The sequence below is a fragment of the Phocoena sinus genome, chromosome 10 (genome assembly GCF_008692025.1).
Source record: "Phocoena sinus isolate mPhoSin1 chromosome 10, mPhoSin1.pri, whole genome shotgun sequence".
NCBI classification, from domain to species: Eukaryota; Metazoa; Chordata; class Mammalia; order Artiodactyla; family Phocoenidae; genus Phocoena; species Phocoena sinus.
Window position 1 is genome coordinate 93,512,825 of NC_045772.1, and position 243,793 is coordinate 93,756,617.

Below are 243,793 nucleotides of genomic sequence, written 5' to 3' on the forward strand. Positions count from 1 at the left end.
CGGCCCGTGCCCATTTCTAGGTCATTACCGCCTCTAATGTCATCTACCACTCACGTCCACTCTTATCTGATTCGACTCCCTGTGCCAGGCTGATGCCAGACCTATCTTCCTTCATCACGTCATGCCTGTTCGAAACTTGAAGCTCTTCCCTAACCCTATCTATAGGCTTCTTGCCCTTATCCGGCTGTTAAATTTCCCCTAATTTGATCCCAGTCTAGACAATTCCTCTGCCAGGCAGTTATATTGTAATGGAAAGTTTAATGGATTTGCGATTAGTTGACCTGCTTTCAAATCCCAGCTCTGGCCTCAGCAGAACCACCTGGAGGAACTCACTGACTCTTGGAGCCTTGGATCCCCATTTGCAAAGTGTCATAGGGAATGTCACCAGGATTTAATGAGGTGTGTGGAGGCAAGTTAGCCTTGTGCTCAGAAACCACATTTGAGCTGACCACCTTGGCTCAAATCCAGGCTTTCTCGCCTGGCAACTGTGTGACCTGGAGCAAGTTCCTTCACGTCCCTGGGCCTCCTCTCTTGCAGCTGTAAAGTGGAGATACAACCAGTACATACCTCAGAGGTCTGTAGTGACGATTCAGTGAGGTAATGCATGTAAAGTGCTTAACACAGAGCCTGGCACAATGTAAGCTCCACTGGGCATAAGCTATTATTATGTGCAAGAGACCTGGCACAGTGCTTGATACCTGACCGGCACTTAATAAATGTTTGCTAGGTTTGCTGATGAATTCATTTTATCCGTGTGATCTCATTTCCCACTAATTCTTGCTCTGCACGTTCTTGTGCCACTCTTCCTCCAGACAGGCTGCCTGCCTTGGCTTTTCATGAATACATTTCCCACTTTTCTTGCCTTTGGTTACAGCATGCCTCTTTTCTAGATTGTCATAATTTATTTTCCCTGCCTATCCAAAGTCTTCCCACTCCTTTTTTTTTTTTTAATTTATTTATTTTTGGCTGTGTTGGGTCTTCGTTGCTGTGCGTGGGCTTTCTCTAGTTGTGGCGAGCGGGGGCTACTCTGTGTTGTGGTGCGTGGGCTTCTCATTGCACTGGCTTTTCTTGTTGCGGAGCACGGGCTCTAGGCGCACGAGCTTCAGTAGTTACGGTGCACGGGCTCAGTAGTTACGGTGCACCAGCTCAGTAGTTGTGGCTCAAGGGCTCAGTAGTTGTGGCACGTGGGCTCAGTAATTGTGGCTCACAGGCTCTAGCACACAGGCTCAGTACCTGTGGTTCACGGGCTTCGCTGCTCTGCGGCATGTGGGATCTTCCCGGACCAGGGCTCAAACCCATGTCCCCTGCATTGGCAGATGGATTCTTAACACCTGCGCCACCAGGGAAGCCCTAAAGTCTTCCCACTCTCTAAGGTCCGTCCTACACCCTGCCTTCATGAAACCTTCCCTCGTCACTTTGGTACATACTGATTTCTCACTTCTCTGAGCCAGTTACCTTCAATTTAGCATCTGGTACACTTAGATGCTCTCTCCTGTGTATTTGTTTTATGTCTTCAACTAGTTTGGAAAATATTCCTCAGTCTAGCATTGTTTCAGAGTACACAGTAAACGTAGTGAATATTTAAACTACTAGACGACCTTATCAATTCCCACTATCTCTCGGGATAGTTTGCATTCCCAGATTGTATTGAGGGTGAAATTTGGAGAAAGGGACAGAGAGTGTCTGAGGGTGAGGAAGGGTCTGGAATTCTGAAACAGCTTTTCACACCTAGAGTCTCTTATCAACAGAGTGGCACATGAGGGTGAGGAGATGGGGGGGCAAGGGTCTCCTAGTAGGTGGGCCAAGGACCTATGGCCTCTGGGCCAAAGGTTTGGAGAAATGCTTAAGCCCAGGTGAGGCAGACCATTGCTGACACAGACAGCAAAGTGTCCCTATTCGAATCTGGTTCTTGCTATGACAGGTTTTGCCTTTACCCAGTTTCTCAAGCCTCTTACATCTTTGCACAACATTTGCCCTATTGAGAAACCGGTTTTGCATGAAACCTCCCATGGCTTGAAGCAAACATCCATGATGGTGTTTGCATACCACTGGGGTTTTACTCCTCCCCTATGTGCCAATAAGGGTGAAGTGGCATTCAGATGACGTGATCTGAAGGACATCACTGCGGCCTCCAAAACTGAGAATCTTTGAACTATGTGAAAGGTTCCTACCAGGATTTCACAATGACAGAGAAGGCCAGGAAAGACTAAGTCTAGGAGGCAAGGTTAAGAACATTGTCTTTACATTAGTTTTCACGAAGCCTTCTCAGAGTACAGCAGCCACATTGACCTCCCCGCCTCTGGATCCTGTAGTCCATACCGTCTAGACTACACAGTTCAGTCCTGGTTGTATATTGTCTTCTAGAAACTGCTTTGTGTGTTAGTTGCAAGTTCCCTGAGAATACAGACTATCTCTTATACTTTTTTTTTAATTAATTTATTTTACTTTATTTATTTTTGGCTGCGTTGGGTCTTCGTTGCTGCGTGCGAGCTTTCTCTAATTGTAGTGAGCAGGGGCCACTCTTCATTGCGGTGCGCAGGCTTCTCATTGTGGTGGCTTCTCTTGCTGTGGAGCACGGGATCTAGGTGCGCGGGCTTCAGTAGTCATGGCTCCTGGGCTCTAGAGCGCAGGTTCAGTAGTTGTGGTGCACGGGCTTTGTTGCTCCGCGGCATGTGGGATCTTCCCAGACCAGGGCTCGAACCCATGTCACCTGCATTGGCAGGCAGATTCTTAACCACTGTGCCAGCAGGGAAGTCCTCTTATACTTCTTTGTCGGCCCGTGTGGAGCCTCTCAATACGATTTAACTCAGTGCTGGGCACGATAAGTTTCTCAACAATAAATGGTGATGAATTTGTTTTTGGAAATTCAAACGCATAGAAAGTGGCTCCACAGAGGAGAATTAGAAGGCCTGTTTCTTCTTAAAGTGGTGGGTGTTGGAGCCCCATCGTCTCTGGTGTCGTTGTCAGTACCAGCAGCCTCCTTTCTCAGGTCAGGGAGTCATGACAGTACAGGCAGGACGCACGTTTCCTGTGCTTTCCCACGTAGGAGAGAAAGATGTTTTACCCAGTGCCTGAGACCCCTTCCCGATTCCGCTTTCCCCTCCCAACAATGAAGGCCATACAGTGAGAGCTACGAGGGGCATCAGAGATTGGCTGACTCAGTTCCTTGATTTTGTAGATGAGGAAACTTGGGGCTCAGAGACGAGCAGTTGAGGGTGGTGGAGAGAGGATGTATAAGCTTTGGAGTCAGGTGGAACTGGACTTGAATCCCAGTTCTGTCCCTCTTCTGCTGTGTGATTGTGGGAGCATCTCTTCACATCTTGGAGGCTCAGTTTCCTCATCTTTAAAATGGGGATAATAGTGCCTACCTATGGGGGTCGGTGTGAGAATTAAGTGAAATAATGTGTGTAAATATAGTGCTTGGCAATAGAGATGCTCAGTACTTGTGGGCTGTCTCTCGTTTGCTTCTCTAGAGTGTCCTGCCCAAAGTCATCAAACAATTTAGTGCTGGCCTCTCCTGTTATTCAAGCTAAATATTCTTTCAATTACATACTAAGGCTAGCCTCTTACTAGAAAATTAAGATCAAGCATTAAAAATTTTAAAAATTACTTTCACTGGGGAGGACTTCCCAAGTGGTGCAGTGGTTAAGAATCCACCTGCCAATGCAGGGGACACGGGTTCGAGCCCTGGTCCGGGAAGATCCCACGTGGCACAGAGCAACTAAGCCCGTGTGCCAGAACTACTGAGCCTGCGCTCTAGAGCCCGCGAGCCACAACTACTGAGCCAGTGCATCGTAACTACTGAAGCCCGCTCACCTAGAGCCCGGGCTCCACAACAAGAGAAGCCACCACAATGAGAAGGCAGCGCACCTCAATGAAGAGCTGCCCCCGGTCACTGCAACGAGAGAAAACCTGCGCGCAGCAACGAAGACCTGACACAGCCAAAAATAAATTAATTAATTTTTAAAAATTGACAGTTTAAGGCAAAAAATCATATATTTACAAATAAAAATTACTTTCACTGGGGATTTGGACCAATTTATTTTGAGCTGATTTATATGCCTCAGAGATAACTTAAAAGACAGGAATACTGAATTTCAGAGTGAAATTCAAAGGTGTTGAGGTTTTAGCCATTTCCAACTACAGTGTTTGAACTCCTGGTACTCCTAAAATAGTACTGATGGCCTTTTACCCCTTTAAACAAAAGATTCCAGTCTCTGATATATGTACATGCTTTGCTTTGCAACCTGATCTTTTTCACCTGTCTTTCTCAAGACATACTCTGCTGTCCATTCATCACCAATTGGAGCTAAAACGAAAACACTGCTGTTAAAGTTCTTTTAAAAAAATTTTTAAATGTATTGGTAATGATCATGGGGGACTTGTGGGGTGGCTTAGTCTCAGAAATGAAACGGACATTTGTATCTTTTGTAAAATTTAAGGATTGATGATAAACCTTTCTTTCCCAAGCTGGAGAAGATTCACTGCGATCATTATTTCTTTGAAAATTTGTAGTTAGCTAATATTCATTGTGTTTGGCTGCAAATATATCTTTCAGTATGGAGCAGAACCAGGATTAGTCCAGAAGAAAAATCTTGGCGTGAAATACCTCCTAATTGTGACTATTTATCAGTCTCCAATTGTGGTTGACAGCTCATCATTTCGTGAATCATTTGGGTCCTGCAAGGCAGAGGGACGAAGCAGGGGCAAACCTCCCTGAAGTTTCCTTTGTGGAAGGTGTGGTGGGCAGAATAATTGTCCTTCAACGTCCTTGTCCAAATGCTCAGAACCTGTGAATGTTGGGCTACACTGCAAGGGAGGATTACAGTTGCAAATTAGCAGATTTAACAAAATGGGAGTATTCTGTGTTATCCCGGTGGGCTCAGTGTAATCACAAAGATCCTTAATAGGGGAAGACTGGGCAGAGAAGAACCAGGGACACGGTTGGTGATGTGAGAAGAACTCAACCCACTGTTGCTGGTTTTGAAGATGGAAGAAGGGACCACGAGTCAAGGAATGCAGGCACCTCAAGAAGCTGGAGAGGACAAGGAGATGCATTTTCCCCTAGAGCCTCCAGAGGAGAACACGGCCCGGCTGACACCTTGACTCTAGCCCAGTGACCCCCATTTTAGAATTCTAGAACTGTAAGATAATAAATTTGTGTTGTTTTCAGATACTGTTTGTGGTCATTTGTTTACAGCAGCAATAGAAAACTAACACAGTCTCTCCAAACAAAGGTTAACAGACCATCTTGCCCCAAAGGTGCTGCCTGGCATTCTGGGATTTCACGCAATCATGGGCAACAAAATTCCCAAAGGGACTGAGACACAGGGGGAGACTGAGAGCCATACTTGTTATTTATGTCACATAATTTATAAAGAGTTTCACTTAATATTTCCATTTAATCCTCCCATCAGTTCTATGAGGCGGAAATTTTTATTATTCCATTTTGTAAACAAGAAAGCTGAAGCTTAGAGAGTTAATTTTTTTTTTTTTTTTTTTTTTTTTTTTCCTGTGGTACGCGGGCCTCTCACTGTTGTGGCCTCTCCCGTTGTGGAGCACAGCCTCCGGATGCGCAGGCTCAGTGGCCATGGCTCACGGGCCCGGCCGCTCTGCCGCATGTGGGATCTTCCCGGACCGGGGCACGAACCCGTGTCCCCTGCATCGGCAGGTGGACTCTCAACCACTGCGCCACCAGAGAAGCCCCAGAGAGTTAATTTTTCTTTCTTTCTTTGTTTTCTTGGCCGCAACGCATGGACCAGGGATCAAACCCGGGCCCTTAGCGGTGACAGCGCAGAGTCCTAACCCCTGGACCGCTAGGGAATTCCCTAGAGTTAATTTTTCTAAAGTCAGATAATAGTAAGTAGTAGAGTTGAGATTCACAGATGTGGTTCCAAACTCAAGGTGCATCACTACTTTGATATCTGTCTTGCCCGGAGAGCCATTCAACTAGGAAGTCGATACTTACAGAGATCGCTCATTAGTTCAGGTAATTTCTCGAATAAATGGAGGTTGTGGGGAGAGGTGCAGATAATACTCTGCAGGGGGTGTCCACTCTCCATATGTCTGCTTCTTATGAAATGTGGAGTCTTCCTAGAATGTACCTGTTGTCAAAAACATCACTGGCCAGTGGTGGCTACTTGCTGAATATTTTTAATTCCCTGTCCACCATGAATGTAAATTTCACATGGCTAAATTATAACTCAACCCCACCTCCCTCACCTCAATCTGACCTCCACCCTGACTTTGCTATTTCTTTTAAGAATTTCATCATTAACCCTGTCACCTAGATTCAGCAACTATAAGAACAGTGACAGCTAACCCTTATTGGGAATACATTCCAGTTATTGTGCTAAGTGGTTTAGACGTCATCCATTGAATCCTCCCAACGACCCTATGAGGAAGGTACGATTATTAACCCTATTTTATAGCTGAGGAAATTGAAGCTTATGTAAGTTGCCGAAGGTGACACCTTAACATCATCTTTTTTTTTTTTTTTTGCGGTACGCGGACCTCTCACTGTTGTGGCCTCTCCCGTTGCGGAGCACAGGCTCCGGACGCGCAGGCTCAGCAGCCATGGCTCAAGGGCCCAGCCGCTCCGCGGCATGTGGGATCTTCCCGGACTGGGGCACGAACCCACGTCCCCTGCACTGGCAGGCGGACTCTCAACCACTGCACCACCAGGGAAGCCCAGCGTCATCTTTAATTACTCATCTCCTCCGCCCTCCAGAGCACATGAATCACCAAGTTCTCTCAGTCCTTCTCTGTACTGTTTCTTGCAGTTGTTTCCGTGTCCATTGCCACTGTATCAACCTTGGCTCTTTTTGAGTTATGCCTCAGTTATTGCTAGAGCCCAATACAGTCTCTCTTGTTCTATGATTCCCCTTCCTCAGATCTTTCTAATATGCTTTGGTCAGACTAAGCCACCTAAAATCCCACTTTTATCCCATCTTTTCTGAGTTCAAACCTTTAAACTAGAGAAGATACGTCCAGATGTCCCCAAAGGTTATCTTTGGACAGTGTGACGGTGGCAATAATTTTTTGAAAAATTAAATAACTTCGTTGTATTAAAATTAAAAGGAAAAACTGTTACAACTATAGGTTGAAATTATAGGGCCAGATACATAATAAAGATAAGCAAACATTATACCCTATAAGTTTGTAGGTCAAACTTCATTTGTTCTAGCATTGGGGAGCTCTCATTGGTCATCTGACCATTCCAAACATGCAATTCCACTTTTTAGAAGCAAATCTTTGCATTAAAAAAGGTTATGTAAATCTTCTTAGTGTCTCCATATATTTATAAACTTCATTACTAGTGGTAAGACAACAAAGGTATATGGTAAAAGAAAAACTGAGTCAAAATACTACCAAAGGATATAGCAATAAAAAACTTTTATCTCTCTCCCAAGGATAACCAATGAATAAGGTGATTTGAATTTTCTTCTTTACACTTTACATGTTTCTGTAATTCACAGACTTTTAGCAATGGACATGTATTGCTTTATGATAGAAAATAAGACCAATAAAGCATAATTTTTAAAAAGGAACCAAATTATTGATCATTCCCTGCTACTTATAATAGAAAAGCTAGTTTTTTTGGCTGAGGCCCTGTGTAATCTGGCCCCAAAACACTTTCCAGGCTTATTATAAACTGTTGAATACAAATGTTCTGCTTCAGTTAAACTATTTTAAACACCTTTTCCCTGCTGTGTCTCCAACTGTGTGTTTTCTCTTCCTGGAATGAGCTTCCCCTTCTCTTTTAATATCCCAATTCAATCTATTGTTCACTATCTAAGTCTGTTCTACATACAGCCCTTCCTAAAAAGGAAGGAATCAGTATGTAGTGAGTATTTACCGTGTGGAATTATGCATTATATTTGATGCTTTCCTTGGTAGTCATTTGAAACCCACAACAGCTCTGGACGGTTGGTGTTAACAACCTTCATACTGAAGATGAGGAAACTAAGTTTCCCACAAGTTACGTAGCCAGTATGCGGCAGAGCTGGACTCTGGAGCTGGCTGTTCTGCCCCAGCTCAGACAGCCCTCATTTTTTCCAACTTCTGTAGCTTTTATCCAACTTCATTATTTATCTAAGTTTGACCCATAATCATAAAAGTTCATTCTAAGAGAGTGGCATTGCTTGTAGTACTACTTCGAACTACTTATATTTTGTATTTTCTTGATCTTCTCCACGAAACCTCCTGTAAGAAAACTTGGGTTGAGTTCTAACTTGCGATTTCCTAGCTCTGCATCTCTGAGCCAACTCCTTAAACTTTCTCAGCCTCAATTTCCTCCACTGTAAAATAGAAAAGAAAATAATAATACCTAACTCTTCTGGTTGTTATGAGAGTTAAAAACCCAGTATATACCTTGTACAAAAGAGCTGAGTGTTTCTGTGTTGGATTTAACATGGTGATATTAGTTTATTTTCAAATTCCATTTAATTATTAGTTTCTTTATAGTAGTGTTTTTTTCTTTTTAACATCTTTATTGGAGTATACTTGCTTTACAATGGTGTGTTAGTTTCTGCTTTATAACAAAGTGAATCAGCTATACATATACATATATCCCCATATCTCCTCCCTCTTGCGTCTCCCTCCCACCCTCACTATCCCACCCCTCTAAGTGGTCACAGAGCACTGAGCTGATCTCCCTGTGCTATGCGGCTGCTTCCCATATAGTAGTGGCTTGAGATAGTCCTAAAAACTCAGTGATCTAAAGAGAACTAGATGTTTTTCTTCAATACATTAAAACACTGACTTTACACAAATTTTAAAAAGTACTTTTTAATCAAAATAGTATTTTGCTGTTTGGTCAGAATATACTATCTTGCTGTTTAACCAACGTTGAATAAGAGGTTCTGTTACTAGTTTAAGACTGTTCCCAAAGGTAATGTTTACATTTATAAACACGAATTATTATTGAACGTTGTCATTTTTAGTCCAGAAAACCACTGAGCACTTCGAGAGCTACACTTACTCAGAAAATGGAAGAACCATTTAAAGATCACTGGTCTTCAAAAACAGACACCACTTTTTCATATTCTTTATATCAGAGGAAGAAAAGGACATCACTGCATTCACTCCAATTATTTTCCTTTAGAGTCAGATGAAAAGAAGCGAAATTCACAAATAGTTTTTAGCTTTGATTTACTTTCCCCCCCCAGGACCGCTATCATTTATAGAAGAACTTTTCAGCCTTTTGAAAGATAAATACATCTGATGTTAGATATGAGAATTCTTTTATTCTTAATACTTTATTTCACAGTTATTAAAAGACTTGTCAAAGCAACCTTGACAAAACCCCCAAATGTGTGTTCTACATAACATTGAAAATCAAGTTTGGGCTGTAGATAGAAAAAGTCCATCCGCAACTCTCCTAAGATTGCGACTGAGAGATTCTCATTTCTCAGGGCGCTTCCCGAATACCTGTTTGTTATGAATCGTTTGATTAAAATAAAACAACCAGGGCTTCCCTGGTGGCACAGTGGTTGGGGATCTGCCTGCCCATGCGGGGGATGCGGATTCGTGCGCCGGTCCGGGAAGATCCCACATGCCGCGGAGCGGCTGGGCCCGTGAGCCATGGCCGCTGGGCCTGCGCGTCCGGAGCCTGTGCTCCGCAACGGGAGAGGCCACAGCAGTGAGAGGCCCGCGTACCGCAAAAACAAAAACAAAAACAAAACAACCAAGTAGTCTGGTTATCAGGTCATTAGGATCTTTGTAGGATTGAAATGTCCTACATTTGCCTGAAGCTGGGCAGGATCTTTTTTTCTCCCCTTGATACGCAATCTCCTTGAAAAATAGTTTCTATTCCACTGTTTCTCATTCCCTGGTGAACTCACTGCAATCTTGCAAGACTGTCTTTGGTGAAACCACCCTCTTCACGGCCACTTAATTGCCAAATCAAGGGAAGCTTTTTAGACCTTATCTTCTCTGAGTATTAGTTCACTTGAAACACACTCTTTCCCTGCTTGAAACGCTTTTTTCTTAGCATTCTGAAACAGCCACGTCCACTGCCTTTCTTTCTGCTTACCCGTGTCTCCACACTCTTGACTCAATCCTGGGATTACCTGGCTTTTTGTTTGTTTGTTTAAAGAATCAATTATATATTTATTTATTTATTTTTGGCTGCGTTGGGTCTTTGTCGCTGCGCATGGGCTTTCTCTAGTTGTGGCGAGCAGGGGCTACTCTTCGTTGTGGCGCGCGGGCTTCTCATTGCGGGCTTAGTTGCTCCTCAGCACGTGGGATCTTCCTGGACCAGGGCTCGAACCCGTGTCCCCTGCATTAGCAGTAGGATTCTTGACCACTGTGCCACCAGGGAAGTCCCATACCTGTTTTAAAAATCTTTGGCTAATTGATAAATGAAAAGTCATCTAGTTTTTGTAATTTATTGTGTCTGTTTACATATTTGCCACACAAAAATCAGACATACGCTGATAACGGGGTTGTTGCCATTTATTCTTTCTTGGTTGTACATCTTAATTTGACGTTGAGGCTTTTCATCTCTTTCAGAGAGGGGATTGTATGTTTACGAACACCTTCACCTCCCTCCTTCCTTCCATTTGCTTACAAATGAGCATGTATTTGTTTAATTTAATTGAATGGAATTGAACACTTCATTCCCATTAGACTTTTAAGCACTATACTTGGTCCAGGTTCTTCATAAACCTTCCAGTGAGGAGCACGGAGCACTGTACTGAAAGATGGGAGAACCGTTTCTAATCCCAGTTTAGTCCCTAACTAGCTGTGCATTCTTGGGCAAGCCACTTAACCTATCTGGACCTTCGCTCCCTTTTATGTAAAGTGAGTGGGATGGCATCAGATAACGTCTTAGGTGTCTTCTTGTTCTCACGTCACAGAGGTAAGATTTTCTTCCAGAAACTTCCTTCAGAGGCAAACTCTTAGAATATTGCCTCCTACTCTGCCAGAAGAGTGCTCTCCTCCAACATAGTGTCACCTCTTTGAGGCAGAACTTGGTTCCTTCTAGAGCTGTGATTCGTTTGTATGGGACCACGAGCCCTAGGACAGTAGCAGCAACTACCATCCAAAAAACCCAGCCAAGACTTAAAGGTAAAGTAGGTCTTATTCGTTTTGTGCGTGTATTGAAAATGCTTTGAAAACCTGTTGAAAGCGAGGGACCCAGTCAGGAAAACACACATAAGCATATACGTACAAAATTTTAGGGGGCTCCTAGACCGTCTGAAGCCCGTCCACGTACTCTCTGGAAGCCATGAACCCTAGGCTAAGAATATTTGATTTGGGAACATTAATGGGATCCCTGGAGATAAAACAAAAATATCAGAAATGCTTACTTCCCATTGGAAGAGGGAGCTGCTAAATTAAATATTTATAGAATATTATCAAAACTCCCGTTTCAAAACTAAACTCTTATGCTTACTTGTAAATATCTTCTTCATAAACCAGGTCATGTGCTAACCTGCTTAAATCTTGCAGAGTAGAATGCAAATTCCTTACCGTGCATTGTAAGGTCCTGTATGGTCTGGCTCCTGTTCGCCATCGCTTTATACTTTTGAGCTCCACTGGCCTCCCTTTTGCCCTGGGAACATACCGACTCCCTCCCTACAAGTCACTCTGTTTCTGCTGAACAGTCTCAGTGACCTGCTGCCCCTGCACAGACCACATCCCTGCTGGCATTCAGGCTTCAGTTCAAGCGCCCCCTCCTCAGGAATGTCTCCACCAACCACCTTCACCCCACCCTCAACCGTGCGCTCTCACAACACCCCGTTTTCTCCAGTAAAACTGATCTTGTTACAGCCCTGGCTGTTTTTGCCTTCTCTCCCCATGAGAATGTTAGTTCCATGAGGGAAGGGGCCTTGCCTCTCAGTTATAACCGCAGTCCCAGAGCCAGGGACAGCGAAAAACCCTAAGGGGGACTTCTCTGGTGGCGCAGTGGTTGGGAATCCGTCTGTCAACGCAGGGGACACGGGTTCGAGCCCTGGTCTGGGAAGATCCCACATGCCGCAGAGGAACTAAGCCCGTGCGCCACAACTACTGAGCCCGTGTGCCTAGAACCCGTGCACGAGAGAAGCCACCGCGATGAGAAGCCCGTGCACCGCAACGAAGAGCAGACCCCGCTCGCCGCAACTAGAGAAAGCCCACAAGCAGCAACAAAGACCTAATGTAGCCAAAAATAATTAAATACATTAACAAGCAAACAACTTAAGGGGGTCTCAGCACTAAAGATGGCGCTCCTCTTCCATCTTTAATTCTGACCAAAAAACTTGGTGCGCCTTCCTCATATTAAACTCTAACTAGAAATAGTACTAAACCGTACGCTTACATGTACCAAAACAAAAATAGCTTCTTTCCAGATGATCTGATTGTAAGACCTTGGAGCCCCTGCTTTGCTGGCGCCCTAAATACATGAGCCGTTTGTCTGCTTTTAGGGAACCTAGCACTCATTCAATCCTTTAAACATACTGGAAGCAGTTTTAGGTTAAGCTGGCCTATGCCTACCAAAAACACCTTGCTGGGATTACTGATAGGAATTGTGTTAAATCTATAAACCGACTTGGGAAGAACTGACGTATTTACTATATTGGGGCTTCCAAGCCAATTATTTAGGTCTTCTTTAATTTTTTTTTAATCAGCATTTTATAATTTTCAGCATACAGGTCCTGTACACGATTTGTTAGATTTATACCTAAATACTTCATATTCTTTGGAGCAACTGTATCAATAAATGATACCGTTTTACATTTGTTCCTACCTGTTTGTTGTTGGCATATACAGAAGCTCTTTTAGTAGAACAAGGAGGAATGTACCCTTTAGTGAAGTAAACTTGTTCAATATTTATTTGCTGGGCTACTAACAAGCTATGTATCCTACCATTCATGTACCTCTGCAGTGTGCCTCTAAATCTCAAATTCAGCCTAATTCTTGATTGCTACACCCCAATCTCTACTACTGTTAGAAGGGTCTACTCATCCCTCACCTGAATACCCCTTATGCATTCCATCTCCATGTCTTCACTCCTGCCACTTCCCCTCTAGAATCGTCCCTCAGCTGAACCCTCTTACCCCAAACTAGATCTTAACTATCAAACCCCAGCTGACATCGCTCCTTTTCTCCACTGGACTCTTTTAACCAATATCGTAGGCCACTCAATCATTAATTGAGTTTTTCATTAGTTTTAATCCATGTCTCGTTCCCTAGTTAGATGATATGCACTGGGAGACTCCCATAATAGCTATCATAGCACCACATACATGGAAGGTGCTCCAACTTAATTGTTGTTTAAATGAAGAAAGTTGAGAGAGGTTTCAAGACGTGTCAGAATAAGGCGCCTGGAGCTGCAGCATCTAAAGAAGAAGTCTTCAAGATACATGCTCTCCACCTCCAGGACAAGGATTCTCTCTCTTTTCCTTCCTTCCCCCAAATCCCAACTCCTCCAGCTAGTCAGACTGGAGATGCAGATCCTCTCCAACAACCCCTTTGAAACCGTTCTAGAAACAGCAGGTCTATATGCGCAGTCGATTTCTAGAGGTTTTCTTTAAGAGCATAGGCAGTAATCCCACTGGAGCTGCAGTAACAACCCCTGGCCACCAGAGGGCAGGGCGTCGCGGGAGAGATAGCTTCCCCTCTGCAGAAGTCTTAAAGAGGTCAAAGGCAGAGGCAGAAAGTCGGCTCCGCATCCATGGCCTTCAGGCTTCTTTTACTGACCCGAGTGCTCAGCGCTCTCCCCCTCTCCAAATGGGCTCCTTTTCCTCCTGTAAAAGATGGGCCGGAAGTTCCTAGAGGCTTACCCTAATACTAACCTTAAATGATTATAATAACGAATGCACTTAAGCTGCAGGATTTAAAGGCAGAAAAGGACTATGGAGATGTTTCATCTTTCGTTAGATGAACCCCAAACCTGCTTCTCAGTTTTTACCAATCAAAAACGAAAACAGAACAACAGAAAGCCCCAGGTAGTGTCCAAACGGACATTCCCCAACAAAGATTGGCCTTTAGGGACCAATGTCCCAAATCCAGTACATTGTAAATGGAATATTTCAGGAGCTACTATTCCTACACACAAATTCTGGCTCATGGGGCAGTCCGCTCGCAGTGTGCTTTTCCGTCATTAATCACATCTTTGTTATGTGATATCCACGTGAGTACTTCTCAGGAGAAGCAGCTTCATGCTCAAATGCTCAAAGCACACTAGAATAAAGCTCCGATTGTCCTGTTCAGTGATTCCAAGTCCTGGTTTGTCACCACCTCGGGTCTCTAGTTTCCCAAAGTTTGTAACGCAGTTCCAAAACAAAGCTATTTCAATTAATCCAAATAAAAAATGCACGAAGTGTGTGAAGTTAAGTCAACGGGGTCTTGCTCTTGCACTTCGCAAGAGGCGGTGGACCTCTGGTCTATGCTGCCTGGTACAGAACACACCTGTGAAGAGCATTTTAGCACTTCGCAAGAGGCGGTGGACCTCTGGTCTGTGCTGCCCGATACAGAACACACCTGTGAAGAGCATTTTAGCCTGCTTGTGCTTACTACATTTACAAATGTAAATAGAAACAATAAGTGAATATAAGCACAGTAAAGTAACGAATGTAGGAGCATTCAGGTGAGGGCTTTCAACGGCAGACACACAGAGGGAGCGGAGCGCTTGACCACCTGAGTGTGATTTTTTTCTTAAAGTACCTGTAGCTTCTCTTTCCTAAGCGACTGCAGCGCCCTGCGTTTTAGATTCGTCACTTTTTAAAGAGCGATTGTAATGCTCTCAAATCATCGTTGGCGTTTCTTCACGCTGGGGAGGCAGCTGGAAACAGCCCAAGGAGGCGGAAAAGGCTCTGCGCCTCGCTGGGGCGCCGAGGGGCCGAGGGGGGACACCCTGAAATACCTGTTGGGGCGCAGCGCTGAAGGCGGGGGTCCGGGGCTCGGGGATCAGGGGCCACGGGGGCGGCAGGCGGGCGCGCGGGCGCAGAAGGAGGAGGCCGCGGGGCCGACTCCCCGGGCCGCCCGGCTCCTCCCAACGGCGCCCGCGGAACCTGTCCCGGAGCCGCCGGGCCCCGGAACGGAACGGGACCCGACCCCTCCCCGAGAGGCCGCGACCAGGCGCCGAGCCGCGCTCCGAGCTCCGGCGGGCGCACGGCCCCGCCCGGCGCCCACCGCCCTGCCCTCGCCTGTCTCCTCCTTTCCCCGGGGCTCCGCTGAGTTCATTCACTGGGATTGGTTTCAAGTGACGCCATCTCTTTATTTTTAAACCAATGACCTCATCCGCGCTTGAAGTTTCCTGACCAGCGACTCTTTCTCTTTCCCCCCAACCCCCCACCCCCAGCCCCCCGCCTTTCCCCCTCTTTCTGGGTATCCCTGTTTGGGGGGCTCTGAGCAGTTTTCAAACGACCACCATCACCTCTCCCAACCCCCTCCGCGTCCCCGCCGCCACCTCCACCTCCCAGGTTCCTCGCCCCTTTCGACAGTGTTTTTTCAAGGCTGATCGGGGGTGGGGGGGTTAGAGAGAAAGAGCGAAGAAAAGTTGCAAACGGCTCCGCGCGTCCCGAGCCTCCCGCCCCTCCGAGCAGGAGAAGATAATATAGCGAAAAGAAGAGGAGGAGGAGAGCGCGACGGGACGGACGCGAGCGGGAGCGCAGCCGCCCTCCCGGCTCCGTCGCGGCGCCTCGCGGGTCCGGGAGGCGAGGGGGCCCCGCGGGGAGACGCCGTGACGACTTTCGTTCCCCCCCCTCCCACGAGGGAGCTGGGAGGTCGGCGGCCCCGAAAGTAAGTGGCCGCGCGGACTGCGGGGTGGGAGGGCGCGGGCCGGGCTCCCGCCGCGCCGGTAGCGTGGACGCTCGTCCGCGCGCCCCGCCGGCGCTGCCCTCCCAGCGGCCGGGCCCGGGGTCCAGGGCGGGGTTGGGGGGCGACCGCGGGCCGGAGCGGCGCGCGCGTGGGAAGCGGGGGCGGGGGGGCCCTGAGGGGGGGCCGGCGCGGGGGGCGGGGGGCGGGGGCCTCTGGCCGGACGGCCGAGCCCCGCCGCCAGGAGCCGCCGCCGACGCGGTCCCTTCGCGGGCGAAGCTGCTCACTTCCAGGCGCGACTGTTACACAACACGCCTGCCAAGTGGGGCCCCGGCCTGACGGTTCCCATTATCCCCAGCTCGCCTTTGGCGTAAGCCGCGCGGCCACCGGGGTGGTGACGGGGTTGCTTTCTTCAGTCAACTCGCTTTTCTTCCTGGGACCCCTGAGGCCCGGTGTTGGGGGCCCGGCCCGGTGCGCCAGTGACTCCTTTATTTACACCAGTCGTAAAACGTGAGAAAGGAAAAAGCCCAGGGAGACGACCGAAGGTCTGTGTTTATCATGTGTAGTTTCACGGAATGAAACACAGGGGAGGAAGATACTGGTGCAAAACTGAAGTTTTCAGGTGTTGCTGGGTTTATTTCCTTAAAACGACAACAGCAGCAACCCGGTAATTAACTCGAGAAAATGCAAGTAGATCTTAAAATGAATGGATCCTGCAAAAGCCTAAGGAAATGTATCAGACGTCAGCTGCAGAGATCCTAAATCAAGTCCTGGGTGCCTCAAATCGTTTGGAGAAAGCACACCTCCAACCAGCCTGTGATTAATAAAGTAGAGAGGAAAAACCTGTTACATAATCTCATTTGCCCTGGGGTTTGCAGTGCCGTCCCCTTGAATCAGGGGGAAGTGAGTTAAGATGCAGGGTTTTTAAACCTCTCTGAAGTTTTTATTTACCCAGTGCTCTGGCTGCCACTTCTGCTTTAAAAGATTGTAAGTAAATACTCTGCTCTTACGAGGGAACCAAACCTATCAAACCTGTTTAGAAAATGACCAGGTATGTTTCTTTCCTTTCCTTCCGGTGTGTGTGTGTGTGTGTGTGTGTGTGTGTGTGTGTGTGTGTGTGTGTGTGAAATTTACCATCCATGAAAGACCTTATGACTAGTATTTGGGGAACTTAGACTGTCAGAAAAATGCCTCTTTAAGCCACTCATCTTATGAGTGCACATAGGTGACAGCTGTTTCCTCAAAGGATTTATGCTATTCTGAAAAGAAATTTTTGAAGTCGAGGTAAATTTTTAAAAGAAAAAAAGAATTCTTACCAATTGAATTAGTCACTTGTGAATTATTTACCTTTGCTTGAGAATCATGTGTATTGGATAAACAGCTGGGGAGGCCGTAGTTAATTGAGACTTGTGGAATTCTGTGTTTGGTGAAGGCAGCAGCCTGGAGAAGGTAAATTAAAAAACTAAAAATCTGGGGCTTTGAATGGGGATTTTAGTCAAAATGTGACTAGGCACTGTGAAAGTTTTTTGTTTTTTAAGTAAAGTTCTGGAATTTAACTGAGTTTGATGACTATGTGAAAGCTTGTTGTTAAAAAGGTTTTTGGGGGGTTAACATTTAACATCTTATGTAAAAACTTCGCCTAAAAGACACCAGCCCAAAAGTTGGCTTTTAGGTAAAAATAATTTGTACTTATCAAAGTTCTACATGGGGGGGGAAAAGTAGAAATGAGTTTATTCTTCATTCTGCTGGTAGTATGGTGAATAACATGAAAAAAAATAGGTTCAAGTGCTGTAAATGCGCATTGGAATGTAAAATAATTGAATAGCTGCAAAGTGAAAACGGTCATGTAAAATTAAGGATTAAGGATCTCTTTGAACAAAAGCTTAATGGCAGTAACTGAAAAGGGGGCAAAAGAGAAGATCCTGTTAACCTAGTTCTTTCCCTTTTTCTTAAACATTAGAAACTCATTTGCGGCAGTGAGGCTGAGATCAAGTCTGAGATTGGTGCAGAGTTTAGGCTGGGGTCAGGAGAAGGGCCAGGGTTGATGTGTGAGTTTGTTTTGATGCTCTTTTCTATAAATGCCTGTATCGGGAATTTAATTCTATAGAGTTTTTGGCCTATGGGATTATATATTGATGAAGCTGACTTACATAGCTGTTCAAAATTAATGTTTTTCTATTTTTCAGCCAATCGTAATAGCCCACTAAATATAATTTGCTAGCATTACCAGTGTAATATATCCTAGAAACCCAACTTTTCCTGGAGTATCAAAAAAAAAAACAAAACAACAACAGAGTTTTCTATCCGGTGTTATTTGGGCTGAAAATTTCACTAGATGTGTAATGTTTTTATAATGCTTTGCATTCTCAAGCAAATGGTACTTTAAATTAAAGAAGTAAATTAATATAGGGTAAGCTGATTTGGATCAGAAGCCCAAGAACAGGGAAGAAATAAATCAGGGGAAACAGAAACCAGATTTTATGACAGTTTTCAACAGATTGAAAAAACTAGTTAAAAAGGCTTCATAGGAAAACCCACAGTTGATGTTTGATTGGCTTTTTAAAAACAATTAACTGTGTCAAAATTTAAAACCAAGACAGATATCCACCATCATAAAAGAAAATGTTTCTAACGGTGGCTTAAGCAAAAATATAATTAAGAAAGTAAATCTTGCCCAAAGCCACATATGATATATTCCAAAGCCAGATGTCACATTTTTTTCTGATTATGTTGTGTTGTGGATAATCTGATATTTTTGTACATTTCATTTAGCCCAGATGACCAAGGGTTGGTTGGCTTTGTGAAAGGATATAGGGTTCATAAAGTTTGGCCAGATTTAAAGAAGCAGGCTCAGGCTTTAAGAAGGCGCCAGTCTCATACACAAACTGAGAAGTTTGAAATGTAATCAAATAAATGACTGAAGGAAACAGGAGTGGCTCAAAAAGGAGGATCTGAGGCAGATTACCAAGGACAGGTACAAAGAAATAATAAAAGCTTGCCAGGGCTATGATCAGGGAAGAAGGAAATGGGATACATCTTGACATGAAAGGAAAAAGGCATGAAAAGAAAAAATACCCTCCAATACCTCAGCAACAGGAAGAGAGTGATGAAACTTTACCTCCATCTTGATTGGGGTTAGATACCTCATTGTAGGTATCATCAAAAAGTCACAAGATTTTTTTATTACATACAAAAATTAACCTTGGGGGAGGAGGATGGATAAAGTGCATTATGAGTAGCTATAGTTGTGTATATGAGAATGTAAAGCTTGAAATTGACAAAGATAAATTTAAAAAAAAGAGGGGCACCCCCTGCAATTTCAGTTGAGTTATTGAAAAGGGAGGGCTATGTTATAAAATGTTGAAACTCTTAACTAAATTGATTTCTGGACTGACTACAGATATGAATGAGTCAAACAGAACGTTTATTGGTGGTGTACTCTTTACACATCCTGAGGTGGATACCAAAGGTTAGGGGCACGGGTCCCTGCCCAGAATGAGGATTATGAGAATTTTAAAGGAGCTATATACATATGCAAGGATAAACAGTTATCAGACAGCTGGGAAGTGCCAAATTCATGGTATGAAGGAGAAAGAGACTGGAGAATTGGGGACCTAGTCTTCATAGGGATAGTAGAGTTTGACCCTGGCCTCAAAGGATGGTTAACATGAGTATGGAGGAAAGGAAGTAGGGGAGGTGAAAGGGAGAGGCCATTCATCCATCCATCCCTTCGTTCAGCGGATTTGTTTGGAACCTCTGCTGTGTGCTAGACACTGTTCTCCGAACCTGGAATAGAGTGGAAAATAAGATAAGGTTTCTGCCCTTATGGAATTTACATTCTAGTGGGAGAAGACAGAAGGGCAGTAAACAAGTAAACGCTACATGGAAAATCTGATGTCAGAGAGTGATGTCTTGTGAAGATAGTAATGAACAGAGTAGAGGAAATTTTACAGTGTTCTTTTATAGCCCCACTTATTCTGTGAATAACCTATTTTGCCTGTGATATCCTGGTGGATAATGTTAATGATTTAACTTATTTATTTGCAGTCCAAATCGACTTGAATAGACGTCTACACGTTAATTGACTTCATCTTTAACCAATTTTTAAAAAGAAACCTACGTAATATTTTGTAGATTGAAGCATGCACGCTTTGAGTTTTTAACTCCTTGTTAACAATTTGTATGCAATTCTTCTGTTATTTGCTAAGAACCTCATGTTTTTACAGTGAGGTTAATGTCATTCTTTACAGTTTACTTAGAGTTGTATGTATTGGGCTGTATACTTAGGTAAGATTCTCCATTAAGAACGATAATCACAATAGTGCTATAAAGTGAAGCTAAACTCCAAGGACAGTTTGTTTTGATGGTACCTTGTATGAGAGTGCACAAAACAAAAGATGTACAGAAACTACAAGTAAGCTCTTCAGCTCAGTTACCAGAAAATGGGGTCAAGGGTGACACCCCCTCCAGGCCTCATCCACATGGTGCAGGAATCCGATGGTAAATTTGGGCTGTGTTGCACTCTGTGTGGTTAATCATTCTCCTTACAGATTGATAGGGGAGTTAGTGGTCTCACCGGAAATATTATTTTAAACTTAGGATTTTTACTGTTTTTCTACAAGTAGTAGACCTGATACAAAAGTGTCAGTTCTGAAATGGGGAAGTCTGGACTCTGTAGCTGTCTGACTGCCAGGTTTTACTGTTGTTGTTGACAAGATGTCCTTTGTAGTGTCAGCTAAAAATTTCTTAGTGACTCGTTCATGTTTTTGGACACATTTATGAAGTACTTCTCAAGCATTTTTAAAGAAATGTGTTCTCTCACTCTCCATTCTTTCTGTAGTTTTAAACTTAAAAAAAAAATTATAGGTGGAACTGCGGTAAAGGATTTTCAAAAAGGATTTATATTAAGTGTATGTGCCTATAGAACCACATCTTGAAAATTTTTCTGTATGCACCTAACCAGTTTTCATCTACAATACATTCTGACACGCTTGGAATAAGCTTATGGAAAATAAAATAATTTTCATAGGAAGTGGGAGATTCTTTAACATTTCCTTGATTTCCTTCTAAACTAGATACTCCATTTAGAAAAGAACTAATTGTAGTGATAAATGCTAGGGGTCTGTGATGTGTGTGATCAAAGCTAATGTGACGTGTACTCTTCAAACATGTGGGAAGGACAGTAGAAATCAAATTTGTTTTAATGTCTGGGTGATAGGTGGGCTAAACTTCAGTTTACAGAAAAATATAAATATAAATTGTAATGGTATATGGCAAGGTAATTAATATTAAATATCTCCATTCTTCCGCTTAAAATTAATAGGGAAAGTCATGTGTAGAGACATATACTGCTCATTGTTTAACTGCTCAAAAAATATAACTCATATCTTAGGATAGTGCCTAGCTGAGTTCACTTTTGACAAATGTTTGCTGAGTAAATTGAATTCTCACAAATAGTTACTTTTTTTTTTTTTTTTTTTTTTTTTGTGGTACACGGGCCTCTCACTGTTGTGGCCTCTCCCGTAGCGGAGCACAGGCTCCGGATGCGCAGGCTCAGCGGCCATGGCTCACGGGCACAGCCGCTCCGCGGCATGTGGGATCTTCCCGGACCGGGGCACGAACCCGTGTCCCCTGCATCGGCAGGTGGACTCTCAACCACTGCGCCACCAGAGAAGCCCAATAGTTACTTTTGATGGTGGTTGCATTCCCTCTCTAGCTTAGAGCACTGATTTTTGAGCGTTGAGTTGAAGCCTGCAGGTGGTTGCCTTCCAGCCTTGGGCACCCGGCTTGTTTAAGCTTTATGCTCACTCTGGGACCTGGACCCTGACCTCACCTCCAGCCTGCCTGACCCTGGGGCTGACCTGACCTCATCTTTTCTGAAATGGCACGTGGTGGTTTCTTACAATTTCTTCCCTTCCTGAGCAGCTGAGCTATGTCCTCTTCTGGTCACTTCTCAGAATGCTCAAGTGTCCCCAGTCTGGCCTATTTTGTAGTGGGTTCCTCTTGTTCTTTTTGTTTGTTGTTTTCTTGGAGGAGAAGCACATTTCTCAGGAAAAATAGTTCTTGACTTTGTTTTATAAATTGTACATGGTATATAAAGCATGGTATTATTTCTTCCTCCTTCTCAGCTTTAGCTGATAATCTTATATTCACTTGTAAATTAACTGGTAAGAATGATATTTTGATGCTACAAGACAACTAAAAACTAACAAAGACTCTTTTTTGGAGGCAATCAGGAAATTAGAACATGGAGTGTGTATTAGATGATACTTAAGAATTATAACTATGAAGTTTTTATCTATATTAATGGTATTATGGTTATGTTAAAAAATTCTCATCTGTTAAAGATACATATGGAAGTATTTCCAGGCAAAATGAAATGATGCCTATTATTTGTTTTTAAAAACTTCAGGATAGGCACAGACACACACAAATGGGAAATGAAACAATATTGACAAATTTTTGATAATTGTTGAGGGTACATCGGGGTTTGTTACTATTTTCTGTACCTTTGTGTGTATTTGTAAATATACATAATAGTTAACACACATTACCAATCATAACTGTAGAGGACGAAATTTGATACAGTAAAATTATGTGGTTGGACGTTTGACCTAATTGACCAATCAGAAACTCTCCCCTGTGCATTTTCTGTAAGTTCTGCATTTAGTAAAAAAATAATTTTTAAATAGGGATAACTTTGTAGAAATATGGTCACAAGGTTAAAACTCTTAACTCTGAGATCTTATAAATAATACACCTGTAATTTATAAGTTGTTTTCACGTATTTTGTCTTTTATCCTCTGAACAGGACATGAATTACCTGTTTCACAGATGAGGAAACTAAGACCTTAGAGAGACTAATTTATCCAAATCCCAAAGCAAGTAAGAAGTGGCAGCGGACCTGGAGCCGAGACCTTCTGACTCATTCTCAGGTGCCCATTCTGTTATGTACACATACTTAAAAGCACTCTTTTTTGTGGTGTTAAAAACCAGAGGTTTTCTTACATTTTAGTGTCAGGACACTTTTGCATTCTTAAAAATTACTGGAACCCCAAAGATCTTTTGTTTATGTGGACTATATCTGTCAATATTTAGCATATTAGAAATTAAAACTGAGAAATGCTTAAAACACTTATTCACTTAAAAGTAACGAACACATGGAAGGTTAACGTAAATAACATATTTTAATGAAAAAGGTATTCCAAAACAAAAAATGTAGTGAGACTCTCTCTAATGCATTGCTACATAGAAGATAGCTGGATTTTCATAACTGCTTTTATATTGTCCGTTGTGACATGTTGCTTTGTTTGAAGTACATGAAGAAACCCCCGCTATACACAGATACAGAGTAGCAAAAGGGTGGGGTATTTTAGTGTCTTTTTCACATAATTGTGAACATTCTTCGATATATCAAAACTCAGCAAGTGGCCGATTCTTAAGGGTTAGTTGCAGCGTTGAATCTGAAACCTTATCCATGAATTTTTTGTACTCTGTAATGTAAAAATCTATTGGTCCACCTTGCACTTCAGATGAATCTTTGACCTGTGTGTGATTTTATAACATCATACATTGGTCATTTGAAAAATAACAGTTGACTGAGTGTTGACACATTTGATTACACAGTATTTAGCAAATCACATTCATTAATATGACCATGAATCTCATCCAAAAAGTCTTTAGGAAGTGGGAAGCAGTCAAGATTTTGGTATGCAGTTCAAGTTTTCCAAAATTCTGGTTTTTTCTTGAAAGCTCAAATTTTATCATCAGCAGCAGATATTGTTAGTTTCTTTCCTTGAAGCACCAGACTCACTTTATTTCCTTTAGAGAAAATACCAGGTACCTAAGTCTAAATAATTGTATATAACAGTAAGTTGTCTGCCAGTCGTTCTAAAAGAATGGGGTCTGTTACTTTTGCTAAAAGCAAAGATGGTGTTCTCTGGACAAAGTGTATAATTTAGCTCACAGCTCAGCTGCGTAAATGCTTTTCCTCAAGACGGCCTATGTATTAGGTATGTAGAAATGCTTTTCCTCAAGACGGCCTATGTATTAGGTATGTAGAAATGCTTTTCCTCAAGACGGCCTATGTGTTAGGTATGTAGAAATGCTTTTTCTACATGTTTGGTATGATGAAATGCTCACATTTCATCACACAGATTATTAAAAAGACCACGTCCTCAGGAGTGAGATTCAATAAAATTAATAACTTTTACTGTTTTATCAAAGGCATCTGTGAAACGGGCTTTTTCAAAGTGATCGATAGTGAAGAGTATGATTACCACCGGTGAAGTTTTGTGCCCTTGCCGTGATTCACGCTGAAGTGCCAGCAGTTTTGTCCTCCATTGCTTTTGTACCATCAGAGGAGATACCAGCATGGTCGTTTCAGGGTAAATCAAGAGATTCGTAAAGTTATTTAATACTTTGAGTAATTCGGCAGCCCTCGTATCTGTTGCCAAGCATACACATAAAAGAAGCCCTTCGATGATTAGTTGGCATGGATACTGGAATAATAAAAACAAAACTAAGTCCACCCATGTCTGCAGATTTGTCCACTTATAAAGCAAAAGTGCAGTGCTTAAGGAGAGGTATTAACTTGTAGATATTAACATTTAATTTGATGAGCTGCTGCATCGTTGGAAGTGCCATTGCTGTGATCTCTTTTACGGCCCCTTCGTCCAGCAGACACTCAGTAGTGTCAGCGGGGCAAAGCTTTCTTAGTTTCTCAGCTATCCTGTGCACCGCTCCAACCCGTGCATTCTGATCATTTACTTTTATGATGCTTTTTCATTTCTAATTTGAAAACAGTCTTTTGCTTCTGAAGAGCTCATCATGTCAAACTTTAAAACATTCCATTTCTTTTTCTTTAAACCCTCAATGAATTCATTGGAGGATAATGAGGTAGTGGAGATGATAGCCGATATAACCAAAGATTGCCCTTGCTAGGAACATAGAGGTACTGAGCACACACTGAAAATTTCTGAAAACATGCATATTTATACCTTAAACTTATACCTTAGAACATTCTAAACACAAGAATATACAAGCATATGTTTCCTTAGCTGTCAGAATGATACATTATCATCGCACACTATGTATTCTCTGGATTCACTGTTGTGAAAAAGGCAGGTAACATCTCTGTATTACTAAAAGGAGTTTTGACATCGTGGATCCCCTGAAAAGGTCTCGGGGACCTCACGCCGGGGCATCTCTGGATCACACTTTGAAAATGCTGATGTAAACTGGTGCTCTGTCCTAACATATTCTTAGAGGAGTCTAACATAGATATCTGTATCAATAAAGTAATGTTTCCATCTTAGCCGATTAATTTGTCAGCAAGAGGGAAATATGTTAGTGTGTGGGACGAGCCGTGTGGTCCGGAGATCGTAGTGGTGGAAGGTGGTGTAACCTCAGAGAGTGGTGGGTGAAGGGTAGACAGAGGGTGGAGTTGGTAAAAAGCGCTTTACGACTTAATGAAAAATGAGCATTTGTTCTCTCTGTATTTTTTTTTTAAGCTAAAAAAGCACTGGGTCTACATATATACGTCCATACTCATTTGTATCTATGCTCAAAATCAGGATACTCAGCCATGTTTCTCCTTGAGTGACAGCAGGGGAGAGATGCTAGCACACCTGAGAGGAAAACAGGTGTTCACGGCCATTGTCCGTTTCTTCCAACCAGGGAGGCTGTGAATGGAGCAGACGTTAGTGATGACGGGCGGCGCTGCAGGCAGAACTGGGCTGTGGGCAGAGATGGAGATGAATGATGGGGGGCAGAGGAAGACTGTGGGGTGAACACAGGGAGAACGGGGCCCAGGGACATACAGAGGTGGATGCAGCTGGAGTCGTGGAGATGAACGTATATTTGAAAGGTTTCCGTCAAAATACAGTTAAAATAACTATTGAAATAACCGTACTGGGTAGTCTGACTTCGAACGTCTTACCAGTGTTCAAGTTCTATTATTATAACCTGTGCAGGAGAAAACAGCAGTGCCGTGAATTTGGTGTGCTGCTGGTAAGTCTCTAAGCTTCGGTTACAGGCATCAGTATGTGAAAATATTGACTGGGCCAGGTTTGGGGCGGCAAATTCAAGAATGACATTTTAATATTTAATTTTTTACTAACAGGCAATTATGATTAAAGGAGACAGAAGAATTTAGTTCAGATAGATATCATTCATCAGTTTGTTATGGATGTGGTGCTCGTTTCCAGAAGGGATTTGAGATGGCAGAAGGAAGGATCAAAGTCAGTAATCAAGAGCAAACGTGATTCTGAGTCATGTTTTTTTCCCTTGTGTTTTATCTACTGGTGACGTTTATTTTAATAGGGTCATATCGTTGAGGTGCTGTAACTGTAAAGTAATTAAACCGGGCTCTGTTAACTCTGCAGGAGACATATAATCTTGTCACTTTCTAGTTGCATATGTGTAAGTACAGTATACATTTGTAATGGGAGTGCTTGGGCAGGAGAATCATAGGGCACACAAAATATCTTTTTAAATTCAGTACTGCTTTCAGCTGTAGTTAACAGAAAGCCATGGGCAGAAGCTTAAACCATAAGCTATTTATTATTATGCAGTTCACAGAAGTTCAGAGGTAGGTGGTCTCAGGAGGTCCAGCTGCTCAGCAGTGGCCTCAGGGCCCCAGGTTCTCTGCCGTCTTTCGCATGTTCCCTTACTGCCACCAGGTCACAAAATGGCTGCCTCAGCTCTAGGCATCACATCCCCTTTCAAGGCAAGAAGGAGGAAGTAGAGCAAGCAGTCCCTATTCCTGTGCTTGCCTGACAGAGAACAAAATCTTTCCCAGAAGCTTCCATCCAGTTTTTTGCCGAAGTCTCTTTTGCTTGAACTCTTTCACACAAGACCGCCTCCCCTCACAGGAGATACTGGGCAAATGAGTGTAGGTACAAGGGGAATGGGTACCAGGTTTGGTGTAACGCACATCGTGTATCATTTCTTAGGCTTAGACACATTGCTTGCTGCCCAGGAAAAACTGGGACTCAGCCATTAGAGGGGAGGAAATGTCTCTTAGGTAGCTGGCTGTGTGTCTGTCACAAATATGCAGAAAGGAAAGCACAGAGTATTCAGTAGCTCAATACATCGACTTTCCTTTAGTTCGGAGACTATTTTATGTGTTTCCTTCTTTCTTACACGTTCCCTTTTCTTTCTTATTTTAGTGGAAGGTTACACAGACCTGAATCCCAGCTGGTCGTAGAGCTAATTTAGAGACGATTAGGTCTCAACTTCCTCAACTGTGAAATAAGAATATTGTATTAGATAATCTCTGAGGTACCTTCCGCTTTAAACATTCTTATCTCTTCTTTTGTTCCTGTCTTTTGAGATCATTTCACATTTCTATCTTTTTAATCAAAAAAAGTGGACGGGGGAATTCCCTGGAGGTCCAGTGGTTAGGACTCTGCACTCCCACTGCTGGGGGCCCAGGATTGATCCCTGGTTGGGGAACTAAGATCCCACAAGCCACACGGTGTGGCCAAAAGGAAAAAGAAAAAAAAGTGGACAGGATTAGAGAGAGGATATAGAAGGGTTTGGTGTTTTATGGTCATCTTGATAGCTGGGCAGTGTCTCTAATAAAGATCTTGATGGTATAGAAGGTTGAAGCTTAAAATTAGGTTTTGGCTTTTTGGCAGTTAGGTAATATGATATTATTTATGCCCCAAATTTCCACTGAAAGTGGAAAACTAATAGCATTTTTATTTTAATAGGGGAACATATACATATACGTGTAATATATGTATATACATATACGTGTAATCTGTAGTCTGTAATCAAAATAGCCTCAGTACTGTGTTCTGAGAAAATGCCATCTGACCCGGCAGAGGAAGGATTTGAAGCACTGTAGGTTGAAACCTGGTAGGACACCGCCTTTTGTTTGTGGGGCATTTGTTCTTATTTGTTAATAGTGTTTGCACTGCGTATTTGCCTTAGATAAAATTAGAGGACAGCTAAAGGAGAGTGATACCCTTCATGCGTTGTAACAACTGAACTTGACTCGAATGAGGCAGAACCTTTGATGTTTCAAATGTCTTGAAATGGGATTCTACTTGTGTTTCAGAGAGAGCGGTGATCTGGCTCCTCCCACAGAATCCCGTCAAGATTATATGAATTCAGATATACAGTGAGTTGAAAATCATATTTCCGATTCTAACAAATTACCAGGCAATTACACTGCTTATAAAGGAGGCTGTTGAAATGTTAACCTAAAAAGGATTAGTCTTCTATCCAACAAAAATCTTATAGAAGGATCCCAATGCAGTTTATTGTGTTTTATCAGTATTGGGAGATCCTGGAGGTAAACATTATTAACTCTGGCATTCAAAGGGGCCAAAAGACATCTGCAGTTTGGAGTGTAATTTTAAGAATAAAATGGGGGTATGTATATATATTTAACAGCTGTTTTAAACAGCTTAGGGGCAGCGTCTAATTTCATTACTGTAGAATATCCAAATAACAGAAACTTTTCCTTCTACTGAAACCCTTTTAACTATATAATTAAAGCAGTTGTTTTCATTTTTCATTGTGTGAGTGACTAAGAGCCTTGTTAATGTAAATATTCAGGAAGCTTGATTTTATAGCTTCTTGGTTTTTTAACCAACAATAAAAATCATGTACAGTGGAAAACCCCTTCTTCTCTTGAATACAGTCCTAGCTGAAGGACAAACTCAAGCAATTTTTTCTGGCAAACGAATGACCTGTTTGGCAGGACCTTAGATGCTGCCAGTGGCTGTCTCATTATAGAATGTAATTAACATGATGTTAAGGTGACACAGTATATGGTGGGGGGTTGGATTTCCAGGTACCAAGTGTTAGGCAGTATCGTATCCACTTGCCAGGAAAAAGTCGTTTTACACAAGTTCTTAATGAAAGTTATTGTGAGATCAGTGGAGATTTTTATGACCTTAGTTCATTTGTTACAGTGAGCACTTGGACTTCTGAGTCTGGTAGGCTTTTCTTCTGGACCAAAGATCCATTCTTTTGAGTAGTGGTCATCGGCATGTCACTGTTATCAGCATGAACAGGTATTACTGAGTGACATCTAAGAGTGAGGTATTAGAAGGGATGCAAAGAAGTGTAGCCTGTGACCTTGGTCATCCGGGAGTTTATACTTGTTGCTAGCACCTCTTGATTATCTGCTCTTCATGGTTCAAGCAAATCACTATGAAACACGTTACTCTTTGCCCTAGGGGCTCTTCATCCAGGGGTCCAGCACATCAGTCTCCACTCTCCTAGGCTGAGGGGTGAAGTCACAGTCAGAAGTGGAGGTCAGTCCACCTGAAGTCCTCTCCTGGCCGTTTCCCCCTCTCACCTGTGACTGCAGAGCAGCCCTGCTCGCTACATGTAGGATCCGAGTGCTTGTTGGCTGCTACCGTAGGCTAGTTTAGGGGAAGGAAGACAGTGTCCTGGAGCAGTTCTCGGCCCTCTAGGTATGAAAGATTGGGAGGGACGCAGCAAAAACAGAGGGAAGAGATCTATTACCATTTTCTTTCTTTTCTTTTTTAAAAAAAATTGTGGTTAAAAACAATGTAAAATTTCTCATTGTAACCATTTTCAAGCTACAGTTCAGTACTCTTAAGAATGTCCACAGTGTTGTGAAACAGACCCTTAGAACTTCGTACATCTTGCAGATCTGAAACTCTATACCCATCAAACAACAGATCCCCTTTTCTCCCTCCCCCAGCTCTGGTAACCACCGTTCCATGTTCTGTTTCTATGAATTTGACTGTTTTAGATACCTCGTATAAGTGGATCGTACGGCGTTTATCTTTTTGTGACTTAGTTCACTTAGTATAATGTCCTCAAGGTTCATCCATGTTGTGACATATGTAGCAGGATTTCCTTCCTTTTTAAAGCTGAGTAATATTGTATTATTATTGTGTGTTTAATCACATTTTGTTCATCTGTTGATATTGGGGTGGCTATTGTGAATAATGGATGTACAATTATCTCCTGGAGACCCTGCTTGTAATTCTATTGGATAAATACCCAGAAGTGGAATACCTGGGTCACATGGTAATTCTATTTTTAATTTTTTGAGGAACTGCCATACTGTTTTATACAGCAGTTGTACCAATTCACAATCCCACCAACGGTGGACAAAGGTTCCATTTTCTCCACATCCTTGCCAACACTTGTGATTTTCGTGTTGTTTTTTTTTTTTTTAATAATGGCTATTCTAAAGGTGTGAGGTGATACCTCGTTGTGGTTTTGATTTGCATTTCTCTGGTGATTAGTAATGATGGGCACCTTTTCATCTCCTTGTTGGCCATTTGTGTATCATCTCTGGGGAAGTGTCTAAGTCCTTTGCCCATCTTTTGATCGGTTATTTAATGTTGTTGACTTGTAAGATGCCATTTTCTCGTTAAAATATGAATTAGCAGAGTAGAACCGCTCACAGATCAGGTGGGCTATAGTGCAGGATACAGAAATGCAGTGAGCGGAGCAGAGGAACTGCAGTAACTGCGGAGGAACTCCCCCATCTTTAGCCACTGTCAGTGCAGCTTGTTTAATTGAGGGCTTTACTCCCAAAGAGCATTTGAGGCCTCATTCATCCTCCTCTTCCTATCCCTCCTCCTCCTCCTTATTACCTATAAAACCAGGGGGGTGGACAAGGTGATAACTGAGGTGTGTTCCAGATGTAAAATACCGAGTTTTGAGAGTATTGCTTTTTACCAACTAACCTCTAACATCTAAAGTTCCCTTGGAACCTCAGTAATATGTGACTCCTAGACTAAGAAGTCTTTGTTGATGGCTAGTAAGAAGCACTCCACCAAAGTCCTATTGGATCTTTGGTTTGCTAACTTTTTATTTTATATTGTTTTATTAATTTTTTAATGCATTTATTTATTTATTTATTTTTGGCTGCATTGGGTCTTCGTTGCTGTGTGTGGCCTTTCTCTAGCTGCCGTGAGCGGGAGCTACACTTCGTTGCGGTACGCGGGCTTCTCGTTGCGTGGCCTCTCTTGATGCAGAGCATGGGCTCTAGGAGCATGGGCTTCAGTAGTTGTGGCACGCAGGCTCAGTATTTGTGGCTTGCCGCTCTAGAGCGCAGGCTCAGTAGTTGTGGCGCACGGGATTCCTGCTCTGCGGCATGTGGGGTCTTCCCGGACCAGGGATGGAACTCTTGTCCCCTGCGTTGGCAGGCGGATTCTTAACCACCGCGCCACCAGGGAAGCCCCTGGTTTGCTAACTTTTAACTCCTTTGGCTCTTTATAGTATGGTGTCACCTCCAGATCCTGGGCCTACAGGTCAGTTCTTTAACTGCCACCTCACATGAGTCCTCACACGTGGTAGAGTGCTTGAGCTTGGGCTTGGACTTCGCCCTGGAGAAATACAGCAGTTGTTATTTTTTAAACCTATTCACAGTCATGAGGAAATAGAAGCCAAAGTTCATTGGAGAGTGTATTTGTTGTTTTGAACACATAGAACAAACAGAACTAAATTCAGTGAATTCTCGTTTCTGTAAAACTAGCTATCTTTTTGTGTTAAATGCTAGGTTTAAAGAAATCGTACCCAACTGATTTGTTTATTCCCTGTCCATGGCTTTCATAGTGATATTTTGGTAATCTTTAAAAAGTAATGTGATTGTGGTGGTTGATGTTGAAGGTTACTGTGGACTCTGATAGGACATGCTTAGAATTACTTTTAGATTTCAAGCACTTGGTAGTTCTAATTTTTTGCATCTCACAGATACCGTCTGACAGATAAGCAGTCTTTAGGGAGCTCATCTTAGTTATATGGAGTTACGTTATCGCCATGCGGCGCTATGACTTAAAATGCTCTAATGCTAACGGTATTCAATGAGGTAATAAGGTAAACAAGCAGAATCCAGTAAACCCCATAGGAATAGGTGAGGAATATGCATGATGACTCAGAAAGAGCGAGTTTCTGGTCGTGCTCGCAATAGAACCCAGGCTATCTAGTCCAGCAGTGTCTTTGTCCTTGGCCATCCGAGGCATCTCCATTGCCTTCTGGCCTGTTGTCAGGTCTTGATGGAATATTGCCAGTCCCTTCTTTTGCCAAAATGCTAAATATAGCCAGTGTGTGAGCAGGGGAGGGGTAGTGTAGGGGCCGAGGCAACTTGAGAGAGCTACATCGTGAAAAGCTGCCCACATGTTCAGAGCCACCTGATGTCATCCTTCATCTAGATTATACAGTCCACTCAAGGACTGAAGATGCATTTGGTAACATGGTGATTTCATAGCAAAAGATTATCGAGGCCCTGTGGGGCTCCTCGTCACCATCCCTCTGGTCATATGTTAGTCATTTAATTATGAAAAAACATAACCACCAGAACACAGGTAAAGTGAAAAGGCAAGACTAACTTATGGTTGGTAATTAGTAGCCCAGAATTCATCAATGTCAAAAAGGTGTAAGGTTTCCCCTCCAAATGGTAGCATTTCATAAATTTTATAATATATAAAACTATCACGTTTCCATTTTTCATCCGTTTATTTATGTTGCATGGGAAATGTAACTTCTATACATTTTGCTTTCTGGTTTCTAAAAGTATGTGATGTTACTATTATTACAACATCAATATCATTTGTAATGGGAGTTCTTTTTCCTTTTGGGTGATTCAGAATCTAAATATTAAACATCACAGGGGTACATAAGGCTCTCAGACTGTGATTTGGTCATCATGCCTCTGATCTGCTTTGTATTTGGGGGGAAATACTTGCTAGGAAATGTGACCGAAGGGATCATACAGTTTTGGCTAGGTGGTAGGATTTTAGAATATCATTAGTGTTCATTTATGCATGTACCTTCTAACCTATTATTAGAGTAACAAGATTTGATCATTAAGCTTTTCTAATTAAATTGGGAATGTACATGTAAAAATGTTTTGATAGTATTAAAAAATCAGTTAATATAATTTACCACATTAACTGTAAAAGGTAGAAAAATCATATGACTGTCTCAGTAATTCAGGCAAACTATTTGTTAAAATCTGGTATCTGTCATGATAAAAAGCTCTTGGCAAACAAAAATAGGAACTTCCTAAATGTGAACCAAGTGCTGGTGAGGGTGCAGAGCAAATGGAACTTTCATATGTTGCTGGTGGGAGTGCAAAATGGTATGGCTATTGCAGAAGACAGTTCAACAGTTTCTTATGAAGGTAAACGTACACTTACCATATGACTCGTCAGTCCTGCTCCTGGGTCTTTACTTAAGAAAAATGAGAAATTATGTTCACACAAAAACCTGTCCTCAAATATTTATTCAGTTTTATGAATAATCACCCAAAACTAGGAAGAACCTAAATATCCTACAGCCGGTGAATGAGTATACAAATGGTGGCACATTCCTACAAACTATTGATAAATGCAACAACAGGTATGAATCTGCAAGCCAGTACGTCGAATCAAAGAAGGCACTGTCAGAAAGTGATACACTCTATGATTCAATTTAAGTCATGTTCCAGAAAGGCAAAGCTGTAGGTGTGGAGAACAGGTCAGTCAGTGTGCAGGGTGGGGAGAAGGTGCTGATTACAACGGAGTGGCGTGAAGAAATCTTCTGGAGTGATGGAAGTGTTCTGTCTTGGTTGTGGTGATGGTTACATTATACATCTGGTCAAAACTCATAGAACTATACACCAAAAAACGTGAATTTTACTTTTTATAAATTAAAAGTAATATTTTTTAAAAAGTAAGTTTAGATACCAGGTCAGTATGTGAAATCTGTATTTCTGTATAGCAGTAGTAGTCAGAAAATGAAGTTTTAAGAAAGATGATATGTATAATAGCATCAAAAAATATCAAATACCTAGGACTAAATCTAATAAACGATGTCTAAAATCGTTACACAAGCTGATTCTGAAACTTATATGGAAACACAAATGGCCAATTAGTCAAGGTAATAATGTTGAAGAAAAACAAATTGCAGAATTTACACTATTGTATATGCAGCGTAGAATAAACAAATAGATCAATGGAATAGAACAGAAACCAGAAACAGACCCACAATTAATATATAAAAGTATGTGTGTATTTATAAGTAATACATATATTTTATACACACACACACATATACACACAATTTATGATTAAGATGGCATCATACAGCAATGTGGAAAGAAAAGTCTGTTCAATAAATAATCCTGGATCAATTGCTTATCCATATTGAAAAAAACTAATTTTTCCCCCTACCTCGCATCATACACACAGAAGAATTCCAGGTCAATTGTAGATCTAAATACAGGAGGTTAAAAAAAGCTTATAGAGGTGCTCAACACAGTAGTTATCAAATAATGCTCAGTAAAACTAGAGTGAATTATCCCTGCACACTGACCAGAATAGCTAAAATTTAAAAACAAGTACAGCAACAAAAAACTTGACAATATCAAGTGTCAGCAAGGATGCAGAGCACCCAGAACTCTCAAACACTGATGGTGGAATTGTAAATTAGCACAATTGCTTTGGAAAATTGGTAGTATTAAAGTTCTACACACTCATTGTGCCTCTGACCCAGCAAATCCAGTCCTAGTTGTATACCCAACAGAAACATGTGTGCTTATGTTCACCAAAAGACGTGTACAAGAATGTTCGTGGTATAATTCATAATGACTCTGAACTGGAAACAACCCAAAAGGTCCATCAATAGTAGAATGGAGAAATATAATACATCGTTGTATATTCAGTGAAATACCATAGAACAGCAAACAGGAAAAACTACTGCTATTGACAACAACATGGGCTCGAATATAATGTTGAGTAAAAGAGTTCAGACACAAAAGAGTTCACAAACAAGGACACTAGGACTTCCCTAGTGGCGCAGTGGTTAGGAATCTGCCTGCCAATGCAGGGGACACGGATTCGAGCCCTGGTCTGGGAAGGTCCTACATGCCACAGAGCAACTAAGCCCGTGCGCCACAACTACTGAGCCTGCACTCTAGAGCCTGCGAGCCACAACTACTGAAGCTCGTGTGCCTGGAGCCCATGCTCTGCAACAAGAGAAGCCACCGCAATAAGAGGCCTGCACACTGCAATGAAGAGTGGCCCCCACTCGCCGCAACTGGAGAGAGCCCGTGCGCAGCCACGAAGACCCAATGCAGCCAAAAAGTTAATTATTTATTTATTTAAAAATACAAGCAAAACTAATATATGGGTAAGGAGTCAGGATAGTGGTTACATTTAGGGAGGGAGATTAGTTGATGGGATGGTATATGAGGCCAGCTTCTGGAATCTTCTAGTACTTGATCAGGATGGTAGTTATATGAGTATGTTAACTTTGTAAAAGTTCTTTGTACATTCATGATTTGTATGCTTTTTGGAATATATGTTATATTTGAATTTTAAAAGTTTGTTAAAAGAAATATTTTGAGTTAACCATAGGAGTGAACGGCATCCAAGATTATATTTGTTTTCATTAGTAAAGTTCATATTATCAGTGTTGTAAGAGAGAAAATTATTTGTATCTACAGATACAAATAACTAGCTCCATAAATAAATATAGAGAACAGGTTTAAATTCTTTCCTGACTAAATCAAGACATTCCTAGGCTTCTTGAGTTTTTATTTTATTGCTTTTGTGGCTAGGGATAAACCCATTCTTCCTGTATCCCTGTTTTGTGGTTTTTTTTTTTCCCTTCATGAAAGAATATATTGTTGGAAACCATTCTATATCAGTACGTATAGATAGACATCTTTCTTTTTAGAGTCATGTGGAATATAATATATTCAGACCATTTATCATTCATTGACATTGAGATTGTTTCTGACTTTATAATTACAAAATGTTTCAGTGAACAGTATTTCACATAAAATGTATTTGAGCAAGTATATTTATACAGGTTAATTTATTGAAAGAAGTTTTGGATCTTACAGTATGTGTAAATTATTTTAAACTTTTTGTTTGGAAATAATTTTACACTTAGGGAAAAAAGATCAGCATCTACTATTAATAGTTTTCTCTCTTTGCTTTATCACTTGCCCTCTCTCTTCACATATATACATGATTTATTTCCCCATTTGAGAATAACTTGCACACATCATGGTCCTCTGTCCCCAAGCACGTCAGTGGGTCTCCAAAGAACAAGGACATTCTCCTACCCCCAGTAGGGCTGCTAAACCCAGTAAACCTAGCCTGGATTTAATACCTCTGTTCAGTCCACCATTTGTATTCCCATCTTGTCAGTCAATCCAACAACATTCTTCATAGCATTGTTTCCCTCTAGTACAGGATCCAGTTGAGGATCAGATATTGCATTTACTTGTCACTTATCTTTCTAGTTTCCTTTTCTTTGGTGTAGTTCCTTGGCCTTTCTTTGTCTTTTTTAAAAAAATTACTGAAATGTAATTCACTTACCATAAAATTTATACTTTTAAAAAAATCGAGATAAAACTCACAAGTATAAAATTTATCCTTTTAAAGTATACAAATCAGTGGTTTTAGTATATCTACAGAACTGTGCAACCATCACCGCTGTTGAACCATCACCCCAAACAATCCTTTTACACATTAGCAGTCACTCCCCATCTCCCTCCTCCCCGCTTTTGTGTCTGGTTTCTTTCACTTAGCTTAATGTTTTCAGAGTTTATCCGTGTTGTCGCTGGTATCGAATCCGTTCCCTTTAATGGCTGAGTAATATTCTGTTGTCTGGATATAGACACATTTTGCATATCCATTCATCAGCTGAGGCACTTCGGGGCCATTATAAATAATGCTGCTATGAACATTCTTGTACAGGTTTTTGTGTACATGTTTTTAGTACTCTCATATCTAAATTCTGATCTAGGCTTCATATCTCACTGTAGTGCTCTACAGAACTTTCTTGGACATTGTTTCCTCTAGGATTTGTAATGGATCACGAGTACACTTTCCACGTGCAAAACCCACAGACGTGGAGGGCTGACTGTATTCACTGTGCTACGTCATTTTATTTAAGGGACTTGAGCATCCTAGGATTTTGGTGTCCATGCGGGCTCCTGTCATCTATCCCTGTGGTTACTGAGGGATGACTGTAGTCAGAGAAACAGTTGTCAGGGAGACGTGGACCAGGCAGTTTTGTCGTTCTCAAGTGGTGTGTAGACTGAAAAGCCTGAGGACCGTGGGTCTAGACAGCTAACTTCTACTGTCTACAGCTATTTAGATGGCCTGGCTCCTGAGAACTTATGCCTTTTGCCTGCCTTACTGGGCCTTCCAATAAAATGGACTAATTTTAACGAGTTCCTCCTTTGTATTCTTCCTGCTTACACTTTGCAAGAGATGCTGCTGGGCAGAAGTTAAGTCAGTGTAATCTTGTCAGATAACTGTCAGAGTTGTAAAGCGGGTACCTGCCTTTCATTCTTCTCTTTTTTGTGTTTGTATTTGTCTTGGGGGAGGGTACTGTGCGTACCTGGGGTCTGAAGGAAGATGAACCTCCTTCCCCCTCCCCGCCTTCCCCTCTGCTAGGTCAGTGCCACAGTGACAACCAGCAACCTGTCTGCCTCCTGAAGATGAGTCTGTGTTAGGTGTTGCCTGGCAGGAAACAGCCACCCTTCAAGGACCAGATGCACAGAGGTTGCCTCCAGAATTGGTAGAAGGTTTTGCTGGCTGGACGTCCCCGCTTCCTCCGGACTTCCCTTGGCCAGAGGTTGTTCGTGAATACAGGTTGTGTAGCATCCTCGGAGCTGGGGTAGGAGAACATCCAGAGGGACATATGTGCTGGTGAGATTCATCGCCGCCCCCCCGCCGACCTCCAGACGCCACCCCTGGAAGTCCTCCCTTCTCTTACTCTTGGAGACCTCCCGTCCTGCTGAGCCTGGCAGATGGCCTGGGTACAGATTGTATTTCTATGGTATTGTCTTAAATTGTGTCCTCCCGAGGTACTTGAGCAAAGAGGCTTGCACAGACAGGATGTTCAAAAACTGTTGTTCAGTGAATGAGCCACGGGGAGACCCACTGTTCGAAGGAGACAGCCTGTGAACACTTCCTCGTCTAGTTTCTTCTACTGTATGTTAATAAGGTGTATTATGAATAAAAACTCCCGACTTTGGTTGAATGCCACCTTTTTTTTAAGAAATTGCTGGCACAACCTTGAGAAGGGTGGGGATATCCTTTATTTAATATAATATAGATTGTTTGGCTGGAGGCCCAAATCTTGGTTTCTGTCATCAGCTTATTAAATGAAGTTTTACAGGATTGGACTAGAGAGAGGAATTACAAAAGATTGTCTGCCCTTGTAGTGGTGATTTGCCCTTAGTAATGGGAAATTCCTGGGCGCAGATATTTAACTTGCATTTGTTTGTACACAGGTGAAAACTGAGCTCTACCTTGTCTCCTCCCAGCCTTTTAAAAGTCTTTTTTTTTTTTTTTTTTTGATACATCTACCTCTAAAAAACAGTGAAAACAGATTGGAAACTGGGTTGCTTCAACCATAAGCTGTTTGAGTAAGCCACAGTGGGGTTCTGTGACCCAGCATATCCTTGTGGCCTTCTGTTGGGTGTCATAAGTGAATTGTGCTCCTTTATTATTATTGGAATTAGAGAAACTGCGACACTGAGAACTTGATCCATTACCTGATAATATATCCAGAACCCCAGGCTTCCAGCAGGTGTTATAAAACACGTACCTCAAGAAATAGGGCAGACGAGTTACAGCGCTGTGTGCATCACCAGATTTCTCCTTTGCTCCCTTTTAAACTCTGCCTTGCAAGTGGCCTGTCTTTTGTGACCCTTGGGAGGAGGTAAAGAATCCACCTTTACCTGTTTGGGTAAAAAATACTGATGCCTGGGGCCCACTCCCCAGGGATTCTGATTGGTCGGTCTGAGGTACTTCAGGATATTTAAGAGCTCCCCGGGTGACTTCATATGCAGGCAAGGTTCAGAAATACCGTATTAGCCAAAATACTTCCCCGTTCATCCTGTGTTACTAGATTTTCAGTCAATGTTCCAATTTGCAAAGTACCGCTCTTCCACATACTTACTGTGTTCTCACAGTGACTCAGTGAAGCAGACCAGCTTCTGCTCCCAGGGTTCCTCGGTCTTCGTGAGTGTTCTGTGAAGGCTTGTCGCCTCATGGCTTGGTTCTCTGCTTTGTTCGTGGCTATTTGTAACTGTGTGGCGGGCTGGCCTTTTGATGAGGCCCCTCCTCTTCACAGCCACACGCATCAGGCGTTTAAAAGGGTGTGTTATTTTTCATCTTTTGAAATCTGTTGCTTTCTGTGCCTTTCAGGAGCCTATTAAAATTTGCAAAATGTTTGGTTAAGCTCTGTAGGGTTATGGAAAGCACTGTTCATAGAAACTCTAGTCTCTGTTCCACCACTGACGAATTGTGTGACTTTGGGCAAATACTTTGCATTTTGTAAATGGATATTATTAACCTACCAGAAGGCATGCACTAGACTGAATGGACGTCCTGCTTCAGCTGTGAGAGTCGGATGGTCTCTGGCTGACTGCCCATTCCTCCATTACTGGCAGTTCCTGTTGCCATTATGTTCAGTTCAAACAGCTTTCACACCTTTCTGTCCTCCAGGTGAGAGAGACTGAATATCAGTAGGTCTTGACAACTCATTGAATGTGAACATTGAGAGACCCCGTCGTGTCTTTTTTTTTTTTAAATAAATTTATTTATTTATTTTTGGCTGCGTTAGGTCTTTGTTGCTGCGCGCGGGCTTTCTCATTGCAGTGAGCGGGGGCTACTCTGTTGCGGTGCGTGGGCTTCTCATTGCGGTGGCTTCTCTTGTTGCGGAGCACGGGCTCTAGGTGCGCGGGCTTCGGTAGTTGTGGCTCGCGGGCTTAGTTGCTCCGCGGCATGTGGGATCTTCCCAGCCCAGGGCTCAAACTCGTGTCCCCTGCATTGGCAGTCGGATTCTTAACCACTGTACCACCAGGGAAGTCCCCCAAATGTGTCTTGAGGGCATTGTTTTTCAAACTTAAAGATGTACTTAAAAATGACCCTAAGAAACTTCTGGAGCATTTGTCAAAAATACAAATTCACAGTCTCCACTCCATGCTCTAAGAATTGATCTTCAGGGGTGGGGCCTGGGTGATTATTTTTTATCAAGTTCCTAAGTAGTTCTTGTGATTAAACAAAAGTGGGAAGTTGCTCTCTAGGGAATTGAATATAGTAGGCACTCAGTAAATGAACACATGTCTATTCTACTAACCCATTTCATTTTTCTTCCTGTAGTTTTACACATTAAAGTCCACAATCCTAGAATTCAGAAAAACAAACACTATTTGCAGGAGAAAAAACTAAACATTGGCTGCCCTGTACTTAGTGCTCTGTGATGCTTACATGTGTTGATAGCAAATGTGATAGGTTTCTTTTAAACCTATTTGGGAATCTAGGCAGAGGGATAAAACAGTAGAGCTGTATGAACATAATTCTTAGGCTCTATGCCATGGGCTGCATTTTAGGTGAGATGGTGAAATTGGATATTTTGGTTTTTAAGTCAGTGAGTTACTTAATAGACAGTCCTGTGGTCTGCTTTATACTAAGTTCACTTGTGGCAGGCATACTGTATTTGTAATCATTTCGCTTTTAATTTAATTTTGAATATATGGTCTTTGATACTGAAGGTTACATTTGGAAAAGGCGCATTGCCCTGTACGAAACCATATATACTTACACTGCTTTGTCTAGAATGCATTCGCATGCCATGTGCCTTGGAGCATGGTCGTCACAGGGATGTGTAATTACATTTTAAAAATCTCTTTAATTTTTTCAGACTACTAAGTCACTGTTGGATAAATCCCATGATTCTGTATTAAAACGTATTTTGGTTAATGATTCCTACAAAATAATTTTTACTTAGCTAATGCAGAGAGTAGGCCCCAGTACCTCGACTTCCAAATCTCCTTTCCTTCTCTGAACAGCCTGAGAATGACATGAGTTATGACTGATTAAAACTATATACTTTTAATTTCCTGTTGCAAAAGTTTTATATACATATACACTCATATATAATGGAAAATTGGGAAATTACTGAAAAATAGTCAGTATATAGGAGCAAGTCACCCATAATGCCAACATCGGACTTCACTCTGCTTACGTTCTGCTTTGCCTAATTTTGACCTTCTGCTATGCCTAATTCTTGTGGTTTCTCAACAGGCCCTGACCAGTAAAACTTGAACTTGTACATGTTGCTCATTCTGCTTGATATTGGTCCATCTGAAGCAAGGGCAGAATGGGTATTGAGATGTTTTCAGACGGTGTTCTCGTGGTGCAGTAATTTAATACTGAAGTCTCAGCAGCCCTTTGCACGGGCGCTTTCAGTCAGGAAGTGCGCTATTTCATAAAGGTGTTTTGTGCCCGGCGTGCTGCCTTGGATTTTGACCCTCCCAGCCTCTTGGATCTTTCTTTTCCTGTCAGATCTTACAGTCACCCTCCTAGGCAGAGCCCATCCTCAGATACCTGGAACTGTAGAGGTGATAACTGGTTAGACTCCTTTCTCCTGTTTTCTCCTTTCAATCCATACAAGGCTCCCAGAGAGACATTCCTCTGTGATGTTCTCCTGTTCTGTTCCTGAAGCTCGCGGTGGCTTAGACGGCTGTAGACGTCCAGGTGTGTCAGCAGCGGCCCTTCCTACTTCACCAGCTTATTCGTTACTCGCCGAGGCAGTCTGTGCTCTGGCCGGGAAAAGCTGCGCACGGCCCCTCCCTCTGCCTTTGCTCCTGCATTGCCTTCACCTGCACTTTTCTTCCCTCTTCTCTCTGGCACTTCATGTCCCTGTTTTCCTTCAGAACGCCGGGAAGCCTTCCTCTCTGAGCTGCTGTACATCTGCCAGCACATTATCATTTTGTGTTTGTCCAGATGTCATTTTTTAAAACTATTTACTCAACCAATTAACATCAGGGACCTGCCATCTCTTCTGTGTTGCCCACAGTGCCCTGCATTGGTTTAGACATCTAAGTTAATTTAACTTAAACCAATACAGACTTTGGTATTTTTCAGAGAGGGAAAGTGAGGCTTTGGTAGGAAGGTGTTCCCTGCTGCATGCGGCATGCCGGAACCCGACCGGTGTCACGCCAGAGTTGATGGAGGGAGTTAAGATGACAGAACAACGTATTAAAAAAGAAAAAAAAAGCAAATAGAAACACCATCCTCTCAAACTTTCATCATAGAGCAAGTGTTTTGTGAGAAATTTCTTTTTTTTTTTTTTTTTTTGCACTCATGGTTATTTATTCTGTGGGTTATAATCCATTACTATTTATTTTGCTGTTCAAATTGTGCGGGAAATCCTTTTTTAAAAATTAGCCAATAGAGTCACTGGGAGCAGAGATAAGAGGCCGGCCGTTGTTTAGGTCTCCGCTCTGCCTTTTCTTCTTCCTCTTGGAAGGTCCTCGGGCTGGGGTTTGTGCTCACCCGAGGCTGGGGGTGGAGGAACCAGGCAGGGTGGGCAGGGATGCTGCTGACACAGGTGCCGGCAGACTCCGGACGAAGACAGCTCTGTCCACACGTGCAGCGCTTGCTTCCTGCTTCAGACCCAAGCTCTCCGTTACAAAATAACTCAGATCTTGTTAGTTTCTAAATAATCTGGTGGGAAGACACTGAGCGTTTGTATTGTCTTCCTCTGAGGTTTAGGTGGGGATTTAACTTTTAGTGTCTAGATCATCAGGGCATTTGAGGGCTAGTGAAAACGTAAGATCCCGAAGTAATCATCTCTACTCAGTATGACCACGTATGAAATAACCTCACTGGAAAATTTTACCTCTCTCCTCCGAAATAAAAGTTTTTATTCTAAGGTAACAAGTAATCAAAAGATTTTAAAGGTTGACACAACACCTGAATCCACGGAAGTGTGGGTCAGAGCAGTCTGGAGCAGTGATGACTGTTCACTGTAATAGCAACACATGTGGGGCCTTGGCAGTTCCCCCCGAAAAGGAGAATTAATGATTAATGATAAGCGGTAAACCTTAGAAGGGAAGAGGCTCTGTTTTAATACCAGGGAGAGAAATTAAGGTGAATATGAAGGGAGAGAGGGAGTGAGAAAGAAGCATCAAGGCATCTGAGCACCGGTAAGGGCACAGAAGTTGCCATTTGGTGACGTGTGTTAGAGCCAAATTATAGGACAAAGATAGAAGGTGGAAAGGACAGAGCGGAAAAAGTAACTACAGGTGAGGACAGGACACAGTCGGGCTCCCATCTCGGGAGCATCTTGGGCTGCTCTGCGGTCTCCTTCTATCTTGTGGCGCTATGATTCTTCGGCCCAGGTCCTGGCCCTGTCACCCACTTTGCCCTGTGGTGCACCCTCCCGACACCAGTGACTCCCCGGGCCTCAGAAGGGGAAGCGTGAAGACAGATGCCGTGACTTAAATTAGCCCGGGAGCCTGGAGGGAACAGCGATGCTGCCGCTGCCCCTTCCTCTGCCCCTCCTCCAACCTCCCTCCCTTTCTTTCTTCCTTACCTGGTAGCGTAACAGTCCCAGAGGGGAATCCTGCAAATTCTGGGGCTGGCAGAGAAGTGGGAGTCATTGTCTTGGAGCAATGGAAATCCTCCACCACAAAGGAAATTGTCTGCTCACCATGCTTTTTGCGGAGCCATTGTCCAGGAGTTACGTTTTAACTTGTCTGTTGGAGGATGCAGACTGACTCCTCAACGTGACTGCCCGATGATCACATCCGCCCTGCTACTCTGTCCTTGTCAGGGCAACTTGCTAAGACCTGAGATGCGCTGACGGCGATCTCGTCACATCCTTAGATAATCCTTAGATGTTACGTGATCACAGGTGAGGAAACAACAGGCTGGAGGATGTGACTCTTGCTGTGACAGTTTTGCATCTTCGTAGAGGAGCTGAACTTAGGAACAAGGTCTCCTGAGTCTTGCTCCACAGGGTTTTTTTGTTTTGTTTTGTTTTGTTTAAACAATACACCATAAAACCTTGCTTGTTTCTAAGTTCCTAGGGTTGGTTTTGGCATCAAGGGGAAAAGAAACTGAGCCGGCCTAGGATGGAGGTGGTTGGCACAGAGAGACAGACAGGAGCCTGTGGTGGAGGATTTTGTGCTCGTCGAGCTTCGTAGCTCCCGCTTTCACTGTCAGTGGAGCGGAGCAGGGGGCCGGCAGCTACCCCTGGCCTGGCTGGTGTCCCATTTTTGAGGCCCCAGGGTTATTTTTAGCCTCAGGGCCTTGGAAGCAGGTGTGGTCCAGGCTTGAAGGCCACGCCTGGAATCTGTTCAAGTCTTGTGCACGTCTGTTTAGGAGCTGAGGACAGTGACGGGGCCGCTTAGCGACTCTGTGAAAAGAATTTGTGCTTTTCCAGTGAGAGGAGTAAAAGTCGCACGGTGTTTCATTTGCGATGCTTTAGGTAGGTTTGTTTTGGAAACTTTATAAATTGAAATACATTTTAAGAGTGTTAGGGAATATATTAGAAAGCTAGCTACGAGTCCTTTGTATACAGAAAAAAAACCCTTCTGTATTAAAAGAGTTACACCTCAGCTGACCCTTTTTAAAAGTCCAGGTTTATAGTCACAAGTGTGTAATTTAAAATTTAACTTTTCTCACCCCCCCAAACGTTATTGTTATTAAAATAATCCTTTGTAAGTCCTTTTGTGAAGTAGAGATTCAGCTTTTTACCTTGAGGGTAACCATCAGCTTCCCTATATCGTGTTTGTTGATATTCTTGCTTTGCCCAAACGCACACTTTTTTGTCGTCGTTGTGTGTGTGTGTATACATTTCTTTTTTTTTTTTCTTGGCCATGCCACGCGGCTCGCGGGATCTTAGTTCCCTGACCAGGGATCGAACCTGGGCCCAAGGCAGTGAGAGCACCGAGTCCTAACCGCTGAACTGCCAGCGAATTCCCAGCCCACACTTTTCTTGACAGTGCTGTTGAGGAGGGCTAGAGCCCCCAGGACCCGGGTCTGCGTGGATGTCATGCTCTTTCTCTAATTTTTTTTTGCACTTTCCAAGATTATGGGAAAGAAAAGAATATAATAAATATTACCCTTACCCAAGCAGAGCTATTATGACATTTTTGAATATATATGTCCGTGCGTTTGTATATATGTGGGTGTTTGAGGTTCTGCTTTGCCTACTGTTCTGTACTTTGATTTTACCCTCTTGATTATCTTTCATTGTTGGTCATGTTTACTTTGGTCGTAATATCTTTAGTAATTTAGCTCTTTGTCAGGAAAGTACACCTGTTAGGTAGTGGAATTTTGCTGTTTGGGGGTAGGTGGGCTAACTGTGGTGCATGGATAAAGATGATAAGTTTATATTAGCATTACCTACCCCCCTGAATACAGTAATCTCTCTTACAAAGGCCTTGTGGTAAGGATTCGATACACCTTCTGACAAGGAGAGCTCCTTGAAAGCATTTTTCTTTATTTTAGTGTAAACCTCCTTTAAATGATTTCCTTGTTGTATAGCTCTACTCAAGCGTGCATCTTGTTCAACATGTCTTTGATGTTTTCCTACATTCTGTGTTATAAAGCCAAGATTCTGTTATGAGGTACTACGCATTTGTGGAGTCGGAAGAATCGTATTAAATTAGCATTAATAGTAATCTTTCTTGTTACAGTGTATCTTTTTATTTCTTTGCCAAGTAATGCACTAACACGGGAACCGCGGCTTCTTCCTTTGTAGCTTTAAGGAAGCAACTCTACTAAACTTTCTTGTGTGTTTGTATATTTTACGATTAAGTTTCAAGTGACTAAAACTGCTTCATTTCCAAAAGATATAACCGTAGTTCTGAAGGAAGACTGAACACCTGCCACATCTTTTCCTGGCATTTGCCCAATTCAGCATTACCTTGGTCAACATATTCATTGGCCTCAAGCCCTGACATAGAGAACTAGTCTCCCAGGCGTCCACATAGCCATCTTCCACCTCCCTCATGGGCTTTACTTGACCATCAGAGCAAGGACTTCTCTGACTACTCTGTTTAAAACTTGAACTCCTCCACCTCCGTTCTCCTTCTCCTTTCCCTGCTCAATTTTTTCTCCACGGCACTGGTCACCATCTCTCACGCGACACGTTTCGTCGTTGTAGCTGGTCATTATGCATCTCGTCATTCAGTTAGAAACTCCAGGAGGACGAGGGATTTTGCGTCGTTCATTTTGGTTGCATTTCCACAGCAGTGCCTGACATTTATTAGGTGCCCGATAACCATTTGTTAGTTGACTGAATGAGCTGCAGTAGGCCTGACAGATGCTCAGGAAAACCAGGATGTACCAGTTATTCCCCAGCTAACATTCTGAATCTCTCCTCCCTGCCTCCAGCCCAGCTTTATTGCAAATATCCTTGCCCAGCAGGTTCTCCTCAGCTCTCAGATTAAACCAGCCTCTGGCCACATTCCTCTTGCCAGCCACTCCATCCAGGGGTCCTTCATTCCCACCCCCTCAAGACTACTGCTTCTGGGGGGTAGAGTCCGTCGTTGTCAGGCAGGGTGCCAGGAGGAAGCTTTAAATGCAGAAGGGTAAGTGAGGGAGCCCTGGGGCAGGAGTGTGTCAGGGATGGATAACTGGTGTGGAGGCAGGAAAGAGGAGGGGAGGAGGGGGGAGGGGGTGGAGTGGGGCGGAGAGCTCAGGTGGGTCAGGGAGGCGGAAGCTGGTAGAACAGGTGACCATAAACGGGAGGCTTCCGGTGAGCCAGTTCCAAGAGCGCAGTGCCCTTCCTCAGCAGAAACTTGGGGAAGGCTTCTCCCAGATCTAGACTCTGCCTGGGCCGGTCTGTGTCTGCAGCAGAGGCCTTGTATCGAGTCTCTGAAGGATGGCTACTCTTCCAGCCTTTGTGGATCCTTGAGATGCGTGTAAACAACCTGAGCCTCTGATAAGAGCGGGTTCTTCCTGCGGTGCTGTGAGTTGCTGAGAGGCGGTTGTTGGATTTTTCCAGTGCTGACAAATGTTGTCTCCATGCCTAGCTCTGTCCAGACAGTGATTCAAGCAACCTCTATCCTGTTATCGCCACCACTCGTCAGGTTGCGTCCTCTATGCTGGGGTAAGAAAACATGGCCAAGGCAGGAATAGGTGACTGAGAAGTGCATTAAGCTCGTGTAGCCCTCTTGGCTTTGGTGAGGATGGTTTCGGGTTTGTTTTTGTTTCTTTACGACATACGTTTTACCAAATACCAGACCTCAGAATTTCTGTCAGGGTTAACCCGCAACGTGTGAGGCAGAGACGCGTTAATCAACGTAGGATTAAAATGGTCCGAGGCCCAGATGCTCAAGCTTCCAGACATCACGGCCGCCTTTTTTCCCTTTTGATTTGTTGAGTTTTTCTCTCATTAATACTCTGTGTGTAAGGCTCTGCTGAAAGCCTGTTTGGTGTATCCTGTTGCCTATTTCTTCAGTTTTACTGGAGGAAAAAAAATTTAAGACTGGCTTGTAGTTTAATAGCTAAACAACAAGCCAGTCTTAAACTTCTCACTGATTATATGCTTTCCATAAATTCTCTGAGAATCTGAACTTGAGCTGAAGCCCAACCAGACAAGGCTCGGTCACTGTCCTCAGCTTTGGGGTCCTTTCCCCTTTCCTGGGAATTCCTTTGAAAAAGGAAGGTTTTAAAATGGAACTGGGGGGTGGGATGGGGGGCAGCCTGTGGGCCCTGATGTGGGCACCGGGGTAGCTGTGCCGGCGACAGCCCCAGAGGGAGAATCGTGTGCGAGAAAGGGCCTCACCTCTTTCCTGGTGGGATAGACCCAGTGCAGTGTGACCCGCCGAGAAGCCAGGATCGTATCTGGGAAGTCGAAAAGAATAACGCCTCATCTGAGAAGAGGAGGGAGACGCTTACCAGGCATTTAAAAACGACCTCAGTCTTTAAAAAATTTGCTGGTTGGACACTAGCTTTAAAGGCTACAAGTCAAGTAAAGGCTGCAATCGAAGCAAAACACTTTTCCTCTCAGCTAATTACTCTAATGGCAAATACTGGTTCTTAGCCAGCTGAGCTTTATTTCGTTCTTTTAATTAAATTGGTCATCAAAATAGTCTTAGACTTAACAGTTCTCCCACATAACTAATTCAGTGGTATTCTTTAGTCCATTGATACTCTTGCGAAGTTGGATGTAGAGTGAGTTTGAGCAAATAACACTCTCCTAATTTCCATTATAAAGTCATAGATGCATTTCCATAGGTAACCGAATGGAATCTCAAACGTAAGTTACACAGAAAAACTTCAAATATTGTATGTTAGGGTGGAAGTTTCTTACACAGTTTATGTCAGTATTAAATGGTATAAAATAGGAAACGTAAATTGTTTGCTGAAATGTAAAATATACCACAATTGGCCCCTCTTTAGGGGATCTGCCCACGTTGTTCCCTGATGTGTGTATTTTGTTATACTGATATATTGCCTCTCTCCATCTCTTCATAAATAAAGTCTTTTAAATCCTTTATTTCTGAAACTAGGATACTTTGTAAATATTTGTTCAGTGGACCTGGTTAAGGTTGCTAGTCTTCGGTATAATAAATACTGACCTTTTTAAAAACTTAATTTTATTTAATTTTTTATTTTTTTAACATCTTTATTAGAGTATAATTGCTTTACAATGGTGTGTTAGTTTCTGCTTTATAACAAAGTGAATCAGTTATACATACACATATGTCCCCATATCTCTTCCCTTTTTTTTTTTTTTTAAAATAGAAAACTCTTGTATGTATATAGAAGGGTTATGTCGCTGTCTTCTGAAGGCCGGCCGCCTCCTAGATTTCCTCAGTGGTGGGCTGGGACGTCCCATCACCCTTCTCTTGAGGAGAGAGTCTCTGCTGCCCCAGCCCCATCTCCTGGGTAGCACCGTGGTCCAGGGCTCCCTCAGCACGATCCCCAGGCAGCCCGGAGGGCGGCCCAGGTGGGAGACCTTGAACATCGCTCTTGAGGTCTTCAGGGACAGGGTGGCAGCAGAGTGACGCGGCTGAAGGCCTTGACCTTCAGCGGCCCCATGGCCTCCATACAGGGAACTTGTGGTGCCGCCCTCTCTTTGGGTGGGAACAGCCCAGGTTGCAGCAGGTTGTCCTTTAAGAGATAAATTTCGTGCTTCCTTGAACATGAGTGTCACATTTTAAATTTCTCTTGAGTCAGAGTAGCTCCAGAGGATACTCTCCCATTAGGGCGCCATAAAGCAGCTCGCTGACCCTTCAAGCACATTGTCATGAATTACTCCTCAGCCTTTTGGTCCTCAGGTGAACAGCCGATTGGGTGTAATGCCAGAGGAAAGGGGGAGCTGTCTTTTTTTTTTTTTTAACATCTTTATTGGAGTATGATTACTTTACAGCGGTGTGTTAGTTTCTGCTTTATAACAAAGTGAATCAGCTATAGATATACATATATCCGATATCTCTTCCCTCTTGTGTCTCCCTCCCTCCCACCCTCCCTATCCCGCCCCTCTAGGTGGTCACAAAGCACTGAGCTGATCTCCCTGTGCTATGCGGCTGCTTCCCGCTAGCTATCTATTTTACGTTTGGTAGTGTATATATGTCAGTGCCACTCGCTCACTTCGTCACAGCTTACCCTTCCCCCTCCCCGTGTCCTCAAGTCCATTGTCTAGTAGGTCTGTGTCTTTATTCCTGTCCTGCCCCTAGGTTCTTCAGAACCTTTTTTTTTGGATTCCATATATATGTGTTAGCATACGGTATTTGTTTTGCTCTTTCTGACTTAACTTCACTCTGTGTGACAGACTCTAGGTCCATCCACCTCACTGCGGGTAACTCAGTTTCGTTTCTCTTTATGGTTGAGTAATATTCCATTGTATATATGTGCCATACCTTCTTTATCCATTCATCTGTCGATGGACACTTAGGTTGCTTCCGTGTCCTGGCTATTGTAAATAGAGCTGCAGTGAACATTGTGGTACATGACTCTTTTTGAATTATGGTTGGGAGTTGTCTTTTAAGGTTAAGTATTTCCACATGTTTCATTTAGATTTCCAAAAGTGCATGTATGGGAGACCCATGGATATATAGGTTGTATTACATTCTAATTAAATTTGGAAAAAATCAAATTGGAGTATTTTAAGTGAAAGAAAAAGCAGGATGTGTAACAGTACTGTGTATCCAGTTGAACAGGGAAGGAAAAGGAAAAGAATATATAGTGTTTTATTCTATTTTCATTTAAAAGAAAGGAAAAGAATATATAGTGTTTTATTCTATTTTCATTTTAAAAAATCTTTGGAAGAAATCAGGAGAAACTATTAACAGTGTTTACCAGTTAGAGTGCCAGGGAGGACCTGGGCAGGTGGAGGACGAGGGCGGGAGAAGGATTTTCAATGTGCTCGTTTTTTTCACTTAAATGTATTTGTTGGACTTTGAATATAATGGCACTTTTAACAGCTTTATTGAAATATAGTGGACAAACATTGGATGGATAAAGTATACGTATTCATAGTGTGTATACAGTTTTCTATTTTTTATGTTTTTTCGAGCCATGTGACTACGTATTAAAAATAGAAAGAAATTAATTAAAACTTTTAAAATTGTCTAAGAAAATAGGTAAATAGCAGAGCTGGCCTGCCCTGGGCTTTGCTATGTGCACTTGGGCCCCCGTGTTCCATCTAAAAATTTGTATGCCTTCTGACGTCTTGAAGAGATTTTGGGGTAAGATGAGCTTGTTGGGGTGCCAACTATCAAATATTCTCCTGTCATCTCTTAAATCCTACTTGATGCAAGAGATTCCGAGAACAAAACTATCACAGACGCGTCCCTGATCTCAGCGTGTTGACCTTCGTCGGAAAGAACAATGAATGGAGAGAAATTTCTAAATTAGAGCTGTCGCCTAGGATGCGGTCTTCCCCAGAATTCTGTAGCTGCAAGGGAACGAGGCTTAAGGCTGTTGTTACCTCACCTTCCACAGCCCCTTGGCAGCCTCGGCCTCCTCTGTAGCCACCTGGGACCTCAGAGCATCAGATGTTACGCATGAAGGTGCTGTCAGAGGGCTCCAGCTGGCCGCAGGACAATGTGAAAGGAGTCACTTTATCCTCAGTTCACCGTCACTGTTTTGTTTCAGCTACATCCTCATGTCAGGGTCACTTTGACCAGGCCTCTTCTTGGTCAGGGAAAGGGTCTTTTTCTATCCGGAACGACCAACTCTGGTTCTCTGGGGAGGAATGACCGTTTTCTTCCCGGTGGACCTGTTGGCCGCAGCCTGCCTTGGGTTTCAGTGATCTGGGCTTCTGAGAGTTGGCTGGAGGGAAGCAAAGATGAGAACTTTCTCACTCAGCTTTTGCATGTTTGCGGTCTTCTCCCTCCCTTTGTCCCTCCATCTGCTAACCCAGATAACTGCTTTGTCCTGCCCGGTTTGCACCACTGAGAGGAGCCAATGGGGCCCAGAGACTCAGGCCATTGTTGGCATCCACTTGCTCCCGTTCTCGGGTTTCCACTTTCTGCGCTGCCCGGGCTCCCGCGTGGACAAGTCACGTCACTCTGTCTCAGTGCAGCTTCATTGTGGGGACAGGTTCTTAGGAAAACAGGGTAACCCGGGAGTGGGAGCCCCGGTGAGGGAGTCAGGCCATCCGAGCCCAGGACCTTGCGTGGCTGTGAACTGTGTCACCGGGCAGTCAGGACTTGAGTCAGAAATACCCTGGGTAGGTGCTGTGCGAATGTGCATTGGTTGATTGAGTAGGACAAATTCTCTGCTCTGGTTTCTTCAGTCGAAGGTAGGGATGACTTTTGTGCTTCATTGCCATTAAGCTGTACTAAAAATAATACATCCGTATAATGAAGATACGAAATGGAAAAATAATGTATTATGTGGAGCCGATTTCTGAGATGTGAGGCTAGACGAGATGGCTTCTCAGGTGCCTTCTAACGCCGTGGATGTCTGGCTCCGTGAGAAGCGGCACAGCCTGGCTGAAGCCGGAATGTAGCAGGATGGAATTGCCCCGTCTTTATCTGCTGAGGGATGCCTTTCAGATTCCAGATGCAAAGCAGCTCTGTTCACCATTGGCGTCTTTACAGCATTTTTCCTCCTTTCTCTGTGTGATGACTAGTTGCTTTCTGACTTACTCTCTTTAGATAACTGACATAATTTCATCCTCAAAACAAACTTTGTGAGGAGACAAGGCCAATACTATATGTACCTTTTAGAGATGAGGAAAGTGTGGTCAGACAGGTTAATATGATTTGTCCCAAGTTATGTAACAAGTAAAGGGCGAGGCCACTCCTCTCTCTATCCTGTCTACTCCTACTTCTCCATGCTTCAGTTTCTCATTTCTAAGTCTGAAACTAGGAAACAGGACCCCATGATGTTTGAGGGGGTCTGTCATCCTAATCCAAAATCAGTTAATCACATATGAATTATTCAGTATCTTAAATCATTTTTGGAACAAGGAGGATTTTACTAACTTGTAACAGTGTAAATTGAATATCTTATGTGCAAAACACTGTGGAAGTAAGAAATACAATACAAAACGTCTGCCATCAAGTAGTTTAACCTCTAGAAGTCGAATGCCAACAGTGGACATCTAGTTTTATGTAGTAGGGCATTTCCTATAAGCAGAGATGGACTGGGGAGATAGGAACGTGAGAATATTGAAGGTCCGGGTGCGGGCTTAAGCTCTGGGCACAAAACTCCAACTAGCGTTAACTAGGAAATGGTCTATCTTAGGAGTCTGGCAAGAATAAGTAAGCATCAGGTCCAGTATTAAGGGCTCTCGTATGCCTGGGTTGCTGACCTAGAGTCCAAGGTCAAGGTGTGAGATTTTCTGAGGCTGGGAATCAGTGAGTCTCTTAAAAATGAGGTACAAGAAAAAGAGAATGGAAGCGGAGGACCGGCCAGGATCTTAGCTGTGAGTCGGCCTGGGGTGGAGTGGATGCCTCAAAGGCCCCCAGCGGCTAGTTCAGCACTTGGTGTGACAAGTACATCAGTCATTGCCCCTCCTCTTCCTTAAAAGGCAGCCGAAATTTACAGAACCTCCCATTTTCCTGCCTCTTCTTCCTGAGGGTAGTTTCAAGGAATGCTCACAGCACACACACTCCATTTACCATAGTAATTCTCAAGCCATCAGGAAAGATTTTTGTGTCCTGACAACGTCAGATTGCTAACCTGCTCTTAGGTGGTTGTTTTCTGTGCTATTTTCAAGAAATAAGCAAATAAAATCTGGAATAAAAATGCTTGGACTGGCTTTTTGCAGCTCTTTTCATTTCATACTGTAAGTCAAGCAGTTCTGGGCCCCCAGGTGATTATACATAATTCATGACTCTGTCTTGTTTTGTCATCTTTGAGTTTTTATATTTTGCGGTGAAAGCGAATCCTCATTAGTGCGTTTCCTGAAGCCATACCTCCTTGTCCTTTTTGTTTGTTTGTTCAAAGGAAACAGTGCATCAAGTATGGAATTAGATTAATGGGGTAAATATTATGAATCATACACTCCCTCTAATCCGATGCTCTTTCTCTTTTTGACCCCCATGTTTTGTTTTCCGTCTGTCCTTCTCTCTCCATGTAGGCTTTTCAGCCCCATGTAAAGCTGTTGGAGCGAGGGAACAGAGGTAAAGAATGATGTAACGCACTGGCTGCCCCAAAGCATCTTTTGTTGGAATGGTTATTCCAGTCATCTCTTTATGAATCAAATGTGAGGGGCTGCTTTGTGGCAGGAGGCCTCTGCGAGAGCGCATCAACGGGAAAGAGAAAGAGACATTCACTTGGAGGGCTCTTGCTGAAAATGGGTTTAACTCTCCTCTTGCCAGTCGCCACCAGCCTGACCTCATACATTTCAGTACAATGGAGTGGCTGAGCCTTTGAGCACACCACCATTACATCATCGTGGCAAATTAAAGGAGGAGGTGGGAAAAGAGGACTTATTGTTGTCATGGCCCATGAGATGATTGGAACTCAAATTGTTACTGAGAGGTTGGTGGCTCTGCTGGAAAGTGGAACGGAAAAAGTGCTGCTAATTGATAGCCGGCCATTTGTGGAATACAATACGTCCCACATTTTGGAAGCCATTAATATCAACTGCTCCAAGCTCATGAGGCGAAGGTTGCAACAGGACAAAGTGTTAATTACAGAGCTCATCCAGCACTCAGCCAAACATAAGGTACCTGCTTGCTTTGTTTTTCCTCTTTAAAATAAATGGGCCTGCTGAATGGGGAATCATTTTAAATGAAGCCTCCTTTTTAAGGGGAGGAAGTAATTTGAGGAAGTTTTGGTTGCTTTTTCTAAACGTTGATACCTTATGACACCTCAGAATAATTCACTAATTGTAGACACTGTCACACCTGAGGATACTTCTAAGCTACACAGAAAGCTTAACTTGTTTTTATTTGATCCAGTGCTATGTTTCCCTATTAATGCTAAAAGTTGTTTTATTAGTTGAACACAAAAGTTATGTCTAATGCAGTATATTATAATACTCAATTGTTAGCAGTTATATGATAGTATATAATATTGTTTGTATATTATTAGTAACTAATACATGGTTTTATGTTGTTTACAAATGTACTGAAAGGAAATCATTCTTTTCAAGTGCCTTGACGAGAAAGTAGAAACTAATTAGATTACAAGTGTTTTTTATTTGTGGGAAGTTAAGGTAACGGTCAGAATTTAAGGATCTTCAAGGAAAGTTTTTCTTAGGATTCCAGACTGTCAGCTTTGTGGTAGGTAAGGCTGTTTGTTTTGTTCAGGAATAAAAATGAGTTCATGCTTTAATCTTACGAAAAGCTGATTTGTTACTGAGCAGAAACCATTTTAAATGTTTCTTTAGTTCGGGGGATCGGGATCGTTACGTTTATTTTGCGTATTATTTTGTTGTACATGTTTTTACCCTGTTATCGTGTTAAGGATTTAAAACTAAGGAGTTTTGAGCACATTTACACAGAAATAGCATCAAGTTTGCCTTGTAAATGTTGATTTTTGCAGACATTTAAACCGTGCGTATGCTTGGTTTATCCAGTACATTTGACATCTCATTTTTATTCAGATTATTAAGGAAAACAGGAAGTAGTTACTTGCTTCAGCAGCAGAGGTGTATGGGATTATTTTCCTCGCTTTCCTCCCTGACAGCCTCACGTTTGCATTTTAGGTCGACGTTGATTGCAGTCAGAAGGTTGTAGTTTACGATCAAAGCTCCCAAGATGTGGCCTCTCTGGCCTCAGACTGTTTTCTCACTGTACTCCTGGGTAAACTGGAGAAGAGCTTCAGCTCTGTTCACCTGCTAGCAGGTAAGGCTTGTGGTACAACTGTGAGGACTCGCAACCTCCTTGAGCCTGTGAGTAAGCAGGGTTCCACAACGAGCTCGAAGCACACTAGGTGGACGCAACTTTGAGGTCACTGTGTAAAATGACTTATTTATAGGCTTCTGATTGACGTAACTGTTCTAGTTAACCTGAATGCTGTTGTTCTTCCCCATTGGTCAGTGTATTTTTGGTTTCGCTCAAATGCCTCTTCATCTGGTATTTATTAGCCAGAAGTGCCGTGTAGGTCTGTGTGCCCGTATAGATCTACAAACACCGAATGCTCTGCATTTCAGCTCGCTCTCAGTGCCCACCCCCAAGGAGAGGACCCGCCCAGCATTCAGTGTGAACCCCTGCTAAACATTTTTGGTTGAAGTGGACTCCAGTGATAAGATCACCCCTCCTGGACGTTATGTACAATGAGATAGAAAGAGAATGTGTGCGGGATATTTCTTCCAATAATCAGAGGGAAAATTTTAAAACTAACTTACGTATTTTTGTTTTGTTTTCACAACTGAAAAAAGTCTCAGCTTGCAAATGCTAAGCAACCAGCTGACTTTGTAAAGTGCATGGAAAGGGCTAACTATTTTATATCTGCCCTAAAGGAGGGTGGTGTGGGAGTTCCATCTCATCAAATTCCAAAGCAGACTGTTCATCCTTTGCTTTCCCTGTTTGGCAGACAGTACCGAAGCCCTTTCACTCACTCTGGCTCCCGGGGCAGGGAATACAGTTTGACAATGTGCAGTAACCTTTACCACAAAGCCGCTGTGTCCAGCAGATTCTGCCACGGTGATCGGCAAGATCACTTTTAAAAATCTGATCTAAGAAAAACAAAATATTGACAGATATTGTCACTTTCGCACCTTTCGTCTTTTGTTGCAGGGAGAGTCCGGTGAGCTTGATGTTACTGGCAACTGATCGTTAGACTATGGACATTTCAGTTGGAAGAGAATAGGATGAATCAGTTGTTGGTTTGTTACCACATTTAAACTCTCTGAAGGTTTCAGTGAGACTTCTGTGTCTTCATTTCTCCCTCGTCAGCTTTTGCTCCTGGTTTCAAAGAGTAAGCATAGTTACCTGTCACTTTCAGGTCGTCTGTTGGCACACGTTTCATCTATGCTGCAATTCTGTCCTAAAGTGAAGCCAGCTTGTCTCAGAACGTAGCTCTCAGAACTCGGTAATGGGGAATTATAGCATTAGGTTCTGTGTCTCTGGGTAGGCATGGTCTTTTACTGGGAGTGTAACTGTGTTAAACCTGACAACTGTTATTAGAGTTCCACTCATCTCGGTTGCTGAGTTTAGGAATGCAGTCCTGCTTCTTGGAGCCACTGTGAGGGACTTTACCTTGGAACCCTATCGACGGAACCAGGGTCTGTCTTAAAGAGGGTGCACCCAGAGGGAAGGTGATTATCCCTCTTTGCTCTTGTTTGAGACGCTTTTCTCTACGGGGGCTCTGACCCGACGGCTTGGCCAGGCGGACGCTCCTGGAGGAATGAGCTCATGTCGAGTTTTAGTTACTGAGGTCGTTTCTCCTCTTTCCCGAGGAGCTCTCCCTTGTTATGTGGAAGGTCCTTTCCAGCCATGTGCGGCTTTGGGAGGGGTGCTCACTGGGCAGTAAGGAAGGAAAAGGACTCATTCTGACCATCGAGATCAGCCCTAGGGATACGTGGGATGGTGCTGGTCAGAACCCCTGGCATCCCCACTTTGTACGGGAAATGGGTCCTAGGCCTAAAGGAAAGCCCATTGAGGCAGCTCCGAGAACCACATACGTGTATTCACAGCTCCGTCTCGTCATCCACACCCCAGAATCCTGTATTTCTTTCAGCTTACAAGGTGGCTTCAAGGACTGAATGACCTTGTTTGGGAGCTTCTGAGCAGCGAGATTTCTTAGGACACCTCAGAGAGGGTTCCGGGTGATGAAAAGCCTCTCGGCCATCCCAAAGCTTCTGACCAGTTGGAAATTCCCTTGGTTAGTGAGCCTGTTCCTCAGAGTGGACAGAAAAGAGAGTTAGTAGAAGAAAGAGAGTGCTGGGGAAGGCGTGACCATCAGTTCTCGGCAGTGTTTTTTTTTTTTGTTTTGTGCTTTCGTTTTTTTGTTTTTTGCCAAGTTCCAGCAGCTGCTCTAGAGGACGTCCCAGGGATGTGGGGTAGAAGGACATATCAACACGTGTTTCTTAAATATTTTGCTTCGGGGAAAATAACTGACCTTGGAAAAGCATGCTAGCGACCCACAGGTGCTACGGGAAATGACAGGGTTGCTGGAGACAAGTTTCACTACAGGCTGCCCCTGATGCTTTCAGCAGTTACACAGATGCTTGTCGGCCCTGGGGCGGATGTGATAATAGAAAGACAAAGTGGTTTCTTGGAGTGATTTCTCCATTACTTTAGAGCTTTCAGTTACTTTGAGATTGACGGGAAGAAAGTATTAGATACGTCAGATGGTTTTTTTATGGTCATTATATCAGTATATGGAGTGAAGAATTATGGCCCGAATTCCATTCACCTTCTCAGGGCCACCTTACCTAGGGAGCAGTGACTCTGGAGAAGGGGAAGAAGAGGACCTCCCCAAGGAACTGATAGAGGAAGCATCTTAATAAGCCCTTTTCCTCAAGCAAGAGGAGACCCAGACTTAACCTGTGGGACCTAGTTACATGGACACTAACAACGAAGACTCCGTTTCGGGAGAGGGTTGGATGCGGGGAAGCTGCACTGGAGCTCAGTGGGCTTAATTCTTCCCTGTGGAACAGCAGGTTCTGCTCTGGGACAGGCCAGCCTGGTAAACGGCAGCTTCTGCCAGGGAAAGTCGTCCTGTTAAGCCACTTTGACAGCTGGTTATCAGTGAGACCGGGCTGCCAAGCCTTCCAGTCCTGAGACTTAGAACCTGGGTCTGCAGTGAACTCGGCCTGTACTGGCCACATCTGTGGGCCCTACTCAGCTAGTGATCTTGACCCCTGACTGATCAACTTTCCCTCTTTTTAAGCCCAGCCAGTATTCTAAACCAAGTGATTAATATTTGATAGCCATATGCCACATGCGAGTCTTCGATTGGTATCTTAAAATCTTAGTTAAACTTACGTTGTCATGTATCTTCTTCATTTGTTAGCTTAACCCCCCTCCTGGAGTCTCTGTTTTCAAGCCGAGGACTGTGTCTTGTTCATCCCTGTGTTCCCCACAAGGCCTAGCACTTCTTCAGTTTTCAATGGATATCTGAAATATAAATGAGCTTACATGTAGGTTTATACCATTTGTGTTTCATATGACTTACTTTATTCATTTAGTTTAATTTGTAAGTGATTAAACAGCGATGAAACTAATCTGAAAGTGTAGCAAAAACGAGGATATTTTGACATAAATGATTTGCAAGTTGTCTTCGTTCAGGTAGAGCAAAAATATAGCTGCTATGGGAAAAGTATCTAATACGAAAATGTTTCCATCTATTTAAGCAGATTTCAACATGATTTTAAGATCTAATAAATACGCTAGTACAGGGAATCCCCCGGCGGCCCAGTGGTTAGGACTCTGAGTTCTCACTGCTGAGGGCCTGGGTTCAATCCCTGGCCGGGGAACTAAGATCCCACAAGCCACGTGGTGTGGCCAGAAAACAAAACAAAACTCTAGTACAGTTAAACAGGGCTTAAATCCTGAGCTTTGATGAGGAGCTACGAGCTCTGGAAAACCTAGTGCCACTCATAGGTGGATACAAGCCCTTGAATCCATATGAATTGAGAACAGTTGAAAGAATTTTTTTTGTACTTTAAAAGTAAATTGAGGGACTTCCTTGATGGTGCAGTAGATAGGAATCCACCTGCCAGTGCAGAGGACACGGGTTAAAGCCCTGGTCCAGGAAGATCCCACACGCCGTGGAGCAACTAAGCCCGTGCGCCACAACTGCTGAGCCCGGGTGCCACAACTACTGAAGCTTGCGCGCCTAGAGCCCATGCTTTGCAATAAGAGAAGCCACCGCGATGAGAAGCCCGCGCACCGCAGTGAAGAGTAGCCCCTGCTCACCGCAACTAGGGGATGCCCACGTGCAGAAACCAAGACCCAACGCAGCCAAAAACAAATAAATAAATTTATTTAAAAAAAAATTAAATTGCCCATCCTGCTTAGCCATTAATAAGTCTCCCAGTAGTCTCCCAGTAACCAAGCCAGATTAGACCATAGCATTGTTTCACCCCCAGGGATTAAAGGGTTTTACTATGAGTTGTAGCCTCATCTTAGCCAAAAAGAATGAACTTGGATCCCTTTGGAAAGTTGTCCCTCATCGTTGATGGATATAAACAGTTGCCAACCTTGACTCATTGATCAACTTTTTTGGTCTTGTTAACCTTCAGAAAACTAGTTCTCTCTAAAAAAGAATCTTGTTTCTTGGCCTTTATTCATTATATTACTTTATTTTACTTGCCTTCATCTATTATCAATATATTTCTAAGGGTGCCAGATTGAAAACAAATATATTAGAAAGAAAGAAAAACCACCGAATCTAGACTTTTTTTGCGTGTGCTGACATAGAGAAAACAGAATAAGTGGGTTCATTTAGTAGAAACAAAGATTGCTGTTCTATTATTTTCTTCTCTTTCCTCGCTGTTGTAACTCTGAGTAAAAGCAAAAGGGACCCGCGAAAGTTTGCTAATTCTGCAGCACTCATTTCTACCCTGCGTGGAGGCACAGGATCGCCCTGCAGCAAAAAACCCTAACTGAATCACAGACCTCAGCCCTTTCATTTACAGACGAGGAAAATAACAGAGCCCTTGCGTGACTCTCCCCAGCTCTCAGTCTTCTCACCGTGCGCCCAGGCCCCTGTCTGTAGTAATTCCTGAGTCGTCTGGAATTCCCTCAGGAGGCTAGACTGAGAATCGGGGGTGCCCACTTCAGATCAGGCCTGTGCTTTTGTGGTAGCTCTCTCTCAGCCTCTTTTTTTTTTTTTTTTTTTTTAACATCTTTATTGGGGTATAATTGCTTTACAGTGGTGTGTTAGTTTCTGCTTTATCTCTCAGCCTCTTTGTGGACTTCAGAGTCATATTCTTACTTCACATTTTATGGGAGAAGCAATGTATGAAAACAGACTGTAATAAAAATTTTTAAGCATTAAATTTTTTCAGCTGGGGGGAATCATCAAATAAAAGTCTACTCTGTCCTGAGCTGAAATACCACTCCGGATAATGATAGAAGATACCACTGGGGTTAGTGTCAGGCGCAGTGCTGAGGGCTCTTAGAAACATTTTGTCTCCAAACACAGCTAAGGTCTTAGATTAATGTCTGCTGTGGCTAAAGGCCAAATACGTATTTCTTTGTTTTGAGTGAGAGCTGCTACTGTAGTTAGAGCTAGGAGTGAATAAAAATGTATTTGACTCTTGACACATTTTCAGTTTAACAGGAATCTAGATTCAGTCAGCAGTTCTGTGTGATAAACGTGCAGCTTTGGTTTAGTGGAGCCAGTTCCCTTCCTAATGGAAGTAGGGCAGAACCCGGTCCTCCCGCTTACAGATTTGCTGTGCGCGCCGTTGTCATCATCCGTTCTCTTATCCAGTGTGGCGTTTCTTCTGTCCTTGTGTCTAGAGAAGGGAAATCTCCAATCATCCCATTTCAGATCCTGTAGTAGCTGGTAAAAGAGATTGACGTTAATGGATTCCAGTCAAAGTACTGCAGTTATTCAGGAATTGGCTCTTCTTGTGTTTAAAGAGCTGCGGTGAGAGCCACTGAAAACAGACTAAAAATAGGTACCGTTTCGCCCACTGGTTGCCGTGTAGTTGCTGGCTCTACTTCTCAGTTTGCATGAGGTTATCTAAACTGGCCCGTCTTTTCTCCAGTTCTTACCTGCCTGTGTGGTAACAAGCCAGCTCTGTCACTCCCCAGCTACCGGTGGCTAAGACATCATGCCTGAGGCTGTGTCTGTTTAACAAATGGACTGCAGACCAGGCTCGAGACAGTCCCTCACCCTGACATTTGGCACAAGCTACACAGAAGCACCCTGGGTGACAGTGGTGACATCAGTCTTCCCCTGCCCTGGTCATGTCATTTGTGTCCTGTCCATTCAGCTGGCCTCACTCACAGTGTTCGAGGGCCCCCTTGGGTGGGCCCCGGGGTGGGCCTGGGGGATAGGGTACTGGAAAAGTGCACATCTTGCGCCTGCCCTGGAGACCCCTCGGTTAATTTGGGGCAGCACGTCTGGAGAGGATGAAATAGAAGCAGGTGACAGTGTGTCGAGCCGTGTGTCACAGTGAGAAGGGGTGACTCGGTGTTGCCTGCAGGAGTTGGGGAAGGTTTGAGGGCGGCGGTGGAATTTTAATCGAACCTTGAAAAATGAGTAAGATTTGGGTGGGGAGGGTCCTCTGTGGACTGACATCATTAAAAATGGCAGGAGTGAACACAGATTTTAGGAGGCAGCCAGGAGACTGAGTGGACTTTTTGTGACGGGAGGAAGGGGAATTGAGAGGAAGTGCAGTCAGGCTGTGCGGGCCCTTCAGCCTGGCAGGACGAGTCTGTGCTTTGCTGGGCTGGCCTGGGGAGCCCTTGGAGACTCGGTGACACCTGTCACCTCTTGGCCATCAGACCTTTCTTCTGGCCTCCCCGCGCTATGCTTCCAACTCAGGCCCACATCAGCCCCTCAGACCTGCCCCGGGACCCTCCTCCCTGCTCTCTCACCCTGTCTTGCTGCCTCTCTGCCCTTTCCTCGCACCCTCGCCAACGTTACTTCTCTCTTTGATATTTTCAGCGTAACTGTGATTATATCACTCCCCAGCCTAGTCTGCATCAGTGCTCTTAGGGAAAATTCCAGAATCCTTCCCCGACTCCGAAGCCCTGCAGTGGCGGCTCCTGCCTGCCTCTGTGCCCTCATCTCGTGCCCCTCTCCGTCCTCAGGTTGGGGTGTGTGTGTGTGTGTGTGTGTGTGTGTGTGTATTTTAGCACTTTAGCCTCAGTTGCCCGAGACCTGCAGCCCAGAGGCACCCTCCTCCTCCTCCAGGTGTCCCCCTCTCCCCATGTACCTGGGTGCCTCCTTCTGGATTCACGGTGGCCGTCAAGCCCCCCCCGCCCCCGGCTCCCAGGCAGAGTTGGGTGTCCTCTGTCACACGCACTCCTTTGGCCACCCACCATAATTAGCCAATTATTCATCTAATTATCTGGTTGAAGTTTGTCCCACTGAACTGTCAATTCCAGAGAGGGCCTCTGTCGTGGTCATCGCTGTCCCATCAGCCAGCGCCGTGTCCGGCTCGCAGCAGTGCCCACGGCACGGCTCTGCACCCTCCTGTGGATGCCAGTGGTCTCCAGGGTTGTTTGGCTGACAAACAGGGACCCTCTCCTTCCCGCTGCTCCGCCACATCTGCTGGGAGGCGGTGCGCTTGGCCCCGGAGGAGGACGGCTGCCAGAGTGGACACACCCCAGGGGGTCCCGGGAGGGCCTGCTCGTGGTAGATTAGGAAGCCTGAGCTTCACGGGAAAAGGCCCAAGAAGTGAGCTGTGTGGTGACCCGTGCGCAGTTCACACGTCAGGCAGATTGGACTCCGAAGAGCCGTCCTCCGGAGGCCAGACTCCTATTCGCTTTTCCTCGGGACTTAGAGCATCGTCTCCCGATGGATAGTCTCATGAGGCCTTGCCCCCGACGGTCACCAGGGGCGCATCCGGCAGCCGTCTCATCCTTCGCCGGGGTCTGATTATAGTTGGTCCGGTTCGTTTCCTGAGAGCTGTGCCCCTGGTTCCCTGAGTCCTGGATGTCGTACCGGACTCTGTCGTCCTGAGCCGCCGAGGGAACCCACCTCTCATGGAAAGTTCCCTGGACGTGATAGAAGCACCCTGAGGACTCACTGGGGCTTCTGGATGATGAAAGCAGCACTTACCAATCTCCCTTTTTAACCTTTCGTAGCAGAGAAATGTTTTCCTTGCCCTGTGCTGCTTCGCTCACCCTGAGGGTCCTCTGAGGCCTTGTGGTCAAGGAGTAGGAAGCAGGTTCTGGGCTCACACCCAGGACCACAGAGCTTTCAGCTCTGAATGGAATCAGGAAGTTGTTTTTTTTTTTTGCGGTACGCGGGCCTCTCACTGTTGTGGCCTCTCCGGTTGCGGAGCACAGGCTCCGGACGCGCAGGCTCAGCGGCCATGGCTCACGGGCCCAGCCGCTCTGCGGCATGTGGGATCTTCCCGGACCGGGGCACGAACCTGCGTCCCCTGCATCGGCAGGTGGACTCTCAACCACTGCGCCACCAGAGAAGCCCCAGGAAGTCCTTTTGAACACCCAAAATACACAAGACTTATGTCCATCAACAGCTATTCATTGTATCAAGGGAGGATTCAATAAACATTTAATTATGTGCCAAGCACTGTGCTAAATGCAGAGGTGATTGCAAAGGAGTGTGAGACACAATTCTTATGCACACAGTTCACAGGGTATTATAGCCGGAGAGGTAAGAGGTCACCACACACACACACACACACACACACACACACACGGAAAGAGAATTCACAATTACCAGGTTAATTGTAAATTCTTACTGCCGTGTGATGGCTCTGTGTGTGTGTGTGTGTGTGTGTGTATGTTTTGGCTGCATGGCTTGTGATATCTTAGTTCCCTGACTAGCGATCAAGCCTGTGCTTCCTGAAGTGTACGCACGGAGTCCTGACCCCTGAACTGCCAGGGAATTCCCATGGCTATACCTTTTATAGAAGTTCTAAGTTGGCAAGACCATATTGAAATACACTGGTCAGGGAAGAATTTTTTTTTAATACAGCAGAATTTAAAAAAATGCAACAGAATAGAATTGAAACTAGAGGGACTTCCCTGGTTGTTACCAGAGGCTGGAGATGAGAAAGCCCAGGTGTGGTGGGAAAACAATAAGAAGATGAATGGGCCTGGGCCATGGTGGTGGGTAGAATAGGGACAGTGAGGGTGGACAGTAGAGTGGGATCAGGCGATGAAGGGCTTGAGTGTCTGGTCAGGAATTTTGAATTGTATTCTGTGGGTATTTGGGAGCAGAGGATACATCAACACTTCATCTCAGGACCTTAGTCTGGCCGCAGAGTGGAAACAAGTCGGGAAATGGACGGACAGATCAGAGGGAGCTGTTCCTGAATTTATCTAACTGCGGCATGGAGCTCGTGGGCTGGCGGGGGGAGGAGGCGGGGACAGACAGACAGACATCCCAAAAGCAAGTCCGAGTGTTGGCATACCAGGGGGCTGCTGCTGAGGTGACCGGGAGAACGGGGCAGACGCGAACAGGGATACAGAACCAAAGAGAGCGAGATATTGGCTTGGAATTTATTTTAGAAGTATCGATAAGTCTTTCAAGTGAAAATGACCAAAAGAGGATTGAAAATGTTAGGCTGGAGTTTGGGACCTCAAGCCCCCAAATGCAACCTTGGAAATCTTTGATTTTCAGGTGAACATGAGCAAAGGTGATCTCCTTAGTAACCTCCTCCTTGCATGCTGATGGAAGCAGAGGCCTTCTAGGTCCTTCCTCCTCAGGAAGCCCCAGGCTGCTGTTCGCTTGGCTGTGGCGTCACGTCTTAAAGTCACTGGACGACCAGTCGGGTGGCCTCTGTGAACCTCTCTCCTGCTTATAGAGCTTGTTGCCTTTGCTTAGCCAAGGGTGGATTCTGGCCGTAATTCCTTTTGATCGGTCGTTCTGGTTGTGCTGTTCAGAACAATCTTTGTTTGAAGGCAGGTATTGAGAGCCCTGCCTGGCTGTGCGTGTGTGCGTGTGTGTGTGTGTGTGTGCGTGCGTGTGTGTTGAAGAAGAGCCTCTGGGTATAGTTACGTATTGCCAATTTGAAAGATCAGTAAGAGTAAAAAATATCCCTCGACATCTTCTGAGAACTCTTTACTAAACAACGCTTCTGGATTTTGCCAGTCGAATTGATCTAGATAACGTTATCTTGAGGAATGTAAGATTTAGACATTATGAGACACGAGAACTCTTGTAAGTTACATTATTTTAGTATTTAGTGCTTTTTTTTACACTAGTATTTTGAAAATTTTTAATCTGTTCATTGTGTGTTTGATAACTGTTAATCCAAAAATTAGCTAGAGGGCTTCCCTGGTGGCGCAGTGGTTAAGAATCCGCCTGCCAGTGCAGGGGACATGGGTTCGAGCCCTGGTCCGGGAAGATCCCACATGCTGCGGAGCAGCTAAGCCCGTGCACCACAACTACTGAGCCTGCGCTCTAGAGCCCGCAAGCCACAACTACTGAGCCCGCACGCCACAACGAAGAGTAGCTGCTGCTCACCGCAACTAGAGAAAGGCCAGCGCGCAGCATTGAAGACCCAACGCAGCCAAAATAGACAAATAAATTAATTAATTAATTTTAAAAAAGGAGAGAGATGGGATTGTTTTGTTTAAAAAAAAATTAGCTAGAATGTCCCATTCCCCAGCTGTGCCAGGTGATAGGTTGTTCTCATACAGAGTGAGCTTTTTTGGGGGTGTTATTTATGGGGCAAGTTTTACAAGTCGGAGGCTACTTCTCAGGCTTCCTGGAGGATCTCCACAGAAATGCATGTCTGTCCACCATCCTCTCAAGTGGTTGGAGGAGATGGAATGAGAGTTTAAAATGAACGTTCCACGTCCTTTGGGATTTTCCTCTTCTGTGCTGCTCAGTGGAGAGTTGACTAGCTAGGACATAATTGCTGCTGATGTTGCTGAGGAAAGCGTGCCATGCTCTCTACCCTCCTGCAAACGCTCGATCAAGCCTGTGTGGTTGGGCTTACCCAGACCAACCTATGTACATTGGAAAGGTACAGTTACATATTTTTGTTTGCTTTCTTTGGAGGTACAAAATTATGTTGCCTTTCCTTTGCCTTTTATGTCAGTAGTTTCAGCTTTCCATGTATACAGTCCACTGACCCTGGGAGAACTGTGACCATGCTTGTGTGTTTTTAAATGGTTAGAGGGTAAAGTTGCCTGAATCAGTCACTTCAGACTAAAGTGCAAAATAGTTATTCATGAGAGCAATTAAAATACTTGCAAAATACACATTTCAGCATTTCATTGTTTAATATTACGGTTGTCTCCTTTGTGTAATAGCAAAGCCCAGATTTTATTTTCAGTATGGAGAGAACTGTTCTCTACAGGTGCAGGAATACTCCACTTAAATCCTTCACATAGGGCTTCCCTGGTGGCGCAGTGGTTGAGAGTCCGCCTGCCGATGCAGCGGACGCGGGTTCGTGCCCCGGTCCGGGAGGATCCCACATGCCGCGGAGCGGCTGGGCCCGTGAGCCATGGCCGCTGAGCCTGCGCATCCGGAGCCTGTGCTCCGCAACGGGAGAGGCCACAACAGTGAGAGGCCCGCGTACCACAAAAAAAAAAAAGAAAATGCAGAGGCAGAAAAGGGAGATTGAGAGGGTCGTGGGAGAATGAACAGGTTGCAGCATTCAAAAGGGTGGTCAAGGTTAATAAGGCAGGCCTTATTAACAAGGTGAAATGCGAGCAAAGATGTGAAGGAAGGGACTTCCCTGGTGGCGCAGTGGTTGAGAGTCCGCCTGCCGATGCAGCGGACGCGGGTTCGTGCCCCGGTCCGGGAAGATCCCACGTGCCGCGGAGCGGCTGGGCCCGTGAGCCATGGCCGCTGAGCCTGCGCGTCCGGAGCCTGTGCTCCGCAACCGGAGAGGCCACGACAGCGAGAGGCCCGCGTACTGCAAAAAAAAAATTCCTTCACATACATTCTAGAATAAGTAAATGAATGGGTCGTATTTATGTCCCCAAAAGGGGGTCTTTGTTTTACAAAAGGGTTAAGCTGCATGAGAAGTATATTTAAAAGCTGAAATTATATAAACTGTGAAAAGGGTTTAATGTACAGAAATGAAATTTGCATATGACTTTAGAAAAATATCTTTCGTAAAGTAGAGCTTTGTGTAAATAGATTTCTGTACATAGCCATGGAACTCATCCCCAGTATGGGAAGGGGCTACCTTTAATCCCCCTTCCCAGTTTAGGCAGCTCTGTCAGCTGATAAAGCTCTTAGGACTTGCTCCCCATTTGAACTGAAGCATAAGTGAGCAGCCCTCTGTTTCTCCCTGCAAGGAACTGTCTTCAGAGTCACGGAATTGACATTTATCTCTGGTTTGACTAAAAGGAGACAGAAACATTTTGAGAATTTGCGTCTTAAAATTAACATTGCTAATCTGTAGTAAAGTGCTACTTTTGTGAATATTCTTTTATTTTAAGAAACAACTCTGTGATTTATAACTGCAAGGGTCAGAGGGAAGAGAAAACCTACCAGTTAGAATTGTTTAGTGGCATCGTTTTAAGTATTTTATTTTACATGGCAGACTTTTTTTGCCTCTGAAAATGGAATGGTGGTTGACATTGGCTTTTATAGAAAATTATATTTATGGTTCGAATTGTGAAGGAGGTACTCTTAAGGGAAGAAGTATTTCTTGGCTGAATGAGAAGAAAGTGATATACAAATTATGAATGGCTTTAAGCTGTACCAGGTGTTTTCTCCGTCCAAAGTAATATGTATGTTTTTATTTATAAATATGCATTCTACAGGTAAATTTGTGGAAGACTAACAGAAATATGGATTTTTAACATTGCAGTTTGTCTGCCTGTTCATCCAAGTGTGTAGAGGCCAGTGGTGTCCGTATGTCTATCCGCTGGTCTCCCCACCCCCATTTCTCTACAGGCCAGGGTGTCTGCATATGTGTCTTCCGTTCTCTTAAAACAAACACTCCTAGCACAAGGGGCCAAAGCCGGTACAGCATTCTGAGATTGAGGTCTGTCTTAGGGAAGCACACGTGCGTTGTTCGACTTTCTATTTTCTCCATTCCCAGACGATAAGCAGCATAAGATCTAGGGACAGGAGAAACTTGGCAAGATTGGACGCTGAGTCAGATACTCGAACGACTTTAAAAAATATTTTTAAACTTTTTCAAGAAGCGTGTCAGTTTCTCAGTGCTGCTTTCACAGTAAACAAGCGGAGATCATGAACTGGTGTTGTGTCTTCTTGTCATGATAGAATCTAACTCAGGGTCTGGGGACAGCAGAGTTGGGACAAGGGCAGAGGTGACTCTTGATTCTGTGTCTGTCAGCCATTTGTAACAGAAAGTTTACGTAGATGAATCGTACTTTTCTTCTTGTAAGAGAAAGAGGGACATTTCAGACATGTTTCAAAACTGAGTCGCTGACGAGGCTACAGATAGTTTCTCGAGGGTTCGGGTAAGTCGGGCAGTGTCTCATCTGTTGTTAATTAATGAAATGAAACTGGGGTCACTGGAGTCCAACGATGAATGAAAGGTCAGCGGATGGAAAAAACTGTCAATAAAGGAGGATGTCAGCAGAGTGGAACATTGTCAGAGATAAAGATCAGGGAGAATGTACTCTTTGGCTGAGGTAGTGTTGTGTGGAAGTTACCAGGAGTCCTGGTTTGGGACATTGCAAGCCAGCCTGAGCACTAGATGAATGCTCTGATTTCGCAAAATCTGTTAAATATTTTAAGGCTGTTTGGATTCGTGCTGCTAGAGATTAGTTGAAAAAATTTGTAAGGAAAAAAACAGTTTCTGTTTGTTTTATAATGTGTTATTGCTGTTTTGTTTGGCTTTGGGGTTTTGTTTTGAGGCTGAATAGTGGCTGCTTTCTCTCGTTTTTTGGTTTTTGTTTTTTCTGTTTTCTTAGAATTTTCTAGAGCCACACTCACATTTTACTTGTTAGGACCGCCAAAGTTAGAAGCGATTTAGGATAAAATGAATGATAGAGCTGCACTTCAAACAGCCCAGGCCGGCCGGCCTTCTGTTTACGACTGTTGGAGAATTTGTCCCCTGTGAACGTAGTTCGGTGGAGGATGGGCTGAAAGTCACCGAGACGCCGCAACCGTCTCACCACCGATTCACAAACCGTGATCGTAAGCCGGCCATGACCGTGTTCTTTGTATCTCCCGCTAGTTCTTCCTCAGCTTTGTTACTGGTCTCATGTGACTCACACTTACAGAGTTCTTGTTTCTCTGGTCAGGTCAGATCTCCTTCCCTTTTTCTCTCCCTCATTGAAGTTTTCGAACCATGTGGCTTGGGGGAAGCAAGGCTCTTCCGTGAGTTTGGGAGAGGCCCGTGGCCATTTTCAGCCTGGTGAAATGAGACTAAAATGAGGGCAGGACCCCAGAGATGTCAGCAGGCTGTCCCCACATCCTAGAGAGCGTTGCAGTTAATTCCGTGGTATTTAGAGACACGGCTTAGCAGAGCGAGTGAGTACAGTCTCGAGCCGGGCTCACGTCCAGCTCTGTTGATTATCACCCGGCGTCTTTCTGAACCTCTCTGTCCTCATCTGTAAAATGGGAGTAATCGAAGCACCTACCTCATGGGGCAGTTGTAAAGACTGAACAAACCCTTGTAAAGTGCTTAGAGCAACGCTTGTCACATAGTAAATGTCCAGTAACTCTGGGAGTCCTTACATTATTTATAAATAGGATGACATAAGTTTCAGATGGAATTCAAGTGGAGTTTCCTTGGATTGCCTGGTTTCTCGGTTCTCTGAGAACATTTACTGGACTCTCGTTTTGTTGGATTTAAGTGAGAGATCATCCCATGAACTGTTTCGGAAACAGAATAGGAAAAAACATGAAAGCAGTTCTTTAGAGAAACACCAGAACAACAAAAGTTAATGGAAGTTAAAATTTAAATTATAATCAAAATAGTGGCCGTCAGTTATCGCATTGGGTAGGTGTAAGATAGGCAAATAATGTATAGACTCTTTAACATCTATTATTACAAGAACTGCTTTGAGGGAAAAACTCACCTTAAATAACTGCATTATGCAGTTAAGAGACTGAAAAGGACAAAACATTAATGAAATAAAATGATAAATCCTAAACAGTGACAGGCACATACGTATGCCAATATTAACTGACCCCTTTTTTGAGATTGCCGTGGCTTATACTTTAGGTGTAGGGATTCTAATTTACTTCATTTCAGTAGCTGCGACAGCCCTAGCACAGCATTTCCTTGAGTGTGAGTTCCACCAGCTGAGATTTTAGGGGGGGAAATGGGAGGGGAAATTCCATGGTCAAATAAGTTTGGGACCCTTAAATTAAATGAAAGTAAACTAGTTTCCTTAGAGATTTTTTATCAGAGCTTTTAATACGTGTGCTGTGAGTCTCCCAGGGAGACGTGATATGCAGTGTTTCTCTTACTTTTTGGACCGGTATCCCGTCTGTCAGCTTCCTGCAGGACGCCAGCGCCCTGGAGCGGACTCTGGGAAATGCAGCGTCAGAAGCATTACTGTTTTCGCTTTGTCTCAGGTGTATCCTACCGAGGTGTAGCTGCAGATCAGGGGTGGAGGAGGGGGCGGCCCACAGATGAAGCTGGGACCTCGATGTCGGATCGCTGTACCACGGGGGGCTCCCTCTGCGCAGGCACAAAGCACTCACGCATATTAGCTAACTCAGTCCTCTGACAGCTCTGTGAGGCGGGTGTGATCATTATTCCCATCTTACGGACAGGAAACTGATAGCCAGAGGGCATAAGTCACTTGTCCAAACAGCCAAAACATGGTGAAGCCAGGACACAGACTCAGGTACAGGGGCCTCTGCCCGCCCTCCCTCTGCTGTACGGTCGCCGGACTCACGTGTGTGTGGCTTGTATGCTGCGTGTGTGTGCACGGGGCGGGCCGGTGGTGGTGAGGGAACAGCATGAAAGTGTGAGGTGACAGTGAGTTTTGTGTGGCTGGAGAGCGCAAGAAATGAAACCTTAACGCTGAACAGGTACAGGTCCCCAGGGCCCCATCGGTCCCGCAAAGGAAGGTGGGGTTTCTATAATGGAACCCCCTGCTCTTTCTATCAGGTTACCTTAAGAACTTTAATAAGCAAACTGCTTAAGGGTAAAAACAGTGCAGACACTTGGCTTGGAGGCTAGGATGCACACCTACCTCCATTTTGCAGGTGGCGTGGTTATTGTCACCGACTTGCTGCTGTCCCAGCTTGCACTGTGCACCCCATGCTGAGCAGACGGTGGACGCAGGAGTCCAGAGGATCATGCTTGCGTTGAACATAATACAGGGGATGAAAACGGGTGACACCTCCCCCGTCAACTCCCTGCGCTTCTGCAGTTTTTGAGGGCATATTTTATATGTTTCTGGAAGCGCAGGAAAGGCTAATGGAATGTAGCTCAAGGAGATGGAGATAAATATTTAATGAGATTTTAGGGTCCTTTTTAAGATTTTATCTTTTACTGGAGTATAGTTGCTTTACAACGTTGTGTTAGTTCCTTGCCGTATAGCAAAGTGAATCAGTCATATGTATACATATGTCCACTCTTTTTTAGAGCTCCTTCCCTTTAGGTCACCACAGAGCACTGAGTAGGGTCCCCTGTGCTGTACAGCAGGTTCTCACTAGTTCTCTGTTTTATACACAGTAGTGTATATATGTCAGTCCCAACTAGGGTCCTTTTTAAGGCTTGATTAAAGAGGTAAAAATGAGGCTGCTCTGTCTTCTTAACAAGTTAATTGTTTTTTAATTTAGTAGTATTAAAAATATACACATATTCCCTATAATCCAAATGTCTTTGGTTCCGAGTTTAGATGTAGTGACTAGGGAGGGTCTGGATAGTGAGGGATTCATCTGAAAATGTATCAGAATGTATTCAGTTCTTGGGTTTGGATTTGGATAGCAAGGAGTCTTTAGATTGGAAAACCCAGTGAAGATCTTGTTCATCTTTTCTTGTCTGAAAGGAGGTGAGAGTGTCTCCTTAGCCAATAGATTTCTCTTCATTAACAGGTAGTGAGACTGTGACCTAATGAAGATCATAGGGTAGGTCATTATAAGGACGGGACTGGAAAACACTGAATTCCTCTGAGTCCAGAAATCTTGCCACAAGGCGTCCATGTAACCTGAGCAGTTAGGGTCTGTCGGCCCTTCCTCACAGTGCTCGGCCGATGAACGGGAGACCCCGGAATCGGGGCAATTATGCGACCCTTGATATAGAGAATATTTGTAAGAGTAAGGGGAGTATGTGGTATCTTTGAAATATAAAACTTATACAGTAGGAAGATTTAAATTCATTCTAGAAGGAACTTCTAACTCTGTCAATTTTATTTTGAAGAAGTCACGTCTGGCCTCGGTTCATGTGTTTTTGTATCCGCATTTTGCATCTGTCTTGGCTTGGTTATCTGCTACTTTCAGTCCTCTTTAAGTCACACGAAATAGGACAGGGAGCAGGGGGAAGACGTAGGATGCGCGAAGGTGAAGGGAGTGAGAGCAAGGGGGGGGGTGAGTCACTAAGTGCCTTCAGGGCCTGGGGTCCCTTTCGTGGGCTTGCAGAGCCGGGGCTGGTGCTGGATTGTACCCCAGACCGAGCAGCTGTGGACGGGGCTCCACTTCCATCTGTGGGATCTGATTGTTCTTTTCAGACAACTGTATTTGAGTAGTTAGCAGAAGGCTGGTTTTCATCTTTATGCACGGCGTAACTGTACCCTGTCTGTCCTTAGGTGGGTTTGCCGAGTTCTCCCGCTGTTTCCCTGGCCTCTGTGAAGGAAAATCCACCCTAGTCCCCACCTGCATTTCTCAGCCTTGCTTACCTGTTGCCAACATTGGGCCAACCCGAATTCTGCCCAATCTCTATCTTGGCTGCCAGCGAGATGTCCTCAACAAGGTGGGTGCTTTGAAAATATCCTTCGTTGCAGGGTTTCTTGACAGCAGCTGGAGAAGCACTGGGCTGCCGGTGGGCTGTCCTTTCAGGCACACGCACCCCGTGTTCTTCGTGCAGCTCCCCTGTGAGCAGCCCAGCGGCCGTACCATCCTCCCCAGTGCCGTCTGCTGTGACGTTCTGCTCGCTGTAGGAAGCCTAAGCCGTTGTCAAGGGTGCTGTTCTTACAGGTCCAAGAGACCTGCGGTTGGGCACACCCAGGAAGGCTGATGCCGCCTAGATGATTTCACATATAGAGATGTATTTATTTACTGCAGCAGCTAGAAAGGGAGGTTGGCTTGGACTGAGGAAGATCTCATGATGACTCCTGGCTAGAGGGGCGGGGAGGGGGGGTAAAAGGATGGTGAGGACCAGCGCTAAGAAGACGCGCTGCGGGCGCCCCGCCTGAGGCCCCTTGGAGCAGTTTGGTTGAGAAAGAAGAGGGAGGACCATAAATAACTGGATGAAAAGGATGTGAGCCGTTCTGAACAAGGTGTATCCAACGGAGGAGCCGTGTTGATTGCTTGAGGCCATTATATATCACGGTACACACATGACAGCGGTAGAACTAAGATCCGTCTGTCTCCACTGCTTATATGCTCTTAACAAGCGGTGCTAGAAAACAGTGCTCTAACTGCCTGGAAAGTGATTTGTCTCTAAAACCTCTTGTTTACATCACCTCTAATTGAAAAAGCAATCAAAGATCTTAATTCGACTGCTGGTGATCTGCAAGTGCTGCTTTTTGGGTTTTTCTGCTTGAGGAGCTGAAAGAATTGGGCTGACTGTAAAATAAGCTTCCAGGTGGGCTTGCTTTACTTCAGCACGTGGAGAGCAAAAACACCCTCTCATTGGGCAGCAAAGAGGCATTCTTTCTGCTCTTTTTTTCTTTTTTTGTTCTCAAAACTCCTGCCTCTTCAGAATTTTGCCTGGACATTTTTGCTAACATGTCTGCTCGTTCTGTGAGGTATTTGACATTTGATAGCTTATGCTTGCACTGAGCCTTTCTGGTGGGGTCACGATGTCTTTGAACACGTGAGTTTTATTAGTTCTCTTTGAGAGATAAGCAAACTATGTCACAGAAAGCAAAATTAATTTCCTAAAGTCACATGCAACCCTGGGGCAAACCTGGAGATGCTTTATTTAATCCTTAGATCAGCAAATAAAACAAAATGAAATAAAATTCCTAGTTAAGGACCCTGTTCAGAATTCCCCCCAGTAAAACTTAACCGGTCACTGGCAGGTGATTTGACAAGTAGTTTGTGACAGGTCCTTTTTGTTGCTTCTGACATTCAGTGCAGTGGTACCTTGATTTTGCTGCATACCTTTTCCAGGTTTAGCAAATGTGTCAGTTAACAGCTAAGTGAGGCCTGCAGGGTGAGAGCAGTTAAACTGGAACCTGAAGTTGAGGTGTGCCGGGGGCTGATAGTTTTCTGTTTTTAATTGGCTTCTACATGTCTGTGTGCTAAACAGGATAGGCACATAGATGCCTTGAAAGGAAATGGTTGTAGGGGGAGAATGCAAGCTCATGGCGAAACAGGTTGAGCAAGGAGTCATTGGGGAAGACTGTGAGAAAGCTGCTTTGGGAGCTACCGAGGTGCAGACTAGGGAGTGGTGAGAAGAGTGCGTGCTTTCAAGGTGGTGAGTAGAAATTTCTGTGTAGGTAACCTCTAGATTCACTGTTGAGAAGAGTCCTAGTGCTGGAGGGGATCTTACAGATCATTTAGTCAGCCTCCTTCATTCAAAAATGAGGAAATCGTAATTCCAGACATGTTAAATAAATTCCACATCACCCCGCTGATGGGTTTTAGAACTGGATGTGCCTCTCTTTCGAAAACAGCATAAACTCATCTCCCTGCTCCACTCTCTGGTTTAAACTTCCCAGGAGAAATAATGTGCTCTCTTCTTCTGGAAGATCTCCAGAGATGAAGATTTTACAGTCTCCCCTAATAGTACGTTCCTTTTTAGTCAAACTTAGAAGTTTCTAAGAACAGCCACCACAAGACCACTAATCTTATTAGTCACCTTCCTATTTATTTATTTATTTGTAATAAAGTGCCACTAAAATATGTTAAAAGCATGTCACGGAAAATTTCTGGGGAGGATAATAGTGTTTATCATTTAAAATGCTAGGCTCTTTGTGTTACTGCATTTAACCCTCATAATAGGATTTGGAGGTATGTTGGCTCTGAGTTACGTCACTTACTTACCCAAGATTTTGTGGCTAGAAAGTCATTGACCTCAAAGCTAGTGAGTGACAGAGACATCCTCAAACCCAAACTACTCTGGCTCTAAGTCCTGTGTTTGTAGAACACCAGAAATCCTCATCGTCTGGAAATTGAAATCTCTGTAACAGGCTGTCACGAAGGACTGACAAGTCTTAACAGTCTGTTGAATCACAGCTGAGATTTGTTTCCTCCTGCTTTTTCTACAGCATGTTCTATACCAGCACCATCCCACAGAAGTATAATGCAAGCCACGTATATAATCTAGAGTGTTCTGATAGCCTTATTTAAAAAGTTAAAAAAAAAACCCAAGTGAAATTAATGTTAATAACATTCATCACCATATGTCTAGAATATTATCATTTCAACATGCGATCAATATAAAAAATTATTGGCACTCTACAGTTTTTGGTACTAGGTCTTTGAAATCTGGTGTGTGTCTTATGGACTCTGCACCTCTCACTGTGGACGTGCCACATGTGCCTGTGCTTCCTCGGATCAGATGGTGCAGGTCAGTACTCTCAGCATGTGATTGTTTTTACTTAGGTCTCAAAGACATAGCCCTTCTGTAAAAGACTGTAAGAGGGCACTGGCAGCAAAAAGAACACACTTCCTTCCCCCTCGCATCTGTACTTTGTTTCCCACAATCTGTCCTCCTCTGGTCTTTGAACTGGAGCTGTACAGCTGTTACACTAAAGCAGTTTGCTGGTGCCCACAGTTCGCATCTGACTGAGTGGGACTTGAACCAGAATCTCTAGTTATAATGGGACAGACAGACGTTCCTGATGTTTTTTTCTCCTTGACCAGTTAACATTTCAAATGGACTTTTGTTTCCCACTTACACACGGGGTGTACGGTGGAATTCCCTACTGCGAGTCGTTCCTGAGCCGGGACCTCTTCGGCTTCTTCCCTAAAGCTGCCGTGCCCGCGCTTTCCCCATTTTAAACAGGGTGCAGTCAGCTTTTTGGGGGTAGCTTCTTACTTCAGTCTTCCAACACGCACAGTTGGCTTTCCTGGGCTGCCTTGCTGTTCTGCCCGTCACCAGGACTACTGCCACTTTCTCTGGTGTTTTCGTACGAGAGTTAGGCTGTAGCCTGGACACCGTATAGCCAAATATTGCTTTCAGGTTTCTCTGTGATCTAGGAAGACAAAGGCTCATGTCGTCAGAATGATCAGTAAATGTATTTATTCAGGGTCCACGGTGTGTAGAACGCCATACAGAGTGCAGGTTGGTTAGACAAGACCTGTTCCTGAGACGGTAATTCGCAAACAAGGTGATTCAGGCAGGAGCGAGAGCCGGCTCCGGACCGGGAGGATTCGCATGCCAGGTCTTCGCCTCACCAGCCGGAGCCACGGGCCCGAATCTGCTTCTTCACCTGCAAACTGAAATGATTCCTGCCCCCTAGTGTTCTTGTGAGGCTCCTGTGACGTGGCCTTATGCCAGGCACCAAGAGCAGTTCCTGGTTTATAGGGACACTGTTATCGTCACCACCGGGTGGGGTGTACAAGGGTCCAGGGTGAGTGATGGGCACATTGGGCGTGGCTGGCTGAGGAAGGCTGGCTGGAGGAAGTAGGTCAATTCTGAAGGCAAGGGGAGTGGCAAATGCAAACTCACTCATTAAACTGACTTCAGAAAGAAAAATTACAACTCCTTTATCTACATTTGCAGTGCCTGTGTGATTTAATGGGACCTCTGTCCTCAGCCTAAATGAACATGGGCAACTTGACCAAACAGAGCAGTTGTATTAAAGCTGTATTCCATATATTACTCCACGGTCTGTATCAACAGAGTATAGAGCCCATATTTAGAAATTAGTCCAACTACAGGGCAAAGTTTATTTCATGGTTTAGGAGAAGGAAACAAAGGGGGAAGGAAAAAAAGTGAATGCAAATCATAGCAGTAAAATTAAGATTTATTTTTTGACTCACAAAAATTATTTTTGAACACTTTCTTGATTGTGTTTTGAAACCAGAATCTATTTTTTAATTTCTTAGGGGGTAATCTTTTCTACTTTACAGCTGAACCCTTTTTTATACCCAGCCTGCTGCATTCAGTGTAATTTCCCTACTTGAGGCCAATTAGGAGAAAGGACAGTTTGAATTAGTGAAAGATATACATTACAGGCTGGGGGGTGGGCAACAACTTTACTGAGGTATAATTTATATACCATGTGATTTATAAGTTATTTTTAATTGAGATATAATTGACGTATAACATTATATATATAATGACGTATATGTTATACGTCATTATATAATTGGCATATAACATATTTCAAGTATATTAGTTTCAAGTAACATTATATCCAACATTCAATATTTGTATATATTGCTAAATGATCACAATAAATCTAGTTAACATCTACCACCATACATAGCTACTCCTTTTTTTTCTTATGATGAGAACTTGTGAGATTTCTCTCTTAGCCACTTTCAAATATACAATACACTACTATTATCTATAGCCGGCATGCTGTACATTACATCTCCATGACTTACTTGTTTTGTGACTGGAAGTTTGTAACTTTCGACCACCTGTACCCCTCCCCTCCACCACCTCTGGCAGCCACCAATCTGTTCTCTGTACCTAGGAATTCCGTTTCTGTTTGTTTTTTAGATTCCACATGTAAGTGAGATCATACAGTATTTGTCCTTCTCTGTCTGACTTAGCATAACGCCTTCAAGGTTCATCCTTGCCGCCACAAATGGCAAGATTTCCTTCTTTTCTAAGGCTGAATAATATTCCATTGTATACATAATACCACGTCGTCTGTATCCATTCATCTATCAGTGGGCACTTAGGTTGTTTCCATGTCTCGACTTTTGTAAACAGTGCTGCAGCGAACAAGGGGGTGCATGTGTCTTTCGGAGATAGTGTTTTTGTTTCCTTCGGATAAATACCCAGCAGTGGAATTGATGGATCAGATGGCAGCTCTATGTTTAACTTTTTGAGAGACCGTCACACTGTTTTCCATAGTGGCTGCACCGGTTTACATTCCCACGAACTATTATTTTAAAAATAAGGTAAGGTAAGGGAACTAACATTTATTGAAACTTCTTGTATATTATGTGCCACTTTATCCTCATAACAGCTTTACAAAATAGAGATCATGAGCCCTGTTTTACAGGTAAGGAAACTAAAGCTGAGGGAGGTCAGGTAGCCCCTCCAAGGTCATTCAGGTAGCAGACAGTCACGTGCTGAGCCGGCCTCCCAGTTTTCTGGGACTGGTGCCCGTGTGCTTGTCCTGCACACTGAGTTCGCCCACAGTAACAGGAGGAAGGAGGGTTTAGAGGCACGTGTGCTGGCAGAAGGGGAAGTGGTGGTAGAAGTTGATCAAAACTTCCTTCTGACTGTTTCTGTTTTCTCAGTGTAGATCATCCATGAGCAGAGAGAGAGGGTGAGGGAGGACATATGGAGAGTTTGAAAAGAACGGGGAAGGGCTGGAAAGGCGTCCAGGCTAGAGGCCAGGTGAAGACCAGGGGCGTAGAGTGCCCGCTGGGGAGCGTGGCTGGAAGGGGGCCCTGCCGCAGCGTTGCTGAGTGTTCTCGGGCCACGTTCAGCTGCCAGCGTGCAGATGCAGACTCGGTGGCGAGCCAGGTTCATCCGGGGCTGTGATCTCGCCAAGTGAGTGTGAAGAGGTGACGGAGGGACCCAGTAGTTGAGGGTGAAAGCGAGGGAGGGATTCCAGGTGACCCTCGAACAGTGAGGGGGTTAATCCTCGTATCGTTTATGGTCGGCCCTCCCCCTCCGCAGGGCCTCTGCCACCTCAGAGTCAACCAGCTGTGGATCCTGTAATACTGTAGTGTTTACTGTTGAAAAGCATGCATGTATAAGTGGACCCGCACAGTTTAAACCTGAGTTGTTCAAGGGTCAACTGTGTAATGACTGGCCACGGAATTTAAGCTGGGCCAGGAAGGAAGGACAGACGTCATGAGGATGAAGGACAGAGAGGAGGCTGAATGAGGTCCTGGGGGGACTGAGGGACGCCAGGAGTGGTGGTGGAAGACGGGAAGCTGGAAGGAAGGAGGCGGCGTCCTGCAGCGCGTTGTGTGAGCTTATGGTTGCTGGTAATGGCAGAGACCGGACTGGGCCTCGGGAGGGAGCGCTCAAGGTGAGGCGCTCAGAGAACCCAGAGGCCACGGTGTCGGAAGGGTATTTGAAGGCCAGAGAAGAAAGATTATGTTACCAGTAGGAAGCACGTGTTAGCCGACTGGGCACAAAGTCGAGCCAGATATGAAACGGCATGAAGGCTCTCTGGAAGCCTAAGGATTGCGGTGTTTAATGACGGGACAGAGTAATACTGAGTCGTGTATGCTTTACACAACACACTGAAACAACGCTGAACGAATTACGTAAATTCCTTAAAATGTGGTAGGAAGTCACAGACCTCCATCTCTGAGTAAAAGCAGTCATGATTCTATAAAACAAACCCGTTCTTCATACTTGTGGTTCCATCCCAGTTCTTGCTGTCAGGAGCGTTGACATGAGATGCCCTCTCGGCCACTTATATGCCCGGCCATGAACGTCAGGAGAGAAGGGAACAGAACGGTCACGTGACGCCTTAGCTGACTGCCGCCCCCGCCCACCCCTCTGCTCTGCCGCCCTTGACAGGTGGGCGCCTGTCTCCTGGCAGCAGTGGGCTCCGGGCCGTCGCAGGGCTACTAACCCCATTTGAACAGTTTACTCGCCAGGACGCAATTGTGTTTGTTCTTGGACCTGTTTAGGCCAACGTACTTGTTATCATAACGATGTAGGTTAGTTAAAATGTTGCATACACGGATGAAATATGAATGAGGAAAGAGAGTTGTTTTTCTGTGACCTAAGCTAAAGGGTTTCAAAAGATTCAGGAAAGGGACTTCCCTGGTGGCGCAGTGGTTGGGACTCCGCACTCCCAGTGCAGGGGGCTGGGGTTTGATCCCTGGTCAGGGAACTAGATCCCGCATGCATGCCGCCACAACTAAGGGGCCCATGTGCCTCAACTGTGAAGCTGGCGAGCCACGATTAAGGAGCCCACAAGCTGCAACTAAGGAGCCCGCCTGCCGCAACTAAGACCCAGTGCAGCCAAATAAATAAATGTTAAAAAAAAAAAAAAGATTCAGTAAAGACTGACTGCTCTACGTTTTTTTCTGTCTTACTAGGCAGGGGAAGGCAGCCGTAGAATATTTAGGGGACAGTCATAATCTAGATTCTGTCCTGATTTATTGCTTTACTAGTTCTTGCTCTTTAAAGAATGGAAAGTATAAGCGATAGATGCATTTGGTTGTGATTTTCTTAAGAACTCCAGTCAGCTAACCTATTTTTAAAAAAACACCAAGAAATTAGTGAATTAATGTACATTTATTTGTTTTGAGTTAAAATGTTTTACGTATATATGTAACATTTTTAACGGTTTCCTCTTTTAACTCATTTTTTCCACTGATGTATAACTGCCATTTTTTTCTCATTTCATTTTGTGGTTAAATTATTTTATTATCACTCCATTTCAACACATTAATGTCCCCTCCCCGCTTACATCATAAAGCTACTACTTAAGTGCATCTTTTCGTGGCACACCGTTTTATATGTGGAGAATATTGCTGAGACATAAACAGCGTCGTAGGCTTGGATGACTGATGTTTCTTACATGAGGTCAGAACTGCCCCTCTTTCGTGTTTCCTTTCCGTCGGGCCATGACCATTGGGCAGTGGCAGCAGCGGCGTGAGGCTGGGGGACGTGCACGTGGGCAGCCAGGCCTCAGCCGGGAGCAGCAGATGCCAGTGTGAACACGGCAGCAGGGCCGCGCTGTGATGCCCGTGGCTGCAACTGAGGTGACAGTCGGGGAAGAAAGAGGTAAAACGGGACTGACTAGTCTCCTCCGGTAGCCATCAAGTGTCCTGAGTTGCGTCCATGCCCAGAGGGGTGCGCCTTTATTTCCTAACTGGTTACAGTTAAAAAGGGTGAAAAAGGATGCAATTAAAACTTCATATTCTGTTACTTCATTTGGTTAAAAAGAAAGTCTGTGTGTCGGCTAGTTACTTTATTGCTCCATCTCATTTGCTTTACAAAGAACTTCAGTAGAGAATGGCAGTTAAGAGGACAGATTCTGGAGATGAGAATATGCTTGGATCTGGATTTCTACTCTGGACCACTTGTTAGCTGTATAACTTTGGAAACATTCCGTGAACTCGCTAAGCCTCCGTTTCCTCATTTTAAAAATGAGAAGAATAATAGTATCCATCTCAAAGGGTGGTTGTGAGGATTAAATGAGACGGTCCATGTAAATGCTTAGCACAGTCCCAGGTACACAGTAGGCACTCAGTAAATGTTAGATGTTGTTTACTAATGTGTACCATAGTAGTATATTGTTAATATAACATAGCACCTGTAGCAAAGGTGCCCAACACATTTTTTATTGAATTTAGGTTTAAGTGGTCATTTCTACAGAATGTAGACTATTAGGCTAATTGTCAGGAGTGTACATTGTTCTAGACTTTGTGTGGGGAAATCACATTTGATGCTCGCTACTGACTCGTCTCAGGTTAGTGTTGTCATCTGTGAGCATCGCCTGTGGTCTTTTGTGTAGAGTAGGTAACGCTGCCCGCGTCAGCCTCTCTCCTCAGAAACTCCTGTGTCTTTATTATCGTACTACTTTTAATTGAATAAATCTTTGTCACACTGTTGATGGAAAGGAGATGGAAATGTAAAAAGGTTCCTTTCTTTAAGGAGCGTTCATGAGAGAGGCCTGAAAGACTTTTATCTCCAGTAACGCTGCCGTTCTTGTGTGGGAAACGCTGTGGTGACCAGACAGTGGTAGAAAACAGTGTGACCTTCGCTTGTGTACAGACGTTTAAAAGTTGTCAACACCACTGAGCTCTAACGGGAGCCTACGAGACCTTCGGAAGGCGAGGGTCAGTCACGCTAAGAAGCTCGCCCAGCTGCACAAGCTGTTTCTTGACTCTGTCATCTGATAGCCGAGAGGGCTGCACACCTGGTCTGGATTTACTCAGTCTACCTTTTCTGTAAAACAATATATTTATTGCGCTGAATGTGGTAAATGAAGGGGTGAGCGAGTTGGCAGGAGGCTAAAATAGGGAGAAAATGACCAACTGTCCTTCGGGGAGTTGGAGTTGGAACAGATCTGTGGAGGAGGTAGCATTCCAAGAAAAGGAAGACGTGACCAGAGCTGCTTCGAAGTGAATGGTTTCAGGCCAAGAACATTTCCTGAGAGGCAGCAGTGGATGACTAAATGAAGTGGGTTATATAGGCTTGCCTGGAAAATGGTGGACTAATGGGATGTTAGCTGAACAAATACGTACTGAGTGCAGCTATGTACCTGGTGCCGAAGGGAGAAAAACAGGCAAGCATCCGGCCAAGACCTCACTACTTCACTGCTTAATAGGAGAGACGAGGGAATCTGCTAATGAGGACACGGTGTGCCTGGTGCTTTACTAATAGCATGCCCAAAGTCCTTTGGACGGGCAGAGAACAGAATGGTTAATTATGCACCAGTAGGAGGGCTTCATAGTAAGGTCAACTTAAAGTAGAAAAGTGGAAGAGTCATCAGGAAGAGGAACAGGGCCTGCTGAGCTCAGAGACGGTGCGAGCAGCATCGGGGAAGAGGGATGCACGCGTGATGGGGATTTGGCGATTGTACGGAACAGGAGCAGGCAGTGAGACATGATGAAACTAAGTGTGGATGAAGCACGTAGCTCGCGTTTAATTACAGGAAAGATTACTCCAGTTGTCGTTTGGAGAGGAAAACACCGCAAACTTCAAGAGCTCCCTGCGGGCTTTTTTGCTACCGTGGTGAGTGCTTACCCCTGAGCAGCGACTGGGAATAGAGAGAAAGGGTGGACGGGAGGGGTGATACCAGGAGGGTTTGGCAACATTAGGATGGGGGTGGTGAGGAAGAAAAACGGGATGAAATGATCCCATTTTCTAGCTCAAGTGTCTGGGTGGATGTTATTATCAAAAACCGGTTTTGGATTACAGAGAGGAAACAAGAATTTGAGGAAGAGAAGGGAGAAAGAGAATGTGCTGTGTTTCTGACATTTTGAGTTTGAAGGTCCTGAGGAACATCCAAAGAGAGGTACCAGGAAGCGGCTGGAAGTGACGTCAGAAATTAAAGAGGGCGCGTGTGTGTGTGTGTGTGTGTGTGTGTTTGTTTAAGAGTCATCAGCCTGTAGAGGTGATAATTAAAACTACGGAGGGGGCTTCCCTGGTGGCGCAGTGGTTGGGAGTCCGCCTGCCGATGCAGGGGACACGGGTTCGTGCCCCGGTCTGGGAAGATCCCACGTGCCGCGGAGCGGCTGGGCCCGTGAGCCATGGCCACTGAGCCTGCGCGTCTGGAGCCTGTGCTCCGCGACGGGAGAGGCCACGGCAGTGAGAGGCCCGCGTACCGCAAAAAAAAACCCCCAAAAAACAAACAAAAAAAACCTATGGAAACAGAGTCAGCCTTCAGAGAGAGTATTTACAGCCAGAAGATGGCCTAGGACTGTATCTTAGAGAACAACCAGCAGGTTCAGTTTGGGAAGAAGATGTTCTCATTGTGTGTGCGTATATGCTGAAGTCATAGCACAAAACAAACAAACAAAAGTATTCTAGCACACTCCCAAATCTTGTAAATCAATGCACTTATTCATGCATTTTGGGGGTTACATCTAACATGGTCATAATAAATTTACATAGTTGCCAAGGAGGGGCAAGTCATAGTAAACTGCCGCGGTTTTATTTTCTGTTCTTTGTTCCACTTCTCTCTCTAGTACTGAAGATAATAGAGAGTTGACTATATTAGTGATGTGTGATCTTTTAAACCGCCTATTTTGCCCTTAAAAAATTCTGCTTTAAAGCCTCAATAAATTTAAGAAAACTGAAATCATATCAGGCGTCTTTTCCGACCACAACGCTATGAGGCTAGAAATCAACTACAGGGAGAAAACTGCAAAAAACACAAACACGTGGAGGCTAGACAATATGCTACTGAACAATCAGTGGATAACTGAAGAAATCAAAGGGGAAATCAGAAAACACCTTGAGACAAATGAAAATGAAAACACGATGATCCAAAACCTACAGGATGCAACAGAAGCAGTTCTAAGAGGGAAGTTTACGGTGATACAAATTTACCTCAGGAAACGAGAAAAATCTCAAATAAACAACCTAAACCTTATGCCTAAAGCAACTAGAGAAAGAAGAACAAACAAAACCCAAAGTTAGTAGAATGAAAGGAATCAGAGCAGAAATAAATGAAATAGAGACTAAAAGAACAATAGAAAAGATCAATGAAACTAAAAGCTGGTTCTTTGAAAAGATAAGCAAAATTGATAAACGTTGAGCCAGACTCATCAAGGAAAAAAGGGAGAGGGCCCAAATCAGTAAAATCAGAAGTGACAAGGAAGTTACAGTCTACACCACAGAAATACAGAGGATCATAGGAGACCACTGTGAGCAACTATATGCCAATAAAGTAGACAACCTAGAAGAAATGGACAAATTCTTAGAAAGATACAAATACAATCTCCCAGGACTGAACTAGGAAGAAACAGAAAATATGAACAGACCAATTACCAGTACTGAAATTGGATCAGTGATTTTAAAACTCCCAACAAGCAAAAGTCCAGGACCAGATAGCTTCACAGGTGAATTCTACCAAACATTTAGAGAAGACTTAATACCTATCCTTCTGAAACTATTCCAAAAAATTGCAGAGGAGGGAACACTTCTGAACTCATTCTATGAGGCTACCATCACCCTGATACCAAAACCAAACAAAGATATCACAAAAAAAAAAAAAAGAAAAAATGACAGACCAATATCACTGATGAACATAGATGCAAAAATCCTCAACAAAATACTAGCAAACCGACTCCAGCAATACATTAAAACCATCATGCATCATAATCAAGTATCCCAAGGACTCAAGGACTTTTCAATATCCACAAATCTGTCAGTGTGATATATACCACATTAACAAATGGAAGAGTAAAAATCATATGATTATCTTAGTAGATGCAGAAAAAGCTTTTGATAAAATTCAACATCCATTTATAATAATAATAAAAAATACCTCTTCTGAAAGTGGGCATAGAGGGATTCCGTACCTCAACATCATTAAGGCCATATACAGTAAACCCACAGCTAAGATCATACTCAATGGTGAAAAGCTAAAAGCATTTCCTCTAAGATCAGGAACAAGACAAGGATGCCCACTGTTGCCATTTTTATTCCACATAGTTTTGGAAGTCCTAGCCACAGAAATCAGAGAAGAAAAAGAAATAAAAAGAATCCAAATTGGAAAAGAAGTAAAACTGTCACTGTTTGCAGATGACATGCTACTATACATAGAAGACCCTAGAGACGCTACCAGAAAACTACTAAGAGCTCATCCATGAATTTAGTAAAGTTGCTGGATATGAAATTAATATACAGAAATATGTTGCATTTCTATACACTAACAACAAAATATCATAAAGAGAAATTAAGGAAACAGCCCCATTTACCATCACATCAAAAAGAATAAAATACCTAGGAATAAATGTACCTAAGAAGGCAAAAGACCTGTACTCTGAAAACTGTAAGACACTGGTGAAAGAAATTGAACACAACATGATGGAAAGATATATATATGTTCTTGGATTGGAAAAATCAGTATTGTTAAAAGACCATACTACCCAAGGCAATCTACACATTCAGTACAATTCCAATCAAATTATCGATGGCATTTTTCACAGAACTAGAACAAAAAATTTTTTTAATTTGTATGTATGGAAACACAAAGACCCCGAATAGCCAAGACAAGCTTGAGAAGGAAGAACGGAGCTGGAGGAATAAGGATCCCTGACTTCAGACTATACTACAAATCTACAGTGATCAAAACAGTAAGGTACTGGGAACGAAAACAGACACACGGATCAACAGAACGGGATAGAAAGCGCAGAGATAAACCCACACACTTATGGTCAACCTATGACAAAGGAGGCAAGAATATACAATGGAGAAAAAGTCTCTTCAATAAATGGTGCTGGGAATACTGGACAGCTGCATGTAAAAATATGAAATTAGAGCATTCTCTAACACCATATACAAAAATAAACTCAAAATGGATTAAAGACCTAAATGTAGGACTGGAAACCATAAAACTCCTAGAGGAAAACATAGGCAGAACACTCTGACATAAATCACAGCAATATCTTTTTCAGGCCGTCTCCTAGAGTAATGGAAATAAAAACAAAAATAAATAGATGGGATCTAATTAAACTTAAAAGCTTTTGAACATCAAAGGAAACCATAAACAAAACAAAAAGACAATCTACAGAATGGGAGAAAATATTTGCAAACGATGCTACTGACAAGGGATTAATTTCCAAAATATACAAACAGCTCATACAGCTTAATATAAAAAAAAAAAAACCAATCAAAAAGTTGGCAGAAGACCTAAACAGACGTTTCTCCAAAGACGACACAAAGATGGCCAACAGGCATATGGAAAGATGTTCAGTATTGCTAATCATTAGAGAGATGCGGATCAAAACTACAATGAGGTATCACCTCACACTAGTCAGAATGGTCATCATTGTAAAAATAAATGCTGGAGAGGGTGTGGAGAAAAGGGAACCCTACTACACTGTTGGTAGGAAGGTAAATTGTTACAGCAACTACGGAGAACGGTACGGTGGTTCCTTAAAAACCTGAAAATAGAGCTACCTTATGATCCTGCAATCCCACTCCTGGGCATATATCTGGAGAAAACCATAATTTGAAAAAATACACGCAACCCACTCTTCATTGCAGCACTATTTACAATAGCCAAGACATGGAAGCAACCTAAATGCCCATCAACAGATGAATGGTTAAAGAAGATGTGGTGTATATAGTATAGTGTAATATAATGTAATATATAATATAATGGAATACTATTTAGCCATACAAAGGAATGAAATAATGCCATTTGCAGCAACATGGTTGGACCTAGAGATTATCATATTAAGTGAAGTGAGTCAGAGAAAGAAAAATATGATATCACTTATATGTGGAATCTAAAAAGAAAAAAGGATACAAATGAACTTATTTACAAAACGGAAATAGACTCACAGGCATAGAAAACAAACTTATGGTTACCAAAGGGGAAAAGTGGTAGGGAGGGATAAATTAGGAATTTGGGATTAACATATACACACTACTATATGTAAAATAGATAAACAACAAAGACATACTGTATAGCACAGGGAACTATACTCAGTATCTTATAATAACCTACAATGGAAAAGAATCTAAATATATATATATGTATAACTGAATCACTTTGACATACAATTGAAACTAACACAACATTGTAAATGAACTATACTTCAGTTTTAGATTCTGCTTTAAACTTAAGTCTTTACATGTCATTTTATTGGATTTCACTGATTGAATGTAGTCTGATTGTTTCAAGGAAACTAGTCATTTTAATCATGCTAAACTTTTCTCTTTAAAAATGATCATGCTAGTATGTTATTAGTTACTTTAATTGCTCTTTCCCTCCCTAGGAGCTGATGCAACAGAATGGGATTGGTTATGTGTTAAATGCCAGCAACACCTGTCCCAAGCCTGACTTTATCCCTGAATCTCACTTCCTGCGAGTGCCTGTGAATGATAGCTTTTGTGAGAAAATTTTGCCGTGGTTGGACAAGTCAGTAGATTTCATTGGTAAGTAGCTCAAGTAATATTACAAGCCCTTTGGGTTATAGTCTCATATGTAGAGGTATATCCCTCCCTCCCTTCCTCCCCTTTGTTTTCATTAGAGAAAAGGAACCTATTTCATACAGTTCAAAAGCTTGAAAACACATGATGCTACGTATCTCATTTAGTGGCCAAGGAGATGTGTGTGTGCCATGCCATGCCTAAGGACTAGCCTTGTGACATCCTAGCTAACTTTAACGCTACCAGGGTTAAGCCTAATGGGAACTGTGATTATGTATTGGCAAGTGTTTGAAAATCGGTTAAACTTTTGGGATTAAACTTTTTACCCACTTCGTCAAATCCTATAAAAGACTTTTGGAAACTGTGGTGGCATTCCTTAAACTGTTTATGCCTTGTTGCTGTTTTCCCCAGAGAAAAGTCAAATCCTGTGAAAACAAATCCCATTACATTTAAAGTCTTTATGTCACAAGATTCCTAAGCCTCAGTCCGTGTGCCAGTAATTTCGAGTAGTAGTGGATCTAATGAAATTCCAACACACACACACACACACACACACTCTCTCTCTCTCTCTCTCTCTCTCTCTCTCTCACACACACACACACACACACACACACTCTAATACTTGTGTGGTCATTCCTTGGCGTTGTCTGTGACAGGGTCTGGTCCACACCGTACTTTGTTCTGCTCACTGGGCCCGTCAGCCCTGGAGCCTCCCTGACTCCCAGCTTCTGGTGCTGTTGTGACATTTTGGTGCCTCGGGATCAGATCTGCTGGTAGGAAATCGATGATGTGTATTTGAAATGTGGTTTTGGTGGAAAGTGGCTAAACCAAGGAGACGTGTTCTTTGCTCTTGACCAACACAAGAAGGTGTGACTCTTGATGTCTGTGTGAAGAGTTTTCATTCGTTTTCCCCCTAGTCACACAAGTTTGAGCACCCTCATCCATAATTAAATACTCTGAATTGGTTACTGAAAGTTTAAAAATAAAGAACTAGTTCCTTTTAAACAGTGAAACTATGTACATTAAGCCCCTCACTATATTCTTTCATCTGCGAGAGGAATTTTCTAGACAGTGCTTTTGGAACTTCGGGTAATTCTGAAACAGATCTCTTTTTTCAAGATTTCAGATCGCCAAGTCGTCTCCTCTTTAATTGGCATGCATTCTGTGAAACACCTGAAGATAAATGGCTTGATAATTCACATTAAAATAACCACAAACGAAAGTCCCCAAATTAATCCTTCCCACCATTCTACTTCTAGGAGATATTCAGCATATCGTTCAATGTTTGCCTCTTTATTTATTTACTTATTTTTTCCAGTACGCAGGCCTCTCACTGTTGTGGCCTCTCCCGTTGCGGAGCACAGGCTCCGGACGCGCAGGCTCAGCGGCCATGGCCCACGGGCCCAGCCGCTCCACGGCACGTGGGATCCTCCCAGACTGGGGCACGAACCCGTGTCCCCCGCATCGGCAGGTGGACTCCCAACCACTGCGCCACCAGGGAAGCCCAATGTTTGGCTCTTTAAAAGACGACAGTTATAGTTAATGTTCCCATTGCATGTCACATTGATCCAGAGATGATTGGCTCTAATTTCAGCTACAAGTGCGATTTCAGAATCTATTTAGAATAGAACCTGATTCTGTTAAGTCATGGCAATATCTAAGCTTTAGGAGGTTGGTAGAAAAGAGAGAATATGAATAACTTTGCCCCACCTTACTTTCTTCTTTCATTGGAGCTCTTGGACACTTTTAATTCCTGCAAAAGGAATTTTACCATGTTGCTGGTTGGTGAAATACCCACCCAAATACGTATCGTGATTTATTGTATATCTGAAGATATTTTTACTTACCAGTAGTTCACTTGCTTGGCCCGGTTTACTGTTAGGGCCACCATCCTTTTCCCACCCAGACAATCCAGGGCAACACGTCCAGCCCACTGTGGAATTCAGCCCATGTTCGCTACAGTTGCTAATCTCGTTAGTCATGTCAGAGAATATAATTTGAAGACATACCCTCATACCAGGACTTACTAACATATAGGATCATACTTTTTCTTTTTATTATTCAGGTTAAATTTCAGTAAGTTTGTTTGTTCAGTAGAGTTTGTTGGAAGGACGCAGTTTTCACGGGGTGTTGCCTTTACTTCTCGTGGACGCAGGCTGCAGCGGGCGCGTTTGCCCGTCAGCGCCCCGAGTCACCGACCAGGGCCCCCGGCCCAGCTGGCCACTCACACGGGCTCCTGCTTCACTCGGCCGCGCAAACTCAGGGCTTCTGTAGGCAATCCAGGGAGGTAATTAACAGCATGTACTTTGGAGCCAAACTGTATTTGATTATCGGTTAAGTGACTCCAGGTGAGTTACTAAATCTTCTGTGCCTCGGTTTCCTGATCTGGAGACTAAAGATAATGTTTCTACCTTTTAGGGATATTGTTCGGATTAAAATAGATAATGCATGTAAAACACCTTGCAAGGTGCCTGACTCATAATTGGCTCTAATAAATAGTAGCTGTCGGGGCTTCCCTGGTGGCGCAGTGGTTGAGAGTCTGCCTGCTGATGCAGGGGACGCGGGTTCGTGCCCCGGTCCGGGAAGATCCCACATGCCGCGGAGCGGCTGGGCCCGTGAGCCACGGCCGCTGAGCCTGCGCGTCCGGAGCCTGTGCTCCGCAACGGGAGAGGCCACAACAGTGAGAGGCCCGCGTACTGCAAAAAAAAAAAAAAAAAAAAAGTTAACTGGTTTAAAAATTACCTAAGTCCTTTTCTGTTTTTCCTTGGAGCTGTGCTCTGTCACCTCAGTTATTTCTTCCTTCTTTTTAGCCTCTTTAACTTCTCCCCGTCACTGACTCCCTCTTAACCTATTGCATTTGTTATCCCTTCTCTCTTTTTAATCCTAGAATTGATAAAATAGAAAAAACTGAAAAATAGATAAAATTGAAAACATAGATACATCTTGTTTAACTCCTGGATTGCTGTAGTGGCAGCCTGCTTTTTTTTTTATTTCCAGTTTTCCCCGTCAGTGCCTTCTTGTTGCCCCCTATTCAGGAACCTGCAGAGGCTCCTTAATTGCCTCGAGTCCCTAGCCCAACATTCCCAGACTCTCCAACACCTGCTTCCCACCTCCGAACCCTCCTCTCCCGTCACTTCCCGCCCAGCGTGCACCAGCCAAGGCTGTTTTCTGAGTGGTGGTCCAGCCCCACCATGGGTCTTTCTCAAATGTTTCCCTTCTCCTCTCCTCCAGGTCGACAGGTATTACTTCCTTTGCCTTTAAGAGACTCAGTTTAGCACTCAATTCTGCCAAGAAATGTGTTCTAATGAACCCCACTTCAGTATAATCACTTTAGTTAGATTTTTAAAATATATCATCAAAGCAGTTGTAAGAACAGTATAAGTACCACGTGTGGAACATTTGAAAAAGAAACCTGTAACCTCAACATCCTAACACATCTGTTATCATCATTGCTTTATTTCCTTCCAGCCTTTTTCAATTTTTTATAAAGATTACCTTTTAAAGTATGTATCGGTCAGCCAGCCAGTATTTACTGGGTTCACACTATGTGCTCAGTGTTAAACGCTTTGGGGGAGTGTTAGAAGCAAGACCCTTCTCGGTCCTCCTAGTCTAGTTTTGTGATAATTATTAAAAATGATGAGAGAGTACTGTCAACATTAAAAAAAATATTTAAAGCCAGCCTACTTCCAATAAGAATTTGAAGCAGCTTACAGTAAGAGGTTGGGATCAAAAGATAACACACATTCACACACGTACCCATTAAAGCGGGACAGAAGGGCAAGAACCAGGTAATATGGGACTAAGAAAGGCACAGTAAAACCGGAATTATCTCTTGAAACTGAGTGAACACCTTAGCTTTGAGCTTCTTAGCGCCAAGGTGAAAGAGGAAATACTAAGAGCAGTATAGGCTAAACACTGAATAGTTGAGAGGAGGAAGAGAGCTGTGTAGCCCAGGAAGGCTTGGACTTTACGTACATGTGTTTATATACTGTTAGGTTGTATAGCGTGTCCTTTTTTCTTTGTTTCAATGTTGTTTTGTGTTCGTTTGTTATTGTTTTATTGTGTTTGATTTCCCTGTCTAAAGGGAAGCTGCCTGATTGTTCACGTAGTACCTTAAAGCTCTACGGTGTTTTGTACGTAACAAACAATAAGTCCTATACGTTGGGAATTTATTATATGTATAACAGAGGTGGTGAGATTGAAGTATTACTGTATATTGTATTACTCAGCTGCCAGAGCAGATTCCCTGGATACCTTGTTAATTACAAGAACTTTAACATAAGGTTTGGTAAACTTTTGGTGGTTACCAATGAAAACAAGGATGAAAAGGGAATAATTTAGCTCATGGCAGCAGCATGTAGGTAAAGGGTAAGCACATACGTAATTGTTCAGATGTAAGGTAGTCACTGTACTGGCTAGAATGGTAGTTGCTTCCAGGCTGTGGGATAACTTCATCCATGTCCACGAGAAAGCTTTTAAAGCTCATCTACAGTGAGAGATGGCAGTACCGTGTGATCAAATTTCCTTGGTTCTTGGTTCTAAGTGTTCACGAGTCCTTCTACCATGTAATGGGGAGTTAGCATGACGCAGTCAGACAGTATCTCCTGGATATCAAGGAAGAGGTCAGAGTTCCCTTGGTCCTCATTAAGGTGACCTACTGAAATTGATTCATGGCACACACATGGCTTCTTCTTAAATTCAGCAAGTAAAGTGAGCCACTTTATGACACAGAAAAGTCTCCCAGAGAAAAATAGGGAAATTATGGGAAGGTGGATTCGGAGTCAGCATTTTACAAATTGCTTGACTTGGCGTCTCTGCGTCATGATGTGGTGTCACTATGATTAAGTCTCTCCCCGTCCCCACCTCCCTGCTTTTTACACAGTTAATGTGTCACATATGTTTAAAATGGAAAAAAATTTTTTTAATTTAATCACCCATATATATCAAATCATTATGCCACACACCTAAAGTACAATGTTATATGTCAGTTATATCTCAAAGCTGGAAAACATGTAGTATCTCTTACATAATTCGAAAAAAACTTAAGTATCAGACAACATAGGTAAACAAAATATTAGCTAAATCTTAGGATTTTGGATGTTGTTTTCTTTATACTATTCTGTATTTCTGAAGTTTTCTACACTAAACAAGTAGAATCACGTGATCACAATGTGTGATTTATACTCAGGGTAAGTTATTAAAATAATAATGTAAAAAATACATGGTGAAAAGTACTGAATAAGAGGCAACCTGAGTTAGGGACACATTGCTTATTAACACATGTGGACCTTCATTGTTCTATATGTAAATCGTGGGGAAATCATCTTCCCCTACCTCCTTAAAAAAATATTGAAAAATAGGTAAATAGATGGGCTTTACTTCGAGTTGCCAGATGCAAGCCATTGTGTGAGTAAATGGAAATAAGATTTCACTGCTGAACAAAGTTGTCATTAATGACCCTTTCTGAATTTGGCTCATAGAGAAAGCAAAAGCCTCCAATGGATGTGTCCTAGTGCACTGCTTGGCAGGGATCTCTCGCTCTGCCACCATCGCCATTGCCTACATCATGAAGAGGATGGATATGTCCTTGGATGAAGCTTACAGGTGAGGACAGGAACATGCCCTGTGAGACTGGCTTCTCCTTTGACCTGAATCATGAGAAGACATGGTGGGTGGGGGAGAGGGTGGTGGTGACCACGTTAAAGCAGATCATGATTATTTTAGTTATACTCTTTACAGGTGACTGGATTTTTCAATGGTTTTTCAAAGATTGGAGAAAAATGCATTTTTATAATTTAGCGCTAATTCTGCCCTCACATATATCAAGTTCATCCTCAGCTACTTTTTAAGTTTAAGGAAGAGCAAATACAGAGATCTCCATCCTGTTACTTGAGTTTGTATCTTTGCCTAGTTGGGGAAATATCATTTGTTCTAATTTACACACGAGAAAGAAACGCTCCAGGAGAATACTCATTGTAGAATTCCTACCGTGCTTCAGATTTTGTGTCTCTTTCACTGAGGAAAAATCCCAATATATGCAAGTATAAAACCAAATAATTGTCAAACTCCATTCGTTGAGTAGAATTTCCTGCAATCTAGAGTTGCTTAGATTTTGTAAAGAATGTTATTGAAGTATATAGTTGATTTACGGTATTGTGTTAAGTTTGCTATACAGCAAAGTGATTCATTTATACATACATATATTCTTTTTCATATTCTTTTCCATGTGGTTTATCACAGGATATTGAATATTGTTCCCTGGGCTATAAAGTAGGACCTTGTTGTTTATCCATCCTAGATATACTAGTTTGCATCTGCTAACCCCAAACTCCCAGACCTTCCCTCTCCCCGCCCCCTCACCAACCACAAGTCAGTTCTGTATGTCTGTGAGTCTATTTCTGTTTCATAGATATGTTCACTTGTGTCGTAGTTTAGATTCCACATAAGTGACATCATATGGTATTTGTCTTTCTCTTTCTGACATATTTCAGTATGATAATCTCCAGGTCCATCCATGTTGCTGCAAATGGCATTGTTTTTTTATGGTTAACATTCCAGTGTGTGTGTGTATATATGTGCCACATCTTCTTTATCCATTCATCTGTCGATGGACATTTAGGTTGTTTCCATGTCTTGGCTATTGTGAATAGTTCTGCTGTGAACATAGGGGTGCATGTATCTTTTCAAATTATGGTTTTGTCTGGGGATATGCCGAGGAGTGGGACTGCTGGATCATATGGCAACTCTAGTTTTAGTTTTCTTGAGGAACCTCCATACTGTTCTCCATAGTGGCTGCACCAATTTACATTCCCACCAACAGTGAAGGAGGGTTCCCTTTTCTCCACACTCTCTCCAACACGTATTATCTGTAGACTTAATGATGGTCATTCTAACCTCTGTGAGGTGATAGCTCATTGTAGTTTTGATTTGCATTTCTCTAATAATTAGCGATGGTGAGCATCTTTTTCATGTACCTATTGGCCATCTGTATGTCTCCTTTGGTGAAATGTCTATTTAGGTCTTCTGCCCATTTTTTTGATTGGGTTTTTTGTTGTTGTTATTGAATTTTAGGAGCTATTTGTATATTTTGGAAATTAAGCCCTTTTTAGTCACATCATCATTTGCAAATATTTTCTCCCAGTCCATAGGTTGTCTTTTTATTTATGGTTTCCTTTGCTGTGCAAAAGCTTGTAAGTTTGATTAGGTCCCATTTGTTCATTTTTGCTTTTATTTCTATTGCCTTGGGAGACTGACCTAAGAAAACATTGGTACAATTTATGTTAGAGAATGTCTTGCCTATGTTCTCTTCTAGGAGTTTTATGGTGTCATGTCGTATACTCAAGTCTCTAAGCCATTTTGACTTTGTTTGTGTGTGGTGTGAGGGTGTGCTCTAACCTGATTTGCACATGGCTGTGCATAGAGTTGCCCAGACTTTGAAGTATATAATTTTGAGTGGGTTGCCTCCACCCCCCTTTCTCCAGACAGAAGGCGGCCAGTGACAGCAGCACCAAGGACTGGGGTTGTGTTCAGGGACGCCTGAATCGGAGTCCCCTGTGTATCTTGCTGGATAGAGGCGGTTAGTTTGCCTGTGATAAAGGATCAATAAATACAGGCACGTGGAGCCAGGCCTGCTGTAACAATTGGACTTTCTTCTCAAGTTGGAAAATCTGGAGAAAAGAAATGAGCTACCTGAACAGCTCCTCACTTGAGGAAGGAGCTGAGGCGGTGGGTCCTCCCTGTGTCCGCACCGCTCCGCGTCCTGCAGTCTGGCTGCTCCCTAAGGTCCTCCTGCGCCCAGTAGAAACCAGCAGGAGAGGCGCCCTTACATCCTGTTACTGGGTCTCATCGCGAGGGTCCTGCATGTACACTTGTCACAGTTGAGGCAGTTGTTTCTGGCTTCGTTAATTTGCTTTAGGTTACTGATTTCCAAGGAGTTTATTTTTGATTCTTCTGTTTTCTTCCGTATCCAAATATAAATTTTCAGTGTAGTTTCACTCCTGCATCTTCTGAGAAGTGGCCTTAAGGGTCAGGGGCCACTAAAGAATATATCTACTATTTCTAAAGAGTCTCTGTTTCTACAATGAAACAGAAAAGCTGTTTATAACTAGTTTTGATCCCTTGATGACTCTTTTTTAAACAAGGTGGTTACAGAAATGAAGCCAGACATCAGACCTGTTTTCTTTTTTAATATTTATTTATTTATTTGGTTGCGCTGGGTCTTAGCTGCGCAGGTGGCCTCCTTAGTTGCGGCTTGCTGGCGCCTTAGTTGTGGCATGTGTGCGGGATCTAGTTCCCTGACCAGGGACTGAACCTGGGTCCCCTGCATTGGGAGCGCGGAGTCTTAACCACTGCGCCACCAGGGAAGTTCCTAGACCTGGTTTTGAATCCCGGCACCGTCCTTTAGTAGCTGTGTGATTTAGGGCAAGTCACCTAAGGACTGTGTGTACCTCTGTGATGGGGGTAATTACACCCACCTGACAGAGGGTAGTTTTGAGAGTTGAATGAGAGAACACCCCCTTTAGCGTTCGCATAATGCTTAGCAGAGACCACTGTGTAGCTGGTTACTCTGTCACACTGAATCCAAAGGGAAGGAACTCGGAAGTGTGTGCTTCGATGCCCTGGCCATCTGATACTCTCTCTTTTGATCGTTAATTAAAAATGTGCAACATCTTGAAGTGGCTGTGGGGCCTTTGATGCTGGGAAGCTGAAGGTGGCGCATGGCTGTTAAGCTGTACTTCTGATGGCAGCACCGGTGGGGAGGGGCGGTGTCATCCCAGGTGGTGAGGTAAGAATCATCTCTTACCAGTTGCACTGGAAGCCTTGGGTCCCTGAAAATAAGGAGGCTCAACCTAGAACTTTAGGGGCCTGGCCCCCCGCTTTCTAGCACCTCCGGCCTCAGGCTGTAAAGCTCCCCGATGCAGAGGCCCTCATCTCCTCCTTGACCCTCTGCCCCAAGTTTTAAACCAGCCACCTGACAAAGGTCTTGGAAGGGTCTCTCTGATGATTCCCTGTCGCAGCTCTTCACTTGCCGTAGCTTAGTAACATTCTTACAATAACAGGTAGTCGTCAAATTCAAGTCTTTTTGGTTTTTTCCTCTTTTCATAGATTTGTGAAAGAAAAAAGACCTACTATATCTCCGAACTTCAATTTTCTGGGCCAGCTCCTGGACTACGAGAAGAGGATTAAGAGCCAGACCGGAGCGGCGGGGCCCAAGAGCAAACTGAAGCTGCTGCACCTGGAGAAGCCAAGCGAGCCCGTCCCGGTCGCCGCCGCCGCCGCCGCCGCCGCGGAGGGCGGGCAGGGAGGCCAGCCGCCCCTCGGGCCGCCCCGCGCCCGTCCCGCCGCCGCTCCCCCCGAGGCGTTGGGGCCCCGGCCTGTGCCCCACGCCGGTGCGCCCGGCGCCCAGCCCTCGCCTCCCGACGACGGCCCCCTGGTCCAGGCGCTCAACGGGCTCCACCTGCCCGCGGACCGGCGGGAGGACAGCGGCCGCCTCAAGCGCTCCTTCTCCCTGGACATCAAGGCGGTGTCGCCGTCAGCCGGCGCGGCCGCGCCCCTGCGCGGGCTCTCCTCCCCGGAGGCGGCCCCAGAGCCCTACAAGCCCTCCTCCGCCCTGGAGGGCGCCGGCAAGCCGTGCCAGTTCTCCCCGGTGCGGGAGGTGTCGGAGCAGACGCCGGAGGCCAGCCCGGAGCGGGAGGAGGCCGGCCCCCCCCGGGGTCCCCAGCCTCCGAGGGCCCCCGAGGGCCAGGGCGCGCGGCCCCGCGCGGGGAGGCCGCTCCTGTCGCCCCTGCCCCGCAGCGGCAGCGTGGAGGACCACTGCCAGCCCCGCTTCCTCTTCGGCCTCTCGGCCAGCCAGCAGCACCTGGCCCCGTCCGCCGCCGGGCTGGGCCTCGAGGGCTGGCACTCGGACATCCTGGCCCCCCAGACCTCCGCCGCCTCCTTGGCCAAGAGCTGGTATTTCGCCCCCGAGCCCCCTCACTTCTACTCGGCCTCGGCCGTCTACGGAGGCCACGCCGGCCCCCCCGCCTTCAGCTGCGGCCAGCTGCCCGCCTGCGGTGGCGACCCGGGCCACTCCGTGCGCCGGCGGCAGAAGCCCAGCGACAGGGCCGACTCCCGGCGCAGCTGGCACGAGGAGAGCCCCTTCGAGAAGCAGTTCAAACGCAGAAGCTGCCAGATGGAGTTCGGCGAGAGCATCATGTCCGAAAACCGGTCGCGGGAGGAACTGGGGAAGGTGGGCAGCCAGTCGAGCTTTTCAGGCAGCATGGAAATCATCGAGGTCTCCTGAGAAGAAAGACACTTGTGACTTCTATGGACAGCTTTTTTCTTGTTCACAAAAAAATATTCCCTGTAAATCTGAAATATATATATGTACATACATATATATTTTTGGAAAATGGAGCTATGGTGTAAAAGCAAAACACGGATCAACACCGCTGCTCTCTTTTAATATCTGCACTTGAGAGAGCAGCTAGTATTTCTCTCAATACAAGTGGAAGAAGGGCAGAGGCTAGCTTTCCCCCCAGGCACGTGAAACAATTCTATGCAGTGGACTGCACATCCTCTCGTTCTTACTAAATCGAGTTCTATTTGGTGTCAGAGGACAGAAGCGCCCACCATTTTCTTGTCGTGCTACAAAGAGATCTCACATACTAGTCCTGTCCGGTCCCTTCCATAGTGCACCTTAGTGCTGAGACTGAGCCAGCCTGTGGGTCGGGCGGGGAGAACCTATTAGGAACAGAACCTAATGGTAAATCCAAGAGAAATGACCACATCCAAAGCTGATTCACAAACCCAAGCGCACCTGACAGCCGAGCGATGAGCGCATCGTTCTGACCGACCGTTAGGGGCCTAGCCAAGATCTACTATAGAGCAACCCCAGTACCTCAGACGGAAAGTCGGGGCTTTCACCACTACCAGGTTTGGTGGCCCGTTTTCTAGGCATTGTGAACAGGCAGGTAGCTAGTCACCCCTTTCAGACCAGTTCAGACGGTCTCTGCACACATTTCCAGTTGGGCCTGGATGGAGGGCGTTCATTTGTTCTTTCTTCTTCTCAGCTTTGTGAAGAAAGAAAGGAAGGAAGCGATCTAGGATCTTCTAACAAACAGCCAGGAATCTGGCAGCATCACGATTTAAGCTAAGGCTGGGAGGCTAAACAAGTCTACCTCCCTCTCTATAAATCAAAGAGTTGATCGAGATGGGGTTGTCAACCCTTTCAATGAAGGTTAATTTCAAGCCAGACGTGAATTTATTCGGTAGCAGAATGGCAGCACCGTCTCGTCCTCAGCCGCGCTAGACGGCTTCCATTTCGGGTTCATCGCACAGATACATCTTGTGAAGATGGAACGGTAAGGTAGAATTTTATAGGAAACTACTAAGAGGCAGAAAACTGCGGAAGGATTAGAGAAGGTGGAATTGCTGAGGAGAAGCAGGAAACTGTTATTTTCTCAGTGGTTTTTTCCCTTAGCATGCGACCAAGGTGGTATTTCTGTAATTAGACTTTCATACTGACAGGGCTGAGAGAGGCTTTGGTAAGCAACGAATGTTCAGAGAGAAACAGTGTAGGAAGGTGAGGACAAGGCGGTTGAATTTTGCCTCGTTGCGAGCAGAGCGGAAAGACACAGCCAAGCTGTTCTCAGAAACTAACCCCAGCATTTTTTAGTAGAACGGACATATCAAAGTGGAGCGGGACCAAGTGGTCTCCGTCCGTGACCTACAATCACTGTGTGGAATCAATCCTGGCAGCTGAAAATAGGAGGTGATTAGAACAAGTCCACAAGTGACAGTACTTACCTGCTTTTAAACTTCCTGGCTTGAGTTTTGTCAGCTACAGTCTGGTCCTGTTTCGAAGCCTTAATTCACGTCAGCAGCTTTTTTTTAGGGTGGTGGGCGGGTGTTAGCATTGTTCTTTACTGTAAGTGTAGCTAGTTGCTGACTCATATCTCAGGTTTTTCTACGTGTGAGAAATGGACAGTCCTTTGAGTTGGATGTGACTTCATGTTTCCCATGGTGACTGCTAAAACCAGCACAGATGACATGATTCAAAACTGACTTGATTGTGGCAATTATGAGCTTCATAGAACATAACTGGTTATGCACAAATAATGGGCTACGACATGGGTATTAAATGGAGAGAGAACTGCGTAGGGAGTGCATTGTTACCATACTGGAAAAGTTCTGTTAAGAGTGATTTAGCTTTTCTATATACATGTACATTTTGGATGTAATCAGATATTATCAAGGTTTCACACAGTAATTTTTGATGTGTTATGTACACATGCACCAAACGTGTAACAGCTCCCTGCTTCCAGAGCCCGGTCACAACTGTGGAACGTTTCTGAGAAATGAAATTCATGGCTCCAATGCTGTATGTTTCAGGAGGGTTGTGGGGCTTGATTTTAATGCGATCTTTGGGCGGAATTGGCCTTCCATCATTTGGGATTTCTCTTGGCCATGGTCCCCTTCCTTCCCGTGACCAATGTGGTCCTATACTACACCCTTTGGTCCTTGATCACTAACATCGAGTAATCAGCCCTTGGAATGGAGACTGCCCTGCCGAAGGGGCAGCCTCTCAGGCCAGCCCCAGAGCCACGTGCGTGGCCGAGGGCCGGGCAGGGCGGTGGCTGACTCTTTGCAGCGTGGAATCCGAGGGGGAGCCCTGGAGCCTACCAGATGATACGGGATGGTGATTTTATACGACAGAACTAGACCTCTACGTGAGAAATGCTGGAAAATGGTTTAGGACATTTGTAAAGCTAGGTGGGAAGACTGTGTAAGTGTTTAATATGAATATAGTGTTCTTTTGTAGTAAGGCAAGCTGTTGAACGGTTGAATTGTGTATTTCCCATTCTGATGTGTCATGAATGTTAATATGATGAAATAAAATCAGAACTGGTACCTGTTTATACATAAGTATGAGAAAGGACCTCTCTCTACGGCATGTCCGAGTGGTGAAGGAGGCCTTGGTGGGACCCGACCTGCTGTCCTCCCGCCGGAGGCATCAGCTGTGTCACGGGATCCATCATTCACAGGGAACACGCTCAGGCGCTAACAGTCTATGGCCATCGCCTTCATTCTTTAACGTGTACGCCAGACGCACACCGTGGTGTAGAAACCTCCGATGACCTCAGGTTTGGTGACTGACTGAAACCAGAATAGGTACAAGGTAGGAAGAAAAAGACCAGGTAAACACTTGTGGCGCATTTGAATGTAATATGTGGACGGTTTTATAATCCTTATAGGAAAAACAGGGAGAGTGGTTATTTAAACGGTCTGTTCTCCATCCTTGCCGCGTGCTCATGCCCAGTGTCGCATAATGCTTGTAAGTGACACTGGGCACGACGACTTATGAGAACAGAAGCTCAGCCTCATCAGGTTGTTAGTAAAGAATTAGGCATTAAAGGAATAAAGCGCTTACCTTCAGTGCAAGCAGGTGGGATAGTGGCGATAAGAAGAATCACAGGTGACATCATTTAAGTTGGTTGTGAAAGGCTTCTGAGTTGAAGTCAGATGTAAGGAAATTTAAAAACGAGAAGGATTGGACTGGCTGAGTGAAGACCAGAAGAGCTGTCTTGACTAGGACCTTACCAAAAAATGGAGGTGGGCGTGGGATAAAGGAAGAGAGGGCATATGGCATAAATCTGCCTTGAGATGGGAGGTGGCAGGAGGGAGCAGGTGTCTCAGTGAGAGGCTTTGGGTGGGAAGCTGTGGATGTTGGAAGGCCCGAAAGTCAAGCCAGTTACTACTTAAACGCAGACAGATCTGAGGGCCTCCTGGGGACCACCAGCCGCAGCAGGCTGGTGTCAAAGGACTAGTTTGGGTCTGACATGATCAGACCAGGGCTCAGGCTAAGGGGAGACGGGGAAGGTACAGACACTGGGACAAGTGATCAAGACCTTGTTATCCTCAGAACCTTCTCTGTCATTTTGTCTTAGATACTCCCGTCTGGTGGTTTTCGCTTTCTGACACTAAGCAGATATGTTTTAGGTCTAGTAAACAAAATTTAGGTCTAGGTGCTTTTCTCTGAATATAACTCTTCCGCCTCTATCAGTGAAAGAGGGAAGCAAGGTATTTCTTGCATTCTGTGGGGCCCATTCATCCTTGTACAGCAAAATTATACTTGGTTATATCTTTACAATGTTGCAAAATCAACTGGAGAATGACACCACCATCTTGGAAGATGTTTACAAGTCAATCATATTGTTGCAGTTTATGTGCATATAGATGTCAAACTGGGTTTATGTAAAAACAAATTTCATTCCTTTGGTTCTAGCTAACACACCAGAGTCAGTTGGAAATGCTTTCCCATAGGACATGCAGAATGTTACCTTGTTAGGAGGGTGTCATAGGCAAACAGGATAACTGGGAGAGGGTGGCCTGGGTTCTCTGGTCAGGGGAAGTATGACAGTTTCAAAGACTGAATTAAAAATACTTGGTTCACAGAAGCTTTTAGCATAAATCATGCTTCACTATATAGAACAGGTAGCAGTAGGAATATGCCTTGATTGGTGAAGAAAATTAATCAAATCGTCAGTAAATTCTATCATGTCCTATGTTGACACTGATGACCCTGAACAAATTCCTAAGAGCAATGGACACATACACGCAGCTCACATGAGATACCGCTCGTACTAATAAGCAACTAGATTTAGTTGCCAAAAAAGTTTTAATGTTATGGTTTGAAGCATGTGGGTAAGTTATCTGGTTACCCTTTCCCTCTGTAGCCACAACATTTGAATGGAAGGTACATGCCTCGTGTGTATGCAAGAAATTCAGTGTTACTTATTATAAACCAACAAACAACAATGACATCTCTGAGGCACTGTGTAGCTCTTAACAAAGGAATGAAAGTCAGGGTAGGGGAAAGAGAAGCAAAATTACTTCTCTCACAATTCAGAAAAAACATACACCTAAAAATTCCACAAGAAGAAAACATTTCCCTTCCCTCCATGCTGCCGTTCAATCTTTAGTATCAACATGTTAAGTAACTTCCGACTGAACACTACATATCTGAGGTGTAGTTTAGCTGAGGTGTAAACAAAACAGGAAGACAAAATTTTCAATTACTCTAGGATTTTAATACATGTTTGTTCACAGCTCTCATTACTGAAGATTCCTTGTTTTCCTCGGGATTTGCTAGGGGAAATGCCAAAGCTAAATAAGTACTACAAATAAACCCGAAAGAGTAAGTGGCACATGTAGTTCCCCAGGGCCATTAGTTTACGTAGCCTTGGAAACAGCATGTCTATAATACCTATAATGTACCTTTTTCACACGTTGGAGGAGAAAGCAAAGAAATCAGCCAGAGAATACTTTACCAAAGACAAACCAACCAAACCAATTTCTTGAGTGCACTTAGAATGTGGAGTCCTTAAAAACTCATTCCATCGAATATTCACTCTGGCAGAGAACGTAAGTTACTAAGAATGATAAAACTTTGAGGGAAATAAAGATGTGAAATCTATAAACTCATTATAAAGCTGCCCATGAAATCTATCACTTGCTCTTAACCCCACAATTTATTTATTGTAAACTTATATGCACATAATACAAGGGGTGAAGGCCTTTCTACTGATCTTCCACTTCAACTAGTGAAACAAGGAGGCTGCAGTAGAGCGGCCTGTTGGAGGGGGTTCATAACTAGAGGTGAATAGACTGACAAAACAGGTCCTTAAAGGAAGTGAGCCACTTGACACCTGTCTAATTCATAGTTAAGAAAAAGAAAGAAAGAAGCTCTCCCTTGGCAACTCAGAAATTAAAGTCACTACAAGACCCAGGGCCACTGCTCAGACACAACAGGCCAAGACGCTCCTCACTGCTTCTTGAGGGTGATGTATCAGAACCGCAGATGTGGGATCTAAGAGCTGGAAGGGGCATGAGACCCCACCCAGACCACCTCGTGCTCTAGCGGGGGTGGAAACTTCCAGCCAGGGCTCTCTGACAACCCCAGGCAGCCTCCCCATCCCTGAAACATCCGAGAGCGTCCAGCTAGGTCACTGGTCATTAACCAACAGAGATCCAGCATCACTGTCTCCTGAAACAGTAAACCCCTCAGATTCCCAGAATCCATTGGAAAAAGTAAAATATTGAGGAGGGAAAAGTAAAATGTTACCAGTCAGGGTTCAATCAGAGAAGAACCACCAGGAATGATGTAGAATAAGGAGGCTGTTCAAGAGACTCACCTTAAGCAGTTAATTAAGGGAGCTGCTAAGAGTCCCAGCTGTGCTGTTTCTTCTTCACCAGGAGTTGCTGGGCAGGTGGTCCAGAAAACAGCTGGATGTGCAGTGGGGGATGGATGGGCAGTGGCGGAGAGCCAAGACACCTGAAGCCTGCAAGCAACAAGCTGGAACCACATCTGTCTCCCACCAGAACCCACGTTGGCTCTTCCCTTCTCTAAGCCCTCATCCTCCCTGCTGCAGAAGACCTAAGGAGAAGTTAGTACTCATACCTGGCCCAGGATCTGGAAAAGCTGAAGGCAGAGTTCTGTGGGGCCGAACGGAGGAGCTGCTGCCCACACACCAAAAGTGCAACAGGGCCTGACTGACAGCGACGCCATCAAATACACGTGGATGTTGCTTCACTTCCACTGACAAGTCTCATGCAAATCTCTCTTGTGGCCAACCCTAACCAAAAAGGAACAGGGAAGGGAATTCCAGGAAACATAACTCGACTTAGCCAAAGTTGATAACGTTGCAAAACCACCACATACCACAAATATTAAATTAACTAGAATTATTTCAAAACACATCAGATTTGCCTATTGTTCTTCTCTGCTTCTACCCAGGAATAAGCAGTCTATCTACTTTGGACCCAAATCTAAGTTAATATACCATGTGTTGTCTAGTGTCTTTGTAAGAAGGAAAAGAACTGGATGGAGCGCTGGCTGGCAGAGGAGTTCTGCGCGCTGTGCGAGGCCACCTTTCTGCCACGTCCAGACCATCAGCTGCTGCAACACAGTTGAGAAAGCTCTGTCCTCGCAGGCTCAGTCTGCATGTCACTTTGTTAAGTGCTTTTATTTGTAAATTGTATTAAGTGCAGTAAGGATAATGCAACGTGATCTCTGAGCTATTTTGACAGCTTGTAGACAACCGGCCTTTCCTTCTTTGAAAGCTACAAGCATGTCTCTGTGTTCAGAGCCAGGTTCTGTATACTCCAGGAACTCAAAAAAAAGACAATGATGATTGAGAGCTGAAAAATGCCACTTTCTGTCAGTCTAGGGGAAGGGACTATGAGAATGCCTTTTATTATTCAACTTTTCTGCCAGTTTGAAGTTAAAAAAAAAAAAAGTGAAGTTAGGAAAAAATAGTAATTAGAGTAGGTGGGTACCTAGTCTAGCCACATCAGATATTAAAATGTATTGTGAAATTATAATATTAAAACAGTGTGTGGGCTTCTCTGGTGGCGCAGTGGTTGAGAGTCCGCCTGCCGATGCAGGGGACACAGGTTCGTGCCCCGGTCCGGGAAGATCCCACATGCCGTGGAGCGGCTGGGCCCGTGAGCCATGGCCGCTGAGCCTGCGCGTCCGGAGCCTGTGCTCCACAATGGGAGAGGCCACAACAGTGAGAGGCCCGCATACCGCAAAAAACAAACAAACAAAAAAACAGTGTGAAAAAACGAACAAAACCCAGCATGAAACAGTATGGACAGAAAGATCAATGGATCTGAATACAGTCCAGAACCAGATCCTCGATTACATGGAAATTTAATACATGAAAGGAGCACTGAACACGGTGGGGTGGGGGTGGGGGAATGCATTATTCAATAAATGTGGCTGCCTTCCCCTCCGTGACATTTCCTAGAATAACCTTAGCTATTTGACAGGTTTTAAAATTACAGAACATCTTTCTTGATTGTACTCTAATGAAATGCTCTAGGAATGGTTTAAAGCCCCACTAAAATCCTGACCACCAAAGGCATTATAAAGATGAGCTTCTTTCACCAGAGTGGCCCAACAAACTCTAAAGGTCTAGCTCCCCACTCCCAGGCTCAGTGCTTCCAATCCCTCCCTGGCTCCCTCAGACGCCTTTATCTCCTCTGGCTGGATGTCTCTACCCGCCTTCCTTCCTGATGGGTAAAGAAGCAGTTCCAGAAGGTTGCCCTCTGAAGGAGGCAGATGCTGCCTTGGCCTCTTCCCCTGGCTCTGGTTTCCAGGTTGTCTTTCCAGTTCACAGGGAATGAGCCATCTTGATACTTTTTGGTCCTTAGAAAATGCTAGAAGCTATTGATTTTTTCCCTGTGTCTAAACTTTTTAAATTATTTTTTCCATTTAGCTTGGAATGTTCATATTTCTGCTGTCATCCAGCTGTTTTATGCCCTACATTTTATCCCGGGTTCTAAGAACCTTACAAGAGAGTGTTCAATCAAAATTCGAGGTTAGAATCAGATAAAGTTTAACTGAGAGATGCTAAACTAAGTGGGATCGATTTTAACCTTACAAATATACCTAAGGCTGTTTGGACACAAAAAACACCCTCTGAGGCTTGGAGGAATCTAGGGAGCCCCGTGGGCCTCAGTGACCTCCCTATATCCCCGGCTCCTGGTCTCCGTTTGCCTGCCTGGATCTGTTCGTACATTCCACTTCTTTGCTTCTGCGATCTCTTCTTCCATTAGAACGTTTATGATGTGCAACAAGTACTGCACCGAGTACTTTTGTGGTTACTCAAATTGCTTCATTTCCTAATCTCCCATAGAAATTCAGCAGCACTTGGAGTTTTTCCTCTTCAGCCTTTTTTGTATCCCCGGCACAATGCCTGGCCCATCCAGTGGGCTCCGTGGACGCCTGCTGGGTGAGCGCTCTCCGCTCTGCTCCACAAGTCTGCAAAGCTAGTAAAAGCAAATGTGGACTAAAACCTGCCTCAAAAACTGGAGTCCTGCCAGTGCTGATGTAATAAGAAGAAACCTAAACTGTATCTGCATCAAGGAAACCAGCTATCAGTGGGAGATGAACCCGACCAGGCTGTGGAAAGGGAGTCTTCAGTTTCCGATGACGACACAGGAGGGGCACCCTTAGCCGACACAGCAGCAGTGCCAGGCCAGATAAAGACTTGCTACGATGGAAACACAACGCACACACCTGGATTAAATTAGTTCTTTATGTTTACAACCCACAAGACAGCCTACTGAGAAAAATTTCACGAAGGCGTCAAGGACACAGAGCTTCTTAAAATATTTCTCCCCTTCTCTTCATATTTTCAGTCTGCAAGCTAGACTAGATAATATACACTGTCAATTAAAAAAAAACTACGCAAAATAAAAATAAGTCCCAAGGCAGAGTTCTGTAAAGAATCCCTAATGTTGAAACATTGCAACTTCGGTGACCACTGAGAGTAGGTTTGCTGGCTTTGCAGAGGGAGAGCGCGTCAAGGGAAGGGCTGGGGCATCGCAGTCTCCAGGGCGGCTGGACTGCTTCCCGTGCCCTCAGGGAGCGTCAACACCCCCAGTGGCCTTCGGTCACCTCCGACGCCTTTGGTTCCAGGCGTCCCGGGGCCCTGGCGGTCCCCCGACCGCAGCTGGTAGGGGGAGGCAGCTACAGCCTGAGCTCGCGGTCGGGCTTCATGCTGAAGGGCTCCAGGCGCTCGGCCTCGGGCAGCAGGCTGTTAAGCCGCTCCAGCAGCGGCACTGTCTGGTCGATGCCCATCTGGATACGGCGCAGGATGGCCGACATCTCGTTGACCTTCTGGATCTGCTCGGCGTATTTGGCGTATCTTTTCTGGCGCTCCTGCATGAAGCTAAAGAGGGTTTCTACAGACAGATCCATCTGCAGGAGGGAGAGAAGTGAGACACATTCAACCCACAGGAAACAAGTCCCGTCACAAGGCTGGGGGATGGGCACGAGGTGCGGAGCCCACGGGCCACGTGGGGGGGCGACCAGCTTTGCAGGAAGCGGAATCGCTGGGCATAAAAACCTTCCAGGACATGGCCTGACCGGCTGCTGCCCCAGAACCCTCTGCAGAGGGAGACTGGGATGACGGCCTCCAGCTCTGCCTTCTGGGAACGTGAGCCATCTAGTCCTTGTTGAGACCCTAGGATTTCTAGCTCTTTCTCTCTATAGGAAAGAATCCTGGGCTCAGAAATCAGGCAGACCAAGGTTTGACTCCGGCTCTGCCACTTGAGCTGCTAATATGTATGCTTTCTGTCTCAGGTCTTTCATCTGCAAAAATCAGGGAACGGATGGCAGACTTGCAAGGTTGCTGTGAGGACGAAATGAGATGACGACGTGCTCAGGACTCGGCTTTGTCCTCCCTCCTCCCTGGAGGCTGCAGACCGCAGTCACTCCGGGAGAGCTGCCTGGAGGGGGTGGCACTCCCCGCCAGGACCACAGATGCCAACCAAGTCAAGTCTATATACCATGCGGGGCAGACGGAGGACTGCTTCGGGCACCCTCCCCCGAGTCAAGCAAACTGGAGGCTCTGGGCTCCCCTTCTGTGGCCTCTTTTCCTCCCCTGGCGAGGTTCTTTGGTACCTATCATCTGGATGAGAACCGGAGGAGGAGGGAACCACCAGCGTGTCGGATGCCCACACCCCTCCTCTGCATGGACCCGCATCCACTCCCTCCCCAGTTGTTTCCTTCCGCAACCAGGGAGGAGACAGTCACACCCCAAGACTCATGCTTCTGTCCCAAAGCTCAAATGGCACCTCAACCCTTCCTTCTTGTACTCCCAGGAGCACGGCCCTTCCCAACCCCGGCACCCAGCCAAGCACTGGCCCTCAACGCGAGTTACCGCAGAGGCTCCGAAAACGGCGTGATAAAGACAAAAACAAAACAAACACTCTAACATATAAGAGACCCAAGCCAGGGCACCCCCCGAAAACAAAATAACCAATTCTATTTTGACGTTGTGCGTGTGGGGAGAGAGGGACGGTGCTGAGGAGCAGGGGGTTTGTTACAGGAACTCAGGGCTTATTTTTGTCCGTTGGTTCTCCCGTCACTTGTTTTGAAATGCCGAGGGGACAACGAAAGACAGCTGGTGAAGGGCTGGGGTGCGCAGGGAGGAAAATAATCCATCTGAATGGGAAGCTCCAGACAAGGTGGAAACAGTTTCTACCTTCAGAGGGCTCTCTGCAAGCCTGTTCAGGCACTCAGCACTTTGGAGGTGGTGAGGCAGGAAACGATCGTCTTCCTCACAGTCGGCGCCAGCCTTCTCAGGATGGCAATTCAGTCCAGCACCTAGGAACACTCCGCCCTCTGCGAGACTGTGGGAGCCAGCTGGGACCCACTCGTGGGCCAGCACAGCCCATGGAACAGCCTGCACCAGAATTCAGAACCTTCTCGCGTCATCACGTTTCGCTTGGCGGCAGCACTCCCGGCCCCCAGCCCCGGACTCTACCAGACTAGACAGACTCCCGAGTCAGAGTTTATCTGAAATGGCCTCCAAGGCTCTACCTTATCGTGCCTAAGGCCCTTGACAATCAACCCATCCCCTCCCCTACGGCCGGACTGACACCTGATTAGACAGCTTTTACAACCATCTTAGCAAGGTTCTTGTTCAATGGCATACACTTCCTTACACACTTCCACATCCAGCTGAGGCCACGTTTAATGTGTCCAGAGCTTCTGTCCGAAGCCATGTCATGCTGAATGCTTAGGTGAGCACACTGAATTCAAGCACGCTGTTCAAACATGTTTAGAGCATGTCTTCCAAGAGTCAATTCCATGACAGTCCCAGAGGGAAAAAACCACAGAAGAGGAAACTTAGGGTTGAGCGACCTCCAAGATCTCACAGTGACAGAACCAAGACTAAAACCCAGATTTCCTCAGTCCAGCATCTTCCTTTTACTGTATTTAATTGAGAGAGTGTACCATTAGGGGCACACGAGATTTTAGTTGGTACATGGCATGACATTAAAGAGCATCAAATCACGTGATGGAAAAGTTATTGCCTTTTAAATCTTTTCCCATTCTTTCTGATTGCTGCAAGTCTCAATTTGGTGCAGCTAAGACTTTAATACCTGGAAGAGTGTAATAAAATGGGCAATGCCTGCTTCTCATGCCCCGCCCTTTGCTCAGAAAATACCGCTCCTGACCCCTACCCCTACCTAAGGATGTGCCCGTGAACCCCAGGTACGCACTTACTCCAGCATTTCTGACATGACTTTAGGCAATGTCAGCATCTAATGCAATTCTGAATCTTACCATTTTGACAATCGGGAACATATTCACCTTCCCTGTTTCTATTTTGGCATGTAGACTCTAACAAGGAAGCATAAATACAACATACAGAGTCAACAGACATTTATCGAGTACTACCGTGTGCCATGCAAAGTCCTAGCGATATAGACATTAAGAACCAAAACTATTTACACCCACGGCTTACCGTGTACATTAACATGACTTTTCTTTTCCACTCTCTTTGTTAACATGACTTTACTATTCCAGGAAACTCAGGCCCAGAAGGAGGAATGTTGCAAATAACTTTGTTTCAGGAACTTCCAGAGGAGCCATTTAAATGAAAAAACTATTAGATTTTCCAATAGACAGAGAATGACTATTTATTCCCCGTGACTCTTGCCTCAAAACCCTGGCCTTGCTGTGACCACATGTCTAAGTACTAGTCAGCGGCATGTATAGGAGGAAGTCTCTCACGGAGCTTCCGGGCACCTTCCTAAAGGTTAGCTGGCATGCTCCTTCTCTCCTCCTTTGGCCCTTCCCTCCCTCTGCTGCTGCTGAAATGCAGGTGCAGCCCCCATGGACCACGAGAATAACTAAGCTCATAATCTGTGCGTCGGCAGAGCAGTGAACTAGAAGAAGTCTGGGTCCATGAGGCTTTTTCCCCATGAGAGTCGTACCAGGTGTAGGAGAGAACAACAAATTTCCATTTTGACTGTATGACCCAGGAAACTCTGTTCAATACTCTGTAATGACCTATATGGAAAAAGAACCTAAAAAAGAGTGAATATATGTATATGTATAACTGATTCACTTTGCTGTACAGCAGAAACACAACACTGTAAATCAACTAGACTCCAATAAAAATTAATTTAAAAGAAACTAACAAGGTAGAGACTTCCCCTGGTGGAGCAGTGGTTAAGACTCCACACTCCCAATGCAGGGGGCCTGGGTTCAATCCCTGGTCAGGGAACTAGATCCCACATTCATGCTGCAACTAAGAGTTCGCATGCCTCAACTAAGGAGCCCGTGAGCCTCAATTAAGAACCCTGCCTGCCAGAACTAAGACCCGGTGCAACCAACTAACTAACTAAATAAATAAATTTTTTTTTTTTAAAAAAGGTAAAAAAAAAATTTCCATTCTGTATAAGCCACCATAATTCTGGGTCTCTGTAACACCAGTTCGATTTAATCTTACACTGATAGAATGAATGTGATAAAGTCCCTGCCCTAAGGAACTCACTGTTGACTCTTAAACTCATACTTCAAACCTTGCTCCACATATTCATATACTGTCTCTGGTGGCAGTACCTTTCAAAGGGCAGGTGAAAAAGGAGGTGAGATTATTTGTGGGTGTAAGTGCAGGCTTTACTATGACATTAGACATCTATAGAAGGGGCTCAAAGTCGTTCTAAATACCTTATGTGTATGGGGCATCCTATTTGCCCACCTGGTCGGTCAAGTGCCAGCAATGGATCCAAAATATTAGCAAATCAAATCCAGAAATATACAAAAAGGATAGTATATCATTACCAAGTGGGGTTTATCTCAAGGATGTAAGCTTTTTCAGCATCTGAAAACCAAAGTAATTTGTCACTTCAATATAATAAATGTTAAAAATCATATAATCATTTCAACCGACACAGAAAAAGCATTCGACAAATTATGAAAATTTCAGCAAATTAGGAACAGAAGGAAACTTCTTCAGTCTGATAAAGGGCATCTGTGAAAACCCAACAGCTAACATCACAGCTAGTGGTGAAAGACACTTTTCTCCCTAAGATCAGGAATAAGGCAGGATGCCCATTCTCACCACTTCTATTCAAAGTTGTACTAGAGGTCCTAGCCACTGCAATAAGTCAACCAAAGGAAATAAAAGGCACAGGAACTGGAGAGGAATAAATAAAAGGGTCTTAATCTGCAGATGACATGGTGTACCTAGAAAATCTTAAGGAAGCTTAGAACCAAAAACTAATAAAACCATCAAGTGAATTTAGCAGGGTTGCAAGATACATGGTCAACATATAAATATCAATTGTATTTCTATACATTTGCAATGAACTGGACAGTGGAATAAAAAATACAAAATTTACAACTGCATCAACATAAAAAACTTAGAGAAAATGTCACAAAATATGTATAAGACCTACACACTGATATTACAAAACCCTGCAATGAAAAATTAAAGGAGATCTCGAAAATGGAGAGGTATACCATGTTCATGGATTGGAAGATTCAACATCATTAAGATGTCAGTTCTTGCCAAATCGATTTATAGATTCATTTGCAATCTGAATCAAAATTCTAGATGGCTTTTTTTGGTAGGGATTTGACGAGCTGATTCTAAGTAAACAGAATTGTCAAAAGAATTTTGAAAAAGAACAAAGTCTGAAGACTTATAGTAATTCTTTCAAGACTTAATTTAAAGCTACAGGGTGGAGTCAAGATGGTGGTGTGGGAAGATGCAGAGTTAGCATCTCCCCACAACTAGGGCGCCTGTCAGCTGCTGGTGAGGGACTCTGAGGCCCAGGGGATAGGAGGAACCTCAAAGTGAACCGGTAGGATATAGAGGGACTGAGGAGGGAGGAGAAGTGGAGGCCAGATAGGATCAGTGACCCTGAGACCAGGGAGATCAGGAGAGGCAGGCAGGAGAGGCCCTCCTAGACTGCAGGAGCAGGAGAAGAGAGCAGGGCATTTGCCTCACTCACTCAAGCCCAGGAAGCCTTCTAGGCTCCCAGGTGAGATGTCCTGCCTTCTGAGACCAGGGGTGGGGGGGCACGCCTGCGCCCCTTCTGTTCCTTGAGCCTAAGCACCACCCCCCACAGCCCCCAGGGCCTTTTCCAGCCCTGTGGGTCCTGAGCACTGGCCCCACCCACCACCCAAACCTCACCCTTGCTTACACCCCACCCTCCAGAGCCAAGTTCTTCCCTGCTCCCTTTTTTTTCCCCTCCTCCTCTTTTGTTTTACTATTGTGGTACTGATGTACCTTCTGGTTGTTGATTCCTCTATATTTTTATTTTTATTTTCTTCCTAATATATCTGTTTGTTTCCTAGTCTGATTTTATTTTTCACTTTGTTATTGTTCTTTTTTTCTTTTCTGCCACCCCAGGCATCACGAGCCCAGGGTCGGGGGGAAGCTCCTGCGGTGGGAGCTCCGAGTCCGAACCACTGGACTGACAGAGAACCTCAGAGCCCAGGGAATACTCATCAGAGTGAGGTCTCACAGAGTTCCTCATCTCAGCACCAAGACCCAGCTCTACCCAAGAGCCAATAAACTCCAGTGTTGGAAGCCTCAGGCCAAACAACCAATAAGACAGGAACACAATCCCACTCTCACAGATGAAGGAGCAAGGTAAAAAACCTACAGGACCAAATAAATGAAGAGGAAATAGGCAATCTACCTGAAAAAGAATTCAGAGTAATGATAGTAAAGGTGATCCAGAATCTTGGAAATAGAATGGAGGCACAGACTGAGAAAATATAAGAAATGTTTACCAAAGATCTAGAAGAACTAAAGAACAAACAAACAGAGATGAACAACATGATAGCTGAAATGAAAAATACACTAGAAGGAATCAATAACAGAATAACTGAGGCAGAAGAATAAGTAAGTGAGCTGGAAGACAGAATGGTGGAAGTAACTGCCGAGGAGCAGAATAAAGAAAAAGAATTAAAAGAATTGAAGACAATCTCAGAGACCTCTGGGACAACACTAAATGCACCAACATTCTAATTATAGGGGTCCCAGAAGAAGGAGAGCAAAAGAAAGGGTCTGAGAAAATACTTGAAGAGATTAGAGTTGAAAACTTCCCTAACACGGGAAAGGAAATAGTCACCCAAGTCCAGGAAACACAGAGAGTCCCATACAGGATAAACCCTAGGAAAAACACACCAAGACACATATTAATCCAACAAACAAAAATTAAATTCAAAGAAAAATTATTAAAAGCAGCAAGGGAAAAACAAAAAATAACATACAAAAGAATCCCCATAAGGTTATCAGCTGATTTTTCAGTGGAAACTCTGCAGGCCAGAAGGGAGTGGCAGGATATACTTAAAGTGACGAAAGAGAAAAACCTACAACCAAGATTACTCTACCCAGCAAGGATCTCATTCAGATTTGATGGAGAAGTCAAAAGCTTTTCAGACAAACAAAAGCTAAGAGAATTCAGCACCACCAAACCTGCTTTACAACAAATGCTAAAGAAACTTCTCTAAGCGGGAAACACAAGAGAAGAAAAAGACCCACAAAAACAAACCCAAAACAATTAAGTAAATGGTAATAGGAACATACATATCAATAATAACCTTGAATGCAAATGGATTAAATGCCCCAACCAAAAGACACAGACTGACTGAATGGATACAAAAACAAGACCCATATATATGCTGTCTACAAGAGACCCACTTCAGACCTAGGGACACATACAGACTGAAAGTGAAGGGTTGGAAAAAGATATTCCATGCAAATGGAAATCAGAAGAAAGTTGAAGTAGCAATAATCATATCAGATAAAATAGACTTTAAAATAAAGACTGTTAGAAGAGATAAGGAGGGACACTACATAATGATCAAAGGATCAATCCAAGAAGAAAATATAACAATTATAAATGTTTATGCACCCAACATAGGAGCACCTCAATACATAAGGCAAATGCTAACAGCCATGAAAGGAGAAATCGACAGTAACACAATAACAGTACGGGACTTTAACACACCACTTACACCAATGGACAGATCATCCAAACAGAAAATAATAAGGAAACACAAGCTTTAAATGACACAATAGACCAGATAGATCTAAGTGATATTTACAGAACATTCCACCCAAAAGTGGCAGAATACATTCTTCTCAAGTGCACATGGAACATTCTCCAGGATAGATCACATCTTGGGTCAAAAATCAAGCCTCGGAAAATTTAAGAAAATTGAAATCGTATCAAGCATCTTTTCTGACCACAATTACAGGAAAAAAAACTAAAAAGCACAAATACATGGAGCCTAAACAGTGTGCTACGAAATAGCCAAGAGATCACTGAAGAAATCAAAGAAGAAATTAAAAAATACAGAGAAACAAATGACAATGAAAACATGACGACCCAAAACCTATGGGATGCAGCAAAAGCAGTTCTAACAGGGAAGTTTAGAGCAATACAATCTCACCTCAAGAAACAAGAAAAATCTCAAATAAACAATCTAACCCTACACTTAAAACAAGTAGAGAAAGAAGAACAAAGAAAACCCAAAGTCAGTAGAAGGAAAGAAATAATAAATATCAAAGCAGAAATAAATGAAATAGAAATGAAAAACACAATAGCAAAGATCTATAAAATTAAAACCTGGTTCTTTGAGAAAATAAACAAAATTGATAAACCCTTAGCCAGACTCAGCAAGAAAAAAACGGGAAAGGACACAAATCAATAAATTTAGATATGAAAAAGGAGAAATCACAACTGACACTGCAGAAATACAAAGGATTATAAGAGACTACTACAAACAACTATATGCCAATAAAACGGACAACCATGAAGAAATGGACAAATTCTTGGAAAGGTACAATTTTCCAAGAGTGAACCAGGAAGAATTAGAAAATATAAACAGACCTATCACAAGCAATGAAATTGAAACCATAATTAAAAATCTTCCAACAAACAAAAGCCCAGGACCAGATGGCTTCACAGGCGAATTCTATCAAACATATAGAGAAGAGCTAATACCAATCCTTCTCAAACTCTTCCAAAAACTTGCAGAGGGAGAAACATGCCCAAATTCATTCTATGAAGCCACCATCACCCTGATACCCAAACCACAAAAAGATACCACAAAAAAAGAAAATTATAGACCAATAAATATCACTGATGAACATATATGCAAAAATCCTGAACAAGATATGCAAACAGAATCCAACAGCACATTAAAAGGATCATACACCATGATCAAGTGGGATTTATCTCAGGGATGCCAGGATTCTTCCATATATGCAAATCAATCAATATGATGCACCACATTAAGAAATCAAGGAATAAAAACCATATGATCATCTCAATAGATGCGGAAAAAGCTTTTGACAAAATTCAACACCGATTTATGATAAAAATCTCCAGAAAATGGGCATAGAGGGAACCTACCTCAACATAATAAAGGCCATATATGACAAACCCACAGCAAGCATCATACTCAATGGTGAAAAACTGAAAGCATTTCCACTAAGATCAGGAAGAAGACAAGGTTGTCCACTCCAGCTGCTCTAATTCAACACAGTTTTGGAAGACCCAGCCACAGCAATCAGAGAAGAAAAAGAAATAAAGGAATACAAATTGGAAAAGAAGACGTAAAACTGTCACTGTTTGCCGATGACATGATTCTATACATAGAAAATCCTAAAGATGCCACCAGAAAACTACTAGAACTTATCAATGAATTTGGTAAGGTTGCAGGATACAAAATTAATGCACAGAAATCTCTGGCATTCCTATACACCAACAACAAAAAATCAGAAAAAGAAATTAAGGAAACACTCCCATTTACCATTGCAACAAAAAGAATAAAATGCCTAGGAATAAACCTGCCTAAAAAGGTGAAAGACTTGTACTCAGAAAACTATAAAACACTGATGAAAGAAATCAAAGATGACATAAACAGATGGAGAAATATACCATGTTCTTGGATTGGAAGAATCAATATTGTGAAAATGACTATACTACCCAAAGCAATCTACAGATTCAATGCAATCCCTAATAAACTACCAATGGCATTCTTCACAGAATTAAAACAATAAAATTTACAATTCATATGGAAACACAAAAGACCCCAAATAGCCAAAGCAATTTTGAGAAAGAAAATTTGAGTTGGAGGAATCAAGGCTCCCGGACTTCAAACTATACCACAAAGCTACAGTAATCAAGAACAGTACGGTACTGGCACAAAAACAGGAATATAGATCAATGGTACAGCACAGAAAGCCCAGCGATAAACCCGCACACATATGGGCACCTAATTTAGGACAAAGGAGGCAAGAACATACAATGGAGAAAAGACAGCCTCTTCAATAAGTGGTGCTGGGAAAACTGGACAGCTACATGTAGAAGAATGAAATTAGAACACTCCCTAACACCATACACAAAAATAAACTCAAAATGGATTAAAGACTTAAGTGTAAGACCAGACACTATAAAACTCTTAGAGGAAAACATAGGAAAAACATTCTTTGACATAAACCACAGCAAGATCTTTTTTGACCCAGCTCCTACAGTAACGGAAATAAAAACAAAAATAAACAAATGGGACTTAATTAATCTTAAAATCTTTTGCATAGCAAAGGAAACCATAAACAAGACAGAAAGACAACCCTCAGAATGGGAGAAAATATTTGCAAATGATACAACAGACAAAGGATTAATCTCCAAAATATACAAAGAGCTCATGGAGCTCAATATCAAAAAAAACAATCCAGTTAAAAAATGGGCGGAAGACCTAAATAGACATTTCACCAAGGAAGACATACAGGTGGCCAAGAGGCATATGGAAAGATGCTCAACATCACTAATTATTAGAGAAATGCAAATCAAAACTACAATGAGGTATCACCTCACAGTGGTCAGAATGGCCATTATCAAAAAAGCTAGAAACAATAAATGCTAGAAAGAGTGTGGTGAAAGGGAACCCTCCCGCACTGTTGACGGGGATGTAAATTGATACAACCACTATGGAAAACAGTAAGGAGGTTCCTTAAAAAACTAAAAATAGAACTACCATACGACCCAGCAATCCCACTACTGGGCATATACCCTGAGAAAACCATAATTCAAAAAGAGGCATGTACCACAATGTTCACTGCAGTGCTATTTACAATAGCCAAGATGTGGAACCAACCTAAATGTCCATTGACAGAGGAATGGATAAAGAAGATGTGACACATATATACAATGTAATATCACTCATCCATAAAAAGAAGTGAAATTGAGTTACTTGTAGTGAGGTGGATGGACATAGAGTCTGTCATATAGAGTGAAGTAAGTCAGAAAGAGAAAAACAAATACTGTATGCTAACGCATATATATGGAATCTAAAAAAGAAAAAAATTGGTACTGATGAACCTAGTTGCAGGGTAGGAATAAAGAGGTAGACATAGAGAACGGACTTGATGACGTGGGGTGGGAGGGCGAAGTGAGAGCAGCATCGACATGTATACACTACCGAATGTAAAATAGTTGGCTGGTGGGAAGCAGCAGCACAGCACAGGGAGATCGGCTCGGTGCTTTGCGCTGACTAGTGGGGTGGGATAGAGAAGATGGGAGGGAGGCTCAAGAAGGAGGGGATACGGGGACATGTGTGTGCATATGGCTGATTCGCTTTGTTGTGCTACAGAAACTAACACAATATTGTGAAGCAATTACACTCCAATAATTATACTCCAATTATATACTCCAATTATTAAACAATTATGAAACAACAAAGGATTAATCTCCTTAATCATACTCCAATTATATACTCCAATTATAAAACAATTATGAAACAACAAAGGATTAATCTCCTTAATTATACTCCAATTATGTACTCCAATTATATACTCCAATTATAAAACAATTATGAAACAACCAAGGATTAATTTCCTTAATTATACTCCAATTATATACTCCAATTATACTCCAAAAAAAGCTATAGTAATCAGGATTGGCACAGAGACATAAATAGATCAATGAAACTGAACAGAGTGTAGAAACAGATCTAAACATACATGGGTCAATTGATTTTTTTTTTTACAAAGTTTTCAAGGTAATTTAATGGGGAAAAGAAAGTTTTTCAACAATTTTTGGAAGAACCCAATAAAACCTGAACCCCTACACCTCACCCCATACACAAAAATTAGCATGAAATGGATCACAGACCTAAACATAGAAGCTAAAACTATGCTATGCCTCATCCCTGTTACACTATCTTCAAGGCTTATGCAATCACTCAGAGGACAATCTACCATTGTGTTTTTTGCTGACATGTTTTATTTTTGTTCTGAACTTCTGCTACTGAAAATCTTACAAAAGAGTCACATTACTCACCCCAAAGTTCCCTTACAGAAACATTTCACACTACTTAATAACTGAAATCATTATTCACCTACAAGTCCTTCCATGTGTTTTTGATTTATATGTTCAGCCATGAGAATGAGTTACTATTACCACTGTTTGCTGCTACCCAACATAGTAAAATTTTAAAATACCCATGTACTTGCAGATATATATATTTTTTTTCAAAAATACTTTGAAACAAGCAGAAGAGCTTTAATAAATGATATCTTCTCCAACAAGAGTACACTGCTTCAAAAATTATTTTTAAAATTTCCTGGGACGTTCCTGGTGGCGCAGTGGATAAGACTCCATGCTCCCAATGCAGGGGGCCCGGGTTCGATCCGTCGGTAGGGAACTACATCCCACATGCGTGCTGCAACTAAGGGTTCGCATGCCACAACTAAGGAGCCCGCCTGCCGCAAACTAAGACCAGTGCAACAAATAAATAAATAAATATTAAAAATACAAAATTTCCTGATAGAATAAGCTTTGATGCTGGTTTGGGACAGGTGGGTTGTCCTATGAAAGACGTTCTAAATGCTTGATGTAACTTCCTTTTTCAAAGTAAAGGTAACCTTGTCAAAGTAGGGATACATACTACAAGGGCTTATAGTTTTAAGTTAGAAAAAAGATGTGTGAACAACAGTAAGAGCTCAGAAAGAAGACTGTACATCTTCTAAATTCTAAAATCTTAAGTTGTAGATACGTTCAAGGTGGTCAAAAGCAAATTTAACTTTTTCACAGATCAAAAGAAAATGAATAGGTAAATTGTGTTTCATAGTTAACAAAACTCAAGTCTGTACGATCAACAGACTGTTGCTCTTCCTCTCCCTCAGTAACTTAAGGTTTTTAGAAATGTTAAAAACAAAAACCACTGCTTAAGGACTTAATTGAGACTACATTTTAAAAAGTTACTCATCTTTCCCACCCTTTAAATGTTCAGCTCTTAATGTTAACTTAAGCCTCAAGGTCAATTTTTATTTGGTCTCAAACAGTTCACTTTCTCTGCACTCATTCTACATTTAAATTACAGTTTCCCAAGGAGGTCAATTTAGGAACATGGGGGTTGGGAGGTGGAGGTCACGATGGGCTGAGGCCAGCAAGCCAAGGGCTGCTATCTTCTCAAACTCCAAATGCAGGGCTTCCCTGGTGGTGCAGTGGTCTGTCAATGCAGGGGACACGGGTTCGAGCCCTGGTCTGGGAAGATCCCACATGCCAAGGAGCAACTAAGCCCACGCGCCGCAACTACTGAGCCTGCGCTCTAGAGCCCGTGAGCCACGAGTACTGAAGCCTGTGTGTCTAGAGCCCATGCTCCACAACAAGAGAAGCCACCAAAATAAGAAGCCCGCGCATCGCAACAAAGAGTAGCCCCCGCTCGCCACAACTAGAGAAAGATCGAACGCAGTAACGAAGACCCAAGGCAGCCAAAAAAAAAACAAAAACAAAAACAAAAACCCCTCCAAACCCAGCCCCAGCTTTGTACTTTCGATGGATATCCTTCTGTGCCCCCAAATGTAATGAATACACAGTGATGCACAATTCTGCTTTTATTGTAATTTTTTTCTAGCTAGAGGGGCTAAATGGAAAATTGAGAATTCATTCTGTTTTACAGCTCTCCAAAAATGAATTTTCAGGTCAATAACAATCTATGGGGACGTGGCCATGCCTCTAATGTCTTTTTGGAGATGGGTATATCACTGATTTTTTAGCAATGTAGGCTCACCCCCCCCCATCCTTGACATGGCTAATAATTCACTAACATAAAAAGATAGAAGTCAGAAGGCTTGAATTTAAATCCTACTAGTTATGTGACCTTGGACACATCACAAACTGAGTCTGAGCTTCTACTTTTTAAAAATGGGAATAATAATACCCGTCCGTCTGTCCATCCATCCAATTTTACAGTAACGTTATAAAGATTACAAATGAGATGATATATATAAGAGTGATCTAAAAACAGATCAGAGGTATAAAAATGTAATGTTATGTGATTATAAAAAATTCCACTGAATGGCCAAATATGCTTGGAGATTTGTTTTTCATAGTACTGACATAAAACTAAGAAATTCTCCAATTACATGATCACATTCAAAAGAAACTGCTTCAATGTTTTATAAAGAGCTTCACCCTTTCATGTGTTCTGAGTCTCAGAACCACCAATTCTCCTGATTAGAGAGCAGTTAGCAGTTAGTACTCTATAAATTAGTACTGTCCCAAGGGCAAAATCTGGTGTTGCAAATAGAGCTTGAAATTCTCCAAAGAAGATGTAAAAATGGCCACTGGACACATGAAAAGGGATTCAACATCTTTAGTCATTAGGAAAATGAAAACCTAAACCACAAAGAGCTACTACTTTACGCTCACTAGTATGGCTGAAATAAAAAGCCAGGCAATAACAAGTGTTGCTGAAGATGTGGAGAAACTGGAAGCCTCGTTGCACTGCTACTGGGAACATAAATGGTGCTAGCACTTGGGAAAACAGTTTAGTTTTGCCAAAAATTAAACACAGAGTTACCATATGACCCAGCTATCTCACTCTTAGATATATACTCAAGAGAACAGAAACATATGTTCACACAAAAACTTGTAAGCAGAGACTTCCCTGGTGGTCCAGTGGGTGGGACTCCACGCTCCCAATGCAGGCAGCCCGGGTTCGATCCCTGGTCAGGGAACTAGAGCCTGCAGGCCGCAAGGAAAATCTGTGTTTTCTGGCTTTCTGACCTTCCTCCAGATGACCATCCCCGCAGAGGATTAGGAGCTCTCTGTGGGAACCTTCTCCCGGGTGCCTCTCTCTTGCACAATGGACAAACAATGGGCAGATGTTTTCAAAAATTATGCCATAGGCTAAATGACACCAATTACCACATACTGGACATTTTGAAGTGACTCTGTTTCTGAAGGCAACAGTTTACAATGACAGCTTATAAGAGTAAACGCTTGCCATTTATTCTCATATCACACCCTTGATCTGTAAGTCAGACAAGAAGAGAAATCCCTCTCTGGCAAACCTCAGTCTACACGGTCTACCAGAAACAAAAACTGAAATCCATACTAGTGGGACAGTTTCTTTTAGCAATCTATGTATATCATACTAGGATGACCAGGAAGGTGGAACACAGTATATAATACTTAGTAATTCCCTAGATATTTTAATTAATGTAATAAAATAATGTATAACAGTTACAACTACTATTCACTGAGTATCAATTAAATGTCAGGCATTGTACTGTGTACTACACATACATTATCTTTATTCCTCGCAATAGGCCTACAGGGAAAATTCCCTTCTCCTACTAGAGCTGCAGAATCAGGGAGTCAGAGATCATAAAAATGTGTCCAGGGTAACACAGCTTGTACTAGCAGTGAAGCCAGAATTCAAACCCATGCTTTTTAGCCTAATCTTCGCCTATCTTTTCTACAGAGCTCATTAACTCAAATATCAATTCATTTCAATTAAATATACACCATGTTGGGCAATGTGTTCAGGACCTTTTTGAAATTCTTGACAGATGAATTTAAATGGCAAGTTTTAAAGTTTTCCAGTAGAATGAAAGAACACTTTTGTTTCTAATTTAACCACCATTTCTTTTTTTAATAACAAAAAGAACAAGTTTCCAGACATAATATGAACGTTCACAAAACAAAACTAAGAGGAAACCAAAGGGAATAAACTACTTGTTAGCAGATAAACTTGAATGACATTTTCACTGGCAAAGTCTGTTTGTACACTTTGTACTCTGATTTTTCACTTGTATAAGCATTTCACAATCCTTGACTTCACAGAGGGGGCTCAGAACATGGAATTTTAGCGCTGCAGGGGTCCTTAGAGATCATTCAATCCCACCCCCCTCACTTTACAGAGGGAGGTCACCCCAGAGTGGGTCAGTCCACACAGCAGGTACTGCCAGAGCCAGAGCTGGACTCCAGATCTGCTGATTGAAGGGCCACCACACAACACTACTGCCAACTTTTCCATAGCTAGCTCTACCTCGTCAAATGAGTTCTAACTGTGTGTCACAACTGTGATCTAAAACAAAATTTCTCCAGACTTGCGGACGTAGAGAACAGACTTCCGTTGCCAAAGGGGCGGGGGAGGGATGGATTGGGAGTCTGGGGTTAGCAGATGCGAGCTAGTATACAGAGAATGGATAAACAACAAGGTCCTACTGTACAGCACAGGGAACTATATTCAATATCCTGTGATAAACCATAATGGAAAAGAATGTGAAAAAGAATGTAGGGACTTCCCTGGTGGCGCAGTGGTTAAGAATCCACCTGCCAAGGCAGGGACACGGGTTCGAGCCCTGGTTGGGGAAGATCCCACATGCCGCAGAGCAACTAAGCCCGTCTGCCACAACTACTGAGCCTGCGCTCTACAGCCATGAGCCACAACTACTGAGCCCACGTGCCACAACTACTGAAGCCTGTGCGCCTAGAGCCCGTGCTCCGCAACAAAGAGAAGCCCACGCACCGCAACGAAGAGGAGCCCCTGGTCGCCACACTAGAGAAAGCCCACGCACAGCAATGAAGACCCAATGCAGCCAAAAAAAAATATATATATATATATATATATATAAATGTATATATATGAATCACTTTGTTGTACAGCAGAAATTAACACAACACTGTAAACCAACTAAACTTCAATAAAAAAAGAAATAAATGAATAAAACAAAGTTTCTCAAGACACCATTTCTGGCCATAAGGAACACAAAAATCTATTGTGAATTGGTGTCAAAATCAAATGACAGGGACTTCCCTGGTGGCACAGTGGTTAAGAATCTGCCTGCCAATGCAGGGGACATGGGTTGTATCCCTGGTCCGGAAAGATCCCACATGCCACGGGGCAACTAAGCCCATGCGCCACAACTACTGAGCCTGTGCTCTAGAGCCTGTGCTCTAGAGCCCGTGAGCCAGATCTACTGAAGCCTGCGCGCCTAGAGCCTATGCTCCACAACAAGAGAAGCCTGCGCACTGCAATGAAGAGCAGCCCCAGCTTGCTGCAACTAGAGAAAGCCCATGCGCAGCAACAAAGACCCAATGCAGCCAAAAAATACATAAAATTAAAATAAATTAAAAAAAAATTTTTTTTTAAATCACATGACAGGGTCAAATCAAATGTCCCCATGTCCATCCGGAATAGGAACGTCTCAGGTGGGCCTAGACCTGCAGTTAGAAGGATGTCAGTCACAATTGTGCACAGTTTCTGTGTCCTTCTGGAATTACGTAAGCCTTCTCCAGCTCCTTATTAGTCTGCCATTTCCTGTTGCGCAAGGGACAAACAACGGGCAGACTGTCCCCAGTGTTTTCATTAATTACACCACAGACTGAATGGCATTGATTACCACATAATGGACATTTTGCAGTGACCCTGTTTCCTTTGTTCAAACAATGTATCTAAATGTCTCAGTAAAGGAACACCTTCTATTTGGGCCTTCAAGAGAATGAAGAGATACTGGGATCTCAGGAGTTTGAATTGCATCACTGTGCCCCAATAATTATTTTATGACTTGTCCAACTTCCCCATGTGCCTTCTTACCCTCCGAGGCATTATGTCCAGGCAGGAAGGGAGGAAAGAAATCTCAAAACCTTTAAGCGGGTCCCAAAGCTCAAAACATAGAAGTCAGGCAGATCACACACACACACCGCCCATCCCCCCTCCCCCTGGAAAAGGGCTAGAGTGACACTGAGAGGCAGTAAAACAAGAGGAGAAAAAGATCAGGGTAAAAATCAAAACTCAAGGGCAGAAATTCCACTCCTCCCTCCCCTGGGAGACTTTCACTGCACTCTACGAAAGATATTGATACTAGTTCAGGGGCCACAGACACCCTAAAAGATCTAAAAGATCTGCTTCCCTGAGAAGTCCCTGTTCTGCTTTCTCTCTCATTAAAGCCCCCTCTCTGCAGCCCTCCCGAGTGGGAGGGGGCAGCACGAGACCACTGTCTTGCTTCCCTGATGGTGTCCCTCTGTCCACCTTCACTGCTACCATGGTCCTCTGAAATATTGGTAAAAGTCCCTTTCTCGAAAAAGTGACCGATTGGGAGTGTGGGAAAGTTAGCCTCAAAGAGGCAGAGTTGGCATCTTCAAAATGTAAATGTGGGGTGATCGGGGTTATTTCCTTAAGTGTGGCTGCTTCCCATTAAGGACTGCATTTGAAATATAAAAGTATGCTGTGAAACCACGGAGGGAATATTGTAAAGGAATATGGTGTTAGGGAAAGAGGACATTAGGTACAAACAAGGAGAGGAGCTGGGAAGTAAAAAGCCTTTGGATAAAGAAGTAAAGGAAAAAGAACAGTAGAAAAAGCACGGGCTCTGGAGTCTTACATGTGGGTTTCAGATCTGGATTTGAGTCTCAGGCTCTACCATTTAATAACCATGTGACCTTAAATGGTTTTCCTTTCAGGTCTCTGAAACTTGGTTTCTGTAACTGTCAGAAGTAGATGATAATGTATATGAAATGCCTATTCTAGACCTGGCCCATGGCAAACATGTAGAAAAATGACAGCAGTCTTACTGTTACCACTCTTACTTCTACATTAGGAGAGAAGCGGCAGGAACCATGGTAACAGACGGAGTGGGTGGATGTGAATAAAATCTGGGAGCCCCATCAGTAACCTGGATTCCCCTTCCCAATGTCCAGGATTAAAGGGAAATAAATCTAAGTTTGTATGACCTAAGCCACACATTCAAGATTTTAAAACCTGAGCTAAAGTGACTACTAAACAATGTAAAACTGGGTTAATGAGGCGTCCTATAATTCCCTCCTTTACGCACCCAAACTATCCATGAATATAACCCCTTTTTTGACTCAGAGTAGAGAACAGACTTTGGAGGTGGTGTGGAGGTAGGTATTTTACAGCTAGAATCCTGTACCCTATGCCTGAGGAAAGAACCAGAGATACCAGGAAGAGACGACAATGACGCTGATGACGGAGACAAGACTAACATAATCATCTGGTAGATCTCAGGGTACGCCAGAGGCCACGCTCTTCAACACTGTGCCGGGTGGCCTCTCCTGACATGTGTGCACCTGGCCTAGAGTCCTGAGGCCTGTGTCACTAACCCATGCAGACAGCTGAAGTGACAACTCCACTTCCCCACCCAGATTTACCAGGCGAACACGTCCTGGGCACGAGGAGAGGAATGAGGCAGGAGACCCCTCTGACCAGGTGAGAGCAGGAGTGCATTTGGACAGGCTGTTGGCAGGCGGAGATGGAGGGTGGGCAGAGTCCAGCAGTAGGGAGCACACGGGGGGTGTGGGGCGGGAGTGGGGACCCGAGAGACGCCTAAAGTGGGTGGATTCTGCGGAACACAACTATGACGATTACAAGATGACAAGGCAGGTACGTGCTGACAGAGAGTCTTGGTATCAGCAAGGGAGAAAGAGAAAATGGCTGATAAAAGAGAGTGAAATAAAGCCATCTGCAGCAACATGAATGGACCTGGAGATTATCGTACTAAGTGAAGTCAGTCAGACAGAGAAAGACAAATATCAGGTGCTATCACTTATATGTGGAATCTAAACAAATGATACAAATGAACTGACTGACAAATCAGAAACAGACTCACAGACACAGAAAACAAACTTACAGGTACCAAAGGGGAAAGGGGGGAGGGATAAATTAGGAGTTTGCAATTAACATACACACACTACTACATATAAAATAGATAACGGGGCTTCCCTGGTGGCGCAGTGGTTGAGAGTCCGCCTGCCGATGCAGGGGACGTAAGTTTGTGCCCCGGTCCGGGAAGATCTCATATGCCGCGGAGCGGCTGGGCCCGTGAGCCACGGCCGCTGGACCTGTGCGTCCGGAGCCTGTGCTCCGCAACGGGAGAGGTCACAGTGGTGAGAGGCCCGCGTACCGCAAAAAGAAAAAAGAAAAAGAAAAAAAAAAAAAAAAGATAACCAACAAGGACCTACTGTATAGCACAGGGAACTATACTGAATATTCTGCAATAACCTATAAGGGAAAAGAATCTGAAAAAGTGTGTGTGTGTGTGTGTGTGTGTGTGTGTATACCTGAATCACCCTGCTGTACTCCTAAAACTAACAAAACATTGTAAATCAACTATAATAAAAAGAAAATGGCTGAGGTGCGCTAGAATGCAGGAAGAAGTCACGTCTAAACTATACTGTCATTGTGCCACGAATGCTCACGCTTCTACAATAACATCTTGCAATCACTCCATTGTCGGTCTTGCTGCATTTGAAAGAAACGACTTCTACTCCCTAAAAGAACCCTTTATTACACAGCCCCTCAGAGTCCTGCAGAGGACTCACACCTTCACTGTCCCATTTGCTCTGGGCTGCAGGTTGGCTACCGCCTTGACTTTCTGCAAGAGCAGCTCTAGTAATTGTTTCACATGACCTTAGACAGACGACATGCTCTCTACTCATGTGCAGAACGAGCCCTGGGGAGTGAGGCCAGGACGGCATCTAAAATCTCACGATACCAGGACTTCCCTGGTGGTCCAGCGGGTAAGACTCCGTGCTCCCAGTGCAGAGGGCCCAGTTTTGATAGCTGGTCAGGGAACTAGATCCTACATGCATGCTGCAACTAAGAGTCTGCATGCCACAACTAAGAAGTCTGCATGCCGCAACTAAGAGGTCCGCATGCCACAACTAAAGATCCCTCATGCCTCAACGAAGATCCCGCATGCCACAACTAAGACCCAGCGCAGCCTAAATAAATATTTTAAAAAATAAATAAATAAAATAAAATCTCACGATACCAAAGTACAGTCTGTCAACGTGGGTGGAAAAAAGTTAATTGTTGCCTCACGCTCTAAGGACACTTCCTAGAGAAATCCTTTGGGAATCCTTGAGGCCTGAAAGAATGAGAGATGTTTTTAAAAGGAGTATCGTGGCTCTGTAAGTGTCCTCCCAAGTAACAACAGAGAGAGCAAATGAGCCTCTGGTTCAGAACATCCAGATAAGTGTGACAAGGAACAGACTGTTAATAATGGATAGAATCTTGGGTGCTGTGATTGTTATTCGTCAAAAGATTTTTGATAAATTTTAGGTATAGACAGAGTTTTGAGGAAGAGTCTCCTGGCTTGCTCTGTACTTGTTTATTATCTGTCTATTTCCCCAGTGGAATTTAAGGCCTATGAGGAAGGGATTCTGTCTGTTTTGTTCAGTGATATATCCTTAGCACCTAGAGCAGAGCCTGGCCCACAGCTGAATGAGTTCATAAATGAAGTGGACATGTAGAGGCACATGTTCTGAAAGGCATATTCTTATCTCAGTGAGTCAAAAAGCTGCAGCCAAGGAGACAGAACCCTAATATGGCTCATATATTATGAGAAAAAGAGAACAGAATTATTCCAAGTTGGAAAAAAATGCATGTCCAAGACAGAGGTTTGTAAAATACAGGAAAACAGAACGAACTAGTCTAAAAACAAATACCACTGGTCATCTCATCACTCAAGGGCAACCACAGCTAATTGTCATATTTCTTTCTAATCTTTTTAAAAGAGATACTTAACATATTTGAAATCATGTTAACTATATAATTTTGTGTACTAGCTTTTTCACTTAGTGTTAATGGCTTAAGTGTTTGCTTAATATCACTTGGTTTTTACTGACAGCAGGACCTAAATCAAGTGAAACCTACCATGGGACCTTGCACCAACCCCTGTGAATCTCAAAGTTGACCTAAAGATGCATTTTAGGAACATAAGTTCACAGATGACACAGATGTTCAAAATGTAGCTCAAAATTTAGTACAACCCTGGGCACACCTATAGACAACATTTCCCAGCCTCCTCTGGAGTTAGCTGTGGACACGTGACTGAGTTCTAGCCAAAGTGATGTGTGACATCTATAGGTTTGGTCCCGGAGAACCTCCCATCTATGCTACTCCATTCTCTTTCCCCTTCTGCCAACTGGATGCTATCAGCAATGTGGTCTCTGCATATGACAGAGCCACAAAATGGGAGAAGCCTTGAATCCCTAAACTCAATGGAGGAATCACCCGCTAACCAGAAACATCCACCCTGAACATGAGCAAGAAATGAACTTTGCTCGCATTTGAGCTATTACACATTTTTGAGTCTATTTATAGCTGCAATCTAGCCCACTCGTAGCTAATAAAACTCTCACAACCTGTACTTTCTCTAGTGGAATGAGAAAGCTTATCAGTCACTATGACAAAGATATGGACAGAACTGAAGAATATATTAAGCTGTTCATTTAACGAGCATCTATTACATGTCTACTATGTGCCAGGCATTCTTCTAAGCATTACAGCAACATTCAAATGTGCTAAAATTCCTTGTTTTTCTTCACTGAAAGACACACAGGATAGGGAATCTCTTTTCCCGGCCCTACTTCTAGTTCTATAACCACGTGCCCTTAATACTGCTCACCTACTGGCTTACAGACTGCAGTTCGGCTGAAGGGGCCTCTAACATGGCCTACCCTTGCAGGCTGGAAAGGAGCCGGGGGAGGGAGTGGGACAGGGGCTCAAGTACCTGGCACATGCAGCCAGTACTGGGAAAGCTGGCAGAGCCAGCTGTCCAGGGGCATGTCTAGGGCAGGTGGGAAATGGGGCTGCTGTTCACACATGTTTCATGTCCGTATCCAGAACGTGAATGGAGGTAAATCTCAGGGCAGTCGAAAAATTGGGTTTTGCTTATGCCTCGCCAAAAAATACAAGCCTACGTTTCCAACAGGCAAGTAATAAACTCGACTGGGCCCTCCTCCAGGATTTCTGCCTTGTGGCAGGACAGCGCTGGTGCAAGTGTGGGCCCAGGTCCGAGGAAGCGCTGTACAGCATAGCATACCTTACAGCCAGACAAACTAGAATGAGTCCAGTCCCCCATCTGGAGTTCCTGCCACTCAAGGGACCAGCTGTACTTCTTACCAAAAAGAAAGGCTGCCCAAAGGACAAGAAGGGGGGACAACTCTGTGTTCTAAGGGCTCAACTTGAAATTCACACCAGAGTAATTTGTAAGATAGAAAGGAAACCCCGAATGTTCCTGAAATGCCTTGCCCTCAGTATCTCGGCAAAAAGAAGCCCAACAGCTCAATGTTCTTGTTCAAACTTTGTAGTTTTAAACACTCCCAACCCATTTTACAATGTGAAGTCAAGCAAGCAGTGACCGATGCCAGGGTATGTTTAAAAGCAGTAACAGGAGTCTAACAACATTGTCATTTAAAGGAGATTCGGTTCAAGGTGGCAGGCGGGGTAACAGCCTCACCTGGCCAACGGCTCACGAACCTGGCTTTTCACTGAAGGGGCTCAGAGTGAATGCTAACGTCAGTTCAAACACTGACTCTCTGTGCAAACTGTGAGAAACTCATTTAACCTTGGTCAGCCTCTCCCCCAGCCCCATGGGAGGAAACACGGTACAGGAAGTCAGGTCAAATACTTGGAAAATGGCTCCAGCTGGGTCTTAAACATTACAGTTTTGTCCACTGAAAGAAATCCCTGCCCAGCTCTGTGTGCAGGGCCGTGAACGGTAGCTCACTCCTTCCAACACTAGTTGAGAGCCTAACGCATGAAAAAGGAAGAAAAACGCAATGCTAAGACTCCACGAACGTAGAACATAAGTAGTATGGTAGAGTAGATAACAGGACAGCAATCAGGAAGATTCGTCTTCTATCGTCTTAGTCATTAACTAGGAGAAAAACCTTGGACAAATTCCAAATAAACTCAGGAACCCTTGTTTTCTTCATTTGTGCCATGAAAGGGCTGAATTAGAGAAACCTGAGGGTGTCTTTATATAATCCCAGGAAATCACGTGGCTTCCTAAGGACTGCAACTCTTATGTGTCCATCTGAACTTCCAATTCAATGTTTCACACTGGTTAATGCTACGACAGCATGCTATCAACACACCTAACAATGAAACACACAGAGGCTACCAGAATCACTCACGAATTTAGTCTCAAGGCCTTTAAGCAAGCACGTAGCAACTGTAATAAAATTGACCTAACGGCCTCATCTTAGTTAGGAAGGTATTCTAAACCATGACTATATTTACCCATTGATAGCAACCAGAGTAAGGATGAAACGAGACCCAGGTCAGCAACCAGAGCCAGTCCAGACGTATCAACGATGTCTTCCTCGGGCTGTGTGTTTGCCACCTGTCTCCTGCCCCCGCACTGGTGAAAAGCCCGCACGTTTGAAAGATGCACGTTCTTTTCTCCTTTACCTTTCAGTTACCCAGATTTCAATGGCAGATGTGACCTAAAACTGAAAGTGTCTGCCTGCCAACTTGAATCCTTAACTAGAAATGACGAGCTATCACAGAAATCACAGGAACGCTAAGAGGCAAGGCAGCCACAGCCCAGAAGCCGAGGACTCACCACGTGCTGCCGTCCAGTTCACATTTCTCACCATCCACGGTCCCCAGGCACCACTTTGCTCTTCACAAAGCAGAATAAACAGCTAAATTAACTACAAAAAAGCCAGAAAGCACATATCTGTGGCATGAAAGAAATCACGCAGGGCCTGCAACCTGGGCTATAAATGATGGGTCTTGCCTCCATTTAGTTCTTCGTGATACTCAGGCTGTTGAGAGTAGAGCTTAAAATGAGCCAATATTTAGGCTGCTACTGGTATCAAGAAACTTCACACGGGCCAATTCACAGCAATAAGGTTACGCTTTTCCCTATCAGTCATTATTTTTTGTTGTTGTTATTTTTTTCTATTAGTCATCATTTTTATTTAAAACAATAACGAGCGCTAACACCATAGCGTTTACTACATGGCAGACATGGTCCCGTACTTTACCTAGAGTAACTCATTTAACCCTCACGAGAACCTTTCTGCAGTACACTAGTATTCTTACCTCCATGTGACAGAAGAGGAAGCTGAACCTTAGAAGAATCAAGTAACTTGCTCAAGGTCACACAGCTAGAGGCAGTGCCAGGGTCTGAACTCAGGCAGTGAGGCTCTGGCGCTCATACTCAGAACCACTATGCAGAACTGCCCACAAAATCAAGGTCCAAGTTCTCCCACCTCAGCTGAGCCTTCAATGGCTCTGGTACCGACAACTGTACTATTACCCAACACTCACGCTCAACAAATCGCCTCCCCTCTCCTTCAGAGAGAATACACAGGCTCCTCAGGCATGACTGGTCTGTGGCAGGCATCCTCTTAAAAACCTGCCTAGGGCTTCCCTGTTCTCTCAAAACAAATGCCCTCAGGGCTCTAAGTCCCCCCGCTCCTGCTGCCTCAGAGACCTCACTCTCAGAATCCCCTTTCTATCCTTCACCCTCTATCTCTTCTCTTCCATCTCTTCCCCTCAACCCGGAAGCACATTCAAATATACCACCTGCAAAAAACACCCCAAACCTCCTTTGATCTTCATCCACTTTTTAAAAAATTAATTAATTAATTTTTATTTTTGGCTGCCTTGGGTCTTTGTTGCTGTACACAGGCTTTCTCTAGGTGCAGAGAGTGGGAGCTACTCTTCGTTGCACTGAGAAGGCTTCTCATTGCGGTGGCTTCTCTTGTTGCGGAGCACAGGCTCTTGGCACATGGAATTCAGTAGCTGTGGCTCGCAGGCTCAGTAGTTGTGGCTCACAGGCTCAGTAGTTGTGGCTCACGGGCTCTAGAGCACAGGCTCAGTAGTTGTGGCGCACGGGCTTAGTTGCTCCACGGCATGTGGGATCTTCCTGGACCAGGGCCCAAACCCGTGTCCCCTGCACTGGCAGGCAGATTCCTAACCACTGTGCCACCAGGGAAGTCCCAATCTTCATCCACATTTTTTTTTTTTTTTTTGCGGTACGAGGGCCTCTCACTGTTGTGGCCTCTCCTGTTGCGGAGCACAGGCTCTGGACGCGCAGGCTCAGCGGCCATGGCTCACGGGCCCAGCCGCTCCACGGCATGTGGGATCTTCCCAGACCGGGGCACGAACCCATGTCCCCGCATCCGCAGGCGGACTCTCAACCACTGCGCCACCAGGGAAGCCCTTCATCCACTTTTTAATTCTATAGTTTCAGCCTCTATCTTCCTCTGTGACCACGGATTAATTGCTTACTTTCTCTAACAGGCTTCGATTTCTGCATCTGTGTGTCATGAGGGTCCTGGACCAGAAGGTCTCTGAGGTCCTTCCAGCTCCGACATCTGTGGCTCTTAATGGAGAAATTTCTTGGAACGAACTTAGCTTCTCCACTGTCCCCGGAAGCCCCAAACTTAATTTTCTTCCGAGACTCCCAGCTGTTCCTGCAGCCAGCAGCGCTCTCCGCTTTCTCTCCATTTGTTTTCCAAATCCCGGTTGTCCTTGTACGACGTGGCTTCAGCCTCACCCGCTATATCCCAGGATATCCTGATCTTTAACTCTCCTAGGACTTCAGCTGTGAACCACAACTGAGCACTCTCCATTGATGGCACTGTATCCTTCACCTTACTGTTCTGTGTACCTTCATGCCCTCGCCCAGACTAAGCTCTCAGCAAGCAGGGACCAGTCACGTTTCTGTGTAACCCTTAAAGGACCTCACACTAAGTTGGTCAGCAGTAGTTGCTCAGCCATGCTGGCTGGTTGGCCGGGGGTCATCCTGAAGCCACTGAGGAAACTAGTGGTCCGTGTACAAGACTCTGGTGTGAAGGAAGACCACCCCTACCTTCCACGCCTCTCTTACACAGAAATTTGTAAAACATCAACTTTTTATTCAAAAGCATCATCCAAATTTAGCAATAGGGAAGCTCAGCTAACTCCTTGATTTTCTTCTCTCCGAATCAGAAACTGTTACAGCCACGTTTCCCTTTGATCCAAATGTAAGTGATCGCAAGTGCTGCAGCTTTCTGCGCCTCTGTTTGACCCGGGTTCTACTTCCACTAACACACATTCTCCACGGTTATTAAGTTCCCTGACTTTTCAACACATACAGCATTATGTTACTTCCTCACACTTGCAACTCAACTTCCAGGAAACATCTGGAATAATATCAGAGAGTTGGTATTTGATCAAAACTACATCCTCTGCTTTATTCACTTGGAAGTGACTAATTTCAACCCTTAGGTTTGAAGTTGAGCGCACATGGCTGTGTATGTTTCAGGAGTTTGCACCAACAGAGAAGACAGGTCGTCAGTGAAGAATCTACAGCAGTGTTCACCTCCTCGGCCCTAAGAGAACTACCAAGGTACTGCTCATACCGGGAGTGCTGTTCTCTGTTTGGTAACAATCCTGGGTCACTACTGATGGCTCAAAGTGAATCCCAAGCTTCCTCAAGCAGAATTTTAAACTCAGTTTAAAATTTTGTTTTCAGGGCTTCCCTGGTGGTGCAGTGGTTGAGAGTCCGCCTGCCGATGCAGGGGACACGGGTTCGTGCCCCGGTTCGGGAAGATCCCACATGCCGCGGAGCGGCTGGGCCCGTGAGCCATGGCCGCTGAGCCTGCGCGTCCGGAGCCTGTGCTCCGCAACGGGAGAGGCCCGAGCGGTGAGAGGCCCACGTACCGCAAAAAAAAAAAAAAAAAAAAACAACCATTTTGTTTTCAATGAATGTGCCACAGCACTGGTGCTCAACCCTGGTCACACGTGAGAATCCTCGAGAGCAGTGGTCCCCAACCTTTTTGGCACCAGGGACCGGTTTCGTGGAAGACAATTTTTCCATGGACCCGTGGTGGGGTGGTTATGTTTCAGGCCGTAATGCGAGCGATGGGGAGCGATGCGGAGTAGGCAGAGGAAGCTTCGCTCGCTTTCCTGCCGCTCATCTCCTGCTGTGAGGCCTCATTCCCAACAGGGGCCCGGGGGTCGGCGACCCCTGATCTAGAGCACGTTCAGGAACACCAATCAATGCCCAGCTTCCTTCCCACCAACCCAGCCTTCCAAGATTTCCATTTAATTGCTATGGAGTGAGAGCTACACATCAGTATTTTCTTCAAGGCATCTCAGCTATACTGAATGAATTAAGGTAATCTTTTAGGTACATAAGGGCACTCTGGCTGTGTTTTTGAAAAGGAGTCTGTCATTAGCGGAAAAACTGGTGAAATTCAAATAAGGTCTCTGTTTAGTTAATGGTATTGTACCAATGTTAATTTCCTGGTTTTGTCTTTGGGCTAAGGTTTTGTAAGAGGCTCACTTTAGAGGAAGCTGTGTGAGAAGCATACAGGAACTCTCTGAATTATGTTTGTGACTTTTCTCTAAGTCTAAGAGTAATTCAAATTAAAAAGGTTTTTAAAGGAGTCCTTTATTTTTAAAGATGCATACTTAAGTACTCATGAATGAAATGATACGCCTGAGATTTCCTCCAACACAAACCAGTTAGGAAGATGGCAGGGAGGGAGTCGGGGTGTGGATGAAACAGGAGTCTTCACAAGCTGATATCTGTAGTAGCTGGGCAATGAGGACAGGAAGGGTATCTGTCTACTTCAGTGTGTGTGTAAAATTTTCCATCATATATATTGGAGGAAAAAACTCCCAGGTGATTCTAACACTCATTCAGGGCCAAAAAAACACTGCTCTGGAGTCCTGAAAATGTGGTATAATGAGCTCTGTCTGGTACTTTCAGCTACAAAATACTTTACCCAGCTCCTTGGCAATGAATCAGTCACTTAATCTTTCTGTACCACACTTTCCTAACTATGAAATGACAGGAATGGAGTAGAGGACCTTTCAAAAAGAAGACAGGAAGCATTAAAAAGCTGATTTATTCTAAAATCTTATGAAAGTTAATATCATAATTAATTTCTAGCACAGTCAAAAATGATAAGGTCTTACATCCACAAAAGCATTTTCCCAAAGGATGCTCTCAAAAACACTATTTCTATAAGATGTTAATAGATGTTACCTAAGATACGGGTTCCGAAATCAAATAAGTTTGAAAAGTGTTGATTTTCTTTACTGTAAGATTCCTAAATAAGATAACATGCATTGTGACTTTCCAAGGGTGGTTATGAAATATGCAAAAAGTCTGACCTTCTTTACATGGAACTAGTTTTATGGAACTTATTTTGGAAAACAATGCTCTAGACCAGTGGTTCCCAAATCCCAGGTAACGAAGAATGGCATTAGTATCATTTGGTAAGTTTATTAAAATAATGATTCCTAGACCTACTGGAGGAGAGGAGAATTCAGTATTCAAAGAAACAAAATCCAGTAATAATAATTCATATAATCCAATGCATAGTCACGTTTGGGACTTAAGCTCTTTAGATCATACTGTAGTAAAATAAATATAGTATCTGAAAGGCCACATAGATGCCAACCAAAATAAAAGGTCATATTTAATTGTTTTCCATATAAAAGTATTTAGTCCATGAGAGAAGCATACATGCATACAACGTTTTATGTAAGGTAAGTAGTAAAATACTGGAGGTGTTGACAAATTTAAATCTATCAGTATAACTAATGACTACTTAGTTATAGACATACTACATCCTTGAGATTACAAACTGATCATTAATTGCAGTGATTCTCCACCCTTTCCTTGTGTAGTTCCTCATGTCCACCTTCTCCTGCCAGAGTCAATGATCAGGACTATTTTGTTAAACTCCAGGCAGTGCCATTCACATAAGTCGTTTCTCCACGATGCAGCTCCTGACCTTTTCTTTTTATGACATTACTTCAAAGTAACAGAACAGAAATCCCTTCTTGACTGAAAACTTTGGAAAACGTATTTACTTATACCTTGGTGCTCCCAGAGCTGTGCCATGCAGTGGCCTAATCAGTGATATATTTAAATGCTTAAAAGGGTACCTACTTTCTGTTATTCATAATTACTCAACATGTGTACCACACTCTTTCATTTACTAAGTACTTTCACATGAATTATCTTGTGTCTTTCCTCACAAAAACCCTGTGGGTTAAGTAGGCATAATTGTTTCTATCCAACCAATAAGAATCACCGAGTTTTTCCTGCTAACACAGTGAAAAATATAATTGAGGGAGATGTCAGGGCTCCTGCTCTCAAAGAACTGATACCCGACTGGAAAACAAAATATAAATTACACGCAGGAAAGGGTTGAAATCAATTAATGTCAGCCAAAGCAAATCAGTATGGCAGGACTTCACATATACTAATAACAGTTAACACTTACTAAGCAATTTAATATTCACTCAACCCTCCGGGTCGATTACTACGGTTAGACCCATTTTTCAGATGAGGAAAACTGAGACCAAGAGAAGTGAAGTAACTTTCCCAAGCAAATAAGTGGTGAACCAGGATTCAAACTCCAGATTAGTCTACTCCATGGACCACTCTTTTCCACCATCACATTCCACTGCTGGGAAAGACAATTTTCTCAAAGCAATGGGGACAGATGTCAAGACATTTAGATAGAAAATGACTATTTCCCAGAAAGTTGGGATCATTGGCTCTACACCCCAGGAGAAAAGGACTCAGGAGTCACAGGGAGGCACAAGATTGAGTCAGCCATGATATTTTCTCACAATAAGTTACCTCTTTGATTCGTTTGACCAAAGCGTTCTGATCAAAAGCAACAGCCTCTGCACACTGACGGAGGTGATCCTGATAACGGAGGCAGAGCTGCAGCACCTGCTGAGAATCCAACTTCTCCAGTCTGGTGTTTGTTGGAGAAGTCTGGCCACTCAACAGCCCTTGGAAGCAAAAAAAGAATAAAACCAAATGAGATGGAAATTACTAATAAGCTTGTGAATAAAGTAGCTTAATAACAAGTTCACTGAAGGCAGGGTAAGAGGCTTAAATTTAATCTTGCATCTTTTGTCATATACCTGTGACAATCACAGCAGCTACCATTTATGGAGCATCTTATGTGCCAAGCACTTGGCACAGTGCCTCCTGTGCATCACTTTTCATATAATCGCTCAGGAAAGTAAATTATTATTAGCCCCGTTTTATAGGCGAGAAACCCAAGATGCCGCGAGTCACATAGTAAGTCACATGATAAGTGATTTCTCCAAGATAGAGCACCTGACCTTACGGCACCATTTTAAAGCATCAGGAGTATAAACCCCCTCTTGACTGAAAAATCTGGAAGATGTACCTACTTAATTCCTTTAACTAATTAAAATGGTTGTCTGAGAAACAGAAAGAATGTATATATATATATATATGGAAACTGTTAGAAGGAGATGCAAAAAGGAAAACATTTAAAAGGTGAACAGGATGTCCACTAACACACCATAAGCCTCAACCTTTACATTTTCTTTCAACATCAGTTTAGTTGTGTAACTATTAAATTCCCTTAAATTTGAACAGGACGTTATATTTTCAAAGCCTTTCACACAGAATTATCTTCCCTTCCTTTAAGGTGTGTAGAACCGGATGAAATACCGGTTCTTCAAAAGATGAAATACCAATGAAAGAGGCTAAATGACGTGCTCAGGGTCACACAGCGAAGTCCTGACTAGAACTCAAGCCTCCTGACTTCTGGTCAAGTGCTTACTGTCACCCTGAAGGTTCACAAACTTTCTGGTGTCAGGACCCCTTTACCCTCTCAGAAATTACTGAAGACCCCCAAAGAGCACTTGTATATGTAGTTTAAATCAATATTCATCTGTTAAAAATTAAAACAGAAAATTCTTGAATATTTATTAAGTCATTTTAAAAATTAATAATCCCATTACATGTTAACATAAATAACATATTTTAAAGAAAATAACTCTACTCCCCAAAACAAAAAAGTGAGAAGAGTGGCACTCGTTTACATTTTTGTAAGTCTTTTAAATGTCTTGGCTTCATAGAAAACAGCTGGATTCTCAGACTTGCTTCTGCATTTAATCTGTTGCTATTTCACATCATGTAGCCTCTGAAAAACTCCACTTTACACTTGTAGGAGAGTGAGAGTAATTAGTAAATGTCTAAGTATTACTGTGAAAATAGTTCTGACTTCAGAGAATCCCTAGCAGGGCCCTGGGGCTCTCAGGCACTCCCCACCCCGCTGAGAGCAGTACCCTCACACCAGAGCCAATGGCACAACACAGGTCCTCCGAAATAAACACGACAGCACATGCGCTGCACACCATCAGGATGAACTCGCCCACATCAAAGTCTGTCTTGGGATGCCTTCCCCAATCCTCCACTAATCTGTTCACCATTTCTAAAATTTTGTCATTTCAGGGGCTTCCCTGGTGGCGCAGTGGTTAAGAATCCGCCTGCCAGTGCAGGGGACACGGGTTCGAGCCCTGGTCCAGGAAGATCCCACATGCCGCGGAGCAACTAAGCCCGTGCACCACAACTACTGAGCCTGTGCTCTGGAGCCCATGAGCCACAACTACTGAGCCCATGTGCCACAACTACTGAAGCCCACGCGCCTAGAGCCCGTGCTCCACAACAAGAGAAGCCACCGCAATGAGAAGCCCGCGTACCACAACGAAGAGTAGCCCCTGCTCGCCGCAAGTAGAGAAAGCCTGCGTGCAGCAACGAAGACCCAATGCAGCCAAAAATAAACAAATAAATTTATTAAAAATAAAAGAAAGGTATATAGAATAGTGTATGGAGTGTGCTACCACCGTGTAAAAATTGGGGAGGGGTACAAGTAAATAAAAACATATATTCATATTTACTTGCATTGTCATAAAGAAACTCTGGAATGACTCCAAGAACGAGACGGTTGGAGAACAAGGATAGGGAAGGAGAATTTCAGAGTATACTTTTAACATTTTTAAAACCATATGAATGTATTTCCCTTTCCAAAATGTTCACATAAATAAAGTCATTTTAACAAAAAGCAGCCCAGGTCCTTCTCATCTATCAGTGATGTCCTCTTGGGTGTTCTCTCCCCTTCCCCACCCCAAGTATCCCCAACTCTGTCCGTCAAAACCAGTTCCCTATCTTTCATGCTCACCAGGGCCTATATGGCTGGATGTACCTTCAAACAGTATCTTCTCCAAGGTGATTAAAAGCCTAACAACCTGTGAGCTGCTGGAGAACAGGGACCATGTTTTACTTTTTATCCTGTGCATTACAGCACCTGGTACATAAAAGGTTCTCCAACTAGGCTAAGAGGATGCAGTTCTGTTGCTGGAATTCCAAGGGAAGAGTGAGCTGAGGGAGACTTTGGGAGGAAAAAAGGCTTCTCGGGGTCCCTACTCTGTCTTCTCCACATATACTTCGGAGTGAGGCGTGGTCTCAGTCCACATCTGCTCCTCCCAGGTGAGTGAGGAAGATTTCCAGAGGCTGCACTGAAGAGCGGCAAGGCAGAAAGCTCCAGGGCCAGCCCAGGTCACCAGAGGCCTGAAGCAGAGGGCCCCAAACCCAGCGTTAGCCCTCAAACCAAAACCCTGACTCTTCCTCTTAAAAAAAAAAAGGTGGGGGAAGTGGGGGGAAAGTTGCCAAGTCTAGAAGGCACACTGCGGTGTTCAAATCAAGCTGCCCAGCCAACTCCAAAGTCAAAGAAATTACACTTCCAATCACCCTTTTAAAGCACAATTGCACCCTCCCCCAAATCACCTAAAAACAAAGCCCAGGTACGGGGGTCTATCATCAGAATGTGCTCCTTAGACTCACAGGAATCTCTGAAAATCTGCCACAAATCCTGCTCTAGAACACAGAAGGAGCAAGACAGAGAGAAAAAGACGGGCCACTTTTTCTACTCCTGAAGCTACAGAGCTATGGCAAGAGAGGCCAATCCCACAGGCAACGAGTACAAAGTTTTCCCATCACTCTCAAGTGTCAGGAACCCGTCTCCCCCATTTTGATGACTGACCCACTCCTATATCTTCTGATTAAAGGAATAGGGAGGACAGAAAGCTGGGTAAATTTAGAGGTGGTAATTATTTTCACTTTCAGAAGACCACATGCTGCCAGGCCCCCGAATTGTTTTTATTCTGAATGCACATTAAATTTTTTTTTTTTTTTTAATTGTAGATGCTTTAAATGAGGCGTGTACTCTCCTGCTCTCTCAACCCCTATCTGAACATGGACAGCCAGCTTCACTCATTCCCATTACCGGCCCGGCCTCTGAGGGCCTCTAGGCTTACACCTCGGTTTCAATTCTTACTTACCAACTCTAATAATAACCTAAACCCTTAGCTTAGGTAACAGAGAATGAACCCTATATCCCCTTGAAATTATCTTTTGTATAGTTTTATAAATGGCCTTTATGGTTAAGTTTTTTTTTCTTTTTTTACATTTTATTACATAAATTTTCAAACATACAGAAAAGAAAAAAATATATACCCAGATACCATCTAGAATCAGCAACTGACATTTTATCATATCTACTTCGTCTTTGTTTTTTTCTTTTTCTGAGCAATATGAAAAAAATTAGAGATCATGACACTTCATCCCTAATACTCCGTTCTTCTACATATCTATGGTTAGTTTTTCATGTTAAAGTTTCTAAATTACGTCTTCTTTATTGCGCTAGGGAACAGGGCCATTACCCTCCGTTTTCTAATTCTTCTTTAGCTTAAAACAGTGATGCATACAAGGTAGATGTTTATTGAGTTAAAAACATGATTTAATAGATTCCATATTTGCAAATGGTAAATACTGGAGACATTTCCTAAGACCTTGTTGAAACCACTTTGTTTATACAGGAATGGAGAGTGGGCTCTAGGGAATGGGTGAGGACTAAGCCTGAATATTACACAGACCCAGCAAATTGCCATCTGTACCTAGCTCTTTGTGTAAAGTGTTGAGTGGAAAAATCATCAGGTTAGAAATTTGGAAAATATTTTGCTGAGCAATCTTTTTCTTTCTGAAATGTCAGGTAGGAAAAAAAAAAAGTTTTTCTAAAGTATTGTACAGAGCCATATGGGTATTAACCTCTGCTATTATCAAACTGAATTCCTTAACTTTCAGACGCTTAGCTGCTTCCAGGACTGGAAATGAGTACTGTGAGTAATGGGCTCACATCTGGATAACAGTGTAACAAGCTCCATTTCCTCCTACAGAATCCAGAAAGCAGAATGTATGTAACTTTGACAAAAGTTACTGTGAAGGTACTATTAGGCAACAGATAATTAAAAAAGAAATCTCCCCCCAAACTAATAAGGGATTTTTGACTCTGCTGGTCACGGTATATTTCAAAGTCAAAAGCACATAAACCATGTGTATTATTTACCTAATATGAACTCTAGTTCTCTCACCTTCCCTTAAAGAAAGGGAAAAGTCTAAAAACACCTGACCCACTTGGACAGGACCTTATGATGTGTGTTAGTGATCAATTCCTTTGGGGTATTCAGAAAAAGGGTGCCCTCCATGACTGGTTCCCTTAGGAACTTTTATCTCCATTCAGTCACCTCAGAGGCACACCAATCTCACCCAGGAGAAGCAGCCACCCAGAATGGCTACCATCATTGTTTTGGTTAATCTATGTGGCAGAAGAGACTGCAAGTATAGACAGCCCTAGAATAACAGCCAACCTATCACAATGTTTGGTGTGGAGAGAAACAATGCTCCCAGGATCTCCCTCCTAACGGTTTCCAATACTTACCAGAGGGCCAAGAAAGAAGACCTTTCTCACTGAGGTAGTGCTAAAGACTGAATGTCTGTGTCCTCCCCAGAATTCATATGCTGAAACCTAATGTGATAGTATAAGGAGGCAGGGCCTTTGCGAGGTGATCAGGTCATGAGGGCAGAGCCATCATGAATTGCATCAGTGTCCTTATAAAAGAAACCTCAGAGGGTTCAATTGGCCTGTCCACCATGTAGGACACAGCAAAAAGACTGCTGTCTGTGAATCAGGAAGTGGTCCCTCACCAGACACTGAATCTATCTGCCAGCGCCTTGATCTTGGACTTCCTAGCCTCCACAACTGTGAGAAATAAATTTCCGTTGTTTGAAGACATCCAATCTGTGGTATTTTGTTACAGAAGCCCAAATGGACTAAGACAGGGAACATGGGAAAATGTGATTTGAGCCCCATTATTATTTGAGCTGTGTGAATTTGGACAATTTACCTTATACCTCTGAGCCTCAGTTTTCTCGTGTAAAACTGGGATAATAATCACCTCCCTTTTAGGGCTTGCCTAGCATACAGGATCCTGATAAATATGTGTTCCCTTTCATCTTGCCTTTCTTAAGACTCAGGAGGTAAAGGAGCACTCAGGCTGGGAGGGAATCTACGGTAGGTTACAGAAAGCATTTCATCCCTCTAGGTTCAGGCACACATTGGCCCATGGTCAACGGCCCTGGTTTATGGTACCAAAGAAACAAGAACAGCGGATGTCAACAACCAAAAGTAGATATAGCTTTTACAAAAACGATCGGTAATCACAAATGAGACACCTCACTATCCTCAAGGAATCCTATCCACCGTTATGAACTTAGCTTTTTAAAATCTCCTCCCGAAGAGTTAAGCAAAAGGTTCAACTCATCATCTTCCTTCAGTAGTTCCCAGGTTCAAAGCCTTGCTTTCCTGTTGAACTTTCAGGCCAGGGAAGAGAGGCAGCATGACATAATGAAAAAAAGTACAAGCTCTGGAGTCAAATAGACCTGGGAATTTGAATCCAGGGATTGCCATTTACCACTTGTGTCATGTGAGGGTAGTCACTTAACTTCCCTGAACTCAAACCCTTCATCAATAAATTAAATACCATGCACGTTAAAGGAGTACTGTGAGAATTATATCAAGTTATGCCTGGCAGAGTATCTGGCACAGAGGAGGTACTCAATTCATGTTAATTTTCTCAATGTCCCCAGGTCCCCAACTACCAACTCTTGCCACGATCAAATAAGCGGGGTTTCAAATCTGGCTATATGACTGGCCAACCCTACCATATATGAATATTTGCTAGCACCTCCTTCTATATACCAGCACTGTAGAAAATAATAAAGAAGCGATCCTACACCTCAAGCAGATTACTAGAAGAAGCGGGAGTTAAATACAAAGAACGCAGATATAAATAGGGACTGAAATGAAATAGAACAACAGAAGCCCAATTCAAAAATGGGCAAAGGACTTAAGTAGATGTTTCTCCAAAGATGCAAAGAAGTCAACAAACACCTTAAAGATGCTCAACATCACTAATCCTTAGGGGAATGCAAAAAAAAACACACAACAAACAAAAGAAACACACACCACGAGATACCACTTTTAACCAATAAAGTGGCTATTACCCAAATAGAAAATAATAAGTACTGGTGAAGATGTGGCGAAACTGAAACCTTTATGCATTGCTGGTGAGAATGTAAAGTGGCACACCCACTGTGGAAGGCAATATGGTAGTTCCTTTAAAAACTAAACACAGAGAGCATTCAGGGAAAATGGTAGAATGGGAAGCGCCAGGAATCTGTCTCCTCACCTAAACAACAACTGCACAGGCAGAATCTGTCTGATGTTAGCTACTATACTTTGGAGCTCTGTAGTCTATAGAAGGCTTCAACTTCCAGGGGAAGGCCTGGATGGTAAACTGTGGTTAATTTCGTCACTTTCAGTTCTTAGCACTGCAGCACCTATCCGTCCCCCAACCCCTGTGGCAGGCAGCTGTGAGCAACTTACACACAGCTTTCAGGAGCCAGGGTGGGCAAAAAGGACCCTATCCTTCCAACATCAGGGGTCTGTATTCTGACCACTGACTGGTTCTTCTGATCACAATGGTACAGACACCGAGGCAGTGGCCACTGTTGTTGCACAGCCTCCATTATTGCAGGCCTCTCGCTCTCCAGCTGAAGTGACTTCCAGGGGACTTAAAGGACTGGTACTTTTTTTCTTCCCTTTCATTTTTCTCTTTTTCCCCTCTTGAAGCTAGACATTGAACATGAGAACGTTCAAAAGCAGCCACATATTTGGGGGAAATCAGAAAGTCACTGTGCATGCCCAGGAAAGGTACAGGCTCAGAAAAGATCTGGGAAGCCTTAATCCTCAGCAGAGAGATAGCCTACAACAATCAAACAAAAGCAGAAAACAAAAACAAAAGCCAGTAAACCCTGGAGAAGAAGAAGCTGATTTCTGGAGTTACCTCACTGTTAAATTCAATGTCCAGTTTTCAACAAAAAATCACAAAGCCCACAAGAAACAGAAAAGCATTCCAAGGTACTGTCCCAAACAACAGAAACAGAAAAGGATCTGATGGCAGATCTACTACACAAAGATTTTTAAACTGTCTTAAAGATGCTCAAAGTATTAAAGTCAAGAATAATGAGGTATAAACAAAATGGAGATATCGCAAGAGATAGAAAACCGAAAAAGAAAGAAACAAAAAATTTTGGAGCTGAAAACTATAACTGAAATGAAAATTTCACTAGAGGGATTCAAAGGCAGATTTGAGCAGGCAAAAGAATCAGTGAACTAGAAGTAGGACAATGGAAATTGCCAAGTCTGAGGAACGGAAAGAAATAAGATTGAAGAAAAGTAAAAAGAACCTAAGGGACCTGTGGGACACCATCAAGCAGAACAACAAACATACTGCAGGAGTCCCAAAACGACTTTTCTCTTGAAAAAGGCAGAGAAAATATTTGAAGAAATATTGGCTAAAAACTTCCCAAATTTGATGAAAGGCATGAATATATATATCCAAGAAGCCCAACGAACGCTAAGTAGGATGAACTTAAAGAGATCCATACCAGGACACATTATAGAAGGTCCACAACTTATGATGGTTCAACTTGATTTTTTGACTTTATGGTGGTGCAGAAGCAATACACATTCAGTAGAAACCATATTTTGAACTTTGATCTTTTCTCAGGCTAGTGATATTCAGTATGATACTCTCTCAAGATGCTGGGCACCAGCAGTGAGCCACAGCTCCAAGTCAGCCATGTGATCAAAATGGTATACTTACATCCATTCTGTACCCATACAGCCATTCTGTTTTTCACTTTCAGAAAAGTATTCAATAAATTACATGAAATATTCAACACTTTATTATAAAATAGGCTTTGGGTTAGACGACTTTGCCCAACTGTAGGCTAATGTAAGTGTTCTGAGCATGTTAAGGTATGCTAGGCTAAGCTATGGTATTTGGTAGGTTGGGTGTATTAAATGAATTTGTGATATTTTCAACTTACGCTAGGTTTATAGGAAAATAACCCCATTATAAATTGAGTAAGATCTGTATAATCAAACTGTCAAAAGTCAAAGACAAAGAGAGAATTTTGAAAGCAGCAAGGGAAAAGCAACTCATTCCATTCAAGGAATCCTCTATAAGATTATCAGCAGACTTCTGAACAGAAAGTTCACAGGCTAGAAGGCAGTGGGCTGATATATTTAAAGTGCTTTTATATTCAAAACTGTCAACCAAGAATCCTATTTGCAGCAAAGATATCTTTCAAAAGTGAGGGAGAAATTAAGATATTCCCAGATAAACAAAAGCTGAGGGAATTCATTACCACTAGACCTTCCCTGCAAGAAATGCTAAAAGAAGTCCTGCAGGTTGAAATGAAAGGATACTAAACAGTAACTTGGAACTATATGAATAAATAAATATCTCAGTAAAGGTAAATACACAGAAAATTATAAAAGCTAGCATTATTATAACAATGGTATGAAACTCCACTTTGTTTCCTACATGATTTAAGAGACATATTTTTTTTTAAATTATTAGTTTATGTTTTGGGGAAATGTATAAAGATGTAATTTTGTGACATCTACAACTGAAAGGAGTGAAGATGGAGTTGTAAAGGAGCAGAGTTTTTATGGTACTGAAGTTAATCTGATATAAATTCAATATAGAGTGTTATTATTTTAGTATGTTAAATATAATCCCCATAGTAACAACAAATAGTTACAGAATATACAAAAGAAAGTAAGAAAGGAATTTTAAGATTTCACTACAAAAAAGTCAACTAAACACAAAATAAGACAGTAATGCAGGAAATGAGGGACAAAAAGCTATTAGGCATAAAAGAAAACAGAGCAAAATGACAGAAGTCCCTCCTCATCACTAATTACTTTAAATGTAAATGGAATAAACTCTCAAATCTAGAGACAGAGATTGGCATTATGGATTTAAAAAACAAAGGATAATCCAACCATATGCTATCTACAAAAGACTCACTTTACATCAAAAGACACAAATAGGTTGAAAGAGAAAGGATGATAAAAGACATTCCAGGCATATAGTAAGAAAAAGAGAGCAAGGGTAGTCATACTAATTCAGACAAAATATACTTTAAATCAAAAAAGTTTATAAGAGACAAAGAAGGACATTATATATTAATAAAAGGTTCAATACAGCAAAATACATAACAATTGTAAACATTTATGCACCTAATAACAGACCATCGAAATACATTAAGCAAAAACTGACAGAATTAAAGTGAGAAATAGACAGTTCTGCAATAATAGTTGGATATATCAATACCCCATTCTCAATAATGGATAGAACAATCAGACAAAAGATAAGAAAACAGAGGACCTGAACAACACAGTAAGTTACTTACATCTAATATATACAGAACACTCTACCCAACAACAATAGAACACACATTCTTTTCAAGTACACATGGGACATATCCCAGGACAGACTTACAAGTTACAGATATCATACCAAGTATTTTCTCTAATCACAGCAGGATGAAGTTAGAAATCAATAACAGAAGGAAAACTGAAAAATTCAAACTTGTGGAAATTAAACACTCTTAAACAACCAATGGATCAAAGAAGAAATCACAAGGGAAAATTTAAAATACTTAGAGACAAAGAAACCAAAAACATAGTATACCAAAATTTAAGGGACGCAGCAAAGCAGTGTTAAGGGGGACATTTATAGCTACAAAAGCTTACATTAAAAAGGAAAAAAGATATCAAGTCAACAACCTAACATTACAACTTAAGGAACTAGAATAATAAGAACTAATATAGAAAACCTTAAAGATTAAAAAACAATTTTAGAACTAATATCTGAATTTAGTAAGGTAGAAGGATACAAACTCAACACACAAGGGCTTCCCTGGTGGTGCAGTGGTTAGGAATCCGCCTGCCAATTCAGGGGACACAGGTTCGAGCCCTGGTCCAGGAAGATCCCACATGCTGCAGAGCAACTAAGCCCGTGTGCCACAGCTACTGAGCCTTCGCTCTAGAGCCCTCGAGCCACAATTACTGAGCCTACGTGCCGCAACTACTTAAGTCCGTGCACCTAGAGCCTGTGCTCCTCAACAAGAGAAGCCACCTCAATGAGAAGCGTGTGCACCACAACGAAGAGCAGCCCCGCTCACTCCAACTAGAGAAAGCCAGTGCACAGCAACCAAGACCCAACACAGCCAAAAATAAATAAAATAAATTTTAAAAACCCAAAATGTTAAAAAAAAAGTCAACACACAAAAATCAGTTGCATTTCTATACACTAACAATGAACAATCCAAAAAAGATATTAAGAAAACAATTACATTTACAGAAGTATCAAAAAGAATAAAATACTTAGGAATTAACCAAGGAGATGAAAGACTTGTACAATGAACACTCCAAAACACTGCTGAAAGAAGTTGAAGACATAACTAAATGGAAAGACAACTCATCTTTCATGAACTGAAAGACATAATATTATTAAGATATCAATACTACCCAAAGTGATCTACAGATTCAATGCAATGCCTACCAAAATTCCAACATTTTTTTTTTTCTTGCAGTATGCGGGCCTCTCACTGTCTGGCCTCTCGCGTTGCAGAGCACAGGCTCTGGACGCACAGGCTCAGCAGCCATGGCTCACGGGCCCAGCCGCTCCGTGGCATGTGGGATCTTTCCGGACCAGGGCACGAACCCGTGCCCCCTGCATCGGCAGGCGGACTCTCAACCACTGCGCCACCAGGGAAGTCCCAACATTTTTTGCAGAAATAGAAAACCACATCCTAAAATTCATATGGAATCTCAAAGAAACCTCAGTAGTCAATCCTGAAAAAGGAGAGCACAGTTGGAAAACTCATACTTTGTCATTTCAAAACTTACTACAAAGCTACAGTAATCAAAACAATGTGCTACTGGCATAAACACAGACATACAGATCAACGGAACAGAAGAGAGAGCCCAGAAACAAACCCTCACATATATGGTCAAATGATTTCCTACAAGGGTGTCAAGACCATTCAACAGGGAAAGAACAGTCTTTTCAAGAAATGGTGTTGAGAAAATTGGATATCCACACACAAAAGAATGAAGTTGAACTCTTATCTAACATCACATACAAAAATTAACTCAAAATGGGTCAGAGACCTAAACTATAGAACTCTTTGAAGAAAACAAATGGCAGATGCTTCACGACATTTGATTTGACAATGATTTCTTGTATATGACACTAAAGATACAAGCAACAAGAGAAAAAAAATAGACAAACTGGACTTCATGATAATTAAAAAATTTTATGCATCAAACGGCACTATCAACAGAGTAAAAAGACAGTCAAAGGGTTAATATTCAGAATACATTTTTTAAAAATCCTAAAACTCAACATAAAAACCAAATAACTTGATTCAAAAATGGTCAAAAGACTTGAATAGATATTTCTCCAAAGAAGATACACAAATAGCCAATAAACACATGAAACAATGCTCAAAATCACTAATCATATGGGAAATCCAAATCACAACTGCAGTAAGATACTACCTCACACTCATTAGGACGGCTACTATCAAAAAAGCAGAAAACAACAAGTGTTGGTGAGAATGTGGAGAAATTGGAACCCATGTGCACTGCTGATGGGAACGTAAAATGGTACAGTCACTGTGGAAAACAGCATGGTAGTTCCTCAAAAAATTAAACATAGAATTACCATACGATTACCAGCAATTCCACTTCCAGGTATATACCCAAAACAAGTGAAAGCAGGGTCCCAAAGTGATATTTGTACACTCATGTTCATGGTAGCATTGTTCATGAGAGTTAAGAAGTGGAAGCAAACCAAGCATCCACCAATGGATGAATGGATAAGCAGAATGTGGTATATACATACAATTATTACATTATTCAGCCTAAAAAGGAAGGAAATTCTGACATACGCTACAACATGGACGAAACCTGAGAACATTACGCTAAGTGAAATAAGCCAGACGCAAAAGGGAAAATATTGTATGATTCCACTTACATGAGGTACAAAGAACAGTCAAATTCATAGAGAAAGAAAGTAGAATAACGGTTGCCAGGGGCTGAGGGGAAGAGAAAATAAGAAGTTACTATTTAATGGGTACAGAATTTCAATTTCGGATGATGGAAAAGTTCTAGAGATCGACAGTGGTGATGTTGCACAAAAATGTGAACGGACTTAATGCCACTGAGTTTCAGGCTCAAAAAGGGTTAAGATGGTAAATTTTGTTATGTATGTTTTACACAACAAAAAAAAGTCAAGTAGATTGAGTTTAATTTTTGCTAAACAAAAATATTTCACAATACCCCTCTAATAAAGTGGTCAAAAAATGTGTGGCCAATAGGGAACAAAAGAAAAAATATAAACCAAGGATATAAAAAAGGATATACCAATATGTATATACCAATATTTACATTTATATATACCAATTTATATATACCAATATTTATATACCAATATAAAAAAGGATAAACCAAGGGGAAAAAAATAAGTCTCATTTCCTTCTCTGAAAACTGAGTTGAACCATGTTTTCTTCCACGTCTACACTTTGAAAATTCCATGTTTCTATGAGGAGAGAGACAAAGTAATATTCTAGACTGCTATACCATGTGTGCTTCTTTTATTCTTTTTTTTTTTTTTTTACAAAGACTGATTTAGAATTATTTGCAGAAAGGAACATATTCAAGTTCAGAAGACCCTTACTCTGAGTATGCAAATAAAAGAAATGCAGTCTAGGGACTTCCCTGGCGGTCCAGTGGTTAAGAATTTGCACTTCCACTGCAGGGGGCACAGGTTCAATCCCTGGTTGGGGGACTAAGACACTGCATGCCACATGGTGCATCTCAAAAAAAAAAAAAGCAGTCTACTACAAACATACGTAGTTTGGATGCCACAACCTTTCAGCACGTCTCACTGAATGAACACAGAAAGCCCACTCTGTCTCACTTGTCTGGAAGAAGGACTGCCCGCCTGTAAAAATGAGGCACCTGGGTCCTCCCTGAAACTTGGTAGCTAGGATTCACCACGCCCAGGTGTTCTCCACTTGCTGAAACTTCAATACCCCAAAACTGCAGCTTTCCAGACAAAGTGAGGATGGTTGTTTGCAGCACCAAAGGCTTCTTCCCCTGCTAAAAGAGTTTGCTTTAAGGAACGAAGTGGTCTTTTAAAAATTGGCATTTAACATATGATTCTACTTATAGTAGTTTGAAGACTGTGTACACAGCTTCTTAGAAATACAGGCTCTGCAAGGCACACTAAGACCCACTCTAAACGAGGAGAGGCTATCTTTTTAGAGCCAACAGCAAGCACATTGGAAACCTGAATTTTTTTTTTTTTTAGGTTTTCAGAAAGATGAATCACAGATTCACTTTCCACAAAAACAAATGAAGTACTAAGGAAAGGATGCAACAAAAAAGCCATCTGAAATATTAATACCGGACTTCCTGCTCAGAGGGGTTGCCCTTCTTGTAGGTGCTAACTCATGGCTTCCTTGAAGGATTACATACCCTGTCCCGTGGATAATGAGACACACAGGATTGTCTACAATGAAGAAAACACCCTGATCATATGGAAAGCTCTCATTTATTAGTAGCTTAAAATGCTGAGGCAATACTGTTCATTTATAACAGCTAATTTCTAAGCACAAGATGGATTTTTAGGAAAAAAAGCTGATTTTTCTACATGTGAAGTCTACTGATAAGGAAAACTATCTTGATTTCTACTCAGCTTATATACAATTAACAGGAAATAAAGAGTATTTTTTCTATAAACAGAGAGACTTAAGACCCAGGGAGCTGGCAATAAAGCAAAGTGTCACATACGAGAACCCAGTCACCTATTATACCAAAGCTGAAGAACCAAGAGCCTCTTTTTTCCCACCTGCCCTGCAGCCAGAACACAAGGTCGTAACAGAAGTTCCACCAATCTATACACATGCCCCAGCCTCTAAATAGGGAGCAAATGTTGCAAAATAGGGGCCTTCCAAGAGGTACATTCTCTGGTGACAGCAGTTTCTGGAGAACCAGTGCTTCTGAGGAAGCAACAGAAGCAGAACCAGTGGCAAAGTTCAGTCTTTACGGCCAGCTAGCACCGTTTGTGGCACAAGGCATGTTAACTGCTTGGTCATGACAGCAAGCAGTGACCTCAGTGGGTGAGTTCCGTGGCCTGATTTTGGCCATTATGCTTGGGTAGGTTGTCCAAAACCTGATTCTAGAGCTCTTCTGAAGATCCTGTAAACTAGCCATTGTCCTTTCAGTAAGTTCTTTCTTGGCTTAAATCAGCCAGAAAATCTGACTGATACACTTAACCTCGATTTCTCTATCAGGGGTAAAACTACATACCTTGAAGGTAGCTGAGAGGATTAAACAAGATATGTTAAAGCCCTTTGTAAACAATAAGCCATATATTATTATCATTTACTAAAATTTAACTACATGTCAGGTTCTAGATGAAGCATTAAATTTTGAGAAAAACTACAGCTAACATTAATGATGGCACTCTCTTAGCCAAGCACTGTGCTGAACATGTTATACGTTTTACCTTACTTGTCAGGACAACCTTAGGAGGCAGATTTTAGTTTCGCCTATACTAAGTAAGTAAATAGTAATAATAATCATGACAACAAATCACAGTGATGGAATTAACGAAGAAATACTGTAAATTAATGATTTCTGGTGACAGAAATATTACTGTAATTTAAGGGAGATAATACAGTAGCCAAACCAAGAATTGGAGTTGCCAATTCTTGAAATTCTAGGGTCCAAAACTTGGCAACTTACTTATTTAAAATAACATTTTCCTCTTAATTTATGCTTAAGACAGTTCTGCTTAGTTGAGACTTAAGTACACTTTGGAATCAAAATGTTTTCAGCAGCAACATAGCTCATTTATGACAATCTTACTCTTCAGGGGCTGGATCTCTGGAATACGCTTGGTGGAAGGTTCATTTTTGGCAGTTACCATAGCATCCTTTTTGTGTATTATTATTGACCATCTTGCTTTCTCACAGTTACCTGGTAAGGTCCTTGAGGAAGGAATCATGTATTTTTGTCTCTGAAATTCAGACCCAAGGCACATGCCTTACAGACGTATACAAAGTAGTTCTCCATATACGTCTGCTGTTTCATATACTGAATGCTCATATTTGGATGAGTTCTGCAAACACACAATTAGTGCCCCCTTGGGCCTTGGCTAAAGCTCCCTAATCCTGAAGGCTCGAGTGCTCAGCCACCCCATTCCATTTCCTTCAAGCAAAGTTCCGATTTAAATGTATTTCTCACCAGAGCAAGAGACACACATTCTGTTCATATCTCTCCAAAGAACTGAACTCATTCCTGTCTCTAAAGTAAACTTACGTCACCCGTATTGAAAGATATAGGCTCTTCTTGTGCAAGTAGTAAATGAGGCCTTAATCTATAAATCACTTGACTGCAGTCTTTTGAAAATTCGGCAAAGGCAGTGCTATGGAACTACTGCTAAAAGTGATACCAAAGGTCAACAAAACCAAGGATTAAACTTTGTTCTTTTCCCCTAGCAACTACCTAAACACACACACAGTATATCCCGTCATCACTAAGTCAAAGCTTGATTGATCTAGTGTAATTAAATCATATACTCAGCAAGTCCCCTCTTTGGTCCTCTGACCCTTGGTCTCAAGTTCACTGAGATAACATATCTGGATCCCAATGTGACATAAACGCAAGATTCACAGGGCTGACAGATCGGGTTTCCACATTCCAAGCCCATCGAGCATGTGTGCCACTGCCTCTGTCGTAGAAGATACCCAAGTTATAAAAATTCAACCTTTCCCCACTATTGCTAAAGCACACAGCTGCGAAAACATCCTTCTTTATGGGACATATCAGTTGATAATATTCAGAAAGAAAAAATTATGTATTTGTTACTCTTTTCTCACCCTGTGCTTCAGTTTCCCCAGAGACAGGAAGGAGCCCCATAGGGTGCCAGGGAGAGATGGGAAGGAAATCCTTGGTGTGTCCAAACCAAGCAGAGAGGGGCTGGGATTACCAAAGAGAAGCAAGCAGAAGCAATATACTGCCAACAATCTTACCACACTACCAATATATTAACTGAGTAACCCAAACATATGCACATTTTTTAACAGAAGTACATTTGATTTTATGATTTTATATTATGAAATTAATATAAATAAGTGAGGAGAACAGACTTGCAAACTGGCTAAATATATAGGTTTTAGAATTAGACCTGTGTTTAAACCCGGCTCTACCTTTAATAGCTGTGTGACAGGAAAAGTCTAATTTAAACTTCTCTGAGCCTCAGCATCCTTGCCTGCCAAATGAGGGAAATGCCTACCCTAAGAGGTTATTCAGGATTTAAAGAAGGTAATATATATAACACCTTTGGGGGAAAAAAAAAAAGAGAGAGAGACACACAGAAAGAAATAATGATAAAATGAGTAGTACCTATAGGCACTTTGGAACTTTTCTGTCTATCAAGTATAAAGATATGTGGAAGGTTTTTCTAGCCTACCTATGTTCACATATATAATTTTCACTACAAAGACAAGATAAAACTAAATTATACCTTGGAAGGAAACAAAGACAAAAAGCAGGTCAAACATATGTTTGTTTTCATGTTAATTATAGTAGAAGCTAACAAATACATAAAGGTGAAGTATTTCCAGCATTATTTTTAGGGAGCTTTTCAATTAAAAAAATGGTAAGTGAAAGTTATAAAAACTCAAATTTGGGCTTAAGGGACAGAACCACACTCAACTAATCAAAGCTGTCCAATAAAGGAGCAGACTGCCTTTTATCACAATAACCTGTTTGGGATTAGATATTTAGCAAGTCAAGCCTGTAAGTCTACTTCAGTGAGTCTACAAAATACACTCAATTCGGGGACTCTGCACGAAGTAGAAGATTGGATGATAAAATTTTAAAAGTCCCTTCCAATTCTGAAGTTCTATAATCCTTTTTTTTTTTGCAGTACGTGGGCCTCTCACTGTTGTGGCCTCTTCCGTTGCGGAGCACAGGCTCCGGACGCGCAGGCTCAGCGGCCACAGCTCACGGGCCCAGCCGCTCCACGGCATGTGGGATCTTCCCGGACCGGGGCACGAACCCATGTCCCCTGCATCGACAGGCGGACTCTCAACCACTGCGCCACCAGGGAAGCCCTAAAATTCTATAATCCTTGAACACTACAATGTACAAGCAACTCTCTGGTGTCCATGGTAGAGTGAAGTTCACCTCTAATATCATCCCTAATTAGAGAAGGGTGTCCAAATTCAATTAAAGGACAGATTTGCCACTCCACTCAAATATGAAAGAAGCTAAATTAATGGATCTCATGACCCCCGAACCATGTTCTATTTTCCTCTCTTGACTGCTTTTTTCTTCTCCCTGGATGCCTTTCTTACAATCTCTTCAAACTAATTCCACACATATTTACTGACCTTTTCTAGAACTCTATCCCAAAGAAACAAACTGAAACTCATAAGAAGATTTATATACGAAGATTGTTTATTGCAGTACTAAAATAATATCAAAGCTGTCCTCTAAGGGGAGAATGATTAAATTATAACGTTTATACGAAGAAATGTTATGCAGCTATTAAATTTGAGTTTTAAAATAATACTCAAAGGCTTCCCTGGTGGCGCAGTGGTTGAGAGTCCACCTGCTGATGCAGGGGACACGGGTTCGTGCCCCGGTCCGGGAAGATCCCACATGCCGCGGGCCCGTGAACCATGGCCGCTGAGCCATGGTTCAGCAGCTAGGCCCGTGAACCATGGCCTCTGAGCCTGCGCGTCCGGAGCCTGCGCTCTGCAACGGGAGAGGCCACAACAGTGAGAGGCCCGCGTACCACAAAAAAATAATAATAATAAATAAATAAATAAAATAATAGTCAATGACAGGAAATGCCACAATATAATCTTAAGTGAGATTGTGATATAAAATGACAAATTTAGCATGATTCTAATTGGAGAGTAAATGTATATCATATATATGTTTACACTAGAAGTAAATACATAGTAAAATGTTCACAGTGGCTATGTATAGGTGGTGGAATTTTTAATTTTCTTTTTTGTAACTCTTTTCCAAATTATCCAAAATAATCACATATTCACTTTGCGATCATAAAAAAGAAACATTAATTTCTAAAAATAAATATGAGCCCAAAAACCCTAATAGTTATCTTGGTTCTATAACTCTGAAAGTGAAAATAATTCCTTTAAAAGGAGGAAGCCTGATATAAAAAAATAAGTATGCATCTGACCCTATGTTTGAGGTGGTTGCTAAGCACAGTGTTGTTTTTAAACTACAGTAAACAAGGAACAGCTGGGAGGATATCTAGTGTGATTGAGGATGTGGAACAGGAACTCTCATACATAGCTAGTAAGGATATAAATCAGCACAATCACTTTGAAGAGTCATTTGACTATATCTAGTAAAGCTGAAAATACATGTGCCCTACTAGACAGCAAGTTACTCCTAGCTACATACCCTCCAGAAAACTCTCACACATGTGCACAAGGAGATGTGTACAAGGTGCCCTCTGCAAAACTGTTTAATAGTGAAAAAATATGAAACAACTCCAACATTAACAGGACAATGGATAAACGAACTGTGAAATATTCATACAATGGAATACTGCACAGCAGTGAAAAAATGAGGCATATATCAACATGGATAAATCTCAAAAATATAAACCAAAAAAAAGAAAAGCAAGTTATAAAAGTATATGAAGTAAACATCTAGTAGAATGCAATTCATATAAAGACAAAACACATAAAAGAATATATTAGATATTGTTTAGAGACACATAAACATGTAGGAAAAAGTAAAGCCATGAGGGACTTCCCTGCTGGTCCAGTGGCTAAGGCTCTGCGCTCCCAATGTAAGGGGCCCAGGTTCAATCCCTGGTCAGGGAACTAGATCCCACGTGCCACAACTAAAGTTCCCATATGCAGAAACTAAAAGATCCCACACTCATCGACAAAGATCCCACGTACCACAACTAAGACCCTGTGCAGCCAAATAAATAAATAAATAAATATTAAAAAAGAAAAAAAGGGGCTTCCCTGGTGGCGCAGTGGTTGAGAGTCCGCCTGCCGATGCAGGGGACGCGGGTTCGTGCCCCGGTCCGGGAAGATCCCACATGCCGCGGAGCAGCTAGGCCCGTGAGCCATGGCCGCTGAGCCTGCGCGTCCGGAGCCTGTGCTCCGCAACGGGAGAGGCCACAACAGTGAGAGGCCCGCGTACCAACAAAAAAAAAAAAAAAAAAAAAAAAAAAAGAAAAAAGAAAAAAAGGTAAAGCCGTAAAAAAAATGCATGGGCATGATGAACACCAGTCAGATCAATGATTCCATTCAGAGATGAAGGGAGAAGGAATATTAGGGAAGGGTGGTGGTGGTGGGGGGGGACTTAATTTTATTTGAAATATTTTCCTGCTGGGGGCAAAAAAAAAAAGATCGCAAGCAAATATGGCAAAATACTAAAGTTGGACAAAGTTGGTAAGTGAAGACTCAGGTGTTTGCTATTTTTGCTACATGCTATTTCAAATGAAGAAAGAAATTTTAGGTAGCAGCTGGCAATCCCTATTGAGGGCAAGGTTCTCTATCCACAGCAATAACTCTTAAACTCTTTTGGGTGTGAAAACTAATAAAGGGAAGCCTCACTAAAATGGAGTTGGGAGGCCAGAAGAGGGAGTTCTCATTCAGTAACACTTGATGTCAATTACAGGAAGAATTGTCTATTTCAGATCCCAACAGAAAAATCACCAACAGAAAAGAATCATCTGATCCCAACAGAAGAATCACGAACACAAAAGAATCATCTATTACAGGACCCAACAGGAAAAGGTGTACATTGCATCTCCTACAAGAAATTGACTACCCCAGCAAGGCAGCCAGTGAGAATCATCATCACCCTGTACTTTCACTTTTCTCCAATGGCCTTTCCTTCAAAACAACCCCTCCCAACTTCCTCCTTTTTCTCTATAACATAACATTCCACACCTTTATTTATTGGACTTGCTTATGGTTTTTGCAGTGGCTTGCTTATCCTGAATTGCAATTCTCTAGTATTCCTGAATAAACCCATTTTTGCTGGTAAAATAACTGACTTTTATCTTTTAATAAATAAATAAATTTATTTATTTATTTTTGGCTGTGTTGAGTCTTCGTTGCTGTGTGCAGGCTTCTCACTGCGGTGGCTTCTCATTATGGAGCATGGGCTCTAGGTGCGCAGGCTTCAGTAGTTGTGGCTCACAGGCTCTACAGTGCAGGCTCAGTAGTTGTGGCGCATGGGCTTAGTTGCTCCATGGCATGTGGGATCTTCCCGGACCAGGGCTCGAACCCATGTCGCATGCATTGGCAAGCAGATTCTTAACCACTGCACCACCAGGGAAGTCCGACTTTTATTTTTAAGGTCAACGTTACTTGGTGTCAGAAGTGGGATCCAGAGACGAACCCTCCCCACCCCAACAACTCTCTGAGGCTGGTGAGCAAACAGGTGTTGGTAACCACTGAGCCAAATGGGCCCACTGCTTTCTGACCAACCCTGGAGTTTCAGGGCAAGTCTCTCCTGGATTTTGAGCTCTGCTCTCTTTGCATTTTGAGTTCTCTGGGCTTTATTAGGGATCTGTTTAAAGGCTTTGTCCTTTCTGAGACTACTTGCTTGGCTTTTATCTCAATTCCTTTTGGAACTGGGCTGTTCCTATTGGAACTGGGCTGGATTTTGGTCTGATTCCTTTTGGAACCAGGTGGTTCCTATTAGAATTGCACTGGCCTTTGATCCAATTCCTCTGGGAACCAGACTGTTCCTATTGAAACAGGTGTTTAGGAATTTTTCTTTTTGCTCCAGAGAAAAACCTCTAAGAAATGGGATCCCAGTCATCAAAATGTTTTGAGGGTGCCTCCTCTTCTGGGACCCCAGCCAGTTTTATGTTTAAAAACTGAGGTCCCTCCTCATGCCCATTTCTAACCAAATGGAACAAGTTAACCCAAAAGTAATTGAGAACAATGATGACCATTATAGGGAACTTTCGTACTCCCCAAAATTACTTTTCTTAAAACAGAATTGGACAGCCATGGCTCTAAAATTGTTAAAACTGAATGAGATGCCTATTTTGACTGGTATTTTGAGGCTTCCAAATGCTATCAAGAGTCTAAAATTATCTCTTTGCAAAATACAATTTATAAATTAACTGAGGCAAGCAAACAACTAAAAAAGGAAAAAAGTCTTCTGAGGTCTCTTTCCCCTGCCCCATTTTGACTCCCACCTCCAGTGCCATCATCCACCCCCTTCCACACCACTGCCACCTCCTCTACACCCTCAGTTTCCCATTCTAATGCTCTCACTATACTTCCCCCTTTCCCTGAACCTCTCCCCAGCCCCTTCCCCTCTGAACCTATCAGAACCTGCCCCTTTAAAGGTAACTCTTCTGAGAATCCAAATAAACCCCAAACTTCTTATGTTTCCTGGAGTAAGGCCAAATTGCGAGTCATAGTTAAAAGAGTTTCCTAAAGTAACCAAAGACCCCACAGGTTTGCTGAAGAATTTAACATAGTTATTCAAATTCCCTAACCTGGTTTCTCAGATTTATATTAGTTAGTCCACATGCTTGTTGATGAGGGTCAAACATGGGATGAAACTTGCCTGATGGGAACATTCTGAACAGAATTAAGAAAAACAAACCCCTAACTTGACAAAATGCTGAAAACCTCCACCAAGCAATAACAGCACCTTTTCCTAAGCCTACTGACTGGAACAAAATTCAGGCTTGCACACAAAAATCTGATGAACCTGTTCATGACTATTATAATCGACTTCAGACTGTTTTCAAAGAAAATTCCAGTCTTCCTTCTGATGTTGAATCCACTCAGGTAGCCTTTAACTCTATGTTTATTAATGAGCTGAACTGGGATCTTTCTCGTTTACTTAAAAGCACCAGGGTGGAATAGAAAACTATGTCCACTCTAGATTTAGTTAATCTGGCAAACCAGCTTGCTCGCATGCTACATGAACCACCTAAAAGAAATATCACTAAAATTCTTAATTTGGGGGAATTCCCTGGCGGTCCAGTGGTTAGGACTCTGAGCTCTCACTGCCAAGGGCCTGTGTTCAATCCCTGGTCAGGGAACTAAGATCCCACAAGCCTCGAGGTGTGAAAGAAAAAAAAAAAATCTTAATTTTCAACTCAGGCAAATGAGGGCCCTTGAACCAAGCCAACCCCTTCCCTACCCCCACACACACCCACCCCGGTTTCTGCTATTATTGCAAAGAGCCAGGATATTGGAAAAAAGATTGTTGCAAACTTAAGTGTTCCAGGCTCCCATCCCTCTAGCCAGTCTTTCCAATGTTCTCCTAATTCCCAGTGATGGGGTTCCAAGGAACTACATGGGCTCTATCTAATCCTCCCTCTTAATCGACTCAGAGAAACCACTCTCTAGATTGGGAATGAATCTCTCGCTGTCCTTAATGACACCAGAGCTACACCCTTGGTGCTCAACCCCACTGCTGTAAAGCAGCCCCTGCCTTGGAGTACTAAAACAGTTCAAATAGTAGGGGTCTCTAATAAACCTCAACAGGTTCCTGTCTCTGAACCTACTCCCTTTAAGAGATACATACCCTTTTCTCCTTAGTTCCTCTACCCCTACCTATTCATTTATTAGGCTGAGACTTCTTAGAAAAGTAGCATGCTGAAATTACTTTCGCCCAAAAGGGGGAAATAATTCTAGAATTTGACAGTAGCAGTCAAAACAGCCAACCAAGTGAATTAAGTGACCCTTTGACATCTTTTATTTGCTCCGTTTCTCATGGCACTATAGCTGAATCTGGGGACACAGATCAACTGTCCCTACTGGATCAGCTACTATCCTCCTTGTGGGCAAAATCTTCAACTGATATTGGCAGAATTCACAGTTCACCTCCTATCAAGTTTCAAAGAGATCCCTCAAAATCTTGCCCAAGTATTAATCAATATCCTATAAATAAAGAAGCTCTTCAATGTGTCAAGCCCATAATAGAGGATGACAAGGCCCAGGGCCACAATAGTACTAGTCCCTGTAACACTCCTACTTTACCTGTGAGAAAACCCAATGGCCAAGGATGGAGGTTTGTCCAGAACTTACGAGCAATAAACAACATGGTTATCCCCTGACACCTTGTTGCTCTTATCCTGAACACAATACTGACATTCATTCCCGTTGAAAGCAAATTTTTCACTGTAATCGATTTACACAGTGCATTCTTGAGTACTCCAGTTGATAAGCCTAGCCAATACCTTTTTGCTTTCACTTGGGAAGAAAGGCAATACACATGGTTATGCCCCAGGATTTCAAAGAAAGTCCCTCTTACTTTTCACAAATCTTGAAAGCTGATTTGGATGATATAAAGTTTTTTGCAGGCTCAACTTTGTTACAATATGTAGATTATTTGCTTCTCTGCTCCCCTTCTCAAACCTCTTCACGAGAAGATGGCATCCACCTGTTAAAACTTTTGGCCTTGAGGGGACATAAAGTCTCCAAAGAAAAATTACAGTTTGCTCAAACTCAGTTTCAATATTTAAGTCACGGGACCTCAGAACAAGGACTACATTTGGTTCCAGGGTTAGTCGAGTGCTCTAATAGCACTATTAAGACTCAACGGGCAAAATCTGTAGAGACGCTCCAAATACCTTGGCCAAAAGCATTGCTACTGGTCCTTCCAAATTTCAGGTCCACACCTTTGGAACTCATAAGCTCTCACCATGTGATACAATCACAGGACATCCAAGGCACCTGGCCCCTGCCTCTTTTGATCTGGGTCTGATAAAAGGAGATATACTTCAATATCGCAAAGGTTTAACTGCTTCTATTAAAAATAACCATCTCTGGTGGAGCAATCTTTTCACAGCATGCTCTCAGGAGATGAAGACCATAAACATCACACCTTGTAACCTGGAGATTTTGTCTACTGGCAAAGATACCTCCAGAAAGACTCTCTTCAACCTTGCTGGAAAGGCAAGGTCCAGTCAGCGTCTGGTGCTTTCTTTAAGATGTGTCACGTGAATTCAAGGCAGCACAAAGGCTGGTTAGCAGTACCTGATAGGGGCTTTTAGGGATATGTGAAGTTGGCCATCAGGTTGCCCCCCATTCCCAAGGCTGCATAGAATTTTGGGAAGAGGGAGGCAGGTGGTGTCACATACCCCACACAATCTGCAGTATTACCCACTGGTGCTTGGAAATCCTAACGAAAATGATTTTGTGTTGAGTTTGCTATTACTGGGTTTTAGGGACTTCTTGACTCATACTTGCTGCAGCCCTCTATTAAGCCAAAACAGCTACAGGGGCCATTCTTCCCTGAAAATGAGTCAAGGCAGTTACACAACCCTCCACAGGGATCCGAGCACACAAGGCTCGGAGGGAGCGTGGGAGGAGCCCGGGAAACATCTCTCCCCTTCATCAGTTCGAGTTCCAACTCAGATACCTCCTGACAAAACAAACATGGCTTTTATATCATAGTAATGCTTTTGTAACAAGCAACTCATTCTCCTATTCCTTCTCCAGCTTACTTTTTCCCTGTAATCCTTTACCCTTTGCCCGAAATCCCCCCTCCCTCCCCACCATGTTGTACTATTTGTATGGAAAAAAAAAAAAATTTCGGAGTTGCTTCTTGCCAAGTGTGACATCAACTCATTCTTATTTAGTGATGTCCAGCAAGAACTCGCTCTCACAAAACGTTTGCTTGTTTTGAAGCAACAAGATTACTAACTGCATTTTGTTTTCCCTGTCACTTGTTTTTGATGCATTAGGTATCTTCTGAAACAAATGACCTAACACCTCGTTTCTATGACCTGAGGCACTATACCTGTATACAGAGATCTTTTCAAATGGCTTCAGGAAGACAAAGTATCGCCTCTGTTACTAAGAAGGCAAAAGATAACATAAGGTAACCTGATCATTTTAATCTCCCTGAAAACGATACCTCTGCTTTCAGTAACAAGAAAGAACTATCAATATTAAAGAAAATGTAAGCCCCAGAAGTCTATTCTAGGTAAAGAATTTTTGTTACTTAGGGGAAGAAAAGAAGAAGAAAAATGGGTGATCTTTAAAATAGTAAGACAGATGTATTACACTACTTCCTGCTCAACATCGCTCTGGCAAAGCACTACTTAATGCAGAATTTTGAAAAGCCAACAATTTTATTCTACACATAAAATAAGCTACAATTCAGAATTATTTTCAGTTAGTTTGCTGGAAAAATTGGTGCTGGTATTCGTAATATGTGTCCAACTACGATGGAACTACTGAGCTATGTCAGGTACTAATCCTCCCTCATGAAGTCTTCTTTAAAACCCTTTCCATTCCATCCCTCTGTTAATTAAAAGGCACAACTGGAAACAATATGATTCCCTCCTTCTCCTTCCTTCAGGGAATATTAGCAGCTAACCTCACTTAATTATCAGAATGGAGAAGCGAATTCCCAATGCGGATGGGTCCCGGCACAAGTGCCAATTCTGTCGCATTCCAGTACTTGCTGACTAGGATGGTGCTGAGGAGCCTAATCCACACACAACACGTGTGGTGACGTTCACATTTTCCTGGTTCATTGTCCAGGATATCAAGGCATTAGTTCCAAAGCACTCACACATACTTTCAGAGGAGTCGCTCATAGCTCAGAAGTCTAGGTAGACAGCTAGCTCTGTTTGGGGCGGTTCCAAAGCCCTCAGAGATACCAGGTTGAAAATAAAACAGGAGAGGAACAGGAAAGCATTTACCTTCCCGGAGAACTGCAACTATTTAACAAAAACAAGTGCAAAAAGTCTATAAAGAAAAAGAAAATCATAGGTTTGTGCTATGTGTGTGTGCGCATGTGAAGTCAGCCTGAAAAAAAAAAAAAAAAAAAAGGAAAAGGCCTTGAAAGTTGTAATTATAGAAAATTGCTCAGGTGACTTCATCCCACCCACATGCTTTTCATTTTCAAAAAGTATGACGAGTGCTTTTCAAGTTAGTGCTCCGGAAAGGCTGCAGCTGTTCGGCACAGATTTCAATGCTCGGTGAAGAACATTATTTTATCAACATAAAGGTTAATGGCTTCTAAATAAGGGTAGCAATTTCCAACCTGAGTACTGTAAATTCATATTAGCTTTCACTCTGTTTGAAGATACAGACCCAGAAGGGTGAACTGGTCCCTGGCATGAAGAGTAAAATAATAACACAAAGAGTCATAATCCCCCCAACTCCCACCCAAGATTTTTAGCTTGCTCTTTATAAAACATCCCATCTGCGTTTACACACATCAGCACGGAGGCATTTGCCATGACTGTAATACTGCATTCAATGGACCCACAGCAAATCAAGTCAGGAAAACAGAGCAAACTTTGAAAGACACCTGCCCCTCTCATTCCCTCCTGTACTCCTCACCCCACCCCATCCCAGCACCACCTTCTTAAGTGTTCTCCTCCGGGATCAGAGGGGGTGTTATAATGGTTCTCAGCCAGGGAACATTCTGTGTGCAGCACTGAAATGACTCCTACTAGCTGTGGGTCTGCAGGGCCAATTAAAAAATCTAATTTCCCTCCCCAATTCTGCCGTCATTCTGCTCTCCCAAGCAAGCGACCCTATAGCTGTTTTCCCTCTATTTCCTACACCTAGTCTGTCAAGTCCTGTCATTGCTTCCTTGAAAATGTCTCTCAAATTTGTTCTTCCTTCCACTGTCCCCACCACCCCAGTCCAGACTTTCATCAGCTCATCAAAACTAAAAAAATACAACCGTCTCCTAACTGGTGTGTTCATTTCTGGCTACTGTCATACCAACCTTCCAAAAAACACAGCTCTCAACCTGTCAACACCCTGCTCCCTATTGTAACAAACATAAAACTCTGGGATTTCCGTGGAGGTCCAGTGGTTAAGACTTCGCCTTCCAATGCAAGGGGTGCAGGTTTGCTCCCTGGTCAGGGAACTAAGATCCCACATGGCTCGCGGCCAAAGAGCCAAAATGTAAAACAGAATTGATATTGTAACAAATTCAATAGAGACTTTAAAATTGGTCCACATCAAAAAACTCTTTAAAACAAACAAATAAACATAAAACTCCAGGTGCTTCTTACAGCATCACCTCGAAATACCTTCCCCTGGCTTTCAAGGGCACCTATGATCTGGCCACTGTTTAACTTTCTGACCTTACTTCTTACTGCTCCTCAAGATGCATGCACCTTTCTCTTTGGTCAAGCGGTTCTCTCATGGTCTCCACCCCAGCTCCCTAAGAGCAACTGTTGCAGGCCCACTGTACTCATGCTATCCTCCCACGCAGGAATTCCTCCCTCCACCCCTCCCAGCCCAAGCCAACACATCCCACCAAAATCCTGCCTGTTCTTTCACAGCTCAATTAATAACCCCTCTGCATGGCTGTTTCCTATGACTATGGTCCACCTCGCTCAGGGTGATCAGGAGAACTGGGTCTTTGGAATATGACACACCCGAGTTCAAACCTCTGTGGAAACTGAACAAGTTGTCTAATTTCTCTTTCTCATAGCTCAGCCTTCTTACCTACAAAATGAGGATGACGTTAGTATCTCCTTCATAAGACTGTTTTGCAGATGAAAAAAAAAAGACTCCTCATGGATAGCAACTAGTATAGCTGGGTACATGGTAAACAGGTCAACAAATGGTAGGTATTATAACATCATATGATATTATATGAGCGCTGTACTTCTAAGAGTCTAGGCTTTAAGTCAATCATGATGTTTTGTTTTGTCTACTAGGTTGTAAAACTACCCAGGGGCAAAAATCATGTCACATCCAATTGCATCTCACTTATTTAATAATTTCAACTCCCTAAAAAGCCAAGAAACAAGGAAAAACAAATAAAATGGCTTACAGGTCACCCAAATAGTTATTATAAATTCCATACACTAATGCCTATGTATTTTATTAACAGGAAGCCCTTCAGACGGCCCCTAAGGGCCTATTGATTTTTATTCTCGTCTCCAAGTCGACAGTAGCAATTAGGAGGTGGCTGCTATTTGTGATCAGCAAGGGTGACAACAGAAAAACTATAAAAAGTAAACATACATACCTGACCTGCACAAAACTGTAAACAAAATCAAGTCTAGCAACCAAAGCTTCTGTTCTAATTGGGGTATTTAGCATGTATTGTTTCAGAGATAAAGTAGCCCTAATGGTAAAAAATACAGAGAGGAACATACAAAGTTAAAATGATGGTGGTCTAAGTCCAATGATCATAATTGTTTGCATGATTAAAGCAGTTATTTTTTGAATCCCCACTATGTACCAAATACATATTACACATAAGCCATGCTGCTCAAATAAATTAATCCGCCTACTAGCCCCCTACCCTAAGGTAGATATTAAACGGGGCTCAGAGAGGTTAAATGACTTGCCCAAGATCATATGGCCCATGTGTGACATTTTCCATTCCTGAACTAACTCCAAAGTCTGCGTTCTTTTCCCATCATGCCACACTGCCCCTGCACACTCTTGTGAATTGCAAGAACTGATTCTAAGTTATGAAAGAGGGTCCTTTCAGTTCTGCTTAAACATATCTAGAAATGGAACAGTTCATTACTTTGCAAGACAGCTTTGTGGTTATGAGCACAGGCTTTTGAGACCAGCCAAATCTAGGTTATGAACAGCCGTTTCGCTACTTCCTAGCTGCACGACATTCAACAAATCTACTTCTCTGAGCAACAGTTTCCTTACCTATAAAATGGGACTAAAACGTACCCATGTGACAAGGTTGCTGTGAGGATTAAACGTGAGAGGCTGCCTGGAAAGTGCTTAGCTCGCTGCCTGACATATTGCAACTGCTCAACAAATATTACCATTAAAGTGATTACTATAGAAAGTTCTTTATATCAAACCAAACTCTACCTCCCAATAACTTCTCCCCATTGACCCCAGTTCTTATCATTGGGACGTCACAAATGCTATCTCCATTCAGCAGCCATTTAATATTAGAAGAGAGAGTACAGCAACTATACTTCAAGAAAAGATTTTTAAGTCATTAAAAAAATTAAATTTAATTTAAAAAAATACTAGGAGAGATGTGTTCCCCTAAGTCATCTCTTCTCCAGCCTAAAAACTCTTATCTGCTTCAAGACTTCTTTACATGACATGGTTTCCAAACAACGACCTTCTGGTCATTTATTCAGGATACACCCTAGTTTATAAATACCTTCTTCAACATGACACCCAGAACGCTCTTGCAGGTACAGAGGGACCAGTGCCTGAGACTACTGCTTCCAGTTCCGATCCTGCTGTCACTAAAAACCCCCAGTGAACTGCTGCTGAGCCAGTTTTCCCACACCCTGTCCTTACGTAACTGACTGTTTTTAATCTAAATGCAGGACTTGACATTTATCGCTTTTAAATGTTACTGTGCTTTCAGCCCATCTTTCAAGTCTGTTGAGATCATTTTGAACCCTGGATCTGTCATGCATCATGTTAGACACTCCTCCTAACATTTTATCATCTGCAAATTTGATTAATATGCCTCTACCTCTTTACTTAAAGTCAATCAACAAATCTTTAATGAGTTATAAAGTGTATCCAGGATCCTTTGGTTGGAGCTAAGTAATTGATACAATGTTGAATAAGAAGTCAAGGTCATAACTCTGTGGCATCTTACTGGTGACCTTCTTTCGTGCTTACCTTTAAAATATTTAGTTTGCAAAAGACAAGGCTGATGAAGGCACAACGGTCTAGGTTTTAAAAGGCAGCAAGCTCTGCAGGTACAGACTTGGCACCAATGGATGGCATGTTACAGTGATGCACATTTTGGAATTACCTTCCCTCTTTCGATGGCCCCCATCTTCCCTCATGTCTTCCCATTTTCATGAAAGTACTTTTTTCTACATCTAAGCTTCTGGCACCTCTTCTGTTCTCCACAATTCACTAAAGACGGCAGGCTCAGTAATTTCATCTACAAGTTCTTTCAGTTCCCTGGACTGGAGGGGTGTGGAGGCAGTGGAGGGATAGAGCAGGGGTGACGAGACAAGCACCAGAAAACAATGCATTGTGATCAGCTAATGGTACCTACAATGTCTTCCTTCCATCCGGGGTTTTAGCTACTCCTTTGTTTTATCATTTCCAGTTTATTATCTTTCTTCTCAACAGAAAATATGGAAGCAAAAGATAAATAGCTCTGCTGTGTCACACATTAATATGACCTCAGCTGGCACAAGAAGCTGCCTATATCTACTTCCAGCTGCTTTTGCTCTGAACATAACTTTCTGTATTTCTGTTTATCCTTCATGTCCCTCACCTCAGAAGCCTCTGTTCATCCTAACTTTTGTATATCCTCACCCTATTCATCCTAGTTCCTGTATCACTCTTGTATACGTCTTTGGTCACATTTGCTTCTTTCTACATTTAGGACACAGCTTTAAAAATTAGGGCATTGGGCTTCCCTGGTGGCGCAGTGGTTGAGAGTCCGCCTGCCGATGCAGGGGACGCGGGTTCGTGCCCCGGTCCGGGAAGATCCCACATGCCGCGGAGCGGCTGGGCCCGTGAGCCATGGCTGCTGAGCCTGCACGTCCGGAGGCTGTGCTCCGCAATGGGAGAGGCCACAACAGTGAGAGGCCCGAGTACCACACACACACAAAAAAAATTAGAGCGTTTTGGAATGTTCTCTGCCCAGCCACAGCGATCACTTCAAATATCTTACCTTCTTCTTTCTTGTCATCATGATTTGTGTAAAGATGTATCATATCAATTTAGAGAAAGTAAAAAAAGATGATAGAGGTGGTTTGAGGCAAACTGACATTCTAGTGGGGTGATCTATAAGAAAGTAAGTTCTACAAGAGCAAAGAATTTATATTTTGCTAGAGGCTCACCTACTAGAACAGGGCCTAGAGTTCAGAGTAGCCTCTCCAATATTTGCTGAACAAATGAACAATCAAAATCTCAAAGGATGGGATTTCCCTGGTGGTGCAGTGGTTAAGAATCCACCTGCCAATGCAGGGGACATGGGTTCAAGCCCTGGTCCGGGAAGATCCCACATGCCGCAGAGCAACTAAGCCCGTGCACCACAACTACTGAGCCTGTGCTCTAGAGCCCGCGAGCCACGACTACAAAGCCCATGTGCCACAACTACGGAAGCCCATGCATCTAGAGCCCATGCTCAGCAACGAGAAGCCAACGCAATGAGAAGCCTGCGCACCACAACGAAGAGTAGCCCCTGCTCATAGCAACTAGAGAAAGCCTGCGTGCAGCAATGAAGACCCCACGCAGCCAAAAATAAATAATTAATTTAAAAAGAATCTCAAAGGATGGTCAGATTTGAGCAGGCCACGATGGAGAAGACAGCCTTCAGATAGAACAGCATGAGCAAAGGCTTGGAGGTGGTAAAGCAAAGGAAGCAGTCCAATTTGGTCTAGAGCTCAAGACACATGCAAGCAGTTGATGGGATATAATGACTTCTTGAGATCTTCACGTGAAGCTCAGGAGCTCAGACCTGAATCTGACAGGCAGTATGGGGCAACCCAACACTCTAGGCAGGAATCACACAACTTGAGTTAGCCTTAAGAAAGATTCTGGCAGAAGTGTGCCTAATTAATTAGAAAGAATTAAAAATGTTCATTTAAAATGTATCTATATGGGCCTAGGCAAAAAAACCTGGCTAGGGATAGTTAGTATCTTTCTGCATACTTTCTCTTTGAACCCATAACATTCGTCTCAGCAGCCTGTGTCCTGTCCCCATGCTGGAAGCAGTTAAGAGTCAATGAATGTCTCCAAAGCAAAAGTAGGGATAAAACAAGGCCAAAATAAAGAGGCCCCAGAACTGCAGCTTCTTGCCAGGATTTACTGCAAGTCAGAGGAGGGCTGGCTTCAACTTGCTAAAAGAATGGCTTAATTGTCTAACCAAAGGGAGTTATTTTATGCTCATATCTGGGAACATTTTTTTCATTTCCATCTCACACTTTCAATGTGTGGGGCTGCCTTGATATTGTGTTCCCAACTCTTCTAGTATATTGGCAGGAAGTGGAAAGAACAGCAGAAAGATAAAGCCCATCTGGCCACAATGTTAATGTTAGCCTTCCTCTGGTCCTCCGACCAGACTTCCAAATGACTCTTACCTTTTCTTATATGCGCCCTCTATGAGTCTGGTTTCCTTTCCGTAATTACTCATGCCTTGTCCTATTTTTCCTTATTGCATTACTGTGGAACACTGCCTGTTACAGTGGTTTTATTAATATGCTTATCTACTACTGCTCAAAAACCACATCCAAAGAAAACAGTGGATGTCATGATGGAATTTATTTTAACTTCTTTAGTTACAGATATATTTCTTTTGCTTTTGAATATTAACTATCCCTGGCTAGCAGTTCCTCTTTGTTGATTTCATGCAAACTAAATTAGCATCAGCCATGACACTACTAGCCTATTTAGGTTTGGGGCAGGTCTTAAAATAGGATTTTTTTTCTCCCATCAATGGTATGATTTTTACCTCTCTGGTGACTCCCACTATATGTTTGGAAAGTGTGGTCCACAATGTGGTTTAAAGTCTCAGGAAAAACACCTCAACATTTTAAATAAGTACTGTAATTAATAATATACACAGGGTTACACATAGGATATCATAATAAATACTCCATCAACGACATATATAATAAAACATGGTGCTAATAAAAAGATACCAAAATAAGTCTCAATACATGTTAACAATATTGAACATTACCTCTCACTAATGACATATAAGATGGCAATCTCCTTATTCCAAAGAACACTAAACAGAAATTAGAAAATTTTAAAAAATATCCTAAACAGATGGCAAGAGTTCTGTGTCTGTTGACTGTAACATGGCCTGAGCTCTTCTCTGGCTCTCTGATCTGGGTCCTATCAAGCATTTTTCAATGACTGGAATGAGGACAAAGTATGTTAATCATGGGGGCCCAAAAAGAGCCTCAAGAAGTTAGAGACACAGGCCACATTGACACCAAACTATAGATGATTGCAAAGTCTTGCACTGAAGGTCCAAAAAACTCTCTGGAGAAATACAGAATGAGGGAGGTGTGGCTTAACATCAGCACATGTGAAAAGGACTTTAGGTTTTAGATGATTCAATATGACTCAAATGCATGTGGCTGCCAAAAACGCAACTTCAAACTTGGGCCGTCTTAAAAGAAATACAGCATAAAGAGCAAGGCAGAAGATCCAGCTCACACGTGGAATACTCTGATTAGTGCTAGGGGTCACACTTTAAAAAGGCCAAAACAGAGTATGTTTGGGTTTCAGTTCAGAGGGCTGAGAGGGGCAAAATCATTTTATACAAGGAACTGCAATTGTTTTGTCTACAGAAGAGCCTGTTCCACAATTTTTAAATGTGCACACATGACTTTTATGATCAGATGGAAAGACATTTCCATTCTGGATAAAAAATTATGTAAATAGGGGCTTCCCTGGTGGCGCAGTGGTTGAGAGTCCGCCTGCCGATGCAGGGGACGCGGGTTTGTGCCCCGGTCCGGGAAGATCCCACATGCCGCAGAGCGGCTGGGCCCGTGAGCCATGGCCGCTGAGCCTGCCCGTCCGGGGCCTGTGCTCTGCAACGGGAGAGGCCGCAACAGTGAGAGGCCCATGTACCGAAAAAAAAAAAAAAAGATGTAAATAATGCCCGGTGTTAAAGAGGATACTATGAAACTAACATGTTCAGCCACTGCTGGTTTTACTATAAATTGGTTTATTAAATCTCTTGGAAAACACTCCTGCCATACATTGTGACAGCTGTGAAACTGCTATTTTAGTGGCTTTATAGGCAAACTATGGTAGATTCATAAAATGGAATATTGCTCAACAACAAAAAGGAACAAACTACTGATATAACCAGATGGATGAATCTCAGAAGCATTATTATTAAGTGAAAGAAGCCAGACTCAAAAGGCTACATAGCATGTGATTCCATTTAAACAATATTCTGGAAAAGGCGAAACTACAGTAACAGATCAACGGTAGTCAGAGGTTGTGGTGAAGGGTGAAACTGACAGCAAAGTGACACAGGAGTTTGGGACAATGATAAAGATTTTTATCTCTTGATTGTTAGGGTTATTACACAACTGTACAGATATATCAACACTCACAGAACTGTATATTAAGATGGGTAAATTTTACTGAATTTAAATTACATCTTAATTTTTAAGAAAAAAAAAAGAGAAAAAAAGAGAAAATCTTGAAGGCAGCCAGAAAAAAGAAATACATTACATACAGAGGAATGATAAGAATTATCTTTTAAAAATTAAGCATAAAGACTTTTTCAGACCAAACAAAAATTGAAAGAATACATTTCCAAGAGATCCATACTACAAGAAATGCTAAAGGAAGTTCTTCAGGCAAAAGGAACATGATATCAAACAGAAACTTGGATCAATATGAAGAAATGAAGATCTCCAGAAATGGCTGAAATGAAGGTAAATATGAACTACCTTTTTTCTTAATTTTAATAGCTCTCAATGATTGTCTAAAGCAGGGGGTCAATAAAGTATGGCACAAGGGCTAAATCGCACCCACTTCCTGTTTTTGTAAGTAAAGTTATACTGGAACACAGTAACACCCATTCTTTTATGTATTGTCTATGGCTGCTTTCATGACAGAGTTGAGTAGTTGAGACAAAGACCAGATGGCCTACAACGCCTAAAATACTTACTATCAGGCCCTTTACAGAAAAAGTTTGCCACCCTGATCTAAAACAAAAATAGCAATGTATTGTGGGTTTATAGCATATGTAAAAGAAAAATATATAACAACAATAGCACAAAATATGAAGAGGAAACTGAAGTATAAATACCTTCCTGTGATAAAAACTCTATACTATATGTGAAGTGGTGATTAATTAAAGACTTGCATTATAAACCCTAAGGCAACCACACAAAAAGTTTTTAACATTTAAATGATATGCCAACAGGGGAGATAAAAATTGGATCATAACAAGATTTGATTAATGCTAAAGTAGACAGAAAAAAGAGGGAGAAAAGACTGAAGAACAGATGGAATAAACAGAAAATGGCAAAAAGGTGGAAGAGTTTAAGCCAACAGTGCTGAAATTACATCGAATGTAAGAAGGCTAAAGATACTGTTTAAAAGACAGAGATTTTTCAACATGAATAAAAAAGCAAGATTCAACTGTATTCTGGTTACAAGAAATCCACTTTAAATATAAACACAGAGTTAGATTAACAGCAAATGAATGAGCCAGGTATGACTTCTTACTATAGCTAAATGAGGTGATCAACAAATCCTCTCCATAAAAAGCAACTATAAAGCTGGACAAATTTTTAAAAAAACAAGCACTTTGAAGCTTCAGAAATCAACCAAAGGCATACAATAATCTAAAAAGCATTTATGCCTAAAATACAGATGAACTTGGATAAGAACAGTGGCAATCTGCGGCATTCTAACCTGGGGCTTCTCCTACCACTCCTGCCTCAGTTGAAGCAGATGTTGTGCCAGAATGGGGCAGGCTGTGAGAATAAGCAACTTTTCTGTTGCAGTAGAAAGAGGTTCACATGATTTTGAGCAGTGGGTAACATCCATGCCCAGCGACAGTGCCGGTGGAATGACTATCTCAGAGATGGCAGGTGGCAAGGGCTAAAAGCTCTACTAGCGCAGGGCTGTGGTCATGGCTGGGGAAAGTTTATTACTGGCTGAGGCTGCATGCATTTACAGCAAAGGCCCGAGAAGGTCCAGCCAGTCACATACTCCTGGCTGAAAGTGAGGCTGTGCACATGCCAAGAGGAGAGGTGAAAGGACCCAGTGGAATTCAAAAGATGGGAGAGACTGGAAAATGGCTTGAACTTTGAATGTGCTACTTACCCACACGCAGATCCACTGAGAGATGACAAAAACCTTACTGGATCAGGGTGGTTAAATATAATCCCTGTTCAATCACTGGCTGACTAATAAGCCATGGAAACATAAGGACAACCCCTGGGAAAGCAGACTTAAAATAAGTTTAAAAAGGAGCAGAGACATCAATGGCCACAAATCACAGGGAAGAGAGATTTTACAGGTTTAGCAAGCATGTTACTAAGCAAAGAAACAATGAACAAACGAAAAGTAACAATAGGATATGCTAATTAGCTTGAATGTGGTGATTATTTCACAATGAATATGTATATCAAATCAAACTGTACACTTTAAACATATACAATATTTAATTGTCAAATACTCCAAAAATGTTGAGATCAGAATCCAGAGCTACTGTAATATTTTATCAAAAATGTCCAGTTCTCACAAAAAATTACAAGACAGAAGAAACAGGGAAGTGTGACTCACACTCAAGAAAAGAAGCAGCCAATAAAAACTGTCTCTGAGTATCCCAGATACTGGTTATAGCAGACAAATATTTCAAAGAAGTTACTATACATAAGTTCACAAAACTAAAGGAAATTAAAGAAAAAAAAGTATAGCAACAATGAATATGCAAACAGAAACTGCCCATAAGGAGACACAAATCCTGGAGTTGAAAAGTATGATAGCTGAAATTAAAAATTCCCTAGAGCAGTTCAACAACTGTTTTGAGATGGCAGGAGAAAGAATCAGTGAACCTGAAAACAGAAATTATCCAATCTTAGTAACAGAGAAAGAAGATTGAAGAAAGATGAACAGAGCTTCAGAGATATGTGCAACAACATCAAGCATACGAACACATACACAATGGAAATCCCAAAAGGAGAGGAGAGAGGAGGTTACCAAATTTGATAAAAATATTAATCCACACATTCAAGAAGCTTAATAAACTCAATGTAGGACAAATACAAAGAGATCAACACATAGCTACATAACAAACTGTTGTAAGCCAGAGTCAAAGAGCAAGAGAAAAGTGACTTATCTGAAACAATGGAGGCTAGAAGAGAGTTGAATGACATACACAGAGTACTGGGGGAAAAAATTTCTGTCAATTTTTTGTTTTTAATGATAAGAAATTTAAATTTAAGGCTTGCAAAAGATGCTACTGTGATTGACTTACTTGGATCACTTCTTGAATTAAATAGGCCAAGAAGCATTAAAAATGAGCCATACCTACCCATGCTAACTTATTCAACAGTGAATCCTCTGTGCTACCGGAAGAGCAAATGTGGATGAGGGGCAAATACAGATGAATTTGGAGCTATTATACAAAAATCAAAACAAAACCCCCAAATTTAATGAGGCAGAATTTTTGTCAACCAGCAAATTTATCTTTCAAAAATGAAAATAAAATAAAGACATTCCCAGATAAACAAAAACAGAAAATTCATTGGTAGTAGACCTATATTACAAGAAATACCCAAGGAACTCTCTTTAGGGTGAAAAAAAAAAATGACAACAGTTGGTGACTTGAAGCCACAAGAAATGAGGAACACCAAAAATAGTAAATGTGTGGCTTAATATAAAAGACTCTATAAATACGCTTTTACTCATTTATTCTCCTAACTTCCTTGAAAGATGTAAACATTTTAAAAGTAATAAATATGACAGTGCATTTTGGGGTTCATAATATACATAAAGATATATTTATGTTTTAATATGTTATATCATAGATAGATATTATATATAATAGCAGAAAGGAGAAATAAAGAATGGAGCTATAGTGGAGCAAAGCTTATATATTTTACCAGAATTAATTTAGTATTAATCTGAAGTAGAGTCTGATTAACTAAGATACATATTGTAATCCCTAGAGCAACCACTAAGAAAACAACTCCAAGAAATATACAGTTTAAAAAAACATCAACAGAAGAGTTAAAATACTAGTACACTAAAAATACTTATTTAATAGAAAAGAAGGCAGTCAAGGAGGAAACAAAGGGACAAAATAGACAAGAATAGAATGTACAGAAAAGAAATGGCAAAAAGGCAAATGAAAGTCCAAAAGGCAAAGAGTGTTAGACTAGATAAAACAGCAAGATCCAACTACATGCTTTCTATAAGAGACACACCTTAGATTCAAAGACACAAATGAGTTGAAAGTAAGAGGATGAAAAAAGATATATACCACAGAGAGAGTATACTATAAGAGAATGTGGCTATATTAATACTGGATAAAATAGGTTTTAAGGGCTTCCCTGGTGGCACAGTGGTTAAGAATACACCTGCTAATGCAGGGGACACGGGTTCAAGTCCTGGTCTGGGAAGATTCCACATCCCGTGGAACAACTAAGCCCATGCACCACAGCTACTGAGCCTGCGCTCTAGAGCCCACAAGTCACAACTACTGAGCCCGGACACCACAACTATTGAAGCCTGAGCACCTAGAGCCCATGCTCCACAATAAGAGAAGCCACTGCAATGAGAAGCCAGCACACCGCAACAAAGAGTAGCCCCCACTCGCCGCAACTAGAGAAAGCCTGCATGCAGCAACGAAGACCCAACGCAACCAAAACAAAAACAGGCTTTAAGACAAAAAGTATTATTAGAGAAAAAGAACATTTCATAATGATAGAGTGACTACATCAGTAAGATATAATTATAAATGTATTCACACCTAACAGTGTAGCCTCAAAACAAATGAAGGCGAAACTGACAGAATTCGAAGGAGCAATAGACAATCCAACAATAACATGTTTAATTTAGTACCTTACTCTCAATAATGGATAAAACTAAACAGAAAATCAATAAGTTTATAGAAGACTTGAACACAATCAACCAACTTGACATAACTTCAGCCAATGACTGCAGAGGACACACTCTTTAGAAGTGCACATGGTTTACACCTTTCACAAAAATTAATTCAAAATGGATCAAAGACCTAGATGTAAAACACAAAACTATAAATCTCCTAGACAATAACAAGAGAAATTCTAGGTTTTGTTGTGTTTAGTGATGACTAAAGCAGTGCTCAGAGGAAACTTTATGGCTTTTAAATGCCTATTTCAGAAAAAAAGAAAGATGGCAAATCAATAAACTAAACTTGTACCTCAACAAACTAGAAAGAGAAGTGCAAATGAAATCCAAACCAAGCAGAAGAAAAGAAAATAATACAGATTAGAGCAGAAAGCAATTAAAAACAGGAAAACAACAGAGAAAATCAATAACATAAGAATTAGTTCACTGAAGAGATCAACAAAACTGACAAATCTGTAGCCAGAATGACCAAGGAAAAAGGAAAAAAGGCTCAAATGATCAAAATCAGGAAGGGAAGAGGAACATCACTATTGACCTTATAGAAATTTAGAGGATTAAAAGGGATTAAGAAAAGCTTTATGCCAATAAATTAGATAAGTGAAATAAATTCCTAGAAAGACAAGAATTACTAAAACTTACTCAAGAAGAAATAGAAATCTTAATAGACCTATACCAAGGAAAGAAAATCTCAGGCCCAGTGGCTTCACTGTGAATTATACCAAATATTTAAAGATAAAACAATACCAATCCTTCACAAACTCTTACAGAAAAGAAAGGAGAAAATACTTCCCAACTGATTTCATGAATCCAGTATGCCCTCATACCAAAGAAATCACAACAGGGAAAAAAAAGAAAAAGAAAAAAAACTACAAACTAATCCCTTATTTATGATCGGTCATAAAGGTCTGATGTCCAGATATGTGCATGCAGACTTTCCTTTTATCCTAAACATTTAAAGTACAGGAGCATAAATATTTTAAAGTATGCTTTATTGATAATTTAAAATTTTTTCCAAGGTTATAAGTAAATATAAAATTCTTGCACTGATTTTAGAACTTAATTACACCCAACACCTCTACAAACATGAGATGTTCCTCCACTGTTGTTCTGGCCCACAGGTAATCTGAGTAAAGATGATGAAATATATAGAAAGGCTCATAGGTAGAATGCTGTAAGAAATCCTTTCTTATTAAAATACAGTGTATGGGTTGATGGCAAAGCCCTGGGAAGCCTCATTAGATTACTGTGAACATCCTGAAAAGGGGGCTGAGGGTATTAAATTACAGTTTGAAGAGCCAAAATTCAAGTGGCCTTAAAGGCCAAGACACTGGGAAATTTTATGTATTAGCTACAATATGTCTAGAGGTGTTAAAATGGACTGAGGGTCTTCAGAAGTTCTACTCCCTTGGCTTCAAGGGAACTCACTCTTGCCTTAAGCCATCCTAGTAGTTGTCCATCCTAAAGATTCTACAAGGTAGGAGATTGTAAAACTTTTCTTCTAACATCTGACCTCAGCAGAACATCCAGTTCAAATATGGAACTGCAACCTTTTCTAAGCCATTACTATATTTTTAAACTTTTAATTTTTAAAATAACTTTAAGAAAAACTGTATGAAGTATAGGATTCCTATATGCCCTTCACCAGCTTCCCCTAAGATTAACATAGTATACAACCATAGTACAATGATCAAAACCAGGAAATTAACATTGGTACAATGCAGTCAACTAAACTACACACCTTACTCAAATTCCCCCTTTTTTTTTTTTTTTGCTATTGTCCTTTTCTGTTCTAGGATCCATTTCAGGACTCCACATTACAGGTCTCCTTAGTCTCCTCCGATCTATGACAATTCTTCAGTCACTCCTTGTCCTTCATGACTTTGACTCTTATGAAGAACAGTAGGCAGTTACTTTGTAGAATGACTCTAACATTTTTTCTGATTTAATAATATTACTATTAACAAGGATCATTTACTGAGGGTTTACTAAGTACCAGGCACAATGCTGAGCCCTCTATCTAGATAATCTCTTTTAAAATAGAAATGTTTTTAATAGACTTTAGAAGAATTTTAAAATCAAAGAGTAATCATCTCCAACTCACCCTTCTTCAAGTGCTAGTATTTTGTAAATTACAAAGCATTACCAAACAGATTATTATTCCCCCACTCCAATATCCTTTATTGTCCCCCCTAAAACATACTAAGTCCAACATTAAGCCTTAAATTCAGAGCCCTTGAGTTGTTAATCCTTCTGAATCTTTACTGCCCACATTTTCCTACCCTTGAACCTTGGCCATTGCTTTCTTCATTTGTACCTGCCCTCCCTTTTCATCTCTAAATACCCTTTCTTGAAGACACCTTTAATCACTGCCCCTAGCTCCCAAGAGCTACTGACCCTCTGGAATCCCACAGAATTTAACAACTGCAGTACTCATTCGGTACATACACACTACCCTGAGCTGTGGGCATATGTTTTTGTAGATTGTCTCCCAAATGAGACTTTTTTGAGAGGAGAACTTGTGGACTTTTTTCCCTCTGACATCTCCTATACTACCCTAATGCTTAATCACATTTACTGAATACCTACAAGTGCCAAGCTTTGTGGTAGCCCCTGAGAAATTAGAGATAATTAAGACACAATCCAAATTATTCAGAAATCTTTTATGTGATAAACATTTGAGCACAGTGATACACTGAAAACAGAGTTTCTCTTCAAAAAATTAAGGTCACTGCAAGTTTCCTGTGGTAGTAAATTTTTTCTTTTTCTGTCCTGATAAACACTAAAATAACTAATTATAGATTACTAATGTGTCATAGAACATGTATATTTTCCAGCCAGCTTGTGCTTGAAGCAAGCTGTGACCTGGTTTTATGAGAAATCCAGATGGTACAGAGTAAACTTAATTAACCAAAGGCTTTTGCAAATATTGCCACAAGTTGTAGCAAGTTTCAACCAGCTTACCAACTGTTTTAGTCTAGTGACATCTAGTGGCCAAAGGGTTAAAAACCGCACTGCTATAAATTAAACTACATTAAAGGGAGGCCATCTTATGAAAACAAGTGGCAAAACATGAGAAAGAACTATGGTATTTACTAGCATTAGAAGATGTTTTACTGTCTCTTTGGCCTATATAACTGTTAACCCCTCTCACTGGGGTTTATCATTTTTTCCTTCTCCTGTAGCTGGTAAACATGAATCTTGATATAAGATTTACTGAAATAAAACGTACTAATATTTTAATTATAAGTGAGACAAAAGCCCTCAATTAAAAAGCCTGAATGAAGAACCAAGTAACCCCCAATGGCGGTATGTCTGATCCAAAAATCTGGCAAATCGAAACTGCATTTTTGTTTCCATATATTTGTTTACTGATACTTCCACAGGTCAGTAAACTTTTGTTAATGATTTTCATCTGCTCATATAATGCAAATAATTATCTATCGAAACTTGTTCTTTAAAATATCACTTTGGGGCTTCCCTGGTGGCGCAGTGGTTGGGAGTCCGCCTGCCGATGCAGGGGACACGGGTTCGTGCCCCGGTCTGGGAAGATCCCGCATGCCGTGGAGCGGCTGGGCCCGTGGGCCGTGGCCGCTGAGCCTGCGCGTCCGGAGCCTGTGCTCCGCAACGGGAGAGGCCACAACAGTGAGAGGCCCGCGTACCGGAATAAAAAAAAAAAAAAAAAAAAAAAAATATCACTTTGAATTTCATTGGCTTTTTGTGAAACTGGATTTTGGTGGGAAACACACTTAAACATTATCAAAAACCTGTGACTTTTAACATTCTTCTACAAATAATGAATTCCCAATGAGTCTAAAATTTAATGTATAGGCATTAACTGTGAATCATAGTTTTAATAACTGAGTTCATCCCAAAATAGTAGAAACCTAATAACATATTCCAAGATACACTTTTGATAACCATATCTCTTTAAAAAATTTTTCTAGAATCATTTAGTTGAATGATCTAACAGTTCTGTAATTTCAGGTAAGATTCAAGTTCATAAACTTCTGGCTCGATATTTTCCAAAGTGTGGTCCGTGAACCCATTTCAGAATCACCTGGAATGCTAGTTCAACATACAGATGATACCTTACAAATGAACCTACTGAATCAGACTCTCTGAGTTTGGGGCCCTATAATCAGCTTTATTACGCATAATAAGGTTTTGGAAATAATTACTATCAAGACCACAAATGTAAATTCTTCTAAGTTGTTCTAATTCTAGTCAACCTTTCCTGCCTCTTTCAGACAGAATAAGCTGCTCCACCCTTCAGGTTCTCTGATGGATTACACTTTATTTACAGCACTTACCATACTGGGTCACAATTTATCTGTTAACAATATAGTTTCCCTCACTAGGCTGTGAGCTCTCTTCATGGGAAGGAGTAATGTGTTTTGCTTTTGTGTCTCTAGCCTAACAATATCAGATGAAGAGCGCGAGCTTAATGAATTTGGTTAAATGAATGAATATATGAAATATCACAGTTCTAAAAGAAGCATGTGGCTTCCACTTGTGCTCACAGTGACAAATATTATGTGGTACCAATTCCAAAAACGATTGCATTAGCATCAAATTAATGTCTAATAATCAGTTCAGTTTGGGGGGCTGGGGGAAAGGGAATTTTTTACGTTGTGAGAATACCTTTAAAACACTGGCTTTCCTAAATAAACATTTCAGTCTCAAATGCTAGTGTGTTTTTTCGTTGTTTTTTAAAAAATTATTTTGAATTTTATTTATTTTTTTATACCGCAGGTCCTTATTAGTCATCAATTTTATACACATCAGTGTATACATGTCAATCCCAATCGCCCAGTTCAGCACACCACCATCCCCACCCCACCACGGTTTTCCCCCATTGGTGTCCATACGTTTGGTCTCTACATCTGTGTCTCAATTTCTGCCCTGCAAACTGGTTCATCTGTACCACTTTTCTAGGTTCCACATATATGTTAATATACGATATTTGTTTTTCTCTTTCTGACTTACTTCACTCTGTAAGACAGTCTCTAGATCCATCCACGTCTCAACAAATGACCCAATTTCGTTCCTTTTTATGGCTGAGTAATATTCCATTGTATATATGTACCACATCTTCTTTATCCATTCATCTGTCAATGGGCAGTTAGGTTGCTTCCATGACCTGGCTATTGTAAATAGTGCTGCAATGAACATTGGGGTGCATGTGTCTTTTTGAATTATGGTTTTCGCTGGGAACATGCCCAGTAGTGGGATTGCTGGGTCATATGGTAGTTCTATTTTTGATTTTTTAAGGAACCTCCATGTTGTTCTTCAAAGTGGCTGCATCAATTTACATTCCCACCAACAGTGCAACAGGGTTCCCTTTTCCCCACACCCTCTCCAGCATTTGTTGTTTGTAGATTTTCTGATGATGCCCATTCTAACTGGTGTAAGGTGATACCTCGTTGTAGTTTTGATTTGCATTTCTCTAATACTTAGTGATGTTGAGCAGCTTTTCATGTGCTTCTTGGCCATCTGTATGTCTTCTTTGGAGAAATGTCTATTTAGGTCTTCTGCCCATTTTTAGATTGGATTGTTTGTTTTCTTAATATTGAGCTGCATGAGCTGTTTATATATTTTGGAGATTAATCCTTTGTCTGTTGATTCGTTTGCAAATATTTTCTCCCGTTCTGAGGGTTGTCTTTTCGTCTTGTTTACGGTTTCCTTTGCTGTGCAAAAGCTGTGACGTTTCACTACGTCCCATCTTTGTATTTTTGTTTTTATTTTCATTACTCTAGGAGGTGGATCAAAAAGGATCCTGCTGTGATTTATGTCAAAGACTGTTCTTCCTATGTTTTCCTCTAAGAGTTTTATAGTGTCCGATCTTACATTTTTAGGTCTCTAATCCATTTTGAGTTTATTTTTGTGTATGGTGTTAGGGAGTGTTCTAATTTCATTCTTTTACATGTAGCTGTCCAGTTTTCCCAGCACCACTTACTGAAGAGAATGTCTTTTCTCCATTGTATATCCTTGCCTCCTTTGTCATAGATCAGTTGACCATAGGTGCGTGGGTTTATCTCTGGGCTTTCCATCTTGTTTCATTGATCTATGTTTCTGTTTTTGTGCCAGTACCATATTGTCTTGATTACTGTAGCTTTGTAGTATAGTCTGAAGTCAGGGAGTCTGATTCCTCCAGCTCCGTTTTTTCCCCTCAGGACTGCTTTGGCTATTTGGGGTCTTTTGTGTCTCCATACAAACTTTAAGAATTTTTTTTCTAGTTCTGCAAAAAATACCATTGGTAATTTGATTAGGGATTGCATTGAATCTGTAGATTGCTTTGGGTGGTATAGTCATTTTCACAATATTGATTCTTCCAATCCAAGAACATGGTATAGCTCTCCATCTGCTGGTATCATCATTAATTTCTTTCATCAGTGTCATAGTTTTCTGCATATAGGCCTTTTGTCTCCCTAAGTAGGTTTATTCCTAGGTATTTTATTCTTTTTGTTGCAGTGGTAAATGCAAGTGTTTCCTTAATTCCTCTTTCAGATTTTTCATCATTTCTGTGCATTAATTTTGTATCCTGCAACTTTACCAAATTCATTGATTAGCTCTAGTAGTTTTCTGGTGGTATCTTTAGGATTCTCTGTGTATAGTATCATGTCATCTGCAAACAGTGACAGTTTTACTTCTTCTTTTCCAATTTGTATTACTTTTATTTCTTTTTCTTCTCTGATTGCCAAGGCTAGGACTTCCAAAACTATGTTGAATAATAGTGGTGAGAGTGGACGTCTTGTCTAGTTCCTGATCTTAGAGGAAATGCTTTCAGTTTTTCACCATTGAGAATGATGTTTGTTGTATATGGCCTTTATTATGTTGAGGTAGGTTCCCTCTATGCCCACTTTCTGGAGAGTTTTTAACATAAATAGGTGTTGACTTTTGTCAAAAGCTTTTTCTGCATCTATTGAGATGATCATATGGTTTTTATTCAGTTTAATATGGTGTATCACACTGATTGATTTATGTATACTGAAGAATCCTTGCATCCCTGGGATAAATACCACTTGATCATGGTGCATGATCCTTTTAATGTGTTGTTGGATTCTGTTTGCTAGTATTTTGTTGAGGATTTTTGCATCTATATTCATCAGTGATATTGGTCTGTAATTTTCTTTTTTTGTAGTATCTTTGCCTGGTTTTGGTATCAGGGTAATGGTGGCCTCATAGAATGAGTTTGGGAGTGTTCCTTCCTCCACAATTTTTTGGAAGAGTTTGAGAAGGACGGCTATTGGCTCTCCTCTAAATGTTTGATAGAATTCACCTGTGAAGCCATCTGGTCCTGGACTTTTGTTTGTTGGAAGGTTTTTAATTAGTTTCAATATCATTCCTTGTGATTGGTCTGTTCATATTTTCTATTTCTTCCTGGTTCAGTCTTGGGAGGTTATACCTTTCTAAGAATTTGTCCATTTCTTCCAGGTTGTCCATTTTATTGGCATAGAGTTGCTTGTGTAGTCTCTTAGGATGCTTTGTATTTCTGTGGTGTCTGTTGTAACTTCTTTTTCATTTATAATTTTATTGATTTGAGTCCTCTCCCTCCTTTTCTTGATGAGTCTGGCTAATGGTTTATCAATTTTGTTTATCTTCTCAAAGAACCAAATTTTACTTTTATTGATCTTTGCTACTGTTTTCTTTGTTTCTATTTCATTTATTTCTGCTCTGATCTTTATGATTTCTTTCCTTCTGCTAACTTTGGGTTTTGTTTGTTCTTCTTTCTCTAGTTCCTTTAGGTGTAAGGTTAGATTGTTTGAGATTTTTCTTGTTTCTTGAGGTAGGCTTGTATAGCTATAAACTTCCCTCTTAGAACTGCTTTTGCTGCATCCCATTGGTTTTGGATTGTTGTGTTTTTGTTGTCATTTGTCTCTAGGTGTTTTGTGATTTCCTCTTCGATTTCTTCAGTGATCTCTTGGCTATTAAGTAGTGTATTGTTTAGCCTTCATGTGTTTGTGTTATTTAAGTTTTTTTCCCCTGTAATTCATTTCTAATCTCACAGCGTTGTGGTCAGAAAAGATACTTGATATGATTTCAATTTTCTTAAATTTACTGAGGCTTGATTTGTGACCCAAGATGTGATCTATCTTGGAGGATGTTCCATGTGCACTTGAGAAGAAAGTGTAATCTGCTGTTTTCGCATGGAATGTCCTACAAATATCAATTAAATCTATCTGGTCTATTGTGTCATTTAAAGCTTCTGTTTCCTTATTTATTTTCATTTTGGATAATCTGTCCATTGGTGTAAGTGAGGTGTTAAAGTCCCCCACTATTATTGCGTTAGTATCGATTTCCTCTTTTAGAGCTGTTAGCAGTTGCCTTATGTATTGAGGTGCTCCTATGTTGGGTGTATACATATTTATAATTATTATATCTTCTTCTTGGATTGACCCCTTGATCATTATGTAGTGTCCTTCCTTGTCTCTTGTAACATTCTTTATTTTAAAGTCTATTTTATCTGATATGAGTATTGCTACTCCACCTTTCTTTTGATTTCCATTGGCATGGAATATCTTTTTCATCCCCTCACTTTCAGTCTGTATGTGTCCCTAGGTCTGAAGTGGGTCTCTTGTAGACAGCATATATATGGGTCTTGTTTTTGTATCCATTCAGCAAGCCTGTGTGTTTTGGTTGGAGCATTTAATCCACTCACATTTAAGGTAATTATCAATATGTATGTTCCTATGACCATTAATTGTTTTGGGTTTGTTTTTGTAGGTCCTTTTCTTCCCTTTTGTTTCCCACTTAGAGAAGTTCCTTTAGCATTTGTTCTAGAGCTGGTTTGGTGGTGCTGAATTCTCTTAGCTTTTACTTGTCTGTAAAGCTTTTGATTTCTCCATCAAATCTGAATGAGATCCCTGCCGGGTAGAGTAATCTTGGTTGTAGGTTCTTCCCTTTCATCACTTTAAGTATATCATGCCACTCCCTCCTGGCTTGTAGAGTCTCTGCTGAGAAATCAGCTGTTAACCTTATGGGAGGTTCCCTTGTACGTTATTTGTCATTTTTCCCTTGCTGCTTTCAATAATTTTTCTTTGTCTTTAATTTTTGCCAATTTGATTACTATGTGTCTCGGTGTGTTTCTCCTTGGGTTTATCCTGTATGGGACTCTCTGTGCTTCCTGGACTTGGGTGGCTATTTCCTTTCCCATGTTAGGGAAGTTTTCGACTATAATCTCTTCAAATATTTTCTCAGGTCCTTTCTCTCTCTCCTCTCCTTCTGGGACCCCTATAACGTGAATGTTGTTGCGTTTAATGTTGTCCCAGAGGTCTCTTAGGCTGTCTTCATTTCTTTTCATTCTTTTTTCTTTATTCTGTTCCACAGCAGTGAATTCCACCATTCTGTCTTCCAGGTCACTTATCCGTTCTTCTGCCTCAGTTTTTCTGCTATTGATTCCTTCTAGTGTAGTTTTCATTTCAGTTATTGTATTGTTCATCTCTGTTTTTTTGTTCTTTAATTCTTCTAGGCCTTTGTTAAACATTTCTTGCATCTTCTCGATCTTTGCCTCCATTCTTTTCCCGAGGTCCTGGATCATCTTCACTATTATTCTGAATTATTTTTCTGGAAGGTTGCCTATCTCCACTTCATTTAGTTGTTTTTCTGGGGTTTTATCTTGTTCCTTCATCTGGTACATAGCCCTCTGCCTTTTCATCTTGTCTATCTTTCTGTGAGTGTGGTTTTTGTTCTACAGGCTGCAGGACTGTTGTTCTTCTTCCTTCTGCTGTCTGCCCTCTGGTGGATGAGGCTATCTAAGAAGCTTGTGCAAGTTTCCTGATGGAAGGGACTGGTGATGGGTCGCTAGTGTGTTTTAAAATAGAAGAATTTTTATATGCGAATTTTGGAAAAGTAAAAAAATTGAAAACGACTAACAAAATTTTATACTATTCAGCCTTAGGCTGTTTCTAGGCTATCACTTAGCAGAAACTGCTGACAAACCAGAACCTTAAAAGGAAATATACACTGTACATCCTTTACTGTTATATTCCAGGGGTAAAACGCTAGCTCATGCAGGAAATGATATTGTTTAGAAAGATATATCCTTGGGTTCTAGCTAAAGAAAACCATGTATATTCTATTTAAAGTCATAATATAACACAAATTGAAAGTTTAGAGAAACAGAAAAAAATGAATAATCAGTACATAAACTATCTGATAATTAATTATTCCAGTAAGTTGATATTTAATATGGCTTGAAACTAAAATCAGAATTTAACCTGCATACATTTGGGTAACCTGCATACATTGACTAAGAACAGAAAATTAAAGCAGTACATCCCAGCTGTAATTCTGGTCAAGAATTCTCTTGGCAACTTTTATCTTTTTATTTATATGGAAGATTTTAAACTATGAACACTCCCCCGACCCTGTCTTCTCAATGTGGCTACCTTCCATTCATCCCTGAAAACCCAGCTCAAATATTTCTTCCACTGTGAAGCCTATCTCAAATCCCCAGGTCAAATTAATGGTTCTCTCCTCCATGCCTACCTAGTCTTTTGGGCATCTGGCCAGTATTACACATACTATATTACTACGAGTTATTTACCTGTCTAAATCACGCACAAAACTATAAGCTCCCAAAGGGCAAAAACGGTGTCTTATATTCTTATGTAACTCTGCTACCTGGAGCACCACCAGGACCTGGGCAGGAGTTTACCAATATTTTGCAGAAATGAATGCCCAATGTAGTTATCAAAAGCTGCTGTCATGAGGCACAAAAGTAAAATGAAGAAGTGGTAACTGAGAGAAGAATATGGATTAAAAAGCATCTTTGGGGGAGGATTTCCACTTCTGCCCATGAAATATTATCTGCTGTTATGCCTGACAGTCATAAACAGCTAGAAAACCAGGCAAAATATATGAAACACTCTTTTCAGATATTGTGCAGCAGGCAGTGCAGGACTTTGAGCCCCACAAGAAGGAAAACAAGTGAGTTCTATCATTTCCCCAGCTTACTGCTGAAAGGCAGGTCTCAGGATGCAGACCAGGGAGGCACAGTGGCCTCGGAGTTGAAGAGAGAGTGGAGTTTGCAGAGACTAAGGTGTCTAGAACTTGCACGACAGAGGATGGGAGGGAAGGGCGTTCCACACGCACACTGTGGAAATCACACAGGGCACTCTTGAACCCTTGCACAGTAACTTGTGAATTTATGAGCCGAAATTCCACAAGTCTGGAGAAAGAACCAGGAAAGCAGTAAGCCAAACAATTTCTGAAACTCACATAAGGCTAAGGGCAGTTCATGTTCCCACCAGCCAGAGTGGAAAAACCTCATAATATATGGGGCAATGGGTAGCATGCTCAGAAGGGTATTGCCTTAGTAGGGAGGTTTAATTAAATCAGACGTAAGACTGCTCTGGATGAGCCCTAACCAAACTCAAAAGCAAGCCTAGAACTGATTACAAGTAACTTAACCTTCTGCCAGAACCAAGTCCAATCTCCTTTAAAGGAATCAAACAAAATCCAGCACCCCAAAACATAAAATATACAATCTTTGGCATACAGTAAAAATCTTCCAGGCATCGGGGCTTCCCTGGTGGCGCAGTGGTTGAGAATCTGCCTGCTAATGCAGGGGACACGGGTTCGAGCCCTGGTCTGGGAGGATCCCACATGCCATGGAGCAACTAGGCCCGTGAGCCACAACTACTGAGCCTGCGCGTCTGGCGCCTGTGCTCCGCAACAAGAGAGGCCGCGATAGTGAGAGGCCCACGCACCGCGATGAAGAGTGGCCCCCGCTTGCCACAACTAGAGAAAGCCCTCGCACAGAAACGAAGACCCAACACAGCAAAAATAAATAAATTAATTAATAAACTCCTACCCCCCCCCCCAAAAAAAAAAAAACTTCCAGGCATGAAAAAAGCAGGAAAATGTGACTTGAGAAAGCTCATTCAATTAAAAAAAAAAAAAAAAAACAGATCCAGAAATGATGGACTAGCAGACAAGAGTTAAAAGAGTTATTATAAATATACTCTATATGTTCAAAAAGTGGAGGAGAACATAAGCATGATAAAGCAAAGAAATGACTTTTTTTTAAAAAAGAGGGGAATGGATATCTAAAGCTGAAAAACACAGTTATTTGAAATTAAAAATACAAGGGTTGGGGGAAGAGATAGCTAGAGAGTTTTGGATTGGCATGTACACTGCTATATTTTAAATGGATAACCAGCAAGGACCTACCGTATAACACAGGGAACTCTGTTCAATATTATGTAACAACCTAAATGGGAAAAGAATTTGAAAAACAATAGATACACCTACATGTAAAACTGAATCACTCTGCTGTACACCTGAGACTATCACATTGTTCATCAACTATACTCCAACATAAAATAAAAAGTTTAAAACAATGCATTGGATGGGATTAATGGCAGCATAGACATGACAGAAAAAAAAAGACCACTCAACCTGGAAACATAGCATTAAAAATTACCCAAAGTAGGACAGAAAGGAAAAAGACAGAAAGGAAAAAAAAATCCAAAAGGTGCATCAATGACCTGTGAGAAAATACCACATGGTCGAACATAGAAACTGGGAAGGGAGGGGCAGAAAAATACTGGAAGAAATAATGGCCAAGGTATTTGATAATAACTATAACCCTATAGATCAAAGAACATATGGTGCACATAAGTGTGAACTCATCCTTTTCAATATACATAGGTTAAATTTAAAAATAAATACAGGTATAAATGTGTGAGTTTGTATATATAAATATACACACATATATATATATATTCCTTGCTAAACACACCAAGAGGGTCTGGGAGTGGTTTCTAAACATCACCCTCCACTAAAAGAACCGGGGCTCCTGGAGAAATGCTTGATTCTAGGGCTGAGGCCAGGGAAGAACAAGGTAAGTCTGGAACGTTATATTGTGCCATAAAATAAAAATACGTTCAAAGAATAATGAGAATACGTCAAAAGGACACAGGAAGCTGAATTGATGGTATTCCAACTAGCCAAATATGGAGCATTTTGCAATTAAAAATAAACAGTTGGGGTTTCCCTGGTGGCGCAGTGGTTGAGAGTCTGCCTGCCAAGGCAGGGGACACGGGTTCGTGCCCTGGTCCAGGAAGATCCTACATGCCGCAGAGAGGCTGGGCCCATGAGCCATGGCCGCTGAGCCTGCGCATCCAGAGCCTGTGCTCCGCAACGTGAGAGGCCACAACAGTGAGAGGCCCGCGTACCGCAAAAACAAAACAAAACAAAAAAACAGTCGCTCCTTGGTGTCCATGAGGGGAATGATTCCAGGATCCCCGTGGATACCAAAGTCCCTGGATGCTCAAGTCCTTTATATAAAATGTATTCGCATATAACCTACGCACATCCTCCCGTATACTTTAAATCATCTCTAGATTACTTATAATATCTAATACAATGCAAATACTATGTAAATTGATGTAAATGATATGTAAATAGTTGCTAGCGCTCAGCAAATTCACGTTTTGTTTTTTGGAACTTTCTGGATTTTTTTCCTACTTTCAATCCGCCCTTGGGTGAATCTGTGGATGCAGAACCCACTGATATGGAGGGCCAAATATAATGACTTTAACAGATCACAACTCATTGAATAAAATAGGAAGTCGCTGTTCCACACTGACTTAAACAAATAAATGAATAAAAACTGGGGATAAGAGAAAGGTCTTCCTTACAGTAAAATGCAAACTAATAAATGTAGAAGGAATGATAAACTTAGAAAAATCACTGTTTGGTAACCATCACTGTATAATTAATTCAAGCAAGAAATATCAATGGCTATTATGACTGGTGAAAGAAAGTGTGCTGAAAAACAAGATTACATAAAGTCTCACAATATCTCCTCAAAAATATAGTAGTTACCAAAAAAGAAAAAAAAAGAAAAAACTTTATAACAAAACTGGGCAAAACTGACATTTTTATATAAATAAAAATAAAGAATTTGTTCCCAGCTGACCTGCCCTACGAGAAATGCTACAAGAAGTTCTTCAGACTAAGAATAAATGACATCAAATGGAAACGTGAATCCATAGGAAGAGATTAAGAATTCCAGAAATGATAAACATGGGAGTAAACATTCAACATATAGTTTTTTCTTCCCTTAATTTCTTTAGAAGATATATGATTCTTTAATAAAAGACACAGACACACCTCCTCTGAGATTTCATGGAAAGAAACAAGAATGGATGCAGGCACAGAGATTTGCTGGAGTGCGGAACAAAGTGAGGCTGCTCTCGCAAACGTTCTCCATTGGTTTCGAGTGACCATTCTCCTAGTGCGTCCCCCTCTTCTGAGTAAGACTCACACTTTGCCAGTTAACGGCCACGTTTAAAAGGTTAACTGAAGCGCTATGACGCATACAAATAAACCTACAAGGTAATCGGGAATGAATTATCAACTTTTCAAAGATGGTATCTGGGGGAAAATACACCCTGAGGATCAACCCTGGGTCTGGAGGTCACCGCTCAGCGGTTCAGAGAAGACTGTGGCTCTGATTAAGACCCACCCCCTCATCCCCTCCTTTGCCACTCCACTTTCCAATGCAGAGGTAAGGCCTGACAGCGGGCACACGCAGATGTCTGATAAATGCCAGGACCTTCTTCGCTTATATTATTTGTCTGGCTGATAGGTGGGTTGGTGAGAAAGATGTGAATTAACTGGTCATTTGAAATCCAGCTCCCTCATGTTCTTCACATCCACCTTTTCCATGGATTCATTCTTTCCCGGCTTCAACCTCCAACGCTAATTCTCAATGTTCCATGTGATTTGAGAGCCTTCACTGCCGTTTTGTGAGATTTTACTCCACCAAGGAAAGTCCCAGGCTCTTTTTAATTGTCAAAATCTCCTTCACATGCATCATGGTTTTTTTTTTAAGCTACATTGATAATTTATTAATAGCTACTATACATTTGTATACATTTCCTCCTGGTGTGTATGTTCATCACAAAAACCAAATTACTGGGCTTCCTTGGTGGCGCAGTGGTTGAGAGTCAGCCTGCCGATGCAGGGGACACGGGTTCGAGCCCTGGTCCGGGAAGATCCCACATGCCGCGAAGCAACTAAGCTCGTGCGCCTCGTGCGCCACAAATACTGAGCCTGCGCTCTAGAGTCCGTGAGCCACAACTACTGAGCCCGCATGCCACAACTACTGAACCCGCACGCCTAGAGCCCGTGCTCCCAACAAGAGAAGCCCGCGCACTGCAACAAAGAGTAGCCCCCACTCACCGCAACTAGAGAAAGCCCGCGCACAGCAACGAAGACCCAATGCAACCAAAAATAAATAAATAAATATATGTTTAAAAAAAAAAACCAACCAAATTACTGTATATAATAGAAGCTGCCCGTTAATCACAGAAGAAGAAGAAATTTTGCTATTGCTTGAAAGGTAGTCCCATGACGTTAGTGTTTTATCCTTTATATCTTCAGAGACACATATACCTAGAATATAATCAGTATTGGTCATTGGAAGCCTTGAGGCATCTTCCTCCAGCAGTGCTGGAAAAACACTGGTAACGTTTTTGGTACTAAGTGCTTCTTTTTCAATATCTCTAAATAGGCAATAGGATTTTTTCTTATCACAATTCTTTTAACAATTGCCATATTATAATTATCTAGATATCAGTTTATACAGTATTAGTTACAATTTCAGTTTATACAGTATTAGTTACAATTTCAGTTAAGACTTTGGAAACAAGAGGCATATTTACACATCCTCTGCCAGGATGAAGTACTCCAATCTGTCAGTCAGTCATTAATTCAAGAAACAGTCTGTAGTGGACACTTGTGACTTCTCCCACAGTCGCAATTCCTGCCTAACAGTCCTCAGTTTCCATGCTAGGAGCCATATGGTTCCAGAAAACTTTACTGTACTTTAGTGGTGAAGTATGTGAGCTAGACTAAGCCAATTAGGTAGCCTGTCACCTAGGCATATGACCATGTGACCCACGCCTGACTAATGAGAATCTCTTTTGCTACAGAGTGTGCATTATGTGGATAAAAGACCTGGAACTCCTGTAGCCATTTTGCTTTCAGGTAGAAAACTAGTCAAAGGATGGAACCAATACATGAAGGATGACAGAGTGAAAAGACAGAGAAAATTACAGAAAAGTAAAATGAGACCCTGACATGATAAACCTCTGGATCAAACAGCACCTAAACCTGAACTACCTGTGGGATTACAACTGCTTCACAGCCGTGCAACTGTGCAGTCCCACAGGGTCCCGTTCTCAAAAGGGGTCCTCCACATTTGGTTCAATGCCCTTGTGCTGCCTTCTGAAATTCTTAATAATTTTATCTTAGGACCTGTGTCTCTAAGTGAAGTCCTATGGAACAATGGAGCGGGTCTATAAGCAAAGAAAATATACGTGGCAATAACTAGCACGTGTGGGGCAGTCCAGGACTCTTGGGACTCTGTAAAACCCAGTCAGGACCTGGATACAGATCTGCAGAAGCAGCAGCCAGGGCAGCAGTGGCTGTGACCCAGCAGAGAGGAGGGGCTCCTGCTCTCTGAGGGCAGTGCATGGGGACTGGCTTTCTTGTCTCTGCACCCATCCCACTGGCATCTGCACAAATGTTACCTCTGGGAACTGTCAGAACTGTCAACAGCAAACTACAATAAAACAACATACTTGGACATATGCAGCACATTCTTAACAACCAAGCACAGAACTCCCAACAGAGCTGCTTAGTATCACTGAGGCTTTTACACTGTGTATGTCTGATCTCCCTTGTTGGTAACAAAGACAGTCCCCTCCTTAGGCAGCAATACAATCTTTTTTTTTTAAATTATGTAAATAATTTATTTATTTTTGGCTGTGTTGGGTCTTCGTTGCCGCACGCGGGCTTTCTCTAGTTGCAGCGAGCGGGGGTTACTCTTCATTGCAGTGCGTGGGATTCTCATCATGGTGGCTTCTCTTTTTGCGGAGCGGGCTTCAGTACTTGTGGCTCGTGGGCTCAGTAGTTGTGGCTCACGGGCTCTAGAGTGCAGGCTCAGTAGTTGTGGCACATGGGCTTAGTCTCTCCTTGCCACGTGGGATCTTCCTGGACCAGGGCTCGAACCTGTGTCGCCTGCATTGGCAGGTGGATTCTTAACCACTGCGCCACCAGGGAAGTCTTATAATCTTATGTCTTGTTGTATCCAGGGTCAGTAACAAAAATGATCAGTCAGTTGCAAAGAAAGTCATATATGTACGCACCACCATGTCCTCTCATGCGTGCACATATATTCATTGCCAGGAGTGAAAAGAATAATTATTTTATAACTTTTATATATAAAACATCAATATTGCATTTCACTTGTATTTCATTTCTATAGAATGACATGAGAGTGGGATTAATTAAAAAATATGAATGGTTGAATTTTAAGTAAGAAATCTATAGGGTTTGTTTAACCTCTGGGAATCTAATTTGCATCAAATCTACATTTTGCTTTTGTGCTCTGTCATGGCCATTTAGTGCTACCTTCTAATTTTTTAATTTCTCATTTTCCCTTAAGTGTGTTACATTTCCAAGTAAGTTGGTACTTCAGAGACTGCTATGAAAAAAAGAAATTCTTTTGGCTTAAAATAAAAGAGGAACTTTACTAATGTAATGTTATTTGGCATTCGTATGGAGCATAAACTATACCCTGGGATAGTCACCCAAAAGGGTTAAGACCAGAGAAAGAATCTGCTTGCTTATTAAAAATGCATACATTACCTCAGTCATAGGAATAGCCCCAAACTCGCCCAGCCACTGCCTCTGCAGATCACCCACCAGCATTAGCATTACATCATATGACATTATGGAACAATCGTGAACTCTGTGTAGTACTTGAATGTATTGTTTTGAAAGAATACACTGTCATTAACTGGAATAAAAGCTTTCTGAAATCAGACCTGGGGGGTAGCCCTCACTGTGTGGCCCTTTTACTTCTTTGAGAAACAGCCTCATCCTGAAAGCAGTAAAGGGGGAAAGAGATTAGAGCATAAAGGCAACAGAGATGAGTGATCCCTGCCCAGGCCAGCAAGCAGATGCAGGGCTTTAAATTACCGGGCAGAACAATGTCAAAGCAGGAGGCTCTGTAACAAACGCGGCACCTGAAAATCCAAGCCAGCTCACACCCATCACCCTATTTCCCATTACAGCCTCATGATTTTTACCATGGGCTTCGCTAGAATTGGAAACTGAGTCTTTCTTTTTTAAATCAAAGTATAATTGACTTACCATACTATATTCGTTTCAGGTGTACAACATAGTGATTCGATATTTTTATACATCACGAAAAGATCACCATGATAAATCTAGTTACCAGCTGTCACCATAGAAAGTTATTACAATATTACCGATTATACTCCTGATGCTGTACCTTACATCCCTATGATTTATCTATTTTAAAACTGGAAGTTTATACCTCTTAATCTCCCTCGCCTATTTCCCTCATCTGCAACCCCCCTCTCCTCTGGCAACCACAAGTTTGTTCTCTGTATCTATGAGTCTGAAACTGACTCTTATTCTATGTACAAATAGTTAAAACTCGATGTCCTGATGTCATCTGGAGAGGGGCTATCATTTATAGCCATGTGACTCTAGGCAATGAACTGAAGCTCTCTGAGCCTCAATGTTTTAATGTAGAAAATGGAAAGAATAATAGGTATGCAGAGCACGGGAGGTGAGGATTAGCTACTATTACTATCATGATTATACTTACCACTTCCACCCAGTTGTCCCCTTTGCCTACCTTTTCTAATCACTGTCCAAGATGTTTCTTCTTCACAAGTAAAACGCGAGCATCAACTTAAATGCTCACTGGCTTATTTTGTGCCCTGCAATCTGGCCACTGCCCCTTGTTACCATTTCTATTTTCACATCACTCTCCTCAGGTGATTTCTCTACCCTCTTTAGCCAAATTCTAGGACTCCTCTTAACTAGACGCTGCTTCTCGCGAGCCTTCCTCTCTCCTGCACCTATTCTCAACATACTCAACAACCAAGGTTCAGAGAGGTGAAAAACAAAGTCAGGGCAACACAGCCAGTTGGTAGCCAAGTCACAATTAAAATGCAGGTAGTAGAACCCTTGTAAACTGTTGGTGGGAGTATAAATTGGTGCAGCCACTGTGAAAAACAGTACGGAGTTTCCTTAAAAAACTAAAAATAGTACTACCATATGATCCAGCAATCCCACTCCTGTGCATACATCCAGAAAAAACAAAAACACTAATTTGAAAAGATACGTGCACCGTTCATAATAGCACTATTTACAATAGCCAAGATATGGATGCAACCCAAGTGCCCATCAACAGATTACTGGATTAAGATGTGGTAATATAGGGCTTCCCTGGTGGCGCAGTGGTTGAGAGTCCACCTGCCGATGCAGGGGACACGGGTTTGTGCCCCGGTCCGGGAAGATCCCACATGCCACAGAGCGGCTGGGCCCGTGAGCCATGGCCGCTGAACCTGTGCATCTGGAGGCTGTGCTCCGCAACGGGAGAGGCCACAACAGTGAGAGGCCCGCGTACCGCAAAAAAAAAAAAAAAAAAAACAGATGTGGTAATATATATACAATGGAATATGACTCAGTCTTAGAAAAGAATGAAATACTGCCATCTGCAGCAATGTGGATGGACCTGGAGAATATTATGCTTAGTGATATAAGTCAGACAGAGAAAAAGACAAATACCATATGATATCATGTATATGCAGAATCTAAAAAATAATACAAATGAAGGTATATGCAAAAGAGAAACAGAGTCACAGATATAGAAAACAAATCTGAGGTTACCAAAGGGGAGAGAAAAGGGGTAGGAACAAATCAGAGGTATGGGAGTAACAGATACAAACTACTAAATATATCAATAAAATAGATAAGCAACAAGAATATACTGCATAGCACAGGGAATTAAACCCATTATCTCAGAATAACCTACAATGAAATATAATCTGCAAAATACTGAATCACTATGCTATACACCTGAAGCTACACAATACTGTAAATCAAATACGCTTCAATCAAAAATAAATAAAATCCAGGTAGTAATGCAAGCAAGTCCAGCTGTGTCGCGTTAACTGCACCCCACTAATAATTCACTCTTGGGGTTCCCAGTGACGATTTTAAATCTGAGGTTAGCTTCCCTTAACACCAAACCTTCTCCCAGATGTTTCCCCTACGAGTCAACTTATCATAAAATATGAATTATTTCAAATGCTTAAAGAAGAAACACTAATTCCAGAAAATTATTAAATACATCTCAAAGTTCTGGGGTTGTTTTTTTAGTTTTTAGTTTTTGTTTGTTTTCAGCATTTCCCAGAAGTGGGGACAAAACTAGATCTCGCAGGCCTCACCCAGGACTAGACGACTTTGGGAGGAAAGAGGACATAGTTAACAGGAAGTAGAGGCTGTGACTGTGACTGTGAGCGATACATGCGACTCCAGAAGGGATGGAGGACAGAATACAAGTGTCCGCCTCTAAGTTTCTAAAGATAAAGGTGTGTGTTTTAAATCTGATTGCACAAGGATATATGAAAATGGAAATTTCATTAATGTTGGCTTCTTTGGAGAATCACATTATTCCTCAAAATAACAGAAACTAATGAGAAGATGGGTAACGGGATGTAATGTGTTGTTTTGCATAAGAATCAGAAGAGTTTACCAGTGTCTAACACTGAGGCCTCTGGGGGAAGATTGAAAACTTGTATTTCCTCATCTGTAAAGCAGATGAAGTACTGGGAAGAATGAGAAGTATATGGATCATCTATAAAGCACCATTTGGTTTTATTTTTGTTTTTTAAGTACAGTGTGGAATAGTTTAACTAGTACAGGATTTGACATCAGTGATAAAGGTTCAAGTTCAACCTCTAGCTGCCAGCTGTCTAATCTGGCACAAATCATTCAAACATATTTAATGATGTAAGAACTAAAGGGATAATGTGTATGTGTGTGTAGGGGAGGGAACCTTTTAATACAAATAGCTCTATAAATGTAAGATGTTTCATATTATACTGTACCAGGTTAAGTAAACCAGGGTAGGTCAACTAAATCATTTACATTTCCTAATCTTTTGTGGTGAGAGGGGGACAGAGTGATTCTTACAGCAGAAACCCCATTCAGTTAATAAAAAATCACTGCCACTACTTAATAAAGATATGAAAATAATAAAATAATGCATGTATTAATAACAAGTTAATAAAATATAAAATTATCAAATGAATAATAAAATTCATATTAAAAGGTAACTACCTCAATATATGCTAATCATATATTAAGAGGGATGACGGTTTGTACACATTCTCTCCTTTCAAACACGAACTCCCTGTCAAACAAAACAGTTGCCAGGATTAATTATAAGTGTATCAGTAATCATGGAGATTTTCTCTATGGAGGTAAACTAGTCAACCCATAGTCCAGATCACAAATAAGAATGAAAATCTTTTTGGGGAAATACGACAGGTAAGCCAACTTCATCATCATTCATTCATTCATTTACTCAGTCCCTACTTTACACCAGGCTCTATTCCAAGTGCTGAGGATTCAACAGTGAACAAAACATGTAAAGTTCCTACCATCATGGAGCTTTACATTCTAGCAGGGAAATACAGACAGTGAACAAATAAGTAAACTATGCAGTAAGTCAAGGGTGATTATGTACTCCAGAGAAAAACAGGCAGGGAAAAGGGCTGCAATTCTAAATACAGCCGTCAAGGAAGGCTTCACCAAGAAAATGCCACTTAAGCAAAGACCTAAAGGAGATGCATAAGGCACAGAGATATCAGGGGAGAATGGTGGGGCTATGCACACCTTTCCAGCAAGTCCAGATAAGATAAAATGCAATCCCTGGAAATAATTTCTATCCTCTTAAATGTATTGAGGCTTGCTTGGGTCCTAGTATGTGGTCTATCCTAGAGAATGTTCTGTGTGCACTTGAAAAGAATGTGTATTCTGTTTTTTTGGATGTAGTGTCCTGTATGTATCAATTAAGTCCAACTGTTCTATTGTGTCATTTAGGATCTCTGTTGCCTTAATGATTTTCTGTCTGGAAGATCTGCCTATAGATGTCAGAATAGGCAGTATAGATGCTACTACAGTCAATGTCTTGTAATAACCTCTGATGGAAAAGAATCTGAAAAAGAATGTGTGTGTGTGTGTGTGTGCGTGTGTGTGTGTGTGTGTGTGTATACACATATATATATAAAACCAAATCACTTTGCTGTACACCTGAAACTAACACAATATTGTAAATCAACTATACTTCAATAAATTTTTTTTAAGAAATGCAAGCCCTTACCTTTCAAAAGTGGCTGGAAGGTTGGAATCTCTTGCAACTTGATGACATCGGGATCATTGCTGACATTCCGTGAGGCCTGGGAGCCCTGAGCTACAACCACAATATCATCCATCTTGGCTCTATGCTTAGCTGGAGAAGGGGCCACTGAAAATAAAGTTACACTGCTCAGGAATTGCATCTTATTTAGCGACCTCCATCTCACCAAAGCTGTTTTCACTGTAGTCATTAAAAAGGATAATTTTTACACAAAAGATGCTAACCGCAGTTATCCTGCAGTGGGGGCTGGGTAGGGGAGATGAATTACAGAGGACTTCTATTTCCCACGGTATTAAAAGAGAACCTTCAAACTTTATAGGACCATATACCATCTATGAGGCTGCTTTTGTAATTAAAAGTTTATTATTCAAAACACAAAATAATAACCAGATTGTTTTTAATTTTTACTTCTTTGATCCTCCTGACGTTTGTCCCTATTTCCCAATGAGGAAATAAGCATACAAAATTTAGCTGTGGCTTGCCCAAAGTCACCAGTGCTAGAAACAGAGTTAAGAAGGGAATTGGAGGTAAATGGATTGTTGGTGTACATGACCCATCCCAGTGATGCTGGGGTTGCAAAGCTGTGTAGCCACCCTATCACAGTAAGCCCAGCATGATGAATAGATCCCAGTCACAGGAAAAAAATCCTGGTTCTTAACACAAGATGATGGCACCAGCCCCCTCACCCTTAAAGTCACAGGGCAGAAAGAACCGGCAGGTCCACTGTAGGCTGAGGCAAAATAAAGAAACTTGAAGGACTGCTAAAGAGGCAGGTCAATTTCAGGTACCCAGGAGAATGTAATCCACTTAGAGGGAAGTGATTTCAAACTATCAAGGACTCCCCAGACCAAGACATCCTCTGCTCCCAAACATCTTCTGGTTGGGGCAAGAGGGAATCTTTATTGTTTTACACTCTAGAAGGTAGTATTTGCAGGCTCATCATAATCAGGTCTCAAAGGTTGATCCAGGTATGCCATAGGACTGCCCTGCCTCCTGGAGGCTAATGTCTCTTAAGGCTTGGCATTGACTATTAAAATCTCAGCTACTTTCATTGCTCTTCAAGAAGTCTCTCTTCGCCTCTTTTGGTAATTTACCTAATGTTTTACAAATCCCAAGCCCGAAATCTTTCCTAGTACAAATTCAGTGATTCCTCCTTCCCCAGATACCAGAGGAAAACAGAGTTTACTAGATTCTAGCTAGTCTCTACTACTTGTCTGTGAAATGGGGCTACTGTGAGGATTAAACATGAACACGTGTGAAGCACTTAGCACAGGGAACCAGGTAAATTCTAACCTATGCTATTCGGTAGTATTGGTTAGTATGCTCTAGTACTGGTTAGAGCCCATGCTGTTGGTTAGTAGGTGAGCAAGCCTATTAAAAAGATGACACGCGGGCTTCCCTGGTGGTGCAGTGGTTGGGAATCCACCTGCCGATGCGGGGGACGCGGGTTCGTGCCCCGGTCCGGGAGGATCCCGCGTGCCGCGGAGCAGCCGGGCCCATGGGCCGTGGCCGCTGGGCCTGCGCGTCCAGAGCCTGCGCTCCGCGGTGGGAGAGGCCGCAGCGGTGAGAGGCCCGCGTACCGCAAAAACAAACAAAAAACAAAAAAAAAGATGACACGCTTCTCACAAAATATGCTTCTGGCCTGACACAGAGGAAAGAAGGTAAGGGGTAACAATTATTACTATATTTGTTACAACAGATACTACATTCTGGATCTTTCAAATAAATAAGAATGAACGTAGCAGTAGATGCTGCTCACCGTTAAAAGCTATCTCAATCTAGCCCACAGAAGGGTAGACTGAACTAGCCTTGAAGGTTACATTTCAGTGTGGAATACCCATAGATCTGCTAGCTTCTACATTTCTGAACTACATATCCTCCTACCAAGATCAGAGCAGTCCATGACCAGGGCTCTTTTTAGGCCCCAGATATAAGCCAATTTGGATTAGCAACTCCAGAGCTTATCTGGGACAGTCCCAGTGGTCCTAGAGTTTGGTGGGTAACAACAAAAAAGGAGCAAATGAGCCTCAATTAAGCATCAGCTGTTCTGAGTGCTCATTATGCTACAGGAACAATAATCCTCCCCTCCCATATCAAACTCGGAGAGAGATCTAAACAACATGGGCGGGGGAAGAAGAGGGAAAAACACCAGCCCCTGCCTTCCTAGCCAACTTCTATATTAGAAAGGGAGCCGACACACCTTCCGATGGGAAGATGCAGTTTCTGGACTCGCTCTCACCCAAGGGTTCACAGCGATTGTTCACCTGCCACACATTCCTTCTGAAAAAGAATCTCTAGAACCCATTTTTAACAAGGAATCTGTTCTTTCAGGTCCTATGACCCATCCACTGCGCGACCCAAATCTCACTGTCAGTCATGAATACTAAAGCCAAATATTAATTAGGTCCTCCTTCAAAGAGTAGGCTGCAGCTGAGAGGAACAGCTGTTCTGAAAATAATGGGCTCGGGCGCCCACGCTGGCTTAGCTTGCAATCACAGGTATCGGCTTCCGTCAGGGGAATCAAGGCTAGGGCAGATGGTAATTTTTTTCTTTTTCTTTTTTAAGAAAAAAGCATGGTGAGGGCTTTCTGTGCGTTCCTGTCCGCCGGTCCCAGTCCCCAGCAGGCTGGAAGGCAGCCCGCCCCGCAAGCAAACAGGGCTGGCTGGAGAAGGGTGGAGATCAGGGCACCGACCTGAGGAGTTCAGATCGTTGGGTCGGCTCTCGGCCTCGGAGCTCTGCTCACTGCCCATGGTGCAGGCAGCGGTGGCAGCGGAGGAACGGCGGAACGGGCGGCGACCGCTCGGGCGGCGGGGCGACAGGGAAGGGGCCGGGGACCGGGATGCGGAGGCTACACAGGCTGCGCTGTGGGGATGGCGCGCCCAGCCCAGGCGGGGGCGCGGGCGGCGGGGAACGGGGAGGCCCTATTCGAGGAAGGACGTGCAAGGAGGTGCGGCGGAGCTATACCCTGCACGCCCGCCTTATTTAGGGAAACCCAAGCCAGGGAGGCGGGGAAACGCCGGGCACCCGCCGCGCCGGCGGCAGGCGGGCGGCACCACTTTCACTCACTCGCTCGCTCGGGCGCCTCACGCTCGTTCCTTCTCGGACGCGGATTGGCAGCGCCGGCAGCGCGCAGCCGTCAGTTCCGGGTTAGAAGGCCCACCCCCCCCCCCCCCCCCATCCCCACCCCGCCACCGCCCCGGGCCCGAGGGAGGGCGGGGAAACTCGCGCCGGCGACTCCCGGGGCTCAGCCTTAAAGGGCCCGATCACCTCAACGCCAGAACCGCCCCAAAGGGTTACCCGTTTCCTGTTGTAATGTTGCGCGTCACCTTTAAGTATCATCCACACACTAGGCACTTTATCCCCATCGTTAAAACTTTATTAATAGGCTTTTGGGGAGTTTGTTTTGTCTTTGTGTGTAGTTTTTTTGGTATTTATTTTTGGGTTCTTTTAATTGACATAATATTGTATGAGTTTCAGGTGTACAACATAATGATACGATATTTGTAATATATTGCAAAAAATTTAACCCTGTTTTACAGATGGGGAAAGAGAGGTGCTAGATAGATTTAGGATTGGAATTCACAACTGCCTGGATGCCAAGCTCCTGTTTCAGTTCCCAAAGCTGGAAGTTTGGCAGTGGAAGACCGTACAAAAAATACTAGATGGTGAAAGAAGGAGCTGGAAATGAGAGAAAAATGAGTAGAAAATGCTGATTCATGTGTTAGGGCGTTTGTGCATCTTCAAAGGAAAGTGGATGCCCCAAGTCTAGTCACTTTCTGGCCACCTTGACAATTATCCGCAAGGCATTCTGAAACGAGCAAAGGCAAGAAAGAAGTACTACAGGTAACGCAATACAGAAACTTCCAGCTTTGGCAGGTCAAGGACTTACACCTAGCAATGCATTCCCACCAAGGAGATGGGTGGCTCTGGGGTTCTCAGAACTTTGCAACTCATTTTATATTGTTTGTTTCACAAAATTTCCAGCAAATGCCCTGAGAGTGTCAAATTGATGAAATGATTTTCAAGTCTCTTCTACTCTACCATATCACACACATTTCTCCTGTTTTCACTCATTTGATTTTCACAACAACCCTGACGCCCATAAACAGGTAACTTCCTCATGGTTAGGTAAGTGGTGAAAGTAGGATTTAGGACTCTGGTTACGAATCTCATGCTCTTTCCTCTGCTCACCATTACCATACAGTCGTCCCTGGGTATCTGCAGTCCCTGGGTATCCACGGGGGATTGGTTCCAGGACCTCCAGCAGATACCAAAATCCATGGATCCGCAAATCCCTTACAGTTGGCCTCTCTGATTTCGAAGGGTAGGAACACTTGGGTATGGAGGGCCCACTGTACCTTGAGAAAAGTGCAAAGGAATGTAAATTCAGTATTTTGTGGGAATGGAAGATAGAACTAAAAACTGCCTGAGAGATCAAAAGAGTCTCCTAAAAGACTATAGTCTTGAAGTTTACATAAACCACCAGGCTGATGGGCCTGGGAAGGCCTTACTAAGCAATGTGCCCACTCCCTCTTGGGGCTCTCTCTCAAGACATTCCCTCTTGGGGATGGGTGAGAGAAGAAGTAAAAGTGGGGAGAGTAAGTCATGTTCTGACTCTTGTTCCCTCTCTTCCACACCAAAGTATATTTATCTTGTGTTCCATACCCTAATCTGTACTGATGTGATGGTGGTTTTTATGCTTCCCTTACGATAAACGTTTCATTCTAAAAGGATTATTCTGTCCATCAACTGATGAATAGATAAATATATCACCCCATTCTCTACTGGCCAGCACGGTCTCTGCTGAGAAATCTGCTGACAACTCTATGTATGAGAGATTTTGTTTTTCTTGATGCTTTTAAAATTCACTCTTTGTTTCTGATTTTAGACAATTTTATAATTTGTCTTGGAAAATAATGTTTTGGATTGAGATTTTGGGGTGAGCTATTAGCTTCATGAGGTTGTATGTCCAAGTCTCTCCCCAGGTTTGGAAAGTTCTCAGCTATAATTTCTTCAAATAAGCTTTTTACCCTATTGCTTGCTCTTCTCCTTCTGAGACTCCAGTGATACATACATCGTCTCTCTTGTGGTGTCCTATAAGTCCCATAGGTTTTCTTCATTCCTTTTCTTTTCTTTTCTTTTAATTAATTTATTTATTTTTGGCTCTATTGGGTCTTTGTTGTTGGGCACAGGCTTTCTCCAGTTGCAGCGAGCAGGGGCTACTCTTCGTTGTGGTGCGCGGGCTTCTCATTGCACTAGCTTCTCTTGTTGTGGAGCACGGGCTGTAGGCACGCGGGCTTCAGTAGTTGTGGCTTTCAGGCTCTAGAGCGCAGGCTCAGTAGTTGTGGCTCACAGGCTTCGTTGCTCCCTGGCATGTGGGATCTTCCTGGACCAGGGCTCGAACCCGTGTCCCCTGCATTGGCAGGCGGATTCTTAACCCCTGCACTACCAGGGAAGTCCTCTTCATTCCTTTTCATTCTTTTTTTTTTTTTTTTTTGCTCCTCTGTTTGGGTAATTTCAATTGATCTAGTGGCCTTCTAGATCACTGATTCCTTCTGCTTGGTCAAACCTGCCATTGAAGCTCCCTGTTGAATTCTTCAGTTCAGTCATATTCTTCTGCTTCAAAATTATTGTTTGGTTCTTTTTTTATGTGTTCTGTCTCTTCACTGAACTCATTTTGTTCTTGTGTTGTTTTCCTGACAGCGCTAGATTGTTTGTGTTCTTTTCTAGCTCTCTGAACATCTTTAGAACAATTATTTTGAATTCTTTATCGGGCAATTCTTGGATCTCCATTTCTTTGGGGCCAGTTACTGGAGGCTTACTGTATTCCTTTGGTGGACTCATGGCTCCCTGATTCTTCATGATCTCTGTAACCTTGCATAAGTGCCTGCTCATTTGAAGAAGCAGTCACCTCCTCCAGGCTTTACGAGCTGACTTTGGTAAAGGAAGATTTTCACTTGCGGGTGGGGACGTGCTGGAACATGCTGTGACTCCAAGTCTAGTGGTGCAGGACGCCAAGTGCAGGGTTCAGGGTTACATGACATCTTTTAGCTCAGGCCATTGGAATCCACAGTGTGGATTCAACAACTGTGGCCCTTGGCAAGCACTTCAGTGTGTTTATAGTGGCTCTAAGGGCTTTTGGGGTCCTCAGCAGCCCCTCCAGATCCAGTGGCTAGAGACCAGACAGGTAGCAGTGGTTGCTGATGCAGTAGTGATGCACACACTCAGCTGCCGGTGCCTATAGAGAAGCAGGAGCTGGTTGCCAACACACATAGCGGTGGGGGACTGGGCGGGCAGAAAGGGTCAGTGCCAACTGAATGCTCACTGGCACCTGCAGGGGTCCTGGCTGTTGGCTAGCACTCCTTTAGCTGCCAGGTCTCACCGTGGGTTCATGGCAGTGGAGGCCAGTGACAGGGGTCTGGCCAGGGGCGTGCAGGTGCACGTCTGGAGGGACTGGCTGCAGGTGAGCACAGTGGTACAGGCCAGTGACAGAAGGGCCTGATCTGGGCCCACAGGCAGCTGCGGGGGCCCTGGCTGTTGGCACGCCCTTCTGTGGCTGTACAGTTTGCCCCAGGCACGTGCACTGCGCTGGAGGCCAGTGACGGACATCAGGTGGTCGGCATGCCAGGTCGCAGCTGGAAGGGCTAGCCCAGATTGTGCACGTGATGGCGGAGTTCAACCAGAGGGTCCAGACTGGCATCGTGCATTCATGCAACCACAGAGGCCTGGGCTGGCTGCCAGTGTTGTTCCAGACTCCAGGGGAGGATAGGGGCAGGGGAGGGAGCAGAGAGGGACGCAGGCGGCTGTCATCAGTGGGTGTGAATACCTGTAGGGTGAAATCTATGGGGGGTGGGGTCTGAGGTAGCTGTGCTGGTCATTGGTTTCTTCAGTGGTGAAAGCTGCTGGGTTGGTTTGCAGAGCAGGTCACTGGAACCATGATCTCTTCTGCTGCATAACTGCTGTTAGAAGTTCCTGCTTTTCTTCCTTGTTCCTAGTCATCTCTATACGTCTTAGCTTTGCAGGTCTGGGTGGGGTGAAACCAAACGTGGCCCATCGTGCGGTGCCCTGAAAGGCTGGAGAAGCTGGGTCCTCGCCCCACTCCTTCTTTCTAGCAAGGGGAACTCTTTCTTGCTGGCAAATTCCCTCTTGGTGCTGAGCAGTGCTGGCTAGGGGGATGGGATGATGTGGGCAAAATGAAGCTACCTTCCTTCTTTCCTTGTGTAGTTATTCTCAAGTTTTTTGTTCTGCTGGGTTGCTGTAGTTTCTTAAGTGGACTCCAGAGCTCTCCCAGACCTGTTTTTGTTTGTAGATAGCTGTCTAACTGTTCGTCTTTGTTGGGGGACAGAGGCTGGGGCCTCCTATGTTGCCATTTGTTTTCAATGAATGGATAAATAAAACGTGGTATATCTGTATCGTAGGGTATTATTTGGCAGGGGAAAAAAAGGGGAATGAAGTACTAATACATGCTGCAACATGGATAAACCTTGAAAACATTATGTTATGTGAAACAAGCCCATCACAAAAGACCACGGATTGTAGATTCCATTTACATGAAATGTCCACAAGGGGCACTATAGAGACAAAAATAAGTAAGTGGTTGTCTAAGGCTGAAAAGGAGGGCGGGTGCGGAGGCGATATGGGGAGTGACTGTTAATGGGTGTGGGGATTTCTTTCTGGGAGTGTTGAAAATGTTCTAAAATTTATTGTGGTGGGAATTCCCTGGTGGTCCAGTAGTTAGGACTCCGTTCTTCCACTGCAGGAGGCACGGGTTCGATCCCTGGTCAGGGAACTAAGATCCCACATGACCCGTGGTGCAGCCAATGGAAAAAAAAGAAAAGAAAAGAAAAGAAAGCTAAAATTTATTGTGATCATGGTTGCACAACTCTGTGAATATATTAAAAATCACTGAATTGCCCACTTCAGGCGAATTGTATAGTATGTGAACTATACCTCAATAAAGCTGTCACTCAGAAAAAGGATATTGGAAGATAAAATGCCTTCATTCATTGACTCAGAATTTATTGGGAGCCTATAATTTGCCAGGCACTTGCTAGACACTAGGGAAGAAAGATCCAGCAAGACTCAGTCTCCCTATCCTTAGGAAGCGTACAGTCTGGTGGCAAGAAAATTAAATGGACATTTTTTTTTTCTGGCCACAGGTTGCAGGATCTTAGTTCCCCAACCAGGGATCAAACCTGTGTCCCCTGCAGTGGAAACTCGGAGCCTTAACCACTGGACTGCCTGGGAAGTCCCTAAATGGGCGTTTATAACACAAGATTCTGCTGGAGAAGGAAGGTAGCTTCATTTTGTCCACACTGTCCCACCCCCACCAGCCAGCACTACTCAGCACAAAGAGGGAACTTGCCAGCAAGAAAGAATTCCCCTTGCAATGATACAAATGAACTGATTTATGAAACAGAAATAGAGTCACAGATGTAGAAAACAAACGTATGGTTACCAAGGGGAAAGGGGGGGGAGGGATAGATTGGGAGATTGGGATTGACATATACACACTATTATATATAAAATAGATAGCTAATAAGGACCTACTGTATAGCCCAGGGAACTCTACTCAGTACTCTTTAATGGCCTATAGGGGAAAAGAATCTAAAAAAGAGTGGATCTATGAATATGTATAACTGATTCACTTTGCTGTACAGCAGAAACTAACACAACATTGTAAATCAACTATATTCCAATAAAAGTTCATTAAAAAGAAAGAGTTCCCCTTGCTAGAAAGAAGGAGTGGGGTGAGGACCCAGCTTCCCCAGCCTTTCAGGGCACCGCTGGAGGGGCTTTAGAGGTAGGATACATTTGAGATTGATGCCTGTAGCACCCCTAAAATCACTTCCACATGAATAACAACCTATGTGGCTTATATACACAGTAAGTAAGAATTAAATAGCCTTTTCATGTTTATAAAGCACTTTCGTATATACTGTCCCCGTATGACCTGCCTACAAAGTCGTTAACACTTTCCTAATTTTACATAGAGGTTAAGGGGTTTACTCCTGATCACACAGCTAATAAGTGGTAAAACCAGGATTCAAGTTTTCTAAAACTCATTATGCCTCTGTCTACTCCAGACTAGCTCCTCCTCCTGTGTCTTTATTTTACCGGGCACCCCATCCACCTGGTCTCCCAAGCCAGAAACGTGGTTAGCCTCACCACCATATCCAACCCACCACCACGTCTGGAAAGCCTCTCTCCTTAATTTCTCTCTTGTCTCCGTGCACAGTTCAGGGCCTCCTCACTTCTCTCATTCCTTGGAGAACAGAAGCCTCTGGCCTCACCTCCTTCAATGCATCCTTCATGTGGCTGGCATGGAGAATTTTCTAGAATATTAATCAGGTCTCTGAACCTTTCACTGCCCTGCTAAAAACCTTCAATAATTCCCCATGGCTTCAAGATAAAGTTTAAAATTTAGCATATGAGAACATTCTTGCTCTGACCCCAGCCTCTCTCTACGCCCCCCCCCCTTTTTTTTTTTTGGCTGCACCGCATGGCATTCGGGATCTTAGTTCCCAGACCAAGGATTAAACCCGCAACCCTGCAGTGGAAGCGCTGATTCTTAACCACTGACTGCCAGGGAAGTCCATATCCCTTTTTTTTTTTTTTTTTTTTAAATATATTTATTTATTTATTTATTTGGCTGCACCGGGTCTTAGTTGGGGCATGCAAGATCTTTAGTTGCAGCATGTGGGATCTAGTTCCCCGACCAGGGATCGAACCCGGGCCCCCTGCATTGGGAGCCCGGAGTCTTAGCCACTGGACCACCAGGGAAGTCCCCATATCCCTTTTTATACAGGCAAAGTTCATGCCAGTCAGGATGAAATTCCCTGAAAAGTCCTGTTTTCTCTGTCTGGAATATTCAGCTTTTCTCTCTCCATCTAGTTAACTGAACTTCACCCTTCAAGATTTATCTTATGGTTGGAAACTTATGTCCACACAAAACCCTGCACACAGGTGTTTATAGCAGCTTTATTCATAACTGCCAAAACTTGGAAGCCACCAAAGTATCCTTCGGTGGATGTATAAACAAACTCTGGACCAGACAATGGAAAATGAAAAGACATGGAGGAACCTCAAATGCATATTACAAAGTGAAAGAAGCCCATCTGAAAAGGCTGCATACTGTAGGATTCCAAGTACATGACATTCTGGAAAAGACAAAACTATGGAGATAGTAAAAAGACCCATGTTTGCCAGGGTTTGGGGTAGGGGAGAGGGATGCCTAGGCTGAACACAGAGGATTTGGAGGGCAGTGAAAATACTCTGTATGATACTATAATGGTGGATACCTATCGTTATGCATTTGTCCAAGCCCATGAAATGTACAACACTAAGAATGAGTGTAAGTTCAACTACGGACTTTGGGTGATTTTGATGGGTCAATATAGGTTCACCAGTTGTAACAAATATACCTCTCTTATGTGGGATGTTGATAATGAGGAAGCTGTGCATGAGTGGGGGCAGGGACATATGGGAAATCTCTGTACCCCCTTCTCAATTTTGCTGTGAACTTAAAGGTGCTCTAAAAAAACCTTAAAAAAAATTTGAACTTATGCACCTCCTCCCAGAAGTGCAGATTAGATGTCCCCTTTGTGAGCTTCCTTAGTTAGCATCTTCTATTATAACATGTAGTCTTTACACAATCATTGATTTACCTGTGTGTCTTTCCCACTGAACAATAAGCATCTTGAAGATAGATTTATAACCAAGCAGGACCCTATGGGGCCTTCCCAGGACAGACCCTCCGTTATATCCTCTGCTGTAGCTCAGATATAGCTATATTAGAAGAGGATTTAGAATCTCTCCCAGATATAGTATTGATACGGACCAGGGTTCTTGGCCTTCCCCAATCAGTAGAAATTGACTAGAGGCCAAACAAGAAATTCAGGCAAGGCTTTACTGGGGCCCCTGCTGCAGCGGGAGGGAGCGAGAACAAGCTGTTTCCTTATATGGGGTCGGAGGGGTGGCTCAGGTGTTTTGCCCACCCCTTAGGTGGTGTTGAGTGCAGGGGTCAGGCTCAGTACCCTGCTTTTCTCCCAACACTCTGCTTTTGGCTCCCCGCTCTTCAGAACTGGCTTTTGAGTTTTTTGGTCTTCTGTATCTTTTTGTCCATAATTTGCCCCAACTCATGTATGCAGTTATTTTTAGTCCCATATAGTTTCTTTGTATTCTGTTGCTTGAGGGGAGGTTTGTCCAGGTGCAAGCACTACAGCAAAGGTTCCCTGGTGCCAGCTGGTCTCAGTATCTCACGCATATTTCATGAGTTTTTCAGAGGCTAAAAACCACCACCACATGGAAGAAATTAACTATTTGATGATAATGAGCAAGTAGCCCCCAGACCTTCTGGCACCTAAGGATTCATAACGTGAACTGCCCTGTTACCTCACCATCAACCAATCAGAGAATTATGCATGAGCTGATCCCACACGCTGGGACGCTCCATCACCTGGCCTTTAAAAAGGCTTTGCTGAAACGTTTCGGGGAGTTCCGGAGTTTTTTGGGCACTAGCCGCCCGTTCTCCTAGTGTGGCCCTGCAATAAACCTTTCTCTGCTCCAAACTCCAAACTCTTGACATTTTAGTTTGTTTGGCTTCACTGTGCGTAGGGCACGTGAACTTGTGTTCAATAACAGATTCGTGTCTGATCAGTCTTTAATTTCCCATGCAGAGGCTTAACGCATATTTTCTGAATAAAATACTTTTAAAAATCTGCCTCCACATAAATGGTACTTCTAAGTATTAGAAAAGGATTTAGAATCTCTTCGGCAACAAGGGGACAATGGATATAATTTCTAATTTAAACTCCTAGTTCATATAAATAGAAATTTTTTTCTTTTTTTTGTTTTTGTTTTTGTGGTACGCGGGCCTCTCACTGTCGTGGCCTCTCCCGTTGCGGAGCACAGGCTCCGGACGCGCAGGCTCAGTGGCCATGGCTCCCAGGCCCAGCCGTTCCGCGGCATGTGGGATCTTCCCGGACCGGGGCATGAACCCGTGTCCTCTGAATCGGCAGGCGGACTCTCAACCACTGCGCCACCAGGGAAGCCCGAAAATTTTTCTTTAATCATTATTTTCATCAGTGTCCTCTGTTCACTGTCATAACTGAAAAAATATATTACTTCAACCATAACCGGGTTCATTGTATCAAAACACTGCATCTGACTCTCGTCCTGTTTCCCATCATGGTTCAGGATCAAGGTGAAAAGGAGAAGCCCATGCGGGAACTTCGCATCTGCAAGCTCTGCCTCAACCTCTGTGTCGGGGGGAGAGTGGAGACAGACTTACGAGGCAGCCAAGGTGCTGGAGCAGCCCACAGGCCAGACCCCTGTGTTCTCCAAAGCTAGATACACTGTCAGATCCTTTGGCATCAGGAGAAATTAAAAAAGATTGCCGTCCACTGCACAGTTTGTGAGGCCAAACGCAGAAGAAATCCTGGAGGAAGGTCTAAAGGTGCGAGAGTGTGAATTAAGAAAAAATAACTTCTCAGGTACTGGAAACTTTGGTTTTGGGATCCAAGAACACAACGATCTGGGGATCAAATATGACCCAAGCATTGGCATCTATGGCCTAAACTTCTACGTGGTGCTGGGTAGGCCAGGTTTCAGCATCACAGACAAGAAGCTCAGAACAGGCTACATTGGGGCCAAACACCTAACCAGCAAAGGGGCGGCCATGTGCTGCTTTCAGCAGAAGTGTGATGGGATCATCCTTCCTGGCAAATAAATTCCCGTTTCAATCCAAAGTCCAATAAAAAGTGTTCAGTGAAATGTAAAAAACAAATGACAAACAAAAAAACACCAAAAGAAAAAAAAAAAACTAAAAAATCCAAACCTTGAATCTGAAGTTCCTAAGTGGGGAGAGGTCTACTTAGCTCCTAGCATGGACCACCTATGAAAGGAGATTCAAAGATTGTGACCTCTCTATACCCTGGACCTTCCTGTATATCATCTACAGATAAGATGTACTGAGCACCTCAGTCTCTGGTTGCATCAGGAAAATTACTCCAATGGGAATTCACACTGGAGTTTACTCTGGTCACTCTTCAAAACAAATATTTGCAACATTATTGTAATTCAAGAGCAGGTCATCCTCTGGACGCAACTAGTAGAGTTAGTTTCACACAATGGACCACTGTTCACAGGCATCTCTGGCAACGTATGCCTCCAGTAGCGACTACTGGCTAAGACCACAGCTGTTGGTTCTCAGGCCTAGAATAATCATCTCCAGCTGCATGGGGCCTTAGTTTTGAAAGCTCTTTCTCACCGGCCAAGGTAGAGATACAGTGAAAGGTTAGAACACTTGGCAAGCTGTGTCAGTGGTTTAGTAACGTTGCACTTGTTCACCTGTATATGAGGCTGGGGGGAGCAAGCACTAATTTAGAAACACACTTGTAAAACCCACGCAATCAACAAACATATTTTTGTTAAATATTTACTATATACCTATTACATACCAGGTACTATGCTAAATATCAGGGATAAAATTTTAATAATAGACACCATTGTTTTCATCATTATTACCCATACCTGTTAAAAATAAATCATGCAGAATCCCAATGCCTTCCTGGAGTCTTAACTTGCACATTTAATTCAAGAATTGCCAACCTATTTAAGGACCCGCCATGCCTTGGACGATTGAAATAGGATTCTCTTAACTATGCCCCTGATAGAAGGCACTGTAAACTTTTTTTTTTTATTTTATTTATTTATTTTTGGCTGTGTTGGGACTTCGTTGCTGCACGTGGGCTTTCTCTAGTTGCGGCAAGCGGGGGCTACCCTTTGTTGCTGTGCGCTGGCTGCTCGTTGCGGTGGCTTCTCTTGTTGTGGAGCACAGGTTCTGGGCACGCAGGCTTCAGTAGTTGTGGCTTGCGGGCTCTAGAGCACAGGCTCAGTAGTTGTGGCTCACGGGCTTAGTTGCTCCGAGGCATGTGGGATCTTCGAGGCATGTGGGATCTTCCCGGACCAGGGCTCAAACCCGTGTCCCCTGCATTGGCAGATGGATTCTTAACCACTGAGCCACCAGGGAAGCCCAGGCACTATAAACTCTTGAACGTGAAGAAACTGTGATCAGTGGTTGCCTCTGGGGAGGAGAACTAGATTGGGACACAGGGGTGAGAGGCAGGGTTTTCATTGTACAGGCATATCTGGGAGATAGCAGGGTTCAGTTCCAGATAAAGCAAATATTGCAATAAAGTCACACAAATTTTTTGGTTTTCCAGTGCATATAAAAGTTATGCTTGGGCTTCCCTGGTGGCGCAGTGGTTGGGAGTCCGCCTGCCGATGCAGGGGACACGGGTTCGTGCCCCGGTCCGGGAAGATCCCGCATGCCGCGGAGCGGCTGGGCCCGTGAGCCATGGCCGCTGAGCCTGTGCGTCCGGAGCCTGTGCTCCACAACGGGAGAGGCCACAACAGTGAGAGGCCTAGCGTGACGCAAAAAAAAAAAAAAAAAAGTTATGCTTACACTGTTCTGTAGTCTATTAAGTGTGCAATAGCATTACGTCTAAAAAACAAAGTACATACCTTAATGTTAAAATATTGCTAAAAAATGCTAGCTATCATCCTAACCTTTAGCAAGTCATAGTAGTAACATCAAAGATCATTGATCACAAATCACCATCATAATAAATATAATAATAATGAAAAAACGAGCAAATGCTGTTGGAGACATGGCACCGAGGTAGGAGATAGATGGGCTCTAGGCTAGACATTTACAACTGACATCCTGTTCACACTTCCGGGGGTGAGAAGGAGATGGGCTCCAGGCTGGACATTCATTACCAACCCCCTGTTTACATTTCCTGAAGCAAGAGAGAAATGGGCTCCAGGACTACATATTTATGAACCGGACTCCTGTCTATATTTCGAGATCTGCACCTCGATGTAAAAACCAGCAACAGAAATAGAGTAAATAACCGGACATTGGACATTTTTATGGCAGTGACAGAGTGGGACTAAACCCTGTTAAAAGATCAAGAGGTCATACATCTCCCATCCTTGGGGCAAGGGAAACATTGCACATGCACAGAAAGGCTCCTTGGGGGTCAAAAAGGAGGGGGCGCCACCCCATAATATGTGATGCTAAGGCCGTCCCACAGGCTTCTGGGCTGTAATCTAGCTTGGAAAAAGTTGCGCATGCGTGTTGGGGAGGGTCTTAGGGCAGGGCAGGTGGAAAAAGAAACCAGATAATTGTTCAAAGGTAAACAAAGACCTGCAAGAACTGCCCTGTATAAATGACCTAACAGCCTCTTTCTTGTGCTCCTCCGCACTAGGGAGGGCGCCTCCATCCTTTCTCTCCGGCTGTGCATCTCTGCCTTGCTTCTACCTCAACTAAACAAATGTTTCTGTCTGCTCTCCCACTTGTTGTGCTGTGTCCCCAATAATAAGCTTTGTACCTGTTTTTACAGTTTTTGCCTCCATGAGAAATGCATTTTTCACTGGGGCAAGAGCCAGGGGATGTGGTGGCTGGGATTCCTGGTTTTCATCCAGGCTGCCCAGGTTCAATTCCTGGGCAGGGAATTAAGATCTCGCTTCATGCCACCACTCACTGCCGCCCCTCCGAATTCAGCACCAATAGACTTGCTCCAGGCAGGATTGCCACAAACCTTAAATTTGTTGGAAAAAAAAACAAAAAAAAGCAGTCTCTGCTAAGTGCAAACGGAGGTATGCCTGTACAGTGTACATTTGTGTACTGTTTGACTTTCATCGTGGGTATTTGCCTGTTCTCTGGTCTCCAGGAAACGAGAAGGCGCAGCTGCAGACCCTCAGGCACCCACGAGGGTGGCGCCCCCGCCCTGGCAGCGCGCACAGCGGCTATGCGGGCCGGGGGTGGGTGAGTGGGGAGCCTGGGGACCCGGGAAGGGGCTCCCGGCTCTCCCCGGTGCCCAGGGGGCCTGCTCCAGGTTGCCGGGAAGCAGCTCCGCGTTGCAGGGCGGGAACGTGCCCTTCCACCTCTGGCAAACTTTCGGCCGCCGCAACGGAAGCAGGAACTCGTGAATGGCAAACCCAGGGCTGGGCGGGAGCTGCGGAGCCTGCTGGGCGTCCTCACCGAGCCCTTCGCGGATCCGCCGCTGCTTCCCCGAGCGCGCTGGGCTGCCCTGCACCGGGAGGGCAGCAGGGCCCGGTCCTCCGGTCTCCAGGTAAAGGCTCTCCATCCTCCCCTCCAGCCCCCGCGGGCAGTATCGCCACCTGCGGGGGCAGCGGCGTCCGCCGCCCTTTCCCAGGGCGAGCGTCCTCCGCCCCTCCGGGAGCTCGGAGAACTGGCTGAGCCGGATGCCGGTGGCCCCCGTATCCCGGAGAGGGTCTTTAGGCAAGTCAGCAGCAGGGTTAGAAGAATGGTTTAGTGAGCCACGCACCTTTCCTCAAAGGGCAGATTTCCCTTTTTTTTTTTTTGTATGATTTGTATCCTGTATTTATCGAACCCGCTAATTGTCTAATACTCTGTAGAGTGTGTGTTTATACACAGTTATAAACACCTCGATAAATTAAGTTAGATTATGCTGTGAGAAAAATGATTTCCAATATTTGATTGATTGCCGGTACGATCCGGTAACTCTAGTCAGCAGGCATGAAAGCACAGGTGCATCGTCTCCTTCCCACCTGTATCCTTTTCCCACTCTATTTCAACAGGATTCAACTTCACTTTGAACCTTTTTTTTTTATTTGTAAGCTTGTTTTGATCTCTTTATTGTGGTAAAATAGACATACTGTAACAAAATGTATTATTTTGATCATTTTAAGTGTACAATTTAGTGGCATTAAGTGCGTTCACATTATTGGGTAACCATCACTACTGTCCATTTTCAGGACATTTTTGGCATCCCAGGTAGGAAAACTCTGTACCCATTAAACAGTAACTCCCCATTCCCTCCTCCACCAACCTCTAGTAACTTCAATTCTACTTTTTATCTCTGTGAATTTGCCTATTCTAGATACTTTATATAAGTGCAATCATACGATATTTGTTCTCTTGTATCCAGTTTATATCACTTAGCATAATGATTTCAAGATTGTACCATGTATGAGAATTTCATTCCTTTTTGTAGCTGAATAATATTCCATTTTATGTATTTGCCATGTTTTAAAAATCTATTCATCTTTGGACCTTTAAGGCCTAAATAATAATGTATTAGAAGAACTAATTTACCTAATAATTGTTTGGTATCATTAATGAGATAAGCTCTTTAGTATTGCTTGTGATCCAGGATGCTGGTACTGAAAGCACAGCTCCTCCCCTACATCCCCTGGCACAGTTCAGGTTTCTTTGCAGCAGGTTGAGGAGAGATTCTTAGAATCCATTCAAAGTGAAGTGTTGGCCTGGTTTTTCTTTTTTTGTTCCTGATTTGTTTTCTCCAGTGACTTGTAAAGTGTGGCAGCATAAAAAGTAACTACTTGTGCCAGGATTCTTAACCTGGGGAGTCCATGGACAGTATTCAGAAAGTCTGTGAACTTGGGTGGAAAAGTTTATTTTGCTAACCTCTAAATGTAGTGTAGTATCTCCTTTAAGAGGCATGTAGGCAAAAGCTGCAGTGGTATTAGTGGTAGGGTAGCTCTGATTTGCCACCGGTAGAAATCATAGATATTTCCATGTCATGTTACTTACTGTATATATCTCAAAATCATTACATTCAACACTACTTCAAAATTATGGCAATGACTAGACCTACCATCTGTTATTTATCACACGGTTGTTCTTATTTTAACTGAAAATGGAGGTAATGGAATCTAGCTTATAGGATTCTTGTAAGGATTAAATGACATAATATATATAAAGTGCTTAGCATAGAGAACCATAAATGTTATTTTACTGTTTTAGAAAGTTGGACATAACAGTTAGCAAGGAAGGTATAGACTGGTGCTGTATTACCATATACTGTTTTTTTTAAAAATTGTTTTGATTTTTTTTTTTTTTTACTGACCAAAGTCTACCTATTTATATTAGGATGCACTCTTATGTCTACAGCTCTATAGGTTTTGACAAATGTAATGGCATATACATCATTACAGCATCATATAGAATAGCTTCACTGTCCTAAAAATCCCCTGTGCTCCACCTATTCAGCCCTTCCCTTTCCTCTAGACAACCACTGACGTTTTACTGTCGATGTGGTTTTGCCTTTTCCAGAATGTCCTAGAGTTGGAATCACCTTTCACACCGGTTTCTTTCACTTAGCGATATGCAATTAAGGTTACTCTTTCTGTGGCTTGATAGCTCATTTCTTTTTACTGCTGAAAAATATTCTATTGTGTGGATATATCAGTTTGTTTATCCCTTCACCTATTGAGGGACATCTTAGTTGCTTCCAGTTTTTTGGCAATTATGAATAAAGTGCTATAAATATTTGTATGCAGGTTTTTGTCAGGATTTAGTATTGTCAGTTTTTTGGATTTTAGCCATTCTGATAGGTGTGTAGTGGCATCTCATTGTTGTTTTAATTTGCAATTTCCTAATGACAATGATATTGAGCACCTTTTCGTATGCTTCTTTGGTGAGGTGTCCAGGTCTTTTGCTCCTTTAAATTGGATTGTTTGTTTTCTTTTTGGTAAGTTTTAAGAGTTCTTTGTATATTTTAGCTACCAGTTATTTATCAAATATGTGTTTTGCAAATACCTTCTCCCAGTCTGTGGCTTGGTTTTTCATTCTCTTAACAGTGTCTTGCACAGAGCAGAAGTTTTTAATTTTAATGGAATCCAACCTGTCAATTTTTTCTTTCATGGATTGTGCTTTTGGTGTTGTTATCTAGAAACTCACCTAAGGTCACAGAGACTTTATTCTATGTTACATAGGAGTTTTATAGTTGTGCATTTTACATTTAGGTCTATGATCCATTATGAGTTAATTTTTGTGAAAGATGTAAGGTCAGCGTCTAGATTTTTTTTGCATGTGGTTGTCCAGTTGTCCAGCACCATTTTTGAGAAGAATATCCTTTCTCCATTGAATTGCCATTGCTCCTTTGTCAAAGATAAGTTGGCTGTATTTGTGTGGGTCTATTTCTGGGCTCCTTATTCTGTTCCATTGATCTATTTGTCTGTTCTTTTGTCAGTACTACATTGTCTTGATTAGCCGTGATTTCTGGTAAGTATTGAAGTCAGGTAGTGTCAGTCCTCCACCTTTGTTCTTCTTCAGTATTGTGTTGACTATTCTGGGCCTTTTTGCATTTCCATGTAAACTTTAAAATGGGTTTGTTGAGGGCTTCCCTGGTGGTGCAGTGGTTGAGAGTCCGCCTGCCAATGTAGGGGACGCGGGTTCGTGCCCCGGTCCGGGAGGATCCCACGTGCCGCGGGGCGGCTGCGCCCGTGAGCCGTGGCCGCTGAGCCTGCGCGTCCGGAGCCTGTGCTCCGCGGCGGGAGAGGCCACAGCAGTGAGAGGCCCGCGTACCACCAAAAAAAAAAAAAAATTGGTTTGTTGAGGTCTATAAAATAACTTGCTGAGATTTTGATCGGAATTGCATTAAATCTGTAGATCAAGTTGGGAAGAACTGCCATCTTAGCAATATTGAGTAGTCCTATTGAGGAACACGGAATATCTCTCCATTTATTTAGATCTTCTTTGATATCTTTCATCAGAGTCTTATAGGCACATTTAAAAAACTTTTCAGTAATTATATTTCAATATAACTATCTTCCTTTGTAATCCTGTATATTTCATTTTATACATTTAACAGCATGTCTTTTATATATTTTAAAACATGTCAGAAGAGAGCCTAAGTAAGCATCACCAGAGTACCAAAGGGTTCATAACCAAAAAAAAAAATTAAAGAAGCGGTAATTCTGATCTAGGCTATCATTTAGTGAACAATTTGTATTCTGGAAATGAGGATATTTTCTGGTATAGCCTTGCCAGTTTCACATTTTTTTTTCTGGAAGAACCAGCTCACCAATGGAGTTGGCATTATATGTATTATGACTTTTGTGTTTTTAGGGACGTCAGAAAGAACACTTGCCCCTACAGTTTCCTTCAACTGAGCCAGAATATTCCCCCTGTTGATGGGCTAATTCCTAGAAGGACAATGTATGTAATTTTCTTAGCGCATTGCCTACCACTCAGTAGGTCATTTAAAAATGCTAATTGTTATTACTGAGAAAGAACATACATCCAAAGCGATGATCACTGCTTCATCAATGACCAATGACCACAGAGTTTGTGTCCTTTCCCCTCCTGCTTAGGAGAGGCGAGAAGAGGAAGGATTCTAAAACTGAAAAGCAGACGACCTCTTCTTTCATAGATACTTGTCAGATTTTAAGCATTGATGGGAGAGTGTATGTGTGTGTGCTTCCTAGCTTTCTGCCAAGTTTTTTAATGAAAGGTTGTCTCAAATCTCTTCAAGTGAAAACAGATAAAAAATACTTGTTTATTCCTGTCCTTCTGTGAATTGTGAGTTGTTTACATTGACTTGAAGGAAATGAAATGTATCTTCTCTAGGTTTGTTCAAAGAAACAAAACTCATTGATGATTGTCTATTTTTGTGCTAGAGAGAAATTCGTCATCTGTCCAATCTTCTTGAAGCAAACTCAGGCCAGAAGGAGAGTTATCTGACCTTTGGAGACCAAGACTAACCTGAAATTTAAAATGTTGTTCCGGGAGGGATGGAGCTTGACTCACACTCGTGTAATAATTTGTTTCCTGACACTAAGGCTGTCCACCAGTCAGAACTGCCCCATCAAGAGTCTAGAAGATATGGTCATTGACATCCAGTCATCCCTTTCCAAGGGAATCAGAGGCAATGAGCCCATACACACATTAACTCAAGAAGACTGCGTTAATTCTTGCTGCTCAACAAAAAGCATATCAGGTAAGTAATAATGCCTTGGCAACTCTTTATTCCATGTGTTTTGTGATGTAACTAGCTGGTTGATGAGGCTGAATGGTTTGTACTGGTGATTCTCAATGGGGTAGAAAAGTGGGTGGCAAAATCACTAGGGAATATTCCATGGTGTGCTCTCCCCTCCCCTAAGCTGAGCCAAAGTTACTGATGAGTGTATATATATCACTCAGATATGTGGGTAGAAAAGGGGTTGAAAACCACTGGTGTTGTGTTCTAACAGGCATCTGGGATATTGAAAACAGAAGTCCTACTTAAATGCTTGGCTTCCATCATCATGGAATATTGGAATACAGTGTGATATTAGAAAGAACGTTTAAACAGAAAGGGAGTTGAGACAAAAAATAAAATTCTAAAGTCATCCCAGAGGAGAATCAGCATTTGAGTTTTAAGTAGAAGCACAAAATTTCCGTTTTATCTCCCTTCCCTGGAGCTGGTGGCACAGGTGAGTCAGGAAGCCACTGGCCACTAATTGCAGCTTCTAGGAATCTAAGAGGCATGGGAAGGGGTTTAGAATGACCCATTCCATGACACAGAAGGAAACTGAGCCCCGCAGGTTTGAACCATGCCCTTGCATATTTCAGGCTCCAAACCTATGACCTGAAAACAGAAGTATATATCTAATAAACAAACAAACAAAGAAAACACATAAGTTTATTGAGCACCTAATGCCTTGGTACGTGCTGGAGATAAAACAGTGAATAAGATGGAAAAGACCTTGTCATCAAGGACCCTAGAAGAACTAGTGAACACTGGACTCGAGATCCTTACTTGATTTATCAGCTGACCAAAATCACATGTTTTCTCTTAGATCTTTATTTCCATTTCATTCTATAACGATTGTGGTGTAATAAGATAAATACACATTCCCTGGCACAGAGGTCCTAAAACCCTGGGCATTTTCTGAGCATAGGAGCTTCTTCTGTTATTCATAATGAGCCCCATTCAATCATACCTGAGCTTATGCTCACAAGGTGACTCTTGGTGGAATCCTCGAGCGCCAGAGGACCAAGCTTTGCTTAGAAGCTTGGAACTTTCAGTCTCCTCCACCCACCTCCGGGTAGGGGGAAAGCGGGTGGAGATTGAATTCAGTCGCCAGTGGCCAATGACTTAATCAATTATGTCTGCATAATAAAACTGCCATGAAAGCCCCTAAACAATGGGTTCAGGGAGCTTCCAAGTTGGTAAACACATCCATGTGCCAGGAGGCACCCCAACTCCACAGGGACGGTGGCTCTTGCACTTGGGACCCTTCCAGACCTTGCCCCATGTACCTCTTCATCGGGCTGTTCATTTGTATCCTTTGTAATAAACTATAACGGTAAGTATTGCATTTTCCTGAGTTCTGCGAGTCATTCTAGCAAGTTATGGAACCTGGGGTGGGGGGGGGGTGATAGCCAAGTTTGCCGTATGTGTGAGTGACCTGGGGACCTGATACTGTGACTGGCCTCTGAGTGGGGACAGTTTGATGGGACTGAGCCCTAGACCGGTGGGGTCTGACACTCACTCCAGGCAGTTAATATTAGAATCGAATTGAATTGTAAGACACCCCGTTGGTGTTAGAGAATCAGAGAACTAGAGAATTTGGGTAGAAATGACACCAGGTATTTGCTGTCATGAGGAAACAAATACTCAATGATCTTCTCAAATTGAGCTGTGTGCTTTTGGACACTCTTCATAGAGAAGTAATTTATGGAAGTCATAGAGGTCTCATTTAAATTTCTAGTTTTTCTCTAAATGTTGATATCAACATATATGTGGAATAGAAGCATCACCTGCAGATAGGACTGAATGCCATGTGGGCGTATCCTGGCAACATAGGAAACCTTGCATTTCTCTTCAGTTCCGTGATAGGTGTTTAGTAAGAAATGAGGGTTTGTGGCTTTATTCTACAAGCAAAAGTACTGTTACTGCTTTACTGTAAGCAGAGGTACTTGTGGGTCTCAGTTAATGGATCTCAGGCTTTTCCCTCTTTTACTGAGTGTTGGTTTTTGACTGTTTAGGGTTCCAAAAAAGCACTTTGATAATTTGCCTATAGCCACAGACTCTAGAAAAATACCCACAAATACAAAGGACACAAAATTTTGTGTACAACTTGGACCCTATGGACCCTCCCCTTTACCTAAGTGCCCCCCAAAATGGTTTGTAGAATTATCACATCGTGGGGAAAGGAAAAGCCAAAGTAACCAGAGTACCCTTCTTGTTACCTGGCTAATGGAGACATGATAGGATAAAACCCCTGCAGAAACGAACTCAGTCTTATTTCCCACTGGGAGAGTCAAGGGTGATCCCTGACCGCTGCCTGATTGGGAGACAAACAAAAATGATAAGAGCAGAAATTTGAAGAACCCAAAGAAGAATGGTACTGATAAAAGTAAAAAATAGACTTGGCATTCCATATGCTGTGCAGCTCCATTGTGGAAGGAGGCATGTATAAGGCTGCATTTACTGACCCTCCCTGCCCACCACCCTCCCCTCGCCCCACACCAAGAAAACCAGACTGATGGCTTCGTAGGCGTCTAAGATGCCTTTAGGATGCAAGACGTACCTACAGTCATTAGGGTTAGATCCATTTCCTAAGGTCGGACTCAGTAGTGAGTTGTAGACTCAGTATTTCTATGTATGTTTTGATAAATATTTTAGCAAACGGAAGGCTTCTCTCTAAAGAATGAAATGTACTATTGAACATGTTTCGCCAAAATTACCATCATTCTGATTTTTAAACCCAGGGTCTTTAAAAATTGCTTTCAGTGCCTACACTAAGGAAAAGGAAATGACTCAGCGGCCAGCAGGCAGTGAACAAAGGGTTTTGTGTTGGCCACTAGAATAAATGTTTTCCTGCTCACCGTATTCTCTGGAAGATCCTATTTCAGAATAATGCTTATGAAACCTTTCATTGCAGGGGACAAAGCATGTAACTTGATGATCTTCGACACTCGAAAAACAACTAAACTACCCAACTGCTACCTGTTCTTCTGTCCCAGTGAGGAAGCCTGTCCCCTGAAACCAGCAAAGGGACTTATGAGTTACAGGATAATCAGAGGTAATAAAAACATTGTTCTTTGTCTTTTGTGATTGGAATTATGTAAGGATATAATTCATGTAAAAGGTTTTCTGCAAGAGTTTAAGAACTGCCAAAAAGGATCACAAGTATAGAGGCACATCAGAAAATATCTCATGATTTAAAATTCAGTTGATTCAACCAAACATCTTTCTTTTTTCCAATTAAAGTATTTAATACCTATGAATGATAGTATTTTGTTTTGGTTTTGTTTTTACCTTCTTAAGGTAAAAGGCACACAGATCTTTCATGTAAACATTTTGAAACACGTCTTTAGAACTGTGTTAGCAACACTGGAATAAGTCTACAGGTCTCCAGGGGTGACTATTTTGAAAGGGTTAAGACGATGTAAATACAGTATATAAAATTCCGGTACATTTGTTACTAGATTCCAATTATTTTGTAATCACATTCTCTGAAATCAAACTCACTGGATTTTATTATCCAGACCTGGAAGGAAGCTCATTTCAGAAGTTTTTGAGGGGCTTCCCTGGTGGCACAGTGGTTGAGGGTCCGCCTGCCGATGCAGGGGACACGGGTTCGTGCCCCGGTCTGGGAAGATCCCACATGCCGTGGAGCGGCTGGGCCCGTGAGCCATGGCTGCTGAGCCTGCGTGTCCAGAGCCTGTGCTCCGCAACGGGAGAGGCCACAATGGTGAGAGGCCCGCGTACTGCAAAAAAATAAATAAATAAAAAAGTTTTTGAGAAAAAACTACATGCCAAATTCTGTGCAAGGCATTGGAAATAGAGTCTCCACATTTGGAAATGACATATTTGCTCAGAATACAGAAAATAAACAAGTAAAAATTATTTGGATATGCCTTGGTGAGATTTTGGCTTGTTAATTTTTCAGGATGAAATGCTTTCAAGTATGAAGTTTACTTTTATTTCAGTTTTATAAAGTTTTTGTCCTTACACCCTTAGGTATTAATAATATTCCCTGCATTTATTCAGTAAGAAACAAATTTTATTTAGCATCTTCTATGTGCCAAGCACTTTTTACGCCTTAAGGATAGAAAGATACGACACTAAACATGAAAAACAAGGTTCTCATTTATGGAACTAATATTTTAGGAGAGAGAGACAAAAACCTTAATAAATAAATAATCCAGAAAAATAGTCACCATGGACATAGAGAACAGACTTGTGGTTGCCCATGGGTAGGGGGTTGGGGAGGAATGGAATGTGGGAAGATGGGGTTAGCAGATGTAAGCTTTTATATATGGAATGGATAAACAACAAGGTCCTAGTGCATAGCACAGGGAACTATATTCAGTATCCTATGAAAGGGCTTCCATGGTGGCGCCGTGGTTAAGAATCTGCCTGCCGATGCATGGGACACAGATTCGAGCCCTGGTCTGGGAAGATCCCACGTGCCGCAGAGCAACTAAGCCCGTGCGCCACGACTACTGAGCCCGCGCGCCTAGAGCCCGTGCTCTGCAACAAGAGAAGCCACTGCAATGAGGAGCCCGCGCACCGCAACGGAGAGTAGCCCCCGCTCACTGCAACTAGAGGAAGTCGGCATGCAGCAACGAAGACCCACTGCAGCCAAAAAAAAAAAAAAAATCCTGTGAAAAACCGTAATGGAAAAGAATATAAAAGAAAGAATGTAGGACTTCCCTGGTGGTGCAGTGGTTAAGAATCCGCCTGCCAATGCAGGGGACACGGGTTCGAGCCCTGCTCGGGCAGGATCCCACATGCTGCGGAGCAACTAAGCCCCTGCGCCACAACTGCTGAGCCTGCGCTCTAGATCCCGTGAGCCACAACTACTGAGCCTCCGTGCTGCAGCTACTGAAGTCTGTGCGCCTAGAGCCCGTGCTCCGCAACAAGAAGCCACCACAATGAGAAGCCTGCGCACCACAGTGAAGAGTAGCCCCCCCTGCCGCAACTAGAGAAAGCCCGCGCACAGCAACAAGACCCAATGCAGCCAAAAATAAGCAAATTAAATAAATTTATTTTTTTAAAAAGGTGGTTACCCTTAACAAAAAAAGTATATATATATAAACTGAATCACTTTGCCGTACAGCAGAAATTAACACAGCATTGTAAATCAACTATACTTCAATTTAAAAAATTAAATAAAAAAAAACAGTGATCATAATAAAATGAAACATGGCCTTTATATAAGAATATATTTTCAAAGCAGAGAAAATTAAAACAAAATTCCCATTTAAAAAAGTAGTCATAAGAGCTATGCAGATAATTGAGCTTAGACAGCACAATAGATAATCACAGAGGGACTTCCCTGGCGGTCCAGTGGTTAAGGCTCCTCGCTTCCATTGCAGGGGATGCAGATTCGATCCCTGTTCGGGGAACTAGGATCCTGCATGCCACACAGCACAGCCAAAAAAAAAAAAAAAAGATAGTTACTGAGTGGACCGGCTGGATTAGGCGCTCAGGGGAAGCGTCTGTGAAGACGTAACCCCTAAGCTGAGATCTGAAGACGGAGGAGCCGGATGTGAGAAGATTGTAGAAAGACCTTCCAGGCAGAGGAAACAGGCTATTCTAATATCCTAAGGCAGAATGGTTTGGGAGTGTTTGTTCAAACACTCCAGTCTCAGCAGCTGACTCATAGTGAACCTTGGAAGGAGTGATATGCAATAAGGAAGGCAAGTGGGGCCATCCCGTCAAGCTCTGTAGGGGTAGGGAGTTTTTATTTTCGGTGCATGACGGAAAGCCATTGGAAGGTTTTCAGCAGGCATGTATAACGAGCTGTTTTAAAGGTGATTTCTCAAAACTCACTGTGACCGCTCTATTGGGAATGGACAATGGCGCAGCAGCAAGAGGGCATGTGGGAAGACTGGGTAGGAGGCTGGGACGAGATCTGAGTGAAAGGCCGTGGCCTTGGGGACCAGGGAGACAGTGGAAGAGATGGAGGGAAGTAAACACACGAGCCATTTCAGCGATAGCATTGACAGGGCTTGCTGGTGGTGTGGATGTGGGGAATGAGGAAGAGCGAAGAGTGAAACTGAGTCCTAGTCCTGGGCTCGAGCGTCTGGGTGGGTGGCGGTACCGTCTACTGAGCTGGGGAAGTGGATTTGCGGTTGGGAGGGAGAGTGCAGTCAGGGTTCTCTGGGGAATGATGTTCCCCGGGGCATCCGGACACTGACTCTGCTTTGTCCCCTGAGTGCGGCTGTGTCCCCTGAGTGAGGCTGTGTCTGAGTTTCGTTCATGAAGCAGGAAAAACTGATGTGTCAAACATTCCCTTAAACAGGAGCGTAAAGCACAGATTGCTTGTGTAAATTCTTCCTACATAGTGGTAGAAGCCCAAGTCTAAAAAGATTGGCAGATAAGGTACAAAGTTTCACTTTTGCCTGATGAAAAATTCTGGACGTGGTTGATGGTGAGGGTTGCACAAACTCAATGCCACGGAACTATACTCTTAAAAATGGGTTAAAGTGGTACATTGTATGTAGTATATTTTACCACAGTTGTTAAAAAGAATAATTTTTTAAAAAGACTACGACACAGAACAAATTAAGCCCCTCAGAGCAGCCAGGATCTTACCTTGGGTGGAAAGTATCTTGTCTCCCTGCCCCTTCTGGGCTTCACACTGGCCAGGGCAGTTGCCCCTGACTGTTCGCCTCCTTTACATCTATATATAACCTTGGCTAAAAACACCGGGACCTACAGTGTTGTGCGGTTATGGCTTCTTGCTTCTCCTCTTTTTTTTTTTTTTTTTTTTTTTTTTTTTTTGCGGTATGTGGATCTCTCACTGTTGCGGCCTCTCCTGTTGCGGAGCACAGGCTCCGGATGCGCAGGCTCAGCAGCCATGGCTCACGGGTCCAGCCACTCCGCGGTATGTGGGATCTTCCCGGACCGGGGCACGAACCTGTGTCCCCTGCATCGGCAGGCAGACTCTCAACCACTGCACCACCAGGGAAGCCTGTCCTCTTTTTTTTTTCACCACCTGGAACATGGCAGAGCCTGTTGGACACCCAGGGGTGGTATCCAGCAGCCTGAGTTTCCAGTGAGGTCAGGGCTCAAGACGCTAATTGGAATGTTTATTTTTCTCCTTCAAGAGCTCCCATCAGGTGGAAGTTGGACCATCACATCTGCCTCTCTGATCCCTTCTCACTGCCTCTTCTTCATTGTGTCCTTTCTTCCACTGTCAGTGTGTATTCCCTATGTCTATCAGCTATTTCACAATTAAAGCAGAATATTAAAGAAATTATAGGTAATTGAATCTAGTCATTCGACTTCCATAAAAATCTATACCAAAGAAAAAGCTGTTGTTGTGAAACTGTTTATCACGTAATTAGTTTAAAAAGTGAAAACAGCACTTTTTGATTAGTTTAAAGGAAATTAGTTTAAAAGTTTCTACAGCTTAAATGTCCAAATGCTATGGAATGGTTGGATATAAAGTATAATGGATCCACCTGAGGGAATACAATGCAGATGTTAAAAAATAAGTTTGAGATGTAGAAATAAAATGTCACCTAAATTTCAGGTGAAAAACACCCAGTTTTTAAATTACATGAAAAAAAATTTAATTTTAAGGTGTGCATAAATGTTAATAGTTGCCGGGACATGATAGAAATTATCGTTGAATTTGTTTTATAACTTTCATAATACTTCTGTCATGTTACTGACTTTATAATGCATGCATAAAGAGGGAGTATGTGGTAAAGATTCCATTTTCTCCAGTGGAAGTGGGAGAAAAGTGAACTTGGCTTGTGCCTAAACCTTTTAAGGGCAAGTGTGAAGGTAGTGACTGAAGTGGAATTAGAATCGAACAATTCCTGTGTCAGCCACCAGGGGGCACCATCAGCCCAGAGCCGGTGGCTACCTAGGGGCAAAGTGGCACCAACCCCGGACTTGGTGTGCAGCAGGCTGTCTGTATCTACAGATGTTTACAAATTGTGTTTGTAATTCTATTTATGAATCTGCCCGTGTTGATGGATTGAGATTGCCCCATAAAAATAAATATCTGCCTCCTGGTCAGAGTGAAATTCAGTAGATATAAGTTTGGTGGTTTGTTTTCAGATGAACTCTATTTCCTGTAACTGACTAATATTTACAGACTGAAAGTTTGAAAGATAACAGTGTGCTCTGTTCATTCTGTAAAACCATTGCAGCTTGGCATTATTTAATGTTTGTTTTTGGAGCTTGGTGGTCTGTCATTCCTCCAAGGACTAGAATAGGGGAATTCAGAAATAGAATACATTGAAAGTCTATTTGCTCAGCTGGTTGCCAAGTTAATAGTCAGTCCCTAAATTTTTTTATCTAGTCAAGTCACTTGACAATGAAAGTCAAAAGAGCGGTTGAGGACACATTTCCCAGCTCCTTCTATAGCTCATGGCTAAGTGACTGAGAGAAAACACCACACCCCAAAGGCAAACATCAGTGGGTGAGGTGAATGGAGCAGGTGTGGAGAATCCCTGTGTGGTTCTAGGATCTTTGCCAATAGATGAATCTTATCAAGAAATGGGAATAGCCCTAGCTTTGCTTTATTTATGACCTTGTATTCTTTTTTTTTTTTTTTTTAAATATTTATTTATTTATCTTTGGCTGCATTGGGTCTTCGTTGCTGTGCGCGGGCTTTCTCTATTTGCAGCGAGCGGGGGCTACTCTTCGTTGCAGTGGCTTCTCTTGTTGTGGAGCACGGGCTCTAGGCGTGCAGGCTTCAGTAGTTATGGCACGTGGGCTCAGTAATTGTGGCTCTCCCGGCTCTAGAGTGCAGACTCAGTAGTTGTGGTGCACGGGCTTAGTTGCTCCGCGGCATGTGGGATCTTCCCGGACCAGGGATCGAACCCATATCCCCTGCATTGGAAGGCGGATTCTTAACCACTGTGCCACCAGGGAAGCCCGACCTTGTATTCTTGAGAAAGAAAACAGCTGTTTGGTCATTCTTGTCAACGGCCTTATTTTAAGTTTTGAGTTCACACATATCACAGAGCATTTATTTTGCCTTCTTTTTAAACTTTAAAATGAAATATGATGAGTCCTGCTCTTTTATAAAATATCTGACACGACCTAAAAATACAGGTGCTGTTTATCTCGTGGTGACACTATGCCTATGAATGTGATATCACCTGCAGCAGAAACTCTTTTCTTCAGCATTGTTGGAGGAATTTCAGGCATCCAAATTCTATTTTAGAGTGTCCTAGAGCAGGTATCCACAAACTTTTTCTGTCGAGGGCCAAATAATAAGTATTTTAGGCTTTTCAGGCAAGTCTGTTAGACTTAGTGGGCCATATGCAATCTGTCGGACCTCCTCACTTCTGTCCTTGTAGTAGAAGCAGCCATAGACAATGTGTAAACAAATGGGCATGCTTGTATGCCAATAAAACTTTGTTTATGGACACTGAAATGTGAATTTCATATAATTTTCACGTGTTACAAAATATTATCCTTCTGGATTTTTTTCAATCATTTAAGAATGTAGAAAACATTCTTAGCTCGCAAGCCATATGAAGATAAGTGGCCATGATTTGCTGACCCCTGTCCTAGACGGATTACTAAGTGACAGTTCTAAAGGACCTCTGAGTAGTGAGAAGCTTAGAGAGTAGTCAAAGATGTCACAAATCTGAAGTTGCCTCTGGATCTATTTGTTAGCAGAGCGGAGAGTGAGGTCTAGTTTAGAAACTGGTACTGAGGGGAGTTGAAATAGAAGACGGAAAAGAGAAGAGGGGAGAATCACCGTTACTTCTTTCCTTGTGTTTCTGCCGTTCTAATTTAAGTGAAATGATAAGCCAAGTAGCAGAGTGATACAGAGCAATTCAAGGGGTCCTTCTCTGTCCCGGATTGCTTTAACCAGCCTTTTCAGTTCGAGCTGTGATAAACGGCATGTGTGACGAAGAGCAAAACTCTAAACTTTCTCACACAGGAGGAGGATCTGAGGCTGGTTCCTCCTCAGCAGGAGTTGGGACTCTGTGATTTTCTGCTCTTTATGCTAGCCACGTGGCCATAGTGATTTCAAATACTGGTCCATGGTCCTCAGAACCTAAGATGTTGGCTCTAAAATGTTGATCTTCAAGGGTCAAAAGAAAATCTCTCAGATCGCCTTCCTCCCCTGAGTCCAGTGCTGAAAGCTGGTTGGGTTTTTTTGTTTTTTTAAAAAATATTTATTTATTGGGACTTCCCTGGCGGTCCAGTGGTTAAGAATCCACCTTCCATGGGCTTCCCTGGTGGCACAGTGGTTGAGAGTCCGCCTGCCGATGCGGGGGACACAAGTTCGTGCCCCGGTCCGGGAGGATCCCACATGCCGCGGAGCAGCTGGGCCCGTGAGCCATGGCCGCTGAGCCTGCGCGTCCGGAGCCTGTGCTCCGCAACGGGAGAGGCCACGACAGTGAGAGGCCCGCGTACCGCAAAAAAATAAATAAATAAATGAAGAATCCACCTTCCAATGCAGGGGATGCGGGTTCGATCCTCGGTCAGGGAACTAAGATCCCACGTGCTGCGGGGCTCTAGAGCCCCCGTGCCACAACTACCGAGCCCGCGTGCCACAGCTACTGAGCCCATGCGCTCTCGAGCCCATGCGCCGCAGCTAGAAAGAAGCCTGTGTGCCACAGCGAAAGATTCCACATGCCGCAAGGAAGATCCCGCGTGCCACAACGAAGACCTGATGCAACCAAATAAATAAATAACTATTAAAAATATAAAAATGCAGGCTCTTAGTTGCGGCGTGCAGGATCTAGTTCCCTGGGCCCCCTGCATTGGGAGCATGCAGTCTTAACTGCTGGACCACCAGGGAAGTCCCTGAAACCCATTTTTTTAATTGAAAAACGTCATCAGCTTTGTGCTGCCGCCTTGGCTTCAGGGACCCTCCAGCTTCCTCCTCCTCCTCCTCGTGGAAGGCAAGTCACTGGGATTTTGTCTCCTCCCCTCATTGTCCCGTGGGCTACCCCGTCCCCACCGTGATATCTCCCCTAGGGATTGCTTGCTTCCCAGTTGTCACTGCAGTCCCAGCTGGCACGGCTTGTGCCTCACCCCAGCGTTTTCTCTGCCAGTCCTCTTCCTACCGCATCATCCCAGCCCAGCTGCCTTCCCCGGCCTTGGCCCCTGAAGGGTCCCCATCTTCCTAAACCTCTTGCTGCCCATGCTGAGCTCCTCTTAGCATCTCTGCTGGTCCCCTCCCACCTCTTCCTTCATTTGCCCGATGCTCCTCCACGCATTTCTCTTCTCCTCTGGGCCAACACTCTAGAAATAAACCACAGCATCTGGGGGAGAGGCAGGGTCATCAGGATCTGATTTAGCAATTCGTATTTTTCCATTTTGCACCACGAAATGTCAAGAATCAACAGTTTGAGGTCTTATTGAACAAGCTGATAACGTTTGTACTCGTTAACCTCCCTTCGCATGGAAATACGGAAGTCTTTTTTAAATTTTCTTTCCGTCTTCAGATTTTCCATCTTTGGCGGGAACTGATTTGCCAAGCCAGGAGGTAGCCCAGGAAGAGTCTCTGTTCCTCAGCAGGTCTTCACACACCATCACTCCCACGCCCCCTCCTCCCACCGGTGATTCAGAGCCCACGGTCTTATGGAGAGATTCATTTTCTCAGAAGTTTGGATCCTCAGATCACGTGGAGAAACTACTCAAGATTGACCTGGCGAGTCCACGGTGGACTGTTGATAAAGAAAATGACCACTCTCAGAAGTCACCGTCTTCCTCAGAGCAAACGGTAGCTCATCTGCTGCCTGAAAATGTGACAGTGTTCCCCAGTCCAGTGGCAGTTACCGCTCTGCCCGCCATCCTGGCCTCTCCAAAGCCTGCATCGCTCCCTGCCGCCAACGCTGCAGGGATACCTTCTGTGACTCCTCAGCCTCAGGGGGCCACCTCTGCCCCACCTGTAGCCGCGGTCACTAACACGACCACAACTGAGGTTCCGACTTCCATCTTTAGGGCATCGACACACTCGAAAGGCCCACCAGACACGGCGCCCTTTAGAGACGTTTCCAGCTTGACTTGGAACACAGAGGCTGCCCGGGACCCTGCTCCGTTTCCTTTGTCAAATGTGAATTCTCCCACTACAAATACAACAGCTTCCCAGGAAGATGGGAAGGCCAGCTCTGGTGGGCCCTCCCTGAGCGGTGCTCCAGAAAGGCAGCAGGGCCTCGCATTTGAACAGTGGCTCCTGGTCGGGACCGTGCTCTTTGGGGTCCTGTTCCTCGCCATAGGCCTGGGTCTCTTGGGCAGAACGCTCTTAGAATCCCTCCGCAGGAAACGTTACTCGAGGCTTGATTATTTGATCAATGGCATCTATGTTGACATCTAAGGAGGACATTAGATGCCTCTTTTTTTTTTTTTTCCTTGGGCTGTGGGATGTGGGATCTTAGTTCCCCGACCAGGACCAGGGATCGAACCCGTGCCCCCTACAGTGGAAGTGGGGAGCCTTAACCACTGGGATGCCAGGGAGGTCCCTAGATGTCTCTTTATTCATGTAGTTACTAATAGCCCCTATGCAGCGAGGTTCTGCTGATTTGCTCACCTTCGCGGGATTTTTCAAGTATTTTGAAGACAGGCAGAGATGCCTCCTACCGCTCTCTTTTTGCTTGTTCTGCGAAAAGAAGCGGGGGAAAGAAACAAACTGGGTGATTTGAAGGATCTGTCTCTAAAATATTAGCTGAAAACAAAGCTCTACCTAAAGCAATAAAGAATAATTGCCACATCAATTGGAAAATGACTGGCTTTTTACAAGGAAAAAGGGTTAGGACTCCTAGGCTCCAATTCATTAATATTTCTGGTTCCAGATAAAGTTGACTGTTTATGGTATTAATTCTAATGGATTTACTTTCCTTTTTATATGAATTCCAATAAAACTTATTCCAGATGTATTTCCTTCCAATTAAATATCTGAATAAATCTTTTGGTACTCAGTTAATGTTCTCTGCAAGTGACACGTCCAGCTGGATAACTTTAAATTTATTCCCACCAGCAAAATGATTAAATGATGAAAATATGTGTTCTAAGTTAAAAAGACAACCCCCCCTTATCCCATCAATGAGCAAAAGAGGTTCCTTTGGGAGAATTCCAGCAGAATATTAGCCTGCATGGAGATGATGATAAGTTCTGATAAATGGCCACATCTACTTTGGGTCTGCTCTAGTTAACTTTTTCAAAAAAACAAAAGAAAAAGTAATATAGGCATTTTCCAAACTTAAGTAAATTTAGAATGTAACAGAATTATTTATAAGTCCTTATCTAAACTTGACCAATAGTCAATTTTGGCTTTATTTGGAATAACATTGGAAATAACAGATAGCACTTAAAATTACAGGCGTACCTCATTTTATTGTCCTTCACTTTATCATGCTTCACAGATACTGCATTTTTCACAGATTTAAGGTTTATGGCAGCCCTGCCTCAAGCAGGTCTATTGGTGCCATTTTTCTACAGCATTTTCTCACTTCATGTCTCTGTGTCACATTTTGGTAATTCTTGCAGTATTTCAAACTTTTTCATTATTATATTTGTTCCGGGGATCTGTAATCAATGATCTTTGATGTTACCACTAGGAATTGCTGAAGACGCAGACGATGGTTAGCCTTTTTTAGCAATATTTTAAAATTAAGGTATATACTTCTTTTAGGCAATGCTGTTGCACTTAATACTACAGTACAGTGTAAACATGACTTTTATATGTACTGGGAAACAAAAATCTTCGTGAGACTCGCTTTCTTGTCGTATTCACTTTACTGCTGTGGTCTGGAACCGAACCCGCAATATCTCCGAGGTCTGCCTGTATTATTAAGTGATTAGCGTCCTGTAATTTTTATTGATTAGTTATTACAGTGTCCGAGAAATGTTTTGAGTAACGGGGGTTTGCCGGACAAGTTACAGTGGGGTAGCTGGGAATCCAGGAGACCGCCTGGGTCAGTTCGACATCTCATCTCTCTGGACTTCAATTTGCTTCTTTGCAAATCAAGAGGTTTGGTCCCTGGTGTCGTCAGGGTTTTTAAAGACAAAAATGGGATTCAGGTGAGAATTCATACAGTGAACGCTAGAGGGCAGTAACTGGTTAATAAGTAGAGCAACGAAGGCAAATGTAGAGGAGGCAGAAACAGGCTTTTCTCCTTTTTCCTCCTTCCCGTCCCCTCGCCTGGAACCCCTCCCCCTACCCCCTGGTTTACCCTAAGCTCATAAAGCTCATTAAGAGGAAAGCTGGTCTATTGAAAATACTACTTTTCATATGTTTTCCAACTTAACAGCTTGACACAAATCTCCAAGGGGTTTACATAAGCTTTAAGTAGGTTGAATAAATAAAACCTTGACTCAGTTTAATTTAACAAGTATTTATTGAATATCCACATGTAGGCCAGAATCAGATTAGTAACTAAGTACCTTGGAATTTTAAAATTTCTCCTCCCTTTGTTAACAGAATTGGATATTGGAAATAGGGCTTTCTGTGGATGTTTGTAAAGGCGTTCTTCTGGCGCTCTCCATCCACCTTGCCGTCTGCAGTCTTTCTTGCGATGGACAAATTTGATTGGGAGCCCAGATGAGAGATGCTGTGGACCCAAACTCTGGCCATGACTGTGGGGATGTGGATTGTAGGGGAACTGCTGATTTGTGGCGTCCTTCTCAAGGGGAAAGAGTAGCTCTTCTCACACAGCTCTCTGCTTATTACCCCATCACCATGGGTGAGATGCTGCATGGGGCAGTAAAAGGGGGTGAAGCCTACATCCACTTCCTTTTAAGTACCTGTAAGAGTGATTGGCCTAGCCAACCTTCTAGACAAGGTGAACTGAATTATGAACTTCCTCCTTTGGTTTGCGGGAAGGGAAGGTGACAGCCTAGAACAGGTGAGAAAACTAGGAAGATCCCTGGGCTCAAAAATATCCTCTCTCTGTATTTCACCAACAAGTTACTCACCTGAGTTAAAAGCTATCCCTAAAAAAGCTAATGACCCCCGAAGGATGATGTCTGTGGCTCATTTACGCTGGAAGAATAGTGCAATGTCCTTGTTTCTCAATTATCCCTGGCCTGAGTGAGGCAGTCTTGAAATCTTTGGCTCCCAGACTGTGATGGACACTGCAGATTCTCCATGCAACAGCCAGCCCAGCTCCACTTTTGCTTCGTTTGTTTATAGATTGGAAGTGCCAGATTCTTTCCCAGCTCCTCTTGCAGTTAGGGATGGGCCTGTGACCCAGTTCTAGCTGAAAGGAAACCAACTGGGGCTTCTAGGAAAGATTCTCCTCCTTGATAAGTGAGGGCTACACAAGGAAGAAAGGCATTTCCTGCTTGAAATGCCGGTCACGTGAGGACTTGATATTTGGGACTACTGCAGCCTTTCTGCCACCATGAGGGGAGAAATCACTAACAAGCCGAAGATGGCAGAGTGGGATATGCGAAGGATCTGGTCCTCGCACCAACCTGGAACTGCCCACTTCCAATCTTGTTCTTTGATAATAAATCTCTAATATTTGTACCACTTTTAGTCAAGTATTCCATTACTTATTAATAATGCTAGCAAACACTCACAAGGTACTTACACTGTGTGCCAGGCACCCTTTTACATAGACTAACTCATTTCATTCCTGTAACAACCTCATGAAGAATTTTTATCCTTATTTCGCAGATGAGGAAACTGAGGCACAGAAAGGTTTCACTGACTTGCTGGAGGTCACTTGCCTGAATGATCTGGCTCTAGACTTCCCACACTTACACTCTTAGGACAGATAAGAAGTAACCCAAAAAAGAGGTTTTCAGTAGATCAGATATCTTCTAGATAACAGCTTTCAAATGGTATTGAACCGATTGATGGATACCGTGAGCCAGAGGCATGGAAATGAAGAGATCAGAGGTCTCATTCTGGGGCAGGCTCCTCAGCCGCTGTCATCCTGCCTTCTTGTTCGGTCACTGGCCACCTGTGCCAAAGTGAATGGTCATCCTTTAGTTGGGGCACACCCGAGTACAGAACCCATCATGTTCTTGCACCTGGATTAATAGTGTCACCAGCCACCCAGTCTCCCCTGTACTGAGCAACTTCAAAGTCATACTCTGCTTTACCCTTTCCTTCCACCTCCACAGCCAGGGTTCACCACGTGTTATCTATTCTCTTTCAATAATGCTTCTCAAAGTTTTATTTATTATAATTATTTTTTGGCTACGTCGGGTCTTGTGGCGTGCAGGGTCTTCGTTGAGGCATGCGGGCTCTTCATTGTGGTGCATGGGCTTCTCTCTAGTTGTGGCGTGCGGGTTTTCTCTCTCTAGTTGTGATGCGTGGGCTCCAGGGCCTGTTGGCTCTGTAGTTTGCGGCATGTGGGCTCTCTAGTTGAGGCTCACGAGCTCAGTAGTTGTGGCATGCAGGCTTTGTTAGCCTGTGGCATGTGGGGTCTTAGTTCCCTGACCAGGGATCAAACCCGCATCCCCTGTATTGGAAGGTGGATTCTTTACCACTGGACCACCAGGGAAGTCCCTGCTTCTCAAAGTTAACCCTTCCCACTGCCACCTCCCTTTTGGTCTCCCTAACCCGTTTCTGCTTACTCTACTCCCAAGTTACACATTCACTCCGTGTGACCTCCACTCCCCTTAAAAGCACAACACACACAATACCTCATGCAGTACACCTCTGTGCCCCCCATTACCTGCAGGGGTGATCACCCCGAGTGTAGGCTAACAAGGTTCCCGTGTTCTAGCCCTGACCTAACTGTCCTCCCAGCTTCCTTCCCTCCCACAAAACCTGGGCTGCAGCTAAACACACCTTTGCACTCTTTCTCAAACGTGCCAGGCACTGTCATGAGCCATCCTATTCCCTCTGCTTGTAAATTGCCCTCCTTCACCTGGCAAGCTTCCACTCATCTTTCAAGACTCAGCTCAAACATCGCCTCCACTGCAGTCTTCCCAGGGTCTCCCAGGAGAGGTATTCTTCCTCCTGGACTTCTGGCACGGCTCTTGATTTATACCATCAGCAGGACATTTCCATGGTCTCTTTGCATGTGTCAGTTTATATATTACACCGCTGTGTTTGAGAGCAGTGCTCCTCTGATTCTCCCATACTCAGTGTGTGCCTGGCCATAGTACACTCGATAAATGATCACAAGTGAATTTTAAAACCTGTTTGTTGAAGTTCATGCCTTTCAGCAACAGGCAGTAATGTGATCAGCTGGATATGTAACAGCTTCTATATCATGAAGAGAAAATCCAGGCAAGACCCCACTTATATACATTTTTTTAGGAAAATGGAATATAATCCAGGTGCACAATGATGAAGTGTATACTCTTATTTTAATGAAGACCATGTGCTGAGGAATCAGTAGATAAGCAATTTGATTTTTTTTATTTCTCAGAAGTAGTACAGTTTACTTAGCCTATGGGAAGATGGGCTGACAGAACGGGTTTTTGTTGGTGCTCTTATATTTTTGGTTAATTTTTTAAAAATTATTTTATTCAAGTATAGTTGATTTATAATGTTGTGGAAACCACGAGTCTGTTCTCTGTGTCTATGAGTCTTTCTGTCTCATAGATAAGTTCATTTGTGTCCTATTTTAGATTTCACATATAAGCGATATCATACGGTATTTGTCTTTCTCTCTCTGACTTACCTCAGTATTATAATCTCCAGGCCCATCCATGTTGCTGCAAATGGCATCATTTCATTCATTTTTATGGCTGAGTAGTATATGTACATGTACCACATCTTCTTTATCCATTCATCTGTTGATGGACATTTAGGATGCTTCCATGTCATGGCTATTGTGATTAATGGTGCTCTGAACGTAAGGGTGTATGTATATTCTTGAATTATAGTTTTCTCCAGATATATGCCCAGGGGTGGGATTGTTAGATCATATGGCAGCTCTATTTTTAGCTTTTTAAGCAACCTCCATACTGTTTTCCATAGTGACTGCATTTTTGGTTAATGTTAAGGCAACTTTTAGAGCACTTTTATTGCCAAAATAAGGCCCAGAATCTAAGATATCTGTCCCAAAATTATGATGTTGGTTAGCAAAAGAGTCAAAACTGAAACCTCCTGATTCAATATTCTTTCCACCAAGCCATCCTACTGTGAGCAGGGCTGTGTCTCTATGGAAATAACGCATCTAATAACAGACACACCCAGACATGGGGTGGGAGGTGTTTAATTTTGAGTTTCAATCTCATTGTATATTACGTAATTTATAATATCTTTAGTAAACATTTGTTTTTCATCTGTTCTCCATGAGAGACATCCAATTTACATTTAAATATTTGAAAATGAGAACACATAGGACTGATTAAAGGCTAAATTCTGTTTCAATGACTATATGCAAATACTGTCTTTATCAAGGGCCAACAGCATGACTTTGTAACACTATATTTGTGTTCACCTTTTCATATGGACAATTTGTCTTCCCAGAAATATTGAAAGTGCCTGGAAGATCCGCACTCCGTCTTATACTTCTTTTTATCTGCTAGCATCATTTATTTTATTATTATTATTATTTTTTGCAGTACGTGGGCCTCTCACTGTCGTAGCCTCTCCCGTTGCGGAGCACAGGCTCCGGACGCGCAGGCTCAGCGGCCATGGCTCACGGGCCCAGCCGCTCCGCGGCATGTAGGATCTTCCCGGACCGGGGCACGAACCCGTGTCCCCTGCATCGGCAGGCGGACTCTCAACCGCTGCGCCACCAGGGAAGCCCTAGCGTCATTTATTGTTTGCCACCTGTGGCTGGCACTCATGCCTAATTTTTTTCTCAACTAGTCCTAATTACAGTGCAGGAAGGATATGAAAGATACAGCTCAGAGCACGGAAGGTCTGGCCCAGCCTCGAACTCTGCCTCTCCGTCCTTGCTTTGTGTCTGTGACAACTCCTGCTGGCCCTGCATTGAATAGGTTATCAGTAAACGTGTTAGTTGGAACATTTTCTAGACTTCTAAACTCTAAGGTTTGGGGCCTTTGTTTCATGGGATGAAAGGAAGCCCGAACGAGCCAGGCAAGAATTATAAAAGCTAGGAATGGTGGGCCCTCGTGTGGGTGCAGCCCATGCTGCGTGTCATCCCTCCGGTTCTTCCTCTCCCCTCTCTTTCCAACACCACCCTCAGCCCCTCAGGCTCTGAGACCTGCATTCCCCTCCAGCCTCCCCTCTGCCTTCGGAGCCTTGGCTCCAGTGATAAATGGGGAGAAACACAGAATGGGCAGCCTCTGATAAGCTGCCTGTCTCCTCAGAGACTTGGCCTGTTCTCACATCACTGAAAGCTCACTCCCATCATCAGAGGAAAAAGAAAACCCTTACCAGACATCACAACACAGCACACACATGTGCAGACCTTTTATGCATGTTTGTTTGTTTGTTTATTTATTTATTATTTTTGGCCGCACCTCGCAGCATGTGGGATCTCAGTTCCCCGACCAGAGATCGAACCCCTGCCCCCTGAAGTGGAAGCGCGGAGTCTTAACCACTGGACCACCAGGGAGGTCCCTTTATGCATGTTTATACATAATAACCTGGAAAAAAAAAAAAACCCAAACTGAAGAAGTCTGAAAGGATAATGTAAAAGAAATAGAATTTGGAGCCAGCATATAAGGTTAGAAGTGAGGGAGAGGGAGTGAGGGTGCGTAGGTGTACCCTCAGCCAGTGTCCCTAACAAATCACTAGGGGTTCCTCGCTGGGCGGACCAGGTTCAGTGGCACACAGGCCAAACGCTGCTGCCACACAGCCTGCTTTTTGAATGCCCTGGGATGGAGAGCAACAGGGGCAGCTGCATTTTTGCAGCCAGCAAGGAGCTACAGAGAATCATCCAGTCCCTCCTGTCTCTGCCTTCCAGACAGGGCTTCTTGTAACTCAAGTCAGGTTCTGTGCATCTTGGCTTTCTTCTCATCCCCTTCAGTCAGCATCACCAGCAATCTTCAGACTTGAAGCAGGGTGGAGACCAAAATCTGCTCTCTTTAAGAAAAAGGAAAGCCCTTGCCTTAGGAGGACTTTGTCTAGCGTGGGCAGGTTACACTGTCCCCACCATGTCACCCCACCCAGCCACAGTAACACAACACACTCCTGGCTGGATTTATGACCTCCCTCTCTTCCCCCCTTGCCGGGGAGAGAAAAAGGCCACAGTTTTGAGAAAAACAAGTATCAAGGGTTGATGTGTGTGCCGAACTTTAAAATGCTAAATGACGGTGAAAAATATTTTGGAAAAGAAACGATCTTCAAAACTGTGCTACATAGTAAAGTTAATGGAGCCCATATGGCGTCTACTAAAACTTAGAAAAACAAACTAAAAACAATACTTTAGCGCCTGCCAGGCTGAAATGTGATCTACTTCTTAATATTCACTCAACCCAGAGTAAAATGCTTTAAAATGGTAATGATTCCAAAGTGAAGGCCGGAGCTCCGTGGATAAACAACAGACCTCAGACAACATGGGGGTTTCTGTTCTCATCCCAGCTCCGGGCAGATCGGGCAAATGGCTTAATCTCCTGGTGCCTTCTCAATTTTCTCAGCTCTAAAATGGGGATAGCAGGACTTCACAAGGGGTTTCCAAGGCACACTAAAATGATTTTCGAGCACTTTACAAATGTTTAATAACTGATGCTTTTTTCATAATGGGGCTTTGTAACATCCTTCATTATTCATGCGGTGGTGTGGAAACAAACGCGGAGGAGTCAAACGAGCACAGAGGCTGTTTATTGGGAGCTTGCTGCAGTGAGGGCGGCAGCCACCGTCACTTGCATCGGGCAGAGACTCAGCCCCGAGAAGGGAGTGAGGAAGCTTCATAATGAAAAAAAGGGAAGGATTGGGGTGTGCCCGGGTCGGGGGTCGTTGGCATGGGGAAGGTGGAGGCGGGCTACCAAGAATCGGGGCGTCCTCTGTGGTTTGGGGGGGCATATTTGGCTTTCTCAGGTTGATCCTGGCTGGAAAGGGGCTCCTGAGTTGGAAGCCGAGTGGTCTGACTTCCCCAGCTGGTTGCGGCAGGAGCTGTGAGTCAGAGTTCTACTGTCATATATGGTTTGGCGTTGTCTGTTTGTACGTTCAATCTCTCGGTGGAAAATAAAAAGGTGAGAGGGGTCTGACCACCCCAGAACAAAACTTGGCACCTGCCTGGTAGCCTAGGGAATAACTTGGACTTTTTGTACCTTTTGATCACTTTTTGAAGCGGCAGATTTAGAAGATAGACTGATGAACCAACAATTTCACTCTGCGGAATCATTGGGCACTACCGCTGGGCGAGCAATCCGGATGGACAGATGGGCACTACCGCTGGGCAAGTGGTGACTCTAATCGTCCCCGCAAAATGCCCCAGGGGCCTGAGACGAGTCACACAACCTCCCAGGGCTTCAGTTTCCTCGTGAAAAGGCGGAGAATTCCTTTCTGTGGAGTCTGTCTCATCGTTGGGTTTTGAGAATAAGTGGCTTCATGTTTGTAAAAAGAACCCTATAAAGCAGGTATTTAAAACTCTATAAAGGAGGTATTTTATAAGGCATTTTACAAGTTTGAGAGGGAAGATTGTGGCTTAAGCCTTTGAAGTTTCACCCAGTGGGCTGGAGTCTTGAAAATTTTCCATGTGTCCCATGGGGAGACAGGCTGACTCTTCCTCAGACTCCCCACCTTTCCCACCTCTGCCTCCAGGAAGGCTGCTTCGTCCTCACACCTCTGCACCTCCATCTTCCATCTTTGTGAACAGGGTCACTAGAAATGAGAATTTCTTTAGTCCCCTGCAGGAAAGTTGAATGCTTGAGTTGTACCTCTCACTGATTCACCCATTTGTCCGAAAAGAATGGGTTTCTTATTGTTATTTTTAAATGAAGTAATAAATATTTTTAAAATTTCTCATTTCTAATTTCTAATATAGTAAATATTGGTATAACCAATATAAACAAAATCTCTGTAGGTCTTCAACAATAGTTCAGAGAACAAAGGTGTCCTGAGACTAAAAACCGATTAACCACTGCTTTAGATAATCTTACCATTTGTCCCATCCAATGATTCTACATCTAGGATTCCATTCTAAGGACATAGAATTGCACGTAAAAATTAATGCAGAGCATGTTCATTGCAGCACATTGATCAGTGGAACCAGTCTAGGTCTCTGAATATGATTAGTTAAATAATTCATAGTACATTTATAAGGTAGAATATTATATAGCTAGTGAACATACTTTCAAAGAATTTTAATGATACAAATAATTTTCAACAAAGGTGCCAAGAAGATACAATGGGAAAAGGGTTGTCTCTTCAATAAGTGGTGTTGGAAAAACTGGATATCCACATGCAAAGGAATGAAATTGGATCCTCATCTTACACTGTACATGAAAATCAACACAAAATGGATTAAAGACTTAAACTTAAGACCTGAAACCATAAAACTCCTAGAAGAAAACACAGGCAGTAAACTCTTTGACGTCACTCTTAGCAATATCCTTTTAGATCTGTCTCCTCAGGCAAGGGCAACAAAAGCAAAAATAAACAAGTGGGACTACATCAAACTAAAAAGCTTTTGCACAGCAAAGGACACCATCAACAAAATGCAAAGGCAGCCTACTGAATGGGAAAATAATATTTGCAAATGATACATCCAATACGGGGTTAATATCCAAAACATTCAAAGAACTCATACGACTCAAAAAAATAAGCGATTAGACTGAAAATTGGGCAGAGAACCTGAACAGACATTTTTCCCAAGAAGATATACAGATGACCAGCGGGCACCTGAAAAGATGCTCAATATCACTAATTAGGGAAATGCAAATCAAAACTGCAAAGAGATATCAGCTCACACCAGTTAGGAAGTCTATTATCGAAAAGACAAGAGATAGATGCTGGCGGGGATGTAGAGAAAAGGGAACCCTTGTACATTGTTGGTAGGAATGTAAACTGGTACAGCCACTATGGAAACCAGTGTGGAAGTTCCTCAAAAAATTAAAAATAAAACTACCATATGATCTAGCAATTCCACTTCTGTGTTTATCCAAAGGAAATGAAATCACTGCCTTGAAGAGATATCTGTACTCCCATGTTCATTACAGCATTATTTCCAGTAGCCAAGATATGGAAACAAATGTCCATCAACAGATGGGTGGATAAAGAGGATGTGTTCTCTGTCTATCTATCTATCTATCTATCTATCTATCTATCTATCTATCTATCTATCTACCTACCTACCTATAATAAAGTATTATATAGACGTAGAAAAGAAGGAAATCCTGCTATTTGCAACAACATGGATGAAACTGGAGGATATTAGGCTTAGTGAAATAAGCCAGATAGAGAAAGACAAATACTGTACGGTATCATTTATATATGGAACCTTAAAAAAAAGGGTTGAACTCATAGAAACAGGGTAGAATGCTAGTTGCAGGAGTTCGGGGAATTGGGACAACAGGGAGATGTTGGTCAAAGGGTACAAATTTGAGGGAATTCCCTGGCAATCCAGTGGTTAGTACTCTGTGCTTCCACTGCAGGGGGCATGGGTTCAACCCCTGGTCCAGGAACTAAGATTCCTCAAGCCCGTGTCGTGTGGCCAAAAAAGAAGGAGCGGGGTACAAATTTCGGTTGTAAGATGGATACATTCTGAAGATCTAATGCACAGCACAGTTACTATAATTAATAATATTTGTACTCTTGAAATTTGCTAAGACAGTAGATCTTAAGCATTCTCACACACATACAAAAAGGTAACTGTGAAGTGATGGATGTGTAAACGAACTTGATTGTAGTAATAATTTCACAATGCATATCTATATGAAATCATCAGATTGCACTTTTTTTTTCTTTTTTTTTTTTTTGCAGTACGCGGGCCTCTCACTGTTGTGGCCTCTCCCATCGCGGAGCACAGGCTCCGGATGCGCAGGTTCAGCGGCCATGGCTCACGGGCCCAGCCGCTCCGCGGCACGTGGGATCTTCCCGGACCGAGGCACGAACCCATGTCCCCTGCATCGGCAGGCGGACTCTCAACCACTGTGCCACCAGGGAAGCCCACATTGCACATTTTATTTTTTTTAATTTATTTATTATTTTTTTGGCTGCATTGGGTCTTCATTGCTGCGTGCGGGCTTTCTCTAGTTATGGCGAGTGGGGGCTACTCTTCATTGTGGTGCTCAGGCTTCTTACTGCGGTGGCTACTTTTTTGCAGAGCACAGGCTCTAGGTGCATCGGCTTCAGTAGTTGTGGCACACGGGCTCAGTAGTTGTGGCTCTCGGGCTCTAGAGCGCAGGCTCAGTAGTTGTGGCGCATGGGCTTAGTTGCTCCACGGCATGTGGGATCTTCCCGGACCAGGGCTCAAATTCATGCCCCCTGCATTGGCAGGCAGATTCTTAACCACTGCACCACCAGGGAAGTCCTACATTTTAAATATATTATAATTTTATTTGTTATATCCCTCAGTAAATCTAGGAAAAAATCATTTTAATGACACGTGTAAATGCTAGCAGGATAATATTAAATGCAATATGAAACTGTATTAGGTATACTCCTGATTTTGTATATATGTGGGTTTATATGTGTGAAAAACTTAAAGAAAATTTACCAAATACACCAAACTGTTCACGGTGATTATCCATCTTTGGGTCATTGGACTTTGGGTGATTTTGTTTCATTATATTTATCGGTATTTTACAAATTTCTATAAAAAACTAAAATATTATGTTTATAATTAGAAAAACACAAAAGTTATTTTTTAAAACACTCATAACACCACATTTATATTTTTCATACAGAAGCCTCTAACCCTCCCAAAGGACAGGGCTCCACAATTTACATTTTTTGGAGAAGAAGCATTTGCTACAGCACTTATAAGCATGGAAACATATATAACCACTGCTTAAATACCCAGTCATGTGCCTGGAGTCTAAAAAAGTCACCTCTTTCATAAAACACCTCTTTTGTAATCTACCACGGGATAAGCCAGAAATCAGCCATACCAGTGGGAACAGGCAGAGGCCACTGACCTCAATATAGGTGC

The 243,793-nt window shown here is 42.9% G+C and overlaps 3 protein-coding genes and 1 pseudogene across 8 annotated transcripts; 3 read left to right on the top strand and 1 right to left on the bottom strand.

Annotated features, from left to right (window-relative positions):
* Positions 1-15,324: 15,324 nt before the first annotated feature.
* DUSP16 (dual specificity phosphatase 16) lies at positions 15,325-100,149 on the top strand. 5 transcript variants are annotated; one of them, XM_032645212.1, is made up of 9 exons: positions 15,325-15,729; positions 22,556-22,679; positions 27,812-27,874; positions 53,044-53,634; positions 54,619-54,757; positions 72,164-72,327; positions 87,090-87,249; positions 92,724-92,847; positions 96,349-100,149. In XM_032645212.1, exons 4-9 carry the CDS (start codon positions 53,407-53,409, stop codon positions 97,523-97,525), a joined length of 1,992 nt encoding a protein of 663 aa, XP_032501103.1. In that variant the 5' UTR covers positions 15,325-15,729; positions 22,556-22,679; positions 27,812-27,874; positions 53,044-53,406; the 3' UTR covers positions 97,526-100,149. The 5 variants fall into 5 exon arrangements, with proteins under 5 accessions (XP_032501103.1, XP_032501102.1, XP_032501104.1 ...); XM_032645211.1 differs by lacking the exon at positions 27,812-27,874; XM_032645213.1 differs by lacking the exons at positions 15,325-15,729; positions 27,812-27,874 and adding an exon at positions 16,371-16,795.
* A 6,161-nt stretch (positions 100,150-106,310) lies between these two features.
* Positions 106,311-201,248, bottom strand: BORCS5 (BLOC-1 related complex subunit 5). Of its 2 annotated transcripts, none has more exons than XM_032647051.1 (4): positions 201,157-201,248; positions 198,055-198,198; positions 136,764-136,921; positions 106,311-106,993 (listed from the first exon to the last, which is right to left on the bottom strand). In XM_032647051.1, coding segments are annotated over exons 1-4 (534 nt in total). In that variant the 5' UTR covers positions 201,158-201,248; the 3' UTR covers positions 106,311-106,762. The 2 variants fall into 2 exon arrangements, with proteins under 2 accessions (XP_032502942.1, XP_032502941.1); XM_032647050.1 differs by having other exon boundaries at positions 200,783-201,198.
* A 9,031-nt stretch (positions 201,249-210,279) lies between these two features.
* Positions 210,280-210,820, top strand: LOC116760977 (annotated as a pseudogene).
* Positions 210,821-213,955: 3,135 nt separating this feature from the next.
* Positions 213,956-231,793, top strand: MANSC1 (MANSC domain containing 1). Its single transcript, XM_032647275.1, has 4 exons — positions 213,956-214,232; positions 218,566-218,885; positions 221,818-221,958; positions 230,321-231,793. The coding sequence occupies exons 2-4, from the start codon at positions 218,663-218,665 to the stop codon at positions 231,190-231,192; spliced, it is 1,236 nt and encodes a 411-aa protein (XP_032503166.1). The 5' UTR covers positions 213,956-214,232; positions 218,566-218,662; the 3' UTR covers positions 231,193-231,793.
* Positions 231,794-243,793: the final 12,000 nt, after the last annotated feature.

Bases quoted from the DNA above. Each gene is read 5' to 3' on its own strand.
- DUSP16 (XM_032645212.1), top strand. From the start codon at position 53,407: ATGGCCCATGAGATGATTGGAACTCAAATTGTTACTGAGAGGTTGGTG. The intron at 53,635-54,618 runs GTACCTGCTTGC...TTTGCATTTTAG, and splicing joins AGCACTCAGCCAAACATAAG to GTCGACGTTGATTGCAGTCA. The intron at 92,848-96,348 runs GTGAGGACAGGA...CTCTTTTCATAG, and splicing joins TCCTTGGATGAAGCTTACAG to ATTTGTGAAAGAAAAAAGAC.
- MANSC1 (XM_032647275.1), top strand. From the start codon at position 218,663: ATGTTGTTCCGGGAGGGATGGAGCTTGACTCACACTCGTGTAATAATT. The intron at 218,886-221,817 runs GTAAGTAATAAT...CTTTCATTGCAG, and splicing joins CTCAACAAAAAGCATATCAG to GGGACAAAGCATGTAACTTG. The intron at 221,959-230,320 runs GTAATAAAAACA...TTCCGTCTTCAG, and splicing joins GAGTTACAGGATAATCAGAG to ATTTTCCATCTTTGGCGGGA.
- BORCS5 (XM_032647050.1), bottom strand. From the start codon at position 200,840: ATGGGCAGTGAGCAGAGCTCCGAGGCCGAGAGCCGACCCAACGATCTG. The intron at 198,199-200,782 runs GTCGGTGCCCTG...CTTTATTTTCAG, and splicing joins CAACGATCTGAACTCCTCAG to TGGCCCCTTCTCCAGCTAAG. The intron at 136,922-198,054 runs GTAAGGGCTTGC...TTTGCTTCCAAG, and splicing joins CTTCCAGCCACTTTTGAAAG to GGCTGTTGAGTGGCCAGACT.